A 288,358-nucleotide genomic window follows, 5' to 3' on the forward strand; every position below is an offset into this window, starting at 1 on the left:
CCATAATGTTTGAGATTTAACACAACAGTTTCATGGAAAGAGAAATATGTGGAACACAGAACCATGTGAAATCTTGGTACTAAGTTTTATTTTTAAAACACTGCAGGGATTATTGCCTTTAAAGAAAATTTCAGTATCAATAAAATATGAAGAGCTGTTTCATTTCAGAAATTCAACTTGTATGCATTCTTTTAAGTTTTTCTACTTAGAAGGGTATAACTGCAATAAAGATTTTACTAAGTTGAAGTTTTTTACAAAACACTCTATCCCACGAGAACATCTTAAAGATCAGCCTTAAGCCTGAGGTTCAAAATTAAATTGATGGAAAATTACATTTTCTCATTTATCATTTAAATACATACATAAAGCAAGCATCCTGAATACACCCACATAACAAGTGCACACAAATTTTTCTCTTAATATTGGGCACTGAATTTGTGTCTGATGTTTCTTCCAGAGGGAAGCATAGTGACAGTGACTTTCTGTCAAATAATTGTCGCTGTTGTTTTTCTGGTTAATATATATAATTACACTCAAATGAATGTGGATGAGTTGAGCTGCTGATATATTTAACTAATTTGTGGATTCTAAGGGATTGTCTTCCACATAAATAATTTTGAAAGCCTATTAAGATGAATATATACAGATGTATAAGTAATCAATTTTTTCTACTGGTGAAGAGAACAAACACAAGCTGATATTTTAAAATAAAAGTGATCAATCTGGACTAACATTTATCAAACCAAATCTAAAATAAATAAAAACCATTCCTTATTATTAATAGGCCAGTTGAGTAACTGTCCCTGAGATAAGGTGTAATAATGTGACTTTATAAAAATTCACGGTTTTTACTACCACAAAGAGAAACAATTAAGAATGTGGAAACTGTATATCCAGGTGAAGTCTGGACAGACCCAAAGAAACGACAGGGTTGATAATACATCAGTCAATAGATTAATAATTTTAAACCTAAGAAATTAATCTGTATTAGGGAGAATCCTGGATAGAATTTAAGGCAACATTTATATGTTTTTAAAAGAAAATTCATTTTAAAGAGATTCTTTCAGCAACAAAGATGAATGATAGCTTCCAAATTGTATTCTCTATTATGAAGACTTCTAAATTATCTATGCTGAAGAGAACATTAACCAGTTAAGTGCCAAGTGCTTCTGCACTAGTTCACATCATACCAGTTTTAGAACAGCCTCAAGAAAAATACTATAAATTCAAAAATCAGTGCTGCCTTTTTTTTTTTGGCAACTCATCACTGAACCAACCTAACCATAGCTGGCCTGTATACTAGGAAGTACAGATCATATTACATTGTAAAATTTCACACTTGCACAGGATAATATATAACAAAACAGAAAATTAAAATGCTTGATTATATAATGTCCTCTTCTAGCAGATAAAGGTTTATAAATTCCTGCAGAATTTTACCCAAGGAAATATGAATACCCTTCTCAGAGGACAGTTAAATCTGTTTGAATATTAACATAATTTTTATGGTCAATTTCCAACTTGTTAGGAATTAACCATATGTGAATACAGTCCTCCATTGTGACCCTACTAAATGTTGATAATATTTTATTACATAGTATCTACCTTACTACATTCACATTTAGATAAGTATGCTTTAAAATGTTTTTCTTATTACTCTTTAAATAGGCATGACTAAGCGTGTCCACATGAAATAAAGTGATTTCTAACTTGGTGGAAGCACTTGAGAGAACCAATAAACTTTACAAGAATTTGGTATAAATGCTGATGATGTAGACAGGAAAAATCTATTTGTTGAGATTCAATTATATGATTTTTGAACCTTCCCATGATAAAAAACATCGTCATCCGTAGCTGCCTATAGGAATACTTATAATCTTCAAACTCTAAAAGTATTTTTTAGAATTTTCTTCTCAATACTGATGAAAAGTTTTTTTTTAGATTTGGAGAATTTCCAATGCATCTACTTTTTTTTCATTTTTATTTGTTTTGGCTCTGTTGCAATGCAACAAACACAAGTACTTTCAGTATACTTCCCTATTGAAACCTATCTGCCAGATTTTGTGCACTGGTAATTGGCAATTAGAATACAAATATATTCTTTTCAGCATATAGAACCATCAGGCAGCTGAAGTGTATTCTTTTACATATTCGTGGGTTATACTGTGAAAGGACCTAGTATACCCAAGGTGAGCTGGGTGGCAAAGTAGCCATGCATTAAAGCCAATTATATGTCATACATAAAAGTGCACGTTAACTACTTGAAAAAATTCACATTTATTTACTGTCAAACCGTGTTAAACTTTACACTGGGTTATTAGTGATGGGCTCATTATTAACAGGTTTACACAAAGGGACGAAAAGAAAGGCAGAATTTGGCTGAAACAATTTACATTTCATTAGAACTTTATCATAAAATAAATTAATTACTAAATATAGGCAGAAGGAATATGGAAGAGTAATATTTATGTTTTATTTCATTTTTTAAAAAAGAATAGGCACCTTTTGTTCACTAGAAAGTTTGTGAGAAGTGCCCAGTGCCCTCGCTGCCCCCTGTTCAAGAACAAACAGGGGTGACACAACCTTTTCTAGATTTCACCACATTTGTGCAAGGCATGGCATAACTGGCTTCAAAGAGTTTTCCCCCCATAAAACACGCTCTTTTGGCAATAAGAAATTTAAATGTAAGAACAAGGACTAACATGTCAAAGCAGAACACTGTATACAGTGGAAAATAAGTGAAAATGGGTAGAACTTACCATGACAAAGTGTAAGAAAAAACACTTCATAACATATGTGCAACCAAGAGCTTTTCACAATATTTTCTTCAAACTCTTTAAAATTATTTTTAATGACAATTCTATTTCAGTTGGACACAAATGTATTTATTTTACCCTAGCAATAGAACAAAATATAATTTCTTTAGCCATTTTTGAAGAGTTCATTGTACAGTTGAGGAAACATATGAAATAAGGCCTGTGGCTTGATTGCTAGTGGTTAAACATGTTTTCAATCTTTGCCTTAATGTAAAAGGTTTGCAGTCAACTGCAAACTGCTGCAGAATATCTCTCCTGCTTTTCCAAGTCTTGTCAGGAACAGTAAGGTACAGTAAATTTGTCCCACAGGATTTTAAAGCCTACGTCTTGTATATAATACAATGCAGGCCTACAAAAATGGTGCAGCCATATTTACAAATTTAGTTCACAAACTGCTGCAGTAAAATGGCTGGAAAGTTCTGTTTTGTTTGTTTCACAATTTCTCTAAACAGCAGCAGAATCTTAAAATACCTGGTTGGCATCTCTTTTCTTTGTAACAAATAATTCATTTTAGTATACTCTGTGTATATACAAAGTTTTTTTACGTTTTATAAAAATTCACAGAACTGCAAGGTTCAGTCATCTTTTTTTTACACTGGAGAACCACAGGTCAACAGGGCCATCTCTTCAAGCGGAGTTTCAGGGAGCTGCAAAGGGCCAGTGGAGTCTGTCTGCATTCACTACTTGCGTGTGGCCTCTGGAATTCCCTGGTGGCACTATTAGAGACTTGTCACCAGCTGCATTTGCCCTTCTCTGACGTCTCCTTCTGGAATACACCCTTCCTTGTTAATGGGGATTATGTACCCATCGCTATTGCCCCTGCTGATCTGGTAGCACATCTGAAGGTGGTGGCCAGCTCCAAGGTTTGGCATGCTCTTATAGTAGATGTCCTCGTTCTCACTCCTCCGGGACGGAGACAGGTCTTCTTCCATGTCGGGGCTGCTCTCCTGATAGGGAGAGTCTCTAAGGTTGGGCATGCTTGTGTACAGAGAGTCTCTGTTGGGGGACTGGAGATGGTCCTCAGCCTCGGCTGTCAGCTGGGACACGTAGCTGTCAGTCCCCTCGGGCTTTGCTTTCTTCTGGGGCTGGTACAGAAGGGAGTGAGTCCTCTGAGGGATGAGCGGGGCCTCGAGCTCTTTGTGATGGAGCTCCAGTCCAGGATTGTCACCATGCATTAGAGACGAGGCGTCTGCCACGATAGCGTCGTCTTCGCTGCTGCTCCCTCCAATCACAGGCTTGACTGGCAGTGTGAGCTCGAGGTTGTGAGCCTTGCTGCCGCCCCGCAGGTTGTTGTGCACTAATTCTGAAATGATCATCTTCTCAAAAGCGGCATCATTCAGACTTAGTCCACAGTCCACAACCTGCACGCTGTCATTATAGTCCCCCTTGCGCAGTGAGTAGCTGTTGTTAAAATTACCATTTAGCGGTAGAGTATCCATGGCACTTGTATCCCTGGCATTGTTCAGTGAATGTCCTGAAACAGAAAAGGGAGGGGTCCCATTACTGTGTCTGTTCCTGATGAGAGGATCGTTACTTCTTTAGAACAAAACTTTTTAATGTCGTTCAGGACAAAGTTGTATTCGAAAGCTAACACTTGGAAAGTGTCAGGCTTTCCCGCGTTCCCAACTGTAAACAGTTGCAACCCCTTAGATAACAGGAACAAGTGTGAAAAAATAATACTGTTTTCTGGGGAGGGAAGAGGGCATACAGAATGTTGATTTATCAATTTTGAGGAGACAGTATTTATCAATTGAGTTTTGGTCAAATCTCTGACACTCTTACAAAGAAGACTTCACTCCATGCCCTTGCATAGTTAATGCAAAGCAATTCATTACTGACATTTACATTTTAAAGTACGAGACTATGGTTTATAAAAATAAAATTAACAGAATTTGTCCTAAACAACACTAAATTAAAAGGGAATAAGTCACATACAAAAACTGAAGGCAAATGTACAACATAAACCCACAAAACTGGCAAGCAACTCTTTAAACAACATTCTAACATTTCCTTTTTCTGGAGATGAAATAAAAAAAAAAAAAAATGAAAAAATGGACAGACACAAAGAATTCATGTTTAACAAAGATAGCCATCTCTCACACTGACTGGACCAGGGGCCCACAAGCACCATCCAACAACACGATAGACAGCAGGTGGAATGACTCACTTTGGACAACTCACATCATGTCTGTCTGCTCAGGCTATCTGGCCTAAGAGTAGCTGATATATAAAAAAAAGTAAAATGATTTATTGTAACATGATGAAGAATTTCTAAGCTTCTCAGCAACTTAGTCAGAGCAAGGGTTCAACAAATTAGATTACCAGCAATAGCAGCCTTTTGCTTTTTCATTGAATATTTCTTATGATTTTGAACTTTCGTTTTGGTACTAATACTCTAATAGCAATGGCCCCAGGCTTCTAATGGTCAAAGTTTGCCTGCAGCCCTGCAGTTTGCATCAGTCACAGTGACAGCTTCTAATGAACCAGCAGAGTCTACTATACGAGACTGGCCCACAGACGCCATGGGCATGGAGGTTAAACGTAGAAATGTTAGGAGATTTCTTAAATATGGGTCACAGAAATTAAACCAAGGATAAGTATTAACTGTGGAATGGGAAAAGGGTGTCAGCCTTGGCTAATACATTTTTATTTCTAAAGGAATGAAAGATTGGATACATCTGCTGAAGATATGAAAAGAGGTTTAGGAGGAAAAAAAATATGGTAACATGCTCTCTGTGTATTTTTCTACAGACACATAAACATGTAAACTAAGACATCACAGTGCTTCTCAGGCAGATGAAAAAAAAAGTTTTAGAGAAAATTAAATGGTCTGTACCATGGAAAGTTAGGTTATTCATTCTCAAAATCCTAGAGAAAAAAATCACTTGTCTACAGATAGGTCTGGAAAAAAAAAGAATGAAATGATGTTATTGAAATGAAACTGACCACTGTGAGGCTGCTGCATTGTATGCAAGGCTTGGAGGAGTTTAGGAAAAATAATTAATTCTTGGAAAAAATAGGAAATTTCCCTTTTTAGTGCTCACTCCATTTATAAAGCTGCAGATTATCCTAGAAAACTCAATGTCACAACCAATAAATAACTCATAATTGCTCAATTAATTATCATTAGCAGAAAATAAGAAAATAGGAAGGATCATATTGTTGATTCATGCTATTTTAAAAATTCTGATCCAACTTCTACTTTTGAAAAATTGACAATTCGGTACGTATTATGCTCCGTGGCACATATAACAAAATGAAGTAATGATAGTTCTTTGCAAGGCTTCCTTCAGCCTGGTTGACATGATTCACTAGCTTTATAAATTCATATATGTGCCACAAATTTTAGAAGATCTATTACTAGGAAGCATTTGATGTTTTAAATTACAGTGACTCGGGGATCGGTTGCTAGCATTTGTTTCCTCCATAGAGGTATGATCTTGTCATTTTTCTTTCTTTGTATTGTTGTTTAATAAATATAAGAATATATACTGGATAATCCAAAAGGTGTTTTCTATGATATACTGCAGATCTAAGCACATCTTTGGCTGGTTTTGAAGAGGCAACTTTTTCTGCCCAAGTTCAGGTAATTCACTGGAAGACTTTCCACAGCCTGTAGCAAGATTACTGTGGGAATGCAGAAATGATAAGTCAATTATTCAGCATTCGGGTTGACAGTACCTCAGGCTTTAAGAAGCAAATTATTTCAGCATTGCATGTACTTAAGTATGAACAGCATTTGCTACAGACCTCTATTACTGACAAAAGGCAGTACATGTAAATGTACTGTTTGAATTTGGAAACATGTGAGTTGCAAATTGTGAACCACTTGCCCGCTGAGTCTACTTCATGACTGCTACTTATGTTTTAATTGTGCCGGTTAAAAATCATGCTGAAAAAATTTACATTTGATAGGCAAAGTTAAGTTTTACTCCCATACTTGTCTCTCTGTAGGTTGCTAGAGGAAAGCATAAGGAAAGTAAGAAAAACAAGAGAATGAAAAGAGAAGCTGCAGTTACGTTAAAAAAGAATTTCAAGAAAAAAATGGAAACGAAGTTCTGTGTTTAATTTAGTGGCAAATATCAATTACAAATAAAGATTATATGCTAATAGTAATTATGTAATAACTTTCACCAAAATCTTGCAAATTCTGTTAATATTAAATATATTTTTACAATAAATAAGTTATTAGAAAACATAATAAAATACAGGATGGGTTAGTGACAATCTCTCCTCCTCCCCCCAAAATAACTACAGATAGAAACTAACTAATATTAACTCTATTCTCAAAGTTTTTTAAGACAAAAAGAAAAACTACCATAAAGCTGCACTATACTATAGTTTGGTTAGATTGATAATGCTGGATGCAGTTTTCTATACCCAGGCATCCAAATTATCTTTATTAGCTAAGTCATGCCAGAAACAAACTCTGTCAGCAAGCTTTAGAGTCAACTGAATAGTATATTACATAGATAGGATACCTCTAAATGATATAAATCTTGAAGATGGGCTCTCGGACCATGTGATGTCAGTCCTGTAATAATATATTAAGATTTATGCCACCTGTGTCAAAAACATGGATAATTATTTATAAATACTATCACGACTGAATTTTTACTATACTATAATATAGTGCAGTTTTAGAAGCCTGGCATGGGCAATACCATAGTTCTTTTTAACTGAGAAATTAAGGATATAATAATAAATATATGGCAACTTGAGTATTCTAGAAAAAGGGTAAAGATCAGAGCTCTGTTTGGCAGCAAAGAAAGGTAGTTGTATTCGTAAGTATAAGCACACCTGGTGAGTTAAACACGGGAGCTGAAGGGGCATTACATACAACTGTTTCAGCGAGCAATGTGTTATAGGGGTTGTTAGTGCCGTGGGGTCGAAGAAGAGGGTTTGTTAGTAGGTAATTGCCAGTCATTCCTAAAGCAAAGAAACAGAAAAAAATACATCAGTTCTCTTGTCTTAGTGTTACAGTTGCAGTAAAGTACTTTTTGTATTCATCAAGGGTAGTGGATAAGTTGGCAAAGGAAAATCTGCTGAAATTCTCTGACTGTATTTGAACTACTAATTTGAAGGAGAAAGGGGAGAGGAAAGTTAAATTTCAATAATTCACAGGTGCTTTCTAAGTCCCCCAAGTAAACACCTGCTGAGGATGACATTTACTAATTTATACAAAATCACTGTTAAACAAAAATGGCAATTAAATGCACAGAGATCAACATTATGTTTCGAGATGTTACTGCTTAATATTAAAAACCTAACCACTGAAGCCCAGAAGAGGGAATCTCAAACTTTCAGGATTTACAGGTGTGGGATTATCCCTCATGAAAACATCTGTGTTAATACCAACTTTGATACAAGCAGGAGGAAAAACAACTTTCACAAACACGTAAAAAGTATGACGCATTGCACCAAGCTTCTCTTAGTAAATGCAAGAGCACACATGCTGAGGGGAAAAAAAGAGACTGCGTATAATGAATTATTAGACCATTCACCGACTCTATGTAACAAGACTTTTCCGTCTATGATCTTATTTGCCAGGTTTCAAAAATGAATCATTGAATAATTCATTTCCTTTTTGACAGTCATCTTAACAGAATTAGGTAAAACATCAGAGCAATGGAATAAACACACATTTCACTCATTCTAATTGACAAATTACAAACCTTTCAATACTTATCAAACATATGTTTTGCATAGCTAATGTAATTTGGCTAAAAATATTTTAAAATTCAAGTTGGTTTTGATGCCATACATATGCTTTTTTCATTTTAAAACAGAATCTCATCAGAACAATGCCAACAATGAAAAACGTTTTTAATATTCCATTGTGATAAAATATATTACATTATAACAGTACATCAAAACTGAAATTATTTGATAAATTACCGTTCTAAGAACATATAAAATGATTTTTTTCATAATAAATTGAAATTTACTAAGCTTGTACTCAGGAATATGTGTCTGTAGATGCACTTGTCCTTATCTTGCTAAGTTATTTTATTTGCCATATTAATTTGTTAGAATTATACTGATTATGTGATGAGTATAACTGTAGACACATTAAAAATAATGATTCAAATGTAAAAGTTACTTTGTAAGTTCTCACATATTTAAATTATTTATGAAGAGTTACTATAAATGTTTTTAACATTTACTTTTTGAAAGAAATATAAAAACAGAAGAATTTTACAAATAAGATTTTTTACCTCAAAACTGGCACTGTTTAATGTGAGCAGTAGTTATTCTAATTATATTAATTTTTTGAGAAGAAAATTTTCATAAATGTACATTTAGAAAGGAATAATTTGTATCTCTAGGAACATATTTTAATCTGTGGCAAAGTATGTTCTCAGAAATTACATTTTCCAGCCTTACTCTATTAATGTGGAGTTTGAAATTATACTTTTTGCATTACATTATTGAATAAAAAGAATTTATATGTACTTTAATAAAGGATAAAAGATGACTCAACAGGTTTAAGAAAGAGCTTATGCTATAAACTCATTTGAGAGAAAAAGTCAGTGTTTCCTCTAGAAATATTGTAAATTGGCAAAAGGCACAGAATTTATATAGTAAACTCAAATTTTCCTAGTAACTGACCTTGATTAAGTGTTGAAGTGCTATTGATGTCACCTGAGATAAAAGAAGATTCAGATTGTTTTCTCACAGTGTCATTCCACATCCTTCTTATACGACTCTATTAACATAAAATAGCAAGACACATGTTATGTTAGCTTTCCCAAGCTTACCTCACAGTAAAGAAACACAAAGATTTACCTTAAACAATCTGTGTAGGGACGATCTTTTGACTTAAAAAAAAAAAGTGTATTGATTCTGTTCTTAAACTAAGGAAGCCTATACTGCTGTGTTTCTTCTTTATTAAGGAGTATTTAATCTTCTAATCTTAAAGAAATGTTCAATTATCACCTTTTTTTAAAGTGGAGATGATGGTTGACTAACAAATGTTTATTGAATGCTCCCTGAGTCCTATATTATGTGAGCTTAGGATACCAAACTATTATGACATACTTCTTAAAGAAGTATAGCTCTCGAAAAAGGATGTTTATACCTAAAGAAACATCTTGCAGAAATATTTAAGAAGATATTAAAACCAAAAAACTAAGAGGGCAAGTATTTGCTACCTAGATATTATACTGAGAAGACAATTAGTGCATCTGAACAGAACATGTCTCAGAAGGCATTCTATAGAGAAGGTTAATTAAAGATGCTGTCAAAGTCTCTGTTACCTGTGTGCCAGAGGAATAGCGGGCACTGGTTCTGGTGGTGGATGCCTTCACCGAGCTGTGGGGACTCTCAGTCGGGAGGCCACCGCAGCAGTATGAATGTCTGAAGCACTTGCCATATTCTTTTCGTACCTGCATGGAATAACCACGAGACCAGGGGATTAATATAAACATACTTGCTCCTCTTGCTCTCTAATTAAATGAGAAGAGGAGGTGAAAAGTTCCACTAACCCTTTTCCATGGAGATTACAAAATCAAATTCAATTGAATTGGTAATCGGAAAAACACCCCTGTCCACTAGACAGTTCAGTCGGATTTTAAAGTGTGATATAACATGTAGAAATATGCTTTCTATTCTGTTATTATTGTACAAATGTAATTAATACAATGGTAATATTTTAAAAGCCTTATTCTAGCAATAGCCTTAGTCAACCCAATTTTCTATCTCATGCCAAGAAAATAGGATAAAAATTTAGTATTTTCCTTGCTTAATTACATTTAACCACTTGTAATTCAGTCATTTAAGTTTCATATGCTTTATGTCCTCTTAGGTAGGTCAACACATAAACTTCTTTTACTGGATTGCACAGTGCTGTGGGTAACTTCTTTATAATGAAAGACTGCATTGGCACAAGAATAAAGGGGAAATAATGTCCTTTAATACATATGCCATTAATTAGGATGGAATGTTTTCTTCATTTTCTGATGTGTCTAGCTCTAACACTTAGTGTAGAGTCTGAGATGCTTATTCACTTCATTAGCACATAAGGGAACTATTTATGCAATTTCCATTCACATTAATGAATTACCCACGTAATTTCCCTTTTCCCCTGAAGCTTGGATATATGCATAGATAGAAAAGGTCTTAGGCCTAAATGAAAGACTACAGTTTAAAAAGTGGAGTCCAAGCAATGCTAAATAATAGGGCCCCACTTAGGTGGTCAATAATTGGGAGGAGTGGGGGATATTTCTGGATTCTGTGCAGCTATATCTTGGCATACAAATATGCTTCATGTAGCTAACAGCCAGACTTTGAAATTACAGGGAGGAAGGATGAAAGGCTGCACATGAAATTATTTTTTTCTAGTAGGTTTCAAAAAACATTCAAAGCCCCCTGACAACCCTCTACACCCCCTCCCTGCAGATCATAGTTCTATGACCACTATCACTGCAAAGACCAAAACTCTTGACACTTATTCCTTGGGAAATTAGAGAATTAAAGTCACTAATGACCTTTAAAATCTAAGTGCACTTGCATTTTCATTCTTTTAGCTTTATTTAATTATAGCTATTAGAACAAATAACAATGTGGTTGAACTTTCAAAGTATTTTCTTTGTCTAAATATACTCACTCAAGCAGTTAGAACCATGATTTTAACTAAATCATCTTATATTATATTCTAACAACTCATCATGGCAATATCCAGTATGACGTATCCAAGACTAAGTAGAACTTGTTCAAATGAAGTGAAACACAATAACTTAAAGAGATAATTGTCAATTAACAGGCACAGCAAGATCTCTGCAAAATTAATACACAAACCCTATGAGGAAATAATGACGATGTCATTCTTTTTCTGCTAAGTTTATGCTTTATCAAAAACATCTGACAGAAGTTATGAATATGTGATCATCTGCATGTATATAACCTACTCATCTATGTAGAAAATATATAAAAGCCAAAGTAATTACAAGGTCATACCTGTATAATATTCAGGAAGTTAAAGTTCAGTGTTATTAAATAAGACATGATACATCAAAAAAATTTTTGCACATTTAATGGCTATTAACTGCTCTGAAATGCTATATAACCAAGACAATGGCAATCACAATGGTATTTTATCCAAATAATACCCTCTGATGTTGGTTTTGCCTAATGCCTATATTGCTATGAATGTACATTATCTGTCAGTATTGCACATTCCACTGTCATTATCTCAAAATTATAGCTTATTCTGAACTGATGGAAGTAACAACACTATCATCTTGTCAGGACTGAAAACTTAATAGTTTTCACTTTCACAATTCTATTTCTCTGTTCAATTTAGTGACCAACTAGTAATAACAGAATAAAAAGACTACATTAGATATGCAGACAGGGAAAGGATGATACCTAGTGAAAGGCATGGAAATTTTAAACTTAAATGGCAGCTAGTTTATTCTCTTAGGTTTACATCTTACAATAGATTAAAATTTTTCACCTGCAACTTTAATTTTTGAATCATTTTTGCTGACTCCACTTAACATTAAATCAGAACAAAATAATAAGATGGGAAATATGAAATTATTGGGTTTTAAATTCTTTCAAAATTACTCAAAAGGCAACATTAATATTCATACTTATGTATCTTATGCTTTTAAAATTTATGCCATTTAACCTTATACTCAATTTTTGTTTTGAACTACTGTATTCCTTATACTGAGAAAGAACAAGATTATTTAAATTTTTCTTTATCTTATATACCCTCTGCACAAAGCATTTTTGTAGACTTCAAAGAAAAAATCTTACAAGTATCTAGTTTATAATATAGCCAAATTGAGATTCAAGAGATGACTGGTGTTGACATATCTTATATGTGAAGCCTGAACCTCCTGACTTGCACTACAATTAATTTATGAGTAAAATATGATGCTATTAATAATATGTTAGTGGTAACTTAAAATCTCTATTAAATGTATTATTTTCAAATCACAGAACAAGTTTTCACTTACTTTCTTTTGGAGAGCACAGTGAAAGATGAAAATGAACACTCCCTGGAAAGCATTAAAGATGGTGAAGAGATATGCCATCACAATAGTCTCCTCATTAATAAAAAGCAACCCGAATGACCAGGTTAGGCCAAGAAGACATAGAAGAGCAAACGCACCAAGCACCCAAGACCTGAAAAATAAAGTGAATTTTATTAACAGATTCAATGAGAGAACAACACATATCACACTAAAATATTAGCATATCATTAGTAGCAGTTGACTTTCTCTATGTTCATATTCAAATTCAACAGCATTTTGGCTTTAACCTTTCATTGATTAAAGAAAAAACAATAGCATTTAGTACTGCAGTCTCCAGTGAAAACAGCAACAGCAGGTATGACCTTTTCTTATTCAGAATAAATAAGTATGAAAACTATATTAAAATACAAGATGTAAATTAACCCCCATGACTCTATTGTCTTTTATGTGCATTGTGGTAAAAGAAATTAAGGTGTCCTTAATTAGTTTACTCCTATATTTTTATTCCTGTGGTGCACTCATGACACTGAATAATGTGACACATACAGAAAGGTTAAATGGCAGATAATTACTTAACACCTGAACTTCAGATTCTAGGAAACTAATCTTAGGTGAACCTAAGGTTTTATAACTAAAGCATGAAGAAGCCTAGCTGAAATGGGACAAAAACATGAGAACAACTTCAAAATAAAATAATTTTGGAGAGATTTCATCATGAATAGCTTAAGGTAAAAAGAACTGTAGAAAATAGGACGGAATGAAAGGATTTAAAGTCAGTGCATTCCATGTCTAACTAATGATCTTACTTGATAAATGGCTTATTATCTTCATAGCTAGAAAGCATTATAAGCAGAAAAGAGAAACAAAATTATTAGACAGAATTAAAATAGAAAGTAATAAGAAAGCATTTATATATTTTATAAAATTAGTCAAAATTAAGAAAGTCAAAATGCAGAGGCAAGCAATTAAAAAAATAAAGGCATATTATAGTTTAAAATACTCTAGCAAATAAGATATTCCAAAATAATTTAAAAATTAAGGGCAATTCATGATATTGACGGATTTGTAAAAATATAAATCATGCCATAAATTTGTTAATGTAGCATTCTACCTTACCCAGGTAAGTCCGTATTATAGTAGCCATCACAAACACGGTAATTACTGGTGTAGATGAGAAGACAGAAAGAGGAAAAGGAAGAAAAGAGAGAGATGCTAAAGATTAGCTCTCTCTCTTACCATGCAACATGCAATGAAGCTGGCACTAACCTATCTAAAACATCTAATTTAAAAAAAATTACCTTTACTATAAAATCTGCCATTTTTAACATTTAAAATATTTTCTACACCCCATTATAACCAACTTGAACAATATCTCCTCAGATTTTAAATTAACTCATATTTTAAAAAATAACTGAAAACTCTATCAATTTTTTTCAACAGCTATCGATTTTTTGTAATTGGATAGCACTTTTTCCATTGATATTTCGGTTTTTTCAACCCTGAATTAAAGTAAACATTTATTTAATTATCATGAAAACAACAGATAATCTCCAAGTTAACAATAGTAATGGAGCAAATTCTCTTAGGAAAACAGGATTAGAAGTAGAAACTGCTCAGAATCCTTAAATCAAAAAGTCATTTAACAGAACAAACTTAATATAATCATATCAGTCATGCAAACAGGAACATCATTTTGAACTGCATTTTAAATTTAAATGAGATTGCTAGTTTATGGAATTTCCATAAAGGCACTAAAACAGTTTTTTGGCTCTAGATCATGACAGAAATTATTATCTAATTTCTGACCATTGTCTGTGACATGGTAACAGTGAGATTCAAACTTGATCAGTAAAATTTCATTCTGAATAATTTCTACAGTTGAAAGATGGTATTCATGTATTCGCTGTGGAGAATATATTTCACTTAGTTTGTCAAGCACTAAAATTAAAATACAAAATACTTACTTAATGTTTTCCAACCTGCTAGAATCTGGTTTTAATGTGTTCGAGTGCTTCACCATTTTGCATAATGTGATCACCAGAAAGATAATATTTAGCTGTTACAACAAATAAAGAAAGAATTAGATAACTATGAGAAAAAGTTAAATACATTACTACAATATACTTAATGGGTTAATGCAGTTAAACATCAATAACATGAGTATATGGTAGACACTGACTCAGTTTTAGTTTACTTATCATTACTTATGCAACGATCAAGTTGAGTCTACACGAAAAATTTTCTGGCCATGTATGACTGATTTTTTTAATAGATCATTTGACATGAAATTGCAACCTCATTAAATAAGTATCATGTGGTGATGATTAAATAAATTAGAAAGCCTAGTGTCTTTAGCTAGAGGTACTCCAGGGCTAAACACCATCTAATGAAAATATGAAGTGAGTTCTTTACAAGGGGCATTTATATTATGCAGTTTATAATGGAAATATCTCTGAATTTGGGACCCTAAAACTTAGTTGAGAGTCTAGTTCTTGATTTTGGCTGATAAAATGAGGAAAATAAGATTTGAACAATCCTTTTGTAAGGTAATGTTTAAGGATCAAATGAGATAACTTATGAAATGTGGTCCCTGGTTATATAAACTAAGATATAACTTTTAAAAAATATAAATTTATTTGCTATTTAAGTGTTAAAGGACATCATTTCTTTTTTCCTGATGTCTCTACACTGAATGGAAGTAGGTAAATTCTAAAGAAAGTCTGTTTTGAGTCCCTCCAGACACTCAGTTATGCAACGATTACTAACTGGGGAAGATGGAACCTGACATGGAAGAACAGTATGGGGAATCAATTTGAATGAACTTCAGAAGAAAAAGGGGTGTGTTTTGACTGAGAAGAGTTAGGGATATGTGATTTCCATTTGCTTCTACGGAAGGCTGGCAGAATGCTGCATGGAGTGAAGGCAGTTCCATTTTTATGCTCCAAAAATAAAACTATGCTAAATTGCTATTGGGTTTTTTTTTTTTTTTTTTTGACATTTTATTTACTTCAGAATACTACTTTTAAAAAGACAAAATGAAGTTATTTTGTGAGCATTGTGATTAAGTGCAAGCACAAATGGTGTATTTAGAAATATGTAAAGAGAAAAGCAATTCCTTAGTGGTAAATAATCCACATAACTTTGTCACAGTAACATAGTTTTTACTGAGTCACAAAACCATCTGATAAAATGATAACACTATTTTACTCATACATCACTACTTCTGATTTTATAATTAGGAAAAATGATGTAAGGCAATAAAGAAAATTTTCAAGTCCTTTCTAATGAATTTAGGAACAGAGCAAAAGCTTTAATCTAAGCCATATATCAGTCCTTTTGTCTACTGCACCTTGTTATTTCTCTTAGATGTAGAATTTCCTCTTAAGGACTAAAATGAGGTTAATGGGAATAATTTGCAAGTGCTGGCAGATAGCATTCCATTGTTTGATGTTAATTACTTGAAGACAAAAGAAGCTCTTCACTTAAAAAAGCACTTAAAAATTAATTTCTTAAAATACTGGCCTAGAGAAAAAGTAAATAATTTTGTAAAAAAAAATTCTAGCTTTGTATTCTGGAGGTTATAAAGTCCAGTTAGTCATATATAAATAAAGGCTTACATTTTCAGGGATATTACAGTATCATGCATTTCATTCAACTAATATTTATTGACCTTACTGCTCTATATAAGAACATGCTTATTGTATTGTGGGTAAGACACAATTTATTGCCTTTGAGAAATTAGGGAGATTTTTCTGATAGTACAATAAATATTTAATTTGGTTTTTAAAGAATCATGGTACAGTTATCTCTATAATTTTTGTAAAGGCAAAATCAGCAATGTTTTTATTTTTTATTTTATATAACAGTAAGCCTTAACCAGGGCAATTTAGGAATGATTAAAAACAAGTACTCTACATATCCTAAAAACAAACAAACCAAAACCCATTTAAAGAAACAAACTGATTACAACTCTTAGGTAAGAATGGCTGCCTTAACAGCTTCAAAGTCAAAATCATTTAAACGTTTTGACCCTTCTTTTTGAACATCCTGATGAAACTATTTATTTATTACAAACTTCCAGACTTAGGGTTGCCCCTCCACTCTAACACTTTTTCTTAAATAATTTTCTAAAGCACAAAGGGCCACAGTTTGGAGCTAATTATTTTCTAAGCATATTAATTATCCCCTCAGGAATAAAATAGTAGTATATTTAAGGAAAGAAAATATATTGTTTCGAGAGAACAGCGTCGAAACATGCATATTATCTAGGGTGAAACAGATCACCAGCCCAGGTTGGATGCATGAGACAAGTGCTCGGGCCTGGTGCACTGGGAAGACCCAGAGGGATCAGGTAGAGGGAGGTGGGAAGGGGGAACGGGATGGGGAATACATGTAAATCCATGGCTGATTCATGTCAATGTATGACAAAAACCACTACAATATTGTAAAGTAATTAGCCTCCAACTAATAAAAATAAATGGAAAAAAACAAAGAAAAGATATTATCCACTGTCATGTCAAAACTACTAATACAAGGAAAGAAAAGAATGTGAATGTGAAAAAATATGGATGTATCAAGTATTATGCCATAAAAAGAAAACGAGTAGAAAATGTGAAATTGTGGGGGTGAGTCCATTCAAACATATTTTTCAATGAAGAAAAACCAAGCAAAAAAAAAAATCAGTTATTTAAGAACTAGCTCATTTTCTAATAAAATTGAAATAAAAATGAAGTGTACCTATGTAAAAATAGAGCTTAAATATGATACAAAGACATTTTTTTCTTGTTAAGATAGAACTAACCAATTTGGAACTGCCACAGAAAACATATTTCATTTTCTCCTTAAAAAACATCTCCCCTTCTTATCCCCTTCCCCTACTGAGGGTTTCTTAATGTATACATGTTCAGTGTTTCTTCCTAGCCGCAAACATGCACAAGACATAAAGTTCAGACAATACAGAAAATTACAGGGAAAAAGAAACAGCACCAAAAACCTATAATCCTATTCCAGAAGTGCGTGTGTGCTAAGTCGTTTCAGTTGTGTCCACCTCTGTGAGACCCCATGGACTGTAGCCCACCAGGCTCCTCTGTCTATGGGATTCTCCAGGCAAGAGTACTGGAGTGGATTGCCATGCCCTCCGCCAGGGGCTCTTCCTGACCCAAAGATTGAACCTGCATCTCTTAGGTCTCCTGCACGGGCAGGTGGGTTCTTTACCTCTAGTGCCACCTGGGAAACCCAGTGAATTGATTACTTTACAAATTTGTGATGTTGAGTATATTGCCGAAGACTACGTAGCTGCTATTAATATAGTGTCAATGTTGAGATTCAATATACTGTCTTCTAGCTCCATGGCCAATCTTGTCAATAAAATAGGCCAGTTTATTCTGGTTCAGAAAATTAGGAATCTCCAGCAAAAAAAGGATATACTATACAAAGAGTTTTGTAAAGTTTTAAAAGGTTCCACTTCTCTAAAGAGTAATCTAATTACAAATCAATAAGAGATGATAAATGAATTGATATAGTATTAATATATAAAATTAATACATAAAATCTTGTATGAATGACATAAGAAGGTGTGCTTCTCAAATCATTCCCATTTGATGGACTTGCCATAATAACCAATTCTCCACTTTGCAAAACACTACCATCCATAATCAGCAAATGGCTAAAATGCCCACACACTATTCCTACTAGCCAAACTGTACATTGAATGGTTTTGTTTTCTTAAACCTGATTGTGCTAGTTATATGCACACACAGATAAATATCACACAAACCAATAAAATCCTAGTGGGGAAAAAAAAAACCTGTTGTTTCTAACATTTAAAATTGCTTCTAAAAGGTGTTCCTAAAGTGAGTCTATTTAAAAAAGAAAATCTAAAATCCTAGAAAAATAATCATAAAACCACAGTAGAATTCTTGTATCAGATTCTTTCACAAGTGCCTGTGAATTCTCTAATTTACAGAAACTGAAAAGAAAAATTTAGCCAAGTCACTAGTGTCAGGTTGCTAAGAAATTTAGTTAAATCTGACACTAATTTAATCTTTGAATTATGACGATACACAATTAATGAGGCAATGGTATCTTTAACAGGATATAATATCATTATTTTAAGACAAATTATGAAAAAAGACATGCAAGACTTATTGTGAATCATAGAAGCAAAAATGCTAAGTGTGAACTATTTTTCTTCAATGCCACATTAAAAATCACTAATATATATTATTTCTGAAAAAAAAGTCTACTATCTAAGAATTGAACATTTTAATACATTATCACCAAAGTACATGAGTGAAATATTTTCTGAAATTAAACAAAATATTTACTGAAGTATAAACAAATTTTTAAAATTTTGATTTAAAGTTCTCACATTTTCTCCAGTGTGTAAAACTGCAAATGCTAATTTTTAGTGTCATTGATAAAAATTGTTCCTATGATCTTTCTCAAGAGGCAAGGCATTCAAATAAGTCATAATTTTGTATAATAAGACATTTCAATAGATTTTTTTTTTCTTTTCTACTCTTATTCTTTTAAAATATAATTATGTGAATCAAAACAAGAAACAGAGGGGCAAAAAGAAACATCTCTGACAAAATCTGTTGTTCAAAACAGTCACCTGAAGACTGACAACCTTAGTTTCAAATGACATACTGAGTGTTTTCGTTTTAGCACTTTCCCTATGACATAAATGGCTATTTCCAGCCATATACCTTTGTGCTTTTTATTTTTCTGTTTAGAGTATGTGATTTCTTTCTGATTTATTTTCCTGTCTTTCTTATGCATTTAAGAAATGAAATCACAACCATCAATGAGGATTTCTCCCTTTTTCCACTGGAAGGCAGGCAAAAAGGATGAGAAGAATTGTCTTCACCATCCAACCACTATTGTTATCCCTTCAAGTCCAATGAAACCATTTTTTGACCTCATGTTCTTTTTCTTTCCAACATAAATGCTACTAAGTCTAAACACAGTATTTTGGGATAAGTTGAAAGGTGTTATGCATCAGTGAGAAACGAAAAAGATGGAGTTACAGCTATGTACATAAAGATTTGTCTACAGCTGGTATATACGTCACTAATCATTCACATAGAAGCCTCTAGTAAGTACAAGGTAAAAGAGTTGTGCTACATGTTTTATGTTAATTCACCAGCCTAAATGTCCATAATGAAGATTAAGTTTGGAGATGAAGCAACTCATCCAGGAATTAATCAGATTTTAGTTCTGCTCTCTCTGTGTGTGTACACTGGTAAATAGATAGGTATCTCTTAATGGAATTCTATGTGAAAGAGTGAAAGCAAATTGAAAAGAATTTCAGCTAAAAAGTGTTAAATTGCTAAACAGGGCATTTTCTCTTCTAATAATAAATAATACTCTCCTCCTTATCCCCCCAAAATAATTTCATAAATTACTGCTAAAACACTCTGCCAGTGTAATTTGCTGATAAAATTCATCACTACTTGATGATATAGCTTAGCTAATTCTCACTCACATTGATGATCATGAAAATACAAAGAAGTTTAAAGAAAGGAAAAGGTACCATAGATTACAGAAGTGCACGGTTTGTTTTAAAGCCATCCACCTGCTCAACTGAATCATATCCGTCTGAGCTTAGCAGCTTAAAATTCATTCCACAGCTTGCAGTGCTGACATGGATATGATAAGACAGAAGAACAGAAACACCACTCTGAAGTAACCTAACTGAACTGCACATGTTCTGACCCTTTTTGTCCTCCCTAGAGCTTTTGCTACCTAGCAAATGCAACTCTAAAACTGCACTTGTATCTCCAGATCTTTGCTGTTAGCCAAGCAGAAACCTATTTCTCCCCGGGACTAGCAGCCAGGGAGGTGTTCTCAGAGGAAGACTTCTAAATGAGTGTGTGAGCTGAACTCTTACTGAACTGAATTAATTATTAATGATGCAGATGGAGCTGTCCAAATGATAAGAACAGCTCCTGACGTGTCATGATCCAAGCTTTCATTAAACTATTTCAGGCATACTAATGGTTTCCCACTGCTCATTACTTACAAGCACTTTTCTCATAGATATAATAACTCTAGTGCCTGTAGGCAAGACATCCTATAGAAATACAGAAGTAGGAAGTTTTATCTCCTATAACATGTTTTTTTTTTCCTTCATTGAAAATGATTAAAAATGTACACTTATTTAATACTACTAAAGTTACATGATTTCAATTCAGAAAGCTGGAAATACAAAACTATGCTTTCTAGGAATATCAATATGTAATTTTTGTTACTCCTTAAAAGGGTAGTATACAATATAATTTATTTTGTGTAATTTGCTAAAGTGTGTCTGCACTGATTTTTAAATGACCTATATCACCATAAGGAGATATATATGTGTGTATATATATACACACACACATTAATACTAAACAAACATGTGCTGAAAAATCATATATCTCACTTTAGGTTACATTTGAGATAATGTTTTACACTTCAATACAATTCTTTGTCTTTCTATGTTGGGACGATTAGAGGGCAAAGCAATTGAAGGAGAATTACTCCAAGGATCTGTACTGTGATTGCTACCTGCTGTTTTGTTTTGTTTTTTAAGTTGAGAACACTGTTCCCCAAAGCCCTTCACATCTCAATATAAATGATTTGGTAGAAGATAATAATGACAAGGCTATAAAATAATAGTAGGCTCTCACTATAAATGGGCAACATAATAAAACATCCTTTACTTCTTTTCTTGCTGGAAGCTGAGGTTAAACGAACGTTAACTCCTTTTGCCATGTGAAAGGTTTTTTAATATTCTAAAGTCAGTATTTATCTTCTGATATTAAAAAAATGAAAAATAAAGAAAAACTGCAGTAGGACAGATGTATAGATCAAATATCCCTACAATGGTCTTTACAATTTTCAAGGTATCAATGTTTGGCCAACAGCTCAGGGAAAAAAGAAGCCTATGTCTTTGAGGACCACACCTCTTCAACTCAGTTGTTTGTCATTTAAATCAAGATAGGCTCAGGCTGTGTTAACTTAAGTAAACCAAGAACAAACACTGGGGCAATCATCTGGATTGAATAACTCTGATGAGAAATCAACTTTCCAAGGAACACTTGGGAGTGTTTCACCGGTGTGCTTACTATAGGCATTCATCTCAAATTTTCATTTTACTTTTATAAGTAACTGTATAAAATGATTTATTTTAATGACAAAAGTATATACACTTGAGATAGTTTTAAGTGTCCTTGAACTACTAAAATTTTTTCTTAATTTTATTAAAATACTAGTAACTGTCATTATACTACTACTAACCATAGGAAATATCTTAATAAGCTTACTGTGTCACTTTTTTATAGAAAAAACAACCTTAATAGAAATAAAAAGACATAGGTGATATATAAAGTTGATTATGCTTCATTTTCAATCTTACAATAGTCAGAAACCATTATTTATAACAGCATGATGTTAAAACGGAGTGAATAGCTTTTAAATACTGAAATCCAAATATTTTAGCTTTTATAAAAATTTCAACTATATTTCAAATATTTGATTAGCGATAATTTAAGTAAAAAAACCTAAAAGTCTTTTACTTAAGTTGTATTAAGTTCATTTTAAAACAAAATTTCTTGGAAACCAATATGTGCATTTGGTATTTTAAGTCTTAGAAAAATAATTTTATTTCTAATGAATTTAAAATTCATTTAGTATTATTTTTATTACTGTAAGCTTAAAAAAAAATAACTGTTTTGTCCCTTAAAAAGAATCTGGGTTTGGAATTTATTTAAAAGTACTAAATTACTAAGTAGAAATTATGATAATAAACATTAACCTAATTTTCTTTTACTTCTATAAAACATTTATTTAATTCATAAATGCTATACAGGCTTGGTGCAGAGCTAATACTATAGATTATGAAGACATAACTACCTAAACTAAACCTCTTAGTAAAAAACTTCACTAGTCAAAAACAGAATATGCTACACATTATTCCTTTCTAATTCTCAAACTACTTTCAAATCATACAATCTTAACATGGCTTTTATATATACATTTACATATATACATATATTAGATTATGACATCACATTTCTGCAAACTAAATTACAAATAAGAAAAAAAGTACTTCTTAAAAGAAAGAGGGTTTCCAGAAATAGTACTAATTAGCACGTATATAAACTCTCAATAACTATATCATAGGTAAAATATACATTATTTTCTTTTGTAAGCTAGACATGTTAATAAAATCTTTGCATGTATAGACAGATAAACAGTAAAAAAAATTATCCCTACTTCCATTGTACAGCTAAAACAGCAAAAATAAAAAGGAAAGAAAAGCAGAGTCTGCTTACCAGAATAATGAAGGTAACAGGTCCAATGAAACTCCATATAAAATAGTTATCAACATGAAGCCAGCAACTATTAGGAAAAGAAAAGAACATTAAGTGGATCCTCAACATCACAAGTAAGACAGAATTTTAAAAATCTAACAAGCAAAACTATCTTTACAGTTGCCTCTGAAAATTAATTTATCATGGACAAGAACAATTTTAATAATTGAGTTGGCTCTGACTTAAAGAGTAGTAATTATTTACCTCAAACTACTGTTCTTCATTTCAGGTTTTAAATTTGATAAAGACATACATAATTGTATTGGGAAAACAATAACCTCCCACCCCAATCCTGAAAAATTAAAACCTCTCAGTTTACTAAGAAAAACTTAAAACTCAGCATTCCAAATTGTCTCATTGTTCTAAAGTTCTTATCTTCAAAATGTGCCTTTCGGATCTACATCTGAGCTAAAATGCTTCACCCATCTGGAACACAAAGGGTAAGAAAAAAATAAGTGCTCAGATGTAATGTTTGTTGTAAAACAGTATATCACAAATATAACACCTCAATTGGGAGTGGATGGATACTCCCAATTGGGTAGGGAAAGTTGATAGGGAAAAGAAAAATCCAAGCAGAGAATTCATACATTATTAGAGTAAATGATGCATAAACTTATTAGGACAGATTTTACTTAGCAGTTCATTCTTCATACAACATTGAATCCCCAACGACTTTCTTTTGTCTTTCATCATCTGTGTAGTCAAAAAGCTTTCTTTAGTCCAAAGAATCTTTATATAACTAATTTTATCAAAGGAAAAAATAAACAGAATTGGAAGGCAAATTCATGCCTCTAGCAAACAAAATCCTTAGAAACATGGCTATGTCTACCTTCTGTCACTTTCCATAAATATCTGTATTTTTTTTTTATAAATGAATGACAGTCACTTATTTTAATCCTTTCAAACTGCCTGATAAAATATTATCAAAGTAAAACATATGGGATGGAATGTGGTACTGTCACAATTCAAAACAAGAGTTAGCTAGAGGGTCGGCTGCACAAAGAGAGCTAATGAAGCATTAGCTTAAAAACTGAGTAGTTAAACCTGTCAGATGCTTTAAGTTCAGAAGAATTTCTTGCTTAATATCTTTCTAAGGCTAAAAAGTTATTTACTTTTTCAATTTGTTTCAGGTCAATCTTTTGTGTTAAAAAGAAAGTCCATAATTTAGAATCTGCCTCACCAGAGTACAAATCCTCTGAACCTAGAAAATTACAAAAGACTTGATTGTAATTTGTGCACGGCATGCCCATTCTCTTACCAATAAAGCTTTCAGATGCTATTTTAGTCTGTCAGGGACCCTCACTGACAGCTAACAGGCTTTAAAAAAAATTATTCACTGGAAAAACACTCAGGTCACTTGCAATTACTTACGCTTTTTCTGTTCCATAGCTCTTATAGTCAATAGCAGCTGAAACCCCAACCACTGTGGCAGGAAACAAGTAACCGGCAACATAGTAGTATTTCTTTCTTGAATATTCACTTTCAAAGACTTCAACCAACATTAGATAGAGCTGAACACCTTCTAGACACATCCAAGCAAAAGCAGCCAAAAAGAAAAAGTGTAACAGTCCTGCAAATATTGGGCATGCAATCTATAAGGGAAAGAAGCAAAAACCCAAAAGGGAACATGTCAATATAAACAGACCACTCCAAAACTATACAGTATTTACTGATAGTGTCTTTAAGATATATTATTTAAATGACTGCTTCTTAAAAATCTTTTATTTTAATAAGTGAAAATACTGCTAAATATGACTCAATGCTTATGAAGTGTAATGCTAGATGTGCTAAAAATATAATCACTATAAGACATTTATATTTTTAGTAAAACTAAACGCAAATAAGAAAACATTTCTCTTCTGGAATTATATATTTTCAAATCTGAATATTCTATTTGTAGATAATTTGTTTTAAAAATCTTTAGAAAAATTGCTCACAAAAACATAAGTTCTACTTTTTTTCTATTATAGAATTTTAAAAATTTTGCTTTAATGGTAAATATACTAGCTCTAATTAGTTAACATTATTTTCCTGTCATATGTGGAGCATTCTCCAATTCATTCTATAGTGTAAAGCATTAACTAAGTTATCTTTCTTACATTGAGATCTCATGATAAAGAATAAATTGCTCAGATTATGAGGAAATGATCACTGGTCAGAATGACTAGGTAAACAAAATGAAAAATTTAATATTATCTTTTCATTTTAGTGTCCCCAGCATTCTTCTACTCAAATTACGTGTTTTATTAAAACCCAGAAAAATGCAACAGTACCTTGATATAAGAAATGAATTAACCCACAATATTACTTAATGATTGGGTTGTCTTTTATTACAAATTATCTTATAATATTGCCATGTCAACTATATTAAGTTATAAGGTCAAATATTAACAGCAGCGTATGTGAATAACTTGTTATAATAATAATTTTCAGAGATCCAAGGTCAACAAATGGAAGGGGTACTTACCATGTATTTTGTCTTATCAATGCCTATTAGGAAAATAAATTCAGCAATAAAAAGGTTGATACAAAGGTTCTTGTGAATAGTATTACGGTCACTCTGTAGACCACGGAAAAAGCAGAAAGTGAAGATGCAGATAGCCAGACAAACAAGGGAAATGACGATTCCCACCCAGGTGATGACTGTAAGGAGTAATTCATGAACTCCATCTTTGTACTGAAAATAAAAAAAATAAATATGAAGGACTTTAGTATTCTATGTTACATTAAATAAATATAATATGAGTTACACATGTGAGAGTTTGTCTTTTAATACTAAACTCTGAATATTCACATGTGTTCAAATGGGGCTCAATGCTAAAACAAATTTTTTTTCAATCATGTAACAGTTCAATACTATCTTATTGAATTTTATATTCAAAGAATGATCTATGAAAGTAGAAGATTCTACTTAGAAAATGACTGAAATTATTACTTAACATAAACACAGAAAACATTTTATAATAAAGACTACTTAGTTATTTAAAAATAATTGGCATTTTAATGAATTTCCAGACTAACAAATAAGTCATATTTTAAGTTTTAATTTTCTCCTTGAGATTTTATATACTAAGAGTTAAGTACATAGTAGATCTGAGAGTTTTCATGCTGTAGTTCTTAAAATATTTTTATCTTCTGGGTATTGTTCTCTTAATCAGAAGAAGAAATGAATTCTAAAATATCCCAGAAGTCTTTCTGATCTTTCAAAATCTGCAGTCTTATAGAGTGTGCAAAGTGCTTGGGAACTTACAGAAAAGTTTTGAAATGAGATTCAAACATTTAAGATGGGGAGGGCATGTTAATATTTAAACCCTCTGTCTCTTTTATATAATCTATTGTTGCTGTTAGCTTTTTAAATCCCTGATGCCTCTGCTTAACACCTGACCACAGGGGAAAAACTTAGAACAAGTCTATGAAGTACATGATTTTGAGAAGTAACAATAAATATAGTGTCCAAACTGCCTAAAATACATGGGCAGTGTAGAAACAATTAGAAATCCACATTTCTTTGTTTGCTTTTTAGTTACGATAAGCACCCAAAGAAGGGACAATTACACAAGCTGTTTTGAATCTCTGAGGTTTTTCTCTGCTACTAATTAGAAGTGCAAATACTTACTGCAATTTCCCTGTGGGCCATGAGAATTGCAAAATTGGTTAGGTGGCTGCATGCACACGTCGTACGAGTTTTATTAGTGTCAACCAGCTTGCAGCCCTGGGTAGACCAATATCCCATCATAGTTCTCTCCGAGTAGTTCCAGAAGGAGCAGTTTGCATTGAAATAATTGTCAGGCTGGGAAATAAAATGACAAGATAAAATTAGGATTTTATACTCTAAGATGGCAATAACAATTGTTTAATATGTGTAAAAGGTAATTTAGATTAAACTTTTGCATGTTTCGGACTATAAAGTTTTTCATCAGCAAAATTGTAGACTATGTTATACAAGGCAGATATCTAACTTAAAAGGGGCTTTATAGTCCGAAACACTCTAAAGTGTACTCTAAATTACCAAAGACCCATTTTACACAATTACAATTTCCATCTTCTGATTTTACATACTGATGGTACATCAGATTCATTTTTCTTTTCTGACAAAATTGGCTCTGATAAATTCTATATGGACCAAGTGTTTAAAAATCCATCTTGTTTTGGGCCCATTTTTGTTCTAAGGGACACAATAGAGATGATTCAAATCCTATAGTTAGTATGTCAAGGCTCTAAAGAGAGTGAAGCAAACTACAGAAAATATGAGAAGAAAACAGCCACACAAATGTATTGTTCTTTGCCAATTCTGGAGATTTACATAGCTATCTATGCCCACTTATTCACTCTACTATAACTACAGCCAAATTCTGCAGACAATCTTCCAACACAGTGCAATTATTTAACTACTAACTTGCATCCTAAGGTATAGCAGAGGAATCACATCTCTTCAATTTTATATTGTTAAAAAAACACTGCTTGATAATGTGTGTTAATATAATCAGTAAAACAAACCAAAAAGATCTGCCACATGAAAAAGGCAGAGTCCTAGTACTCTGTTATCATGCTGGTAAGGTAAGAGTTAATTTTCATTCTAAAACAAATTACAGGCATTTACATTTTCCTGTTGATTACTGAATTAGCTTTCATTAAGAATACATTTAAATTCTAATAATCACTGAACCCGGCTCATTTAATTTTATGTTCACAGACTTAAATAAACTTGTGTCTCTGACCTAGTCCACCATTTGAAATTCAAATAGGAAGTCTTTTCTTTCCTCTCTGCCACTTCTCCATTCCCCTTCTCTCAATCCACAACATGTCAGTTTTGCTTCCATCCTCACTGGTTTTACAACCTTCCACTACTTCATTAGCATATATAACTTACATCAATGTGTGGTAAGGTAAAAAGCACAGGATCTGTCAAGTATACTCGGCTGGATTCTTTATTGATTGAAACTGAAATGACGTGGGAATTCACTGCGATGGTGCTATTTCGACCAATAAAGTCAGCACCCAGTTTTATGGTTGCATTTTCGGTACTAAGGAACTGTCCCAGACTCCGGTAAATGATGAATACCAACTTTGCAAGACCTAGGAAGGTAAAAACAGTCATATGTCTTTACAGAAAATATGCTTATGAATAAGATAAGACACAGTAAAGTAACAAAATGAAATCCTTATGAAATCTTTATTCAGATTAAGTTTACTGGGAAAGAGTAGGTGTTATTTTAAATCTGCTTTTAAATGTTAAGCCTTATTTGTTATATTAGGAGTCAAATACTCAGCATTTTAGAATTAACAGGTTTAACTGAACAAAAAACCTATCAATTTTTAAAAGACTTTGCTCCATCTTACCATTCCTGCTGTTCTGTTTGACTGTATTTGCAGAGAGTTGGATTGAGCTGCCTGCTCCTTTGATACCCAGAGGAAATTTAAAGTCTTGGACCTGTCCTTCTGTACTGAGTACTGCAACTTCCAGAACTGGATAAGGTAAAAGATAAAGGAGGAGAACAAAGGGGGATTCTTTATATTCACAGACAAAAAGGCAAATTGCACAGAAACCACTATTCTCCCTGTTTACTATTCTAAAAACTTTAGTGTTCAATTACAACAAAATTATGAACAAACAACTAAATTATTCTAAGAGGTCTTAAACTTTACTACTTTAAAAATCTAGGTGTAATCGTTTTAAAATTTTCTTTAGAGTTTTATATATCTTTTTCAACTAATTCTAGTCTTTTGGCCTATGAATATGAAGCGTCTGATTTATAGCACGCAACTATCAAAGTTTCACTAAATCATGTTAAACAAAAATATCTCAAAATTATTTTTTGACTCTGTGTTAAAGTAATTTTCAGTGACCATTACTTGGTAATGGTAAAACACAATACGAAGTATAAAATTTGAATACCTCTACTGCATGTAGGTATCTATTTCTATGTATTGCTACATAATGTATTTTAATACATAAGATTACATAGGTCAATTTTGCAGTAATAAGTTTTCTATAACTTCTAAAAGTAGTTGCCCAGCATAGCAATATTTATGAGAAAATGTCTACGTCTGGCATTATGTTCATACTTCCCATTAATTCTCACTAGTAGTGATCAATTTTTACATACTCAAGTTAGGCAATCTGGTCTGCCACTTGTTTTGGTAAATAATGTTTTACTGGGACTCAATTATCTATTAACATATTGTCTACAGCAGTTAAGTATTTGCAGCTTAGGCCACATGGCCTGCAAAGCTTAAAATGTGTATACTTGGATTTCTACACAAAAAGTTTGCAAACCATTGCCGTATGATCCAAAGTTCAAAAATTCTAATGAGGTAGGAACATTAGGAAATATGTTAGGAAATCAAGTCAAGTCAATAAGGAAACATTAAGAATATTTATATGATCAGCAAGACTGTTTAAAAAATACTGCTCAACTCCGCTTAAAAAATACAATAGTAATATTCTCAACATAAATGTTGTCTACTATCATTCCAATAAAGGTTATAATATTTTATATCAGCATACATTTATTAAAAAGAATGAAAAATATTATTGCTTCTACTAGAGTAAACTATTTCATATTAGTAATCAGAATGTGCCATTTTGATGAAATGAGAGGAACTGGATGGAAAAATTTTCATTTCAGATATTTGAATTTTTAAAAGTAACACATAATTCAACAAATACAGTCCACATACTTTTCTCTAAATTTTACCCTCTCTGATGGCATATATCCTTGAATAGCTATTTCTGTACTTAGATAAACATGTATACATGTGTTTCTATGTGCATATACATGTACATGCACATACACACAGAGTGTGATGAATTCACTCACTGCGTTTTAGGAAAACGAACTCATACCATTATAGAGTAACTCTTGGATGCTATTTTTTAAAAATCTTTCTCAACTTTCTTTTGTAAAATACTTACAGATTCAACTACAAATATGAAATCATAAAACTACAGAGATTTTTATAACTATGAGGCCACATGTCAAGCACCTGAAATATAAATTTATAATGACAGACCTGTAACTCTTAGAATTCTACCTGCTGCAGAAGCTGGTTGAGATACTTTGCTTAGAAAGATTCAGCAGGTGAGTATATAGATGATCACTTCCATGCGTGGGTAATGCTTTGAAGGAGACACAATGAATGACAAAAATATACATCTAAAATATACCTCCTTCTTCTTCACACTGAAAGGGGTTCTCAATTATTAATTATTCTTAAAACAAGACAGAAGACAGAGTAGAGGGAAATCTTTTAAGTGTTCATAATATCTCAAATATATATGAACAAAGAGTTAATTTCATTTAACTTAAAATAATGTTGATAGTAAAAATAATTTGTTTGAATTTTCAAAAACAGGACCATTAATATAGATCTTAGCAGAGATGCAATAATCAACTTTATACTACAAATAAAGATGAAGGGAAAATTTCCTAGAAACAAAACTGACTAAAATAAAAATTCAACAGTTTATGATCACTTAAGAAAATGAACTCATGGTTAAATATATACTGAATCTTTAACAAACTGATCCAGTAAGTATTAAAAAAATGTTTTTCAACTCATTTCATAAGATATATATAATCTTGATGTATAAAACAGTAAAAAGAAAAATTACAGAATATTCTCACTTAAAGTATGTAAAACATTTAATTATATATATATCTTAAATATATCCTAAACAAATTGAGTTTAACTGAAAAAGGCATACATAAATTAATGCATTAGAAAACACATTAATGTATTTAGCCAAATTAAGAAACAAGAAAATATTAAGCAAAAGAACTCAACAAATTTCAACATTCGTGTAGTATAAAAAATCTTTATAAAACAAGAAGGATAAAACAAAAATTCCTTGCCCAGATAAAGGCTTAATTATCAGTTAAGGATTAGTATTCAAACCTATAGAAAAAAAATGATGAAAAACTAGAAGCATATTTTTAAAAGTCAGGATGATCCCTATCACAACTTTTACTTAGCACTGTACTAAAAGACCTAGCTAACACAGTAATTCAAGAATAACAAAAAGGTACAAAGACTAGGAGGAAAAAGCAATTCGTTAATCATTTATAGAAAATATAGTCAACTACATAATGATGTGAGGAAGACTATACTATCAGAAGGAACATAATTTATCAAGCTGCAATAAGCAAAATCAACTGTATACTAATAAACAATCAGAATATATAATTTTTTAAAATATTATTTACAATAGAAATAGTGTACATTTCCTAGAAATAAGCCTAGGAAAATAGAAATAAGCTTATTTCCTAAAATAAGCCTATAATTAAAAAAGTATAAGACATTATTGGGAGAAATACATAACTTTTCTAGGAAACCTAACAACAGATGGAGAATTCTATCCTGCTCCAATCTGGGAGAACTCAACAGATAAATCTGTGACACTTCTTTCAAAGTCTATCTACAAACTTAGTATAACTCTAATAAAAAACTCCAACAAAAATTTTTTGAGTATGTGGAACCTGACAGGCTGATTTTAAAATGCACATGGAAGAGACATGCCAAAAAGCAGCTAAGCGGAATTCGATTGCTCAAGGAGCAGGGTTGAAAGAACTCACTAGATATTAATATAACTAAGAAAAAAAAAAACATACAACAGCAACAATGTAAAACAGACACTCCCAACATGTACAGAAACTTGATATATGACAGAGATATCTTGACAAACCATTGGGGAAAGGAATGGATTATGTTTTGGAAGTGCTGAAAACAACTGATTATCCATATGGAAAAAAATAATATTAGTTCCCTCACTAGTAACATATATAAAATAAACTTCAGGTTGGATTAAAAACAAAGGCAAAAAGGCAAAGCTTTTTAATTTCTAAATAAAGTATAAAATCTTTATCACTACAAAGCAGAGAAACATTTCTTTGTCAGGGGACCAAAAGAAAAAAAAAATACTATTTTAAAGCAAGATTTCAAAAGTATCAATCTTAAAAGAAGAGACTCATAATTTGATTTTATTATTCTGTAAAACAAAATATTAATATAGAAAGCAAAAAAGAGAAGACACGGGCAGAATAAACATTTGCAAACTATGTAATCTTCAAAGAATGAGTTTCCAGACTGTTCCAGAATGCATTATCTACAGAGAAAGAGATAAACAGGAAAAAATGTGGACAACATATTCACAGGAGAGAAAATTAAAATAACCAATAAATTAAGTATCTCGCATTAAGTAATCAGGGAACTGCAAATCAAAACATGTGATCAATTCAGGTCTATTAGAATGACAAAATTTATATCAATAATAGAACTTTGGCAAAGAGAGTGATGGGGAACAGTGATATTACTGGTGAGAGTGTAAAATTGGTAAAGCAGTAGAAAGCAATTTGGCAGTATTTAGTAAAGTTAAACATGGGTATGCTCTATCATTCCAGAACTATTTCCAGGTTTGTGTGTGTGTGTGCGTGTGTATGTGCATGTGTGTACGCTCATATGTATCTAGAAAGGTATAAAGTATGAATAAGAGACATAAAAAAACTTTCCTCTCAGTTTTTCTAGTATCATCAAGAAAGCATAAGCTACTAAAATATCTATCACAGGCATAATTAAATAACTGTGCATTCTTAGGACAAATGAATGAACAAGAGATGCACATATCAATGGACATAAATATGAAAAATGTACAGTTATATTTATAGTGTGAAATCATTAATGTTAAAATATGAAAGTGAAGTGAAAGTCACTCAGTTGTGTCTGACTCTTTGCGATCCCTTGGCCTTCTCCAGGCCAGAATACTGGAGTCGGTAGCCTTTCCCTTCTCCTGGGGATCTTCCCAACCCAGGAATTAAACCAGGGTTTCCTGCATTACAGATGGATTCTTTACCAACAGAGCTATCAGGGAAGCCCTAAAATATGAAAAGTAATTGCTAAATGCACATACCTGTAGAGCAAAAGTAAATAAATAAAAACTTACTAATGCTTAATAAAGTAAGAATGATGGCTACCCCCTTCTTAATCAGATCAAGAAGGAGGGGCCCAGAGGATTTCTAGATTATATATACCTATTTCTTTCCTCCAAACTTGAAGTAAATATGGTGAAATGCTACGACTGGTACACAAATGTTTATGATTTTCTCTATACTCTTGTATACTTGAAATAATATATGCTTTGTTCAACATATTTCCTGAAAGTGAGTACACTTAATCCATAGGAGAACCACCTGGAGCCTCACTCATAGCCAGTGCCGTGGATGGGATTTTAATATAATTATCTGTATGTTTGTCAAATTCATTTCTGAGTAGTGGCTGCAGTGAGTGGGAAGGGGAAGAAAAGTAAGAGAGCGTAAAGAAAAAACTAGGACCTCTGGCAGCTGATCAGCGTTGTACCAAGTTCCACTAGCTTGAGTCCCAGGGTAAAAACAACATGGAGTAGATGGTATGGAGCACAGCAAAGTTGAGGCTCAGGTGACATGGAGTTTAGGAGTTATAAACTTTATTGTTTAGAGCTGCTGTGATTCTGGGGTTTTTGTTACCACAATATAACTAAGTTTAAATTGATATATACAATCAAGTTGGCTGCTAAGCACATTGGTAAAATAAACTATAGGGAATTTTATAATGCTGGATTAGGCTGATAATAAATAAACCACCTAATCAAGCTTAAGAGGATGAAGAAAGACAATCAAATATTATCTGTTTCTTTTCATAAGATGCAACAGAAAATCACTGGGGGTGGGGGGGAGGACAGGTGGAATGGAATTTAAATCAGAGGTTATTAGACCAGCCAAAAACCTAGAAGGCAGAAGGAAAATTTTTTCTCTCCTGTAGGAGCAATGCATCAGTCAAATGTACATGAACTTGTTTGTGTACTGGTTAAACTAGGTACTAACAAATTTCGAAAAATTAAATAATTGAAATCTCCTTTTTATCATTTGAACCTAATTATTTTTTAATTTTTTAAAGTATGGCAATGGCTTGTATTTTTTTTTCTTAATGTCTAAGATACATATTAAATAATTTATAGTAATAATGTAATGTTAGGGTTTGCTTTAATAATACAATGGTGAGAGGAATAAGTGAAAGCAGATTACCTAGATGCTGTTGAAGCTGGGTAATGAGGACTTTTTATCAAAATTAAAACTTTTCCTTCTCTCACGATATCATTAAGAAAATAGAACGGAAAGTCATATACTGAGGGAAATCATTCGGAATATACATAGATTGACAAAAGATTCGTATCAGAAGTATATAAACAATCCTGACAGTAAGCGTCTACCTACAATGTGAGAGACCTGGGTTCGATCCCTGGGTTGGAAAGATCCCCTGGGGAAGGAAATGGCAACCCACTCCAGTACTCTTCCCTGGAAAATCCCATGGATGGAGGATCCTGGTACACCATACTGCATGGGATCGCAAAGAGTCGGACACGACTGAGCGACTTCACTTTCTTTCACTTTCACTTTCCATAATCCAATAATAAGACAAATAACTCAACTAAAATGGGCAAAATATAAAAGCAGATACTTTACATAAAGATGTATGAATAGCCAAAAATCACATGAAAAGTTGGAACAGTTTTCAGCAAAATGTAACTTAGCAACCATACAAATGAAAAGTAAAACCAAAATGAGATTCCATTACAAACCACCAAAATGACTAAAAAGAAAAAGGCATTTGAAAAGACAATAGTAAATGCTAGTGAGAATGTGAAGCAACTAAACTTGTTGTTAAGGAATATAAAAGGATTCCTAAATGTTGTTAGGAATATAAAAGGGTACAACAACTTGGGAAAATAACAACTTAGTCAAGTTGTCAAAAACTGGGAACAAACTAAATGTATGACCAACCAAGTGAGTAGATACAAAAATGTGTCCTTATAATGGAAATTCAGCAATAAGAATGATTTAATTACTGATGCTGGCACCAAAACATGAATCTCAATAACATTATACTGTGTAAAAGAAGCAAGATCAAAAAGAGCATACAGTTTATGATTCCATCAACTGAAGGTCCAGAAAGAACAAAATTATAGTGACATAAAACAGATCAGTGGTTGCTTGGGACTGGGAATATGAAAAAACTATCAAAGATTATAAAAGACCCTTTTGAGGTAGTTGAAATATTGACCAAGCAGTTGGTTAAACGAGTGTACATTTGTCAACACTCATCAAAAAGTATAAACAGTTGCTTTTATTGTATGTAAAGTATACCTCAAAGTTGATTTTAATAAGCTATACTCAGATATAATTATAACATATAATTTTATGAGATCACATATAAGGGTAAATCATATAATCAAGTGAAAACAGGGATTCAAGGAGAAACCACTAAAGAGGAGAATCAAATTGTCTTAATAAACAAAGATACTGTAGCCATACTCTAAATTTAGATAAGAACATAGAATGAAGACATAAAAGGATAATGGGATATTTTAGTCCTCATGTCTAAAAAGAGAACAAGTCCTAGGAAAAAGTTGAATCTTGAATGTCATTAAATTATGGATGATATTTTTCACAAAACTGTGAAATAAAAGATACAGGAATATATTGGAATATGTAAAATGATCTTCATAGCGTTAATTCTTGGGTAATCAATACATGAATACATTAAGATAAGGACCTTATTTTTTGTACTGAGGTATAGCTGATTAACAATGTGATGGTTTTGGGTGAACAGAGAACGGTCGTGAAGGGTCACAACCATACACATACATGCATCAATTTCACCTAAATCAAATCCCCTATGACTATGCAGTGGAAGTGAGAAATAAATTTAAGGAACTAGATCTGATAGACAGAGTGCCTGATGAACTATGGACAGAGGTTCATGACACTGTACAGGAGATAGGAATCAAGACAATCCCCAAGAAAAAGAAATGCAAAAAAGTAAAATGGCTGTCTGAGGACAACTTACAAATAGCTGTGAAAAAGACAAGTGAAAAGCAAAGGAGAAAAGGAAAGATACACCCATTTGAATGCAGAGTTCCAAAGAATAGCAAGGAGAGATAAGAAAGCCTTCCTCAGCGATCAATGCAAAGAAATAGAGGAAAACAATAGAATGGGAAGGACTAGAGATCTCTTCAAGAAAATCAGAGATACCAAGGGAACATTTCATGCAAAGATGGGCTCAATAAAGGACAGAAATGGGATGGACCTAACAGAAGCAGAAGAGGTGGCAAGAATACACACAAGAACTGTACAAAAAAGATCTTCACGACCCAGATAATCACGATGGTGTGATCAGTCACACTCACCTAAAGCCAGACATCCTAGAATGTGAAGTCAAGTGGGTCTTAGGAAGCATCACTACGAACAAAGCTAGTGGAGGAGATGGAATTCCAGTTGAGTTATGTCAAATCCTAAAAGATGATGCTGTGAAAATGCTGTATTCAGTATGTCAGCAAATTTGGAAAACTCAGCAGTGGCCACAGGACTGGAAAAGGTCAGTTTTCATTCCAATCCCAAAGAAAGGCAATGCCAAAGAATGTTCAAACTACCGCACAATTGCACTCATCTCACACACTAGTAAAGTAATGCTCAAAATTCTCCAAGTCAAGCTTCAGCAATACGTGAACCAAGAACCGCCAGATATTCAAGCTGGTTTTAGAAAAGACAGAGGAACCAGAGATCAAATTGCCAACATCCGCTGGATCATGGAACTCTCTTGTTTTTTCAATGATCCATCTATTTCTGCTTTATTGACTATGCCAAAGCCGTTGACTATGTGGATCACAACAAACTGTGGAAAATTCTCAAATGATGGGAATTCCAGACCACCTGACTTGCTTCTTGAGAAACCTGTACGCAGGTCAGGAAGCAACAGTTAGAACTGGACATGGAACAACAGGCTGGTTCCAAACCTGAAAAGGAGTACGTCAATGCTGTATATTGTCTACCCTGCTTATTTAACTTCTATGCAGAGTACCTCATGAGAAACACTGAGCTGGAGGAAGCACAAACTGGAATCAAGATTTCCAGGAGCAATATAAATAACCTCAGATATGCAGATGACACCATCCTTACGGCAGAAAGTGAAGAAGAACTAAAGAGCCTCTGGATGAAAGTGAAAGAGGAGAGTGAAAAAGTTGGCTTAAAGCTCAACTTTCAGAAAACTAAGATCATGGCATCTGGTCCCATCACTTCATGGGAAATAGATGGCGAAACAGTGGAAACAGTGGCTGACTTCTTTTAGGGGGCTCCAAAATCACTGCAGATGGTGATTGCAGCCATGAAATTAAAAGACGCTTACTCCTTGGAAATAAAGTTAAGACCAACCGAGACAGCATATTAAAAAGCAGAGACGTTACTTTGCCAACAAAGGTCCGTCTAGTCAAGGCTATGGTTTTTCCAGTAGTCATGTATGAATGTGAGAGTTAGACTATTAAGAAAGCTGAGCGCCAAAGAATTGATGCTTTTGAACTGTGGTGTTGGAGAAGACTCTTGAGAGTCCCTTGGACTGCAAGGAGATCCAACCAGTCCATCCTAAAGGAGAAAAGTCCTGGGTGTTCATTGGAAAGACTGATGCTGAAGCTGAAACTCCAATACTTTGGCCACCTGATGCGAAGAGCTGACTCATTTGAAAAGACCCTGATGCTGGGAAAGATTGAGGGCAGGAGGAAAGGGGACGACAGAGGATGAGATTGTTGGATGGCATCACCGACTCAGTGGGCATGGGTTTGGGTAGACTATGGGACTTGATGATGGACAGGGAGGCCTGGCGTGCTGCAGTTCCTGGGGTCGCAAAGAGTCAGACATGACTGTGTGACTGAACTTAACTGATTTTCCCTCAAAATTCCCTCTCAGGGCATTATTTTTCAGAAGTCAGTAAAATATGTACTATATACACTATGAGAAATCTACGCATAATGTTCTTTCTTTAATTAAAAAACAATTAAAAACCAGTGTAAAGGATAATCATGTGGAACTCCGAAAAACACAACTATTAGGGGAAAAAAATTCCTGACCATTCTCAAACTGAGACAAAAATGTCTCAAACATATAACAATATGTGTGTTCTACATACATGAAGCTGATGGGAGCAAACAATCTCAACCTGGCCTATCAAAATTTCTTGCACTCTTGGAAGGAGCTTAAAGTGGGAAATTTTAGGGGTTTTTTTTAGGGGGGAGCACTGCTTTTAAAATAGTCTTCAAAAGGTTTAAAAAATAAATGGAGGTCAGAACACAACACTTCAAATACTTTTTATGATTTGTCTTCTGAGTTAATCAAGTCTACACTTCTTTATCTTATAGGCACATTCCTGAAAACATCTGAGAATTATTTAATGTGTATCTTAGAAAATTCATTAGACTATTAAATAAATTAAACTCAGAAATAATGACAGCTCTAGACAGAAAAGAGAACTTTTATTTTCTATTTCTACTAAACAATGGTAGACTATCACTTTCCTTGTGACTGCTCTCCCAAACCAAGTCAAATTATTTTGACTTAAAATGAAGTTATTTATCACTTCAAACTTCATTAAGTAAATAAAAATATGATTTTAATAATACCCTCTTTCTAAAAACTCAGTTATTTAAAATTTTTTATCTAAATCCAGGTATCATAATTAGATTTATGTCTACTTCTCCCATACAACTTGCTTTTCTGCATTTTTAAATATAAAGTTCCATGTTTCAGTAGGCACAATAAGACAATAAGATATGGCATCCTAGATAGCAGAACTTCATTCAATATCTGCTGCTCCAATACATTCTTTCAATGACAGAGTAATTTGTGTTCCCTTTTGGTTTTTTTCACATTTATGCTTTGGAAATTTCTTTACTTTACTAAGGGATACTATAAACTTCATCTGAGCTCAACCTCACTGAATAACAATTCTAAATCAGTCAAGCCTATACTGACTGACAAGTTATAGTATACCATTACTAATCAGTATAGAATTATACTAATTTATTAGTATAATTTCACTGAACTTAACGGTACTTCTTTAAAATATCATCAAAAGTGAATTCTTGCCGCTCACTGCCAGCATTTAAATTCTAAATGATCCTCCAAAACTATCTGCAGCTATTTTGCAATCTATAAAGCATGAATATTCTGCTCTATGGGGGATGTACATCACTGACCACATTTTCACCTGAAAGCAGTTGTGTTTAATATAAACATTTGGCTCACATATCTGTGTGCCTAAAATATTTGACTGGGAGAACACATTCCAGAAAGTAATTTAAATTCATTAGGAACATATCATATAAATGGAAAAGCATTTGCCCTAGTTCCATAGCAAGTATTTTCACTACTTAAGCAATCCATATTCTGGCATTTAAGTACTCTAAACACTTCTTTCCTTTAATGATTTTTTAGTCGGAAAAAAGTACATCAAACCAACTTTCATAAGACATGGAATAGATTTTGGCTTTTGCATTAATTTTATGAATGTGATCGGTTACATTTCTTATTAAAGGACAAACATAATTTGCAAAAGAAAAGCTTAGCACTTGGAAATAACTCAAAAGATTCATATTGGAATCATAATTCTCTTAAACATCTATCTTCTAAATAAAAATTAAACTCAACAATAGATTCACTCACCAATATTTTCTGTGGGCATTGATACCCTGGTTGGTTCTACGAGATTGTCAGCCAGGACGAACGCTCCTTCTTCCAATGTATCCAGCAACATCGTTGCAGTATGTGCCTGTTCAGAAGAATTCATGTGTTTCCATGATTCCAAAGCTTCAGGTCTCAGAAGATTGTCCACTGTATCAACAATTGCCTAAATCCATTAGAAGACCATCATTAGTATTGACTGCTTCTAGTACCAAGGTGATTTTCAATCACTGACTAGTGAAATTGTAATATTTATCTATCTTGTAATATTTATCATATTATACATACTTTATTACATCAAGATAAAAATATGATGATTTAATCTTATGGAAGAATACCTGGACAACACATTACCTGGCCAACTTGATGTTTGACCCTTTCAAAATAGAACTAACTGAAGATTAGTAGACTACTATTTAATTATAAAGACTAGGTATATAAAGAGACAGCTCGTTTCTGTTTATCTAATCATGTCTCAATCATTGAAAAGAAAGAAAACCAGTGTCAGCTCTTAATCTGAGGTATTACACATACATACTCCTACATATAATCTCAAGACTTAAATGTTCTAAATAGAAAACATTGGTATCTCTAGGGTAGCCTAATATATTTGCTAGAAAATAAAATCATGTTGGTTTTGGAAACCTGAACTAAAATAGTATCCAAAATTGTACCTTATAACATTGTCTACTATTATCACTAGGAGAAAACCAAGATGATTTCACAGTTTACAAATTATTTGTGAACATTCCCACTCTTCCAATTCCCTGGCTAGCTAAAAACACTAGAGTATACCATCATGTGTAAACAATGATCTGTTTTTAAGGGGATCAGGAAAACAGTCAAAATATTTAAAGCCAGACTAATAATTTAATAAAAACAAAAAGGCATCTTTATAAATATACATGTTATAAATATTCATATATGTAGGTTTAGTGTATTACCATGCAAAACAACATTAAATAAAAATGTAATCCAGTCAGTTATGCAATTGAAGGTTGGCTTTTGCACTGATACTTACTGCAGCTGTACACTGACTATGGCTTAATAGCTGAAATCACTAAGCTTATTTACTCTTTCTCCCATGTACCTAGTCATAGTGCATCATTAAGCCCAAATATAAATTACTCTGATCTACTGGCAATCATTGAGAAAAAAGAACATACAATGTACAAACACTACAAAAATGGCCTGTTTGAGGTATTGTATTGAAATGAGCAGGTGGAAACTTTGTTTGAGGCTACTGTCAGAGTGAGATTAATTAGCTTAATCCATCTTAATATCCTTGTTTTGTCTGCCATGTGAGTCACTAAAACCTTCCTGGCAGGTAGAAGATACTTGCAAGTGGAGTCAAAGGCTTTTCTCTCTCTCTACTGGGAGATAAAATAGTCAAAATGCTCACACTGATACTGCTGCATCCATTAACTGGAGTGGAACAGAAAGTGGTCTGCTGAGGCCTGATTCATTAGTTACCAAGAAATACAGACTGGAGCCTCTAATCTAAGCTACAAATGAATCCTTTGTCACAAAGCAGGAATTTGTTTCATTTGCATAGTGTAAGTCAGCTTCTAATTTGTAATTTAAGGTGTTTTATTAGTCTTATCTGAACAGAGAAGCTCATTTGAGACATACTGAAAACGACACTGGTCAGAAATTAAGGTCATGCTGAAATTTACTAGCTATATACATAACTCGCTGATGGCATGCTTTCATTAATTTGAATCACTCCTTATTTATTTGTATTTTTCTAGTGGCATCAAAACGATCATTACGCTAATCATATTCCTAATGTAGTCTCCCTGCCAAAGAAAGAAAGCTGTTCTACTCCCACTGAGATATACATCCTGGGCAACATACCAATTATTACATTTCACACATTAAACTAATACCATAAAGGTGAGCTGAAAATTTCAGTATGACAAATTCTATAAATTTCAGCATGTATTTCTTTGACCCCATTAAACAGGCTAATAAGGGACTTTCAAAATATTACTACCTAAAAAAATACTTTCCCAGTGTTTTTCTTTTTCTTTTAAAGTTCTCAGATCCAACAATGTCTATTACTAGCTAGTGAAATGTTATTTCTCCAGATCTTGCCAACCAAAATTGGTGAAGTCATAACTTCTGACTAATCTCTATTCTACAAAATTTAACCAAGTTCTTTTGTTTTGTTTTCATACATATATAAACTTGTTCTTCAAAGTTTGATTGACTAGGAATATGGTCCCCAGATGAGTAAAGTTAGAAAGTAACTATATCCAGCAAAAGAAACTTCTAAACTTCACAAGTAAAACAAAATGTAATGCAGTATTATTATTTTGAGCTATCAGACAGTTAGCTTGGCATAATTCTATGGTTAGCCTCACCATTCTTCCTATTTTACTTGCATATACCAGCGAGGAAAACTGGCTTCAGTAGAAAAAGATTCTGAGGCAAACAGTGGCCTATTATCCTTCACAGAAACATATATATGTACAGTACGGTCACATTACTTATATTTCATTCCTAGTAACCCCTCCCAATATCAACCTGATTCTAGTAATGACACCTAAAATTTTCAAAACAAAACCTATTTTATTTAAGAGTATACCACAGAGATAAGAAAGCAGTGACTTTTTCATGCACATACATTATGACTATACAGTCTTTGATACGATAAACTGCCAAGAATATATCATAGCTGTTTTACTGAAGTTGTTTTTAATCCACAGAGATGACAACAGGGGATAACAAGACTTTATGATTACTTTCCAATTTAGAGGATATTCCATTTAAATTCCTGTACGTTTGGATGAATGCAAAAACAGCAAAAAATATAAAAATAAGCTATTTGCTTATTCTGAGGGTAATATACCTGGGAAAGAAACATTTGTACAGCTGATATGGGGCACATTATATAATTATCAAAGACTGAAATACATTGGTTCATGCAGCAAGATGATAAAGCGTAGCAGGAAGCTGAAGAAGGGAGAAAGCAGGGTGACAGCACAGGAGAGATACCTTAAGGTAAGCCCTGCATGTCTTCTCTCGTTTTTGGAGCTTTTTAGTAAAAGAAAAGAAAATCAGAGGTTAGACTTTTATCTGTTGCATATGGGGAAAGAAGAAGAAATCCTACAAAAATTAAATTGGTGGTCCTGAGCTCAGGTTTATCATGTACTGTAGTCCTCTGGATTTCTGCGAGTCTATACTGACTACCAAGACTGTGTATTCACAGCTTTTAACTTTATTTTACTAAGTATAATAATGCAAAGTATCTTGATAAAACTAGAGACAAAATATGTGATAAAAAGCAAGAAAAAACCTATAGAGCCATTTTAGCCACAGATTTCAGATTCATATGAATTTCATATAAACACTTTATAATATGGCTAAAATAACTATCAAATTTTTGTCAAGGTAATAAAAATTAGTAGCACTAACACACTATATTTCTACCAAAAAAAACTTGTCCTTCTCCCCAAACCTAATATTGAAAACAATTGTTTAGTATCTAACACTCCTAAATGCATCACAATTTTGTTATAATCACAAGAGTTGCCTGTATGAGTTGTTTAACACAGTATCTCCAATTGCAGATAATGCCTTCCAAAGTGAGCACTGACAACAACCAGGTAGATGAAGTTTACTACCAACTAAATTTCCCTCAGGTAATTAGCATCATCTGGGGGGCAGCGAGGTGAGGGCACGTTGCTCCTTTCGCAACTACAATTATTTCTTGAGATGTGAACCAAATTAGAAGTTTTGTCTCTATCTGTATGTCATGGGGACCAAAAGTTATGCAGTCAGCTGCTGAAGAATCCAGAACAGACATACAAAACATCTAATTGAAAATAACACAAGTTTTACCTACCTTGTTATAACTCCGTCCAGCTGAATCCTTCTCACTTGGTTTCAGCTCCTGCAGCTGTGCATCAAGAATGTCCACCAATTGCTCCATCAGTCTCACTGAAGAACTCACATCACCAGCAAACACTGGACCTTTGGTATGTTTAGCCAGTTCATTGGCAAGGCTGGCAGCATTTTCTCCACTTCTGATCTGAAATGAGAGTTTATATTATCTCAGTAAAGATTTCTTGTTGTTTGTGGCTTCTTGTTCTTTTCCCAAGGATCTTTGTTGTGGTGAGAAAAATATTCACAAATATGTCAAAATCTGCAACTAACTGATACCAATAACTTTCTCTTTATTTCAGATGATTAAAGGTTCTTAGATCCTCAAAAAGAAATTCTTAGGCAGGCATTTAAAGGAAACAAAAGAGAAAAAAGGGCCTTTAAAAAATTTTTGAGACAACTCTCTCATTTCACTGCAACCATTTTAAACTGTTGCTTAAAAATCTTATTAATTTATTCCAATGATCCAGAAATTTAAGTCAGAATGTAATCAGTATAACACTGAGGGTTATTATCTACTGCTTACCTTTCAGAAACGTAGGTGGTAAAACTAAAATGTCACTACATTGCACTGTATTAAAGTTATTAATGCCTTTAAAGTCATTTTTACTTATTCTGTCATAATCAGCTGTGATATGAACATCTGCTTGCATTCTGTGGATTCAGTTGCAAACTTAATGATATTTGATTTATTAGGCCAGTGCACTATTTGTCTTACAAACATCAAAAGAAACAGAACAAACTAAATATGAATGAAATTAGGCAAGTATGTATTCATTAAAAAGCTTCACATAGAAAACAGCAAGTCCTAAAACATATGTAACTTTGAATAAATAGTTTACAGACAAAACTATGCATAATTTTTTACTTTTATACAGAACAAAGAGCAACGAAGCTGGTCTTAACATACAAAGCTAAATTATTTATGTTAGAAGTTAAAGCCCTTAATCACCAATGTGTATCATATTAAAAGGTTCCAACCAACCTTCTGAGCCAGCTGATTTACCCAGTGTGAGGTACAGTTGCTAAGATCGGGGCCCTTAGGGTTCCATGTTCCAGTGGAAAGCACGCAGAGATATGAGGCAGTTCCTACAACAGATGCAGAAAACAACAGTGAAATTGAAACCATTTTTCCTGCATGCATTCGGGAAATCCACTATGATGATCCTACTCCGTGTGTTAAATTTTGAATAAACGCTAATGGAAGTAGTTGACAATAACTGACAAAAAGCAGAATATAAACAGTAAATATAAAGTCTGCACAGAAATATTAGACATTTACAGCAAACAAACAAAAAGCCCTTTTTCTTGGGACATATCCAAAATGATGCTTTGTAATGAGAAACGCAGCTGTAAGGCAGTCTCACTAGAGAATCCACGGGCCTAAATCTCAGGCTTGACCTAGAACTTGAAGAAGGAGCGGGGATTCAAAGCCTGGTCTTAAAAGACTTTTATAGTTTCAAAACCTTTAATTTGTCTACATGTGCTATATTACCAAAGTAACAAAATAACAATTAAGTTAGCTATTGTAAATATCTCTTTCCTCAAATAAAATCACTTCAGTGTAATTCAGAACCTACTTAAGTTTTAATAGTATACATAGCATCAATATTTGACAGGAAATACCTCTGGTTCCCTTGGGACATGGTCGTTCAACCATCATTCCCCTTTGTGTCTGAGGCCACCTTATCCCCCTCGCGTCTAATGCTTCGCAGAATCTCTCTGGCAGGGGAAAAATATTTGTTACAGGAGGAATTTTGGTTGTAGAAACTGCTGGAGGTGCTTTTGTCCCCTTGCTTCCTTCCTGCGATCCAGCTACAGTTGTGCTCATGGGGCCTTTCTGTGGAGTGGTGCTTGTGGTTGATACTGTGGTTTTGAACATCTCAGCTGAAGAAGTTATTGTCACAGCTGTGGTAGGCACTATGGAAAAGAGATGAGCATGTTAATCTCAAACACACATCACATTCATATGTGAACATGTGCACGTGCGCACACACACACACACGCACGTACACACACAAAATACACAACCATCCCAAACCAACAAAATGGGGATCACTGAGAATATCCACAGGGTAGGAAGAAGAATGAATCTCTTCATTTATTCCAGCTTATTCATATTGTTGGCTATGCGACTGGCAGTTTGGGTTTTACCCTAGATTTTGCTCTCTGACTGTGTTTTAGGCTTACTTCTCAATGAAATATTTGATAATACAGTTTATGTACAATTTCAACATATATCATCTAACAGGAAATGAAGGATAGTTTAATATAGAGTTTCAATCTACATATCAAATATGGTGTCATATCAGATACATAATTTAGAAAAAGCCATTTCTTATATAAATTCATACTCTGAAACAACAAAATTCAAAGTATCAACAAAAGTCTGACCATTACATATAATTAGGACAATAGAGAATTTCAAGTCACCCACTCTACATCTTATGGGGAAGCAAATCCTGTGACATCTTTCCACCCAGCAGCCATTCTTGCTTGAGAGATTTTTGAGCATGGCTGATTAGATCCAAACAGAAGATAAACTTGGCATGCTTGTTCTGTTTTAGTAAGGAAACATCTGAGGCTTTGACATCTTTACTTTTGAAAACATAGGTATGAAAAGAAACTAGCTCTGATCACAGGTTATATGTAATCACATCAAGATAACAAGTTAGACCAAATTATGCCTAATTCAAAACCAACTCTACATATTAACGGAGAGTTTAAAAGGACCTACAGTTAACTCACTTAAAAGCAGAAATTTAAAAAGAAAAAAAAATTAAGGTTATTCTGGACTTCCAACATTATTTTTAAACTGTTAAATCCATTAGGTTAAAATAATAATGGAATTTAATGTTTTCCTTCATTAATGACCACTTAGTTCAAAAAACAAAACAATCCTGTCAGTAAAATTTTAATGGCATCATTTAAAATCTATTAGTAATTACACTAAAGTTTTATCAACATTTAGATTATTGAATCTTAAAACTTCATAATTTTGAGACTTTAAATCAAGTAGAGCAAATTAAAAATAACTATTTTTAATGATAATCTTATAAAACATTAAGTTATTTTATGGTTTTGCTACACATAAGAACCAGACTAGAACATTAAAACTTCTTTGAAAACATGTCCATATATCACTGACATAATTAGTATTTTAAGCTCTGGTCCCTAGATAATTTGTATAATTCTGACTGTATGACAGAGTATGCTAAGCTTATCAGAAAAAGCAGTGTATACCTACTTCTAGATCTTTAGTAGTGACAAACTTCTTGTTACCAATAAATGCAAGATACACTTTTGACACTCTCTTTTCATTCTATCACTAGAGAAACTTCTTAACCGACTGGTTCATATCCAGGGCATTGGTTACTGATCATATGAGAGAATCCTGTGTACATTAGTCAAGCATCATGCCTAGCCAGCTATTGCAGAAACTTATTCAAACCTGTTTATCTTTTTTCTGTAAAGCACTTGCCTGACATCTTGTTAAACCTCGTTATTTTCTTTTGATTACAATGCAGCCAAGCTTCCAGTGCTTTCTCAATTACCATTTGTCAAAAGCATCACAATCTTTTGAAGAAGTGTTAAATGAATGTTGCTGAATCAAATCTTAAAGGGGGTGGGAAATCAGAGCAAAGAGAAAAGGACAGAGCAGAATGGTTTAATGCTACCCCCTCTGATGGATCCCTTGACACTATACTAATTAGTACATATTTAATGACTGAAAATGTATTAACAATATACAATTAGTGATCTATTAGCTAAGTATCAGTAAAGATTCAAATAAATGAGTGAAGGTAGGCAATAAAATGACCTCTATTAAATGCACAAAACTTCCTGAAATATTCTGTAGCCCATTTCCATGTGCCACTGATGATACATTTTCATATCTTTTACCTTTTGTTCATTAAAAGAAGTTAAACTTCTTTAAGCAACACATTCTTCACTTGTGAATCAATGAAATATTGGGGTATCATGAAAATAAACATGAACATCAACTTTAAGTGGCAAAATTAAACCCATTAGGAGGACAACTACAAAATTGTGCAAGGACAAGGTTTAAGAACTTCAAGAAAAGCAATTTTCTAATACGGAAGCTAGAGATGAGGAGGTATTTATAAAAATTAATGTTTCTTTCCTTAGATGAAGACAGGTCACAACAGGGCACCCCATGATGATAAAAGCTTACATTTATTCAGCATTTATGTACCAGATGCTGTGCTAATCATCACTCATGGATCATCAGATCATCTTATTTAATCCTTACCACAATCCCATGAAGTGGGTACTATGATTATGTTTCTTTTACAGAACAGAAAACTAAGTCATGGAGGAGGTTAAGCAGTTTGTTCAAGGTCATTTGTCCATAATGCTCTTAAATGTTATGATCTTACTTTTCTAGACAAAAGATTTTCATAGACTCTAAGAAAGTACGGCACCCCGCAAGCAATATGTCCTTATTTTGGAGCATTTAACTGACACTGTGCTCTGTGTAAATCTCTAAAAGAAGAAAAAATGTGGGAATATAAGGTACTAAAACAGTAATAGTAAAAAGTTTCACAATGAAATGTTTGTGGCAAAAGACTCAAAACTCAAGAACTTCCTATAAATGGTAGCAGGAAACATGGCAATTCACAATAGAATTATATTGTAAATCTAAAACCTACTGTATATAGCCTTCCCAGAGTTATCAGGTGCCATATCAACACACAGATTAAATGACTTAGCATTCTACCTACCATATATCATTTAAGTACAGAGACCTAGAAACACTGACATTAATGCTAATAAACATATATATTAATAGGTACCCATGAAAACCTCAACAAACATAGTCAGACTGGTTCAATTTACTATGTCAGTATTTATTGAGAACTTGCTAATTATTATCAGCTTTTTCCTATGTGAAAACATTTTAAGGATAATATGTATTTATGATAAATGAGAGGGTAGTTATTTCCCTCTTCCAAGTCCCCAAATTCATCCATTATTCACTGAATGAACACTAGCTAGAGTGAGAATATAGTCCAGTAAGGCAAAAACTGCAGCAGATTTATTAAATTTACCTTTATTCAATATCTAAAAACACCAATCATCTTTTAATTACCATTCATTATCAGCGGGAAGATGTTTTAAGAAATAAGTATTCTATGTTAAACACTTCTTAAATAATAAATATAACTGGCTTTCTTAAAAAAATTTCCCTCAAGTTGTTTGCCATAATTCATTATTACTCTAAGCCAGATATTCAGAAACCGTCAGAACTTAAGACAATATTTTTCAATAATGTTTGGGATATCAAAACTGCAGACAGATTAAAGTAAGTATAAATCAATTCAGATTAAGACATAGAAAAGAGTTAATATATGACTGAAATGGCGCCCCTGCCCCAAGCCAACATTACATAGGAAGAAAGCAAAAGAGAAAAAACAGATCTAGTTTAGGATAACGGAGCAAATTAACTAAGTAGAGATCACAGAAAGCTAAAAATTTAAAGAAAGAAGGAAGGTGTATTTGAAAGCATTATGAAGGCAAAGTAATAATATACTTGTGCTGTTAGGAATGGAAGGCATGGATATGGGGGAAAAATACTGCAGCTAATACAGTGTGAAACAGTCCATATTAAAATTATCCATTTTACCACACAATATATATCTTGGCTACATACATGATAACAAAGCCAGGACACAGACTTGCTGTCAGTGGCTTATGGTTTGACCTAAATATATGGGCTAGAATAGCTCTGCAAGGCCCCATTTACATGCAGTTAGATATTAGCACACATCGTGGACAAGCGAGGCAGGAGTCTCTCTAAAAGCATTTGAAGATAAGTTATAAAGTGCAAATAAATAAGTGAATATGCTTCAAACATCAGCAAGAAAAATTTAGGTCAGATAAAAATCTTTACCACTAAGGTTTTAATAAGAAGTCAGTATGGACTTTCACCTTCTGAGACTATGTAAGAAAGGCTATTTTGGATAACACAACACTGCTGTAGGAATAAAGTTACCACATATGGCAAAGTTTCTCATTTTCAAAGCTAGTAACTGCTTTTTCCAAAAAGCATCCAAATTATCAAAGATTCTCTCATCTGAAATGTGTCAAATTATTTACTAGAACATATGCCACATGTGGAAAGTGACGTTATTACTCATCTTGTATTCCATGAAGTGCTCTGTGACAAGAAGGTGGGCAATGATTCCTTGTTGAGCTGAATCAACCTGTACTCAACTTTAGGAGTTATTTAATTATAATCGGCATTTAAATTTTTTTTAACTTTTTTTTTCCTAATGGAGGGAAAAAGATTTACTGCTACCCAAGAAACATTTAACAACTGTGAGGGTAATACAGGTTACAAAAAAAGATATAATACATATTCTCCAGGCAAGAATACTGAAGTGGGTTGCCATTTCCTTCTCCAGAGGATCTTCCAGACCCAGGGATTGAACCCAGGACTCCTGCATTGCAGGCAAACTCTTTACCAACTCAGCCACCAGAGAAGACCCTTTTACAATGTCAAGTTTGGTCAATTACTGAACTTTGCCTTTTACAAAACTATAGGATAAGAGAGAAGCATGGTACTAACTTTTAGGAAAACAACTGAGATATAAGAATTATCCCAAATTGCTGGCCTCAAGAGAAAAAGATATGTCTGAATTTAAAAATAAACGATACTTACATAATATTAATAAAGATTTTCATGGCCTAATGGAAGATTTCATTGTTGAAAGTTTATCAATGGTACACTACTACAATTTTAAGCCAACAAATTCTAGATATACGTGAATTAAAGAAAAGGAGGGCTTGCGCTGGTGGCTCAGGTGATAAAGAGTTTGCCCGCGGTGCGGGAGACCTGGGTGTGATCCCTGGGTTGAGAAGATTCCCTGGAAGAGGGCATGGCAACCACTCCAGTATTCTTGCCTGGAGAGTCGCCGTGGACAGGGGAGCCTGGCGGGCTGCAGTCCATGGGGTCACAAGGAGTCGAACATGACTGAGCGACTAAAAACAGCACGGCACAGCACTAAGGCAAGTCATTACTGCTCTTGTGGTATGAAGAAAATTCACACACTTCATATTCTATAATCAAAGTAGAAGTTCAGCTATAAAGGCTCATGCTTTTGCGGTCCTAACAATGACAATATTTAGGATTTAGTGACTTACTAAGTCACTTACTTATTAACTGACTTAATAAGTTACATTATTCCTTAAAATATGTATAAGCTTATGTAGCTATGTTTAAGCATGTGGTTGTATACTGCTTTAACAGAGGAAAAAGATATTAATTCCTGTTCCACCTTGTTGAAGAGATTGATTTACTTAGTCCAAAGAACTTTCTGGTTCCTACAATTCTGAAGTAACTCAATAATGTGAAAATTTCAATTAACTCAGAAAATTGAAAAAATAATTCAGATCTTTTAAACACAAATATTATTGTTCAACTAGAAAAGATTTATAATTAGGTAAACTCCATAATAATATATTAAGAGATCATTCTTTCATCATGAGTATGAGGTAATCTTATTTTAATGAAAATTCAAAACTTAATTTACCCTCAAAACTTTACTGCAGAACTGAAGTAACTTGACAAACTAAAATACATTTCCAAAGATTTGTAAAGTAGTGATCCTTTATAAAGATACCTAAAGAGAACACAAATTTTAAAAATGCTAGCAGAACTGTCTTCAGAAAGCAATACTTGGGATCATCTAGTGCTTAGTTCATGTGTAACAGTTAAAGTCCAGAAATATTGACCTAATACCATCACAAATTTATTGGAAAATAAAAACGTGTAATTTTACATGATGATCTACAGATAGCAGACACCAAAACTTTAGAATGCTTATGCCTGGCACTGTACATCAAGCCTAGCAATTCTCCTGGGACTTCCTAACACACATTTCCTTTAACCACTGGCGCCAAGAAGTTAAGAGGTCTGCACACAGATTATAATCAATTCAGAAGTCAGGTAGAAAAAAACACACAAAGCTAACAGGTTTGTAGTTGACAATACATTTTTAGCAGTGGAAATCTAAACTGATGAAGGATGCTACAATTTTTTGAAACCAACACTTAAATGAAATTCAGAAAAAGAAAATGGACTAAAATAAGGCTAAAATGTACACACATATGACAATTTGAAATTCCACAATATTATCACTTGCCCTTTAACTATGAGAAGGGGAAGAAAATAAAGAGGGATAACTTAAGTCTTAAAAATAAACTGTTTAAAAAGATATAAGCATTATCAAGTAAAATTCTTACCTTGGGCAGGATCAGGTGGACCAAACTCCAAAGAATATCGTAAAATGAAGTTATTGTTCCACACATAGAGTTGGTTATCTCTTGGATTGTAATCCACTGCAGCAATATACTGGTATTGGTTGGGGAAGGGAACATCTACATATTCTCCTCGGTTTAATCGGGTATTGTAAATATAATCAATTGCATTCTTGCCTGTTTCACTCTCATTGTCTTGATAAACTGACCTGACCACATAAAGGACTCCACAGATCATAAAAGCATTTGAGGCAGCTCGTTTGTCATACACAGTCTCCCACGTTGCTTCAAATCGAAGAGTGTATGGATTCAGTTGGCTAATAACTATCATTCCATTGTTCTGCTCAGTGGCATAAATGACCCATAAGCCATTTTCATCAACAGCTAGGTCAATATCAGTTTTTCCTCCCCATCTATATGGTGAAGTATCATGATAGTTAGCATAGTTAATTATGGCCTCTCCACTCTTAATTCTAGTCCTCAAGTCAAATTTCACAATATTCCTTGTTCTTTCTTTGTTAAAGAAGACAGCACCATCATATACCACAAATCCAGTACCATCTACTCGATTTGGAAGTTTATAGGTTGTTGTTTGGCGACTGTTTTGGAAATCTTCTAAAGATGCATATTCTATTAAAGTATCAGTACGATAGGGAGTCCAGGGCATGAAATAAATTTTATCTGCAGCCTGAAGAGGGTCCTTGCACCAAGCACCTGCCTTTTGTTCAGCTTCATATATACATGGTGAGTCCACAATTGCTTTCAGGGTCCCAGGGCACACAAAAACTAACATTCACAGAGAAAAAACAAGAATTAAGCAAAGTTAAAAGATTATACAAGCAAGCATAAGTTTCAATGATTATAGATCAAAAAAGAAAAATTCACCTTATTAACATTTAATTTTACCAAAATTTATACTTAAAACAAATACTACCTTTCTTTCCTCAAGTTGCTATAACCAATGCACATTTATTTTCACAAATACAAACCAAAGTTTAAGATCATTCATAATTGAGCTAACAATTTATACTTTTGCTATGTGTTTTATCGTACAGTTCTTTTATGCTTTAAAACTTTGTGCATAAAAGTGAACAAAGTACTTTTAGACCAAACTTAGTACCCTCCCTCCCTTAGCCCACTTATAACCCCCAAAAGCAAAACACCAAAATAAAGCAAATAAAACAAAAAGTCCAGTGTGAAGGCTTATTTAGAACTTCTACGGAAGTTAGACTGAAAACAAAAGTACTTCAGTTGAAGGAACATAAATATTCAGAAAATGCAATTAGAAGCAGAGAAAAGTAAATACAAGGAAAGTAGTGATGAAACGACCAGGAGACCCTGTAACCATGGCATGCTATGGAGAGGGTTCTGGAAGCCAGGCAAGATGACACTTTAATAATAAAATATCCAAGGGTGTCAGAAAAAGAGATAAAGAGTGAAACGAAACAGAGAAAGGACAGCTTCACCTCGCCGACTTCAGAAATTTTACCCATCACCAGATTTAGCAGTCATATAATTTCAATGTAAACAGTCGACTTCTTTATAAGGTGCATTTATGAGATCCTGCTGATTGTATTTTAATGTCAGGAATGTTGTGGGGGAAGGGATGGGAGGAGGTAACATCCATAAGGCACATAACAAGGAGCTGGGGTTCAAACTGTATACGTTATTTACCTTTTTGCTCCACTTCTATTTTAAGCATCGGAAGAAAAAAAAAAGTGCAAGGAAAAAAGAAAAAAGATTAAAATAAATTGACTGTTAGTCTAAGACTGAATTCGTAATAGATGCTAAATATAGGAAGAATAAGAGCTGTACTACTTTGGATAAAGAGAAACACACAACAGGAAAAGCTAGCAGGAGAAAGATACTAAAGTTACATAAAAGAACATGGATCAATCATTTTAGTAGATTAAGGAGGCAATACAAATATGTTGGCATGTTGTTTCACTTAGTGTACCTGAATAAATAATGAAACTCTTCACTAATGTGTGGTATACAGACTCTTGCCTTTCCAAAGTCACTCAGCATTCTTACTAAGTTTTACTTTAAATAGGTATACTACAGACACAACTGCATGCATAGGTGTATTATTTCCATTTATTTTATCATGTGAACTCATTATTAAGCTGACTAAAATTAGGTAAACATAACAACAAGGATATATGTTTATAAAATGGCAATTCAATTTTGAAGCTCAGGTCAAATATAATGAATACTGATATTTTTACATTTTTCAAAGGTACATATGTAAGAAGAAATATATAATTATGCAGCTCAGTATGTTTCAATTTTTTCTATTAAATTTTCTGCTTCTAGAAAAAACCATCTTAACTATAAAAAATTAACCTCCTTTTCAGGAATATATAAGCCTCCCCCCTTATCCCAATAGTTATATTGAAGGATGGGATAAGATAATATACTCCCCCCCACTATAATTAGTAACTTTACTTATTTACACATATATTTACTTCATATTATAAAGTTCTCATTAAATCCTCTATAACACATTTCCCAAACTTGTAATACAAAATCTATTTTTAAAAAAAGTAAGCAAAATACATACAAGGAAAAAGCAAGCACAGTAGGCAAGGAGAAAAAGGAAGAAAGAATTATGGTTAGCTCATTATGACATTGTCTACCATCATCAATTTACACAAAAGCAAGCTAGCATGCAACAATCATACTGAGCATTCAAAGCAAATACCTTGATTTCCACAGACCCCATGAAAGGTAAATGCTTTCATAAAACAAACCTGATTAGTAGAGTTACAGGAGAAAAAAATCCTCCCTTCAAGATACTTAAAGAAATAGATTATGCAGTTAGGAAGTGTGCTATAGAATATCCTTGCTGGTAAACAGTATTCAAATCATTATGAACTATAAAATATTATTTTAGATTGTATGTAGGCTTTGAAGTATGTTGCCTGAATTTCATAAAGTGATCAGATTAATGTCTGTGATTCCCCCTCTTCCCTTATCAAAATGCATTAGGGTGTGCCAATACTATATCTCCAAACGGATTACTCAAAGATACTGTAGTTGCACATTTCATTAAGATGCCTTAGCTTGATTAATTTTTCTTAAATTGCAATAATTCATCAAGATTAAATACTGACCTCCTGAAATACCTTAGGGAAAAATGAACTTTGTCACAGAAAACCTTTCACATTAAGAGACCCTGCCCCAATCCAACTTGATCTATTTAACCACTTTCAGGAAACATACTTGGTCTATTAATGAGTAAATCTGACTACATCCAGTAAAAATGCAATTCAGTGTTACTGACATGGAACAATTCTTTTATTAACCACTAGTCCTAAAATTACTGCTCAGTGAAGAGCAATATTATACCTGCTCAGAATCAATAATGGAAGGGCGTGGTGGGAAAATAAGGATAAAAGAAATCATTAGTGGTAAGTCTGCTCAGACTAACTCTATATAAAGCTATATTCTTTCCTTTTAGGAAAGGATGGTTTTACTCAAATAAATCAATTAAATGCAAAGAATAGAAATAATAAATTTTAAAATATGTTATGCATTTAAAACAGAAATTAAAACAAGTTCAATAAAGGATGTAGAAAGCATATTTTGTTTTCCACTAATTGAAAATGGCTGAATTAGTTTTATTACTTGATACACTAAATCGACAGTGCAGTTACTATACAAAATATTAAACAGGTAAGACTTTATTTATGATTTAATTGTTATCATTTATATAAAAAATAAAATGGATATATATTATATATAACCTACAATTTTAATGAAAACTGAGAAGTAACATCCAAATGTAAAAGTAAAAATAAATTAAAACTTTTGATGATTGATAAAGTGCATAAAATATGGATATTTAAAACAAAAGACCTCACATTATGATTTTTATGACAACCTAAAGGATATATAGCTCTGTCAAATAAGTCAAAATTTCATCAACTCAGAAAAATACAATAAAATTAATGAAATTAGTATTTTTATCACAAATATATATTGTAACTTGTCTTAACAGGCTGTATGAATTAATTCATAACAATACATTTACTATGCTACAGAACAAACATAAAACACATGACTCACTAACATCAGTGGAGGACATAGTTTTGAAGACAAGAAATTGACCCAAACAAAACCTACATACTCTGTATCTGAAGTGACACACTATTTCACTCTGAGTAATCTTATGTTTATTCATTAACAATGACACAATCAATAGTAAAAGGTTTTTTACTCATCAAATGAAACTTATGGCTAAATTTATGGTATAATTTTAAAAACTTAATGATAATTTGAAATAAGAGAGTTCAAAAATCAAAACCAAATCGTGCCTATAGGACATGGAAATTCTGATTTGACTATTCCTCTTTATCCTATAGGATCCTTATGACTTGTTTTAAACACATATTCATTCAATTACTAACCAAATATAATACATGTGTCTGTCTATAAACATACAAAGTAAAACAAACTATAGCATGTATAATGGACTCTGTTGCATAAATTTATTATAAAATTTTTAGAGATCATGGAAAGTTTCTGAATTTTTGTTTTTAAACTAAGAGACAATAGTTTGGGATGGATATGTTCCTGAGGCATTTGCTCAGGACAGACAGTGGCATAAAGCCAGGTGATAACAGACACATAATAAATGCTATTTGATGGTTACAGTTTTTATCAACTAAGCAAAGGGTAAAAGGAGTATGCAAACATTACAACATACTAAAACACTATTAAAACAAGGGAAAAGTGAAAGCTAGGAGATTAAAAGAAAAGTAAGTATGAGAGATGATTATAACAGACAGAAGCATGAGGGAAAAAACGAGAGGAACATGGGGAAAAGAGATTGAGGAGATACAAAGACCCAAAATAAGATCAAAACTATCTAAAAATATCACTGGCAGTGAGAGTCCTGGAATTTAGAGTGTGTCGCCACTGTACGGTATACAGGAAGCATAATTACTTCTATTCTTTAGCAAGGAGTAGTTTCTACAAAGTCACAGACTGCTTCGTGCAAGTATCTAGAAAGGCAACAGCAAATTGATTACTGTCTTTGTTTTTTTTTAAAGGACAAATACTAAAAGAACAAATACTTCTCTTGAAAATAGCTATTTGCAAGTTTGGTGCACAATGTACAACACTTCTGGAGAACTGAAAAAGTAAAATTTTGAAAGTTAGATGTTCCAGAAGATATCCACACTTTTCTTTCTTAAAAAGCACAAGAAATAACCTTAAAAGTCTGAAAATAATATTTTCTTAACACTGTGTTTGATCTACAGACTAGGTTACAGGAACTGGCTCCGGAGAGACAATTCTTGGCAGCTCTGACTGATTCCACTGTGTGGGAATGGATTCCTTTTCTAACTTGAGGACAGAGACCATGCTAAATTCACGCGAAAGTGACTTTACGGAACAAAATCTTGGTTAGCTCCAAAGAATGCAACGTTCCTCTAGTGGCACAGGAGAATGATTACGTGAGCCACCCACACTACACACAGGAGAAACGACATAAAGATCAGTGCAGTAGGCTTCCAATCCTACAAACGGCATAGAAAATACTGAAAACATAAAAAGCATCCATCTCACGGTGACACAGGAACACAGAGCAGGAATGAAAGGAAAAGATAATCTGTGTTTGGCCTTTAACTGATTCCCCACACAAAGGCAATCTATCAAAACTGCGGGCAGAGAAGAGAGATGCGTAAGAATGTGTCACTACCATATTGGACATAGTATAGCTGTCTAAAATTGGCCCTTTGTTTTCAGAAATATTTAGAGTTTAAGCATACGAATCTATCAGAACTAGTGATCTGGTTTTTAAGGTTCTGGAAAAAGCAATTTCACTATTAGTTTTGAGTCCATCTTTTTCTTAAGGAGGGAAGTCCTCCTAAAGCAAATCAATAAAATTTCTGCTAAAGAATTCTTAACTCAAATGCCGATGAATTAAGGTGACATGACACGTATTTTTTTTTAAATTTAAAAAGTAAAGGTGATAAGAACAATACCAAACAAACTAGCTGATAAAAATTAGGCAATATACTTAAACTTTTTAATTGTCTAAAGTGATTTTTTCTACTGAAAATGCAGAATACAATTTATAAGTATGAATTCTGAGGTTAGGAGGAAAACTACACAAAATTACACTATTAGCTGAAGCTTACTTATAAGTTTCCAATTAAATTTTAAATATCCTGCTAAAGGATATTACTAAAAATGGATGTTGAGAAATTAAAAATACGTGTTACATACTTGTTACATCTATTTTATTTAGTGTTAAGATTTTATCACTGAATCTGGTAAAGGACTGCTCCCTTAAGAACAAGGGACAAAAAGGAAAGCACTTGCCTCAGTTAACTGCAGTGGTAGCTTTTACCAGGCATTAAAGTTACCACAACAGCAGGTAGCCATTCAAGTAGCTTACTATGAAAACTGAAGTCAATTCCTTCTTTAGAAAACTGTGAGCCAAACCAATTTGTCAGCAACTGGTGTTGGGCAAAAGTACAGATTTCTATCAGCCCTATTGAATAGCTAATTCAAGTTTGTTTTCTGGAAAAACACTAGCCTTAAAAGCCAAACACTTAAGAACACAGACAGACACTTGGCCAGCTTCACGCTATGGCTTCCTTCCACACTTCATGAAGCTAATTGGAGGCCCAAGTCTGTCAGTGCTCTGCATGCATAATAGTTTTGTAGGCCATAAACATATGCTTCTTTCACATGGGTCCTCTTTCAGCATCAACGAGAAATGCTGTAGAAAGTGAAAAATTCAAACTTCATACTTACTGTAAGGGACACATTCATATTGGACCTCAAGATATTTGTATGTTCCAGGACATGGATCAGGAAATACATCTGACCCAGTAACTACTATACACTGTGTTCGATTGTTGCACCTGGAAAACAAAACAAATCAAACTTGTGTAACAACAATGTATTTACTTATTCTTACTAAAAAATATAATAGTGAGCTGATCCATATTGTCTTTAAGCAACCAGTACCATAAATTTTAAAAATTCAACTGCTAATAGTTTATTGTAAAGAGTTACAAAAAGTCCTATTTTATCTATGTTGTCATACCCCTCTATCATGGGTCACAATGAATTTTAACTGGAAGTAAAAAGAAAATCACTGATAGTTTTGTTATTTTAGTATATATTTTAATTGAAGTTTTTGACATGTTCAACATGTACTGAAAATAAAACTTACTCGGTTTCCTACTATATTTAAGAATTAAAATTGCACTTAAAACGATATTGAACTAGATGAATGGAACTGAACAAAACATGGAGTCATAAATTGAACAGCATGGAAATAAATTTTGAAAACATATTAAAACAAAGGAAGAGCCAGGTTTTTAAGTTTATTCTCTAAATCAGGTTTTTGTGTTGTGTTCTATTACAGATACTTATACACTCTAACCAGATATCAAGCCAATGGATTACACCTCCCATGCTTTTGGCCTACCTATACGATAGAATGCATTGAAAGCATTTAGCATAGTGCCTGGTACATACTGAGTGTCTAAGCATTGCGTTACACTCACTATTTTCGCAGATCAATATACTTTTATTTTCAACATATGATTATATAGTCACTTTTTCTAAATTAGTACTCCCTGTAATACAACATTAAAAAGAGTGTCATTACCATGAGGCCTGGAATGCCCTATTTATTCCTATTGGAAGTATTTTCTTATTTTGTATTGTCAATGATTCATTGTCATTGAGACTATCAGAATTAAGTTAGAATTCTAGGCAAGATGATTATTTATTTAAGTTCTATGAATTTGTCCCAATGATCTTGTGATAAGCTATATAAAGGCAAGAACTATTTCTTTTAACTTTTCAATTTAATTTTAATTTAATTTCTTTTAAATTTTACTTGATTTCAACCCAATGGAATGTTTGCAGGGGTCTTACCATGTTTTCTGTTAATATATAAATTAGGAAGACAAAGCAAGCAGAACAATAATATTTTAACAAAATTTACGTAATAATTTGAGTGTGAGACATTCCATAGTGCATTACTAGACTACAGAATGGCAAATAAAGAATGAAAACGTAGCCTAGTTTTTAGCACAACTAATTCAAGTAAGGGGAAGGAGAACTGTGCTAATTCAAGTAAGGGGAAGGAGAAATGTGTCAGAGAGGAATAGGTATGCAAGTCATGCACCTTAGAGCCACTTAAGCTAAAAGTTAAAAAACAAACACAAAAACAAAAAACCAGGTTGACTTTCCCTGCAGAGCAGTAAGACCTGAAAACTTCTATAGGATCAATTATGCAAATTTTATAGGTCAAGGTATAATAAAATGAATTTCAAGTGGATGCTTCAACTATTAAGTAAATTATAACTAATATTGCTTATACAAATATTAAGCACAAATCCCTTTATTCAGTATGGTTCAGACATTTAAAGAAATTTGCCAGTGCTTCTCCATTTAGTGTAAATGAATTAATGTGACTCATGGAAAATTTTGATATCCTAAAATTTTAAATCACAAATAGACTTAAGATTTCACAATATATCAATGTCTACTATTTCAACTGGTTCATTTTCTCCTTAATTTCATAAGAGTTCATCACTTCTTTTAAACTTTCTTGATCTCAGGAATTCTCAACCACTAACATAGTCCCCATCAAAACTTAAAATCTTTAATTTCCTTGCTTGTACTTATTCATACCAACAAAGATCCTCCCTTTATCTCACCCTCGAACTTCTCAAAAACAAAGAAATCTAAACTCCTGTGGGTTAGATACCCCTTTCATATACCCCATCTATATACATTTTATAGCCACTCAACAAAGCTCTGCCATGTTTTAATATTTATAAAAATGGTCTTAATATTTATTCAAAATATATTCATGATAGAAACCTGATAAAATAACAATCAATGTCACAGTATGTTTGCAGGAAGTGTATAAGAGATAAGTAGTCTTGCTTCCATTAATTTGTTTAAAAGAAGATAAACACCATAAAATGAAAAATAATTGCTCATATTTACTTTTTCTGAATAACTTTGCATTAGTCAATTAACCACAATTACAAGTTCAAATTAATGTCACAATTATAATAATTTATATCAATCACATAATTTTTATTTCACTTAATAATCACATTGCACAAGACAGCAAAAAGTACTAATTTTAGGGCTAAGTGTTTAAGTAAAATTGAAAAGGTTAAGAAACTTAATGGAGTACCTACAAATACAGTTATATAGATTTCTAGAATTCACAGCCTTCTAAGATGTCAAAAAGGTTTGCTTTACATATCAGAAGTGCAAGAAAATAATCTTGAGGGAAAAAAAAAAGGAATATGGGTACTAAAATAGTAAAGGGTCAGCAAGAAGAGGAACACAAAAATGTGCAGAATATCAGATTTGCATATCAGTATCTTGATTGAAGGAAAAGAAAACCTAAAATCTTAGAGGACCAAATGATGGAAATAAAAATACAGACTATGTACATTCTTTCATGAATGAAGCAAGTAGTCTTAAGTTTCCAAATACAGAAAGTGTAAGGAAACACCCTTTGTGAGCTGTTAGTACTAAGAAAAATCCAAAAATCCCTTCACCATTACGCTGTTAGTAAGACTGTAAAACTACAAACTGCTATTATTTAAGAAGACAGGGAAAAATAAAGCAATTAGTTAGCCACAGAGGCAAAGTAAATTCCCACCAACTGCTCAGCTTCAAGATTTCATTCTAATGAAAATAAAAAGTCTAACTAAGCCCAGAAAGGAAAGGCATTCAGCTGTTTGTATTCTCAGTCCTAAGAAAATTTCCAGTGAAGTAAGCCAGAAAGATAAAGAACATTACAGCATACTAACACATATATACGGAATTTAGAAAGATGGTAACGATGGCCCTATATGCAGGGCAGAAGAAGAGACGCAGAAGTACAGAACAGACTTTTGAACTCTGTGGGAGAAGGTGAGGGTGGGATGTTTCAAAAGAACAGCATGTATATTATCTGTGGTGAAACAGACCACTAGCCCAGGTGGGAGGCATGAGACAAGTGCTCGGGCCTGGTGGGCTGGGAAGACCCAGAGGAATCAGGTGGAGAGGGAGGTGGGATGGGAGACCGGGATGGGGAATTCGTGTAACTCTATGGCTGATTCATGTCAATGTATGACAAAACACACTGAAAAATAAAAAAAATAAATAAATTAAAAAAAAAAAAAAAACAAAAAGAATGTGAGCTCTCTGCCTCAGCAAGGCTTACATGTATACAGTTAAATCATACACAGCCCCAAATTTAGAGGAGTAGAGAAGAAAAATGGTGCATGGATTAAAAAAAAAAAAAAAAAAAAAAAAAAAGAAAGAAAGAAAATTTCCAGGCTTGAATTCTTCTCTCTTTCTCCATAGAAAAAGATTTATCATAAAGGTATGGCTATATGAACAATGAAAGTATCAGTATATTTAGTAATATATGGGGACTCATTCTGTTAAAAATTTTTACTTTTCTTAAATGAGAAACATAAAAATTCAGTATGAATAAGAACAAGGCAGAAGAGGATAAATTGGGTTTTTTAAATAGGTGGACTTTAATTATGACTTGAAGGAAATGGAATTACTGTTCTCATAAAGAAACACTTCAGCTTTTAAATCACTGAACTTATTTTATTAGATGTTTGTAAGGATACTCAATGAGTTAGGATAGTTAAAGCACTGGTTCTCAAAATGCGGTTGTCAGACAAGGAGCATCAACTAGGATCTTGTTAGAAATTCATTCTCAGGTCCCACCAAAAACTAACAGCCTCAGAAACTCTGGAGGCTAGGACCCAGTAATCTGCTTTAACTCTCCACTGATGAGTTTGATTTATGGGGACCACTGGGTTAGAGGCAGGTTTAGGTATATTAATAAAGACTAGATTATAGATGGGAACACATGTTTTTGCTCAATAAAATACAAGTGACATAGAAAAGCCTTTAGTGATGAATATGATTTATGCAGCAAGGACATGGTACAGTTTACAATGTTAACATATCTTCCGTTGCTAATTTTAATCATAATAATCAAGGATTCCTTGATTCCCAACCTGAGAAGTCTCAGTAAGTACAAATTCTAAGTACATGTATATATCACATGTTGAGCCCACTTTCAACAACAGAGGGAAAGTGTAATCTTTTCGTAGCTAATGAAAGTATCTAACACTAACTACACTTGGAAATAAAATTGTTGGTAATCTGTAAAATTATGTTATGTTTCCTAGACACAAGGTGTCATTAAAAGTAACAGAAACCAAATCAAAACCCAATGAAACCACTGCACATTTTTCTATATTTAACCTTTGTTTTATGTATTCAAATATATTTTAATAAAGTTGCTCAACTACGGGAAAACATACTATTTATTGTTTTTAAAAAGAACTCAAGGGACATAAAGGCAGTCCTTACAAAAATTTACCTTTAAGCAATTTCTTGGATATAAGATTTAACATCATCGAATAAGTAAATGTAAAACTACATATGTACTGAATCTCAAATTCTAAGCATATAGTCATGTTTAATGTTCTAACGACATTTCCAAAAATTTCCAAGAGTTGGCATGTATAGGTCAAAGGCTACACATTATTTCACATAACTGGTTTAAAAGCGTCATTAGAAAAACACCTATGTATTATTGCTATACATTATTTTAGGTTACAACTTTCTGGTTATCATATTAAATATTTCTTCCTCTAATTTTCAAACCTAAAATATATAATGTAACACTCATCCTTAGAATTCCATATGTAAGTAAAATAAATCTAATAATAAACACTTGGTAACGTGATCAATTGAGATACCAGAATATAATTATTTCTGATACTAATATTCATAAAGTTTACATTTTAATCATAAAACCCATCACCCACCACACACAGAAAATCCAAAATCCTGCTGTAAAGGCCATAGAGCTACTTTAAATGGAGCAAAAATCTGAATTAAAAAAAAATTATTTAGCAACTCATTCCTGTCTTTCTACTCATAATGGGAAAAATGATATTCAAAAATAAAGCTAAATGTACACCTCAAAAGCAGAAGAAAATAAAACAAAAAATATTGGAGATTAATGGTCTATTAGAATTTACTTTCCATGTACAATGGAGTACCAATATACCTGCTTATTAGCAAAACTTAGAGTATGATATTTAAAGTCAGTGATATTGTCTAGGTTTGTGCACAGTATGTAAGAGAAAAATACTTTCAGGACTATCTAGAGTATCTTTTAACCATCACAATTAGCAGATGGTAAGAAGTTCAAAGTATTATGTCTATTTTGTTTTTTAGAGGTCGTCAATGACCTTAGGTTTCAAAATTAAATTCTAAGATATCCATAGTATTTTTTGAAATTAAGATAAATGTTGCCAAGAAAAATATAATTGATAAAAATGTCTTTTATAAATATGTATTATAATTAATTTACATACTAGTATATGGAAATTACTTAGAAATTATCAGCACAGATTAACAGTGGTATTTTGAAGAAACATCATCTTTTTATTTTGCAGACAGTAGTGCTTCATCTCTAATGAAACATCAATAATGCAAACTATTAATATGTTGCTTTCCTTAATCTTTTAAAACTGTAAATGAAAGGAACAGTGCACACATTACTTATTATAATCTGAGAATAAAGTATATAAAAATCATCAGCATACCATATCATTTGACTCTGTTCAGAAGCAAAATTATTTGCTAATTGGGGAGATTAGTGCTTAAAAGCAGAGGCTTTAGAATAAAACAGAATTGAGGTTTTAGTTCCAGCCCTGCTGCTTACTTAACTGTGAATCCACAAGCAATGTATTAAACCTTTCAACCTCAGCTTTCTTATCTGTAAACCATAATACCTCCTTTAGAAGTTTGTCATTAAGGTTAAATAGGATAATGTAAGCAAACCCTTGGCAGAATCCCTCAACAAATATGAAATACCAATAACAACAAAAATATCAATAATAAGAGTAAGTACTCCTTTATATAAACTGGATATAGATTTGCAAACCTTAAAGGTGCAGAACATCTTTTGTTCTTCCAAAGCATTCCCTGTATGTCCCATGATTTCCTGTGTATGGCTTTAAAAACAGGCTGAAGTAGTCAGCAAATTTGTTTTCTTTCCAACTCTAATTTTGAATTGTACAATGCCCAACAAATTGCTTTTACTCTTCTTTTCATTATCTTCTGCTCATTATTACACTTTACCAAGTGCAAAGTATGGAGATGAGATTCCATATGTAATCTATTGTGAGAGGTGTTTTAATCAATAGTCTTGTTCTGCTGATTAAGCAGGGGCTTCTGTTTTGGCAAGATAACATTAGTCTCTCCAGGCATGCTCCAAAAACCATTGGGAATCTTCCCCAGATCATTAGATATGCTACAATAAAGCTTTGGTACATTCTCTTTTCTTCCTTAAATTACTTCTTCACTGTCCCATCACTCCCATTTTGATGGCACTGCATTATTATTGCATCTCCCCTGAAACTTGCTCTAGAGCTATGTCTCCAGGCCATAGGATGCCATTTTCCATTGAAGCTTCTGCTTGAAAATATAAATTAAGAAAATTTCATTATCTCCTGCCAGGGGCTATTAGTCACCACAGTTCTAAGGAAGATTAAAAATGCAAAATCTACTGACTTGAACAAATACTCCAGCATTCAACAGAAAAGCTCAGTGTATCATGACAGAAACTAAAAATTAGTGTTTGCTGAAATCTGGAGTCATCCTCTAGAATTAGACCAATTCTTTATTGAGAATGTATGTGCAGTGTAGATTGCTCCAATAATTTCAATCTCTTAGTGACATCTGTTACTTTTTAAATTCAATTATAAAATACGAGTAATAATAAGTCTGTTTCTTTCTTGAGATACCTTCTGGAGATGAAATAAATACTTTAAAGGTACAAGGGTAACATGTGATGATATTCCTTTCCAAAGAGCCAAATGTAAACACCATATTCACAGGGGTACTTTGGAAGAGTTTCATCCAAATGGGGAATCTGCACTTTTCTAACTGGACATAATGCCTACAGTTGATACCATAAACCCATTCCCTAATTAACAGATCAGAAATGATACTCATTCTAGAGTCTCAATTACCAAAAAGCTATCATATGTCAATAAGTAAACTTTATTATCTTCAAGCACACACATTTTTAAAGTTTACAAATGTTACTAGAGAGGACAAAAAAATAAAATGAAAATAAAGAAAGAAGGTCACTGTCAAGCTATACATTTTTATTGGAGGTGATTATGTGCCTGGTATATAATAACAATTCAGTAGTTACTTTTGAATGTATAATGATGAATGGTGAATCTGATTATTGCTACTTGTAAATAAACACAGTTATTAGAAAATAAGTATCAAACATCTAATTTTGCTTCAATCAGCTGTACCTGATTCTCAGAGAATTCTGTCAATTTGGATAGAGTTTTGTATCACGAAAGCCAATAACAACACTAAGGAGACAGATCTAATTTAAAGGGTGGAGGAAAAAGTACCCTTTATCTTCCAAATAACTTTTTCATGCACTAAGGATTCCAAATGATCAAGGAATGCAGTACTCTAGGCACTAGGATCCTGTCTTTCTGAGTCCATACTTACAGTATATTTTTTTTACACACACAGTAGATTACATTAAAACACGAATAGTTAAGTTCCCAAACAAATTTGCTCAAACAAAGCAATCAAATAAACTGAGGGGATAAAAAGAAGTTATGATCCAAAATATAAGATTACAATGATCCCCACAGATAAAAGAGGGAAACTGAGTTGAATGTTAAATCAAGCCTTTTTAAAAACTATAATGAAATGCTCTTTTATCACCTGAACTTCCATTCTGAACAGCTAAGGAAAGTGGGTCCTGTTTTCTTTAAATATTTATTAATGATGATTTGTGAGCCTAACTAATTGCTACATAAACATAACATTAGGAAGCTAAATGATGTGTAATTAATATGATAAAAAAGAGGTCTTCTAAAGTAATGTTCCCATTTGTCACATAACTATGTTCTCATAATTTATTTAATAATTTGTGTATTGTAGAAGATTTCTATCCATCATATAGTATTTAATTCTTTAGGCATGTTAGGATGTTACACTCAAAGAATTATATATTGTGCTTTCTAAAGTGTTTTAAAATCCTTGAAATGAAACTGAATTATTGAAATGAAGTTGCTACCCTAATCTCTAGGAAAATATATTTGAATACTGGCACAAGCATGGATACACAATTTGGAAAAATAATATAATTTTATTCCATTCAGTTTCCTATATACTGGTATTTTCAAAAATTTGAAATATAGTCTTAAATTTTTAAAAAATTATGACTCTTTTAATCTTTGCAAATATATTTGAAAAAAGTATAGAAAAAGTCAATTTACTATTTAGATAAGTATATGCAAAACTACAAAATATTTTTCTGGCCTATCAATTTTAAATATAAACCTATTTGATTGAAAAAGTTTATCATAAGAAACAAATATGTAATAACAGAAAATGAAAAAAAATAAGTATCAGGTAACCTACAGAAAATCAACAAAAGCTTGATATAAAATCCTGTGTAGGCTTATACCCAGAAGGTATATCATTCTAGCTTTTACTGTGTTGAAAACAGCGATAACATGAAACTGATACCTCCCATAGTCATTCTGTATTAGGAATTAAAACCACAAAGTATGCGTACTTTACTATCTATAGTTAAATTTGCATCTCAGAACCTCAAAAACAACCCCTCAAAAATTCCACATTAATTACTAAAATAAGGTTTTTGAAATGGCAATGCTGATTTTCTAAAAACAACTCTCTATGTTTTAGGAACCTTTGAAATTCCTTAGTTTTTACTGGGCCTTGGGGTCAGTTTAATGCAAATTAGGCTGGACTCAGAGTCTTATTAATCCAGTACAAAATCTCTTGTTTGTAGAAATGCACATTCAACAAAAATGCACTTGCTTTTAATAGCAAAATAAGAAATATTTATTTACAAAGCATGCCGCTGAGACTGGTTCATTCACAGGGTCATCAGGTCTAACTACTTAAAGAAAAGAACAAGATAATTTAAGTGAGGATAAAAACTATAAATATTTGAAGTACTTTAAAAATACTGCTTCTGAGTCCAATTTTTCAAGACCTCTGCTTTTAATAATTCAAAAAAATTATTGTGACCTGTATCAATTAAGAGCAATTATTTATAAAAATGTTAACCTACTATAGTTTGTACTTGCAGAAACTATCACATTTTTTTAACAAGGGAAATGGGAAATCACTATGGGATGACCTAGTTAGATTAAATTAGCAAGAAACTTGTTACCAGACCATATAAAAGACACAGCATAATAAGACATGACCTTGCAGAGACTTGGAGCCAATCTATGATGTTTTTCCTTTCTATAACCCTTGCTAATTATCTGCAAAGTTACAGACCCTTTTGTCATGGTTTATTTTTCCTCAAATTGTGAGGGGATTTTTGGTTTCTAAATATTTAATTAGTCTTGTTATGATATGAGAATTGTTGTACATTTCAAGCATTTTGATTTTTATACTCTATTCCTTCTAATTATCCTCAGATTTAGATTGGTCATCCAAAATCTTTGCCTTTTGTAATTATTTACTTCTTAAAGATCATTCCGTGAAGAAATATTTTCACCCTTATGGCTCTTCTTTTCCACAAATGGCTTTTCTGGTCTGTTAATTGCCCGCTCAGAGGATTAGAGTTTGAAATAATGCAAAAGAACATGCAGCTAAAAGGAGTTTTAGAGGGCAAAACTAAGTAAACTAGATTTTTGTTGTTGCTATTTTAAATTCACCTTAAAGATAACACCCTTGGTTTAGATGTGATTTTGACAAACAGGAAAATTATGCCATAAATATTTTTTTCTGCCTCCTAAGATGTTTCATGAGATGTCATTTAGTCTGTATTATAAATCTCTGCATATAAAAGAAATTCATCTCTAATTGACAGCTAATAAATTTCTTCTTTTACAGACCTCACTTTGATTACAGCACAGTGGCTAATGTTCACAGAACTTCCTATGTATCAAAATGAAAGCACAGAAACAAATTCATAAGACTTTTGGTGGTAGGCTTTTAAAAATCTACTATTTATGCAAAAGTTAAATCAAATTCTTATTGAAGTATTTAAAATTGACTCAAGAAAATTTTTTCATTTTTTATTAAAATGACTACATTCTATACATGCTCATTTTTTTTTTTAATCAAGAGGCAAGAAAGCACTGCTGTTCTTTACCCCAAATGAATTCTTTCAGTAAGAATTTTTTCACAACTTTTAGTACATTCTTTCCTCATCAAACTTGTTTTTCAGTTAAATGCACTGTTTTTATTACTTTTATTTTACAGTAGTTTATTTTGCTCATGCAACTTATAAAGTTTATAAATAAGTATATAGAAATGTTTTGTGCAAAAAGGGGATGCAAAAGCAAAATGAGCAATATCTTAATAATATGAACTGAACTGATACATTAATGCTGGAGAACAGGGAAATACATAGCGTTAATGGTCAATAAAGGGAAAACTCTCAGAAAACAAAATGCTATGCAATTATTCTGCAAGTCATGAATCTTTTTTTATTAATTATGTGGTCTAACTTTGTGCCTCATAAAAACCATAATCTTGTTATCCTTGTGTTATTCTTTCTATTTTAAAAAGATGCATGTTAAAAAAAAAAAAAAGATGCATGTGAACTGAATTCTCACAGAAAACACTGTCTATACACTTCCTGAGCTATTTTTTCCTTATGGAAGAACCATTTGAAGAATCTTTCCTCTGAGGGTAGAGCATTTTTTGAAGTGAGGACACCACACTAATAGTCTGAACAACTCCTATATTCCAAATCACAGTGATGCCCTTAATGCAAGCCAAAGAAGAAACACACATTTGCAAGAAGCATCTGCTAACGAAGAGGATTAGAGAAGGCTAGCACGTAAACTATTCTGGCCAAACAGTATTCAATTCTTCCCCATTTACTTGAACCTGAAGTGATCTTTCTCTCCTTTCCCTATGGCAGCAACTGTCTATATAATTAATTTGGCAATTAATCATATTCTGCTTTGTGGCACTGTTCTATATTTTGCATAAAATTGTTATTTAATTCACCAGTATTTTCCATGTTTAAAATTGAGCTGTAAACTGCTTATGTTTTTGTTTATATTCTTTTTCAAACACCCCCAAAGAGTGTCAGGCACTTCATTGTATCAGTTCTCATACCATGAATGCCTTCAGCTGTTTCTAGGACCCTAGTCTTATCTCCTCAGTTAGATGTTGTTAGGCTTCTTTTAAATTCCTTGGAATGCCTAGTCCTATTTAGGGCAAAAAGTGCTCACTCAATAAGTACTTCCTAAATTGGAATTCTCATTCCTCTATGTTTTACCGAGGGTTTTTTAATTGAAGGAACAACTGAAAATCTTGTTGGTACATACTAATGTCATTTACCGTAATAAAAACTGCAGAAATTTTGTAGAGATGTTTACCTAAGTGTTCTGTAAGACAAGAAATGAAAAACAAAAACAAAAGCCTGGAACCACAGACTCATGGGGTACTCTTAGCAGTAGAGCAGCTGCAGAAGGCTAAAAACAATCCTTAATACCCATAATCTGAATATAAATAATCAAATTCATCAGAGAATTACAAAGAGGCAGATACTCTGTGGTTCATACACTCTCAAAATTAATGGAGTCTCACCTAACTGATAAATATACGGCAAATTTCACTGGCTTACTTCTGATAAATCAGAACTAATCTTTAATCATGACAAAATATTCATAATCTAATCCTTTTATCAAATTGACTATCACTGCAGGAGTCTCCTGTGTTTACACAATTAAAAACCCCATGTTAGCTGTATATAATAAGGCATTACATTTGATGCAAATCCTTTTCTATTGAAATAAGTGCCAAGCTGACAGCAGGAAGTAGCTGATAAGAAAGCAACAAGGCATTGCTGATGGCATTCCCGATAACTGAACACCTACCCACAGGCGTTCAGTCTACAGTGTGTTACCAAAAGTGCTTGTTTTCTAAAAAAGCACAGATCAAGGCAAGGACCCTCTGCTACATCTCAGTCACAAAGGCAAAAAGTTATCTAAAATCAGATAGATAAATGATAGATACCTAAACTGATAGAAAGGAAGAAAGGATGGAAGGAAGGAAAAGATAATTTTATACCCACTGGTGGTTCCGGTACTAGAAACAGTGAGACAAGACATTATCTGCTGCTATACCCTAGTTACAGAATTTTGAAAGCACAGTTATACACTTATTATACCACAGCCAAACAATATCTAAGCAGCAGAAAATAAACATATGGATATGAAATTATGTTTTACCATTCTCTGTAAGTGAAACTTCGTTGTTCTCAGAGTCAATATGAAGGGCTTAAAAAACACTAGTGCTATTTTCTATATTTCAGAGTTTAAAATTTCAAATATAATATTTTATGTAACTATTCCTTAATTTTGAGAAATATATAAAGAACCCCATCTTTGAAAAATCCTTTCCTCTGTAGTCTAAGTGCAAGAAGAGAATTCACAATACCTCAAAGGAAGGAAAACGTTAATAAGATGCAGTGTGGTCTAGAAAGTTTTAAAAAGTGAGGACAGAAGTTGTGTAACTCCTTTAATAGACCTACTCAATACTCCCTCAATGTTTTCCTACCTCACTACATTGCACATCACTTTCCTTTATCAGTTTTTAGAAATCTACTATGCTATCTGAGAGATCTGGTATCAGAGTTATTTCTGTATGTATCTCATCTTCTTTACAGATTATATTATCTTGGAAAGGGGAGCATCTGCCTTAAGCATCTTTGAACCACATGGGTAGCACTGTGCTTTATTCTAGAATGTATTGACTTCATAAATAAGTGTGTACACTTAAAAATATATATTCTTACCAATTGTTCGCAAATATCTCAGAGTGTTTGACACATTAGTTTGCCCACCACGCAACTCAGCAATTATTTGGAAGCATAAATCAATGAATGAAAGATAATTTTCAGAAGTGAAGCACAGTTCTATAATCAGGTAAAACTGATTTATGTGGTTTGCATAAGTTTCTAACCGTTGAAGGCAGAAGGCTTCCATTCCGTTAACATTCCTAACCTAAATTAGCACCATATCAGTAACTTATATAAAAGCTCAGTTCATTGTGAAAGCTCAGTTCATCATGACCTATAAAATGTTAGACTCAAGAGTTTTAAATACCACTAACACCATGTAGAGGCTTGGGAGTACAGGGCTGTATGCTGTGAAATAGCAACACAGCTCTTCTGAAAGCTAACATGCCCTCTTAGGCCACAGATATAAACAGGGTAAGCATATTCAATAATGAATGACCAGGAAAACATAATGTCTACCTAACTATATTGTAAACATTAAAATCTACTGCTATTTTAAGATTTTAACGTCTTACAAAAAATACAGCTAAAAAAAAATACAGCTAAATATATCTGAAGTTGCACATTTTATAGCCAGAGTTTTAGAATTATTTTTATTTACAAAAAGTAGTATAATACTTAAAATAGTATACTCACACATAACATTACATATTTTGTTAGAAATAATAGTTTATTAAATATATTTGAGGTCATTATTATGAAATAGAAACACTGGAAGATCTTGCTACTGCTCTTATCTTTGACCCTTTAGCTCTTCCATTTCAGCACCCTCATTAATGTCAAGATGCCATCAGAATGTCTGCCCACTTTTACATCTCTACATCCTGGACAAGAAAAAATCTTCTGGGTTCAATCAGTAATGCTTTCCTTTTGCATTCAACTAAAAGGCAGAATAGCATCACACAGGTCAGAATATTACCTTTATTAAAGAAAAAGGACAATATGACAAAAGATAAACTTTAGAATGTAAAAGGCCATGTTTTAGACCTGAATTGGGCATTTTTAAAATGTGCTTTAAACTATTTTAGTTTTTAATTGTCAGACTTCTTTAATATCTATAACCAATACTGCTGATAGGACTTGTTTTTATAATTAATATTACTACCTTCCTTAGGTTGGATAACACGGGAAGCAGAATTTGAGCCACAGCCTCTGAGACTCTTATAATGCCCTTAGAACTGTCAGTGAAGCCTTATGTGAAGCAGGATTAGGTAGTCTGAGAAGTACAATTTGGCTGCAAATAAAGGCCTAGCAAATTCCTGGGGGAGGGAGCTCTGAGGTTGGGAGAGCGCTTCAGAAATGTCTTAAAATGCAGCAAACATGAGGCGACCAACCTTCTGCACCCTGGCATTCAGTGGACTTCCTCCAGGGAAAAGGATTTATGGTCCCTTTTGCCCATGGCAGTTCCTGGGCAGGGACTCACTTTGAGCCCTTCAGCAGGCAGCTCCCTTGGCAGCTGCAGGGGAAAATGGCCTGCTCTGAAGCGGGAATCTGGAGGGCATACCATAACATCCACTGCGATGCTATAATTGTAAAGAGCTTAATGGGCTGTTTGCAAAAACAGTTCTTTTACTACCACTTCCCATTTTCATGGTTTTTATTGTATTTTATCTTCTTGTACACACTGATATGTCAATCCTGTTTACTAAGCGATATTCAATGGGTTTCCTATGGAGCAATGAACCTTAACAGGCAGTTTTTAATTGGCCCACATAGGAAACCACATTACTATTAATTCCACAGCTACAGCATAAAATAAAACCATTGCTTCTCAAACTCTAGAGCAATTAGACCTCTCGGCTATTTGGCTAACTCTGCTTCATGATACCCAATGCAGTTAATTATATTTTTTGATGTTAATAGTCTCTGTCAGTCTCAAGCATAACTTCTCTTTGATGAATATTTAAATTATATTTGAATTAAAATAATCTTGGTTACATTTCATATTCAGTAATCATCACAGCTTAATAAAGGTCTACTTGTCAAGGGTTGAAAGAAACAGAAATGCACATACAAAGGTTCTAAACCAATGCATCAGATGATATATTTGCAACAACCATAATCTATATGTTGACCCATAAACCTGATTATATAGGTATAGACTCACCCACATAATAACTCGCAGCTAGACTTCAAAAGTTACTTATAAACAGTGTTTCAGATTATATACACAGAATTCCATTAATTAACAATGATAACATCTTAGGACTGTGTCATAAGATAATTTAATGTGTGGAATAAAATGAGAAAATTTTTAAATGTGCTAGAAAATTGAGAATTCTCTTCCATCCTCTTGCTGTATTGTTTTGAAAAGTTCTGAGAGTAAAACTAAAAAGAAACCTTTGATTTATAAAAGGATTTTTGATGATGTTATAGAAATCCACTGAAACCATTATTAATCATTTAATGATTACTATGAAATCATCATAATTTAAGAATAATGTCTGTTACAAAAAGGTTTTAACAGGAGTGGGAAGTGGGGGTGAAGCAAATTTCCAAACCTGGGAAACTGGGACAGTGGAAAGAAAATATAAAAACAAAGCCCATTAGTATAATTTCTTGAGTACTTGTTTAAACCTCATATAGCTTAAAACTCCCTTAGTTTATATTATAATAGAAATGCTTCAAACCAAGCATTTATTTAACAAAAAATATAAAAATGTTAATGTTTTCCTATCTCAGCCCTTTTACTGAATGAATAAATATTTTGTTATCTACTTAATTAAATTAATACTGATTTGTTAAAATTTTAACTTTTCAATTTTCTTCTTTCAAACCCTAAATCTTTGGAATATAAAGGAGACAAAATGAAATACAATTAAAAAGAAATAAATATCCTGAAATGCACACATTAACCTAAGACTGTATAGTGGAAAAGTGTGCCAATTTCTAGTAACACATTATAAATAAAAATAGTAGAATTGGATTCAAGTTATATAAGGTCTACAGCTTGTAAAACAGGGTTACCACTTTAAGAAAAAAATTACAAGTAGAAAATACAGTACCACAGTGAATAATTACTTAGGAAAAAAAGGGTAAGCACAACAAACATCACTAATTTTTAAAAGTCTACACAAGTATCACAGTAACAAACCACAAAAAACTAAAATAACATTTTAATAATTTAATTGCTTTCCATTCATTTACTATACTTTCCTTAATATTTTTTTCACCAAGTATCTCAGGAATGTCTCTTCACAATTTCATAGTATTACTTTCTATAATTTTGCTTTTCCACCTAAACAGCTGATCAAAATTTATTTTTTATTATTAATGGTTTGGATACATTAGGTAAACACCTACAATGTGCTCATATTCATTGAAATGCTATAGTCTGTGCTCCACAAACACAAGTATTCTGATAGATTTTGTTTCATACGATACTCATTAAAAAGGGAGAACAGTATGGTGCATTTATAATTATACATACTACCTTTGATCTGTTCTCTATGTTCTGTATATAAATCACCAAGAATATATAGGAAAGAACTTCAGTTTTGATTAGTTATCAATAAGAACCAAATCTCCCGCCCGCCGTTTTACACATTTAATGAGTAAAAGAATTTTATAGTGTAGCTTTTGATTTCATACATTTTAAACACTATACCTCTACCACCTGACATATAGGTTCCATAGGACACATTCAAATTGTAATATGATATCTGACCTTCCACTTTTGGTGAAGAAGAACCAAAGAGCCTCTTGATGAAAGTGAAAGAGGAGAGTGAAAAAGTTGACTTAAAACTCAACATTCAGAAAACTAAGATCATGGCATCCAGTCCCATCACTTCATGGCAAATAGATGGGGAAACAATGGAAACAGTGACAGACTTTATCTTTTTGGGCTCCAAAATCACTGCAGATGGTGACTGCAGCCATGAAATTAAAAGATGCTTGCTCCCTGGAAAAAAAAGACATTACCGACAAAAGTCAGTCTAGTCAAAGCTATGGTTTTTCCAGTAGTCATGTATGGATGTGAGAGTTGACTATAAAGAAAGCTGAGCGCTGAAGAACTGATGCTTTCGAACTGCGGTGTTGAAGAACACTCTTGTGAGTCCTTTGGACTGCAATGAGATCCAACCAGTCAATCCTAAAGAAAATCAGTCCTGAATATTCTTTGGAAGGACTGATGCAGAAGGTGAAACTTCAAAACTTTGGCCACATGATGCAAAGAACTGACTCATTGGGAAAGACCCTGATGCTGGGAAAGACTGAAGGCAGAAGAAGGGGATGACAGAGGATGAGATGGTTGGATGGCATCACCAACACGATGGACATGAGTTTGAGTAGGGTCTGGGTGTCGGTGACGGACAGGGAAGCCTGGCATGCTACAGTCCATGGGGTCACAAAGAGTCGGACACGACTGAGTGACTGAACTGAACTGATCCGATCTTTCACATTTATGTCACAGTCAGTAGACAGTATAATGAGTAACAGGAGTATTTCTAGGGGCCAGTTCTTCACCAGAATAGCTAGTAAAAACTAAACTGTACACAAGGGTTGGGAAGATACCTGGAGGTGGAAATAGCAACCAACTCTAGTATTCTTGCCTATAAAATCCCATGGACAGAGGGGCCTGGCAGGCTACAGTCCATGGGTTCACAGAGAGTCAGACATGACTGAGCAACAGCATGAGCACAGAAGTGTCCAGAAAACAACATAAAAATAACCCCATTAAACTCAAACTAATTTATCACCAATGGAACCTACACTTAACAGGATCCCCAGATACCCTTGGGTACTCCTAAGCAACCATAAACGAGAAGAATTACAACAGAGAAGTCAGAGGATGAAATCAAAACCTTAAAAGATTGTGTTTAAATACCATACTTCAGCAAAATTTTCAAAAACGTGACCCTGTGAGCATGTTGCTTGGGACCCTAAGAATGTCATGTAAGAGGCCTGTGAAAATAAAGTGCTCTGACATTTAAGATTCATTAAGAGATTAATGGAAAATCTACCTTTAGAAACAGTACTATTTTCACAAATTACAGATGACTTCATTAAGAAGTCTGAAAAACAGAAAGGTGTCTTGAAATCGACAACTTATATAGAGGGACTCTCATTTCAGACATTCTCTTCAAGGCCAAGGGGCATTCTGAAACCATGTCTTTATTGGTTGAAAACCATGTCTTTTATTGAAGAAAACTATGTCTTTATGACAAAAAATACTGAGAGAATTGCAACACACATTAGCTACACCATACACTTGACTGGTTTAGAGGAAATAGATATTAAGATTACAGAATTGCTCACTTCTTTGTATTACTTAAAAACTAGATTTTATCTAGAAACATCTGAGAGATACTAGTTCTCATCTTAATTATGAAATAAAAAACAGCACTAAAAATCCTAACTACACTGCTAAAAAGATATCTGAAGAAAATAGTAAAAAGGATTTAAGACTCTAAAATATTTAAGACATAAATATTAGTAAAATGCTATTAGAAATCTAATTACCCACAATAAATATCCTTAGGAAATATACAAAGTAAATATCCGTTCTGGTGTTTCCTGTTACTATTAATATAGTATAGGTGTGCAATCTCATTATATAACATATGGAAAATTAATGGGGCCATAATAAAGGATAGTTTAGCTGTTTTTAAACAATTGAACAACTGAATGATAACAACTCACAATTGCTATGTTTTTGATGTGGCAAAGTCAAGCAGTTAAACTGCTAGTAAGAAAATAAAACAAGGATCTATGGTAAACAAGCAAATAAAAATATTTCTCTACCAAATAACATATAGCTAACTTTTTCAACTTAATTAGAAACTTCAGTAAAGTAAAAAGAAATTATAAAAATGGAAAATTCTCAACTTTACTCAAAATTATGTTTTGTTATTATGACATAATTAAATGTATAAAATAATAAACAGCATACTTTCAAACAGTGGAACTATTCCATAGCTTCAATGAATATATAAATTTATTAACTGGTAATAAAAATGCCAATATGAATTGTATAAAATAAATAATTCCAAATTCTTAAGTAAACTTGCAATCATAATATTTCATTTCTTATACTGGTAGAAAATATGCAATATATCACAATTAAGTAGCATTTATCTATTAGTTTTTCATAGGAGAAGAAATTGAAAAGTGAGAGTGAAGTCATTCAGTCATGTCTGACTCTTAGCAACCCCATGGACTGCAGCCTACCAGGCTCCTCTGTCCATGGGATTTTCCAGCCAAGAGTACTGGAGTGGTATTTTCTTTATAACTGTGATTAAATATCAATTTTTATTTGCTCAAAAACTAAACTCTTTTTATAAGTTTTATTCTTTTATGGATTTTTATAATCCATATTTATACACTGATACTAGACGTTTGACTTCAGAAACCAGATACACAATAAAAATAAATCATACTTTTACAAACTACTCAAATGGGTATTTGAAAATAAGTCTTGTGTAAGCAGATTTAGTATGCGTTCATCTAGTTACTTAACATTTCATTGGCCAGAACATTTTAGCAACATAATGCTGAATTACACTTGGTTTCTGTCAATTAATAAATTAATTTGTTTAAATTTACCTTTTAAATAGAAACCAAAGTTTAGTGTATGAGAGAATGCTCTTAAAGAGTAAAAATCTACAAGATATATGATTCTACATGTATTACTGAAATGCCACTATCATCTCATTCACAAACTAATCTTTCAAATGAGAAAGCTAGAATAAATAAGATTATGAAAAGATTACTAAAATAAAATCTACATCAAATGGATGTTCACATTTACTTTTATTTATTCACCTCTCCACTTTAGTTTCAAAAATAGAAACACCAGAATTTAAATGAGATATGTCTTTACTTTTAAAAACTATCATCCCTATCTTTCATCTAACCAGTATCTGTCCAAAAATCAAATTAAACTCAAATTCTTATGGTATTATTTAAGGCTCTTAATTTCACTGAATAAATCCTTAGGAAATTCTTAAGATCAGTAATGTAGTGTCCATAGAGAAAATGATTCTGGCTTTCTTGACCAACAATACGTAGAGTAAAATCCATATATTACCCGTGTGAGTGTGTATTAGTCACTCAGTTGTGTCTGACTCTTTTGAGAACCCATGGACTGCAGCCTGCCAGGCTTCTATGTCTATGGGATTCTACAGACAAGAATACTGGAGTGGATTGCCATTCCCTTCCCCAGAAGAACTTCCCAACCCAGGGATCAAACCCTGGTCTCCTGCATGGCAGGTAGATTCTTTACCATTTGAGAGCTACAGGGAAGTAGTACCAATAAAACCAGAAGTTCACTTTTACTCTCAGTCTTCATTATCCAATAGAATTATTTTACAATTTTCACCTTAAAAGAAGAAACGAGGACTCTGTAGGGCAGAATCTTGGATGTGACACTGTTCCTTTCTCCTACATTTTATAAGCAAGGTCATAAGGGATATTTAGATGATTTGTCTTCTAAGCCATTTTACTAGTCTTTTTTGCACACTAAATGTGAATGTTTAATATGGTTCAAGTTTATTATTGCCAATAGTCTTTCCTTTCTATAATGAGTGCTTTGGTTTAAATGGCCATCAGTAAGTGACAGGCAAAGTATGTGTCCAATTAACGTTATCAATAACAGCTTTAATGGTTATTTACTCTACTACGGTTCAAGAGTTTGTACTGTAACCTCCCAATCCTTGGACAAAGAGAGGTGCTTGTAATTCCAGTTAGTTGTCTTAAAACAAATTAAGCCAAGAGAGAAAGAATTAGCGCAAATCCATCACTCAACAGAAAATAACTTAAATATATCACATAGATGAGTTAGTAGTATTTGATTTATTTATTTTTCCCCAGATGCATTTTATCTTAATGGACAAATGGTTGATAAACCTGACACCACAGGTAGATAAAAACACTTGGGATAAACAGCATAAAAGTAAGACTGCAGTTTCTCAAAAATGCAGGCTTAAACCCTATGAGAATGAATAGGTGCACTGAATAAATACACTAAGCAAGAGATAAATACACTAAGCAAGTCAGGGTACCCCTGACTAGCAAGTATGGATAATAATATAAAAATAAAATATGCCCACCCCTAAAATATTATAAAACATCAAATTAGATAAGGCAGATTGAGCTAATTTTTCCCACTAAAAATTAATATGAAAGGGATATAAATATATTAGACAGGTTTTAAGTTTATTGATACCTATAAAGAGATCAGGGAACAAAGAATTAAATAAAACCTCCTTCATATACCTCTGCCTTGGACATAAAGTTTCTTTATAAGGACTGAACCATCAGTATAAAATTGGAAAGCGTTTTACGTCAAGGAGAACATGCCTAGGCTGAAATATTTAATCATGAAGTTAGCCAGAGAACACTTGTAGAATTGCAACTGGAATTTAATGAATTTTCTTGCTTAACTTCTGAGAATCTTCTAACATCCATCAGTTGTCATACGAGGGTTTTGTGGGGATCTGTGCATGCATTTAAGTATCTCCTTTCTTTAAATATTTTATACACATTTAGTATCTGTTAGTATACTTGAAAATAATAGAAATATATATACAAAACCTAGATAATAGAATTATCTTAAAATGATTATTAAATATTATTTAAAAATCAATTTTCATGCAACTAAGATATTAATGAGGTTCCAGGTATAGATACTTTGAGGTTTCAGCCTCTGAGACCAATAGTTCAACCTTTTCCAAGGTTCACAAAGTAAAAAGAGGGTATCATATTGCCCATTTCTTCCCAAAGATATTATAAAAATAAGTGAGGAGAATATATGTGCTACAAATGTGAATGAGTGCTTTGACTGCAATGACAGTTGACTTTCAGACTGAAATGAGAGAACTACAGTATGATGAGTCCCAAATTTCTCAGCAGTTCCAGCAATCTGTTATTCAATAACTCTCTTAAAATAGAAGCAATGGCCTATGTTTTTTCCTTCATAAAAAGGGTCCCTAGTTGTGTGTCCTGCTTCATGGCAAGAAGAGAGGTGAAAAAGTCAATGTGCGCATTTTTTCATTCTCATTCTATGACCTACTGTAACATAAAGAATCATGGAACAGAAAACAAAAAAGTAATGGACATATATATAAAATGACACCTGTTATATGCTCGGGCACACAAGAAATCACCACTGCTTGAACTGCTATTGGATTTACAAAGTCAAAAATGTAATTAACATATTTGAAGATAATAGGCTGGGGCATTGGAAAGTTTAGAAGAAGAAAATTCAAGGATACAGAAGTTATTGAATGGTGTACAGGATGGGAATACATTAACTTGGTCTCTACTCATCAAGCTTACTTTCATCATCCCAAACTTTTTAGACAAGATCTAGGCTCTGAAATTAATTTTGTCTCTTACTTAATTTATTAAATTGTTCCCACGTTCAAAAAGCTAGACTTTTTCCCCTTAAGTTAAAAATCTCTGAACTGTACTCCTACTTCATTAATCTAGTGTTTATTCCTTTCCTGGATGTCTGTGACTGTAGAGTAGTACCTAATTCTTCTGGTCTATGCAAGGCTGAATGCTGCTTTGTTGATTTCCATCCTGAAACTTTCCTATCCTGAAAATCCTAATATGTTCTTTTATTTAAACTAAGTAGAATAAAATTCTTCAGCATCAATAAGGGAAAAAATGAATCCTTCTTATACTTTAGTGCTACCTTATGAGACATTACCCTCCTGTTCTCATTCTGATTTCCTAGATGGTACCTTTACCTTTTCCCCTTAAGTGCAGGGGTTCTCTAGAGCTTTTGCACATACCAACTGCATATAACTTCTGTAATGTCATCTATTCACCTTACATTTACGTTGCTTCATCTGTATGTTTTTCTTTCAACACTCTTATTCACAACTACTTATTTATGGATGGATCACTTAACTACTTATTTATATTCCACCATGTTTCCCAACTTAGAGAAATTTAAATTGGTAGTTTAACAACCAAAAATATAATCAGTTTTATTTAATAAGAAACCTACTGTAGTTCTATGAGGTTCTATCCAGTTGGTATCCGTAAGTGGGCTTAAAAATTATTGGCTAGTTACCTAAGCCTAGGGCACTATTTTACTTTCCTTGGGCTATTTCCACCAAACAAAAGGGCTTATCTTGGAATCAACTACCCAAAATATACCTTTCCCACCATAGGGAAAAACTGAGGAATATTTTTACCATCTTCTTGAGGGCAGTACAGATTATTTTATAGAACCTCTTTGCAATGAGAAAGGTACACTGATGTACATCTGATAGTATGAGTTCAGACTCGGAAAAACTGAACCTACCTATGCCCATTAACATAGCATTTATTATTTTTTAAAAATGCAGTAAACATTTACATGCTTTCTCACTTTCAGATCTGTTGACCAGAGTGTTATAACAAACGTTAAGGGCAACTGCAAACCATAAACTAAGGCAATAGACGACCTGGAAGAGAACTGGCAAATTCTTAGAGTGAAGAAATGAAGAGAGACAGTTATAAACAAAAACAGAAGAGTAACTTAGAAACAAATTTAGCACATCACTTTAACTAGATTTTACCCAATGCTACAAACACTATTTTTAGCAAAATTCTAATTTACTTATTCATCAAATACTTCAGAGTATTTGATGAGTAGTAAGAGGGTTTTTTTAATTTGCCTTAATGAATTCAAAGTGTTGAAACTATTTCATATTTAAGTGAACTCACAACAATTATCTTTAAAGAGTGCTAAAATTTATCTCTAATGGTAATTATTTGATAGAGTATTAAAAATATATCATTTAGGAAAGAGTTTCATTTCTTACTTTTCAGGATGAGCCATTCAATACATTTAAAAGATAATAGAATCAGTTACAAAAAAAGCCTTGGTTGCATAGTTTTAAATAAGCAGGAAATATAAAATGGAGAATAAATAACAATTATTAATACTTTTACCACAAAGAATTATAAATGTATTTATTTAGTTGACTCAACTGATGAAGTGATAACAATGAGGAAGCGAGGTAGGAAAGCCTTGAAGTAAAATATATACACATTCTCATGGTATAGAAATTTCTGTGTTATCTATTACTATACACAAAAAGTGGGGAGTTTCAAATACAACAGAAAAAAATCTAGTGCTTTTATTTAATCTTTCCAAAAAGGAATTTCCTACATTAAAGAAAAAAAGTCTGATTTTTAAAATTATTAACATATCTTTTGATGATTATAAATGGAAAAGTTTTGCCAAATTATTAGGATTTGGTGAAAAAGCTCTTATGTTATTTGTAAATACTGAAAGGATATCTTTAAAAAGGGACAAGTATTCTACATAGTCAATAATTATTCTGTAATAATTCAGTTGCAAAAATACTGTCTACCTATTTTTCTTACAGTTATTTGAAACTATGTAAGTCAGATATGGGAGACTTCCTTTAGGGTTTTTAATCTAACATACACAAAATGGAGTACTGATAAATTACCACTGTGAAACTCATTATTTAAAACAACACTGTATTCCTTGTCAATAAAAAGTTAACATTTAAATCGTCACTGTGTTGATTACATAATTATAAAGCCACTAATATAATAAAGCAATTTAAAAATAGAGTTGCTACAGGCAGTGTTAGAACTCTTTATTTTCACTAACACACCATAAATTGATCAGAAATTTTCCTAACAAGGGAACAGCAGTATGCTTTCACAGGATTTAAATATGCACAAACTTTAGTTCCTTTAAACTGTGTCATCAAGGGTTTTCCTGGTGGCTTAGTGGTAAACAATTTGCCTGCCAATGCAGGAGACATGGGTTCGATCTCTGTTCCAGGGAGATTCCACACGCCACAGGACAACTAAATTCATATGCCACAACTACTGAGCCCATGTTCTAGAGCCTGTTCTCTGCAACAAGAGAAGCCACTGAAATGAGAGGCCCATGCACTGCAACTAAAGAGTAGCTCCTGCTTGCCACAACTAGAGAAAAACGCTCAACCATCAAAGAAGACTAAAACAATGAAAATTACTTGCTATCTTATTTTGTACATCTACTATAACGTCATTATATTTATATTAAGAAGTAGGATAAGGCTTATGCGCTGTGCTAGATACTCAACCATGTATTTAAATGAATAAACTCATAAACAAAAGTTACCTACAATGTGCAATTCCTCAGGGCCAGGTCTTTCAGATTCTCTTTGTACTAACTCCCACTGCTTTTTGCCTGTCAGTCTAATAAAAACAGGTAATTATACATAATCGTTTCTCATTTCCTATTTCTCTCTGGCCTAATTTTAGATGTTCATCTCATATCACTACCACTGAACAGTAGGATCAACATGTAAATGTCCACCTAATATAGGCGGTTCCCAATTTTTGATATACTATGTGCAAATTGTTCTACTACTATCTTATTGGAGCACAGAATTCATTCTTTCAAAGGTAAATTATGTTTTGCAATTTGTTTCACAAGCTAGATTTCAAATCTAACATAGTCTATAAAGGACTTTTCTGCAAAAAAAAAAAAAAAAAAAAAAAGTAACATTTATCCAGTGCCGTTTGTACAAATAAGATTTTACCTCTTTTAAATAATTACCCTTTACAAACTAAACATAAAAACATTTTGATGGAAATCTTTCAAAAGTATTATATATTCTCTTATTTATTAAAAATACCTTGATCAGTATCAACATTAACAAAAAACCTACTTACTATAATGTGTTATCAATAAAAATATGTTAATATGGATTCTGTATGAAATTAGAGACTTTACAGCAATTTGTACCCATATTCTTAGGGACTGGATTTTTTTAAAATAGTTTTTCTATTATTTCCTTCGTTGCTGTTATCATATTTGGATGTTTTCATTGTGCCTACACTGATCAGTCCCCAAAAATCTACTGTTCTACTTTTAAGGTAGATAAACATATAAGCTACTGGACAAAAGATTGTTTTCAGTGGAGGAAAAGAGTCAGGAGGAGAGAGTAAAGGCTTTGAACAGAAAGATAATGGGTTTTCCTAGTATTTTTTCTTAAAAAATCCAAAATCAATAATGTATAACAAATTCTGTCAAACTTGTTTTCCGTCAGAGTTTTTATGTTCTAAATAACAGGAACTGCTGGATATTACTGTCTTAGATCAGTCATAACTAAATCTTTTTTTAATATCTTACACATAAGAAAACTCTAATTAAGATACCATGAGTAATAAGCTTAACAAAAAAAAAAAAGATGCCAAGAATTAGGTAATCTGTGTTATGGCAGAGAAAGTCCATAAACATTGGCAGCAGTTTTTCATATCCTATTTACTTGTAGGAAGGCAACTGTCCAGTTAAGAGATACCATTCATGTTTTATAGTTAATAACACTTTCCAGTACATCAATCTTAAAACACAAAATTAACCTTCGTATATTAACCAAATATCTTTCTGTCTTCTTTCCTTCTTTCTTTCCATCTATCTTCCTTCCTTCCTTCTTTCCATTCTCTCTATCTATCTATTTTCTCTCTTGGCTTTCCTGGTGGCCCAGTCAGTATAGAATCCACCTGCAACGTACAAGACCCAGGTTCAATCCATGGGTCAGGAAGATACCCTGGAGAAGGAAATGGCTACCCACTCCTGTATTCTTGCCTGGGATAGAGGGGCCTAGTAGTCCAAGGAGTCACAAAGAGCCAGATAAGACTTGATGACTAAACTATCACCATTTTCTATCTATCTATCTATCAATCAAGAAAAAGAGAGAATGAGCACTACTGAGTTTTCTTAGCTTTCATAATGTTGTTATCTTGTTAGCTTTTTTAAAACTGAGCATTAATACATGTCATAGATTGAGAGGAAATATTTGCAAAAGACATATGGAATAAAGGATTCTTATCCAAAATATATTTATAAAAAAACTCTTAAAGGGAATTCTCTGCTGGTCCAGAGGTTGGCACTCCTTGCTTCCATAGCAGAATGTATGGATTCATTCCCTGGTTGGGGAACTGTGATCTTGCAGGCCTTGCGGCACAGTCAAAAAAAAAAAAAAGTAAAAATAAAAAATCTCTTAAAGATAAACAATAAGAAAACAACACAATTAAAAACGGGAAAGGACCAGAACAGACACCTCACTAATAAACATAAATAAATGGCAAGCAAGTATATTAAGAGATGTTAAACATGATATGTCATTGCATGCATGTGGCTAAGTGGCTTCAGTTGTGTCTGACTCTTTGCGACCCCATGGACTACAGCCTGCCAGGCTCATCGGTCCATGGACTATCAAGCAAGAATACTAAGAGTGACTTCCCATTTCCTCCTCCAGATTATCTTCCTGACCCAGGCAGAGAATCTATGTCTCCTGTGTCTCCTGCATTGGCAGGAGGATTCTTTACTACTGAACCACCTGGGATGCACTCACGGCATGCAAAACATTAACAACAATAACTGTTGTTGAAGGTATGGAGCACACTTCATTCATTGTCAATGAGAATGAAAAATGGTACAGTGACTTTGAAAGACATTTTGACAGTTTCTTACAAAACTAAACACACTCCTACCATAAGATCCAACAAGTCATGCTTCGTGGTACTTGCCCAAATGAACTGAAAACTTATGTCCACACAAAAACCTGAACAGATGTTCACAGAAGCTTTATTCATAATTGCCAAAACTTGGAAGCAATCAACAAGTCCTTCATTAGGTGAATGGATAAACTGCAGTACATCCAGACAATGGAATATTATTTAACACTTTAAAAAAATGAGCTATTAAGCCATGAAGAGACATAGAGGAAACTTAAGTACATATGTGAAAGAAATCAATCTGAAAAGGTTACAAACTGCATGATCCCAACTATATGACATTCTAGAGGAGGCAAAACTGTAAGAAAATAGTAAGATCAGTGGTTGCTAGGGGTCAGATGGAGGGAGGAATGAGAAGGTGGGACACAGGATTTTTAAATCAAAATGTTCTGTATGATACTGCCGTGTTAGATAAGGATCATTATAAATTTTTCAAAACCCACAGAATGTAGAACAGCAAGAGTGAACCCTAATGCAAACTGAGGATTTTGGGTGATAATGATGTGTCTATGTGAGCTCATCTATTATAACAAATGTAACACTGTGGTAAGGGATGTCGGGATGTTAATGGTTAGGGAAGTTGCATACATGTGCAGAAGGAATATGATAATTCTGTGTACATTCTGCTGATTTTTGCTGAAAAATGAAGTCTACTCATTAAAAATATTAAGGAGCGATTACTGCTAAAGACCCAGACACTGAAACATTCTTGATATTATAAAATATTTCAAAATTTTGAAGTCTTAAAAAACAAGACTATATTTTGATTACTCTTAATTGTATGATATATAAAAAATCTATAATAATTCATTCTATGTCATTATCTATGTCAATGTATAAATATGTCAATCTATATAAAGTAGAAATCAACGTTAGTAGGGAAAACCCTAACTTGGTTTAATGAATAGGCTGAGATATGGACTGTATCCATCCAGTATGGAATTACGATAACACTTTCACTAATTTGGGTTTTGTAGCTAAAATTAGATATTAACACATGAACGTTTACCTTTGAGTCATAATTTTGAAGGCATCTGGGAGGTAGCAGTCTGTATTCTCCATCTGAAATGGGTCAGCATCACAAATCTTGTCGTCTGTCCGACCATAATTAGCACTCTCAATCATGATAACATCACTGCCTGGACATCGCAGATCTATAGAATAACCTTCACAGGATAATTCTCGACGAACTAGCCCAAACGGTAAAGCTGCTCTGCTGAAACCTTAAAAAAGAAAAAGAAAATTAAAATGAACTCATGTATGAAGTATATTACTTTATTTTTTTGAAGTATATTACTTTAATAAATTATTTTCAAGTAATATTAGTCACATCTATATCTGAGAGGTACCAAAGTATGTCTTTCAAACCGTCCATTCATACATTTATTAATTAATTGCCAGGATCTTTACTATGAATCAGCAATTTACTACTAGATTTTTAAAATATATCTTTACCTGGAGTATTCATCTTTATAAGAATTGCAAACTACTTTAATAAAGTATTTTCTGTATAGCCTAGACACAATCAGAAACTAAGTGGCTCTTTTTGAATACATCCAAAGAAAAACAACACATTTGATCAATCGATTTAAAAAGAATGACAAGATTAACAAATATAGAATGCAACATTTAATAAAGGAATACTTACACTTATAAATGAAATCAAAGCCATTACACAGGACAATGGTGTATATTATGTCGCTTAATGTAGACATATTAACTGTGTTATGTTGAAGTATCTTAAACAGTTCAGTTCAGTCACTCAGTCGTGTCTGACTCTGCGCCAGGCCTCGCTATCCATCACCAGCTCCCGGAGTTAACCCAAACTCATGTCCATTGACTAGGTGATGCCATCCAACCGTCTCATCCTCTGTCATCCCCTTCTCCTCCTGCCTTCAATCTTTCCCAACATCAGGGTCTTCTCAAATGAGTCAGCTCTTCGCATCAGGTGCCCGAAATATCGGTGTTTCAGCTTCAACATCAGTCCTTCCAATGAACACCCAGGACTGATCTCCTTCAGGATGGACTAGTTGGATCTCCTTGCAGTCCAAGGGACTTTCAAGAGTCTTCTCCAACATCACAGTTCAAAAGCATCAATTCTTCGGCACTCATCTTTCTTTATAGTCCAACTCTCACATCCATACATGACTACTGGAAAAACCATAGCCTTGACTAGACCGACATCTGTCAACAAAGTAATGTCTCTGCTTTTTAATGTGCTGTCCACGTTGGTCACAAATTTCCTTCCAAGGAGTAAGCGTCTTTTAATTTCATGTCTGCAATCATCATCTGCAGTGATATTGGAGACGAGAAAAATAGTCAGCCACTGTTTCCCCATATTTGCCATGAAGTGATGGGACTGGATGCGATGATCTTTGTTTTCTGAATGTTGATTTTTAAGCCAATTTTTTCAGTCTCCTCTTTCACTTTCATCAAGAGGCTCTTTAGTTCTTCTTTACTTTCTGCCATAAGGGTGGTGTCATCTGCATATCTGAGGTTATTGATATTTCTCCCAGCATTCTTGATTCCAACTTGTGCTTCCTCCAGCCCAGTGTTTCTCATGATGTATTCTGCATATATGTTAAATAAGCAGAGTGACAATATACAGCCTTGACATACTCCTTTTCCTATTTGGAACCAGTCTGTTGTTCCATGTCCAGTTCTAACTGTTGCATCCAGACCTGCGTACAGGTTTCTCAAGAGGCACGTCAGGTGGTCTGATATTCCTATCTCTTTCAGAATTTTGCAGTTTAGCAACTGTGTAATAGTTTGAGCATTCTTTGGCATTGCCTTTCTTTGGGATTGGAATGAAAACTGACATTTTCCAGTTCTGTGGCCACTGCTGAGTTTTCCAAATTTGCTGACATACTGAGTGTAGTACTTTCACAGCATCATCTTTTAGGATCTGAATTAGCTCAACTGGAATTCCATCACCTCCACTAGCTTTGTTCATAGTGATACTTTCTAAGGCCCACTTGACTTCACATTCCAGGATGTCTGCTCCAGGTTGAGTGATCACACCATCTTACATTTTGTGACAGCGTCACCCTTATGGAACAATGTGTGTGTGCTGTGCTCCATTGCTCAGTCAGGGCTGACTCTTTGCAACACCATGGACTGTAACCCGCCAGGCTCCTCTGCTCATGGAACTTTCCAGGCAAGAATACTGAAGTGGGTTGCCATTTCCTAGTCCAGAGGATCTTCCTGACTCAGGGATCGAACCTGCACCTCTTGCGACTCTGGCATTAGCAGGCAGAATTTTTATCACTAGCACCACCTGGGAATCCCCTTATGGCATAAAAACTTGTTTCAATTTGTAGAGCCTTGACTGAAAACTGACATAAGTGAAAGGATTGAGACATAAGTAAAACAACTGAGCAGAAGGGTATTCATAGGACCTAGCACTGCTCCAATCTAGTCCAAAAAGTTGAAAATTTCCAGAGGCAAAACTTTCGAGATTCAGTTTTGTCATTTAAAAAATGACATCTAACATCCATGGTGTTACTTTTCCTACCTGTGTGACTCAAAAACAAGATACGTGCAGAAAAGCACTTAATTGAAAGTGCTACATGAACTTATGTATGGTGTATCAGGTTGAATGTAGGTAATCACTGTTCATGAATGTGATAAAAAAACAACTTAGAATTAATTAAAAAATTAGAATTTTAGGCTTTAAAATTTTCAACCAGGGGTCCTCTAAAGTAATAATAGAACAGAGAACAAAGGTAAAAGTCAAGAAAGCCAAGAGCAGCCAAGAAGCACTATGTGTGGACACAGCACATCTATGTGTGCTGGTTGCTACCTATGGGATACCGACTATATCAAAAACTTCTCAGTTCACTTCAGCCGCTCAGTTGTGTCTGACTCTTTGCCACCCCATGAATCGCAGCACGCCAGACCTCCCTGTCCATCACAAACTCCTGGAGTTTACTCAAACTCATGTACATCAAGTCGGTGATGCCATCCAGCCATCTCATCCTCTGTCGTCCCCTTCTCATCCTGCCCCCAATCCCTCCCAGCATCAAGGTCTTTTCCAATGAGTCAACTCTTCGAAACTTCTACATTGACCCAATTTCTTATTTCAGTTCTCTAACATGTTGCCATCTATAGCATTCCTGATACAAAAGATGAGCATTAATTTTAGTATTTTTTTTATCTCTATAAATTATTTTGCATCACATAGGCTTTCCCTCACATCCCTTTTTACTGGAAAAAAAATTAAAAATGATATTAAGAAGTAAACTGTTCCAAGACATAAACTTCCAAGCTGAAAAACTAGGTTCTGCCCAGGTTAATTCAATGCGAAAATCTGTTCGTTTTAACTATTGTACAATGCCTCTCACTAAATGAAGAAAACTAAAAGTTTTCTGGATAAACATGCATCTTCTTTCTAAGATGCAAATAATACTGCAAAAGGATTACTGGTTCACACGTTGGTATCATTTAGAAAATGAGCAATTCTAAAACGTGGCTGAGTTCTCAGTTCCACTGAGAAAACAAAACACAACTGAAACAGAGAGACACAAAAAGGACACAGTTTAGAGCACAAAAGTCTTCAGAGGATTGAGGCAAACACCAGCCTTGGTAGGTTTTTACTAAGAAGATTTATGGTCTTATGAGATTTCTAAAAGAGAAGTACACTATCAATGAACAAGGAATACAGAAAGGAAGAAGGGCAATATCAAGACAAACAGTAAAGAGGCCAACCTTTCAACCTTTTCCCAAGTTCATAAATAAATGCTTACATATATTACTTTCTTTCATTTACTGATACTGTGGTGCTTATATAAACAATGCATCTTAAGCTAGTATTATATTTAATTGATTTATTTAATACTATAATATTCATCGCCTTAAATCGTGTTCTCTTTCCTAAAGTCTTGCTCAAAAACAAATGAGAGAGCAAAAATTTAGGAAAGCGAACACTTATGATTTAAGACAATGAACAACACAGTATTAAATACTATGAAGAAGCTGACAGAAGCTGACACTTATTTATGTGACAAAATAAGCTGTGTGAAAATTCAAGCAAGTGACATCATATGAAATTTTGGAGCAGAGCATATTTTAAAAGCAGAGATGATCTGCAATTGTAATTCCTAGTAGATCATATTAGAGAATATTACAAATGAGAACATGTTATTGTAAGAACATGTTATTCTGGCTTAGAGTCAAAATTCATAAGTTGTAGTATTTGTCAAAAATATAGAACTCATTCTGAAACACTGTGGTTTTTAAGTTCAGCTTTAATTTTTATTGATGATAGTTTCCAGGATTATAGTCATGATTCTAGGTGAATTTTCTTCTGCTTTTGAAAGATATTTGAAAATTGCAGAAGTCTGGCAGTTAGTTCAGATAAAAGATTTTTAAATTAATATTAGTCATCCACAAAAGTAAAGTACGAAAAAGAAAGGAAAAAAATAGAAAGATGTAAACAATTTACTAATGTAGATTTCTAATACAGAGTCTTCTGAAAAAAGGATAACGGTACTTATACTTTCACTGCATAGAACAGAATGAATTCTTCATGGTGAATGTTGATTTATTTAACACTACAACGTTCACTGTCTTAAATTGAAAGTGTCTCTTTCCAAAAATCTGGCTCAAAAACAGGTGAATAATGATTTAAGACATCATAATATTACTTATTATCTAGTTACTTGTTATTAAAATAGTATTAACATAACATGTTATTAACATTTTAGTATTAAACACTTTTTATTCATAGTATTAAATACTTATTACCACATGGTGCTGTTATTACGTTCATTTTTAATGTATGTCTTTCCTGCTATACTGTGATGATAGTTGTAATTCCAGTGCCTAGATTGGTACATGATACATAATTCCAATAAATTCTGTCAAAAGAAATTGCTAAACTTAACAACTAGTATTTGTCTAAAACAATATAAATTACAATGTGTTTTCTATTTTCTATTGGGCTTCCCTGGTGGCTCAGAGGTTAAAGTGTCTGTCTACAACTCGGGAGACACAGGTTCTATCTCTGGGTCGGGAAGATCCCCTGGAGAAGAAAGTGGCAACCCACTCCAGTATTCTTGCCTGGAGAATCCCATGGACAGAGGTGCCTAGTAGGCTACAGTCCACACGCAGAGGCCGTCATGACTGAGGGACTTCACTTTCACTATTTTCTAAATTACAGTACGTAATCTATTTTCTTTGGCAGTGAAAACAGAGTGTGCATTGAGAAAAAATAAACTATAATCAATAAAATTATGTGTATCCTCAAAACAAGAAAAATATTTAAATGCTGTCAATTTATTATTTTCTAGGTACTACTGGGGTTCATTAGTGTTTCTCAAAAGAAAGATGCATATGAACATTATCTTATTTAACTTTATTTAAATCCTATGGATAAACATTTATATTCATAAAAAATCAAATCTGAAGAAATATATTTAGGGGCTAACATTTATATAGCAATTACAATGTTTAGATACTGCCCTAAATGCTTTTTATGGATCACCCTTTTTTATGCTCACCAACATCATCAACAATTACAACAGTAAAAGAAATGGAGTAGTTACTGTATTAATACCAATTTACAGAGTATGAAACTAAGGCATCAAGTAGATCATTCAAGGTTTCAAGGATTTACTGTGAATTAGATTTTAACACAGGCGAGGTTCTCAGATTCCAGAGCCCATGCTCTTAGTAACAGCCATGAACAGAAAGGGATTCTGGAACTTTTCAAGACTTCCATGTCAATAATATAAACAAGATTTATTTTATAATTTTTCATACTATCTGAAATTTATCAAAAATGTTAGTGAACTGACAGGAAACAATTATTTTAAAGGTTCACACAACATATAGATAATGATGAAACTGTATTTATGGAAATGCAGTGATGTGTGCCATAAACTTATTAGTAGAGTAAAATCTACACTGTTCAAGTGCAGACATGTATAAAGAGCTCAGTTCAGTCACTCAGGTGCATCTGACTCTGTGATACCACTGACTACAGCTCGCGAGGCTTCCCCCTGTCCATCACCAACACCAGAAGCCTGCTCAAACTCATGCCCATCGAATCAGGGATGGCATCCAACCTTCTCATCCTCCATCGCCCCTTCTCCTCCCGTCTTCAGTCTTTCCCAGCACCAGAGTCTTTTTAAATGAGTCAGTTCTTTGCATCAGGTGGCCAGAGTATTAAGAGTTTCAGCTTCAACATCAATCCTTCCAGTGAATATTCAGGACTGAATTCCTTTAGGATGGACTGGTTGGATCTCCTTGCAGTCCAAGGACTGTCAAGAGTCTTCTCCAACATCACAGTTCAAAAGCATAAATTCTTTGGCGTTCAGCTTTCTTCATGGTCCAACTCTCATATTCATACATGACTACTGGAACCAGTGTCTGGGTCAGCCTTTTGAACCTGGCTGAGTCATTTTATTTTTCTGGGTTTTAATTTATTTTTCTGAAGAATGAAAGTCATTTCAAAGTCCTATCAAATTTCACCAATCTATAATTTAAAACAAGCAAACACCTTTTAATCAAGTATACATGCTAATGAATAAATTTGTTGCTCATAAACATACATATATGAGAATGTTAGCATGGATGGACAAGGGCAAATAATGTAGTACTGCCACGAAAATTCTCAAAAGCACCTGAGATGAATTAGCCAAGATAGCTCCAATAGTAAAGACTCTGCCTGCAATGTGGGAAGACACAGGTTCAATCCGTCGGTCGGGAAGATCCCCTGGAGAAGGAAATGGAAACCCACTCCAGTATTCTTGTCTGGAGAATTCCATGGACACAGGAGCCTGGCTGGCCCCAGTCCATGGAGTCACAAAGAGTCAGACATGAACGTGCAACTAACACATACACACACACACAAACCACAAGCAGACATCTTTCCAGATTAACTATTGCAATCAAAGATTTATTGGAAGAGAGAAAATAAACATGGCCAATTATGAAATCAAAAGAAAAACATACATAAACTTTTGGGGGGGGCTCCTAAATTTTATTCAGGAACTCATAAAAATATTCCAGATAATTGAGTTTTACTTCTCATCTTCCTCCTCTTCTTCATCTTAATTAATCTAAAAGTAATGCAATTCATAACTTTGTTGTTAGCAACTATGCATAACCAAATACCTCAAATATTTTTGGTGAGATATTTCAGATACATTTTGTAAAAAGGCCCCTTGGAAGTTACAGTGAACTTGCTTTTCTCCACCAAGATTCCCAGCTTTTCCATTCACTTTGATTCTCTCCTGAAGACATCGCTCAACATTGGCAGCATCCATGCATCCATCTTCTATAAGATGGGTACAGTCAAGAATAAACTTCAAGACCTGCTTCCTGCTTCGCCACATGCTTTTTCACAGGCGCCATCTTGGCAGAGGATGGCAGAAAGCATATATTTTTTAAGAAAAATGTAAATTGTTACTCTTTCTATAGTCTTTTCTCCCTATTTTCCTATAAACTTCAAGGGGTATGGCTTAAAACTTAAAACTCTTTCTACCAGCAAAGAACTTCAAAGAAGTTTGGAAAGTCTTAAATAAAACTATTGCAATTAATATTAATTTTTAAAATTCAGTATTTTCACTAAGTAAAGCTTGTGAAAATGCAGAACAAGACTTACTCCTAAAAACATGTATTCTACATTGCTATTTATATCACATTAATATGGGGTGCTTCCCTCATAGCTCAGTTGGTAAAGAATCTGCCTGCAATGCAGGAGACCCTGGTTTGATTCCTGGGTCAGGTAGATCTCTTGGAGAAGGAATAGGCTACCCACTTCAGTATTCTTGGAGTATTCCAGTATTCTTGTGGCTCAGCTGGTAAAGAATCTGCCTGCAATGTGGGAGACCTGGGTTCAGTCCCTGGGTTGGGAAAATCCCCTGGAGAAGGAAAGGCTACCCATTCCAGTATTCTGGCCTGGAGAATTCCATGGACTGTATAGACCATGGGGTTGCAAAGAATTGCACACGACTGAGTGACTTTTACGCTCTAAAGGCTTAGCGAGTCAAAAGAAGAAATCATCAGAGTTGTAACCACCTTATCTTAATTGCACCTTCTTCCTTTTGAGTTCAGAATTGTTTTGGAGCCTCCCTGCTGCCTCAGATGGTAAAGAATCTGCCTGCAATGCAGAAGACCTGGGTTTGATCCCTGAGTTGGTAAGGTCCCCTTGGAGATGGGAATGGCTATCTACTCCAGTATTCTTGCATAATTCCATAGACAGACGAGCCTGGCAGGCCACCGTCCATGGGGTCGCAAAGAGCTAGACATGACTGAGGCACTAATACTTTCTTTTACTTTTTGATATTGTGCATTTTTCAGAACAATTTTTAAAATAACTGGCTAGGAGTATATGACTGACTCTCAAATATGAATTTGCATCAGAGTCATCTGGAAAGTTTTTTTTTTTTTTTTAAAGACAGATCTTCGAGCCCTAATCCAGTCCTACTGAATCAGAATCTCTGGGTTCAGATGAAGATAGGATATCTGTATTTGGCGAAAACGTATTTAACTGCAACACACTGATATAATAACTAAAATGTGCTAAGAATTTCTCCAAGGCTTTTTAAAAATAGGTTTTCTTTATTACATATTTGTTAGGTCATCATCATATTTCCTTTTAATTCCCTAATATAGTTTTCCTTTGATCTGTGAAAATATTCATAATAGCCACTATGAAATGTTTATCTTCTAAATCTAATGTGTGGGCCCACATCAGAGGTAGTAGTTTCTATTGAACGCTTTTTATCCACTTTTTCTCCTGTCTTGTAAATTTTGTTGGGTCTTTTGAAAATTAAACATTTTAAATAATATACTGTTAGCAACTCTAAATTTCTTTCCGCTGAGAACTGATGTTGTTAATTTTATTTTCCTTTTAGCGTTCTGACTGAATTTAATCTGCTGTCTTCTCCTGTCTTCTGGGTGACTCAGCAGTAAAGAATCCACCTGCAGGAAACACAGATTCGATCCCCTTCAATCCCTGGGCTGGAAGATATCCTGGAGGAGGGCATGGTATCCCAGTCTACTTTTCTTACCTGGAGAATCCCATTGTGGGCTACAGTCCCTAAAGTAGCAAAGAGCTGGACATGACTGAAGTGACTGAGCACACATGCACGCACACTTCTCCTGTAGCTAGAAGGTGCTATGTCTCTGCTCATTGTTGTCATTGTTATTTTAACTCTTATGTTTATTTTCTAGCCTGAGTTCTTACGGATTACACCTATCCCTGCATAGCTTAGTGATCGGCCAATGATTGAGCAAAGACTTCCACACACAACTGATGAACCTGTAATAAGGTCGCCACCCTCTGCTGATTGATCTGTGTGTTAGGGAGAGTGTTCAAAGCTCAAGCAGTTTTCAAGTCAGCCGTGGTTCTTTCCTTTCTGCAGTATCCCCTCACATCTCCTCTGCTATGTGTACAGCTTTCCAGTCAGTCAAGAATGCACAGAAAATGTTTGGCTCCTTCATTTCCAAGGTTTCCTGGTTATGCTCCAGACTGACCCTCAGTTTCCCCAACGGGGACCCCAACCTCAGGTTAGCAGAGCTAAGGGGTTTCCCCATCTCTTTTCCACAGTGTTTACTACTTTTATTCCTAGGCATGGGTTTCCATCCTCTACTCCAAATCAAGCCAACTCTTCCCGGCAGTTCAGTCACAGATTTTCAAGACCCCTGCCTTGCTCTGATGAAACTAACCACAATGAAGTAACCAAAGAATGTGGCAGGGGGTAAGAGGGGGAAGGAGTGTAAGGACAGCCCAAGGCTAGAAGGCTTTAAACTTCAACTGTGTGTAATGCAAGTTCCATCAGCTTTTCATAAAGAAATCCTTCCTAATTTCTTATTTGGCTCTGGTTAATCTCTAAAGCCCTAAAATGCGGTTGTTGACAATTCTGTTCAGTTTTATAACTGTTTGCAGGAAGAGGAACTGCTACTCTCTTCATCCCATCATCAATCAAAGTCCCTTTAAAGACTTAACAAATATTTACTGACTACAAATCCTCAAAACAACCAAACAAGATAGGTATTATTATTATTACTATTTTACAAAGGAGGAAATTATGGCACCGAAAAATCATGTTTTCCAAAATCATACATCAGTAAGAATGAAATCAAGGTTTGAAACCCCAGTACTTCAGCTCCCAAATTCATGTTCTTCAATGTAATTTTAATGAGCATCCAAATGATAATGGCAATTAGCAGCAGGTGTGGGGACCACCATTGGAAAGAACATAGTTAAGACGTGCTGGGTGCCTCTAGTCCAGTGCAAGAAGGGCAAGAAAGGAAACAGTTCTCTGATGGTCAAGTAGTCAACGAATTTGCTTAAATCAACATCAACAGCATAAAGAAATGTCCAAATTAAAGCTCTTTAATCACACTATGACATTTATTCTAAGTTGTATTTCAATCTATTTCTATCTCAACAAAGAAAAATGTAAGCATCCCAACAAACAAAATATAATCCAATCCATCTTACAATTCTGACAGTTGAAGAAAAAACTTATGGAAGACCCTATGAACAAAAAATCAATATTGCTGCTCTGTGCTGTGCAAATGTGAACCGTGGCAAATAGTGGTACTTGGAGTAAAATAAACTGTTTTGCTCCATTTTTTCTACTGTAAACAAATGATTTTGGAAAGACAGTCCCCCCACCCACCCCCAAGCTATAAAATGTCAAGCGATAACTCTCTGTGCTTTAGGCCAGTGATTGGAATAAATATTTCCTGGCAACAGGTGCAGTGACTTAGGACTGAAATCATTCACATTCAGGGGATAACTCCTAATAAACAGATGTACTGCTATGAAATGGGAATTTGTAAGACCAGAATTGGAATTCTAACATTAGATTTCACATCATTTATGAGCATTTTGCAAGAAAAGTATGCTACTCTGGCAATAAATAGTATGTTGTGATAAGCTTGGACTTCAAGCTCTTGATTAGGAACATTTTGCTTTTCTAACATTGTCTCCATCAGTCTGGTCTTTGGACATTTCTGTAAAATCATTTCTTCAAAAGACTTCTTATTAAGCTATAAAACAAAAACTTCAACTTTTCTGGTTTTACTTTGAACTAAACCCTGTCATGGATGCTCCTGCTCATGGCAGCTAGGGTCCCCATTCAGTTCAGTTCAGTAACTCAGTCATGTCCGACTCTTTGCGAGCCCATGGACTGTAGCACACCAGGCCTCCCTGTCCATCACCAACTCACAGAGTTTACCCAAACTCATGTCCATTGAGTTGGTGATGCCATCCAACTATCTTATCCTCTGTCGTCCCCTTCTCCGCCCACCTTCAATCATTCCCCATAAGCACCACTTATTTGATTATCAGGGTCCTCTATGGGACTGAGGCTGTGACTTCAAGCCCTACAGACATTAACGCAGACCACACTCTATTACCAGTATTGCCATATGAAATCATTGATTTATACCTGTTTATATATGTTAATGAGTTTCATTCCTAAAATGGAAACAAGAAAAATAATTGATGAAGAGGGTGCATGATTTCTACCAGGCTGAACTTTAGTTTAGAAGCTTCCAGAAAACTTATTTCCATTTCATTTTAATTTGATGAAAAGAGAAAGTTGAAAGTAAACTTAAAAAGTAAATTATTTCACTTTCTTCAACTTTTACATTTATCACTGCATAGTAATGAGATTATTATAAATAAATTTTAAAAATGAAGGATTTGTAATAAAACTTGCCATTGTATGAAAATCTTTCAAATTGCCAACATCCGTTGGACCATAGAAAAAGCAAGAGAGTTCCAGAAAAACATCTACTTCTGCTTTATTGACTACTCCAGAGCCTTTGTGTGGATCACAACAAACTGCAGAAAATTCTTAAAAGAGATGGGAATACCAGACCACCTAACCTGCCTCTTGAGAAATCTGTATGCAGGTCAGAAGTAACAGTTAGAACTGAACATGGAACAACAGACTTGTTCCCTCCCAATCAGGAAAGGAGTATGTCAAAGCTATATATTGTCACCCTGCTTATTTACTTATATGCAGAGTACATCATGCCAAATGCCAGGCTGGATGAAGCACAAGCTGGAATCAAGATTGCTGTGAGAAATATCAATAATCTCAGATATGCAGATGACACCACCCTTATGGCAGAAATTGAAGAACTAAAGAGCCTTTTGATGAAAGTGAAAGAGGAGAATGAAAAAGTTGGCTTAAAACTCAACATTCAGAAAACTAAGATCATGGCATCAAGGTCCCATTACTTCATGGCAAATAGATAGGGAAACAATGGAAAAAGTGACCAAGTTTATCTTTTGGGGCTCCAAAAGCACTGCAGGTGGTGACAGCAGCCATGAAATTAAAAGACACTTGCTCCTGGGAAGAAAAGATGTGACCAACCTAGACAGCATATTAAAAAGCAGAGACACTCCGTTACCGACAAAGGTCCACCTAGTCAAAGCTATGGTTTTTCCAGTAGTCATGTATGCATGTGAGAGCTGGATTATAAAGAAAGCTGAGCACCAAAGAACTGATGCTTTTGAACTGTGGTGTTGGAGAAGACTCTCGAGATTCCCTTGGAGAGCAAGGAGATCCAACCAGTCAATCCTAAAGGAATCAGCCCTGGATATTCATTGGAAAGACTGATGCCGAAGTTCCAATAATTTGGTCCCCTGATGCAAAGAACTGACTCACTAGAAAAGACCCTGATGCTGGGAAAGTTGAAGGCAGGAGGAGAATGTAACAACAGAGGATGAGAAGGTTAGATGGCATCACCGACTCAATGGACATGAGTTTGAGCAGGCTTCGGGAGTTGGTGATGGAGAGGGAAGCCTGGCATGCTGCAGTCCATGGGGTCACAGAGTCAGACATGACTGACTAAATTGAACTGAACTGAATCTTTGTATACTAAAGGCAGTATGTTAAAACTCATTCCCTGTAAGTTTGCATAATGTCACTCTATTGTTTTGCTCTGTTAGTTCAATTTAAGAGATAACTTTTATCAATCAAACCCTAAAATAACTAATTTTTGTGTTCATTAACATATAATTCTTTAACCTGTTACTATTATGTGAGGAGTCTAAACCATGATGTAAGTAGAAATAAAACAATAACAAAAACTACTTTCACCTCACCTCTGAACTTGTGTTCATGACAAGAATGGAGAAGATAAAGTAATGCAGTATCATTTTCCAGCATCCTGGCCTTGTAAATGTTGCAATTTGTGTGTTAATAAACTTAGCATGAAACAATAATCCTTACAAATATTTAAATTTCTTGCAAAACAAAGTGTTCGAAATATTAAAGGTTATTAACGTAACCACAAAACTGGGCTTCGCGGGTGACTGAGACAGTAAAGAATTTCCCTGCAATGCAGGAGACCTGAATTCAATTTCTGGGTGGGGAAGATTCCCTCCACTCCAGTATTCTTTGATGGGAAATCTCATGGATAGATGAGCCTGTTGAGCTACAGTTCAATGGGTCGCAAAGAGTCAAGACATGACTGAGCAACTTTCACTCACTCAACCACAAAATAGTCAACTCACTATATATGAGTTATATGACTTCCTGTGTTGTTCTGGTTTACAATTGTTTTTATTTTGGATATATTTTAAATTATGAGGTACTTTGAACAAGGATTTTTTTAAGATGAATGTTTATAGTTTCAAGTAAGATCAATTTATACACAAAACACTAAGATTTACATAGGAATACACAAACATTTCTAATAAATATATGATTAAAAAAATAGTGCGTAATAAACTCCAATTACATAAACAGCAAAAAAAACTTTATCTGTGTGATGTGCTAAAATTACAAAATTCTGGACACTCTGCACACTCAAAAGGTAAAAATATACTGTCAGATGCTATCAGCTTCTTGGTTCAAATATGCCTACTCCAGAAAAGGCTTTCAATATTTTAAGGAGAAACTATGCATTATAAGTCTTTCAAAACATTTGAACATTAAATTCCTTATTAGAAAGAAATTGATCTCTCCCACTTAAAAACTTGCATATTATCCAATGGTGATTAGTAATTCACAAGTGCCACTAATACATAGCAATTTAAAAGTTATAAAATACTATCAGTTTAATACTGAACTTTAAAAGAAAAATCCCTTATGTCTAATAAGAATAAGATATGCTACAGATAGATGCTTTTAATAGTCTTAGCATACACTGATAGCTACAACTTCTGGAAAGTTCATAAACATACAATACTTTCATTCTGATCTACTTTGAAATACTAGTGAATATTGTATTAAGCCTCAATATTATCCTTACCACCTAGGGCCTAAGCCCTCTGCACAGGATGTTCTAGTTATTTTTCTCTTAAGAAACAACTATTCTCCAAAATCCAGTTCAAGGATTCCCAAACAACAGGCAAAGAAGAACCTGAGCCCAGGTTTGGGTCATCTGTTTTCTTTCTTCCAATAAACATTTATGAACACCTAGTCTGTGCCTAAGCACTCTTACAAACACTTGGGATACAACACTGAAATAAATGACAATGACCCCTGTGTCTGGACAGCTTCCACAGAGAGTGAGTTCTCCTTGAGGAGTTATCTTGTATATTTGGTTCGCCATTACAATGCCAAGCCTAAAAAAGAATCAGTTTACAGTGGTCTCTTTATAGTGGATGTAAAATAAAGAAATGTTAAACAAATAAATAGGTGTAGGAATGCAATGAGAGAATGAAAAACTATGAGCTCCACTATCAGAGCAGTTAACATGTTATTTACTTTTATTTCTCTCCTACTGAACTCTGAGCTGATGAATAGAAAAAAGTGAAGCCTATTTATTTTTTTATCCTTACTTTCTGACACATTGCATGGCACACAATATTCAACTTTTGCTTAATTTTATTTTATGCATTATTTTATTCATAATTTAAAGAAATTAAACATACTTTAATTTCTTGTACAGTTTAATATGTCAAATATAACCAAGAATATAAAATGAAGACGTTCTTATAGAGGGGGAGAAAACACACAAACCACAATTGTGTCTTTTTATACATTAAGTTCCTAGTTTGGAAGTTTAAGCTAAGTACATTATCAGAAAATGTTTTATTTAAAAATCCAGATGTCAGGAAATATATATATATATAAATAAATGTAACTAAGATGACATCCTCACCAGAGTCTCCAAATTATGGGACTCAACTATGAAATGCACCCTTACATGACTGATCACCTGCTGGAGTTCAAAATCACCCAGGAGTTGTGGTCACTGGTCATGTAAACTCATCCAAGAAACCAGAAGAGCAACTTTACCACTCCCCCTTTCCTTCCCTCAGTAAACACTCTTCATATTTATTATTTTTATAACTACTAGTTAAAACCAGTTTGACATTAAAAAGTTACTATAAGAAATGCAATTTCTCAAGTCAAATGACTAGAACTACCAAATCAAAATTCGCAAATAATTCTGTATGAATTATTCATTGACAACAACAGCAAAAAAACTAGAGAATAATTACAGAAAGTAAGAAAATAACAATTTCATCATCTCTTTAGATACAACTTATTTCTACTTCCACATTATTTACTGTTTTCTAACAGTTTTATTATTTTTTGTTACCCTTCCTACTATCAGAAATTCCATTAACTTGCCTCACCCCACCCAACTTCAGAATATACATTCTTAAAAGCACTTAAACAAAGCAAAAATATGAGTCTTGTTCCTTCATCCAGTGACTCACCCTAAGCCAACCAGCTAAAGGACTCTATTCCTTTCCTGTCACTGTTATTAGTCTGATGAATACAACTACCAAGGGGTGAAGACCTCATTTAAAGTATTCCCCAGGAAGTTCTCCCATATCAGAAAATCAAATTTCAGATTTTAAGTCTTTTTGTTAATATCTTCTATTTAAACATAAACAATATCTAAAAGTCCCACACCAAAAAAAAAAAAAACCTATTAACCACATAATTTCATTTTTGAAAAGGTACACTTTAGTTGAATCACAAGAAGGACAACAATGTGTGTGAGACTTTCATGTCAACTAACTTTTATTTGGTAACAATGAACTCTAAAGGTGTGAAGAAGTTACCAGGGTTACACCTGGCTTCCTCACTAAAGGCATCTATAACGGGGGCAATTAATACCAATTCTGAGTTAACTACACTGAAACTGTACTGAAACCACCCACTCATCTCTTTCTCAAACAGAGATTCAAAGGTAATCACATTCACTACTGCTGACTCAAACAAGTATTCTAGAAGGGAAAGGCATTGTATCTCCACAAACATTCCTATGAGGTATTTATTTCTCACTTCAGGTAGGAAAGATAACACAGACTGAAACGAGTCTCAACTCTTATCTTGACTTTTTCACAAATTTTTAGCCACACTAACGCTTGGATCATTTTTAAAAAAGGGTCAAGCATTTAACCTTTTCCTCACTGAAGAAAGGAGAAATTCCTTGTCTTTCTTCCAACATGCCATAAAAGACTTTTTCCCTAAAACCTCAAAGATTTTAGGAAGTTAGGGCTTTTTAAAAGAAAAATCTATTTAACTGAACACACTCATACTATTGAAGACGACAGAAAAGCTTTTCTGCTAGAGGAGAGAAGGCATTTTCCAATAGGTTCTAGAAAAAGAAATTCTTACTGATGTCCTTCCTTTCCCATCTCAAAAAAGAAAGAAAGAAAGAAACCTCATGGGATCAAAGTTGATTTATTTCATTTCCTTCCCTTTCCCCAAAACAATGCTTAAAATTTTATTATGAATTATATTGCAGGACTTCCCTGGTGGTACGGTGGTTAAGCATCCCCCTGCCAGTGCAGGGGACACAGGCTGCGTCTCAGGTTTGCTGTGTGTGCTCAGTCACTTCAGCCATGTCCAACTCTCTATATGACCCTATGGACTGTAGCCTGCCAAGCTTCTCTCTCCATGGGATTCTCCAGACAAGAACATTGGAGTGGGTTGCCATGCCCTCCTGCAGGGGATCTTCTTGACCCAGGGATCAAACCCACGTCGCCTTTGTCTTCTGCATTGCAGGCAGAGTCTCTACTGCTTGAGTGGGCCTGAGAAGATCTCAAATGCCAAAATGCCAAGAGGCAATGAAGCCCATGCTCCACAGCTTGAGGCTATGTGCCACAATTACTGAAGCCCTAGAGCCTGTTCTTTGCCAACAAGGGAAGCAACCGTAATGAGCAGCCCTTGAAAAACAATGAAGAGTAGCCCCTGCTCGCTGCAATCAGAGAAAGCCCACACACAGCAATGAAGACCCAGTGCAGCCAAAAAAAAAAAAAAAAAAACAAACAACTTCCATGTCTTTAAAAATAAATATATAAATAAGTTACAGGACATATATGGAACTTCTTAAACCCCAAACTAGACAGTTACTACTAACATGTAACTCTCCCTTAATAAACAAAGGCTATATTGTATCTCATGAACAAGTTGTAAAGTTAAATTTATAAAAGATATAAAGAGCAACTGTAATAACTAACCAAGTTTATCTAAGATATATAAAACAAAAACTTTTTAAGAAGTTAATCCGGTGAACACCGTAGTAGTGTGCCGTTATATTTTTCAATGCTCCTGGACCAGTTAAAAGCTGTAAAATGAATAAAACCAAATCCAGTCCTCAGCCCATTTTGTGAACTTCACTTGAAAATGCAAACTCAAATAATCAAAACAACCTCCAAATGGGAATCAGCATTTCTGAAGTTATCTTTTACTAACATCTTTCGCACCTCCGCCTAAACATATTTACTGCTCAGTCATTCATTCACATGTATTTGTGTTGTCAGCATATTCTAATTTCTCCACCAGACTATTCTTCTGATATAAACCACAGAAACTAACAATTCTCAAAAGCAAAAAAAAGAAAAAGAAAACTGAAATTCTCAATTTGGAGTCAACTCCACTTCCACAAACCACACAAAGCCCATTTAGCGATACAATTTATCCCTGACAAAGAGACAACTTACACAAGTATTCTACTGTGCTACTCTTAGTGAAAACAGAAACCACTCCCCAAATAAAGGTATGAAGGTTATCATATAATTCCTTAATTGACAATATAATGATTTTGATTGCACGGTTGGTTTCGGTGTTACTATTTACATTGTGATGTTGAGGTCTGTTCAATTTTTAAGGGAAAGATGAGGTTTTAACGAGCACACTCAAACTATTCTCAAATCCGTGTTACCAGAGCAGTCAGGCAGGGACGAGGGGATGGGAAGAATAAATTTAATCTGACATCGTAAAGAGAACAAGAAATCGTACAGTGACAACGAACAGTGAAAATGCTGCCTTAAAAAACAAACGCTACTACTTTTCTGCAGTTAAAATTATATCCTATCTTGTATTTAACTGCCAAACTGAACATAAAGAGAACAAGAAAAAGCACCGTAGCAGACCCAACCCTGCTCTTACACAACCCAGCCTGGTGTCATCTTTCATACTTGTGTCCTATATGAACCAATAGCACAGAGGCAATATAGCAGTTCAAACTTCTGTATTCAGACATTTTAATGAATTAAAAGGAATTGTAGGGAGGAAAGGCTCTTAGGAATCCTGTTTCAGCCCATATTGCTGTGACTCAGTGTATTAATCTAATGTCCCTTCCCTGGTAGTTTAAATGTTTATTTCCCTTTAAAACTCTGAATACTTTTAAACTTCACCCTTATGAAGCTGAATATTGCCAGATAAAAAAAGCTCCCTTACTATTAAAAAAATAAAAAGAAGAAAGGTTTGATAAAGGTCTTAGAAACAAGCACTTCTTATCAGAAAATGAGAGCAAGATTAGGTGAATCTGATTTATAATGACAACAGGCATGTTTTAGAAAATTAACTCCCAAGATAAACTGTCTAAACAAATACCACAAGGTTTAAATACTTTATATAAGAAGTGCTTACAAATCATGAGAATCAGTTTAAAAGCAGGTAAAGGAAAACAAAGGAAAATGAAATAAACATAAGTAACAAATAAACATATACAATGCTCAATTTAATTGGTAAGAACAAGGCAAAAAATTAAAATCTGATGAAATCTTCTAGCAAATTACCAAAGGTCTATTTGTTTGAGTATTGTAAAACATATAGCCTCATGTATTTCTGAGATTACAAACTGATACAATCTTTCTGAAACCAGTCTCATGGAATTTCTTTTGCAAAAATTGTTCTGAAAAGAACCCAAAATTTGACACTGATTTGGATAAAAAGATGCTCGTAACAATGAAAAGTTAGGCAAACTAAGGAATCAAAATAGTAAAATGGTTCAAAAGTACATTGATAAAATAGAATGATGCAATCCTCATAGACAATTTTATAATTCAAACGTGATAATAAATACTACAAATAATAATTTAATGAACAATATTTACTGATTTGGGAATGTGTTCTCAGAGAATTATGCAAAATAATATACACATAAATATGTAGGAACAAAAAGAAACCCAGGAAGCAGACATCCTTTTTTGGGATAACAGTGACCAACTATTTAAGACCAACTGGGCTCAGCTGTCAAGGAGGTGATGAAAACTGACCAACAAATCAGAAGTGCCAAGAAGCAGAACTTGGGTTAAAGTGAATGGGTGAACAAAATGGCACTGTGCTGAGTAGGATAATGAAAATCCTGTTCCCCTTCTGGGGAATGATCTGAAAATATACCATCTCTCACCCTGAGACTCAAAGTGTTTCCGAGACCTTTCTTGTTCTTAGCTACCAGACTTTGTATATCAGATGCCTACACAGACCAGGTGGTTTTTCCAAAGACTAGATATGCCCCTGCTCCTTACATCTTAATTCCATCATTGCATCTGATACAGATTTTTCTTGGGTGGTCTGTGCCCAAACATATCGATTCAATAAGGAAAGAAGTATTTTGCTAAAGCAAGGCCTGTCTCCTATAGATTACATGAGTTTTTCCTACTCCCCACCCCTTCCAACTCATAATGACCCTCTTGTTTGTTTCAAATTTCCCCAACCCAATCTAGGCTTCTTCCCAGTACATCCCCTGGATGCCACTTTGTTGCTGTTCATGTTAACCCTTACATGCCGGAAAAGTGAGTGAGGGATCTATTTTTAGAAGAAAATGATACCTGTGGTACCAAGGTGTTAAGTAAGAAAATCCAGTAACTTATTTTTTCAAACAATTTATTAAAATGTACAGTTAACCAACTTGCATATGGAACTGACTCAATAATTTATTCATAATCTAAAAACATAGTTTATGTATGACTGCTTTTGTAAGTTTCTGCGTACAGAATTCTTTACTGCATGTATGTTAATTTTCCAGGCTTCTCTCTTATTTAAGGGCTCAAAATCTACCTTCTCTTTAAAGCTCTCCCTAGCAGAAGACAGAGCAAAAACTTATCATGAAACAAAAATCAGACCTGATTCAGAGACAGAATACTTTGCACTTACAAAAATTATGTGCACAAGACCCTCCAAGTCATGTTAACAAATGTTTATAGCTTTTTCAAAGAGAGGTAAGGTATTCACAAAGGAAAAGAACACTACAGGAAGCTTCACTGGTTATTCCCATGCCCTGTGTGTACATTCTTCTACTCTGAGTCCTCCTGAAAAGGCAAACAGTAAGAGCCAGCACATCCAGATTCCTCAGGATGCTGCAAGAATGCAGAGACAAAGAATCACTCCTACCCTTTAGTGAGAGGCTCTCTCTATCTCCCTGGTGATGTGGACTTCTGACATCCCGTGTCTGCTCTGCTCTGCAACAGTATTCTATAAGGTTGTCAATCACAATCACTTGTAGAAAAGGATCCACTTATATCACATAAGCTGACTAACTGCTTTCTTCCTGTACGTTTTAAAGCCTAGTTGTTGGCTCCACCTATATCTTAAAAGTATTAATATTCCAGAACAAGAAGATTTATTTCTAGGAACTTTTTAACTATATTCGATTATGTGGATGTACACTGTTTAGCACGGAACATCTAGATTTGAACCTAGCTCCTGTTTACTAGATGTGTGAAATTGCTCAGAGGTAAAAATCTGTACTTTGGGTTTCCTTCTCTACAAAATTGGGATAATAATTCTTAAAGGAAACCAACCTGATTATTCACTGGAAGGACTGATGCTGAAGCTGAAGCTCCAATACTTTGGCCACCTTATGCGAAGAGCCAACTTACTGGAAAAGACCCCGATTCTAGGAAAAACTGAGGACAGGAGAAGAAGCAGACGAGAGAGGATGAGATGACTGGATGACATCACTGACTCAATGGACATGAGTTTGAGCAAATTCCAGGAGACAGTGAAGTACAGGGAAGCCTGGCGTGCTGCAGTCCATGGGGTTGCAAAGAGCCGACATGACTAAGTGACTGAATAACAACAAAAAATAGTTCCTACATCTCAGAGGGTTTTGTGAGGATTAAATAAGTAACTATATGTAAAGTATTCAAAAGAGTGTTTGACAAATATAAAATACTCAGTTCAGTAAACATACTTTCCTTAAAAAGTGGTGCACTTGATACCTGGTATAAGCTCTCAGCTTCATCTCCAGTAAACTAAGGAAACAGCCTAATTGGTTAAATTGTAAACCAGATAAAACTGAATAATTCATTATATGTAGATAATTTGAAGATTATGAAATCATAATTACAGGAAATGAGAAATAAGGTAGTCCCCGTTGTTTCCATCTGTCTCTCATATACTTTCTTTAAGGGCAGAAAGTTCATTTGCCAAGTGTGTGTGTGTGTGTGTGTGCACGCGCGCACACACGCGCGTGTGCACACATGCAAGCATAGAACACTAGCAGATAGGTAAGGAAAAGGGATTATGACACACAAAGATTTTGAATATTCTAGACTCAGCATACATTATCTCACCTAATTATCAGTATGACTTGGCTGAATCCACAGAATTCTGGCTTTTAGCAAATTATTACTCATCCTTTTTTAAGATTAGAAATAGGATGAGTTTTCTCTGACCATACACTTAAGCTATCCCACCTCACTCCCTAAACTATGTCATAACGTTGACAATACATCAATGGACACACTCTGCACTATCACAAGGATTTACACTTATCTATTTATGTCTCTCCTTTTAAAACTAAAAATTCCTTGAAGACAGAAATGGATACTTATTCCTGTTTTTATCCCAAACATCTATCAGAGTGTCTGGTTATATTATTAATAATAGTAAGCACTTAGACACATGTGGCATTAATTTTACAGCTCAGAAAATGGAGGTTTGGGGTTATTTATCCAAGGTCAATTTACTACAGAAGGAATCTGAAGACTGGCTGTATTGCTCCTCTAATTAGACCATGGTACGTTGTAAAGAAGTAGTTATTTTTGTGCTTCGAGGCCACTTCTCATCAGCACCTGGACAGCCGATTTTACCATGGACAGCACTGCAATTCTAAGAAGTCCCTCAAAACTTTTCCTAGGTGTTTAAAATACACCCATCAGATGCACATTAAAATGAAAAATAAATTTTTCATAGACTTTCCAGAGGTTACATTAAACTTGTTTTGTAAACTATATGTTTGAATATATGATTTCCTTATCTAGTAACAGTTTTGTGTGATAACACAAGCCAAAATTTTATTTGGAAATCTGATAAGCAAAATTTCAAAGTCATTCAAAGGTTAGCAACAAAGATTTTAATGATGAAAACTTCATTACATGTAACATTATTATAATTTCTTTCTGAGCATTCAGATGTCAACATCTTTTATTATTCAAACTAAATGATCAAACACTTAAAAAAAAAATAAACCTCTGCAGGATTCAAAAGAAAGAGACTAAAAAGGTTCTATATTCTGCTCTATTGCCTTGTTCACCTTTGCTTTCGGTGTCCAGCCCAGTCAGCTTGTTGAATAAATTAACCTCTTAATAAAATTTAATTTCATTATGTCTGAGAAACACGCTTGCCCACACATCCTTTTTGTAATAAGTGTCTATTGGAAATTTGTATGGGTATGCCCTCTGGAAACTGTAAAGAAAGAGATCATTCTACATGGGGAACTAAAGGTTGTTTCCCTAAGCGATACAGCTCGCACAGACTGTGATTCCTGGAGCTGGAAAACTTTTGCTTATATTTTTAGGTAGGGCTGTCATCTTTCCTAGATCCCTTTATCTTAATCTCCTATATTTTACTAACAATCTCATCAAAACCAAAATAATCACACATTATCCACTATTGCCAAATATCCTTACCATTCGGTTTTTTCACATTCAATATGTGTTAAACGTTATATGATCTACAAGAATGAGAGATACCATGATGTCAAAAATTTAATGCCAGTAACTTCAATAACAGAAATTACATAATTAACAGCAACTCCACTACCTTTTTACCTATGCCAGACATCCTGGAGTGTGAAGTCAGTGCGCCTTAGGAAGCAACACTAGTGGAGGTGATGGAACTCCAGCTGAGCTATTTTAAATTCCAAAAGTTGATGTTGTGAAAGTGCTGCACCCAATATGCCAGCAAATCTGGAAAACTCAGCAGTGGCCACGGACTTGGAAAAGGTCAGTATTCATTCCAATCCCAAAGAAAGGCAATGCCAAAGAATGCTCAAACTACCGCACAATTGTACTTATTTTTATATGCTAGCAAAGTAACGCTAAAAATCCTTCAACCTAGGAGGCTTCACCAGTATGTGAACCAAGAACCAATGTTGAAGTTGGATTAAGGAAAGGCAGAAGAACCAGAGATCAAACTGCCAACATCTGCTGGATCATACAAAAAGCAAGAGAACTCCAGAAAAACATCTACTTTAGCGTCATTGACTATGCTAAAGCTTTTGACTGTGTAGATCACAACAAACTGTGGAAATTTCTTAAAGAGATGGGAATACCAGACCACCTTACCTGCCTACTGTGAAACCTGTATGCAGACCAAGAAGCAACAATTAGAACCAGACACAAAACAACAGACTGGTTCACAATTGGGAGGAGTACATCAAGGCTTTATATTGTTTCCCTGTTTATTTAACTTAAATGCAAGGTACATCATGCAAAATGCCAGGCTGAATGAATCACAAGCTAGAATCAAGATTGCGGAAGGAAACATCAATAACCTCAGATATGCAGATGACACCACCCTTATGACAGAAAGGGAAGAGGAATTAAAGAGGCTCTTGATGAACATGAAAGAGGAGAGTGAAAAAGCTGGCTTAAAACTCAAAACTCAACATTCAAAAAACAAAGATCATGGCATCCACTCCCATCACTTGCTGCCAAATAGATGGGGAAACAATAGCAACAGTGACAGGTTTTATTTTCTTGGGCTCCAGAAAAACAATGACAAACCTAGACAGCATATTAAAAAACAGAGACATCACTTTGCCAACAAAGGTCCATCTAGTCAAAGCTATGGCTTTTCCTGTAATCAAGTATGGATGTACATGCTGGACAATAAAAAGTGCTGAGCACCAAAGAACTGATGGTTTTGAACTGTGTTGCTGGAGAAGGATCTTGACAGTCATGTAGACAGCAAGGAGATCAAACCTGTCAATCCTAAAGCAAGTCAACCCTGAATATTCATTGGAAAGACTGATGCCAAAGCTGTGACTCCAGTATTTTGGCTACCTGATGCAAAGAGCAGACTCACCAGAAAAGACTCTAATGCTGGGAAAGACTGAGGGCAGGAGAAGGGGACAACAGAGAATGAGATGATTGGATAGCATCACTGACTCAACGGATATGAGTTTGAGCAAACTCCTGGAGATGGTGAAGGACAGGGAAACCTGGTGTGCTGCAGTTCATGGGGGTTGCAGTCAGATATGACGGAGCAACTGAACAACAATCACTACCTTTTCAGGTATAATTAGGAATTTCTTCATGATATCTTCCCAGCATCCATCATACTATAATTTGAATTCATATACTTTCAAGACTAAAGATGGAAAAGTCTGTGTGACGGTATAGATTCTATTCTGTTCACAACATAATGACAGCGCTCAATAAGGTGAGTACTTAATAAATAAACATTAACATGCCAATATAACCTATCATATGTCTAAATGCTATTAGACCAAATTTTAATTTCTTGCAATAATTCCATTTTTAACCTTTTAAGTCCCATTTTCTACGAATAGCCCTGTTCTTACTGTATATTTTGGTTTTTTGGTCATTTGGGCATCACTGAAACATTTATGAGTAAATACCATGTGCTAAATAAATAAGCAAGACACAATATACTAAAAATAAATTTTTCAGTTTCTACCTTTAAGCAGTTCAGTGTTAAAAGTATGACACAGAGCACCTCATACAGTGAGAGAAAGGTGGATGACGGAAAACTATGTCAACAGGAGAGTGTCCAGGAAGGTTCCTTAGGAAAGATAATGTTTTAAAATTGCCAGTATCAAGAAACAGGTAAGGCTCTGCTCATAAGTGAAATGACATAAAGACCACATCAAGGTCACTTATTAACCTATTACTATTTTTAATTGTAAGAACATTCACTTAAAAAAAAAAACTACAATATATGAAATGCATAGTTGAAAGTGTCCCATCAAAACATTTCTTCTCACTATAGTTTTTGTTTAATCAAGAAAGCTAGCCTCATTTCAGTGATTCAACATTTCACATATGTTTGCTTGGTTATTTTGAAAAGTTATCAAATACTTTTTGGTATTTCTAAAATACTAAAATAAAACTCAGTGTACTAAGAAACTCAAATTCAATTAGTGTGTGTGTATAAAGACTAAAACTGATTTTTATTTCACTATTTATCAAGAGGTTTTTTTCACTCACTGTTTACAGCCCCACCCTCATCATTTCATGAATGGCTCTTCTGAAATTCTCTCATAACTCATCATCTCTGTGCTTTGGGTCATTCTCTACTTCAGTTCAACAACCACTCTGCTACCTTTATCCTTCTAAAAGTCAATCTAATTCCAGCAGGTTTAATAGATTTGACAGCGCTCCCAGGTCTTTTTGATAAACTCCAAAAGCCCAAGTATGGCATGCAAGACCTCTTGACTTTCTAGTCACATTCAAAGTGTCTAGACCCCTTTCAATTCTCTACCCCAAGTAAGTAAAATGGTACTCATTTCTCAATGACATACTCTAACATCACAGGGTATTTTCTGAACTTGACTATCTGAAATAATCACCTGCTCTGTATGCTCTCAGAGATTTTAGAAAGACCTAAATTATCACATTTAGTAATTAGGAATAATTATATTTTAATAGGTACTATCTTAGAATATCAATTGTTGCATCTTCCTTGTCTTTTTATTACTAAAAGTATCTGTAAGTAATAAGTTCAATTTTTTTAAAAATTTCAATCTAAGAAAACTTTAAACATCCAAAATTTCATTTGGGGATATTGGAACTGGGAGAGCCTTTTAGGATTATCCATCCAGTTATTTCTTTACACACACTCACACATAAACTATACCCACACAGATGATACTATATATCGAAACAACATACTTATTTGATTCACATATAATTGATACAAATTTCAAAAATGGACTCATTATAACGTTGTCCATTTGCTATTTTAAGTGCTGATCATAACCCACTAATTACTATCTTCACAACTGTTAACAGGTGGTGGTGGTATTTTACAATTCAAAAAGCACCAATCTAGTCTAAATCCTTAAATAAAGAAATAAGATCCCAGGATCATTATGTGAATTCACAGAAACTCCTGAACTAATGTTAGACGCAATATTCTAAGACACTGGTCACACTGCCGAGGCAACTATTCTGTACATTCTCAATATGCACTTTGTGTTTTACCAATTGGTTTGGTAAGCAATCTAAAACTTCCAATGGACACTCAAAGTTTTATTCTAGATAAAATAATGATCCTCCTCACATCACATTTAATATCTATTTGAATATACACTTAATAATCCCTATTAAACATACAAAACATATGATCCGAATATCTATCTTTGGTTAATTACACTAGGGGGCACTTTTCAACATCTCTAGACATCAGGACTAAGTGCATCTTTCTGAGAAAGGATGTCACATTCCTGGAATTTCAGAGCTATGGTCTTTTAATCCATTACCAGTTTTCTATCAAGGGATTACTGTCTTGTTTTTCTTACATTAATTATATATAGAATCCTCAGGCAGAAATTCTGACAGAAAGAATGTAAACGAGCTAAGCAGATGTCATTTTATTTATTTATTTTTTTTAATATTATTTTATTAGTTGGAGGCCAATCACTTCACAACATTTCAGTGGGTTTTGTCATACATTGACATGAATTAAAAAGAATACATACAAATATTTCATTTTGAATAGGAATTCAATCAATAAAGGCTTAAAATTATTCTTATTTGGCAGGTTTTATTGTTTAAATAAAAACACATTTAAAAACTTATCACATTGATTATTAATAACGCAGAATAACTAGTCAACTTAGAGCTTCGTCAGCAAAGACAGTGAATATCTGAGGAATACACAGGAAGAGAAGACAGAGGAAATACAAAAGCTGATGCTTAACTTGCTCTAAGAATCTGAACTTTCGCTTTCTGGCAAAGAATTATCTGATTACTACCAGATTTAAAAGTCTATAGTTTGGGCAATGTAAAAGGTATGTAATTTTGCAAGTAACTGCAAAGAAATAACATGTATATTTTACATCTAAAATGATACATGAAGTACAAATTATGTTCAAACTATTTTAAACTGCTTTCAACAAAAAAAGGTAAAATTTACTTGTTGCAAACATGCTTCTTTGAAGATCCCCAGGGCATTGTTAAATATTAAGTTTTAATTAGTGTTGATTAACAAATATCATCCAACATAAGATCCTTTTAGTTTTAGGTAACTGCTATCTAAGTGACCTGCCTAGAAATTCACATACCAACAGGGCATGCTTAATTTGTCCCTGTCTTCAAGTAACATCAGTTTGGGACTGTTTCAGTGTACACTTTTACAACAGTAATAGGGTATTCAAATTAGGGGGGCAGGGGCAGAATTTATGGAAATTCCAATGCTTAACTAAATCACAGAATGAGGTTTTGAAATAGTAAATAATAAATCACAATGAATCCTCAATCTGGTTGTCAAGGAAACTACTTTGCCTCTGCCATAATTGCTGCGATCCCCATCTTGCCCCCTTTGACACCAATCCTTATCATACATTCTGGTCAGAGACTGAGAAAGTAGCTTTTCTATTCCTCTCAGGCAATCATGTAACATGTATTGAGCTTGACTGAACAGGGCCATGCGGCCAGACAAACGCTGAATTCAAGGCCTTTCCTTTTCTATATAGAGACAGTAATTAACTAGTAAGCAGCAGTATATTTCTATCAAGCTTTAGATAACAATAACATGTCTCCATGGCATGTTTTAGCAGCTGTGTTGTGTAGAAAGTTTGTACTAACTGATTTATTGTCACAAGATCTGTTTGTGAACCAGCAATCATTAATGTCTTAGAGGTAAACATAAATTTTTTAATCCGTTTGAAAATAAAGATCAAATATTACATTTAATAAGACAAACATTTACATTTAAACATTAATATTTATAAACCAAATATTATAAATAAAACAGAAAAATAGTGCCAAATATGTATTATCAGCTCAAATGGGTTACTTAACTTTCTCCTCCTTACATCTATTTTCATATATCAGTCATTTTTAGTAACTATTATAAAATAAAATCCTGAAGTAAATGGGCAGTTTTATGCCTCTAATTCTACATGCTGCTTATTGCTTTCTATTAATTATTTTGATTTCCTTAACTGTATTTTATTAAAACCATCTGTTTTCTAATATAATTCTCAAGTGCTTTCAAATGTATTTCTTGAATTCAAATTGCTATGTATTCTGGAATGCTCAATTAGATCACTCAATTTTGAAGCTTTCTCTATTCACTTCAACCATTAAATGATATAAAAGTAAAATTACCTGTGTACTTTTCAATGCTATCAGTCTACACTGAAATGAAAATTATCTTCCTTATCAGCAGGACAACTTCCAAAATTCAATGTACCCATTCATTCTTTTCTCTTTTATTTATTTAAACTCAACATTGGCTCACACACAAACCATGTTTCTCTAGAGTTTGTCACACTTAACTAGCAATAAAGATAATAACACTGACTACATAATATTATATGAAAGAATGCATATGTAATGTTTAGCTCTGGTCAATAACTGCTTACTCAGAAAGCATTTAATTAAATTTTAGCTTTCAAAAATATTAACAATTTTTCCATTTTCCATTTAAAATTAAAATATCAGGCAAGTAAATTGTACAATTTGGAAGAACAGGTCAGAATGTTTGCTAAAACTTTAAAGAAAATTCTGCAGTAGCTTCTAGGAAACTATACTCTCTCAACGTATAGTGCCAGAAAGAAAAAGGTGTCAGGATTCTTTAACAAATCATTCACAAACACAGGGTTGCTAAATTCGCATAAGCAATGGAGAAAATCGTTTCATTTGAAACCAGAGAAAAACAGTTATGAGTGCAAAAAAATAGCAACGAAAGACTTTTTCTTTTAATCTTTGTACTGTGTCACTACTACTGTGGTTATAATTTTTAACCTCAAAGATACCATGTACCTAAGATTTTAAAAAACAAAGAAAACTGTCTGGAATAAGCAGCTAAGCAAAGAAAGTAACTAGTTTAAACCGATGGGAAAAAGTGTAATAATTATGGAAATTAAGGTAGAGTATTAGAAATGGAAAAATAATTAAACTAAACTGTCTGACACCTGGAAAAGGAAGATCTAGGATCAAAGTTTGGTACATATATCAGCAGAAAACCAGTAAGTTGCCAGGACATATTAATCTTATACTATGAAATTTATTAAAAGTTTCGTACAAATATCAGTAGAAAACCAGTAAGGTGCCAGGATTTATTAATCCTATATTATGAAATTTATTACTTAAAATATTTTTCTCCATTTCTAATCTTGTTTCAATTAGATGGACTTATTTATTTTCTTTTACAATTAGTAACTACAAAGTATCCTTGAAAACAGAGGAAGGGGGGTATTTGTTTCTTCAAAAACTGCCATCAAAGCAATTTAGTCAAACCTTAATTAATAATGCAAATAGATGTGAAAAGAACATGTCCCCAAATGTTCCTACTGGCTCAAATACAGTTAATTCTGATATTTGAATACTGGTATCTGATTTTCTTGATTGAGTTGTTAACTTAAAAACAAAATTAAAGTACTTTTGTAGTATACTTTAGTACTCAGGTTATATTAGAATGTTATACTTTTTTTTAAATTCTCTGCTTAAGTTCTCTTCTAATAAAATTCATTATGCTGAAAATAAACCGCATAACTTCTCAAGCTGAAGCAGCATGCCCCATAAAAGCCTTGCTCTCCAGTGAAACACACCATACCTTAACTGGGGAAGTTAATTATGTGCTTTGGTTTCACAAACCAACTGCTGTTGCCAGCTGCATTCTAAATAAAAGTAAATAGAGACAGTTTGAGCTGCCAACAAAAGACATAATTAAGTAGAAAAAATGCTGTCAATAAAACATGGCTACAACATTTTAAACTTTGAAAACTACCCGGGCCAACCAGATTTGGACTACATTGTATAGTCAATACATCTTAACCACTAACCATTTGGGTCAAATAATAATGTAGAAGGGGAAAGCTCACAAAAACATATTTGTGGAGAAATAAAGTTTTATATAAATGAAAGTTAAATCAGATGGTTATTTATTTGTTTATTTATTTATTTAGCTTTTCTCAAGAAGTCCACAAAAGAATAAAGCTCTACATAAAATGATCGAAGGTCTATTTTTCTAACTCTGCTCTTCTAGCCACATTGGAGAAAAACTGGTTCATTACATTCAAAGGATATGTAAGGCCTAAATTATCTCCGGGAATTAGCTGAAAGGGGCTACTAAAGCATCTTATGAGAACTGCCTTCAGTTTAAAAGATGTCATGAACACAAATGGCATTTAATGTTTCCCTCAGGGTTATCTTCTAACCAGAAAGTTAACTTGTAGATTTACAATGATTCGAAGTTTTCAAAGTGCTTTCACATTTGATATGTCATTATCCACATAAACAGTTCTGGCTGTTTCCACATACTTTTCAGAAAGCATGACTTTTTTTTTAAACTGCAAACTAAAAAAGGATTTTTGTTTTTTTTTTTTAACTAATTTTTGAAAAAAAAAAAATTACTTTTACCCTGATGAATACCAAAAGAGCTTAGAATCTATGTAGTAATTATGAGGTATATTTGGATAACAAAGTCCTTGCTTAAGTTTGCTAGAAAGCAGTGTCTCAGTGATAACAGAAATCCGTAAACCTTGCAAGCCACAAGGATTATGTGGAAAAACCACCTCTGACTATTGAGCACCAACCTGATGTTTAGATGTTTAACCAACTTTCCCATGTCTAAATAGATCAAATGTCATGAACCATCATTTCTCTTATCTTCCCAATTCTCCCTAGATACCTAAAATCAGAAAATAAACTATGCAAATTAATTGTATATAAATCTAAAGGTTTCCATAGTACATCTATGTTGGCATAGCAGAAAATCAGGGAGATCAGTTGAAATGGTAGACCCAAAAAAGAGGCAATGTAGCTCACCAGGCAATTTTCACCCTCAATGAAAGAAAATGGATAAAGAGAGGAAAAGAACAAACTGATGAATCAATCAATATTCACCAACCACCACTTGGTGCTTTAGCATATTCCAAGGCAGCTTTAGGGCAAGATGAAAACAATCTCTTGTGTCTGCATAAACAACTCCATCCAAGGAAATATATATAAGTAAATAATTAGGGGGCACAAACTGTGTGGTGTAAAAATTGGGATAAAGGTAGATTCATAAGAACTGGAACTGGGAAAGAATATGTTATGTAGGAGAGATTTCAACTTAATCCTGAAGGATGAGCAAAACAGATAACAAAGGAGGATGGACAACTAGGAGGAAAAACAATTTCAAAGATGGCTGGCTCACTTGCTTATTACTAAGAGCTATTTGTAACACTTGAAAATAACAGAAGTAATCTGAGAAAGAAATATAAACGTTAACATGGGGTTGTTATTTAAGCAAAGCACACAGGAATTAAGGCCTTACCCTCCCCACCCAAAGTTCTACCACATCATTTTGTGGCCTGGATCCATTAATCCCCATACCATTTCATAATGATATATAGTTTCACAGTAGCATATAAACCTATGTATCCATAATATGCAGTATGAGTATATTTCACACAAATATAGAAAGAAAAGAGGCTGGTTCCTGGTGGGTAAGTAACATCACCACAATGTTAAAGACTGAGAGATGCTCTTGTAATTAAAGGCAGAATTTGAAGAAGCAGGACTAAGAGATTTTAAACTTTCCAGAGAAACATCTATTAAGAACGTAGGCTGACTTAATCGTGCATCTCTGTAAGAATCAGATTAGGTTGTTTCATCTCTTTTACTTTTCCGGAGACAAAGAACATGCAACTACTTGAGAAATAAATCCTCCAACATCATCTGAGGCTCAAGTAAAATGCTAGAAAGCAGTCCAAAAAGGGCACTTATAAGAATATGCATATAGTCACTCTTGGAAAAGGGAGAAACATCAGGATATCTCTTCAGACACAGTGAAGAACTCAAAGTATTATTATTACCACTGCTCAGATAAGACCAAATCTAAACATATTTAATGGGCTTGTTTTGTTCAGTGTTAGTAATTAGAGCCCAAAATCAAATTTATTTGTTCTATATTTTACTTTCTGTAACACTTGATTTTTTACTAGAGGTATGAAGAACAGTCATTGTAAGAAATTTACATTTCATTACAGATATACCTGGCTCACTTGTCAAATGCATTTCAAAAATTTCATTCTGAATTGAGCAATTCATCTCCCATCAATTAGTTACAAAGCTTAAAAAATGGCCTTAAGATTTGTCTAATCCAATTGGCTAATGTTCAAGATGAAGAAATGATAGCCCAGTTCTAAGTCTCTTGCCCTTGGATACACATTTAGTGGCCATTTAGTGGCAGAGAAAAGTCAAAGCAAAAGATTTACCTGCAACTGTAATGATTCTAGTTTTTCAAACATTTACTCCTAAGTATCCTTAATTCTCCCAAGTTGTTTCAATAATGACTGTGTGTTTTAAGAATAGTTCATTTTCTCCAGGCATTTCCTAATCATACTGACTCCAAATCTATTCATCTCTATGTTGAATTTCTAACCCTACAATGCTATCTTCAGTCTGGTAATACACTGGGGATAATTCAAGTCTCAAAGCCAATCAGAGGTACAGATTGCTCTTGAGAGGACTGAGGTGTGTGTAAAGGGAAGGAAGAGGCAGATAAGTTATTTATTATATGTGATTTCATTGATTCGATTTAATTAAATGGTTTTAGGGAGAGGTTCCTTCTTTCAGAATTAAGCTTTAAAACTGCAAATTTTTGATATGAATTAATTGTACTAGAGTCCAGTAGAACCAAAATACACATAGTATATGATGTGTATCCTTTTAAGAAAATCATAATTTCTAGTGTGTTCAAGAATAAGACAATAACCACACAGGCCTGTATTTCAAGTTTCCCATGATGCCATTTACTCTAGCTCTTAGTCTTTTATGTGACATTGAGCTATGTTATAATTACAAAAAAGCTGAAAAGAATGACCTCTTAATTTAAAAGGGACACATTATAACATTTCTCTCTGGTATGATACTATTTTAATTCCGTTTGTGAAGACATTCAAGTTGGAAAACAACCATCTGTAGTGCGGCTGCATTATTTGGACAAACTAATGAATAAATGTCCTCCTTTGCTCCAAGAAGGAGACCATTAAATGACAGAAATTCAGAAAAAGAAAAATGAATCAAATTGATTCAGCGCCATGTAAAAAAGCATTCTTCATTTATTACTTACAACTTTCAAACAAAAGAATAATCTTTAAACACATGCTTTTTTAAAAGTATAAATAAATTTTCTAAAATCTAGCTTTTGCACTAAGTCAAGAAGTATGTTAGAAAACAAAGTAAACAACTAGAATTCAAACTTCCTATCAATTCTTCTCATGATGTCTTCAAATTAATTCATACATATAGATAGGCTATGTCCCAAACATTAATATCTTATAAATGTATAATTTAAAAAACATATACACAGTAACTTTAATTTTATAGACTGTTAAGTTTTCATCTATTTTGAAATATTTTCCAAAAGTGTAAGTTGTCAGTATTCACTGAGTTGGGAAAAGAGATAAATGTCTATTTACAAATAAATTATTTTAATGTCAAATCAAATAATAGATTTCTGACCTATACTGTTAGTAGTTATTAATTTCTATGTATGTGTAATATGGAACCTATAGCAAGTGCTTAAACTGTATACCTAGTGAGAAACCATCATCCTAGGTTATGTTACAGAAGAAGGGCAAAGAAGGCCACCATGATAGTCTTCTAGTTTTCCTGCAAGTAAAAGGATGGGCTTTGAACAGACGAGATTTACTCACATGGAAAACTATGGCTTCCCTGAATCCCTTGATGCTTACCAAAGGAGAATAAAATTCCCCTCCAAATTATAGTACAATTTTAGAACCAGGAACTATAAATGCCTATTCATTGAAATTACACAGCATTTTAATACAGCAAACAAATGGAATAAATATTCCTAGTCTGTTTTTAAATTTATAAACATGATTTACAGGATTTTTTTTTCTTTCAAACACAATTAAACTACCTTTGTCAAGCCTGACTCATGATTAACACCTGGCAAACACTTTAAAGAGTTTTGATTAATACTAAGCAGAAAAGCCAGCTATACACAACAACCTCTAAGTGCAAGGTCCCTGGGTTGGGATCCTCCTAGAAATACTATTATATCCTCATTTTAAAGATAAGCAAAACAATGCAAAAAAGTTTAACTGGCTAAAGTCACCAACAGTTGAACACTCCTATGAAAGACTGAACAGGCTGAGATTCATACTCAACCACTCTGTCCCCTATGCTCTCAAGCACTATGGTATGTCATCTTAGTCATGTCAATTGCAGCAAGCCATTTTGATGCAGAGATAAAAGCAAACATTTTTTAGTTTGTAAGTGAATGCTGAGAACCATCTCATTTTATGTAATCCTAAAGTGAGAATACCTATCTTAACAAAACATTGTTACTTCAGTTAGTCAGTTAGTTCGGTCGCTCAGTCGTGTCCAACTCTGCGACTCCATGAATCACAACACGCCAGGCCTCCCTGTCCATCACAAACTCCCGGAGTTTACTCAAACTCATGCCCATTGACTTGGTGATGCCATCCAGCCATCTCATCCTCTGTCATCCTCTTCTCCTCCTGCCCCCAATCCCTCTCAGCATCAGGGTCTTTTCCAATGAATTAACTCTTCACATGAGGTGGCCAAAGTATTGGAGTTTCAGCTTCAGCGTCAGTCCCTCCAATGAACACCCAGGACTGATCTCCTTCAGGATGGACTGGTTGGATCTCCTTGCAGTCCAAGGGACTCTCAAGAGTCTTCTCCGACACCACAGTTCAAAAGCATCAATTTTTTGGTGCTTCACTGGCATTCAAAAAATTATTATAAAGTATGATGACTAGGGAGACAGAAATAGGAACTAAGACTCAACATTATAGGATGAGGTGTAGAACAGGAGTGGTTAAGATGAGCATCCAGATTGGAAGAATCAATATTGTCAAAATGGATATACTACCCAAAGCAATCTATAGATTCAATGCAATCCCTATCAAGCTACCAATGGTATTTTTCTCAGAACTAGAACAAATAATTTCACAATTTGTATGGAAATACAAAAAACCTCGAATAGCCAAAGTAATATTGAGAAAGAAGAATGGAACTGGAGGAATCAACCTGCCTGACTTCAAACTCTACTACAAAGCCACAGTCATCAAGACAGTATGGTACTGGCACAAAGACAGAAATATAGATCAATGGAACAGAATAGAAAGCCCAGAGATAAATCCACGAACCTATGGACACCTTATCTTTGACAAAGGAGGCAAGGATATACAATGGAAAAAAGACAACCTCTTTAACAAGTGGTGCTGGGAAAACTGGTCAACCACTTGTAAAACAATGAAACTAGAACACTTTCTAACACCATACACAAAAATAAACTCAAAATGGATTAAAGATCTAAATGTAAGACCAGAAACTATAAAACTCCTAGAGGAGAACATAGGCAAAACACTCTCCGACATAAATCACAGCAGGATCCTCTATGACCCACCTCCCAGAATATTGGAAATAAAAGCACAACTAAACAAATGGGACCTAATGAAACTTAAAAGCTTTTGCACAACAAAGGAAACTATAAGTAAAGTGAAAAGACAGCCCTCAGATTGGGAGAAAATAATAGCAAATGAAGAAACAGACAAAGGATTAATCTCAAAAATATACAAGCAACTCCTGAAGCTCAATTCCAGAAAAATAAATGACCCAATCAAAAAATGGGCCAAATATCTAAACAGACATTTCTCCAAAGAAGACATACAGATGGCTAACAAACACATGAAAAGATGCTCAACATCACTCATTATTAGAGAAATGCAAATCAAAACCACAATGAGGTACCATTACACGCCAGTCAGGATGGCTGCTATCCAGTCTACAAGCAATAAATGCTGGAGAGGGTGTGGAGAAAAGGGAACCCTCTTACACTGTTGGTGGGAATGCAAACTAGTACAGCCACTATGGAGAACAGTGTGGAGATTTCTTAAAAAACTGGAAAGAGAACTGCCATACGACCCAGCAATCCCTATTCTGGGCATACTCACTGAGGAAACCAGATCTGAAAGAGACACATGCACCCCAATGTTCATTGCAGCACTGTTTATAATAGCTAGGACATGGAAGCAACCTAGATGCCCATCAGCAGACGAATGGATAAGGAAGCTGTGGTACATATACACCATGGAATATTACTCAGCCGTTAAAAAGAATTCATTTGAATCAGTTCTAATGAGATGGATGAAACTGGAGCCCATTATACAGAGTGAAGTAAGCCAGAAAGATAAAGAACATTACAGCATACTAACACATATATATGGAATTTAGAAAGATGGTAATGATAATCCTATATGCAAAACAGAAAAAGAGACACAGAAGTACAGAACAGACTTTTGAACTCTGTGGGAGAAGGTGAGGGTGGGATGTTTCGAAAGAACAGCACGTATATTATCTATGATGAAACAGATCACCAGCCCAGGCTGGATGCATGAGACAAGTGCTCGAGCCTGGTGCACTGGGAAGACCCAGAGGAATCGGGTGGAGAGGGAGGTGGGAGGGGGGATCGGGATGGGGAATACGTGTAACTCTATGGCTGATTCATGTCAATTTATGACAAAACCCACTGAAATCTTGCGAAGTAATTAGCCTCCAACTAATAAAAAAAAAAAATTTAAATAAATAAATAAATAAATAAATAAATAAAATGTGAAAGGGGAAAAAAAAAAAAAAAAGATGAGCATCCAGAGAATCCTGTCTCAGGAAAAGAATCAATTCCACTTTTGACTCTACTATATAAGAGACTGATTGTGGTAATACACATCCCACTTGTCCGCAGCTTGGAAACTATAGCTGAGAATTTATCAATCAGTGAAAAGTACATTAGCTGTATAAACCAAGGGCAGGAAGTAACAGTGAAAGTCAAGAATTTTGAACAACTTTTCTCTCAGTTTGAGTTATCTTGATTCTGCCACTAACTTACTATGTTAACCTGAATAAACATCAAGTCATGACCATTCTTCAAGCCAAAATTGAAGGGGCTAGATTAAATTATCTCCAAAGTTCCTTTTAAACTTCTATAGACTTTAACTTAGTCACTCAAGGTAAACAAGAATTTATTGACAGTAAAGTAAGTCTACTTGTTATTATTACATAAAAAGCTCTGTTAAGAATAAATCAGGGATTTCTCTCATGATGTGAAATGGCCTAAGCAATGGAAAAAGTAATTTTATAGCACTTTGAATGAGTGTAAAAGATCACATATTGCCCACTTTAGTACTATTAAGAGCTTTATAAGAAAATAATATACAAAAGTACAGCCTTAAAAACAGGTTGGGATTTTTAAATATTTCACAGTAGACTACATACAATGTTCTGATAGAAGTAAATGAGACAAGAGCTCAGTATACAAGTATCTGCATCAAAAAATACTTCAGGAACATATTCAAAGCATATGATAAAATCAATTTGAAGTCCACTTCTAGCAAGCACTAAAAACTTTTCATATTTGTGACTGCAGTTATATAGTCACATGTGGAAAGCATTTTGATAGTTAGGCTTTTCTCAATATTCTAAAAATTAGCTCAAATATGCTAATTTTTTTTAGAAATGTCAACTTTGTGAAGTACCATAACCGTTCCTCGAAGACATAAAAATGTGAAAATTCTCAAGGTCTAGATTCTTACTCAAATGAATAAGGATTTATTCCACAAGCACTTGATATATAGTATTCTCCTTTATGCACTTTAAAAAGTTGAACTACTACAGCAAATGAATAATTGATTTACGGTGGAAAAAGTTCAAGTGAAGGACATATTATTAACTGTGCAATAAAGAGGCTGGTTGGAAGAAAACGTACCTCTCTGGAACATTTTAAAAGCTATATTTAAAAAATGCAGATGCCAGATAAGGGCAATGTTCTTTTTTCACATCAGCACATAAGTCACATAGTAAACCCTAAGTCCCCCTCCAAAAACAATAACAAAAGGGCAGATTATATATCAAGCTGAAAATAAAATGCAAATCTTTTTCCATGTGAACACGTAAAGAGAGTACTATACTCAATTACTATTTTAAAGAAGATTTAACTGTTATTCCAAATTTCCCAAAGTACATCAATAATCTAATCAAAATATGGTACAAATACTACCTAACAATGAATAGTATAATTAAAAGTCTACAGGAAGTAATGTTATTCACAATGTTTTGGTTATTCAAAAGCTGGGTGTTTTAATTTTACTTGAGCTTCCCCTGTGGCTCAGTGGGTAAAGAACCCGCCTGCAATAGGGGACACCTGGGTTCGATCCCTGGGTTGGGAAGATGCCCTGGAGAAGGGATATCTGGCCTGGAGAATTCCATGGACTTTACAGCCCATGGGGTCGAAAAGAGTCAGATGCGACTGAGCAACTTTCATTTTCACTTAATTTTACTTAATAATTCTGTTATTTTAATGATAAAAATGAATTTTTTATACAATTTTGCCCCACATCCTGAGAAATACCAACTCTAGTCAGTCAATTTTTCAACCAAACAGCAGAAGATAAGTATTATTAGGGAAGTGGGCTGGCAGTTGGACAGTTGTTCACTCTGCCCGTCATATTCCCTTAATGAAACTCTGATTTGCCTTTGTTTTGACAATAGCAAACAGCTGCTTGTAAATGAGCCACCTTTCCTAGGCTGCCTTCCATTAGTTCCCACTTCTATTTGACAAGGTCACTTGCTGCAGAGATTTGTAGAAGAAAGTGTGTGCAGTCCATAGAATTAAAAGTTTAGAACACAGGCAAGCAAGCATTTTTCTTTTGGTAGCTTGATCAAATCAAGACTGAAAGTTTTCTCTCAGTACTTTAAACATTTTTCCTTTAAAACTAACTAGCAAATGACTTTTCCATTAAATCTTTCTTTCCTTTACATCTACATGACATAGTATAAAAGACAGATTTAATCATAAAGTGGTATTTACAACCACATATTAATAAATACGAGGGCTTCCCCGGTGGCTCAGACTGTAAAGACTCCACCTGCAATATGGGAGACCTGGGTTGGGAAGATCCCCTGGAGGAAGGCATGGCAACCCACTCTAGTATTCTTGTTTGGAGAATCCCCATGGACAGAAGAGCCTGAAGGGCTACAGTCCATGCGGTCTCAAAAAGTCGAACATGACTGAGCGACTAAGCACATTAATTAATTCTAAGATGTTGCTTCTCTGTTGTTCCACAATGAGAAACTTCAGATCTAATTGACACTATAAAGCACACCTCACCTTTAATTTTCAGCTTGACCTATGATCTTCAGAGGGGCTTAAGCTACTTTATGACAATATCATACAATTAAGTTGTTTCCAGAGGCATGCAGAAAGGGTGGAATGGCCAGTTTTCAATGCCACAGATGAAAACAAAGAAGGCATGTTGGAACAGTTGTCGTTACAAGATGAATCATGACTTTGTGGTTTTGAAAGTTTATGAGTAGGAAAATATCTAGGAAACTCTTTAAACATTCTTAAGACTAAACAATTCAAACATCGAATAACAAAACTTTGGAATTAAATAAGCATTCAAATATAATTTTCACTATCTTATCTTTCTAGTCATATTTAAAATTACAGAGTTTTAATGTTATTCTTATCTTGACATACAACCATTACAAGGAAGGTGAGCCCATAGTAAACTTTACTGAAGGATAACTAAAACAAAACTGAAGTTCTATTTAGCGACACTGGCACTTTGGATGTGAACACTGTTGAGAATTAGATATTGCCATTTTGAAGGGGGCACTAAGAATTATGTTACTATCTCTAGTTCCCTCATTCTCTACTCAGAGACTACAATACCATTCATAGAATATACAATCTATGTTTTTAAAAATTTCCAGCTTCCTGTTATCTAATTACACTTGCCAAGTTTCACCAGTATCAGGTCATGTGGAAGGCATCTGAATTCTAAAAATGCTTTTACTACTTTAGCTAAGTTGACTTTCTACTTAAAGGTTACTCCATTTTCTTTCTAATATTTAGTCATAACTATTATTTTTTATATTTTTTATTTTTATTATATTATTATTAATCTATTATTTATAATTTTCAAATAAAATAGGTTTTCTATATTTCAATCAGTATGTGTCAAAGCATTTTTGCCACTATTAATTATAGAGAAATATTAATGATTATGTATTTATTTTAATGGAATTATATTTAATCATTTAGTGTTAAAAAGTATTCATATAATAAATAAGTAAAATAAGCTAATAGTAATCCCTTAAAACAGCCTTTACTTTTTGCACAAAGGTTTGAACACTCTAGCAGTTCACTATTAAGAGCACAAGACAGATTTCCAGCTTCATTTATATTCAGAGGCAGGCAAATCACCAAAACTCATTTACATCCCTTCATTTTCCTTAAAGCATGTTAACAGCAGGTGTCTATCCATCCCACCTTTGAAATAGGTAGGTGGCTGAAAATGCCTCTACTTTTCAGTCAAGACCCTGAATTAAAAATAAACTTGAGCTTTAACTTGATCATTTTCTCTACAAGATGCAGTAATACAGAATAAATATAGTACTTAGTTTGTTCTTATTTTAATCCACACTCCACATACTGGTTTCACCAAAAATTTGCTTATTTAAACCCTGCATGTTCTCTTAAAACTTGAGCATTCAAGCTAATAAAGCTGACAAATGATCTAGCAAGAAACTATAAATGTTCCTTATATTCTTATTTTATTTATTTTTGCACACCATAGACTTGTCAGCATTCCTTTACACTAATGAATGCTAAAATATTTTCAAACCATCACAATGGGAAAGTAATTATTATATTAGCTGTATACTAGCCCTACATTGTACAAAATACATCTATGTAGATATACATAGAAAAATGTCTTTGCATCTTCTGTTGGCAATTTTCCAGAAATAAAAATACTTAATATTTAATATTATTTCCAGAGACATATACCTCCTTCTACCTAACCTGACAAGAGTATTGCAAGAACCAGACTGAAACACAAAACTCAGTCAGAATTAATAAAGTCTTTGTGAGAGGAATATGTCAATAGAAAAGATTACAGAAAATATTCAAATCATCAGCATCACAAGCATTTTCAAAATAAAAATACTGAAGACTAAACTAACATATTTTATAAGTTGATAAAAATCTTTTCAGGGAGAGGAGGTGATTCTACTATTTGAAAATTTTCAGACTAAACCAGCCTTTTAGAAAACACTGTCTCCATATCCATGAAAAGCTAAAATTCAGTAGGGTGTGATCTAACCGAAGTTTTTCTTTACTACTGTGGCCACCTGCATTTCCTCTGAAGTTACAAAACAGGTAGGAAGGAAACAAACCAATCTACATTCTAATCTTAAAAACAGATGCTACCTATCTAAACAATTCTAACTTCTCTGGGTATCAGTGTCCAGGGAGATATTAATATTTAAAGTTAATGGGAAATAAAGCAAGATCTATTGAAATGCAACTTGAAAGGTACAGTTTTATTTATTTTTCAATCTCCATCAACAACATACTCTTTTGTTATTTATTTATCATTCACCGGGTCAGACAATAAAAATAATGACTTCTATAAAGGTTAAGAAGAGTATCATTTATTAATGCTCTAACTAGTTAAGGGGTTACAAAGTTTTTGAAAGGTAGTTTCACATAAATGCCAACCAGTACAAACATACAAATTTTCAAGAGTAGAAAAAGGAAAAGCAACACCTCTCCCAACCTTAAGTATGTTTCGGTTGTTTTATCACTGTTAACAAAGAAAGGGCAATCCACTCCAGTATTTCTGCCTGAGAAATCCCACGGACAGAGCAGTCTGGTGGGCTATAGTCCATGGGGTCTCAAGAGTCCAACATGATTTAGCAACAAAACCACCACAACAAGAACAACAAAAACAGCAATAAAAATCCAAACCTTGATCATTTAATAACATTCTTTGTCTGCATATAAATGCAAAAATGTCTTCATTGGAACTAGTTCTGGCAACTTAAAATGCAGTTTATATTCTTGTATCTTGAAAATAACCTCACAGTCTGTAATTTTCAAATAAGCTAAAATTAGATTATCACTATGGTACTTTCTAAAATACAAAACTATTATTTGAAATGACTAAGAAAAATCCATTTGCACCTTTCTTTTACTAGAAAACTGATTCTTACAATTAGCAATGTTATTTTATAAAATCATTTGTTCATATATCAAAATGTTTCAAGAAAGGATAAATAGGAGTATTCAGTATTTCGCTTAGAACATTTCAAGTACAAATGGAAAAGCAACACTAGTTATTCGTTGTTTCTGGATTAAGTAGGTCTGCTAAAAAAGATCTAAGAAATCCAAGTATTCCAATTTAGATAATTAGGAGTAAATATAAGTTTTTGTACAAGCCTGCAGTTTGAAACAACTGTTAGGTTACCAAAATGTATTTTTAATACATTAACCTCATTTTATTCTCTTCTTATAAAAATTCTCATAACTGTGGATAAAAAGTTTTATGTGGAGATACACACACCAATATGTATGAAATTAACTCTGAATAATTGTCTGGCACAAACCATCATTAATTTCATACAAATCTCATAATGAACATCACAAATATTTTTTGCTATCATTTCATAAAGGAAAATATATATTTCCTACTTGTCCAATTTGGACATGGTAGAGTCACTACACATAGATATCTAATATTAATAGGAGTAGCCAATCATAATTGAATTTTGTTAAGAAAGAAACAGCAAGATTAGTCTCCATTAAAAAAAAAAAAACTGATCTGTATACCTTTATGTCATATTTTAAAGTATTGTAACTCAAACATCTCAAGGGTTTTAATTGGGCAGGTAATTTCTCTGAAATAAGAACATTTAAATTTTAAAATAGAAGAAAAAAAAAAAGAAAAAGCATTGTGAGCAAGGGAAAGGCAAATGATTCAGAGTAAATAAACTACAGTGTAAAAGCTCTCTCAAGTGCTTACAGAAACTATATGAAGTCTAGCATGCCTGAAGTCAAGGAACCCTACTGAATACTGGCTCCATGCCAGTTGGAGAGAGAATCCTAAGTTAGATCACTAAGGGGTTTATACTAATTGAGGCCACCAAAGCCTTCTTAATAGAGAAACAAAAGGACCCAATTTACTTTTCACAGAGTTCACGTTTACCAAACTGTGGAGAATAAATGAAGAAAGTAGGGGACAAGGTCACAGTGCGTGACCACTGCATCAAGAACCATAATTGTAAAACTAACCCCATTTATCATTTTTTATATTAATGCAAGTCTCCCCCACATATTAACTAAGTGCAGATTAAAACTAGTCTGATTCCTCTTCAACAATATCGCCAGTTTCAAATATTTTTTAAGGAAGAATAAGTTCATACTTGCTTATGATATCTACGGCAATAAAAGGGGCTCACACTAAACATTTTCTTTATGCTAGGGTAGGTGCTTTAAGAATACCTTATATTTAATGTTTCATTAATCCCCCATGGTAGATATTACTATTCTGATTTTGCAGATGCAGAAATTGAACCTCAGAGAGTGACTTTTCCTAGGTTATAAATATTGAGATATGGAATTTCATTTTAGCATTTTCTGACTTCTGATTCATTATCCTTTTTAAAAACTTAATTATGCTATTCTCTTATTTTTTACGCAACAGTTGAGAGTAAGTTGCAGATGTGATACCCTTTAACTCTAAATAATTTTGTGTGTTCTCTAAAAACAAGGATGTTCTCCAACATAAGAACAGTACAATTTTAAGAGAATGAGAAAAACAAATGTGGTAAAATGTTGACAATTGGGAAGTCTTGGTTAAGACTATAAGGGAAATATTTGTACTATTCTGCAACTTTTCTGTATACCTGAAATTACTTCCACATAAATGTTTACTCAAATAAAAAAATTAAATTGTGAAAAAGAAAATCACCAGTTTCTTGGATATAGCAGTGGCAGAGATGAATATTACCAAGGAAACCCTTAAAGAGTAAAACAAAGAAGTTGGTAATTTTTATAACACACACATACTCACACTACTACCCAAAGCTGGACTTTATTATTAAGTAGATTTCACAAATACACTTTGTGTCTATGTAAACCTTCACATTTATCTGGGACTTGTTGCCCAGCTTTTCCTTGCATTGATCCTGAGGAAGGCTTTCTTATCTCTCCTTGCTATTCTTTGGAATTCTGCATTCAAACGGGTATATCTTCCTTTTCTCCTTTGCTTTTCACTTTTCTTCTTTTAACAGCTCTTTGTAAGGCCTCCTCAGACAGCCATTTTGGTTTATGCATTTCTTTTTCTTGGGGATGGTCTTGATTCCTGTCCCCTGTACAATGTTGCAAACCTCCTTCCATAGTTCATCAGGCACTCTATCAGATCTAGTCCCTTATTTCTATTTCTCACTTCCACTGTATAGTCATAAGGGATTTGATTTAGGTCATACCTGAATGGTCTAGTTGTTTTCTCCACTGAATTTCAGTCTAAATCTGTCAATTAGGAGTTCATGATCTGAGCCACAGTCAGCTCCTGGTCTTGTTTTTGCTGACTGTATAGAGGTTTTACTTCTTTGGTTGAAAAGAATATAATCAATCTGATTTCAATGTTGACCATCTGGTGATGTCCAGAGTCTTCTCTTGTGTTGTTGGAAGAGGGTGTGTGCTATGGCCAGTGCGTTCTCTTGGCAGAACTCTATTAGCCTTTACCCTGCTTCATTCTGTACTCTAAGGCCAAATTTGCCTGTTACTCCAGGTGTTTCTTGATTTGCTACATTCCTGCATTTCAGTCCCCTACAATGAAGAGGACATCTTTTTAGGTGTCAGTTCTAGAAGGTCTTGTAGGCCTTATAGAACCATTCAACTTCAGCTTCTTCAGCGTTACTGGTCGGGGAACAGACTTGGATTACCGTGATATTGAATGGTTTGCCTTGGAAACGAACAGAGATCATTCTGTCGTTTTTGAGATTGCATCCAAGTATTGCATTTCAGACTTTTGTTGACCTTAAGGCAGAAAGTGAAGAACTAAAGAGCCTCTTGATGAAAGTGACAGAGGACAGTGAAAAAGTTGGCTTAAAGCTCAACATTCAGAAAACTAAGATCATGGCATCCGGTCCCATCACTTCATGGCAAATAGACGGGGGAACAATGGAAACAGTGGCTGACTTTATTTTTCTGGGCTCCAAGATCACCGCAGATGGTGACTGCAGCCATGAAATTAAAAAACACTTTCTCCTTGGAAGGAAAGTTATGACCAACCTAGACAGCATATTAAGAAGCAGAGACATTACTTTGCCAACAAAGGTTCGTCTAGTCAAGGCTATGGTTTTTCCAGTCGTCATGTATGAATGGGAGAGTTGGACTAGAAAGAAAGCTGAGCACAGAAGAATTGATGCTTTTGAACTGTGGTGTTGGAGAAGACTCTTGAGAGTCCCTTGGACTGCAAGGAGATCCAACCAGTCCATCCTAAAGGAGATCAGGCCTGGGTGTTCATTGGAAGGACTGATGTTGAAGCTGAAACTCTAATATTTTGGCCACCTGATGCGAAGGGCTGACTCATTTGAAAAGACCCTGATGCTGGGAAAGATTGAGAGCAGGAGGAGAAGGAGACGACAGAGGATGAGATGGTTGGATGGCATCACTGACACAATGGACATGGGTTTGGCTGGACTCCAGGAGTTGGTGATGGACAGGGAGGCCTGGCGTGCTGCGGTTCATGGGGTCACAAAGAGTCAGACACGACTGAGCAACTGAACTGAACTGAACTGCCCAGCTTTTACCAGGTTCTCTACAAAGTCTCCAAGCTCCAAAATTTTAAGAACCACTAAAGCCTCCATCTCACAATAAATCTAGAAGGTAGGGTGGTCACAAAACATAGAGAGATAACTCTAAAATAAACAGTAAATGAAATAGAATCTTGGTTCTTTATAGATGAATAAATTAATACCTGACATTCACTCAAATGAAGTGCAAATATCATATGGATTAAAAATTTAAAAAAACATTGCTTATTCTTTACTTTTTAATTAAATATTTGAACTTTATAACTGTATTTCATTTGAACTTAATATTAGCAATTCCAAATAAGGAAAAGCAGAGTACAATCATACACTTTTAAAAAGTGTCTGTGGATAAAAATTCATCTGTATACAAACAGTTATTTTTTACAAACTAGTTACTTTCAAATGTAGACTTTTTCTCTCTCTCTCTTATGCATGAATAGAACTGCCTCTGCCTCTGACTTTTTAATGCAGACCTAAAAAGGGACACATGGCACTGGCCCCCATGCACAGAGAAGGGAAGTCAGAACCTCCAGGGAAGAAGTTTGGTTTGTTTTTAGACACCCAAAACAGAGTTCCCCTCTTCCCAAGGGCTCAGCAACAATGCTACCCTGTTCACTATTAAAACAAAACACTATTACATCCAGGCTATTTTTTGCTACTTTTAAAAAGCAGACATTTTAAAACATTGTGCTTTTAGTAATCATCAAACACTAATAAAAACAGTTATTTATGACCAAGACACATTGGAATTCTGACATTAAATACTGTAATTTTTAAAGCAGAATCAACTGGCTACTATTAGATCACTAGAAATATTTTTCTAGGTTTATTTTCTCTCATTTATCCTTTCTAACAATAGGTAGAGAGTCTAAAAGGTAGAAAGTTCCCACTTAAATTTACTTAAGATAAAGAGTCTAAAAGGGAGAAAGTTCCCACTTCAATTTACTTAAGAAAAACTACTTAAATTAGTGGAATTTTTTTCTGCTTCTCAAAGTTTAAAAAGCAATCACTATTTTATATAAAATAGATCTCAAATTCTTCTATCTAGAAGCATAATGCAGTTCTTAAATAACTTTGTATAATTTATTTATAAACACAGATAGCATTTTGTATTCTAGCAATGAAAGCATTCTGTTGCCACTAACAATTCTGTAGTTTAACTTCCCCCTTGGTTAATGTAAAGACATGTACTATTCCAATGCATGCTATACACAGTCCTCAGGACCTATTTCATGCAAAAACTAAAATCATATAAATCCTCCAAATCAGTGACAGATTACCATGTTTTTGTGTAAGGTACAATCTACTTAATAACTCAATCATTAAGATATGCTTGCAAAAGTGGGTATTGTGTGGGAAATGAAATGTAAGAATTACAGAAATGATTAGTATCAGTAAACCAGTTTCAATTAAGAATTCCCAATGATTTTCATGGAAATTTATATAAAACTTATTATTTCTTTAAAATAACTTTTGACTGCCACTGTAACAATGGTAAATTTAAAAAAAAAACCTAAGTGCAGTTCTAATTATTTCTTTAAGAAGACTTTTGAGGAAATAGTACTTGTTAAGTTTATTTCTAGATATTTACAAGGAAGTCAAATACATAAAGAGTTGTATTCACTAAACCAACAGCTATTAATTAGGCCAATGTATGTCAAGTACTAATCTGTAAAACAGAATTTGAGGAAACAAAACACGCAAATAAAGTATTTATAGATACTAGAACTATTAAGAAAGAAAATAAATAGGATGATGTAACTTGGAAGGTGCTTCCCATAAAATGACTATGAAAAGCCTCTCTCAGGGTTGACATTAATTAGAGCCAAGTCCTGAAGAATGAGAAAATACTCAATAATGTGACAAGATGAGCAACGACTTTCAAGCAAAAGAGAAAGTCTAGTATGCTCCATGTTCTTCTCTAGAAAGAAGGCAAATACATGCAATGTCAACATTTCTTTCCTATTCCTCTAAGCTTAGCATGACTTAGTAAGCACATGGACTCTGCAAAAAAATAAGTATAGATCTGAATCATGACTGTACTAATTTAATAACTGCATGCTCTTGGACAGTAAGTTACTGAAACATTTTAATCCCCTTTTCCCTAATCCACATTTTGTAGAAAATAAGATCCATAATTTGACTCTTGACAAAAGTATCATCAATAAACAAATAACACCCAATAAATTTTCCTTGTTTCTTCCAAAACTGATGTCCCTTTCATCTTTTTTAACTTTAAACAAATACCATTTTCACTTGAAATTCTATAATCTATGTAGAACATTTTAAATAAAACTATTTCAAATGTCCATTAAAACAAAATTTTCAGGGTCCCTTAACATAATCAAGATTTCATGGTGAGTGATGATGTAAGTAAGCCCTCTCTCCCCTTCTCTTAGGGTAATGTATTGTCACTCTGGGAATTCTTTTCTCAGTACTGTCTGTGGGGCACGTAACAAAGGTTACTTAAATAATACAAAGTCTTCCTCACATCCATGGGTATCTCTCAGGAGAAATGAATGAATCATTAGCTCAAGATTAGTAGCAAAAACTACTAATCTCACATTTGAGAAAAATATAAGAAATTAGGAAGAATCAGAGATTAATTCCTAGAACAAGTAGCTTTTAAACAATTGTATTCAGAGCAAAGTGATCTCTTCATATAGGAAGGAAAAGTATGAAGGAAAGACTCTTGAGAGTTCCTTGAACTGCAAGGAGATCAAACCAGTCAATCCTAAAGAAAATCAACTGTGAATATTCATTGGAAAGACTAATGCTGAAGCTGAAGCTCCAATACTTTTACTGATGCAGAGAGCTGATTCATTGGAAAAGACACTGATGCTGGGAAAGACAGAAGGCAGGAGGAGAAGGGACGGCAGAGGATGAAACGGTTAGATAGCATCACAGACTCAATGGACATGAACCTGAGCAAACTCTGGGAGATAGTGGAGGACAGAGAAGCCTGGAGAGCTACATTCCAGGAGGTCACAAAGAGCTGAACACAGCTTAACGACTGTAACAACAATGAATCATACACGACTCTCATCAATTCTCAATATTTCAACATTTTAGCTAGTAAATCATCAGAACTGAATGATGGCACGGAAGGAAAAAAATCTGGCAACTGTCACAACTGCTTTTTTAATTTAAAATTACATTAAATTTTAGAAAACCATTAATTCAAGGTTATAGTTTCAGAAATATAGGAAATTGAAAGAGAGAGCACTTTAGTGAACTCAAAGTCTCTCTTAAACACATTTGTTTAGAATGAACAGTGAACAGAGAAAGGGGGTAGAGATGCTAACATATGGAGAATCAGCCACCTGTGAAGTATGTGGGAGCTCTCATGTGTTTTAGAAATAAAGTAAAATAGACAATCAAATCCAAGGAAATGCACAATTCTCATTTTTCCACTTACATATACATTTATAGTAATTTAAAATTCTGTGTAACAAAGATGTAAATAAAGCTAAACGTCAAATTAAGCAGGAACAGTGTAATAATCATACAACTTTATTTTTTAAAAGTTTACCCTTAATAAATAAGCTACAGGTCAATTCATTTGTCTATGCATTCCCTGGTGCAATATTGTACATATGTCAATGACCGCTATTTGGAGGAAAAAGAAAAATAATTATTTTATGCCCTTTATCAGTGTTATAGGAATCATATTCAATTTCCTCTGAATCAGAAGCAGGTCCTCACTAAATATGTACACAATTGCCAAATGATATGCTGCCTTCAAACACATTACTTAGCAATTAATTTTGCATACAACAAAGCCTTCATGCTTGAGAGTTCTTGGGCTCACACCTTTTTGTTAGAAGGATATATGAAATTAAGCCATGAAATATATTCAATAACTTACTATTTAGGAAGCTTATGATTGTTGTCTTATTACTGTTGACCCCTATGTATTATAAATAAGTGTATAGCAAAATATAATATTAAAAGATCTGAAAGGATGAAAATGTAACATGGTTTTCATAGTTTTAGTAACATGATATAAAAAAATTGAATTCCAGCATTTTTAGCTCTTCCTCCACAACAGACTGCTACTATCAGAAAATCGTAATTATTTTTAGGTTGTTCTTATAAATACTTAAAATCATTGAAAAACAAAGTATCTGCTGCTATCCAGATAAATTTAATTCTTGGTACTAAGGAACTACAAGAGTCTAGAGGTGATTTAACACTTGTGACATATAATTCAATAAGTTTGGGTTATATGTATTGACTTCTAATCTTTTCAGACAACTTCATTATTTTTTTGCAACTAATGTATATAACTCAACTCCCAATCTTTTGGTATGGGAAAACATGCTCCTTTATCCTCTTGTAGGCTCTCAACATATGATATCTGGTTTCCTGGGGTTTCCCCCCTTAATTAGTCCTAATATAAACAATTAAATCTCACTTTACACTAAATCAAATTTAAATAACGGCAAAGGACTGAAGCATCCCTCATCTTGCCATCTCTTCATCTACTCACTTACAACCCATTCACAGCAAACTGAAAATCATCACAGGAGAGAGTCACTGGTATTTACAGCAAAATGCCACAGTCCTCAAACGGCAGGATTGGGGAAGGGAGGGCACACATACTTTCAGATTCTTTTTCCTTATGAATGCGAGCCTAGTTGCATAGGTTACTACAAAATACTAGGTATACTGCCGGGTGCTATACAGTAGGAAGTTGTTGATTATCTATTTTATATGTAGTAGTGTGTGTATGTTAATCCCAAATTCATGTTCTGACACCAGCTAGCCCTACCTGTGAATCATAAGTAAATCATCTAAATTCACTGCTAGACCCTCCATAAAATGAAGAAACCCCAGACTTTGTAAAACCTATTCTCAATATGAGAAAGTACATGACATTAAAGTCATACTGCCAGCCTTCCAGTGTTTGCACATTTTACTTTGTGACTTAAGTGTTTAGAAACAGGCATGGTTTTTATGTTATTTGGTTTCATGGGCACTTTCTTATTTTCTAAACAAGGTCTAGTAATTTCTTTACAATAATTATCAATATAAAAAGGATCATTTGGGTATTCGCTTCTCCAACAAAAATCTATTTAGCATATCTTCTGGCCAATTTCCACTGCATCATAGAAAAAGCAAGAGAATTCCAGAAAAACATCTACTTCTGCTTCATCGACTCTCCTAAAGCCTTTGACTGTATGGATCACAACAAACTGTGGAGTGTTCTTAAAGAGATGGGAACAACAGAACACCTTACCTGCCTCCAGAGAAACCTGTATGCTGATCAGGAACAGTTAGAACCAAACATGAAACAAGTGACTGGTTCAATATTGGGAAAGGAGTACGTCAAGGCTGTATATTGTCACCCTGCTTATTTAACTTTAAGCAAGGTGCTGGGCTGGATAAATCATGTAAAATGCCAAGCACCAAAATCATGCAAAATGCTGGGCTGGATGAATCAGAAGCTGGGATCAAGACTGCCCAGAGAAATATCAATAACCTCAGATATGCAGATGACACCACACTTATGGCAGAAAGTGAAGAGGAAATAAAGAACCTCTTGACGAAGGTGAAAGAGGAGAGAGGAAAAGCTTGCTTAAAACCCAATATTTAGAAAACTAAGATCATGGCAATTGGTCTCATCACTTCATGGCAAACAGATGGGGAAACAATGGAAACAGTAACAGACTTCATTTTCTTGAGATCCAAAATCATAGGGACAGTGACCGCAGCCATAAAATTAAAAGACACTTGCTCCTTGGAAATCTTCCTGGTGGATCAATGGTAAAGTGTCTGCTGCAGTGCAGGAGACCTGGATTCAATCTCGGGGTCACAAAGATTCCCCTGGAGGAGGAAATGGCAACCCACTCTAGTATTCTTGCCTGGAAAATCCCCATGGACAGAGGAGCCTGGTAGGGCTACAGTCCATGGTTTCGCAAAGAGTCAGACAGGACCAAGCGACTTTTCTTTCTTTCTTTCTTTACTCCTTGGAAGGAAAGCTATGACAAAGCTCAACAGTGTATTAAAAAGCAGAGGCATTACTTTGTCTACAAAGGTCTGTCTAGTCAAAGCTATGGTTTTTCCAATAGTCATGTATGGATGTGAGAGTTGGACCTTAAAGAAAGCTGATTCTTTTACACGTGGTTGACCAGTTTTCCCAGCACCACTTGTTAAAGAGGTTGTCTTTTCTCCATTGTATATCCTTGCCTCCTTTGTCGAAGATAAGGTGTCCACAGGTTCATGGATATATCTCTGGGCTTTCTATTCTGTTCCATTGATCTATATTTCTGTCTTTGTGCCAGTATCACACTTTCCTGATGACTGTGGCTTTGTAGTATAGTCTGAGTCAGGCAGGTTGATTCCTCCAGTTCCATTCTTCTTTCTCAAGATTACTTTGGCTATTCGAGGTTTTTTGTATTTCCATACAAATTGTGAAATTATTTGTTCTACTTCTGTGAAAAATACCGTTGGTAGCTTAATAGGGATTGCATTGAATCTATAGATTGCTTTGGGTAGTATAGCCATTTTGACAATATTGATTCTTCCAATCCATGAACACGGTATGTTTCTCCATCTGTTTGTGTCCTCTTTGACTTCTTTCATCAGTGTTTTACAGTTTTCTATGTATAGGTCTTTTGTTTCTTTAGGTAGATATACTCCTAAGTATTTTATTCTTTTTTAACAAGTGGTGCTGGGAAAACTGGTCAACCATGTGTAAAAGAATGAAACTAGAACACTTTCTAACACCATACACAAAAACAAACTCAAAATGGATTAAAGATCTAAATGTAAGACCAGAAACCATAAAACTCCAAGAGGAGAACATAGGCAAAACACTCTCTGACAAAAATCAAAGCAGGATCCTCTATGACCCACCTCCCAGAATATTGGAAATAAAAGCAAAAATAAACAAATGGGACCTAATGAAACTTAAAAGTTTTTGCACAACAAAGGAACCTAACTATAAGCAAGGTGAAAAGACAGCCCTCAGATTGGGAGAAAATAATAGCAAACAAAGCAACAGACAAAGGATTAATCTCAAAAATATACAAGCAACTCCTGCAGCTCAATTCCAGAAAAATAAATGACCCAATCAAAAAATGGGCCAAATATCTAAACAGACATTTCTCCAAAGAAGATATACAGATGGCTAACAAACACATGAAAAGATGCTCAACATCTCTCATTATCAGAGAAATGCAAATCAAAACCACAATGAGGTACCATTACACGCCAGTCAGGATGGCTGCTATCGAAAAGTCTACAAGCAATAAATGCTGGAGAGGGTGTGGAGAAAACGGACCCCTCTTACACTGCTGGTGGGAATGCAAACTAGTACAGCCACTATGGAGAACAGTGTGGAGATTTCTTAAAAAACTGGAAATAGAACTGCCATATGACCCAGCAATCCCTACTCTGGGCATACTCACTGAGGAAACCAGATCTGAAAGAGACACGTGCACCACAGTGTTCATCGCAGCACTGTTTATAATAGCCAGGATATGGAAGCAACCTAGATGCCCATCAGCAGATGAATGGATAAGGAAGCTGTGGTACATATACACCATGGAATATTACTCAGCCGTTAAAAAGAATTCATTTGAATCAGTTCTAATGAGATGGATGAAACTGGAGCCCATTATACAGAGTGAAGTAAGACAGAAAGATAAAGACCAATACAGTATACTAACGCATATATATGGAATTTAGAAAGATGGTAACGATAACCCTATAGGCAAAACAGAAAAAGAGTCAGAGATATACAAAACAGACTTTTGGACTCTGTGGGAGAAGGCGAGGGTGGGATGTTTCAAGAGAACAGCATCGAAACATGTATATTATCCAGGGTGAAATAGATCACCAGCCCAGGCTGGATGCATGAGACAAGTGCTTGGGCCTGGTACACTGGGAAGACCCAGAGGAATCGGGTCGAGAGGGAGGTGGGAGGGGGGATCAGGATGGGGAATACATGTAAATCCATGGCTGATTCATGTCAATATATGACAAAAACCACTACAACACTGTAAAGTAATTAGCCTCCAACTAATAAAAATAAATGAAAAAAACAACAACAACAACAACAACAAAGCTGAGCACCGAAGAATTGATGCTTTTGAGCTGTGGTGTTGAGAAGACTCTTGAGAGTCCCTTGGACTGCAAGGAGATCCAATCAGTCCATTCTAATGGAAATCAACCCTGAATATTCATTGAAAAGACTGTTGCTAAAGCTCCAATATTTGGGCCACATGATGTGAAGAACTGACTCATTAGAAAAGACCTGATGTTGGAAAAGATTGAAGGCAGGAGGAGAAGGGGACAACAGAGGATGAGATGGCTGGATGTCATCACCAACATGATGGACATGAGTTTGAGTAGGCTCTTAGAGTTGGTGATGGACAAGGGAAGCCTGGCGTGCTGCAGTTCACAGGGTCGCAAAGAGTCAGACACAGCTGAGCGACTGAACAACAACTATGTATACACAGTTCTGCTTGCATTGGAGACATCAATAGAAGCAAGCAGAAATAGGTGAACCTGGTTGGTCAAAAATAAAAAGTGTTATGAAAAATTTAATATTTCTCTTCTTTCTACAGAGTTTATAAAAAACAAATCCAGTTTTGTAAAAAGGACTTACTCATGTTCTATTAATATATTCATCCACTGGAAAATTCATTTATTCCTTAATCTATCCATTCATCAAATATTTATTCATTTAAAAATATTTCCTGTGTCTTACATTTTACTTAGTTCTAGGAATACAAACTACCAGAAAGCATGGTCCCTCCCCTCAGGAAGCTACAATAAACACTCAAAAAACTAGCTTTGAATCAAGATCTATTATGTACATGAAAAGAGTAGCTATCTAGTAACTGTCAGATAAGAATAGTGAAGTCTACAGGAAGACAAAGAGTATAAAAGATAGCTCAAAAATTAGTGACAGCAAATTAAAAAGGAAATAAAAGTTACTAAAGGTATTAATTAACTCATTATTCATCAGTTGATTTTTTTTTTCTGGCAAATTTATCAGTAGGGATAATGTGAGAATATCATGACTAATATATTTCTTTTTTAAATACTTACTTTTCAAACTTTAAGAAGTTTTTTTCTCATCCATTTTTGTTTCCTTTTTAAATTTAAATTTCTTGGTATTTAATATAATATGATAAATACACATAATTAATTTTCTTTTCTCTTAATGTACAAACTTTGCTAGTTTTAACTTTAGCATGTGAAACAAAATTCCAGCTTAAAAATAAATTATTTCTATAAATTACTTCCTCCTATACTCTATGACAAAGGTTTTAACTTTAGCCATGTGAAATGAAATTACAGCTTAAATATAAAATTTCTTCTATAAATTACTCCCTGCTATACTCTATGACATAAGACTGATATAGGGCAACAACACTAAGTCTGAATTCTTTTATAACAAAATAACTCATGATAGAAAATGTTTAAGATGTAAACAAAACATTTATTTGATTAAAAAATATAAAATGTTAAAAGATAGCTTAAAATATTGACACAATTAATAAAATGCAAATTTTTCTGGATATAACACTGCATAGCAACACCTTAGTCAAACATGTGGAACGTGTCATGACATTCTGACATCTCTTATCAAGTGGCAGATTAGTTTCTTAACTGATTGAATATTATTGAAAACATTAAATTCTTTGCAAAATTAGCTATGGTTAAATACTTTGATACTTTATCATCCAATTAAAATGTCAGTGAAATGTGCATATGTTCTAAAATTAATGAAGGCAACTGGAAATTGGTTTCAACTGGAAAGCAATCATGCATTTAACAATCACATGTTGAAAGCAGTATTGTTAAGACAAAATTTAAAAAAAGAATAAAAAGTACACCAAAGGCAAGCAGACGTTTTAAGTTACAAAAATATACTTTGTTCCAAGTAATCACCTTTATTTCATAGTTTAGATACACATAGATATGAAGCTCCTTCCATCTAACAATTTCCCAATTTATTAAGATAAGGAAACTGAACTAGGGAAATTAACTAACAGACCCTGATTCAAGATCGAAAATCTTGGATTCCTAGAAATCATTTTTGATGACAGACACAAACTATCTCTTGTGTCATGTTCAGTTCAGTTCAGTCGCTCAGTCGTGTCCGATTCTTTGCGACCCCATGAACTGCCAGGCCTCCCTGTCCATCACCAACTCCCGAAGTTGACTCAAACTCATGCCCATCGAGTCGGTGATGCCATCCAACCATATGATCCTCTGTCATCCCCTCCTCCTCCTGCCCCCAATCCCTCCCAGCATCAGGGTCTTTTCCAATGAGTCAACTCTTTGCATGAGGTGGCCAAAGTATTGGAGCTTCAGCATCAGTCCTTCCAATGAACACCCAGGACTGATCTCCTTTAGGATGGACTGGTTGGATCTCTTTGCAGTCCAAGGGACTCTCAAGAGTCTTCTCCAACACCACAGTTCAAAAGCATCAATTTTTTGGCGCTCAGCTTTCTTCACAGTCCAACTCTCACATTCATACATGACCACGGGAAAAACCATAGCCTTGACTAGACGGACTTTTGTTGGCAAAGTAATGTCTCTGCTTTTTAATATGCTGTCTAGGTTGGTCATAACTTTCCTTCCAAGGAGTAAGCGTCTTTTAATTTCATGGCTGCAATCATCATCTACAATGATTTTGTGTCATGTTACCACAGAACATCTTTTCATATAACATAAAGATTCTAGTGACTGAAGCCATACAATATATGATTAGAAAACATGCCAGAGATGTTGCACATTTAACACTTTAATGTACACTTAAAGAAAGAATTCAGAGTAATGGCATATAATTTGCTCTTTAAAATACAGAAAACAAAGTCTTTTTCTTATTTTTTAAAAAAACATCAGTAAGAGATATTCCAAGAAAATATTAGCTTCTGGATGTCAAGATTTCAAATCCTTTTTATTTTTTCTTTATTGGTTTCTATGTTTGAATTTCTTAGAATTTAATAAAGCCATTAAAGTATTTTTATATTTTTAAAAGCTTCTCACAGTATTACAGACCAAAAAACAACTACCAAAAAAGTGAGGATTAATTAAATACTATTAAGTGTTGTTTATGTTATCACTTTTACTAATAAGAGAATTTCTAATCATGTAAGAGTAGAAAGACGAAATACTTCAAAAATTGTATACAACAGAAACAAAAATAATACTGTTCAATGGACAAAAATGATTTAAACACAGTACCTTTTCTTAAAAATAAAAGAACTGTTATACACAATATTGTCAGAATTAAAGGGGCAAATGTTAATAATTCTGTTTGAATTATTAAAATATCCTAAAACTAAGTCACTGTATTTTATTTTCTTAAACTATGTCCATTATTTACAGTTGTATTGGTAAGGTCATCTCTGTTCTTACTTTCAAAATGTGAATGTTAGAGCATAATTAATAAACCGTAGGCAATTAATTTCATAGAGGTGTATATCAAAAATATATTCTAACATGTAGAAAATAAACAATGGCATGAATATGTGACTATAAACTGTATGGCATATTAAAATAAAAATTCCATAGCAGACTGAAAATAAGTCATATCCAATTAAAGAGTAAGCACTCTTATTCGGAGAAAAATGTTAAAAGTGTCTACAGTTTCTTTCTTTTTTGTTGTTGTTAAATTTTGTAAATGAATTTTTTTTTCAGATCTTTGTACACTTGCTATCATTTTTAAAGGTACTAAAATTTCACTGACCCTGACGTAAGTAATCATCCCCAATTCTGACAATTTTCAGAAATAGAACAGTAAGTCAAATACTGGTCTTGAATCAATCTACTGAAGCTGAATCTCAAAAGGCATGAGGATGCACTATGCTTTGAAAGGCAGCAAAGATAAGATTAAGGAATATATAGCCTTAAGTCTTAATCTCTAAATATTTTTATAATATATCTGTTCTTGCCCTAAGAGGACATTTATAAAAACAGGAAAAATGATGCTTATTCTTAGCTTCAGTTCCTCACACCAACTACAAAAGTATGCTGCACATAGTAAGAACTCCATAAATGTAGCATTTGCTAAAAGAAATAACAAATGACTTTATGAATAAATCAAGTCAAGGAGTAGTAGTACTGTTAGCTCAATGGTATTTCTTATATGTCCTAAGAAAAGTAGGTTTAGTCAAAGCTATGGTTTTTCCAGTAGTCATGTATGGATGTGAGAGTTCGGATACAAAGAAAACAGCACCAAAGAATTGATGCTTCTGAACTGTGGTGTTGGAAAAGACTCTTGAGAGTCCCTTGGACTGCAAGGAGATTCAACCAGTCCATCCTAATGGAAATTAGTCCTGAATATTCATTGGAAGGACTGATGCTGAAGCTGAAACACCAATACTTTGGCCACCTAATGTGAAAAACGGACTCATTTGACAAGACCATGATGCTGGCAAAGACTGAGGGAGGAAAGAGAGGGGGATGACAGAGGATGAGATGGTTGGATGTCATCACCGACTCAATGGACATGAGTTTGAGTAAACTCTGGGAGTTGGTGATGAACAGGTAGGCCTGGCGTGCTGCAGTATATGGGGTTGCAATGAGTCAAACACGAGTGAGTGACTGAACTGAACTGAACTGAAGTATAATTAGGTCTGGTTTTCTCCATTCTGACATGTCATATATAGAATTTCAAAATTCCTATATGCAGCCTCATTTAAACCAACATTATATAATCCCAGTAGAATAATAATGTTTCAGTGACTAGAATAACTGCTTATTCCTCAGAGAATGAGAGTATTAGAATATTCAACTTCCATCCTCCCTGATTTCATCTCCCTAAGTCTAACCACAGACATCATGATCATTACATTTCCTTATTTCCCTATTCCAAACTAACCATTAATTTTACCATTCCAATGCATTATCAATGATCAGTCTCAAAATACCAATGCAACAGTAAAGATTTAGACAACAGCAGTAAGACTGGAAAAGATTGACTGCTGTATAAAGATTAAGAAAGGTCCTCCTAAGGGGTCCATAGATGGCTGTACCAATGGCATATCTGGCCATTGACATTCTCTCTAAATATGTCACAAAATGGGTTTTTAAATTTTTATTTCTCTATTCAATAACTATTTAAATATGCTCATATATCCAGAGGGCAAAAATTAAAATTAAAAAATAGCAGTATATTCAAATCAAATATAATCTTTCAGTTTCTGTTTATTGATTAGGAACAAAAGCACAGTGCAGAAGCTGCCAATGGATGGTGAATTCGAGTTAAGAAAGTTGCCATCAGAAGGAACCATCTGTGGGCTGATAGAGGCTTTTCTATTGACATAATGCCTAAACATGCAGTCAACTCAGTGAAAAAATAGAGCTCAGTAAGATGTCTGGCACCAGAGACAAAAAGCATATGGTGAATGCCTACATCTTCCACGTTCTCAATAGACTGTCAGGCATCAAAACACACATAGCCTGAGTGTGAATAGTGTGTGTTCATTTATGAACCTTTTTAAAAGTCATTTCCTTTTTACACATATGCACTGCTTAAATTATGGATGGCTAAATCGTAGGCACCATGCTACATACATCTAGAAACATTCCAAAACTGCAGTTTATTCCCTGGAGGAGAAAATGGCAACCCACTAGAATATTCTTGCCTGGGATATTCCATGCACAGAGGAGCCTGATGGGCTGAAGTCCATGGGGTTGCAAGAGTCGGACATGACACAGTGACTAAACGAGAAGTGGATTTAAACTATCACACAAACTAAAGAGTATCAAGAATGGTCTATCAGTCATTGGGATGAATGAATCTCACCTCTGCATTCATTACTGATTTAATGCTTTTGATTTAATACACATAAGTTTCCTCAGGTACAAAATTGAGAAAATAATACAAACTACACACAGCTGCTGGAAGTATTACCCAAGACAATGATGAGAAAATACCTAGCATAATCCTTGATACCTAGTACAGGTCCAACAAAGGGCAGCCGTTTCTTTTAGTTTTAAATTACAAGAAACAAATTAAGGAGAGATTTTCAATACAATTTGTCTGTATACCTATAATAATAGTTTTCCAAACTTTATCCATGTCTTCAGTTCAGTTCAGTTGCTCAGTTCTGTCCAACTCTTTGCGACCCCATGAACCGCAGCACACCAGGCCTCCCTGTCAATAACCAACTCCCGGAGTGCATCCAAACCCATGTCCATTGAGTCGGTGATGCCATCCAACCATCTCATCCTCTGTCGTCCCCTTCTCCTCCTGCCTTCAATCTTTCCCAGCATCAGGGTTTTTTCAAATGAGTCAGTGCTTCACATCATTTCACCAAAGTATTGGAGTTTCAGCTTCAGCATAAGTCCTTCCAAAATACACCCAGGACTTATCTCCCTTAGGATGGACTGGTTGGATATCCTTGCAGTCGAAGGAACTCTCAGTCTTCTCCAACACCACAGTTCAAAAGCATCAATTCGTCCACACTCAGTTTCTTTAGAGTCCAACTCTCACATCCATACATGACCACTGGAAAAACCGTAGCCTTGACTAGACAGACTCTGTTAACAAAGTAATGTCTCTGCTTTTTAATATGCTATCTAGGTTGGTCATAACTTTCCTTCCAAGGAGTAAGTGTCTTTTAATTTCATGGCTGCAATCACCATCTGCACTGATTTTGGAGCCCAGAAAAATAAAATCAGCCACTGTTTTCACTGTTTCCCCATCTATTTGCCATGAAGTGATGAGACCAGATGCCTTGATCTTAGTTTTCTGAATGCTGAGCTTTAAGCCAACTTTTTCACTCTCCTCTTTCACTTTCATCAAGAGACTCTTTAGTTCTTCTTCACTTTCTGCAATAAGGGTGGTGTCATCTGCATATCTGAGGTTATTGATACTTCTCCCGGCAATTTTGATTCCAGCTTGTGCTTCCTCCAGTCCAGCATTTCTCATGATGTATTCTGCATATAAGTTAAATAAGCAGGGTGATAATAACAGTCTTGATGTACTCCTTTCTCGATTTGGAACCAGTCTGTTCTTCCATGTCAAGTTCTAACTATTGCTTTCTGACATGCATGCAGGTTTCTCAAGAGGCAGGTCAGGTGGTCTGGTATTCCCATCTCTTTCAGAATTTCCAGTTTATTGTGATCCTCACAGTCAGAGACTTTGGCATAGTCAATAAAGCAGAAATAGATGTTTTTCTGGAACTCTCTTGCTTTTTGGATAATCCAGTGGAGGTTGGCACTTTGATCTCTGGTTCCCCTGCCTTTTCTAAAACCAGCTTAAACATCTGGAAGTTCACGGTTCACGTATTGCTGAAGCCTGGCTTGGAGAATTTTGAGCATTACTTTACTAGCGTGTGACATGAGTGCAATTGTGCAGTATTTTGAGCGTTCTTTGGCATTGGCTTTCTTTGGGATTGGAAGGAAAACTGACCTTTTCCAGTCCTGTGGCCACTGCTGCATTTTCCAAATTGGCTGACATATTGAGTGCAGCACTTTCACAGCATCATCTTTCAGGATTTGAAATAGCTCAACTGGAATTCCATCACCTCCACTAGCTTTGTTCGTAGTGATGCTTCCTACGGCCCACTTGACTTCACATTCCAGGATGTCTGGCTCTAGGTGAGTGTTCACACCATCATGATTATCTGGGTCGTGAAGATCTTTTTTGTATAGTTCTGTGTTATTTTGCCACCTCTTCTTAATATCTTCTGGTTCTGTTAGGTCCCTACCATTTCTGTCCTTTATTGAGCCCATCATTGCATAAAATGTTCCCTTGGTATCTCTAATTTTCTTGAAGAGATCTCTATTCTTCTCATTCCATTGTTTTCCTCTATTTCTTTGCATTGATAGCTGAGGAAGGCTTTCTGATCTCTCCTTGCTATTCTTTGGAACGCTGCATTCAAATGGGTGTGTCTTTCCTTTTCTCCTTTGCTTTTTGCTTCTGTTTTTTTCACAGCTATTTTTAAGGCCTCCTCAGAGGGCGATTTTGCTTTTTTGTATTTATTTTTCTTGGGGATAGTCTTGATTCCTGTCTCCTGTATAATGCCAGGAACCTCCGTCCATAGTTCATCAGGCACTCTATCAGATCTAGTCTCTTAAATCTATTTCTCACTTCCACTGTACAGTCATGAAGGATTTGATTTAGGTCATACCTGAATGGTCTAGTGGTATTCCCCACTTTATTCAATGTCAGTCTGAATTTGGCAATAAGGAGTTCATGATCTGAGCCACAGTCAGCTCCCAGTCTTGTTTTTGCTGACTATATAGAGCTTTTCCTTCGTTGGCTGCAAAAAATATTATCAATCTGATTTCAGTGCTGACCATCTGGCAATGTCCATGTGTAGAGTCTTCTCTTGTGTTGTTGGAAGAGTGTGTTTGCTATGACCAGTGGGTTCTCTTAGAAGAACTCTATTAGCCTTTACCCTGCTTCATTCTGTACTCCAAGGCCAAACACCTGCTATCCAGGTGTTTCTTGACTTCCTACTTTTGCATTCCAGTGCCGTATAATGAAAAGAACATCTTTTTTGGGTGTTAGTGCTAGAAGGTCTTGTAGGTCTTCATAGAACCATTCAACTTCAGCTTTCTCAGCATTACTAGTTGGGTATAGACTTGGATTATCTATGTTTATTATTTTTTAATTAAAGCAAGCTTCATATAATAGGCTTATGGAATATTAAGACCACAGCTAAGTTGTGTCCAACTCTTTGCGACCCCATGGACTATAGCGCACCAGGTCCGTCAGCCCATGAGATTTCCAAGGCTAAAATACTGGAGTGGGCTGCCATTTCCTTCTCCAGAGGATCTTCCCAATCCAGAGACCAAATCTACATCTTCTGTATCATAGGTGGATTCTTTACCACTGGGCCACCAGGGAAGCCTATTATCAGTACAACTGTTGATCAGTCACTCAGTCATGTCCAACTCTTTGTGACCCCATAGACTGCAGCAGGCCAGGCTTTCCTCTCCTTTACCATTTCCCAGAGCTTGCTCAAATTTATGTCCATTGAGTCCATGATGCCATCTAAACATCTCATCCTCTGTCATCCCCTTCTCTTCCTGCCTCCACACTTTCCCAGTATCAAGTTCTTTTCTAATGAGTCAGTTCTTGGCATCAGGTGGCCAAAGCTGATGTGAAGAGCTGACTCATAAGACCATATGAAAGGTTAATTGTTAATTTCTAATTCTTATATTTTTTAAATTCTGTATTTATGCCCCACTGGTAAGTTTGTCAAGGTCTGAGCCCACTATTATTAGTTACATTTTTATTGGTGGTAATTCATTAAACTGACTATAAAAATTGTCCATCAAATCTATTTCTCTTTATATATTTCCTATCTTGATGAATTCTGGATGCAGCTAGACTCCCCACATTTACCACTCACCTTTCCTTAATATAAACAGCTGTTTCTGTGAGCACTGAGTTTGCTCTAACTCAAAACTGTCTGCTGCATAGGCACTGGTGAGAAGGCAAACCAACCCAACTATGAGATCATACCAACAACCCAATACAATTGATCAAGATGTGGGTCTTCAACCAAGGGCAGCTAGTCATGAGCCCAAGAACAGTGTATGATACGGCTCCATGAATAGACAGGAATGAGGCCAATGAGTTTCCCTCTCTTTCAAGAATCGAATTGGGAAACAAGAGGCAATTTCAGGATTAATGGAAAAGCTGAAGATGCATGATGGATCAAGGCTGAATGGATTACACAAGATACCACCCTATGATAAAATGTGAGGGAACAGAAACTATGAGTAAGGCAAACAGAAAAAAGATAAGGAAAAGAAAGAGCAGAGGGAAAGAAATCCCAGGGGGTAGTTAGGAGAAGAGCAGGCAGATACAAAGGAAACCTACTGCAAATGAGCAGAGTCCCACAAACTCCTGCTACACCACATCTTGGATCTGTGCTAGACATGATGATCAGATTTCTTCCATCTTCTAAATCCCACAGGGCAAGCCAGCCAGGCAATCTCCCTGAATTCAGTCCAGTTTATTTTATTCCCACACACCTATTATTCTCCATTCTTTACTACCAGCAAACTTGAAGAGATAACTCTCATCAGTGATTTACCAAATCTCATCAATTCTCCTTCCGAAATCTCATCAATTCATTCCTTTTTATCTAATTCCACTGGAAATTTTGCCACTATCTCATTCTTTCTCACCTAGATCACTGTCACCTAAATGATCATAAGAAAACAGATACAAATGGTCAGACCACAGGATGCTTTTGAACTGTGGTGTTGGAGAAGACTCGAGAGAGTCCCCTGGATTACAAGGAGATCCACCCAGTCCATCCTAAACGAGATCAGGCCTGGGTGTTCATTGGAAGGACTGATGCTGAAGCTGAAACTCCAATACTTTGGCCACCTCATGCGAAGAGCTGACTCACTGGAAAAGACCCTGATGCTGGGAGGGATTGGGGGCAAGAGAAGGGGACCACAGAAGATGAGATGGCTGGATGGCATCACCGACTCGGTGGACATGAGTTTGAGTAAACTCCGGGAGTTTGTGATGGACAGAGAGGCCTGGCGTGCTACAGTTCATGGGGTTGCAAAGAGTCAGACATGACTAAGCGACTGGACTGAACTCAACTGATATGACAAAAACACCTTTGAAATTATCTGTTACCTATCTGATAAAATCCTAACTCTTTCACATGATCTGACCCATAACCCATAGTTTTCATCCAATGCTATCTCCTATCACCTCTCACCTTGGAAACACATTGAACCACTTGCAATTCACATTTTTCAGTGCAATGTTTTTACACATGCTAGTCCCTCTCCCAGAATGCTTCCTTCTTCAGCAGGTCAGTTCTTATGTGTTCAAGTGTCTCTACCAGAAAACCTTTAGTTCTCTCTAGTTCCCCTGTAGGTATCATAAGGTACCATAGTTTTTTGTAAGGTTTATTAAAGGCAAGAGCCATGCCTCACACACAGTATAATCCTGGCAGATGGCAGGTGTTCAGTAGTTACTAATGAAAACATGATTTTTAAACATCACTTTCGTTAAGTGTCAACAGTCATAAAAAGCAGGTATTTCTCTAATTTTATAATTAATGAAAATGTAAACTCAAATGAAATAATTCACACAAATTCACATAGCTAGTAAAAGTCAGAATTTGAACAAATTAATTTTATACCAAAATTTTCTGCCTTTGAATATATACCTTTTCTTACTTCTATGGAAAACTCTGGTATAAATGTAATTTCACTATGGGATATGTCAGTGAAAGGAAAAACAGAGACCAAGACAATACAAAAGACAATAATATCTAATCCTAAATAAATCAAAGCTGACAGGATAAATCCTGTGAACTGTTCAGCAGTATCACTGAAATGTTACTGGCTGTTGAAAAGCCATGATAAACTTTCACAGTTCTAGGCAAACTAGAAGAAATTTCATAAAAATCTTCACATTTTGAGTACTTAGTACTTCATTATCTTACCATAATGGAAAAATAATTAGCAAAAAAAAAAAAATGAAAAAGCAATCTACAATGGAATACGTATTAAGAAAATCCAATGCCCAAAGGATAGATAGATCATAAACTCTCTTTAGAAAATTATTTATGACAATCAAAAACACAATTAACAGAACTAATTTAAGAATAATTTTGTGATCCAAGTTATTAAATTTCAAGGAAAGTAACACTATTGTAAATGCTTCAAGCATAAATTAATTTGAACAGTACTTAGCAATAGCTTGTGATATAAATTCACAGAACATGAAAAATTCTCTATTTTGTTTTCAACATTAGAGTACTATACTATACAAGATTTTTCTAAATAAATAAAATAAAACAAGTATTATATCATGTAATAGTAAATCTTCCAGTAAGATCAAAACACCTGAAGAAACAAAAATATTTTTAATACTCCTTTAACACTTGATTTTATTTCATTTTTTACAATCTTGGAAAATTTCACTGTTTAGTTATTTTCAGAGACTCAAAAACAAAGCCTCATTAAATGTTCTAACCTAAAACACCACCCCCAGTTTTTTGCCCTCACCAGTATCTCCAGGCCAACAAAATGCTGACAAGTATTGTTTTCATTGCTTTGGGGAGAAAAACCCTGGACAGCAATAATCTTCTTCACAGACGTGGATATAGATGTTTTCAGTGTTCTGTAAGGCATCTCCTTGCCACATAAGCACCTGCAGCCTTGCATTGTCCTGCTAGGCATTCCTAAAACACCTGGGCAAGCTGTTTACCAAAAACATGAGACATTGGAAGAAATGAGGGATAATTAGCAAATAAAATTATTCCTGGCACTCCTTCGACATGAGTGCAGAACTGAGCTCCAAGTCGGCACCTGGTGAAGGGAACTGCTATATGTGATAATTCCAATTTACACATTCAGCACAACATTCTGTCTGCCTGTCAATTTGAAACAGTTTCCTATTCAGTGATAACAGATACCCCAGAAGAATGCAGTGTCGAAATGCTGACATGAATTTTTTATGTTCCAACTAGACCCTCTTTCCTCTGGACCAGCTACATCTGCCCTCCTCACATTTGGAATGGACTGACAGTTGGGCACTTTTTTCAACTCCACCAACAAAAAAACTGAAGTAAGTAACAGATCTTTCTGCAGAACAAAAACCAGTAAGTTTTCTTAGGTACCGTTAAGAAAAATAATTTAATGAAGTGGTTAAAAAAAACAAAAATTCACTGCGTCAGTGTATCTTAATGTATACAGTGTGATACTTTTCAGCAGCCAAAATCATAAAAGTACACGTTTCTACTATTAGAGTTTACTAACTCTTTCTCTAAATTCACAGAGAAAGCAAAAGAAAAGAGAGGGAGAGAGGCACAGAGACAGCAGACTAAACCTGCAAGTGCTAAATGAAAAAGAAAGAGAAATTTAACTTAAATCTAGGCAAGTTTATTTTCCAGATGCTTTCATATGACCATATTTTGACAAACTATTGATACTATACACAGGCAATTAAGTTAAATGTTATATTTTAATTACCATCATATTTAAATAAGAAATATATGAACTGTGCTTATGAAGTACTATTGTTTTGTAGTTTGTTTTTTTCTCCTACATATATACTATTTTATACACATAAGTATCTCTCCCCTTAACAATCTATAACTTTCCTTCCAGGTTATCACTCGGATGATTAACCATCTGTCCCAGTAACGAAGCCATTGTACAGCAAAATCATTTCTGGAACTCTCCTATTACATCTACCCTTGAAATAGCAACAAAATTCTTTTTTTGTTTTGTTTTTATTTTGAAATTACATCTTAAGAATGGAGTGACTTACTAATATAAATATAAATCAGTCAGGAATGAACTTGATAAAATAATGTTTCAATTCAAGAGACATCATTACTGTTATAAAACAAGAGGTGATAATCAAGTACTAGATGTGACCCTCAGAAACTAACATTTCTGAAACCAGAAATGAATGCTGAAAACATCAATGAAAATTCCTTAAGTTTTCTGAGCAAATCTTTTAATTTCAAAGTATTTACAGCTACACCACTTAGTATAACTTCAGTGTTTTATAACTCCCAAGTCTAAGCCAAATGCTTTCTTTTCCAAAATTAATGAGTATAGAAAACACTTTCAATACTCTGTGTGTTTAGCACAATTTCTACTAAACAAAGATTTTGTCTTTTATTTTCCCCCTATGTTATAGACAGACAGAGACAGCATGTTAAACCAGATATCTATTTGGTTACCGGAAGAAGAAACGCACAAGCCAAACTCACCAGAACATTCTAAATGATGAGAGACATTCATTACTGATCACTTTTTAACTGATGCCTTCACAGTTATTGTTGTTGTTAAGCTGCTAAGTCATGTCCAATTCTTTTGGCACCCTATGGATTGCAGTCCACCAGGCTCCTCTGTCCATGGAAGTTTACAGGCAAGAATACTGGAGTGAGTTGCCATTTCCTTCTCCAGGGGATCTTCCTGACCCAGGGATCAAAACCAAGTCTCCTGAATTGGCAGGTGGGTTCTTTACCCACTGGGTATCCATCAGGGCCTCTAAGGGAACATTTCATGCAAAGATGGGCTCAATAAAGGACAGAAATGGTATGGACCTAACAGAAGCAGAAGATATTAAGAAGAGGTGGCAAGAATACACAGAAGAACTATACAAAAAAGATCTCCACGACCCAGATAATCATGATGGTGTGATCACTTACCAAGAGCCAGACATACTGGAATTGACTGTATATTGTCACTCTGCTTATTTAATTTATATGCAGAGTACATCATGAGAAACACTGGGCTGGAGGAAGCACAAGTTGGAATCAAGATTGCTGGGAGAAGTATCAATAACCTGAGATATGCAGATGACACCACCCTTATGGCAGAAAGTGAAGAACTAAAGAACCTCTTAATGAAAGTGAAAGAGGACAGTGAAAAAGCTGGCTTAAAACTCAACATTCAGAAAACTAAGATCATGGCATCTTGTCCCATCACTTCATGGCAAATAGATGGGGAAACAATGGAAACAGTGACAGACTTTATTTTGGGGGACTCCAAAATCACTGCTGATGGTGCCTGCAGCCATGAAATTAAAAGATGCTTGCTCCTTGGAAGAAAAGCTATGACCACCACAGCATATTAAGAAGCAGAGACATTAGTTTGCCAACAAAGGTCCATCTAGTCAAGGCTATGGTTTTTCCAGTAGTCATGTATGGATGTGAGAGTTGGACTACAAAGAAAGCTGAGTGATGAAGAATTGATACTTTTGAACTGTGATGTTGGAGAAAACTCTTGAGACTTCCTTGCAAGAGTTGCAAGGAGATCCAACCAGTCCATCCTAAAGGAGATCAGTCCTGGGTGTTCATTGGAAGGACTGATGCTGAAGCTGAAACTCCAATACTCTGGCCACTTGATGTGAAGAACTGACTCATTTGAAAAGACCCTGATGCTGGGAAAGATTGAATGTGGGAAGAGAAGGGGACGAGAGAGGATGAGATGGTTGGATGGCATCTCCGACTCAATGGACATGAGTAGAGTAAACTCTGAGAGTTGGTGACGGACACGGAGGCCTGGTGTGCTGCAATCCATGTGGTTGCAAAGAGTTGGACATGACTGAGAGACTGAACTGAACTGAAAGCTCTCAAATCATAGAAAGCAAATGGCAATATTAGCTGGATTCATCACTGGATTTTGAGAAGTGAAAGTGAAGTCGTTCAGTCATGTCTGACTCTGCGACCCCATGGTATGTAGCCTACCAGGCTCTACCATCCATGGGATTTTCTAGGCAAGAATACTGGAGTGGGTTGCCATTTCTCTCTCCATGGGATCTTCCTGACCCAGGGATCAAACCCACGTCTCCAACATTGCAGGCAAACTCTTTGCCATCTGAGCTATCAAGGAATCCCTGGATTTTGAGAGGGAAACTCCATTTAAAGAAGAGAGGCCACCATGAGCTGACTTAGATGAAAGTTATTACTATCCAGATAATTTAAGAAGTATCAAAATCATCTAAGAACTGAGGTTTCTGTCAGCAACAAGGGTTTGCTACTATTCATTCTTAAAGTATACTTATACTCAGCTGTTAATCCCAAAAACTCCATTCTTGCAAGCCACATACTATGGGTACAGCTACATAATTCTTTCCCATATTCACAAACTCACTACATTGGTTTCAGTGATAAATAGTAAAACTGCTATACCATGCATGAAGTATGTTTTTTAAATACTGCTTTGGTACTAACACTCCCTGACTACTTCCCAACTAGTTGAAATATTTTTCCACTATGGAAAACAGATAATAAGTAGGTAAAACATTGTCCCTGACTTAAAGGAATTCTCCAAAACATAAAAAGATGTAAGAAATGACCCCTCCCCCACAAAAAAAACAAAACCATATGTGAACAAAGAAAAGAACTATAAACTGTTCTGTGCAGTATAGTAGCCACTAATCACCTGGGGCTATTTTAAATTAAGAAACATTTAAATAAAATAAAAATGTATCTTTCCAGTCACATTATTCATATTAATCATTCAGGGGTTCAAAAACGACTTATAACAAGTGAGTCACTCTACTGAACTGTGCTGCTATATAAATTCAGAGAATTCCTGTTTAAATGAGAGAAAGTCTCCTTTTAAAGGCACTAGCTTCCAAAAGTATCCTAAAGAACAAATGAGAACTGAGTAGGTAGGAGGGTGGAATATCTTGGCATTGTTTTTAAGGAATTATTAGTAATATAGATTGGCTGAAGCTACAGGAAGAAAACTGCACTCTGAAGTCAAAGTCAGATTTATATGCTACACTTTTTAGATTTTAACTCCATGAAAAACTGGTCATAGAATTGACAATTGAATAACATACATATAGCATGCAAAGATAATGACTAACATAGATGTTCAAAAACTGAAAGTGTTAGTTGCTCAGTTGTGTCTGAATCTGCAACCCCATGAACTGTACTGGACCAGGCTGCTCTGTCCATGGAATTCTCCAGGACAATAGTACTTCATAAGCACAGTTCATATATTTCTTATGTAAATATGAAGGTATAAGAATATAACATTTAACTTAATTGACTATATATAGTATCAATAGTTCTTCAAAATATGGTGGCATAAAAGTACATGGAAAATAAAATTTGCCTAGATTTAAATCTCTTTCTTTTTTATTTAGCATTTGCAAGTTGTCTCTGTGTCTCTCCCTCTTTCCTTTGCTTTTTCTTGTCAATTTAGAAAAACAAGTGAGTATACTCTATATATAGTAGAAACGTGTACTTTTATGGTTTTGGCAGCTGAAAAGTATCACACTATATACATTAAGATACACTGACAATGATTTATTTATTTATTTATTTTTACTGCAGTGGGTGCCATAAACTGAAAGAAAGGGTAAAGAAGGAGAGGAGAGACAGGATAAAGAGGAGCTGAGGGGCTGGAGGACAGATGACACAAAGAACCTGAGAAGATAGAATGAGGACAGAGCTGCTGGTTCTAAACTCTCTTCACTCTGCCTTTGCGACCCCATGGACTGACTATAGCCTATGAGGCTCCTCTGTCCACGGGATTTTCCAAGCAAGAATACTGGAGTGGGTTGCCATTTCCTTCTCCAAGCTTCACTATGCTAGACTAATATTAAACAGCTGAGACTAATGAAATGTTAATTGTTAAGCTTCAAAATTGTCTTATTGATGCCAACAAACACTTTCTTAATACTTTGCTCTATAACATAGATTAGTAAGGAACCAAAGTAGCATCTAGCATTAACAGTCATAAAGCAGTTTCAGTCTGGAAAAAGTGTTCAAAATTACTGTGAGCTCTGCAGTAGGGAAAGTATTTTAAAAAGAGAAGTTAAATATGGGTTGTATCTATGACTGCAGCATAATGTCAACCATCCCTGAATCCTTGCACTTCTTGTTTATAGCATTTCAAATTTATAAATGAGTCTCTGATCTGAAATGCATCTTGAAATGCATTCCAAGATACAGAAGAGGTGCTGGTCATTTAAGTTATTTATTTGTATTTTTCTTCTAAATCTATGTATTTCAAACTCTCTTTTTTTTTTTCATTTTTTTTTCAGCTCAGAGTTTTGATGAATTTATTGTTCCTAAAGTGTAGTCAGGTAAAAAGTAAATAATATACACCAATGAAGTACATTGTCCTGTTGACTTTTATATAAAAAGATGGCCTGCTGTTTTTGGAGTGATGAAAGAGCACTGTTGGACAAACCAGAAAACATCACAGAAGGTCTCAATTTCTTCCTCAAATTACACTTTCTTATTCCATGACACAGCTTTCACTCTGTAAAACTTTGTCCCCAAAGGAACTTTAAATCTGTTTTGTGCCTTTTTGGCCTGGCAGTACTCCTTTTCCATCACTTTTCCAAGGACCCACGGTCGAACTACACTGTCAAGGATTATAAAGCAAATAAATATTACTTAGGAATACTTCCAATAACATATCTGTCCAAATCTTTAATTCTTCACTACTTCATGAAACATGTAATCTTAAGACACATCAGGGTCTATGTCTATTTTACAATGAAGTCTATCTTCCCAAAAGACCAAAATATTATTTAAAATTAAAATTAGTTAATTTTTTTTAACAAAATTACTAGAAACATTTGTTTGGACCTTGTCAGAAGGGTTTCAATTTTACATCCTTACATTTTAACTTGCCTAATCAGTTGAACAAAAGTACTTTATGTAAAATGATTCTTTCAGTTGCCTTAGCTACAAATCCCTACAGGATATTATAATTGAAATCTACTCACGTGTAAGTTAGGAATAATTATGGCCCCAAATTAAGCCAAACACAAAGTTAATTCAAATAGTCAGCTGCTGCCATTTAAACGGTTATGGAGTTTTATTGTTGCTTAACATTTCTGAATGTTTTTAAATGTACTTTGTTCTTTTAGTCTGTACTTGGTATTTTAGTACAAATAGAAATGGGATCAAGAAGCAAAGATTCACCAGCTTTTAGACTACAGTCACACCTATATCCTATCTTTTGTCACTAAAGGTTTTCCACTCAATCTTTGCTATCAGTCAATTAACAACACAATTGAAAGAATGATGTGGCAGCTCTCAAAGGTAAGCTTTCTGGTAAATAAAGCAGGATCACAGAATCTAAGCTGAGTGCCATTATTGCAACAAAAGTAAGAGCTTTTGAAAGCTAACAGGGATAGTCTCTATTTGCCCAAACTCTAAAACAAAGCTAAGGATTAAATGAGCTTCCCATCCTAAAGAAACAAAAGGGAAAATATAAGGACAAAAACCCATACCTGAAGGAGGGGCTGCAAAGGCATGCCTCAGCTTTCCTATTGACTGCTAATCAGTGTCAAGTGATAAATACAGTGAAAGTTTAAATTGTTACTGTGATTTTTCAGTTTTTCAGAGTTCTGGGTAGGTTAATCATTCTCAATAGTCATTTGTACTTTTAAAGAGAAATTGTGATATTTTTATAAGATAGGTATGCCTGTGGCTGTATAACTTCTGAAGATTATCTGAAAGTTGCAGACAGTTAGCAAGATTGGTCCTTCTGTAATACGTTATTTATATTTCAAAATAAAGGCAATCAGCACAGGTTTTAATGTGAAACAATAATAATTTGAAGAGCTCTGAAATAAGCGATTTTTTTTATCATCATCAAGTTAAACAATGTTAGGCAATATACTTTTAAGTATTTCTGAAATATTCTGAATGACAACCTCAAGAGTTAAAAAAAAAAATACACCAACGACCTGAAGGTAAATATTAAGTTCCACAAAAAAAAAATGAACTGGCAGGAACTAGAGCTTGGCAAAAGAACAATCTTGACAGGACTGCTTTTTCATTAGCAAACTGAAAACTTTTACACTACTAACTAATCTCCAAGTTGTGATTTTAAGTCTAAAATTCCTCAATTCCAGCAAAAAATTTTGTAAAACTATTTTGATCTCTAAAATCCTATATAGAATTCTCTGTTTAAAATTTGCTATGTACTTTTATCTGGCTTTAGAAAGCTAATGAACCTAATGAACTTCCTGAATAAATAAATGTAATCTGTGATCTGTATTATCATAAAGTCAAAATAAATTATATGCGTAACTTTATCTCTGACAAGAAAAGAGAATAAAATTACTTCCAATACTAATAATAAAGAAATAATAGCTTTGATTATACATAATACTACAACATGGAAAAATCATTAGATGATCTTAAGCAGAGCTGTTTTTGATAACAGGTTTACATTCAATCCTCTTTTCAATAGGTTTACATCCTTACTCTTTTATGGTGTTAACATGTCAAGGTAATAATAATATTGAAGTGAAAATGACAATTCTTAGTTTTTGAAACACTGATTTTGAAAAGTTAATAAAATATAAACTTTTCCTAAATTAATTAATAATATACACTTTGTAATACATGACTTTATAATGTTACTTTAAGTAATAACAGTTATAGTAAAATGCTATTAAAATGATGTTTCCATGTAACAGAATGAAAGTAGGCCAAATCAATGGGGAATAGAGGAAAATATGAGGGAGAAAGGGTCAGACTGCATTGTTACTCAGGGATTTTTCAATACAAATCATCAGCTAAAAGGTCAGTAGAAAGCATATAAAATAGGACTAGAAGTGTAACAAAATGCAGAATTCAGTGGAAAGTTCCAAGGTAGCTTAGTTGCTTTTTTAAATAAAATGAATTCTAAAACTGAAAGTGATGATATTTTTATATTTCAACTGTGCTGTTAAGTAAGGTAAGACACAAACTTCAGTTTGCAAAGGTCGAAATCACTGTCATGCAAAAGCTGATTCTCTAGACTATTTTAATACCTAAAACTCATTGATCCAGATGTCCTCTCACAGATCAGCAGCCTCAGCATCACGTGGGAGGTTATTAGAAATGCAGATTCTCAAGGACCATTCCAGATTCCTGAATCGGAATCTACATATTAATAGTTTCTCCAAGTGAATTAAGGAATTTCCTGCCAGCTCAATAGTAAAGAATCAGCCTGCAATGTGGGAAACTTGGGTTCAACCCCAGGGCTGGGAAGATCCCCTGGAGGAGGGCATGGCAACCCACTCCATTATTCTTGCCTGGAGAATCCCCACGGACAGAGGAGCCTGGGAGGCTATGGTCCATGGGGTGGTAAAGAGTCGGACACAACTGAGCAACTAAGAAACCACACATAAAGAGTCAGACACAACTGAGCAACTAAACAACAAAGTGAATTATATGTAGATTTAAATTTTGAGGGGCACTGGTATAGATAAAGAACATTAAAAACATCCAGCAAGACCTCCCTTACATTTCTTCTCCTGCACACAGCCCTTCCTGAACCTTCCTCTCCCTGTATCAAAATACACATTCTCCTTTCCTAGATAAGTCTTCCTGTCCTAGCACTGGATCCCATTTCCCTTCTTTCTGCTAGGGAGACCTGGGTTTGATCCCTGTTGGGAAGATCCCCTTAAGAAGGGAAAGTCTACCCACTCCAGTATTCTAGCCTAGAGAATTCCATGGACTGTATAGTCCATGGGGTTGCAAAGAGTCTGACACAATTGAGTGACTCGCACTTTCACTACAAACAATCAAAAAAGAAAATTATAAAAAGTACTTTCTTTAAACAATAGAATGCACTTAACCTGCACCACCTGTCTCCTTCACTTTACTTACAACTTTTGAATCAATCTGCCACCATCAATCACCTCACCACAGCATTGTCATACAAAAGTAGGTTGCTTAAAATCCAACAAAGAGCTCTCTCCCCACTACCAACAGCAACGCCCCATCAACCTTTTTTACTGTGTTTGACTAAGTTATTAAATCCCGAACACTCTTACTAACATATTATATTGATTCTAATCAAAACCTAAATTTAATATCAGGCATATGTATGCCTGGTTTAGATTTTAGTACTACAAAGAGAAAAAGAAAAATCAGTAAGTGGACAGAGAACTAATGATTAATACAAACAGACACACACACACACACACACACACACACACACACACACACGACAGAGAGACAGGTATAAAAGCAATGTAAGAAATACTCTATCAATAGCCAGCAAAATAAAAGAGAATTTTACTTAATCTTTTTTGATTAACTCCTTATATGCAAAACAAAACTCTACTTTATCTGAATCCCTCTATTGTTCCCATGAAATTGTTGTGTTTCTTGATATTCTAAAATTCTCAAAATAAAGAATATCATTACAAGGTATTTCAAAAGGTATTTTAATTATGAATGTCCTATTTTTTTGCTTGCCAGTCTCTCTCTCAATTTAACAGCAAAAATCCCTCAAAAACAAACTTTATTAAACAGACTAAATGCAAAAACAAATCATTTCAGTAGCATTATTATTAGAGTCAGAACAGTAACATTTTCATCCATAGTTCAATCTGTGTAAATATAAATTTATGTTTTTTTCCCCTCCTTTCTTTAAAACTACTTTCCATTACCATTTTTTAATTTGGGTATGTCCCAAATTCTTCTACTTTGTTAGTTAAAATCTGATTCATTTCAAATGATTTAATATTAGTCTATTCCCTTTAAAATTAACTGAAACCTTAACTCTCACCTTATAACAAAGTTATTTCCTAATGATTAAAATTTTAAATAAAAACATTTAAGAAACACAGGGAAATGTAAGTGAAATAAACATTTTATCGCAAGATTCTTAAGTGGAAAAATAATGGAAAACTTCACAAAAGAAAACAGCTAAACATCAAGAAGTTAGAAAAGGGGAAAAGGGGGTAAATAAAGCAAATCAAGTAAAATATTGATAACTGTTAAATCTGTGGCTAGTGTTATTTTATAAAATTCTTCTATTTGAAATTTTCTTTTAAAATTAAACAATATGAATTAAAAGGCAAATGCAATTTTATAATAAAAATGACAAAAATAAAATGACATCAAAGAGTTTAAAAAATATGAATAGCTATAACACCATAAACAGAAAAATTGGCAAAGATAGTGAACAAAAAATTCACCTCAAAATTATAACCGGTCAATAAGTAAATCCATATAAAATGGAAAAAAACATAAAATGTTTTTGTCCTCACAATTATCTCTCAAATTACAAATTTAGTTTATAATATCTCTTTTTTTTTTTTACATGACTAAGTGTTAATTTTTTTAAAAATGTGAAATCAATGCCAGTAAAGCACATAAACTGATATTTCACAGATCAATAATCAAAGTGAACATGGGTATAACCTTTCCAAAAACTAGTTTGGAATATGTACACATGCCTGATATAATAATCAGAGTTCTAGAAATTCACTCCCAGAAAATGGGCAAATAGGATGTAAAAGATTTATATAGATATTTAATTTACTTAAAAGAATTTCATTCAAATGGCCAACAGATAGACAGGGAGTATTAAATCAGTTTTGACATATACATGACAAATTACAACGCAGCTGTTAAAACCTTTTATCTAAATATATAATGACAAGGTAATACAAGTTATGATAATAAAGTAGAAAATCAGTATATGGAAAGGAAGAACCTAATTTTGTTTTATACATTGTAATTTTGTGTTGGGGGAAACAAAGGGAACTGTTTGGTGGTTAGGTATATTTAGGTCCTAGAATTATGAACAGTTTTAAAATCTTAACTTTCTTATTTTCTATCCTTTCTCATGAGAATGTATTCTGGAGAAGGGGAAAATTTTAAGAAAAATAAACCCTCAAAGCAAGAATAATGGTGAACATAAAAGTCAAATTCAGGAGAGTCCCATGCTGCTAAGGAAGGATTATAAACGTTGTTTTGGTTCCTAAAGCTCTGAAGCTCTGATATGGAATTCCATTCTCAACCTTACATTTTCGCCGAAAGATCCCAGGGCCAAGGCTAGGTATTCTCCTGGAATCACTTCTCTCAAGTTGACAAAGGAGTTCAAGAAAAGGGTTGAAAGATGTCATGAGATATTCACTAATCCACATTGATGTCTAATAAATGTAGACTGCACGGCTGTCATATGTCATTCTCTGTCATCGTAGGAGGTGAAAAGAAAATAAAGAGTACCATAGGGTACCAAGCATATGTTTCAGTAAGACACTCCCTTAGTAACGTGTCAGATAAATAGTTCTTAGAGAAACAGCGGCTCTACATTAACACTCATATGTGCTCAATCATTTATATTATCTTATTCTCTAATACCACAGTACATAAAAAAGTGAAAAGGTGTATTAATTCCAAAAATGAGGCAAGAGATTCATCAAAACTGAAATTACTTCAGAGTAATGAATACAATTACCATTCAGCAAAATTAAGGTGCTTTATATGCCTCCTATGCTTTTAATTAAGCCACCTTTAATACACTATTGATTATTTCAAACTATTACAATAACTGTGATAAATGTCTAATGTGAATATAAAATCAATATTTCAAAAATTCACTTTTGGATGGACAAATTTATGACCACTTTACTTTAGCAAATTACTTCATAATAGATTTATTAAATAAAAGATTTAGTAAATAAATTTAAAGATTTATTAAATAAATTAAACAAATAAATCTTTGATGCAGTCATTCCAGTCAGAACACAAAAGTTTACAAAATTAAACAGCCAAGCAATAGAGTGTTATAGAGGTATGTTGCGTGGCTGTGGTGTGTAACACACTGATTTATAACATTTTTCCACCAGCAATAGACCTATTAGTGAATCAACAGAGATTATGGACAAATTAACCTTTTCCAAATACTGGAAAAAGAAGCAAGAGAGGATTAATTTTAGAGTGGAAAGAGAGAAGCAAAAGTGAGAAGAAAAAAATCAACAACCAAGCACTAGAACTTAATCTCCATGTATATTACACATGCACATTTGGACACTGAATATTGGTATCTAAAATCACCAAAGTATATTCCAAATTAACTTTTTTAAAGATGCTACTGTTTCCAACAAATAGATTAATCTTTTTTTTTTTTTTAATTTTGAGTCATAATCAGAACTGGTAAAATCCTAGTAGGAGTATTCTGCAGCATTTGGTTTTTAAAAGATCAGAAGCAACTTCATATAATATGTAAGCGGCATTAATATTTATATTTTTGATACAGAATTATACCACTACTTATGTAGAAGAAAGCTGCTGCAAATAAATTAACCCTGCACACATATAACACAATAAAGAATATTTAAAGTGTCCTAAGAACAATAGGAAATGGCAACCCACTCCAATATTCTTGCCTGGAAAATCCCATGGACAGAGGAGCCTGGTAGGCTACAGTCCGTGGGGCACAAAGAGTCGGACACGACTGAGTGACATCACTCACTGAGAGCAATATAGTTAGATACTTTCTTAAGGAATAAAATCACATTCATCTGCACTAAAAATATAAATAAAATCATTTTTAAAAATGCTTTGTTTCAAATCAGTGTTAATTTACATAATTTGCAAATTAAAAAAATAAAGTTATATTTGCCATGCAGTGAACACAGATATATGGTACAGTTCCTATTAATTTAACGGGAGTTAATAACTCCCATTAAGTTTAATAGGAGTCGTACAGCCAAATCCCCATGTACCTTGCTGAAAATTTACCTCCTAGCTTTAAACTAATCACATGTTCTGAAATGAACAAAAGTATTCAATTTTGCTAGACTGGGAAATCTAAAGTCCCTACAGTAGGTCAATTCAATGTTATCAAGGCAAGGCCATGTAGTGAAGCCCAACAACAACAAAAAAGAAAAATATTGTAACAATGAGAAGAGGCAAACTGAAGCAAGGGGTTATGAGTGTTGAAAATATAACATTCACCCTTAACAGAAAATATTTTATTTTTTTCAATCTGGAGTCAATTTTCCACTGGTTTTCTTTCTCAGTACAATGTTTAAAAAGAGAAAAAATAAAATAAAATCCCCTTTTGAAGCTTAAAATTATGCCCAAGGAGCCTGATCAGAGGGATAAAGAATCATATGAAAATGTATACATAACAGGTTACCACTTCTGAATCACAGTGAATTAAATCATAACTTTTTCTGAAAAAACCTTTTAATGTTAGTTTATATCCACACCCATGTTGCCATATACCTTACCTCAACCACCCATACATATATAATATCACAGTGGTTCTTAAGTGTGATGCTGAGCAACATCAGCCTCATCCCAGAAATTTGTCAGAAATGCAAATATGTGGGCCCCACCCAAGAACTTCTAGGTGATTCATCTACTCCTCAAGTTTAAGAACCGCTGCAATACGTTATTCCACATCCATGCTATTCTCTATGTTGGTTTTTTCTCTACTACCATGCTCACGATTGTCTTTACCAAGCTTGTTCAGCTCATACTGAGATTCAGCTCGAGAATCAACATCACTTCAGGTTAGAAGCATTTCCAGACACATACATACCCACTGAACTATCCTTTATCCCAATGCTTCTGAAATATCACCATCATGGCACTTATCACTCTGTTATCACAACTGTTTAAAGCTTTCAACTTATTGAGACCATGACCCTCTTTAAAGATTTATGCTATTCATGTGATGGATAAAGAGTAACTGCTTACCATAAGTCAGGCATTGTTCTAGTCACTTGCATGTCGATGAACAACAAAAAAGATCCTTGCCCTTGTGAAGGTGACTTTGTGTGTGTGTGTAAATATAAATTCTGAACAGCTTATTATATGTATGTACCAATAAAAGAATGAAAGATTTAAAGGAATAAATAAATAGAGGTCTGAAAAAATATTTATGGGCCAAAACAGGTTTTTAAAATTCATATGACCCCTAGATCAACTTTTTTTTGCCACCTAACTAGATTCTACAGCCAACATTTTTTACTGAGACATCATTAACACAAAAGTCACTGTAAAATGTTCTTAGAAAATTTTAAATATAAAAGCTGCTAAGATACTATTTCTACAGCTATGTTCTTAAATTTTCTTACTCTGTGTGTGTGTGTGTATGTATATAAATATTTGAAGCTGTATCTGGCATATCTGGCATTTAGTTTATACCTGGCATAATAGTTGCTTTGAAATAAGCAACAATATAATCTGAGTTAATTAACTAAAATTTCAACTAATGAAATCTAATTACATACTCACTGCATAAAGAACTCAACCTGATATCCATATTGCCTATTTTGCTGAAGAACTGCTATTATTTGTAACCTGTCACTTTGGCAAGCCTTCATATATCTTGACTTATACTTGCTATGGGCTCCATTATATAGCATAATTTAATTCTCTAGGACACAAAAATTCAATTTACTTTCCTACTTACTGATACATGATTCCACAGGGGGTTACTAGTCTTATAAAAACTGACTTTTGAAAGGCTTGAGGTTAGTTCTCTGGGAGTAAAATAAATTCTAAAAAAAACTTACAGAGTATTTTCTGGTTTTTTATAATCATTTTTCTTGAAAATTTTAAACATAACTTTCAAAAATACACAGGAAAGACCTGCAAGGATAAACAATGAAATATTGTTCCTACTTTGCAAAAATCAGTAAATTTTAATGGATGAAACTTTATTCTATTAACACTAGCTGATTAAAAAAAAATGGAGACAGCAATATAAGATAAGCTAATTCTAGCAATTAAACCTTTATATAATTAGTTTTTTCCATGGTAAAACACACAAAAATAAGCTTAGTGATTTGCTCTTTAACATGCACACAAAACATGACATAACTGTAATATATGCCTGGACTGAGAACAAATATGTAATTCCTTCTTGCATATGTGGAAATTTACCTTTCATATACAGACATGTAAAACAAATCTAAAAGTATGTTAAGTCTTTAAAATCATATACTAAGGTAAAACACTTCTGTAAACAGAAGAAAAAAAAAGCCTTGAAAAGGCAGGCATGGTCCCTGGCTGAACATAAAACACAGACATTTTTTTTTTAAGTCTAAATTAGTTGCTACTACTTAAAAAATCTAATGTCTGGTTTCTACCGAAAAATCAGAAGATTGGCAAAAGCAGGCTAAATACTGGAAAGGCCATCATGGGTCCCCCGGCAACACTTTTCTGCCTGCTGCAGACCTCCAGTAGTTATTTGAGGTTTAGACCTCCGCACAAGACCACAAGCTCCTCAAGAGAAGGGATCGTGACTTGTCCATGTCTGAACCCTAAACAACTGGCTCAATTTAGTCACGCAATAAATGAGGAAGGAGGGAAGAAACCACCTAAAAAGCCTTATCTGAGTTTATCAGCAAAGATTCAGGAGCTGACACAAAAAGTGCTCATCTCTGTAAGATCTAAAAAGGTAACAATCACGTAAGGGACCCAAAGAAACTCAATGGCTAAAAGGTTAATTTATATCTTCTTTCCTGTGCTCTCATACCTAACTTTGATAGGTTTTCTCTATAGGTGTTCACAGAGCATTATCTGCTGGCTGGCAATAAAGGTCTATCACGTCACATAAAACTTTTTTTAAGACAAAACCATGTGACACGGGAACAGCGTTGTTAACAGTGAGGTGCGCAGTAGCTGTGTGTATTCTTACAGCGAGCAGTGTGGTTCCTCCCAGGTTCTTTTTACCTGTAGGAGGGAACTGCTTCAAAAGTAACACACCCTGGCCTCATGCACCAAAAAATGAAATTCTCTTAAGAGCAGATATGAATCCTGACCTAAAAGGTGACACTAGAAATGAAACCGCAGTATCTCCTGAAAAAGTTGCTAGTTTGCTAGCCCCCTGCTGAGTTAAGCAACTGTGTCAGTAAAGTGGTCTCATCTCGATTGGAAATTTTTTTATTATGTGGACTAATGAGCCATTGATCCATTTTTAAATGTATAAAAACATTCAAACATAACAGCAGGAATTCAGTTAGTTCTTCTCCTCCCCCCCAAAATACAGATGCAAAATTATACACGACACACAAGATTTTCATAATTTCAAGCCAGAGATTGATATTATCAACTCAGTTTTTGCTCGTTGTTTATCATTACAGTACTATTCATTCAGACACTACATTTTAATGTTAGATTTCATGTATCTTTCAATTCTGATGTAAAGAGCAATATCTTCTGAAAATAAAACACTAACCTATTTGCAACTTTCATGTGTGACTAAACCCAGATGAGCATTATTTACTTCCTGAACACAGAAGTTCTTAATTTAAAATTTTTCTCAACTTATTATTTATCTAAATTATATTATTAAGTTATATCAATATACTGACAGTAGGGGCTAGAACAGAAAAAGTTAATGTTTTGAAGCTTATTACAAAGACACTGGAATGATAATCTACAATCTATTAGTTGAAAGTATGCCTCTTTTTTTCCTACCTACTATTTTGTTAATAGGTATAAATGGGATGGGACCATTTAAAAGTACATATAAAGTCAATTTTAAAATTCTAAGACATTTTCATCAAGAATACTTAATTGTGACAAAAAAATCCATTACATTTTACATGCATTTCTCAGAGATTGTACATTTCTTTCACAGATTTTACATACTGAATACAATGACTACCACTACCAACTAGCCATAAAATTAACATATTTTAGTGCCACATTAACTTCTGACCTACTCTGTAAAAAAGCATCTGAAAGAGTGTCATTTTCACATGGAAATAATATGTAAGACTAAAAAAATAATGGATACCAGAAAATCCATATAGTAATTATGGTTTCAACTAGTTTATTAACACTCTAAGTGTATTCTTTTCTTCAAAAATCAGGTCTGTCTTCAAAAAGATAACACGAGAAAGGAAGCACTAATAAAAAAACAACTTTTTCCAGAAAATTTTTTTAAAAATTATTTTTAAGTTTTAGAACAATGACCTCACACTTAAGAAGCAGACAAAACTAAAGATGAAATGAAAGAGTTATCATGAAATATTTTCAATTTTACTGGAAAAATTTAGTCAATAAATGCAAAATGTATACCAAAGCAAAGCTTTTGGTTAGTTCTCTCAGTATTATTTATGATGATTATATTTATAAATATATGCAAAATATAAATTTAGACTTCTAGCACTTTCTATAATATACAGTTATGTAAAAAAAAAATTCAATCATCAGAAAAAGAATATGGTATTCAGGAAATTTATTTAATGCTTAATTCTAAAATAATAAAAAATATTCATTCTAGTCGCATATAAAAAAAAAAGATCGAATATTTTAAGTTCTCCTGAATTTAAAAAGTAAAAATTTAAACTGTATCTTACCTTCTGTATTCGGTAAGAAGCTGATTACAATGATAAACCACAGACTTCGCATTCTGCAACCAGAAGACACCATTATTGATCCCTTTAAATATTTTCTTTGTATTCCTTAATGAATCTAGTTATAAATGCCCAGCTTCATCGAACCCAGCAGTCTGCATCATTGATCCTCATATCTGAAAAACAAACAAATCCATCATTTACTATATGGTCCTGCAATGTCACAAAACATGAGAAAACAATAGCAACAACCCTCCTCTTTCCAACCTTTCTTCCCTCCTTCTCAGAAGTATAAAAAAAGGTCATATATTTTGATTCTATATTCAACAGGAAACTGCTCCTATACACCAGATATCTGAGCCTTACGTTCTGAAAACAAGCAAAGCCCCCCAAATTAAAGGTAATCAGAGCATATGAATGCACATAGTAGTTAAATAAATTCCCAAAGATGAATTTTTCTTGTAAAGATTAAAGTTATTCCAGAATAAATACTGTCTTTCAATGCCACACAGTAGTCATTTTACCAGCTTTAATATATTAATACAATACCTCCAACAAAATTTCATTAATACATATACTTTGCTTCTAGTGATGGTAACAGCAGTATTATCTACTATTTTATCCTATTATCTAGTAAAGTAGACTACAGATATAATGAACAGTTTATTTTTCTACTCAATGGTGTACAATTTTTTTTTTTTTTACAATTTTTAATATATGGTTGTAGCTTATGTAATTATGGCATTCCAAACACTATACTGCAAACTGTTATTTATCTGACTGCTAGTTAGTCATAGGAATCATTTAATAATGTGATTGATTATCTCTTAAATATTTAAAGTTTTAGATTTTCATATATCAGTTTTTCTTACAGCAAAACTTAGTAAGGTCAAACCCATGTCCTTGAGTAGTTTAACCCATCCACTGGACCCAAATAAAAACCTAGACCACAATGGTTATATATCTCCAAGTTTGCATCACCATCACTAAAACAAAGAGCCAACTCTAATTCTGACTAGCCTTTAAGTGCCCAGTTCTTCAAATGAAGAGGACACAAAAACTCAGGTGTGATTTAATCAGCATTTCTACGTTCCCAGGATCACATGAAACCAGATCATTTGCTAGGTTCTACAGCAGTGTTTTACTCCTTTCTAGCATAGCGTGAGGAGTCAGAGAAAGTACCAGCCTTACCATATACACACTATGAAGGCAGTTCCCAAACATAGCCTGCCTCCTCATCTAGCATCTGAGCAGAAAGAAATTACAAATTCTTCCTGTAAAGTTTTCCCAAGCTCTCCTTAACCTTTTGCAAATAGTTTTTGAAAGTGAAGCAGTGATGGGTATACCTACCCACATTGTGAGGCTGTGTCTATAACTCAAAATGAACTCTTACATAATTTAGATGCTATCTCTAAAGCATAAAGAAAATTTAAAAAACCAAATTTCCCCTAGATAATGTTGAGCTTTTCATTTCACAGTAGTTAAGGTATTATGAATTTGCTACATGCTTAATGCATCATGCTGCTATGTTTAGTCGCTCAGTTGTGTCCGACTCTTTGCAAACCCAAGGACTGCAGCCTGCCAGGCTCCTCTGGCCATGGGGATTCTCCAGGCAAGAATACTCAGTAGGTTGCCATGTCCTCCTCCAAGGTATCTTTCCAACTCAGGGATCTAACCCAGGTCTCCCGCATTACAGGTGGATTCTTTACCATCTGAGCCACCAGTGAAGCCCAAGAATTCAGGAGTGGGTAGCCTATCCCTTCTCCAAGGGAACTTCCCCACCGAGGAATCGAACCAGGGTCTCCTGAATTGTAGGGAGATTCTTTACCAGCTGAGCTACCTGGGAAACCCCTTAATGCAGCACATGTGATTCTATTATAGCAGCTCACTATATTCTACTATCAGTTCCCTACAATGTAATTTCTATGGAAAAAGAGTCAGATTCTAAATGGTTTGGAACACTGATCAAGCTATAAAGTCACTATCTTGCTTTTGCCAACAAACATACCAGAAAGAACATAAAAAATTAATCTGAAGCTATTATCTAGTGTTTATATATTAAGATTCATAGAACTACAAAAGGAATTAGCAAGACAGTCTATAATGAGTTTATTTTATCATGCCTATAGTTTGAGATAAAGCTGCTTCCCTATACACACTTCCATGATCCATAACCAACCTAGTTTTTTCAGCTCTCTCTAAAACCCATGAAGACAAAATTAGGCATCCTAATGAGAGGAATCAGAACTGGCTTATCTAGTTGTAAGAACACCTCAGATTTTCTCAGAAATAAAACAATAACAAAAGGAAAAGCAAACTTCCTCCTCAATATGCCAAAAATGCACAAAGAAAAAAGATACATCAAAAATTAATCTCATAGAGAACACATGGCATACAACCCTGCAAAACTGGCTGGTTCTCTATTCATTTTTCACTCTGAGCTCAGCTCCCAAAGACTATTCAAAAGACAAAACCAAAAGTAAATGTTTCATTTACAACTGCTGCACAAAGTGCCTGCCTTAAAACTACGAGCTATTTTATATAAAGCACAGACAGAAGTCAGATAATTTCATGGCCTGTCACATTTAAAAAGCCAATCACGAACAGTTTCTTAACTCCCACAGACTGGTCAATCATTGTATCAAGCAATTAGAATAATTTTAATATGTGAAAGAGGTGCATTAAATGTTACTTGCAGTAATTAAGTCAGCCTTTGGAATGCTCCCAGTTCAAGCAAAGAATCCTGACTCTCCAGATTTTGGTTGTAATAGGTACTTTTATCTCAATGAACTAATGCATATGGGCGGCTTGCCTACATGCACAACTCTTGAACACATTTCCACTTTCTTCAAACAACTCAAGATCAGCCTGTCTTTGGTCACTGGCTATTTGAAAGAGTCCTTGTTTGTGGGAAGAAATAGAAAGAAATCAGGCACTGATGACTGCTTTGTAGGAAACAGCTGCCAAGATAGGAAAACCTCTGTTAGTCAAGGGAAAAGGAGGAGGAAACCACACAACCCAGACCTCTTTTGCGGTCTCTGGCCAGGATAGAACATTTCATGAACTGATTTAACTATGCTAAAAACTTCAGTGTATTCTTGAGGTTTAAATGTGAAACACAATTTTAAAAATACACTTTAGTCAATTATAAGACTTAGTATAAATGACTGTTTCTAACAGAAAGAGATTCCAAAATGTAATAAATTCATGGCTTTTTCCCCCACACAAATAAAGCTCAGGTCCGTCCATCTGTCTGTTCAATGAGTAAAAGAATATCAAATTGATTATTCTCATTCTACTGCGTACAGCCAATCACATTCACATCAAATAAAATTATTTTCAAAAGTTCAAGCTTTAAATGCAATTTTGAAAACAATCAAAAGATTTTACTGCTGTGATTCAAATGAAAAACAACCTTCCACTTAAAAATGTCAATGAAAATTGAAATACTTAGCAGACCATAATTGGCTAAGGACAGAATGAATAAACAATCAAACACTAGTCATATAATGTTTGTCAAATAATCAAACATAGTGAAATTACTCCCAAGAAAACACTGCTCCTAAATCAAACTGGAGCCACAAGATTCTCACTGGCGTAGATGGAGCCAACAGACTTGTCCTTCAAACTCTATAATTACCTGCAAAAGGCAGCTCAGTAAGTGTCTCACAAGGCAAAACAAAAAAAAGGAACAAAACCAGGAAAAGGCTATTACACTTTCTTTGAACAAACAGAAAAGATTAAGGGATTCCTCATACTAAAAAACAATATTTCTTACCCTTCCAAGAACTTCAGGGAAAAAATAGGAGTATGATGGCATAGCGCACAGATGAAACCCCTTATAATGCTAAGCAGCAGTACATTTCTTAATAAAAACTGAAACAGAGCATTTCTACTTAAATTATGAATGACTCTTATCCTTATCCTTTCAAATTCAGATTCAAACAATTTCGTCCTAAACTTGTTTCTATAAATACATGACACTGTCTACCAAACCTCTGTCAAGATTTTTTTTATAAGTAACTATCCTATTACTCTACCAGGTAAAAAGTCAATTAATGCATCATTACTACTAAACCTTTCAAAGCTCAACAACAACTTCCAGGAGCATGCCTCAGAACTGTTTATAACCCAACAGTCCTCAATGTTTTATACACTACATACAAAGTACAGTTACCCATAGTCATTCAGATAGTAACCTGCTTATATTTATTAGCTGCATTAAACATCTCATGCCTTAAATTGTCAGCAAATTTAAGAAATACTATTAATCAATTTTAGTATCTCTGTATTTATGTTACATTACTAAAAAATCATACTTAACTTTATATATGTTGACATCTATTTAGCAAAAATAGAACAAATAAAATCCATTTGTTGAAAAGCCCAATGACAGAAGCAGGATATAGCATGCTTCAAATCAATGAGAAAAAAAAAGATAATTTAAATTTTTCTAAAAATGGTTAACTGAGGTTGATATCCTATTAAGTGCACAGCCACTATAAAGATTCATATCTAAAGCTTTATCTTTGATTTCTTCTCATGGACACCGAACTACTGTGAACACTGGATATTAATCCCAAACAACCAAAAGCATGAGAACAGGAAAAAGAAAGCCATCTAAGCGGGAGACCTAACAAAGTTACCCATCCTTGATATCATGTACTAATGCTGTGTAAAATGAAACATTAATGCTTTGGGTAAGCATAAAATTCTAAGCACTAAATGTATGTCAACTCTAAACGAGAGCTAAAGATTTCCGCACAAAATCAGTCTTTCTGATCTAATTTGTGCTATAAAATTATAATCATTATGGGACAGAATTTACTAGCAAATAAAAGCTGCTCTTCTATGTTTTATCAAAACTATAGTTACCAAAACAACAGGATGATACCAACCCCATTCTGCCCCCACTGAAAAGATTTAGAAAATGAAAAATAAATTACAGAAATTCCCCTTCTTTTGAATAGAGGAGAAAACATGGACACCCTTGGGAGTTTTCTTTCAGTAAGCTGTCGAAGTAAACCCCTGTTATCACTAATCAGAAAGCTTTTTTTAACTCCAGACATTTGATGTTCTTTTCCATTTGAGTTTATTTTCTTTCCCTTCACAAGGATAGGGCTGGGCTGGAAATGCTAACAGGCATTTTAAAACCATGTGGCCAACCACTAGTTGCCACTATCTTTCTCTGATTCATTTCTGCAGATATTGGCACCAAATATACAGTACTTTCATTAAACTATTTATTTTAAAGTCCCCTTAACATTCATTTTTGGTCTTTATTGAGTCTTCTGCATTGTGAAGACACAGATTCTCCTATCAGAGGACTCAGAGGAGCAGCAGAAAAGAGTTCAGGAACGCTCCAGTAAATTACACCTGCTATCTGCTATAATATCTAGGAGTCATGCTGAGCAGGCACAAGAGGCTTGTACCTGAGGACACTTGGAGGCACAGACCAGGGCAGTCTGCCATTCTCTTCATTAAAATGCTGCCATTTGAAATAATAAAAACAAATGGCTGTCATTTTCAAACCAATGCAGGGGACATTTTATGACTGAACATAAAGTTGCAAATGAAGTTTCAAAAGAAGAGGGAAAAAAATGACACTACAAGCGCTGTTCAAAATATTACCTTATATAACAAGAAAGTTGATGGCTTCCCCCAACAACAACAAAAAAAAGCATAAGTCCATTTGTTTAAAATATTTTGTATTTATTGTTAAATTGCAGTATACCTACAATGTAGAATTTAGTGTTTTCCCCAATCTGGGGGAAAGGGAAAGCTATCTTTAAACAGCAGTCCTCTCCAAAATTGACATTTTATTTCTTATCTTTCTAATTATCTAGAAATTTCATGCAACTTTTTTGAATTGAATATAAATTACAGGTACTATGGACAGAAATATTCCGTGAGCACCTACTATGCTCATACGCAAAAGAAATACTGTATCAGACACATATCACTAACCCCTATATAAAGGTCAATATTTAAAGGTCAGAGTCAGAATTCTGAGGCTCAGAAAAGAAACTCCATTATTGGAAGTCACTCAGCTAGCAGGTAGCAGAGCCTGAATTCCAATCAAGGCTAATTACAAGGACATTCTTTCTTAGGTGCTAAACTATTCATTCAGCAAACATTAACACGGTAAGAGACAAAACTTCTAACCCTCAGCGAGATTACATTTTCGCTCAAAAATAACCTTTTCTAAATAAAATGCTACAATTGCCTGGCACATAACTAGGTTCCTCCAAAATGATAGTTAGACTACACAGATTAGTTTACTTATATTATTTCATGAAATCTTCACAACATCCTGAGGAAATACAAATTATCATCCCCAATTTCCCTTAAAATGAGAATACTTAACCTGTTCAAGGACAGTAAATAGTAACGGGACTGGGATATAAGACCATGGTCTACAACCACTATTGTCACAAATTAAGTAGTTCAGATAAACCTACTCACTTTGTGTGTTTCATTATCTTTCCCTTTGGAATCAAAAATAGAAATAGAACAAAGTCATTTTGGGATTATGAAAGTGAAGAAATACCAAAATAATAATGAGTTGATTTTCAAAATGTTTACATAAGTAAAACTAACATCCCTCAGGTAATGATAGCTAAATGTTAATTTTTAGTATTTCCAGTGAACCATCTTAATTTTATTCATTTTTAGTGCTAATTAAAGTACTCACAATATATATTATAAATTAACAAATTATTCTGGACAGATGAGTCTTATGAACCAAAATACCTGATAAGTTGGTTACAAGTCAAATTACAAACCTAAGTATTTCATCAAATAGAATTAACAATGAATCATAATAGTCATAGAAAGAACGTTTTAATGTTAACATCTATGATATTATGGTCTCATCACTGCTCATGCAAACAGAAAATAAAAAATTCAATGTTGCTCATGAGATGCAATCTTATACTCAGCTAACTAACCTGGATCCTTTGTTCATAAATCATTGTTACTAGCCATTCTCTGAATCAATATTCAGATTCCCTCTTGGTCTATATATATAACCACTAAATGAAATAATAATGACCCAGGATCTGCCATATATTAGATCATCAATATCACCATCAGGGGTTTCTTAAATGTAATGAGGTAATCTGAGTAAAGTATGTCAAATGAACTTAAAAATGAAAAATTAACTATAGAGAATACATGATGAGAAGCTGAAGAAAATTTTGTGAAATATATAGCACATTGTAATCAATAAATGATAAAACTCAGCTGCAAGCTGTGTCAGTATATATAGTGTCATCTCAACTTGCAATTCTAAAATAATGTTAACAATAAAATTGCATGTATGTCAGTTTAAGCCAATGATTATCTAGTGATTACATTCTAGATATTTTTGATACTGAAATGAGTATTACTTATTCATTATTATATTTATGTATTGGTCCTGTGTTAGGTTCTAAAGGGATTATACAACAGATGAAGATATGATTGCCACTTTCAAAAAGCTAATAGTCTTCTAAGGATAATTAAATACATTAGAAAATGATTAAGACCCCAAATATGCATTAATAACTGCTAAACTCCCCAAAATTTAATGGTAATAAAGATACTTTATACTAAAGTTATGAAAGAGAAGAGATAAAATTTTTGAACTTGTGTTTCCCTTGAAAACCTTGTGTACCTCGCATACTTGGGTGAACCAATATCATCGCCTTTGTGGGAAAACTACACATGATCAACAGCAAGATGACGGAAGGGACTTCTTCCAAAAGAGGCAAGTTCCTGTGCCTTAACCAAGGTCATTGTTCTGAAACCCTGCATTCCATACTCTATGTTCTGTGTGCACAAGCAAAACTCAAAATAACAGTATTTTATTGAGCGGTAGAAAAAAAGAATACATCACTTACTTTTGAAAACTAACTTCATTAACAACATTAGAAATAAAGCTGTAGCTTAAGTGAATGAATAGAACAGACTCTTACTTCCAGTGTTAGACTGAGATTCTACGTGGTCGACAGGCCTGATCTCTAAAGACCATTCAAAACTTGTAGGGGAAGGCAAGAAAAATATTTATAGACACTATTAAGAAACAGCATGGACTAACTTATTCTGAACAATTGTTGAATATTTAAAAAAATTAAAAACAAAAACTAGTTCATTATAAAATTAAAATACAACTTTATGTTTCAGTGCTTCTTAATTACTAAACTCATGGAGTGAGGGAGGTATGTGGTTTTTAGAAGAGGGATTTTCAACTTTAAAATATAATTTTATAATCTCTATTAAAATTTCAGGTAACACTAAAGTGGGAATAAAACAGTGTTTAATAGAAAGAAATATTGCTTATAAAAGGCTGAGAAAAACTGACTAGAAGCTTGAATTACCTGTCAAGACTCTTATTTGGTAAAACATGTACTTTCGCAGCATTTCAGCAATTTTTTTATAAATCTTCCTAATCAGAATACTGATATTTGAGAAAAATATACTCCCGGTCACTCCTCCACATATAAAGCAAAACACTGTGCTTAATAATTACCAAAGATAACCAGTAATTCTTCAAATCTCTTAATCTAAAAATTATCAATAATATCCCATTATGCTTAGAAAGATTAGAAGCAAGAAATTATATAGACTGATATTATAAAGTAGAGATCAGGAAAAGTTTTCCTGTAGAGGAACAGATAAGTAAATATTTTAGGCTTTAAGGACCACAGCCTCTCCGTCACTACTATACAATTCTGCTTCTATAGCACAAAACCTGCCATAGACAATGTGTAATGAATGGGCATGGCTGAGTGCCAATAAACTTTACTATAAAAACTGCCAGCCAGTTTACCAACTCTTGCTCCCATACAAGACGGGGATAACTGAATGCAGTTCAGTCAAATAATGAACTGATCCATATCAATGTCTACCAAAATATTCAAACCGACTTCAGTCTATTATTTTAAGAAAGATTTAAATGCTAATATAAAGATAAGTTAACCATGTTGGAACAAGAAAAACAAAATAAAGCGGCATTATACTGACCAAAACAAATCAGTGTTTCCGTGCGTGTGTGACGGAGCCGGAAGGACAGCATCCAGTGACTGGGGAGAAACTCCAGAAAGGAAAATGAAAGGCATTACCACAGCAGCCTATATCTTACTACTCCGGCAGGGGAGAAGGCAAAACCAATCAAAAGAGTAAGTAATGGGAGGCTGAAAAATAATGAGGTTTAGACAAGGACCCTTGAGGTATCCTACCACTAGTATGATGGCTTCAAATAGCTGTCAGTAAAAGTGGCTTCAAACTTGTGAAATTTCTGTCAGCACTGTTATTCAGTCATATGAAATACTGGATAGATCTCAGTCCCATACTGTATTCAAAAGAAAACTACTAAATTCTAGTTTCTTCAATTTCTGCTATTTAGCTAAAAATTCTACAAAACCAAAATCACCAATCTTACTCCAAAAAATTATGATGTCACAATAAAAACATACATTTCTTTTAGAACAAAAGTATTTTTAGAATTTTCCAATTCCCTGTATCTAGTCTCTTCCCAGTCAATACTTGACTGCTACTATGATAGTAAATACTTTTATTTTCTGCAATCTAATATTTCTTGAAATTGAATAGTCACATTGTAACATACCACAAGAATATTTCTAAAAAAAAGTAATAATATTTCTAAGCTACAATTAATAGGTATCACATTTAAAATACACGAAGGCTAAACTTTTCTATCAATATTATATATAAGACAAAAGAGCGGAGAAGGTTACACATTTTTAATAAGAGCATTATATTATGGTAGTAATAATCTAGGTGTTTTACTGGAAGTGAAGTGGATTACTGTAAATGAAATTTCAAAATGTCCTTTCCGTTTTACAGATAACACAAAATGACTTTTTTTCATGTCTCTAGCGATAAGGATAAATTTGCCACACGTTTAAATGGTGCCTTCACACTTCCCACCCTGACTCATGAATTAATAATTTAGTGACATTAATACAAGAAGATAAATGATAAAAAGGTTCAGGCTCATGGGTCAACCATATATCATACTTCTTTTAGCACAGCTAATACTTCTCTGCCAATTATAGCTAAAACTTTTTAACAGTTTTCAATAGCAGGTTTACAATCTAAGTAGCGGCTTAGGCACACACAATTTCACACAATTCAGGCTTCATAAATCTCCTGCTGGTACCAAACAATCATTCTAGGGGATTAAAGTGCAACATCTGTTAACATTAATAATGTTTTATATAGTCACACATATTAAAGAAGACTCTACACCATTATTAGTCTCCTAAAAATCCTTCTAGACCAATATACTGATTTAGCATGAATTATACATTTATGCTTTACAGTAACAAAGAAACACATTAATGTGAAATGGTAAAATTAAAAAAAAAAAAAAAAATCACACCCACTATGGAGTAACAGATTTCCTTTGACCTAAGCTTACTAAGTATACCAGTACATGCACAGGTACATACACACACAAAATTAGCTCAGTCTCTAAAAGTTTTTAAAATAAAAAAAATCCTCTGAAGAATTCATTGTAAGTTAGGATAAAATACAGTGCTGTGAAGATGAAAGTTACTTCATTTTCAGGTAGTACTCATTCACTCACAAATTTATTGATTCTTTTCCCTGAGATATCATAATCCCCTTTCATTCCTTTCATTCCCTCTGCCCTTACTTCTTTCTTGGCTAATTTCTGGCCTTCCAACCAGCTTGCCAACTTCCATTAGATTAATCTTCCTAATTTCACTCTAAACTATAAAAATGTGTAAAACTGGAACTAATCCTAGAAATCACTTTATACATAAGACAAAAACACTTGGGGTTGTGACTTAAAGGCAGATCTCAGAAGTGCTGATTTGCAAATTTTCTCTTAAGTACATATATTATTATCTCACTGTAATTTAATTATCACAACAAACCTGGTATCTCTGTTTTAACAACAGAGGGACTGGAGAGGCAGTGGTAAAAGGAAAATGTTTTTTTTTTAAAATTGGAAAAAATTAAAAAACAGGAATAGAACCCAAAGAGATCTAACTTCAAAAATAATTCAACCCTCTATTTCTGTCGAACTTACTTGATTTTGAGTATGCCCTTCAAATTCTATTCAAGATTTATTTTCACCCATATAGAAAACATTCCCCTCCTTTCCACCTAAGGAGATTCTTTACAGACTTCCACCTATGCCATAAAGCCAACAAGATCCCGTCCAACTGAAAAAAAAAAAAAAAACCCTCTTTCCCTTCTGCCAACTGCTCTTCCTCTTCCAAGACTCATTTTAGGCCGATCACTTAACTCTCTTACTCTGTCCTTCCCTCAGCCTCCATGTCACACACCAGAGGAATATGGCCATTTGTGTACAAAATACAATATGCCTACCACTATCACAAGATTCTGAAGTATTTTCAAAATTGTGCATTAAATGAAAATAGAACACATGGCTTTCACATCTATAATCTCAGTTCAGGTACCCTTGAGTAATGCCTGGCAAATAGCATATAATAAATATTTTCAACAGAAAAGAAGGAAAGAAATTAGGTAAATAGAAAGGAGAGAGGAAGGAAGGGGTGAATGAATAAACTGAATGTTCAGGAATCAATTTGAGAAAGATAAAGAAAAATAAATGAACTCAGAAACTGAAGTATAAAGTTGAAACAACATTTTTAAATGAGAAACAAATTTAGAGATCTCCTAAAATAGGGCATTTTAAGCATTTTTTGAAATACGTTAATTAAATATTGAAGAACTGCCAATTTAAGACACAAAAAAATAAAAATAGCTTTCTTTCAGAAGTTGAATTTATCACTGTTTGGCATAAAATAAGTTTATGCTATCATTTATAGAAGTCAAATAAACTCCCTCAAGGAAGTTTTAAAAACCACCAAGCCTCCTCACTGTAAGAGTGAGGAAGCAAAAAGGTCCACTATTAGTGGGAAAACTAAACCTACAAATTAGGCCCAACCAAACTTAAGTAGAATAATCCCATGATGAAGTTTTTCTTTAAAATACAGATTTCCTTCAATTTATTATGGGGTTAATTAAATCTCTATAAACACATATGAGCTGAAAATATCTAAGTCAAAAATACATTTAATGCATCTAACCCACCGAGCATCATATATCAGCCTAGTCTAAACTAGCTTCCCTAGTGGCTCGCATGGTCAAGAGTCTGTCTGCAGTGCAGAAGACCCAGGGTTCAATGCCTGGATTGGGAAGATCCTCTGGAGAAGGCAATGGCTACCCACTTGAGTATTCTTGTTTGAAGAATTCCAAGGACAGAGTCCAATAGTCTTGCCTGGGAAATCCCATGGACAGAGGTGCCTGGCAGGCTACACGACTGAGCGACTAACACACAAAAACCTAGCTTATCTAAAATGTGCTCAGAACACTCACAGTAGCCCACAATTGGGCAAAATCATGTAACACAAAGCCTATTTCATAATAAAATGTCGAATATCTCATATAATTTATTAAATACTGTACTGAAAATGGAAAACAGAATGACTGCATAGGAACAGGTATTTGTCATTGTGGTTAAGAGCTGCAGATTGCTGTCGTGGCCCAGCATCAAGAGAATACTGTAGGGCGTACAGCTAGCCAGAAAAAAGTCACAATTCAAAATCTGAAGTAGGGCTTCTGGTGAACACATACCACTTTCACACCATGGTAAAGTCGAAAAATCTTAAGTCAAATCATTGTAAATCAAGGGCCATCTGTAATTGAAGATTCAGTAATTAAAATACTGAAAACAACTTAAAACTTTAAGAAGTACTACAAAATGTGCAATTACATAAAACTATATTAAGTATATCTGAGAAATATGCTTTTAAATAAAACAGGTAAATAAACAAATCTGACATTTATTTTCAAAGTACGCTAAAAACAGGCAAAATAATTTTCTCTTGCAAAAATTTTTGACAAAATGGGCTTCCACATCTACAAATTCTCCCAGCAATGTTTTGAACTTGAGAAAACAGTTTCCAAAGTGAAATTCTCTTACAAGTTTATTTTTTAAAATAAAGATCAATATAAAGGTACAATAATATACGTGATCACCATTCAGAACAAAGAATGAAAAAATTAAAATCCACACCACCTCTTTTCTGCTCCAAAACTACAGGACTGATATTAGCATTCTAATTCAACACCAATCTTGGACTTATATCTCATCTCTGTATGAAAAAACAGTAAATTTCACACTGGGAATTAAACTTCAGCCTTAGTTTGCAATTAAGGTATCTGACATTGCCTATAATGCACACGGGTTGGCCCTGCAGATTTCTTTCTTTTGAGTATTTTTGATTTACTGCAGCTGTTGAAAAACCATGGTTACTTCTAAATCCTAACTTTCCACCCTTCCTCAGACCAGCATTTGCAATTAAATTGAATAATATACAAGTCAAACAACGTTGACAATAAATCTAACCAGCTTGTTTGCAGAAAGATGTCTGAATATCAAATATGAAATTTAACAAGTTTTAATAATTAAGACTCTGTAAATGGTACAATATATATATGTCTGTCCTAATTTGGGAAGATGAGCTTCTCACATAATACTAATCACACTAAATGCAAAAACATATTCTGGCATTTCACTAAAAATCTTGAGACCCTACAACTACAATTTACAAATTTAATTTTATTAATATTTTAAATCAAACCATAGTTATTCTTCAGTTTCATATAAAGCAATTTAGAGTAGTTTTCTGCTGTGAATACCAGAACACAATGAGATTTTAATCATATTTTAGTATTAGTCACTAGAAAACATTCTGGAAAGCAGACAACCACCACCACCCCCTAAAAAACTATTATTTCAAATTAAAGGTAAAGATAATCCACCTGCCCACTGAAGAAATTGTGGAAGAATTACTCTTTGAATACTAGAAAATATCTGATGCCAAAATTTGGACCACCTCTGCTAAAAGATTATATAAAATACTAAATGCTATTGTTCACAGGTTGTTGAGTATATGGTTACACCATGGATGTGTTAGAATATTTTGTTAAAATTTCTTACGTATCTTACGACCATTAAAAATGTCTTTAAAAAAAATTTTTTTTACAGACGTCTTTTTAAACATTTCTATTTTATCTTAAAATTCACAACACAGTATCAATAACTACATTTAGTCAACCTCCCTTTATTTCAGGTTGATTACCTTAATGTGAATCTGTTTTCAGCATAACTGATCCAGCAGTAGAAAAAGGGTGGAAAGCCAGCCTTCATACCAGGATACAATTCTGACAAATACCCTCCACTGACTTCCTTTTAAAACTGTGAATACATGGGAGGAACCTAATCCTTAGGATGATTTGGGGGCAGGGATTTTGAAACTATGATTACAGGTCAGGAAGAAGAACTACCAGAAAAAACCCTACTTGGGATGGTTTTCATATGGTAATTCAATCAGGCATCTTTACTGTAAGAGTAAAATGAAAAAGACAATTTATATTCACAGGTGGACGGATGGGTATACATCAATACTTCCTGTTTTCAGAATGAGAACATCAATTTTGATAAAAGTCAAGTCAGTCAGTGATATACCAGATTCAGGAAGATAGCAAGAATAATAGAATACCAATAATAAAAAATATTCAAAACCTCTGGGCAGATTTAAGAAAAAGAATAAGAGGGAACATACCAAAGAAAAGTGAGAGAAAAAATAAAATTTAAAGAATGAAAATAGATGTCAAAAGACCAAGCCTATACTTATTACACTTATTATTATCCTTATAATTTCTATATCTAAGAGGAATCAGAAGCTAGTTAAGTTCTAGTGCAATTTATTGTGATCTTCATTATCATCCACGATAAACGTTTATTCAAAAATATATTGAAGGCTACTCCAAGTTAATTGCTAATGATTGGGGCTGATAGGTGCTTGTGGTTGTTGTTCAGCCTTGTCACCCATAATTAACAAGATACAAAGGATCTGCTATAAAACTTCAATGTTACTGCTGGGTCTAAATAACGGAAAAGCTACTGAGGAAATGATTTCATTCTTCTATAATGAATAAGACGTAGCTGGGAAATTTCCTATGTACCAACAGAATAAATATCTAAGTTCATGATTTAGAGAAGCAGAAAGCTAAAATACAGATAAATTGCAATGAATTAAAAAAAAAAGGTCAAGGTGATAGCTAAGGAAACCTTTTATATCGAATTAGCTGATTAAGGAGCTACTAAGAATATTACTAAAATGCAATGAAACAAAGAATATCTCAACAAGTCTAATCATGACAAAAGAGCTCTTTCACTATTAAATAAAGATTTCTCCCTAACCAAATTATAATTGCTGAATTTTATAATCTTGACTCTTTTGAAAGCGCCTCATAAAAACACAAATATACACCTAAACTGACATGACATTGTAAATCAACTATACTCCAATATAAAACAAAAAATAATTTTTAAAAAATCTGAAGGAAACTACAAAACTAAATAAAACACAAATTAACCAAAAACCTAAACCAGTAGTTTCAAATCCACATACTAAGTTCTCACTTTAATCAGCACTTGAAAAAACATAAATATCTCTTAAAGACATGCAGGTATATACTCAAGAATATTTTTAGAGACATCTAATCTCTTAAAGATATGCAGGTATATACTCAAGAATATTTTTAGAGACATCTAAAGGAAGCAAAATAATTTTTCACAAGTCACATTAAAAATATACATATCAACGAAGCAATTTTTGCACAGCTGATATTCTTTAGGCATAATACATAGACCACAAAATAGGGTCAGAAAAATGGGCTCGTTCCTCCTCCCTTGCTCTCAATAGGCTAATGGCAGGAATGAATGACTCGTGCAGGACCTAGGTTTTGATTCCTAGCTCTACCTCTACCCTGAATTCAACCAGTGGCCAAATTCTATCCCATCACTTACAAAACTTTTCGTCTGTCCATTGCCATTGCCTCTTATCTGGACTGTCATCTACACCTTCTAACTAGGTTTCTGTTTACTCCAGTATGTCTGTAACTCTAGTTCATTAGTCACACCATGATGACAGCAATTAAATATAAACACTTCCTTAATTGAAAATATTAACAGCTTTTTATGGCCTTCATGATAATGTCTAACCTTAGCATATAAGACTCTTTAAACATGCCCCTGACTAAGATCTCAGTGTCATCTTCCTCTGTTTCCTGGGCAATCCATGTCTTCCATATCTCCTTAAGGTACCATCTGCCTTTCTTCCCCCTGACCTTTGTCTCTGACTTCTCCCCCTCCGCTAAACCCCTCCTCTGTCTTCAGATCTGTTTAAATGACTTCTCTTTTTACCATGTTATTCATTTTAAATTCACTCCTGCTACCCTGTATTTCCACAGCCCTTCCTCTACACTTCAGGTTGGAATACTACAGTATAATTATATTATAATTATTTGTGGAAATATCTGTTTCTCTGATGAGATTTTTAAGCACCTAGCAAGCCCAGTCCTTATACAGTACATTTCTTCAGGCAGGGTTTCAATAAACGGCTGTTGGTTTAATATGAAAAGAATTAAAGCTTTGAAGTTAATGGATAACTAGATGAAATGTGCTAATAGATAAAACTGTGCTTGTAAATAGTAAAACACAAACAATATTTCAAAATATAGACTTTAAGACCAATGAAAGTAAGTGTATACTTTTGGTCCGGCAATTGTGACAAATTCAGTACTGTAAGTACAATCACATTTTTAAAACCACATGTGCTGCCATAATAACCTCTGTGGCAATTGTAGGAAACCAAAAATAACACCCTGAAAGTAAAATCCAAAGCATTATAAATACTGTGAATTATCAAAATAAATCCAAGTCCTTAACTGTCATTTATACATATACAACATTGCCAGGAAAGGTTACTGTGAAATACAGAAGAGAAATTGTACTTTGAGAACATACCTGTATATGAAATATCCTATTTTTCAATGGACAATTTAGGTATGACTTTCATTTTAATTAAACTCTCAAAAATTATTTATTATGGTAAAAATTGGCCACTACTGTGTATCATAATACACTTTAATTTATCAAAATTGGGAGTAAGTTGTAGGATAATGTCCAAAGATGGATTGCACTGGATTAGTGGCATCTTCTGACTTTGAGAAATTATAAATTGCACAACACAGAACAGTGCCAAGGTTGACCTGGAAATTAAGATTTACTTCTTTCAAGTTTAACTTTATGATCTTATTTGTACCCTACAAATGTCACTTTACATTAAAAGTTCGTGTAAGGAGTTTTAGTTAGATTAACCATCTGGAATATAAACTAATTCCAAAAATGGAAACATCGGCCTTTCAGCTAAACAACCAAATACACCATTAGGTATTTGTATCATATGGTGAAAGACAAAGATAAGTTTATGATTATTATGTGGCAAAAGGTACACACACACACTAGAACAATTTTCAATTTTCTACAAATTAATATATTATATACACATTAAATCAAAAGCTCTGCTGTTCTAGATTTATTATTATTCAACTTCTTCACCCGTTGTGCTTGCATAGAATCAGTAAAATTCAAAGTACATATAAAGGAATTTCACTACTGAAGATAGGGAGCTTCTAATTTCCACTGAATCATTTGTAAAAATAATTTTCAATCTATTCATAATTGTTGAAATAGAGGCAAAAAAATCAACGGTTTCTATACCATCATAATAGGTGATTTCTAACAATTTTAACCTAGATGTCAAACAAATTTCATCAATTTTTGATTGTATGTTACAATGATGTAAAATATTAAAGCTTTAAGAGTTCAGCATTAAAAAGTCAATTTGGTAATTAAGGAATGAATGTTCAGACAAGTGGAGCTTTAAAAATTCTGAATGGTCTAGTTGTGATACTGTCCAAAACTTAATCTTCATTAGCAGTGTTAATGAAAAATTCAACTACGTAGCTAAAACTACACACTGTTTCCTGGAATTCTTTCTAATAGTTTTAGTTTGACTTTCTAATTATTGATCCTGTTATAGCTCCCTATCTAAAAGCCTATCCTTATACAGGGCTGCATAAACTTTCTACTCTTTTTAGATCTCTTTCATGCAATAAATAAAAATTAATGTCAACAAGTTAAAACAGTAAAAGTGCCACAAAGTTTAGCAAAGTGATAAATTCTAAGAGAAAAGAGAAAATCAGCAGAAACTTGTCTTATGCATAATACAATAATTTATAAGTTTAGATAATACAGCCTAATTTTCAGCTAAAAAAGAAGATTAAGACAATGTTAAATCCTGGCAAAGATATAATACATATACTTTCCTTACCATATTTTGGCTGAAACAAATATGAATAAAGTAGGATGGCAGGCCAATCAAAGGCACCAACTTGGGCCATTTAGCTGCCCATATCAATCCTTTTTATACACAAACTACTTTTTTTTTTCTTTTAAATAATGTTATTCATAACACAAATTATAGGATGGCAGTACATACGCACTCCTCAAACAGTCGTTTACGATGCTTCAATGAAAAACTTATTTTCTTTGAGAAAAAAATACATGAAACAGAGTTTTTATTTTGAAGATTGAATAAAAGTATGCAAAGTATAAAAAGATCCCTCCTATGTTACAATGAATTGTCAGAACTAACATTAAAAGAATGTTTTACAAGAGTTGAATGACAAGCATCAAAGTATAACAAATTATGAGGACTCAACATATATTAAGTCATATGGAAACACTTTGAAGGCCACCAACAAATAATGAGATTTCATATTAAATAAAACAAAAACTATTTCACATTAAATAAAACAAAAAACATTGATTACTAATCACTAAATTTTTATCTTAGCTCTCTTTAGGAGTTCAAACAGCAGCTTCCTTGGGAAGTCAAATGAAAAACATGATTTAATTTTTTCAAAGGAGAAATAAGGCCCTCAGCCATAAATTCAGAAATGAATGACATCAAATTATTAAAACAATGCCTGAAAAAAACACTCTATCAGAGGGAATGCCAAAAATACAAAGACAATACACAAAATACCAAAATAACATTCTTAAGAAGAATGCAAAAAATACCTGACATTATTATCGATTTTATAAATATAAATAAGATCTGTGATAACTTACTCTTTAAAAAACAGGCAAAATCAGCTTTAATAAAGTAAGCTAACAAATTAAAACTATATTTTAGCTTATTTCCAATTAAAACTTAACGTCTTGGTGAGCTAATTGCAACCCTCTTGATAGGCTCTTCTTGGTTTTCACAGAATTAACAGGCAATATAGAGAATGAAGCTATTACTGTATGATTCTCAATATTCTTAAAATACTTAAGCAATAGTTGTAGTACAGAGTTTTCAATTTAGTACTGTTCTAAAGAGCTCTAATTCTTATTCTCTAATTTCTTTAAAGGATATTCTTATACTGTTAAAAATCAATTCTAAATGTTTTTTAAAAATTCAAATCTAGAAAATGTGAATTTGAAGATACTAAAAATTTGTTCTTGTGTTTTTTAATTATATAATACAATTAACTGAATAATAATTGTCTTAAAAGATATCTATTCCTATTTGATGAAATCAATTATAGGTTTCCAGGCTGAAATGTCTAAAGAACCTAAGTACTTAATATATTAGTAACACAACACAAAAAAAATTTAAAAATAAAAAAAAAATGGGAGACACCGGGCAGAGGGAGAGAATCTACATTATTAAAACAGCCAAGCATAAAAGTTATGATTGAACATCAAGTTTATTATAATTCTACATCACCACAATTCTACAAAATATTTTATAAGCACTACTCAACCATTAATTCCTATATAGATCATAAAGACAGAAAAGTGCTTTGAGAACTGTGTTTTTAAATACATTAGTGTGCTGCAGCTGTTAAGCAAATCCCACATAGCAAAGAGTTAAAATGAAGACTTTTTTGAAATGTAATTCAAGTTAATTTCAAGGATCCAGTATTTATTTTTATACCAGATATTGTGGGCCTGATTAATTAATTACTCTAAGAGATAACAAAGCATTTGTTATGATGCCCTAACAAACAGTAAAATGCAGGATTTAAGCCTTTTCCCAACCTAAATGAACGTTTTACTTAGGGCCACTCAAATGAGTAATAATAACTACCTTTCTGCTTTGACTTACATTTGGTCAAAACAAAAATGCCTCTTGAATCCATAAACTGGTTAAAAGAGCATTAAATAAAAAAGTTTTTTAATTACACAAAAATTCAATGATTCAATGGGTTTTCTTTTCCTTCTTCTAATAAATTTCATTAAATGACAATAGATACCTTTTAAGACAGAAGATATCTTTTTAAAAAAAGGTATCTATTAAAACAGAAATATAAATCATCCATATGATTAATGATCACATTTACATTGAAATATGAAAACCAAATTTAAGAGATAAAATTGTCCATAAGTAAAAACCATCGGTGTTTTTTAATTTCAGGTATTTGCTTAGGTGTTAGACATTTATAAGGTAATACAATTAAATCTAAATTATTAGTAATTTGTAATATCTTTGTTGATAAAAATAGCATACTTTTTATTAAAAATACCTAATATCTTATAACTTGCTTATTAAAATGAATAGAAATTTGATATTCTAAGGTCGTAAACATTTTCACTCTTTAATAAACCTTTGAATTAGCAATATTAGAATGTCACAAAATCATACCATACAAAGTGTACATAATAAACATTTTAAACATCTGTTAGATTTCAATTTGAATTAATCTACCAAATAGACAATCAGAAATGCCTTTGAAACGTAAAGGCAAAAAGACACTGTTCATTTTTACAATTAAAATGAAAGCTATAGTTTTTAAATTCTGGTAATAAGGCAATTTAACGTATATTTTAAAATTATTTTCTGACATAGTTATTAAAACATGCAGCTCATAGTTTTGCATTTCCAGGTTCTTCAAATAGGTATATATAAAATTTTGAATAAATATTATTTAGAGTCTACTTTGATTTTTATTATTTAGATATAGCTTTGTTAATGTGTTTAAGATGTTAAACGTTAAAATATTTAACTCAGTTCAAACAGCATAAAATATATCGTCTTTTTTTTAAATTAGAATTTCTATTTTTATTATTTCAAATATACATTCATAACACTATTACTATATCTGGAGAATTTTTCTTTATATTGTAGTCTACTCGTATCTTATTTAAAAAAGCAATCTGCTCATATAGATGCAGAAGCAATTTATATTCTACATTAATACAAATGACATGATGTCTTATCATAGTTCATATTCTTTTTTATTGTTCATTCCTGAATGCTTAATATAAATTTCTTTGGTTATTTACCAAGAATGCCAGGGTTATTTTAAATGGAAAAGCAGCTGCCAATTAACTTTCTCATCATAAACATCCTCAATATAATAACAATAATCTTTCTACAGCAATAATTTAACTTTTCACTAGCACACTTTCTTCACAATTAATTCAAATTTCATTATTTTAAAAGTCGCTCAGTAGTCTACCTTTAGATTAAAGACAAACGGGTAGAACTTACCCTAGCTGTGCCTTTCAATAACCTCACAGAAGTTATGTACTCTGTGACAGTTACTGTTCCTCACGTAATAATTTTCCTGGAATGAATTTTCTCTAGTAACCCTTAGCTCACTGTGAAGGGAGGTGTGGCATTTAAGGGAAAAGAGTAATGAACTATAATATCAGATTCTGTATTCCAGTGCCTATCATATTTAGCACCAACTATGATATGGTATGATAAGAAATCTCTTTGTATATTGTTCATGGCAATGAAGCAAAGTTGGCAGTACAGGATATTTATTCATAATTTTATGGAAAGGAGCGTGTGGATATTTTTGTAAAACATAGCATGTAATCCTATTGAAACATAATTGCTGTTGCTAATATTCTTACCCTGATATGTTCTGCATCAATGTAGCACAGACTTGTTAAGATAATACATGACCATGCTGAGAAGGTAATACTTACACAAAAGCCCATGCCACTACCATAAATCTCCTTATTAGACAACAGTTTTCATACTTAGAGAGGCATTCAGTATAGTCGTGAATAACTCAACTTTTCACATTAGTAAAGATTAGCTAATAATATAATAAACCCACAACAGTAAATTTCATCCAGAAACAGTCTCTTAAAACACAAAGTAAATATTTTTGTCATCTCATCCCTTGGTAAACTAAGGAAAAAATAAACTATCATATCTCTTTTCAAGTATTCTTAAGTAGATAACCTTTCCTCCTCCTAACAAGCAAATTCTTATAATTCTACCATACCAAAATGTAAAATTAAAATGATTCATTTTTAGTAGAATTTAACATGATATCCTATCCTTATATTTCCTGGCACAATTAAATATATGCAGGTAATTTGAAAAATCTGCTCACTAAAAATTTGATCCAAATGCTCCTACAGGCTTTCCATTTAGATTATCAAAACACCTGCTTGCAAAACTCTCTAGTATTTCTGAGTATCTGGTTAATAATTTTTTAGAAATTTAGTTGACACGGGGTTCACAAACAAAATCCTATTTCTAATTAAGCAGTCTTTCAGATCTGCATTTATATTTTACTAAGCTAGACAGCAGTTTTCTAACCTACTTAATAAAAGGTCCTTATTAGTAGTTTACCCGTTTTAAGTGTCACTGCACAAATCAGTCCATCTTTCCAAGTAAAAATCACTAATCCAGGTCATCATTTTTGTTTTCAGAAAACACCACATGCAACAAATCTAATCTGATCTACTAATATAGAGGAAGGTAATTTACTCCTTATCATTAACTGATTGTTTTATATTTTGCATAATCTGGAAAATTATCTACAATTTTTTAATCTCTTTTAACAATTAGGTATTAAAGCAGAAGATATCTGCAACCATCCTCCCAGAACTTTGGTCAATCATTTCAAAAAAGCAGAATTTCAAGATGAACATGATTCACTATCTTCATTATCTTTCTAGGAAATTTTACTAATTAAGAAAAAGTAAAAAGTATATCTGTAATCTGTAAATACAGAAAATTATAAAAATCTGGCATTTATTACTGTAAATTTCACTAGAATTTGGCTAATCTCAAAATGCTTTATTTTCCTTAGAACAATTTTTCTCAAACAAAAATAATGTTAATAAAAGGGAAATGATCAATTTATACTGCCTTGATTATTTTATCTCATATGCAAGCTCCCTCTACAGGTAATAACAAAGGTTAGCAAAAATATTTGAAACATGTAGGCAATTGTGTGGTAAAGATGCAGGACATAATTGTATAAAAATACTATTACCTAGCATTATTCCTCCTCCTTACCAATTACTAGATAAATAACTGCTCCTGAAAATCTGTGGTTCAGTATGATCATTCTTGCCCATCAACTTGGTTAAGAACACAGTGAGAGCAGGCAGGATACACAAACTTTTCACATTTCACCCAGAGGTACTCTCACAGTGTATTTCAAGGAAAAGAAAGCATTACCTTGCTTACAGTACCAGTGTGAAACTGGCAATTCACCCAAACCAAAGCTGCCCAAGACCTACCAGGTGCATCTACTGAATGCAAAGAAAGCAATCAAAAGTGGCTTCTTAGGACTGATTCACAGTCAAAGATAAAAAATCATATTTAAACAACTACAGTAACAACTACATTTTCTTTTTATTTAGAATAACTCATAAATCTAACCCAGAGAATATTTACTTTTGAAAACCAAATGTATTTTCATTAATTCAGTACAAATAAAGAAATTCAATTGCTTTCCAAAAATGTTCTTTCTTTATCTCTCCATAATATCTTTTTTAGAATCTGTTTTAGATTTCTGTTTACACATTCTCCTTTTCTGCCATGTTCCTTTGCCCAGGTATACAGAGATAAGATGGATCCTTGTCAATGAAGAAAAAAAAAAAGCCAAGTTAAAAACCATTTCAAAGTCTTGGGGCAAGGTGTTGCCAAAAAAATGTTTCTTTTTGATTCCTCTCTCCTTTAAGATTTTTGGCATACCCCACCTTTATAAGGTATAAGCAGTGATTGTAAATTTGATGCAAATTGTTTGACTTACCTATACATGAATTGATAAAAGCTTATCAAAAGTGATTATTTTAAACTAAGATTATTAAACAAAATATGATGAAAGATATGCTAATTTTCATGCTAAAACATACAGAAATATACAGATATCAATTATATTTCTTTTTTCCAATTAATAAAGAAAATAAGGTTAATAGGAAAAGCAACTTATAATAAGCAGAATTTTTAGTGAGATTTTTGCTTAAGAGGAAGAAATAAAATTTTGTTTCACTTATATTTGTAAATATTCAGACTGCAGACCTAGTTTAAAATCAAAGGCAATATAAAAAGTGGGTTCCAAAGCCTAAGGGTGACAAAGCATTTGCAGCAGAAAAAAACAAAGGGAGGGGCCGTCCCCATAATAAAGCTCATCGAGAGCACTGTCAAGAGAAAGCACCTAAACAGTAAAAATCTTTCACACAAGCAGCAGAACTTGGAAAAGGGCAAAAACAACTGTGTCCTTAGTGAAGGTGAAAATATCAAGGATATTATAAATTTAGTATAATTTTTATTTGCTGATGCATATGAAGCAAAATCAAGTGTTTTAGGATTACGCCCATCTTTTTCAAAATGGAGCAAGATATATAAAATGGATCAATGCTTCATTCAATACACTATTTTATCAATTTCCATGAAAATATGTGCAATCACTGGGATATAAGTACAAAAGCTTACCTCATCAAAATTAACAATTCCCAAGCTGCCTTGAACATTTTAAACCATAGAAAAGTCAAGAATTTTAAGATTTAAAATACACCGTAAGCATCCTGAGGTTAAAAAGATGAGTGAAGAAAATGCTATATAAAAAATGTGTTCTGTAATACCTAATCAATAACAACAATAGTAAACAGTAAAAAATGTTAGACTTTTAAAGCACAGAATAAAATTTCTGCAAGGAAGGTACCAGTGGAATAAAGAAATAAAATTCCAAGAAGAAATCCTTACTTCGAAGTAAAGACACAGGGAAAATAGCTTTCAACATGATTTTTTTTTAATGTAGTAACTTGTAGTTGACAACTAAGTAAATATAATCTACATAAAACAGAAATAATCTATCAACTAAAGACCTTATCGAAAATCTTGTAAACTTACCCATTATGTGAAGAAATGATGTCACAGTATTTAATTTTAAGAATAAATGATTAAAGCTCACTTTATAAACTAACTAGAAAGAATTCTTTTACCTCTCTCTACAGATAGACCCTACTTACTATCCTCTACTAGAGAAAGCATGAGTCAAATGCAAGGTCACGTAGACCGCCCCTGACAGCCAAGAGCCATCTTTGACAGTAATTGGGGTTAGATTATTCTGTCACCCAAATTCAGTGTAATAATCTGTTTAGGGTGTGGACTGATGCAAAATCACCTACAAAATAAGGCAAAGTGTGCATAGCACAAGAATTTAATAGTCTAAAGGCAGGAAATACCTTTGAGAACAAAACAGAGATCAAGTCATATCATTTTCAAAGTCAGTTTAAAAACAGATATCTTAATCATTTTACATTTTAAACTTGCCTCTGTGCTAATTTTTAGCCAGTAACTGTCGATTAATACTGATGTATACAAAGGAACAAAAAGGAAAATGTATGTTTATGTACCTACATGTTTGTACACATTTGACCAAGAAAAGAGTTAGACTATTATCTAGTAACTAAAAGGACAAAATTAAATCCTTCCTCTTTTATTATATATCTCACAATGCATTCTTCTTTGCTACTACAATGGCTAAAGTTTTTGTTATTCATCCAGAAAAAGATACAAGGTTGTATCTGGTTTTGTTCTAACAAAGTAATATGTGACCAAATTGATCAGAGTCTTAAGTTAACCATTTTTTCAACTTCTCTCTCAAATTTAAAAACTGTTTTTATCCCTGTTTCTTTTCACAGCTACCTGACAAAAAAAATTTCAGTTACTTCATGCATCTTAAAATAGAATTAAGATCTGGTTATTATTTCAGGAAGTTAACTTCTGTTTAACCTGCCTGCTTTTTAATCTTGTTTAATCTATGTTTATTAAAGTACTGAAACTATCCTTTAAAAAGTCTCCCAAAGAATTTTCAGCTTTAAGGAGGCTTCTTTTTTAAGGAACTCATTTTGAAATATTGAAATTCAAAGATTAAGGTGTAATCCCTGGGTGTGAATTTTAATGTTTATAATGGACTCCTCACAGATTGGGAAAAAATCAATGGCAAGACCAACAGGGGCCCGTTTTGCTCAGCATACGTTTTCTTGTCAGGTCGTGATTAATGCTGTGCTCTGTAGAGGGAGACATTACATCCGGGCTAAAACAGTCCTAAATTTTACCCTCAGGCAGAAATCTGATTTAAACATCTCTATTTAAAGTGACATTTGTCCTCCCTTTTCAACTGGTTTCCCCAGAAATTCCAGGAAGTTGACTTCATGACCTAAAAACAACCGGGTGGCTGTGAAGAGCAGTTGCGCCTGTCCTTGCACTTCAGTAAATCTGGGTGCCAGAACGAATCCAGGTGGTGACAAAACAGGCGCCTAGCTATCTGCTCGGATGAATCCCATGCCATTTTACTGCTACGAAAATTTAAGATTTAGAGTTCAGTGGAATTCTGGAGTCACTAAATATCTCGATTACGTGTTTCTTTGGCTGATAATAACCTAGCTATCACTACTGATGGATAAGTGTCTTTTGATTCATAAAATTACATCTGATTTTCCACTACAATGAGGTGAAATATCAATGGATTACAAATTCTAGAAATCCAGAAAAGCAACAATGTCATGGAATAGCTTCCATTTAAAAAAAAAAAAAGGAAAGCAAACAGAAAAAAGGTTCCCATAACGAAAGTCCCCAAGTAAACAAGATGTATGTGTATATAAGCAGGCGCCAATATTCTTACACTGTGAAACATGGTAACTTTTGATATCATTAAGCAATTGAGACAGTGCTGGCAAGTTCCTACTAACCAAGGTAATCTAATTTCTGCTGCTTTTCAAAGTAAATTGATTTTTTTTTTCTTTTAGCCGTCTGGTAATTGAACAAATTTATACAACTGTGATGGGATTTTACTTACCACCACACAATGCATAAAATCCTTTACAAAGACAAACTATATTACTTTATAAAACTGCATTTTTGTTGTAATTAAACAAACTGTATTTAAACTTGCTCTGTGCTTCCAAAGCAATCAATAGCATTTTGCTATAAGCTGCACTTTACTTGCAGGTGTTAAGCGGTTTCTTCATTTGCTCTACCTTTTCTGGAAGATAATTTTTATTTACAAAATCCGAGAATTTTTCTGGTAAAAATAGCTTTTAAAAAACTGTTGGTAAGAATCCATTGGAAAGTGTAAATTATTGCCTACATTTAGTACATCAGATAAATGACCCTAAAAAAATTTTTAATAATTTTTATCATTTAGGACTTTTTCTTACATTACACCAGGATCCACTTAAAAAATACCTACTTACATCAAAACAGCATTTAAGGGATTTTCATAATTTATGCGTGCATGCCTACTCAGTCGCTCATTTGTGTCTGACCCTGTGACCCCATGGGCGCCCCATCAACTGTAACCCAGCAGGTTTCTCTGTCCAAGGAATTCTCCAAGAATACTGGAGTGGGTAAGCTATTCCCTTCTCCAGGGGATCTTCCCAACCCAGGGATGGAACTCAGGTTTCCTGCACTGCAGGTGGATTCTTTACCATCTGAACCATCAGGGAAGCCCTCATAATTCATAACATATATTTAACAAAACCTATATATTAAACTTAACATACAACATTGAAGTCTTGAATAAAATTTAGGAATCAGATCCTAGTTGTAGTTACTCCTTTAAAAGTTATCACATCATGTCAAGAAAAATGATATTACTTTAATATTCTAATTCCATAATTCTAATAAGTAGTAACTATCTCTAAATTAATAAATGTCCTTACCTTTTTCCTGAAACCATTAACAAATAATAATAACCACTTCTTCACCAATCTTAGGTAGCAAAAAGATTTTAATAACAGTTTCAATTTTTCTGATAACATTAAGTCTAATTATAGTAATCCAGATGATCAAATACTTTTCAATCTTTCAACCTTCAATCAAGAATTATTGAAGAGATGAATATTTGGGTGGGGCTACAGACTATTTAGTGTTATATAAGAGAGGATTTAACGAAGCTACGATTTTAGTCTATCTTTAAAATAAGAAATGCTTTCATCTTTCTTGTAAATAGTTACAAAACCTCTATCTGTTAAGGTAATGTGAACTAATACTTAAACAAATTACCTAAGTAACTGATATGACCAAAACAGGATTTTAAGTCCTTTCCAGGTCTAGCAGCTAAAGTTATTGTTTTTAAATAGCAATCCTATAGGACACTAAATTCTTCAAATTTCCAAAACTAATCTATGTGCTGTTAATCTGTGCGAGTGGTATGGATTCTCATTAACATGAGAACAGATTTCTACCAGGTAGGGTTCGGCTCATTCCTTGAAAAAATGACTGCAAAACTCTCTTCATTTCATACTACACTTGTCAGTAAACTCAGTGTTATTGAGTATTTATTCACAAAAGTTAGGTCAAATAAATATTTTGATAGAAAATATAGCAATAACATTTTATCACTATGGTGTGCTTCTAGTGATCTTCTGACCTTTCCAACATTTGTCTTAACTCATATATTCCTATATTACTTAAGATAAAATATTATTTTAAAGATTTTAATAAAACACACAAAGCTCAAATAATGATCAAACAAAAGTTCTAACCCTAAGTAAACCTGGCTTTTAAAGTGATCCTCTTGCTAATTTTAAGAAAGGAAACGCCCAGAAGCTTGGTGTTAACGTTTCTGCTCATTGTGAAAACTGTAGCAATAAAAACCCCAACTGTTTGCCTTAAATTAAGACTTAGAGTACTCTATGTGAGATCTGTTTATGTATACTAGTTTTTATAACATCTGGAAGTTTTCTTGTCTGTTTTTGATATTAGTCCATTAATAAAGCAGAGAATCAAAAGCCTGGAAAAACTATATTTATTGGAAATCTTCAAGTCCAAACCTCAAGTAATTGGTTTGTTCTACCCCACATGATTCAATATTCTGATTTTCCCAACTACCTGCTCCCAGAGCTATCTGCATTTCTAAATTTGTTTTCTGTTGCCAACACATAGTAACTCAGTGATTGAAAATGGCAGTTGAAGTGCTTCTACAACACATTAATTTTTCTCTAAGTAGTCCAATTTTGTCATCTAAATGTTGAAAAATCTTTTCACTGCATTTTACACCTTTAGAGATTTGCTGAATTCAGGTTCACCTTCATATAAAATGAAGAGCAATGTTTTCAAGACAATTTTTAGATTATCACTAATAGCTTTAAAGGATAATGTGTTTTCTTTATAGCACTCTGCATTCAAAGCAGGCTAGTTAACAGCAACTTAAGTGCAATAATAGCAATTACATCAATGTGGGCTTTTTTACCTGGAAAGTACTTCTCAGACAACTGAAGAGATCAGATAAATAAACTATCATAAAATGATTTCAGGGTAATAATATACAATTTGAATGCCACTAAAAAAGTTTTCATCTTAATCTGAAAAAAAAACTATCATCCTATTTCACTGAAGACTTACAGTATTAGGTGATTAATGGTTATTTTTCTCTCCAAAACTTTTTTATTAATTTTCACTTTTAAAAGGAAAACAAGGACTTCTGAATGCGTCCTTTAAAAAAAAAAAAAAAAAAAAAAAAGCCCCCTCTAATGAAGGGGTATCAGTTCATGTTCAAAAATCAACCAACCATCAAAGGTAGAACTATAAGAGATATGTGCTTACAAATCTCCAAACCATCCCTGAGATTCATTTTCATCCTAAAATGAGGTTTTAGAAAATCTAAAGCTAAATAAATAAAACCAATATTTCCCCAGAAGTTGAAGATAATAGTTCTCCCTTGGCCCATCTGCTTGCCATAAAATAACCCAAATGACCTAAGTACCTGTTATTTATTTCTTTATTCACAGATATTGAGTTGTTTAAAGAAATTCAGAGAACATACTTCTCTGCAAGGGCAAAAAAAGCCATTAGTATATGCTATATACATATGAAGAAAAATCTCTAAGCTGACTTCCAGAGCTTATTATTCAATAAAATACAAAAATTTGAGACAAAACAAATCAATATTTAAGCAATTATCTCCATATACAATTCATGAAAAATCTGGGTATCACTTCGAAATCTTTTCAAACTTATACTTGCAACATAAGTTGCATTAACCAAGTTTATGTTGTTTTTAATACTCAAAACTCTCCACGGACTTTTTTTTACCTATAAATTTAGCAAGTGTATTAAAGTTTCCTGAGTATACAAATGAGTGTCCTTTCATCACAAGATTCTATCGCTTTATACATTAATTAAAAGACTTTCTCAGCCATTTTACTAATATAACAAAGTGCAGACTTTAGAAAAGTATTAAGTTAACAGGAAAAGCTTTCTCGCTCTCTCTTCCACTGAAGGGACCCCAAAAAACAGGCAACAGTGACTCTCATAAAATAAAAGGTCACTCTTTTTCTAGGAACAAACCATTTATCAATAGAAAATAATTGTCTTTCCATTTGCAAGGGCTCCACAGCAACAGACAATGTTTTTAGCTCACATAATTACAAAACAGTATAAGTTCAGAAACACGGCCTGAATCCACCTCCCTATTTTTACCCTTTACAATTCTCATTGCCCTTTGGGCCTCCACTTGGAAGCAAATGGAAGACAGGCTGAAGTTTTCTCAATTGAGCTGAAGCTAAGAAACCTTTGATATGCTAATAGTCCCCTTCAAACGGTAAGAATTCACACTTGCATTAATTCAAACAATTTGTGCAGAATGATGTGAAATGGCACCTCTTTTAGAAGCAAGCAACAAAAGGAGAGAATCGGAATGTCTGAAGAAACTAAACAACAGAACATTTGTTCTGCAGCATTCTATCGTGCATAAACGTACTGGAGGGTGGAGGCGAGGGACTACAAAAAGTTCCACAACACACCTGAACAGAAGTATATTTTCTTATAAAGGGTTTCTCAAGTATTACAAAGATACTAAATTTAAGTTACAAAGTTACCCTTTACCTAGGTCAAGAGTCCCATCACAACTGGGAATGTTGCCAAAGACACCACGCAAACCATTCGATTTTTCTGCCATGGAGGCAGATTGCCTCCTTGGTGCCCATCTTTTAAGGTCTGCCCAAGATCAAACTTGATTTAATAAAAGACATCCCAACAGGCAATTATTTACCAAACGGATGTGACTTTTCCTCAGTGTGTAACTCTTGAGTTGAGCAAAGAGCAAACTCGGTGGGGCCCGTTCCAGACACAAACATTGACAGGAAAATGAATGGACCAACCATGTCCGTTAATGTACGCCTCTGAAAGAGAGAAGTACACACCGTGTAAAGAATGCAGAAGAAAATTTAAGAATCGGGGGCGGGGCGCGGAGGAGAGTGCCTAAGAACCTGGCCTTTGTAACGGGAACCATATGGTTGGTGGCTGCGGCTCAGACGCTCCCAGGCTGCTTGGAGAAGCTGCTAAGCAGCCTGACACCTTTCAAGAAACAGGAGGAAAACATTTCCTCGGTCTGAATCTGAGACAAAACAGTTTGCATCGGGAAGAACGGAATGAGGGGGCCAGCGAAGGGGGAAAGGATAGGTTGGGGGGAGGAGTCCGTAGAAGGTGGGGAAAGGAGACTGACACCGCAGGGCTTGTCCCTCCAACTATGCTTTCAGAGGACAGGCTGAGGAGGGGATTAAAACAATATTTAGGGATAAAGAAAACCGTGCCTTAGCAGCCGCTCATAGCCGCCTTGGCACAAAATAAAGCTTCCAACGATTTCTCCTAAGCCAAGCCCCGTAGTTTGGCGAAAGGAACAAACTTTCTAGATCCCTAGCGAAGGAGTCTTGCAGGAGTGCCTCCCCACTGCTGAGGCGCTTCTGTCGCTCCCCTCGCCCTCGCCTGTCCGCAGGAGAGCCGGGTGGCCCCAGCCAAGCAAAGAGCCCACGCTCGTTTAAGCGCGCTAAGAGTTGGGGGGGGGGGGTCTCCCTTGCCTCGCGGCCCTCCCACGCCTTTTCCCCCTCAGCTCCCCACCCGGCACCCTGGTCCCACAAACCAGGCTTCCAGAAGTTCACAGCCCCAGCGCCAAGCCCAGAAGCCCACACCCCGTAACTCCGGCCGCAGGCCCAGCGCAGCCCGCTGCTGCCCTCTCACTGCGGGTGCGGGAGGCACTTGGCCTCCCAGGGGCCCGCCGGGTGCTCGGCCCCGCCGCCCTTAATCGTTGCCAGCCCCCGTGCCGGCCTGGCCACATCTGGCGGCGCTTTGCTGTCATCCTCGCCTCTCCACACCATCTAACCACCGACGAAAAGCAACAACCACCCACCACAACTCAGCCCGTCGGCCCCTCACCCCCCGCCCACTTGCCCCGAACTCGCTCCCAACGCTCGGCCTCCCGGCTCCACTCACAGCCCCGGACGGATCTGCAAGTAGGAGGGGCGGGGGGGACAGGGGCGAGCTCCCCGCCGGGCCTCCGGCGGGGGGCGCGCCCCACTTTCTGCCTCCCCAGACAGGCTGTGAAAGAGCGAACGGCACCTTCTGACCCAGACTCTCAGTAAATCAAAAAACACTCCCCTGTCCCCCCCGGGGCCCCGTGCAACTAGGCTGTAACCAAGAGGACTTCACGACACTGGCAGGGCGAAGCGGCAGCAGGCTGGGCAGGAAGGGGAGTTCTGCGGATCGATATCCGAGGAGGGGGAGGTGGAGGTGGGGGCGAGTGGCCCGAGCCCGCGCCGTTCTCCCTCTTGGCCCCGCCGAACTTTAACAGCGCAGCCCCAACTCACCTTCGGCTCCCTACACCTCCAGCATCCACCCCCGTGCGGATGGCGCAAAGCAAACAGGTCTCCGAAGCCCGGCACAGAGGCACATTGTTCGCTCCCGCGGCTCTTACCTCGGTCTGCGAGCGCGCCCCGGGGGCGGGCCGTCTGGCGCAGGGGCCGCGCGGGGAGAGGCGCAGAGGGCTGCGGCCACCCGGGCCGGCGAGGGCCGAGGCCGGCCGCCGAGTCCGCGCGGGAGGCAGCGCCGCGACTCGCCGGCCGGACACAGCGCCGCGGCTCGGCTCGTCCTCTTGCTTGGCCGCCGCCGCCTCCTCCTCCTCCAGCCGAGCAGCCAGCGCCGGGCGGCTCCTGGGGTTAGGTCAACATTTTCCTGCAGTTTCCCACACACCGCTCAACGAGAGGCGTCTTTGGCACACGCGCGCGCGCGCCCCCAGACCGCACGCTTCTTCAGAAAGATCAGAAATTCGGGAAGCGGAGGGAGAGGGGTGACGGAGGAAAGAGCCCGACAGAGGTGCGCAGACTTGAGTGTCCCCTCCGAGCGGCAGACGCGGGAGGGGCGAGCAGACGCCGGCGGCGCGAGGCCAACTCAGTTCGTCAGGCGAAGCCACTCAGCCCGCCGTCCGCGCCGGCCGGGCTGGCATCCCTCGAGCCGACCCTGCGGCCTGGGGAGGGAGACGGCAGCGGCCCCTCCTCACATTGCGGGTCCCTGGGCCGAGGTGGAACGCTGACCGCTGCCCCCCCCCCCCCCAAGACTGGCTGAAGGCGAGGACTGGGGCTTGGGGAAGCGGGGAGGTGTAGGGAAGAGTCACGCCAGCAACGGAGGGGAGGTTCCCCCCCGCCCCCCGACTCCGACGATCCCGAGGAATTCTCCGGTAAGCTCCCGATTTCGCTCCGGTACCTCTGCGTGTGTGTGTGTGAGGGGAGAGAGAGTGAGAGGGAGAGAGAGGGAGCGAGAGGGAGCGAGACGGGGGAGCGCGAAGTCCTGACACAGACTCTCCGCGAGGTCTGAACTGGAGTCACCTCCAGCCTCCTCCTCCTCCTCGGCCTCCTCCTCCGCCCCAAACCCCCACCTCCCCACCCCCGCGAGTTCGGCTAATCATATAAACATATTAGCGTGTACAGCGACAAAGGATAAATCTCTCCCTCCTGATTTTTCCAGCAAAGGGCTCAGGCAAACTCAAAAGAAGATTACAGGCTGCTAAGTACAAAACGTGGAGCAGATAATCTATAACTCATTGCCGCCCAATAGCCATTTTCCACTCCATTTGAGCAGCTGCGGCGATGGTGCACCCGAGCAAGGGGGAGGGGAGCGAAAGGGGACACTTACGGGCTCGAGAGGTTCGGGTGGCGGCGGCGGTGGCCCAGCAGCCGCCCGAGAACTGGCCGGCCCCGGCTCCGCCGGCCCGGCGGCCGCAGGGCTCTCCGGGCGGCGGCGGCGGCGGCGGCGGCGGCGGCGAGGGACGCGCGCGCACGGACGCGGAACGCGCCCCGGAGGCGGCCAGTGGTGGCTAGCGCCCCTCCTTTCCCCTCCCCGTCGACTCGCCCCCCCACCTCGGTCCCGGGGCTCCGCATTCAGTCCACCCCCCACCGCCCCTCCGCATCCACACACCCATTCCCTGCCGATCCCCCACCTCCCCAAACTCCACTCACTGCGCGCTCGATCCTCCGCGCGCTCCTCCGGCGCGCGCTGTCCATCCTGTCTACACACACGCACTTTAAAAACATTTATTTTATTTCTGGAACGGGGTGAAAGGTATTTGGGAGACCGCGAAGCTCCGGCCTCCGAGGCGGGGCGCCGGGGGCTGGCCTGCAGCTCGGGGGTCCCCTCCCCTCTTCCCCTCCAGGCTCGGGAGCTCTTTTCTTGCCTGCACTTCTGAGAGGCGCCCAGGATGCGTCTTTTACCCACCCCGTCTCCAGGTTTTCTCTTTTCTCCGCGCAGCGAGCCGGAGGCCCCGAAACTTTTAGTTTCCGCGGCCCTCCTTTTGTGTGACTGTTCGGAGGAGAAAGAACGTCTGTTCGCCTCGCCTGCCTCCGTCCGGCTGCGGCGCGCGGGGGACGCTCCAGGGTTAATGCGTCTTTGATACCTGAGATTTCCGGCGGGCTTGTTAATGAAAGTTACATTTTTTTTTTTTTAATTGCGATGACTTTTTCTTTGTAGTTACAGAGAGCTAGCCAAACTTTGACTTTGTTGACTATATTTCACAAGAGCGTTTTGTTTGTTTTTGATTAAACCCACCAGGATAAGCAAAGGAAGGAAAGGAGACTACAAGGCTCTTTTCTCGCAAGTGCACTCATCGCGCTATTTAGGTCTGTTTCCCTCATTTCCTTACATTGAAACTGCGTTTGCTCTTGTCCTCTGACCACACTTCCTTGCACCTCTCTGTTGCTAGTGTCAGCAAACAGCCAGGCAGCGCCTACGATGGACCCAACCTGAAGAGAAGAGACCACGACGGAGAAAATCGTGCTTGAAAAATGTTTGAAACCTAGTTTGTGTCCTTTGCATACGAATAAAAACAAGCCTGGATTTTTTTTTTTTAATTACAAAATTTCTGAACTGAAAGTGACTACATTTTCAGATGTATTTCGAAATCACCGTTTATGCTAATGAATGCAGACATCAATTAAAGAAGCATGTTTGCATTAGTTTTCAGGAAAAACTGATATTCCAAGATTTAAAAACCTCTAGAAAATAGAATGAAACTTGAGATTCTTTGCTTTCAGAAACAATATATACTGTTTGTTGCCGTGGGTATGCTGCAGTCATCATACTTCAGAAATCATTTCAAATAACAATGTTATTAAAATGTCAACAGCAGATTTTTCGAAAGACATGAAGACTCTGAATACCTATATTTTGTCACAAAGCCAGATGTTTGTTGTACTAAAGTAAATACAACTATTGGTCAAGTTTTCTCTCAACTTGCAAAAAATCAAATTAAAAGTACAGATGTGTAAAATAACTGAAACATGCTCGGTTGGTTGATTCCATTTTAATTTTCTCAGATTCAAACAAGAATCCTTGATGATCATTTTTTTTATACTCAATGTGTTGATGTTTTAATATTCTCACCAATATTAAAGATAAGAGGAGCCACTTTGAGCACTGGTGCTTTAAACTACATAAACACTTCCATTTGCATAACATAATTCAAATATTATTGATGCAGGATATAAACAAGGCTAGGAACAAAACACAGTTATGCAGAACTAGTGTGGAATCTTATTTCGTTTTTACATATGTCAGAATTTAGTCAAAAAGAAGGTAAAGTTACAGAACTCTCAGACCTCAGAGGTCATTTATATCATGATCTCCTTTTGGAACTTAAAATTATTTTATTCACGATTATAAACCAAAATATTTCAAACAGATAAAGATTTGCATTTACTGAAAAATTTTAGCCCTTTCTTTTGTTCATCTTTGAAGATTTTTCATTTATCCAGGCATGATTCCCAGTGAGTGCATAGATCAGTCTAATCCTATTTTCTTTGGGGAGGCAAAACTTGGACTGAAGTTTTTATTTAGTAAGTTTAGTAAGTAATCAGTAGAAAATTTTGCCTGATTTAAGCTACCCATATGTTTGCCCATTTACTTATTTATTTAACTCTCTCAGAAAGAATCTCAGGAAGAACTCACTGTCTACATTTCTTAGGTCTGACTACTTTGATGTTCAGGACATAAGTGAGTCACTCTCCACTGTTCCTGAAGAGACTATAAAAAAAGGAGGATGCGTGGGAGGGGGAAGACATTGTCAGAAGTGGGTTAAAACTATAGGGAGTGGGAAATGCCTCATACAGGTTTTTAATTTTAATTCAATAGGATATGTATTTTATAGAGTTCAAAGGGTTCAGTGCTTTTTTCCCTAAGAATATAATAAGCTTGGTGTTTTTAAAATTATATCTAAATGTATTCATTCTCTAGGAGGTAATGTTTTAAATATTAAGGAATTTTTAATTCTTTCCTTACACTTCACACATAATAATGCTTCATCCTTCTCTGTATTCACAAAGGATTGAAACAGAACTTTTTAATTGCATTGATATATTCAAGATTAAGCTGTTAGCCACAAACCTGCGTTACAAAGGAACACTTAAATGACACACACACATATCCAGACAACATAATTTGCCTGACACTTCATGACAATTCAAAACATAATTTATAACAATACAGGTGTTGTGGTAGGAAAAAAAATGAAATGAGAAGCTTAATAATGTCTGCAGATGTTAGCAAGCTAAGGAGAGTTGGAGTATGTTATGCATTCCCTGCAATCCAATCAATTTAACTATTCAATCTATATTATTCTTTAAGTAATGGCAAAATCATTGACTTATTCATAATACTTGCTAATTGTTTTTAAAAATAAATTCTACAAAGGACAAAGGAAACACCCACTTCCATTTGTTTTATGTTAAATCAACATCTAACCACTCATGGTGATTTCATTCAAAGAAAACAGAAGGAACTCATTAGTTTATGTGGTTTGAGAGATTGATGGGCTTCAAACATTTTAACCATACATGTTTTTTCCAACTGTAGAAACTCATGTTTTTAATTTAAACATCTTTAAGAAACTAAAGATTATTTTATTCAATGGGTTCACATATTTCTGATACAGAAATTACGCTAACTTTTAAAGCTATTTACCATCCAGGCATCTTTCTTTAGAGCAAAGTGATGAGGTACATGTCAAAATACACGTGTGAATACCAATAGTATAGGTACCAATTTAAAGAATCTGAAAAAGTATGAAAATGGGCAGGGTTGCAAAATATTGTGTTTAGTCTAAGCCAGCATGACACTAGGAGTAACCTATTCAATGCCCAACTCCAACAAAATTGGATATAGGTAAGCCAATACTAAAAGGGGACACAGAGGAAGACTGGGGTGGAACAGGGAGAAGATGCAGATCTTGATAGTGGGCCAAAACTTAGTGAAGTTTGAGCTACACTCTGTAGAGACCAATGAGACTAGATTGTATTCACTATTTTTGCCTGTGATGAGTGAGCTCTGTGAGAGTTCTAAAATTTAGCAAAAAACAGGTGAAACTGGTCTAGTTTCTAACACAGAAATAGAAATAAAATTAGCTAGATTTCATCCTAGACTGTGTTCCCTTTTCTTCATTGTCACTGCTCAATGATGCTTAGTGCTGAAACTCGTTTTCCCTACTCTAGAAAATAAATCTTTTAAAGCTCTAGAGCAAATCAAAGCAATATTTAAATACCCAAACTAAACTAGAGCTCGTTCAAAGTTCCTAGCTTTGTTTTTCATCTTAACTTTGCCATGCATATAGGCTGAAAAGAAATCAAAACTCATTTTCCATGAAAGCAGAAACACATGAAAGCTCTTGCCAAAGCCAATAAGCTTTTAACTCTTCTCCCGGTTCTCTCCAGGCTGAGTAAATCTTAGTCCAAGAAGGTCAAACCCTATCTAAAACGTAGAGATGCAGTCTCCCAAACTAATGATAGTTTCATCTGTATTATAAATGTGATTCTGGGGTACTGTGCTTAATGATATTATTTAGAAGTATATAATCACACGCATTGTTAAATATATATCATTTTGTAATTGTTGTTGTTGCTTCCTTGCTAAGTGGTGTCTAACTCTTTGCTACCCCATGAACTGTAGCCCTCCAAGTTCTTTTGTTCCTGAGATTTCCCAGGCAAGAATCCTGGAGTCAGTTACTGTTTCCTTTACCAGGGGGTCTTCCTGACCCAAGTATGGAACCCATGTCTCCTGCATTGGCAGGCAGATTCTTTACCACTGAGCCACCAGGGAAACCCCATCTTTAAATATCTACCAAAATAACTGGTAGCTTGACTCTTTCTGTGCACCTAAAATATTTATATATGTCTAACTGTGTATAAAAGATTATACCTTTTTTTTACCATTCTAATACTCAAAAGTAAGCAAGTTAAAAAAGATACCCCTCATAATCATTGCTCCACTGAGTTTTACAAAACTCACCAAGTTAATCTTTCTTTCCATAGATTATTCTCATAACTGTTGGGTAATCTCCACACCTTGAGGATTTTCTACAATCATATCCTGTAGATCTTCTATAAATGTGTCTGTCGAACCAGGAAGTGTAAGTATAAGAACACTCTTTATAGAAAGCTGCCTATGACTTCTTATATTATTTTTTGTCATAAATTCTCATCCCTTCTCTATATATTCAAACCTCTGTCAACAATACAGATGAAACTTCTTTAAATTTATTGAAAAATTCTAAAACTAAAAGTAACCTAAAATCGCAACTCTTTGTTTTAAATATAAAGCGTATAAATATAAAGTGGGCAGTTCTTAGTAAAGCAGTATGCATCAGATGAAAACAATAGCAAGGCAGTGGTTAATAGTAGAGGCAACTCCACTTTGATTGAATCTAAACCCTCAAAGATAACCAAATAGCAATTCACAGAAGTCTAAATTGAATTTTTAGTGCCTCTGAAAATATGACTTTGATTATTCATGTCATAGTTCATTGTATTTTAGTATGGCAAAACTTGCAAAATGCTTTTAAGAGTCAGGAAACAAACTCACAAATGCCCTCTTTGCATTTCAGAAAGTGAGTCAAAAATATAATTATATAAAACTTATAATATTTCATATTAGAACACATTAAAGTTATCTTAATGATACAGCATAAAATAATAATTGAAATATGTCATTTTAGTATTTTTTAAACACAAAATTGTTTTGTTTCGGCTTTGAAAATATTTGATCATCTACAATTATGTAACAGGAAATGTTGTTTTTTATTTTTCTGATCATATATATTAACTGTTACTAACATTATTCATTATTTGGTTCTCTAATCAATATGGTGGGTTTTTTTTTTTAACTCAACTTATCTTTTTTAAAAAGACCTTTATTTGTTGTATATATATACATGTATTTTTTAAATTTTATTTATTTATTTGGCTGCTCTGGGTCTTAGTTGTAGCATGTGGGATCTACCTCCCTAACCAGGGATGGAACCCAGGCCCCCTGCACTGGGAGCTCAGAGTCTTAGCCACTGGACCACCAGAGAAGTCCCTATTTGTTGTATATATTTTAATGAAACTAAGTTTGAGCTTACGGAAACTAGAACAGCTATTTGCAAAGGCTTTTCTTCTCAACCTAGTTCCCATCATAGTTTCTTGATAAGATAATACAATGTTGCCATCTCTATTTTCAAGAATAATTTAAATCTTTATAATTAGGTTTTCAACTTATTGTAACTCTTTACAATGCATTCTTAAAGTCACTATGAAATCCATCACTTAGGTCCTAGACCAAACAATGATGTAATAGGCATATGTTTTTGTGATAAGTAAAGTGCATTAGAAAAAAATCTTTTTTTTTAAAATCAATATCCAAATTTAGAATCACATTAAAATGTAGTCTGCATCTCAAAGAAGTACTGAAATGATTTGGTAATGACAAGGTTTTGTTGCATGATATTTAATGAAGAAATTTTGGTTTAGGTGAAACAATAAAAACATATAAATAACCTCTCCAGCTGTTCTACATTAAAAAGTTGTCAAACCATTAGATGGATAATATATTCTTTGAATGATTTTGATTCAGTGATAGGGCTGTGCTGTACTGAACACATCTCTTATCCAACTGTACTGGTTATCAAAAATCACATGTCTACAATATAAGTTAAGAGGAGTATTAGTGCATTAAAAGAGTGTTCCCCCTCATTATGGAAATGTAATTTATGACACCAATTTAATTAGTACTGTGTCTTTACTACCTGAATTTAATGACCCAAATTCAAACCACATATATTTCATTGTTCAGACAATGTGGAATACACTGCAAGAAAAGCTAATTTCCTGTTTATTATGTAATGATAATTGAAACACAATAATTCATGCAAATATGCTGTTACTGCTATATATGAAGTGGCATGTCTCAAGGAAGATGTCATGGAAATAACATGAAAAATATTTATAGTTTGTTAAAATCAAAAAAATAATTGAATTTGTTAAAATAAAATCAGAGAAAAGACTTCCAGCTATAAAATGTAAATATTCCAGAAATCAAAGAATGTAAACTATTTTTAAATAATACAGATCCCCAGAAGAGTATCATTTATCATTTTAAAATAAACTTATGGATAATCAAATAAGGAATCTGAAAAATATTTTTTTAAATGAATTTTGACATTTCATATAATTGCTCAATATTTACTTTCTCTCTGGTGCCCTATTACAAAATTATTTTAAATATGATTTATATAAATCAAAAAAATTTATGCAAATGTAGATTCGAGATGATAATGCTGACCAGTTTGTTTATATTGAATATTTCTATACAGGAGGAAATCATGTGATGTCAAAATAGATACTAAATTCAGTCTTTAGACTACTCTTTAACTGTTTAGGTAAACTTATAGCTTATCAAAATTTGGAAATAACTTGTTACACCTTATCACTGAGGGAAGTCTATCTTTGCCTCAATTTTCCAGTTAATGAAAGAAGTGTTTAAATACTCTGTAGTTAGATTATTAACTTCTACAAAACTGAAACAGATGTGTGTCTTAGTATGCCATTAAATTTATGATTTACATAGAACCCTTACATAGAGCTGAGCAGAGGCCAGTGATTCTAATTTGCTCTAGATTTACAATAACCTGATCTGGTTTTTGTAAGTACTGAAACACTTTAAACAAAATTAGAAAGCAGTTGTGCTTTGTGTGATTAAAGATGCAATTCCCTTTGGAATAATGAGAGAAGTTAGAACATGTTTCTTTCTTTATGGATGTTTCTATTATAAACACGAGTGCTGTACATTATATATTTTTGTTACTATGATTTCCTTGTTTTTAATTATAAAATAAACCAATTGAATTTCACTGGAGTCTCAATTGAAACTATGCCAAAATTTAGCTGAAGAATGTGTACTGAGATTCATAAAAATCCTTAAAAATTTTCCAGGGTCTTAAGGTCTTGTTATACAAATACTAGTTCACCATAATTTTCTAGAGCAAAATATCTTTCTGATTAAGACCTACAGAGCAAAAAGACTTGAGTGCCAAACACATTTCAAGCCCTAGAAAACAGCATATACGAAATTGCTCAAGACAAATGATTACTGGATTCATTTGGTTACAAATAGAGGTTTATTTTATCTCATTACACAAATAATAACATGTATAGCACTGTTATTTAAGTCTCCTTCTTCTTTGTTTTGTGAATTATAAGCCATCAGCTTCTAAAAATCAAATCTATAAAAATACTTTATTTTTAACACTGTGGATGCTTTTTCTTTAAAAATCAGTCAAAAAGGTTGATATATCATTGTGAGCATTTGTGTGCGTATTTATGTTTAGAGAAAATAAGTACATGCAAGAATATTAATTCATTAAAAGTTTATCTCTCATAAAACCTTTATTAGCCCTTGAAGTCTTTGCCACTTCATATAAAATGATTTATCTTTTGAATAAGAAGGTTCCATTAATCTGTTTGACAAAAGAATTTTTAAATCATTTAAATAATTTATTTGAGTGAATTATTTAAATTCTGTAAAATATATATATATATGAGCACATATATGTATATATCTGTGTCTATATATTTGTGTTCTGGCACAACATCACAGAAGAAATACAAAATAGAATTCAGAATACATTGTCCTTGACATCACCAGTATCACTTAGTGTAGCTGCCCATGTGTTCTTTGATCACCCACTATTTGCACAGGACACCCCCTGCCCCACCCTTAAAGGGCCATTTGTGCTACATTTGGTACAAAAGGGTGATTTAATGTCAGAGAAACATGCATGTTATTTTCTATATTCATTTTTAATTTTGTGTTTTTACTGAGATATTAGGCTGACATATTTTTCAAAATGTAAGGATAATAAAAGCAATTATTCAACACTAAGAAAATCTGCTTTCCTCCATTTGGTGCTCTAGGTGCTACTAGAAAGTAGTAAACATACTCCCTCCCCAGAGAAATATATCATCTGTGGAAACAAAGGGCAAATACACATGGAAAATAAATAAGAATATACATAAAAATGTATAAGCAAATACACAAAACTAATTAGGACATAAAGATTTAAATAATATGTTTAATATGCATGGCATTCAGGAATTTTAACTATATACTATTTCTTCAGACTGGTACTTCACAACATTTTCTCTCAAATAGATCTTATTCTTTTTTTTTCCTTTGAATATGCATTTTTATTTATAAAAAATAATGAAACCATTGGATTTTCCCCCAACTTTAGTGAAGTTATGGAATAAATCTGCCACAAGTTATCTTCAGTTTTATTTTTAAACATGTCAGAAAATAAGTTTCACTTGCTTATCTCCTGCACGCAACAGAACAATTTTTCTGTCATATATATATATATATGTTGTTTTTATCTAAGTCAACTTTTTATTGGAAACTTCATCCAGTTTATTCTTTGCAGCACTGTTCTCCTCTCTGTTAGGTTTTGGTGAGTTCATTTGGGTTTTATTTTAATTTTGTGACCCATGTTTTCAACAAATTTCTTATAACTTTAATTTACCAGGAAGGTACTAACTTAACACAAATGAATGTCTCAATCTGTACTCATGACATGTAGTAAAATTTAAAGCCTTGGTCTTCTCCGGATTCTCCCACTTGTCCAATCCATATATATCACCATACCATCGTGTACCAATAGAATTCTCTAGGCCAGAATACTGGAGTGCGTAGCCTATCACTTCAGTGGATCTTTCCAACCCAGGAATTGAACTGGTGTCTCCTGCAGTGCAGATGAATTCTTTACCAACTGATCTATCAGGGAAACCCACTGTATACCCATTACTCACAATACTCAAACCTTAGTAAGGAGGAAAGAATCCCTCAGCACTCTCATACAACTTTTAAAGTCCCTGATATACCAAAGTAGCACCGTGAACTCTTGGGGAGACAGTAGTCTTTTAAATGTTCATTAGATGCGTAAAACTGCTTTCTGAACTTCCCTAGAAGCACCTTCCTCCCTACCCATGTTCTTGTATCTAGAAAATGTAAATATTCCCCCAAATACCTCCAAGTTGTAGGATTCAGAAAGTAATATCATACTGCTTAGAAGTGTATGCACCAATTGAAGCAGTTTTTGTGTTTTTTTTTAATCATTTCTCCAACTCTCGATATTTTAAGAATAGTGTCTTTACTGTTTAACAAAGAGCCAGAGCTCTTGGTTGTCGGAAGGCATTTATGAAATAAATCAGTTAGAATCCTATAATCATAAATACTGTTATAATATTTAGTTCAATAAGGCAGCTGCTTGTTGTACAAACAGTAAAGCACTGCTTTGCTGATATAGATATTGTAAGTCAAACAACCTAGAAATCTTGTACAAATGTACTTATCACAAGTTACATATAAACAATATGCACATAAATCTTAACAAATTTGTTTAGCCAATTTATTGAAATATTTTTATAGATCATATATAAATATTTTAATATCTACACAAATTAGTGATTAAAATGAAATTTAAATGTTTTCCAAGAATTAATTTGATAATAATGTTTGTGTGTATGTGTGCTTTTAAGTAAAGAGAAACACAAATATAGACTAAATGTTCAAGGAGTTTCTAGCACTATTAATTATCTTTGTGTGTGTTTGTGTCTGAGTATATTGGGGAGGTAGGAAGTATATCAAGGAAGACAGAAAATTAATTATTGCATTTGAGTTTTAAATTCAGAGAAGTTGAAAAGTTGATTGTTCCATTTTACCTAGAACCCTACTTCCTTCAAATGCTTCTGTCACGACAACTTATATAAGATAAAGATGTTTCTAGGGAACCTCAGAAGTTTGAATCAATGGGCTTGCATGGAACTTTTCAAGGGTTATATTTTGCACCCTGGCACTTTGGTCTTATTTAAAAGCAAAATCCCTGACATCTTCTACATTATGGTAAGAGGTACCATACTTCCATTTTAGTTCACTTATGATTCACTAAGCAGAGACTGGAACCCTACATTCAAGAGCCAAAAAGAGTTTTTATCAATTTTTTCCTTCCAAATCACCAGCAATATTATTATCTTAGAGTATATTAATTAATCAAAAATTTCAAGGAAGATGTTCTGACTTCCTGCTGATACTTTAAATATTGTTTCTTTTTGTTTACATTCCATTTTATTTTTTAATCTTTCCAAAATATATTAGGAGAGTACTTTTCTAAGAAAATCATATTGAATATTATTTTATCTTTCTTTGATGACATAGAATTTTTCAGTGTTGAAGGACCATCAATTGACCATTGATTATCATAGCACTTATTACACACATCACTGTATTTACCTGATTTATTCTTCCCCTACCAAACAGTAAGCTCCTTAAAATCACACTAAAGTTTATATGCCCAGCTCTTAGCATAGCACATAATAGAAGTCATATATTACATAAAATCTTTTAAATAAATCTATTTATATAATAGATTTTATGTAAAATCTAACCAACAAAAGTAATTTATTAGCCCCGTAGGTGTTGGACCACACAACGTTTTATTTTTAATCTACTCTTTGTCAACTATTAAAAATTGAAAGGTTTCAGTTAAAGTTGGATTTCCAGCTTGTGTGGGCTGGGGAAGGGTGGTTGGGAAGGGCCTGAGGGGAGCAGGTGTAGGTCCAGCAACTTTTAACATAGAATTGTTGTTCAGTCACTCAATTGTGTCAACTCTTTGTGACTCCATGGACTGCAGTACACCAGGTTTCCCAGTCCTTCACCATCTCCTGGAGTTTGCTCAGGCTCAGGTCCATTGAGTTGGTGATGCCATCCAGCCATCTCCTCCTCTGTCATCCCCTTCTCCTCCTGCCTTCAGTCTTTCCCAGCATCAGGGTCTTTGCCAATGAGTTGGCTCTTCCCATCAGGTGGCCAAAGTATTGGAGCTTCAGCTTCAGTATCAGTCCTTCCAATGAGTATTCAGGGTTGATTTCCTTTAGGATGGACTGGTTTGATCTCCTTGCAGTCCAAGGGATTCTCAAGAGTCTTCTCCAACACCACAGTTTGAAAGCATCAATTCTTTGGTGTTCAGCCTTCTTTATGGTCCAAAACTACTGGAAAAACCATAGCTTTGACTAGACAGACTTTTGTCAGCAAAGTAATATCTCTGCTTTCTCATATGCTGTCGAGATTTGTCAAAGCTTTCCTTGCAAGGAGCAAGCGTCTTTTAATTTCATGGCTGCAGTCACCATCCACTATGATTTTGGAGCCTAAGAGAATTAAGTTTTTCACTGTTTTCATTGTTTTCCCATCTATTTACCATGAAGTGATGGGGCCAGATGCCATGATCTAAGTTTTTTGAATGTTGAGTTTTAAGCCAGCTTTTTAACTCTCCTCTAGATGTAAAATACCTCATAGTAACCCTCGTCAGGAGAGGCTTTCTCTCTTAAAGAAAAGGTTCACTCTTGGACTCACCACACTCTCCACCATTCCTTATTGCCTTCTTAGAACCAAGGCAGTACTTGTGCCATGAGTCAACTAATTTGTGATTTTCTTTTTGTTTTATGTTCTCCTTTAACAGTGGCATTCAAAAAAAGTGAAATGTATCTTCACCTATTATCTCTATAAAGTGGGAAATGGAATGATACATGAAGAGGACTATATTTCACCCAACTGCCCTCCACTTACTAACTTTTTTTTACTGACTCATGTTAAATATTTTAACTTTTGAGCTGGTGACCAGTAATTTATATGTGAACAAATGTGTGATATGCATATACTGTTAATATGCATTTTAAGATATGAGGAAATGTATTAAATTGTAGTCATAGTCCTTTTTTGTTAGGCTTTGCATGGACACTAACTCATCCGTGCACTTACTACATAGCTCAATAATAAACTTATAGTGCCCTCCTTATTCTTACTAATTGGCTTAATCCTCTCTACTTATGTTTACATGTAATAATTTTCTCTTTTACTCATCACTTGAAACCACTTTTCACAACTCTTCCACTGATGTTTACTCTTACATTTTATTTTATTTCTAAGACCAGTCTAATTTCCCTACATGAGACGATACCTTGGCATTACCAAATGATGGTTTTGATTCTTCTGTATTACCTAATATCCCATAAGTATAGTTCACCAAGGGAGAAAAAATGAAAGGAACCAGTCTTTTTCAACTAAATAAATGAAAATAAACACCCTTTTAAGGACTAATACATATAGTTCAGAAGACTTGCTAGTTAAACAAATAATTAAGACATGCTAATTTAGCAGAAACCATTAAGTACAAAATGTTTTAAAGCAAACAAGCTAAGCTTTTACTAAAAATTATTAAAAGTAGTTGATGGTCTCAGATATATTAAAAAAAATTCTTCCTTAAAGTTATACTTTTCAAAGGGGACTATTTATTTAGAATTGAGATTATCTTTTGAACCTAAGTTAGGATCTCTCTTTTTTTTTTAACTATTGCAAATGTATGTTTCTTATTTTTAGTATAATTTGTATTATCATTATTCCTAATTTATTTATTTTATTTTGTATTTCTATTTACAAATTATAAGTCAAAACATTTTCCCATGGAATATAACTCTATTTTATATAAGTATGCAAACTAGAAAATGAGATCATAACAAATTATTCCACAAAGTGAAAATCACTTGTATTAAACATGCTTGTATCTAAAAATTCCTATAAATAATATTATTTGCATAATATCCTTTGTATCAGTTAAAAATCCCAAGTAATATATCCACTCTGAAAAGACTTTTGTGCTCATGTCAGAGTCTTATTGAAATACTGTTCTCCTCTTTTTAAGAGCTTTGTAAAAATTTTAACTAACTGTTTTTTTCTTAAAGTGCACAAACACCTGCCTACCATTTTATTTTATTAAAGAACTAGCTAGGCAGCTTCACCATTAAGACTATTAGAACAGTTAGCTCTATCAGTTGTTGGGATAGACACCATTTAAAGGAAATTATCACAAATCATTTCCTGTACTGAGAAACAGATATTGGCATATATGATTGAATCTCCTTCGTATTAGAAGTATTCTTTTGTTTTTCACTACACAAGGTGCTTCTAAATGATGAAAAGAAAATTGAGTTTCCAGTAATTTCAGCATTTCTTTTTCAAAAATTTTATCTTTCCTCCCTTTTCACTTTTCCTGCCAAACTGTAAAATAAAGATATATTTAATTCATAAAATTGAATGATTAATTTGGCCAATTAATTTAGTCTGCGTCCATGTTAAAAAGTATGAAAATAAGTTTTACTGTTATTTTTTACTCTTAATAGCATACATACATTAAGAAGTGGGATTTCTTTTCTGGATGCTTAATAAGCATCCCATGAGGCTATTCCTAGGTGAAATTGTTTATATTCACTTCTTACTTAAAATTCTACCAGTTGGTATAGTCAAGTATTTGGTAAATACCATTTTAAATCACTTTGCTTCGCAAAAGTCTTTGAAACGTTGCCACTGAAGTGCTTGACATATCCTTTCAAAAAAAGCCACAGATGTTACTTTTGAAAAATAAGACTATATTGAAGATTAACCTTTTCTTCTCCCTTACCTTGAAAAAGATCAGCTGAAAAAGATCTGAAAAGGGCCTTGTAAAGTATAAATTCTGTTAACTTTCAGTTCAGTTCAGTTCAGTCACTTAGTCGTGTCCGACTCTTTGCAACCCCATGAATCACAGCACACCAGGCCTCCCTGTACATCACCAACTGCCGGAGTCCACTCAAACCCATGTCCATTGAGTCAGTGATGCCATCCAACTATCTCATTCTCTATAGTCCCCTTCTCCTCCTGCCCTCAATCTTTCCGAGCATCACGGTCTTTTCAAATGAGTCAGCTCTTGCATCAGGTGGCCAAAGTATTGGAGTTTCAGCTTCAACATCAGTCCTTCCAATGAACACCAAGGACTGATCTCCTTTAGAATGGACTGGTTGGATCTCCATGCAGTCCAAGGGACTCTCAAGAGTCTTCTCCAACACCACAGTTCAAAAGCATGAATTCTTTCGTGCTCAGCTTTCTTTTAGTCCAACTCTCACATCCATACATGACCACTGGAAAAACCATAGCCTTGACTAGACAGACCTTGGTTGGCAAAGTATTGTCTTTGCTTTTTAATATGTTGTCTAGGTTAGTCATAACTTTCCTTCCAAGGAGTAAGTGTCTTTTAACTTCATGGCTGCAATCACCATCTGCAGTGATTTGGGAGCCCAGAAAAATAAAGTCAGCCACTGTTTCCACCTTTTCCCTATCTATTTGCCATGAAGTGATGGGACCAGATGCCATGATCTTAGTTTTCTTAATGTTGAGCTTTAAGCCAACTTTTTCACTCTCCTCTTTCACTTTCATCAAGAGACTTTTTAGTTCCTCTTTACTTTCTGCCATAAGGGTGGTGTCATCTATATATCTGAGGTTATTGATATTTCTCCCAGCAGTCTTGGTTCCAGCTTGTGCTTCCTCTAGCCCAGCGTTCCTCATGATGTACTCTACATAGAAGTTAAATAAGCAGGGTGACAATATAGAGCCTCAACGTACTCCTTTTCCTATTTGGAACCAGTCTGTTGTTCCATGTCCAGTTAATGCTAATTTTAAGATGCTCTTTAAAAAAATGTTTGTTTGTTTGTTTGTTTTCACAAAAGCAAAGTAACTTAAAAGTTTAGAATTTGAACCAGGCCACCTGGGTTCAGATCCCAGCTCCACCACTTTCAATCTGTGCATCCTTGCATAAGTTATAGAAGCTCATCTTTATTTTCTTTCCTTATTTACAAAATGGAAATAATAATTACATGTACTTTGTAGTGTTGTTGTGTTATATGAATTGATACAGGCAGTACCTGGCACATAGTAAGTCCTTAAATATTTGCTATTATTTTGGTATAATCCATACAATAAGACAGTTGACAATTATTCAAACTGCTGCTACATAAATGCCTAAAATTGTATGAGCTGATGAGGAACAATTATGAACATTCTTACATATTTTTCCACATGGGTTATATTAAAGCAAAGAATTTTAGAAGTATATTTTGAGATATACAGCTTTATATTGACTACATAAAAATTTATTATGATATGTATGTCAGTGTTCTTGCTGGTACTTTGGTTTATTTTGTTTTTGAAGAGTCTACTTGCTCTTAGTTATGTTCATAGCTTATGAGTTTCATTCTTTTTTTGTTATTAGTATAAATGGTTTGTTTTCCCTTAAATCCATAAGAAGATAATCTGGTTAAACTTATACTTTGTAAGAGTTAAATACAATTAAAGATAGTTGTCTTATAAACATCCTAATTCATATTTCTTGACTTATAACCCTTCATAGTTCAAAAATAATTTACAAGGATTTACAGGCAAATAATAACTATAACTAAGGCCACGATATGGAAGCAACCTAAGTGTCCATCAACAGCTGAATTAATAAAGAAGATGTGGTACATATATACAATAGAATACTCTTCAGGCATAAAAAGGAATAAAATTTTGCCATTTGTAACAGTATGGATGGACTTGGAGGTTATTATGCTAAAGTGAAACAAGTCAGGCAGAGAAAGACAAATACTGTATGATACCACATATATGTGGAATCTGAAAAATAAAACAAGTTACTCACTTTTATTAACTCAATATACAAAAAAGAAAAAGACTCACACATAGAGAACAAACTAGTAGTTACCAATGAGGAGAGGGAAGAAGGGAGAGACAAGATAGGGGTAAGGGATTAAGAGATACAAACTACTATGTATAAATAAGCCACGAGGATACATTGTACAACACAGAATATAAAAAAGTATTTTAGTGCTACATATGGAATATAACCTTTAAAAATTGTGAATCAGTATGCTATACACATGAAACATATATAATATTTACATCAACTATACCTCCATTAGGGCTTCCCTTGTGGCTCAGCTGGTAAAGAACCACCCGTAATGCGGGAGACCTGGGTCCGATCCCTGGGTTGGGAAGATCCCCTGGAGAAAGGAAAGGCTACCCACTCCTGTGTTCTAGCTGGGAGAATTCCATGGACTGTATAGCCCAAGAGATCACAAAGAGTCAGACACAACTGAGTTACTTTCACTTTTATACCTCCATTAAAATAAAAAGTAACTAAGAATGGTAAGGCAAAGAGAAAATAAGGATTGGAAAGTAAAAGAGCAGGAAAAGTCAATACAGGCAACATATGCCTTTATGTATGATAACCTTAGATTTGGGCTTTCCAAGTGGCACAGCGGTAAAGAAGCCACTTGCTAATGCAGGAGATGCAGAGACATGGGTTCGATCCCTGGGTTGGCAAGATCCCCTGGTCTAGGAAATGGCAACCTACTCCCGTATTTTTGCCTGAAAAATTCCATAGACAGAGGAGCCTGGTGAGCTACAATCCATGAGGTTGCAGAGTTGGACATGACAGCACCTCCACTGCTTAAATTTGTGTTTAGTCTTTTTAGCAGCCCCAAAAAGAGAAGAGCTGCTGTAATATTCCCAATGCTAAGCAAATGCTTCACCTGAGGAGACTAGAGAGAATCCTGACTAAATGGTGAAGTTGGTCGATTACTTATCTTTCCATCTCTTCTCTACTTCCGGTCCATGCCTCCTCTACCCTGTCTTCTCCACTGTTGAGTTGATACAGTTCATCTGCTCCATAGATGTCTTCTTTCTTTCCTCTTTGTTCTAACAATAAGACACCTCCACCCCCCACCTCCACCCTGCAAAAGTTAGTTTTACTTTTTCCTGAGCCAAGTTACCTAGTGTATTGTATGTATATATACTTTCAAAGGCTTATTCTGGCAGATTCTTAATAGGAAGAAAGGCACCAAAATCTTGGAAGGACTTGAGGGAGTGAAGAAAAAGATTCAACTGGCTTTGGTAAGGTGTTCCCCACTTCCACTGCCAACCCTGGGAAACATTGCCTTAAAGCAACTGATAGAATATAACTAAATTAAATGAATTAAATCTTCCTAGCAGGGAAAGTGATAAACTCAGAAGAGAGACAATGTCTCCACTGGGTATAACTAAGATATACTACTATTTAACAGGTGGATTCTGATTCAGATAATAGTTTACAATTAATTTTAAAATATACCTATTTTACTGTATACCACAGAGTGAATTTCAGTGTTAGAAATTATCCCCTTATTAATATATTGTATTACTAAGATAATAAGCTAAACTTCTTGGGTTATTTGGGGATATGTATTCTTGAATATACCATTTTGTTTTCTTTTTACTGAATTTTGTTCCAGAGACAGGAGCAGGATAGGAGATGAACATTAATCAAGAACCATTATTAATATATTGTATTACTAAGATAATAAGCTAAACTTCTTGGGTTATTTGTGGATATGTATTCTTGAATATACCATTTTGTTTTCTTTTTACTGAATTTTGTTCCAGAGACAGAGCAGGATAGGAGATGAACATTAATCAAGAACAATCTTTGTGTCAGATATCATGAAGACATTTTAATATTGCTTCATTTTAGGTTTCTCATTCAGCTGGCAAGCCTTGGCAAGGCTTGCTGGTAGTTTATGGCCAGCATCTGTTCTGATCTATAGGTGCCCAAGCCCAAACCTTTACACATTACTAAATATTACAGTTTTACCCCTACTTTATTTAATTTTCCAAGTAAACTTCCAGGGAGATGTGAACCCTGAAGCTGGAGGCAGATATACTATTCAGGGACACCTGGTCCTGACTTTGCCAATTCGTCCCCATTCTGCCTACAGGAGGTTTTCTTGCTTGTGCTAATTTGGTTCTAGAACTGGGGGAGTCTGATGTTTAAAAGCATTTTTGCACATAGCAGTACCCAGGCCATGAGTATAAATTCTTCTAGAGTGGCCAGTTTGAGTTTTAGAAAACTGTGGTTTTCAACCCTGGCAACAGTGTCCTTGGCAGCGGTGTGGTTCATAGGGAAGCCAAAGACGAGAGAAGCCAAGCCCAGGAACGCAGTGCCTGCATGCACCTGCTCCTGATACAGGCGGCCACCTGGAACCGCGTAGAACCACTTTGGTTTGTTTTGTTTTGTTTTTGGCTGCACTGTGCGGCTCGTGGGATCTTAGTTCTCCCACTAGGGATTGAACCTGGACCCAGGCAGTGAGCTCATGGAATGATAATCACTGGGACGCAGAGGAATTCCTTACTTTGGTATTCTTGGCTGAATACATTGGGAAATAGCTGTTATGCATGTGATATCTTCCTGCCCATCTATAACCAGCCTGAAATGCTGTAAGTCCTATGATAAATGAGGAAATTGTGACGAAGAAAGGTTAACTTGCCTAAGGTGCCTAATGGTAAAAGAAGTATTAGGAGATGTGATTTTTAAGACTCTAAAGCCTTGCTTCAATTTCTTTTAGCTGAAAAACGTTTCCTCTGAAAATAATCTTACATCGCAGCCCAATATATTAATAAGAAACAAATATTTCTGTTCTGATTAAAGCAAGATAAAGGCCAACAGTTCACTCTCAGTTATGCCCTCATTACTAATTTTAGCAGCTCCTGAAGTGCCTTTACAAAACACAATGTTGTGCTGTTTAGAGTTGGAAAAACACTGACTTACAAAATGCTGCTACCCTCAGACCCACTCTGTGTTGTTCACCTTGGTAAATAATTCATTTAACAAACATACTGTGTAGCTCCTGAGTGCCAAACCCTAGGAATACAAGGATAAATAAGTTGTGTGTGCCATCAAGAAGCTCAAAATCTGAGGAATAAGGAGAAAAACCAAGCAGAAAAAATAAAATAAAAATTACCAGTGATATTGAGGCTTTTTGTATCAATTTTCAGAACAATAAAAGATAGGAATGTTTAGCCTTTAACAGATGAGAAAACTAAACTTAAAGAAGTTAAAAGGATGCATTGTCATGTATCCCTTGAATAAGGAAATAAAGATTACCATCTTGGTCTCAGGGATGCCAAAACTTTCTTCTGTGGGATGCAGCCTACAATTTGGTGTGAATCTTTAACAAAGTATACATTTCACCACAGATTTAAATTTAAAAATGCAAATCATAAGAAAGGAAAAAAAAAAAAAACACAGAGAAACCTACAGATTAAATCATTAAAATCATTATCATCATAATACCACCTTATACAGCCACTATTATTACACACCTATTATCTCCTTCCCTTCTCACAACAAGGTGTGAGGTAGAAAGAGTGGCAGATATTATTATTTGGATTTCACAGAAGGGGAATAAGCCTCTGGGCTATAAATGGAAGCTAACATAGTAGGGGTGAAATTTACTGATTTAAGGAAGAAATCACCTTTTCTCACAGTAACTATCCCTAACTAACTGTGAGACTGTGGAAAAGTCAACTAACTTTTTATGCCCCAATTTATTCATCGTAAATAAAAGCAGAGGGTCTAGATCTTTCATCTTTAAGTGAACGGCCCTTGATTCTGATATGTGATGAATCTGCAACCTAGTATATGGCTTTGTTAGAATAGAATCTACTTTCTATTCCAAAGTTTTCTAGGCTTTCACTCTGCTTGTTAATATAACACAGTATGAAAACTTCCTGGTTTCCTGGGTATAAAGTTTGGTCATATAAACCAGGGGTCCCCAGGCCTCCAGGCCTCATACCGGCACCTTCCATGAGATCAGTAGCAACCGATTAGAAATAAAGTGTACAATAAATGTAATGCTCTTGAATTATCCTCCCCACCCCCGGTTCTGGAAAAATTCCTTTCCACGAAATTGGTCCCTGGTGCTACAAAGGTTGGGGATATAAACAATTTAATCTTGAATCCAGTTTGTTTTAAATTAGATCATGCTGTTTAAAATGTAGGTGAATAATCTTTGCTGGTTAGAAGCAAGGAACCTATATGTAAATTCAAGTGGGTAGAGGAACACTGGAGAAAAATCTAGACACACATAAAATGAGAGACACAGAGAAGAGATAGCATTCCATGACTGTGTTACAGACTTCTCAACCAGAAGGATGCTTTTCTAGTACAGACTAGAAAAGTATCAGGGCAGCAAGACATCTTAGTGTTAGGGATATTAGTCTCAAAGTGTCCATAGAAACCTTCATTTCTCTGAAAGTAAAACACTGACACTTTCTTGACCAGCCTTGCTGATAATTTCATTTCCCAGGAGGCAGAGTTAAGTAGTAAGGGGAACTCTACTCTGGACCCAATTCTGACAGAAACCAGCAGGTAAAATGGAAAAGATTGGGACCTTGGGAAAAAGCAGCCATGCGCTCTTGGAGTTTGATGTAAGCAGTGTTCTGCGTATACAAACACAAGTGATTCTAATGAGCAAGAAAATGGGGAGGAAACCAGAGAAACCAGTGTGCTGCACAGGGACCTATTGTCAGTCTCTTGAATTTCAAGCAGCATGTGCAAAAGGTGGTGAAAAGGGACATGAAATCCAGCACAGATATTGGGAGGTAGCATAGACCCATAAAAATAACATCAGCAAGACTAAAGCACAAAATAAGCTGGCGCTTGTGAAAAAGGCTAAAGAGAACCAAAAGTGATCTCCTTAGCATGAAATGAGGTATAAAATTCATACAGGAGCAGGCCTATTTTCTAAAGTTGAAAAAGTAAAAATCATTCATGAACTAGAGAAAGCAAAATGTCTTTACTCCTTTATGTTTCTTCCCTGCTGGTTCATTCATATCTCTGCTTGTATGTCACCTCTTCAGAGAGGACCCAGACCACGCTTCCTAAAATAATTCTCTCTGACATTTTCTAACCCTTGAATTTTTCATTCCTCTAATCACTGGCTGCCATTATTTTACATATTTCAGCTGCTTCTTTCTCCTGTATTAGGATGTAAGCTCTATGAGTGCAAGGACTTTGATTTGTTCAGTACAGTATATCCAGGCCTTGTATGAACCAAGCCCTATTCAATAAATATTTTTTGAATGAATAAAATCAGACCACTAGACACTGGCTAAAACTGGAAAGGCACAATAAGTAAAGGGATTATAACACATGCAACATTTATTGAGTGTTTAATAGGTATCATGCTCTCAGTATTTATATACATTCACTCATTTAATCATCATAGCAACTCTATAAAGCATGCATTATATCAGGTTGAATAATCTGTCCAACACCATACAACTAGAGAAGTATTGAGCTAGGATTTGAGGCAAAATATCAATAGTTAAGACTATGGTTTAAGTACCTCACTTGTATGCTCTACTGGGAGACCTTGACTAGTCTAGCTGATCATATGCCTCTTGGTCTCTATAAAGTATTACCAAAGACTTATAAATGAGTTGGAGTATTTAGTTAATTACCTTTGAGAAAATACAGTAGAGGGGATAAGAAGAACACTTTATGTTAAAAAATGGCAGAGTCTGCCAACTTCAGATCCATGCAACTGATGTTGCATGGGGGAGAATTGCTTAGATCATACTTAGACAATTTTGTGAGCATTTTAAAAATGTGGTTATTAGGAAAAAGTGTAAATTCAGCAAGAATAAGCTATTCAGCCCAATTTTATATATTCTGTTCTATAAAGTTAATAGACTAGCATATCAATGTACTAGATATCTGGTAATATTATGTGTTTTCATATCTGGCTGCGTGATTGCACCCAATGCAATTTTAATGAATCTATGTCACTCTAGAGGAGGGTTTGAGGTATACCACTGGCCTTTGTCTCTGGTCTTGTCTGATGACTACATATTTATCAATGACTGAGGTAAAACTCTTAAGACATTTCTATCAAAAATCAGTTTCATGAGATAAGGAAGGTGAATAAATACACTGGATTAGAAGATTAAGGAAGTTCTTAACAACTAGAAGATGAACAAAATCTAACAATATGCAACTTAGTTGGAATAATTGTGAAGTCCTGCCTTGGGACCAAAACACCAACCACCTAAATTTGATCTGAGGGATATGTGATTTAGTACTAAGGGGAAAACAGAGGGACTTTTTTGGCAGTGAATCAATGGTATAATATGATTACAAGAAGGACCAGGAGGAGGGAGAGGAAAAGGAGGAAAGGAAGAAGAATAAAGAGAAGAAAAAGAACGAATTTTGGCTGCATTAATTTATGATCTGCATAGTATAATGGAGGACATAATCTGACTAATTTCAAGCTGTTCAGATTACCATGCTCAATTCTGAAAGCAAGATTTTAAGGAAGATATGAATGAAAAGATGGGAAGACTTCTAGCAGTCTGTGTGGTGAAGGGTCTTCCCTGATAGCTCAGTTGGTAAAGAATCCGCCTGCAAAGCAGGAGACCCAGGTTCAATTGCTGGGTCAGGAAGATCCCATGTAGGAGGAATAGGCTACCCACTCCAATATTCTGGCCTGAAGAATTCCACGGACTGCATAGTCCATGGGGTCACCAAGAGTCCGACACAACTGAGCGACTTTCACTTGCATAGGAAAAAGTTTGGAAGAACTGAGGAACTTTTATATTGAAATTTGTTATACTTGATAGCTACATCAGAATACTGTAAAGAAAATAATAATAATCTGAATCATTAGTCATCGTATTTTATTCACTAGGCACGGAGCTAATCATTTTATGTTAATTACTGCTGCCTACAACCCGAATAATGGGTTCTGGTTATAGATTAGAAAACAGAAACTGAGAGAGATTGAGTAACATATCCAAGGCCATCAATGCTAGTGAATGATAATGCTTCAATTTGCACCCAAGTCTATATCCAGTATTGCCCACTTATCCTCTATAACAGGTTCCTTCCAATATATGGAAACTAAATTAAATTATGTGTGTATATGTTCACATATGATAAAATTATGTGAAATAACAGAGAATCAAAACTATTTACAGTATAGAAAAACTAGAAATGGATATATCAAAATTTTAAATGTGATTGTTTTCAGTACTGGAAAGATAGCTAATTTCTCTTTTCAATTTTCCAGATCTTCTTTACTAAACCTATCCTAATTTTATAAAAATATCACCTATATTTTTTAATTAAAAAAGTATTGAAAGAAGGTTTAGCTTTATTCTGAATGGCCCAAAGAGATGAAATTAAGAAGCTGCAAATTATAATGAGGCCTATTTCAAAATAAAAACAGAACCTCTTTTAGTCAGAATTTTTCAAAGATGTAGCTTGATAGAGAAAATACTGATTTTCCTTTCTCTGCAGATGCTAACCCAAGTCTGAAAGGACTAAAATGTTATTGTTCTGTGTGGTTAAGATTATAATCTGAAGGATCCATGATCCTTCATGGAGAGTTACATAGTTACTATATAGTTACTATATGGATAGTTACTATATGGATAGACACATAGGTCAGTTCAGTTCAGTCGCTCAGTTGTGTCCAGCTCTTTGCGACCCTATGGACTGCAGCACTGCAGGCTTTCCTGTCCATCATCCGTTCCCAGAGCCTACTCAAATTCATGTCCATTGCGTCGGTGATGCCATCCAACTATCTCATTCTCTATAGTCCCCTTCTCCTCCTGCCCTCAATCTTTCCAAGCATCACGGTCTTTTCCAATGAGTCAGTTCTTTGCATCAGGTGGCCAAAGTATTGGAGTTTCAACTTCAACATCAGTCCTTCCAATGAACACTCAGGACTAATTTCCTTTAGGATGGACTGCTTGGATCTCTTTGCAGTCCAAGAGATTCTCAAGAGTCTTCTCCAACACCACAGTTCAAAAGCATCAATTCTTCTGCACTCAGCTTTCTTTACAGTCCAACTCTCACATCCATACATGACTACTGGAAAAAACCATAGCTTTGACTAGACAGACCTTTGTTGGTAAAGTAATGTCTCTGCTTTTTAATATGCTGTCTAGGTTGGTCATAACTTTTCTTCCAAGGAGCAAGCATCTTTTAATTTCATGGTGGCAGTCATCACCATTTGCAGTGACTTTGGAGCCCCCCAAAATAAAGTCTGTCACTGTTTCCATTGTTTCCCGATCTATTTGCCATGAAGTGATGGGACCAGATGCCATGATCTTAGTTTTCTGAATGTTGTTTTAAGCCAACTTTTCACTCTCCTCTTTCACTTTCATCAAGAGGCTCCTTAGTTCTTCTTTGCTTTATGCAATAAGGGTAGTATCTTCTGCGTATCTGATTCCAGCTTGTGCTTTATCCAGCTCGGCATTGCACATGATGTACTCTGCATATAAATTAAATAAGCATGGTGACAATATACAGCCTTGATGTACTCCTTTCCTGATTTGGAACCAGTCTGTTTTTCCATGTACAGTTCTAGCTGTTGCTCCTTGACCTGCATATAGATTTCTCAGAAGACAGGTCAGGTGGTCTGATATTACCATCTCTTGAAGAATTGTCCAGATTTTTGTGAGTCACATAGTCAAAGGCTTTGGTCTAGTTAATAAAGCAGAAGTAGATGTTTTTCTGGAACTCTCTGGCTTTTTCGATGATTCAGCGGATTTTAGCAATGTGATCTCTGGTTCCTCTACCTTTTCTAAAACCAGCTTGAACATCCGGAATTTCACAGTTCATGTACTGTTGAAGCCTGGCTTGGAGAATTTTGAGCATTATTTCGCTAGTGTGTAAGATGAGTGCAAATGTGCTGTAGTTTGAACATTCTTTGACATTGCCTTTCTTAGGGATTGGAATGAAAACTGACCTTTTCCAGTCCTGTGGCCACTGCTGAGTTTTCCAGATTTGCTGGCTCTTTGAGTGCAGCACCTTTACAACATCATCTTTTAGGATTTGAAATAGCTCAACTTGAATTCCATCACCTCTACTCGCTGCTTTGTTCGTAGTAATGCTTCCTAAGGCCCACTTGTCCTCTCATTCTAGGACGTCTGGCTCTAGTCCAGCGATCGCACCATCGTAGTTATCTGGGTCATGAAGATCTTTTTTTGTATAGTTTTTCTGTGTATACTTGTCACCTCTTCTTAATATCTTCTGCTTCTGTTAGGTCCATACCATTTCTGTCCTTTATTGTGCTCTTCTTTACATGAATTGTTCCCTTGGCATCTCTAATTTTCTTGAAGAAATCTCTTGTCTTTTCCATTCTATTGTTTTTCTCTATTTCTTTGCATTGATCACTGAGGAAGGCTTTCTTGCCTTTCCTTGCTATTCTTTGGAATTCTGCATTCAAATGGGTATATCTTTCCTTTTCTCCTTTGCCTTTAGCTTCTCTTCTTTTCTCAGCTATTTGTAAGGCCTCCTCAGACAACCATATTGCCTTTTTTTTTTGGGGGGGGGGATGGTCTTGATCTCTTTTTGCTGTACAATGTCACGAACCTCCATCCATAGTTTTTCAGGCACTCTGTCTATCAGATCTAACCCCTTGAACCTATTTCTCACTTCCACTGTATAATCGTAAGGGATTTGATTTAGGTCATACCTGTTGGTCTAGTTGTTTTCCCTACTTTCTTCAATTTAAGTCTGAATTTGGTAATAAGGAGTTCATGATCTGAGCCACAGTCAGCTCCCAGTCTTATTCTTGCTGACTGTATAGAACTTCTCCATCTTTGACTGCAAAGAATATAATCAATCTGATTTTGGTACTGACCATCCGGTGATGTTCATGTGTAGAATTAGACACATAAACCAGGAAAAAATAAGTCAAGGACTAGGTAGTTGGTTAATATATCATTTCATACTGGGGCCTTTAATTCTGTTTAAAAGGTCTTATTTTATAAGTACTTTTAATAAAATATTTGTGTAATGAATACATGAATTATACATTTAGAACAGGAAAAGTAGATCATGGATAATATTATTTTTTGTACCAGCCTTTCTGCAAAGTATACACAGGTTGCAAAGACTCTACTGAAAGAGGTCAATATCATTTGTTTGGTCAAGTTCCAAGGTACTCCTCGATGTTGACATCTGAACATAAAATAAGTGGTCCCTCTAGAAAGTTTGGTTTGGGCATGATCTCTTCTCATATACTTTACCTCACTGACTCCATTCCAGGCTCCTGTAAGTATCCCTCTTTTTTTTTTTTTTTTTCTTTTAAACCAGGACTTCTATTAACTGAAAACTTCACAAAGTCAGGAATGATGTCTGTTTTAATCTACTTATGTGATGGTTGATATAATAGACACAAAATAAATATCAGTAGAATTAATCAGTTTGGCTGACATATTCAGCAAGTTTTTCTTTTGTTGTCTAAGAATGGTTAGAAAGAGTGCCTTTGATTTTAAATATAACTAATAGCAGAGTTTGTCTGTAAGTATTGCCATCGTTTGTTATCTTTTTCTAGATTCATGTTTTCTGTCTGTGAGTAGATACAAAGACCACTGCTCTAGGTCTTGAAGCTGTTCTTTTTATTTAAGTAAGAAAAACAGTAGATTTTTCTATTCAGAGTACAAAGTTGTCAAGTTTTTCTATATGATATGTGTTATGAGCTAAGTCACTTCAGATTTTGTGTGATCCTGTGGACTGTAGCCTGCCAGGCTCCTCTGTCCATGGAATTCTCCAGGCAAGAATACTGGAGTAGGTTACCATTTCCTTCTCTAGACGATCTTCCCCACCCAGGGATCAAACCGGCATCTCTTAGGTTTCCTTCACTGCCTAGTTCTTTACGACTAGCACACCACTTGCAGAGCCCTTCCGTATGATAGGAGTATAAATTAAGCTTACAATATGGAGGACCGGGGCTTCCCAGTTAGCACTAGTGGTAAAAGAACAATGCCAGTGTAAGAGATGCAGGTTCCATCCCTGACTCAGGAAAAACTCCAGGAGGCAGACAGGGCAACCCACTTCAGTACTGTTGCCTGGAGAAGCTCCTGGACAGAGAAAGCTGGTGGGCTACAGTCCCTGGGGTTGCAGAGTCAGACACGACTGAAGCAACGGAGCACAGAGGGAGGAATAGAAAAGATTTGAGACGTTAGTTCCTCCTTCTCCAGGGGGAACTCTAAACCCACTTTTCCTCTGTGTTTTTACCACACAATTTGTACCAACATGAACAGGGCCAGGCACAAAATAACTACAAAGAAGTCAGTGTTTCTGCCAGTTCTTTTCATATAGTTGGAGGCAGTATTGAAGGGAACATCCTAGTGTTAAGACCTACTTAATCAGTTTCACAGTGAACAGATTGGATAGGCTTCATTTGTTTTTATTGTTATTCATATTAAAGTATTTTCCTCACTTTTTTGTAGCTTTCCAGGCTTTGGACATGACATACGATAGATATAGGCCTTCAACAAGAAAATTCTTGAAATGCATTGTCAGTGTAAAAGAATAACCATTTTACTTTAAAAAAGTGTAAGTAGATTTATTATTCAAAAAACATCTTGATAAAGGAAGGCACAGTGAGAAATATAGGAAAAAGGTCAAGGTAGAAAGTTTCGAGAAAGCTGTATATGACTGTTAGTAAAAAGGGTGAATAAAAGTAATAATTGCCGATTAGTTAAATGATCAACTTAGGAATACATTAAAAATACCAATTTCTAGCCCACAAGCCTTTAGATTCTGATTCAACAGATATAGTCTGACTATATAGTCCCAGACTATTAAAAAATGCCACCCAAGTTCTGATGCACAGCCGGGTTTAGGAACCATAGATTATATATAGTGGATAAGAAAAGAGTACAGAGCAGACTTCATTCTCAACAATTTCACAACCTAGTGGCTTTGCTAACATGACTATGAATGTTTGAATTAAAAGATAAAGATGAGGAACTGATAGTTATTTGAATATTTCAAATAAGAAGAACACAGCCTAAATTAAGGTGGTAATAATGAAAACAAAGAGTAGAGCAGACATTTGAAAGAAATTTTATGGGTAGATTTAAGAGACAGGGTTATTTCTCCTGAGAGCTTTCCCGGGTTTGTAGATGGTGATCTTCTCTCTGTGTCTTCATGGCATCCTCCTCTGTGTGTCTGGAACTTAATCTCTTTTTAAAAGGACAGCAGTCTTATTGGTTTAGGGCTCACCCCCAATGATCTCATTTAACCTTAATAACTTCTTTAAAGACTAAATGCAAATATATTCATGTTTTGAATTCCAGGGAGTTTGAACTTCAACACATGAATTTTGGGGGGACACATTGCAAGCCCTTAACAACTGAAAATAAAATGCACCAGCCATGTCTTTAACAGCATGAAATGCTCAGGAACTGTTACACTCATCCCTTACATTTCAGTCCTTTCCTCTTCCATTCAGGCCATGTAAAATCTCAGGTAGAAAGTAACTGGAAAGTAATATTACAACCAGAAATGACTTCTTTTTTTTTTTTTTTTTCAGAAATGACTTCTTGATGGAAGCCCTCTAGATTCCAGAAGTTCGTCTATATAGTAGTGGTCCCTAAACCTTGTCATAAGAAATGATCTTAGGTTATCTTTACTTTGACCTGTGTTGGAATAAATCAGAGGGGAGAGGTATGTTCTGATCCAGGTAGCGCTTCAAAAAAACTCACTCAGGAACTCTTCCCAATTCCCTTCACTTATGGTGAAAAAGGTATTAAAAGTATTATTTAATCATTGCCTCCTATGACTATCAGCATGCAGGAAAACCATCTCAGAATTTAATTTTCTTTATATAAGGGTATAGGGCTGTTTTGGTTGCAAGTTACAGAAACAACTCAAGCTTCAGCAAAGGTAATTTACTGGTTCATAGATCCCTAGAAAGTTTAATAACAGAATTAAGGTGCAGAATCAGTCTTCCCTGGGATTCATCAAGTGATATATTCTCTCTTTGCCTAGGAGTCTGTTCTGTGATTCCAGTTCATAAAATTACAAGGACAGTCAATGATTGGCTCAGCTTTGGCCAAGTGCCCAGTGTGAGACCAATCAGCAGTGCAAGGTTAAGTGAGAAAACAAATCCTTTTTAAAAATTTTCAAAACACAAATGTAAAGATATTTGAAAGTTGTTGAAAAATAAACACTATATTTGGGAGTTCTTTGGGGGGCCAGTACTTGGGAATCAGCGCTGTCACTGTGAAAGGCCCAGGTTCAATTCCTCATCAGGGAGCTAGGATTCTACTAGCCTCATGGTGTTGTGGATATATGCTGCACAAATAAAAGTTTATAATATATCTATCCGTTTGAGTATTTAGCTAAAGGAAATCTATTAAAAAAACCAAAGACTGAAAAAATTTCTATATTGTAGCCAGCAATATATTATTTTAACCTACTACAGTATTTACAATGATACTTGTTCATTTAACTAAAATATTCTTATTTCTACTCTTACTTACTCATTTATTTGTTCACTGCAGTTCTTATAGTTTGAAACATGAGTGTCAAGACCAAATTCCATCTCAGTATAAGTAGGTTAGCTTAACAAGTTAAACTTAATGATATTATTAATTTCTAACATTATAGGAGGGTGTACATGTTATTTTGAGGAGATTAAATTATAAAAAAATTTGATTTTGGGAGGTAGTTTTATGGGCAACAGGAATGGGAATAAAAGAGAACAGGACAAGAAAGAATGAAAATGGCAATTTTAATACTTGAAGTCTTTGTGGGTCTGATACTGCTTTTTATCTTTCTTTTTTTTTTTTTAACCTGATTCCTGTTTATTTATCTTTCACTGCTTTTGATTTTGGCTTTGTTTTTCTGTTGTTGTTGTGTTTTTTGTTTTATAGTGTCTTTGTGATTTCTAATTGTGGGTTTGTACTTAAGGAATTTTTTTTCTTTATGTAAAAATTCTCAGCAGCATGGAGTAAAATTAGGCTCTCCAGAGCTGATTTTCTTTTGATTCTGATTGGCACAAGGGCATAACTAGGGACAAGTTTAAACTTAATTTCTTATCTTTGAGTCTTTAGACCATTGAGTTTATAAAATTCTTATTGGAAACACAGTAATGTTGGTTTCTGATTACAAATTTTCAAAGGAGAATTCTTTTTTTAATGCATTTAAGACTTGCAGCTTTCCTTGCAGCCCTCCATGGGATGGTTTTATTTGTAGATAGGTTACTGATGAGGACATATCTATCTTGCATTCCAGCACTGAATTCTGGGCTTCGTCACTTTTCCCTTGTGCCAGCAAGGACATGACAAATGAAATTCATGTTCACCTCACTCAGCAAACAACCTTAGGGTGAGAGATATTTCAGGTCTCAGCAACCCTTTGTAATAAAACTCATATTTTCCTCTAAATTAACTTCAGAAATAACACTTGATAAAATTAAACATCCTCAAAGATTTTTTAAAAAGGAAATTAAGAATAAAAATTTCTTAACTTGATAAAGGATAACTATAAAAAACCTACAGTTTAATGTTGAAATGTTCAGAGTAATCAAGGAATTGAAAATGGTAGTGGTGGTTTAGTTGCTAAGTCGTGTCCAACTCTTGTGACCCCATGGACTGTACCCTGCCAGACTCCTCTGTCCATGGGATTCTCCAGGCAAGAATACTGGTGTGGATTGCCATTTCCTTCTCCAGGAATTGAAAGTGTGAGAATTTTTTATTTTTCCTTCACAAAAACCTTTAAAAATTTTTAAATGTCTGACTATATTAAGTGTTAAAAGGCAGATCTTTTAGAACATTGATCTTTATACTCTTGGTAGCAGTATAAAATTGATACTTTGAACAACAGTTAGCAATTATCTAATAAATGTGAAATTTTCCATACTCTATGACTCAGCAATTTCATTTTCAAGAATATATTCTAGAGCAAAGTTTCTCAGTCTTGTACTACTGGCATTTTAGTTCAGATAATTCTTTGTTGTGGGGACTGTCTTGCACCTTATACGATATTTAGAGCATCCTTGGTCTCTACCTACTAAAAAACAGTAGTATACCCTAAGCTGTTCAGTCACTAAGTTGTCTGACTCTTTGTGACCCTGTGGACTGCAGCACGCCTGGCTCCTCTGTCCTCCACTGTCTCCCAGAGTTTGCTCAAACTCATATCCATTGAGTCGATGATGCCATCCAACCATCTCACCTCTGTTGCCCGCTTCTGCTCCTGCCCTCAATCTTTCCCAGCATCAGGGTCTTTTCCAATGAGTTGGCTCTTCTCATCAGGTGGCCCAAGTATTGGAGCTTCAGCTTCAGCATCAGTCCTTCCAGTAGGTATTCAGGGTTGATTTCCTTTAGGATTGACTGGTTTGAACTCCTTGCTGTCCAAGGGACTCTTAAGAGTCTTTTCCAGCACCACAGTTTAAAAGCATCAGTTCTTCCATGCTCAGCCTTCTTTATGGTCCAACTCTCACATCCATACATGACTACTGGAAAAACCACAGCTTTGACCATATGGAACTTGGTCGGCAAAGTGCTGTCTCTGCTTTTTAGTGTGCTGTCTAGGTTTGTCACAGCTTTTCTTTCTAGGAGCAAGTGTCTATTAATTTCATGGCTCCAGTCACTGTTCACAGTAATTTTGGAGCCCAAGAAAATAAAATATGTCACTACTTCCACTATTTCCCCTTCTAATTGCCATGAAACGATGGGACCAGATGCCATGATCTTAGTTTGAATGTTGAGTTTCAAGCCAGCTTGTTCACTTTCCTCTTTCACCCGCAACAAGAGGCTCTTTATTTCCTTTTCTTCACTTTCTGCCATTAGAGTGGTATCATCTCCATATCTGAGGTTGTTGATATTTCTCTTAACAATCTTGATTCCAGCTTATGATTCATCCAGCTCAGCATTTCACATGATGTACTCTGCATATAAGTTCAATAAGCAGGGTGAAAATATACAGCCTTGTCATACTCCTTTCCCAGTTTGGAACCAGTCAGTTGTTCCATGTCCAGTTCTAACTATTGCTTCTTGATCTGCATACAGGTTTCTCAGGAGATAGGTAAGATAATCTGGTACTCCTATCTCATTAAGAATTTCCCACAGTTTGTTATGATCCACACCATCAAAGGCTTTCATGCATTCAATGAAGCAGAAGTAGATCCTTGTCTGGAATTCCTTTTCTTTCTTCATGATCCAATAAATGTTGGCAATTAGACCTCTGGTTCCTTTGCCTCTTCAAAACCCAGCTTGTACATCTGGAACTTCTTGGTTCATGTACTGCTGAAAACCATCTTGAAGATTTTGAGCATAAACTTACTAGAATGTGAAATGAGCACAATAGTATGATAGTTTGAACATTCTTTGGCATTGTCCTTCTTTGGGATTGGAATGAAAACGGACCTTTACTAATCCTGTGGCCACTGCAGGGTTTTCCAAATCTCAGGCAAGAATACTGGGGTGGTTTGCCATTTCCTTCTCCAGAGGATCTTCCTGGACCAGGGATTGAACCCATGTCTCCTGCATTGGCAGGTGAATTCTTTACCACTTAGTCACCTAGGCAGCCCATACCTCAAGTTATGATAAGCCAGAATGTTCCCACACATTGCCAAATATTCCCTTGTGGCAAAATCACTCCAGATTGTGAACTACTTGACCTAGAGAAAATTTTGTACCTATCTATCTATGCATGCTGAAGAATGTTCATAGTGGCACTATGTATGATAGTAAAAAGCAAAAGCAAAGAACTGAAGCAACCCCACAATTCATCAGCATTAAAAAGGACAAATAAATTATATCATAGAGTGGATACTATACAACAGTCTAAACTAATGAATTTTACTTATGTGCAATAAATGGTTGAGTCTCAAGACTTGCTTTTAAATGGAAAAGTCACTTTCATTTACGTATTATTGCAAACATGTAAACCAAACAATGGTATGTTTAGGGATGCAAATACATGAGACAAAATTGCAAGGAGAAACAAGGGACAGAGAAAATTTCAAACAATGTTTAACCTTGAATTGACATTAAATAATTGTAGAAAAGAAGTCAAGAGCTTGAAAGGTCACAGGGTACTCAAGTATTCATGATTACTTCTCAAGTGTTTGTTTTACTTCTCATTATGTATTTGAAATTTTATTTTTTTAGTTACTAAATATCAAAAAATAATTTTTAAGTGAAGCAAGTGTTTTAACCTTATAACCTGTGTAAAACAATTCAGTAATGTACCACACATGAGTTTTTATTTATTTAATAATTTTGGCTTATATATTTGATTGGTATATTTACATATTTGAAAAAATTTTAGAAGTCAGTTTGGAATAGTGATTAGGAAAATTTGGTGGTTAAAGCAAAATGGATTAACCATTCATCAAGAAAAACATTCTGTCTTCAAAGACAATGGTTACTAATAGATAACATATTCAACTAACAGCTTAAAAGAAGGGCTTTTTTTCCCCTTAAACAGGATAATCTAGTGGTAGTAATCAGTGCACAGAGTGAACTCCCTCTTGTAAAAAGCCCATCAATTGTTTTTCCTAATTAAGATGAATATTATTCCTGTGAAATGAACCAAAAAGTTGTTTGAAACCGGAAATCCCAAAAGAGATCTATAATCTTCAGGAATAATTGCATGCAATTTTAATTGAAAGAAAAGGAGAGGCCTGTTTTCATCTTTCTTCTTTCAAAATGTTAAAAGTAATCAACCTGTTGGTCAATTAACAATGCTTTAATATAAGTATCAATCTAACCTAAAAATTGCCATTAGATATTTTGGAAACTGTTGTGGAATTTAAAAAAAATAAATAGCAAAATGACTACTGGCTATAGTTAAATCCAATATGGAACTTTTATCATTAATAAAATAAAGTTATGAATTTTTACTAATGTCCTTAGAAATATAGTATATTTTATTATTGATTGAAGATTAGATGCTGTGACTATTTACAGAAATATGCACTCAATCTTTTTTCATTGAGAATGAGAGAGGAGATCTATTTTTTTGAAATACAGATTAATTACACTGATAAATTTGCTTTATATAAATAGTTGGCATTTATCTCTAACCTATTAAAGATTTTTAATAACATTGAAGAGTTATTCTGTTTTAAAGTTCAGTTTTAACAGATATATGTCAACAAAATATATGTTTACATTTCAAGTCATTTCATATAGTAATTCAGAACTTTGGCTGTATCAAGTTGCACACTTAGAAATACTTTGAATAAGCAGATGTATTTATTTAATAGTTTGTCGCATTGACTCTGCTCTTGATTATGGGCAAGAGGTTGATTTTGTTTATTATCTTTCTAAAATGTCATATTATGTTAGTTGTGCTAAAGATGTTAGTGCTACTGCTAAGTCACTTCAGTCGTGTCCAACTCTGTGCGACCCCATAGACGGCAGCCCACCAGGCTCCCCCGTCCCTGGGATTCTCCAGGCAAGAACACTGGAGTGGGTTGCCATTTACTTCTCCAGCACATGAAAGTGAAAAGCGAAAGTGAAGTTGCTCAGTTGTATCTGACTCTTAGCGACCTCATGGACTGCAGCCTACCAGGCTCCTCTGTCCATGGGATTTTCCAGGCAAGAGGACTGGAGTGGGGTGCCATTGTCTTCTCCGAAAGATGTTACAGAGTGGATTAAAAAGATAAAATTATAAATTAAAAATTTTGATTCCCCCAGTATTTCAGGGATTCCCAGGTGGCGCTAGTGGTAAAGAAGCTGCATCCCAGTGCAGGAGACATGAGACGTGGGTTCGATCCCTGGGTTGAGAAGATTGCCCTGGAGAAGGAAATGGCAACCCACTCCAGTATTCTTGCCTGGAGAATCCCATGGACAGGGGAGCCTGGTGGGCTATATAAGTCCATGGGGTCACACAGAGTCAAACACAACTGAAGGGACTTAGCACCAGTATTTCAGATTAGCATTCTGGCAGCATAAACCTATAGAAATCTATATTTCCATATACAAATAGATATGAATTTGGCCCCCCATTCTTTAGAAGACGCTGATGTTAGATTTTCTCTCACATACTATAATTCAAAGAAAAGTGAGAAAATTCAGGTTAAAATTTTAGATACATCTTAAAAATGGTATTATGGGAAGAATATCATCAAAATGTTTAATCCCTCACAGAATATAATTGAGATCAATATAAGTGTATTTTGCAGATGAATGAAATTTACCCTTTTAATCATTAAAACCACCTTGTAAGCTGGAGCCTCCTTCCAACTTTGAAATGTGCAATAAAAAAATACCTGTGTTTTAAAAAAAAAAAAAAAAAAAAAACCTTTTTCTTTGTAACAACTTCATAATCTCCCAATATTATCTCATGTTCTGTATAGTAAGTTTAAGGATATACCATTTTGTTGCAAAATTCCAGGCCTGGAAAAGGATTTAGATTTTATTAAAAATCTTCCAGTATGACTGTTTGATTTAACAGATCAGGAGTTTTAAACCCAAGTTTATGGTATATCTTAACTCAGCATCATACAACTAATCTTTGATTCCTCAATTCTTACTGGTGGTGAATAGATTTGAAAGTTCTTCTCTGGTCCCTCCCAACTTTGATAGTGTGCCTTCCAATTTGTGAGCTAGGCAATCAGGGAACTAGTTCTGTCATAATTTTATGTAACATGAGAGCAAATAGGATGAAGGTGAAGACCTGGGAAGTGTTAATGTGAACTCTACTCGATCCTTTCTGGAGTACCTCTCCCTCCCTCAATTGTCTTCTGAAATTATTGGCCTATTTCCAGATAAGTTGTGAGAAATAACTACAATAGATATTTTAATGCTGACTTTACAATGGATAATAAAATACCTTTGAGAAGAAATCTTTAATCTCAAAAATATTTGATTAGTTGCATTATTTATTATGTTTACTATTAACATATGGTTTATTAACATTAAGGTTAAAAGCAACACTTTTTGCTAACATCCTTTATTTTGTTTTAATCTTGAACCTTACTTATGTGCAAGGACAATTGGTTGTAGGTGGGTAAATCACACTGTAGATTTTATATCAAAGTTTTCTGCTAATATTAACCAGTACGATCTACTGATTTAACGTATGAGTTTATTTTAAAAGTTGTACCTTCATGTTTTGGTCTTTTCGTACCATAACCTTTTCTTTTCTGAAAAATGTTCATAAAACACAATATTCTTATATGCTAAAAACTAACATGAATCTGCAGATCTTTTTATTTCGGTTTAAAAATGACTATTCTTTTCATTCATATGCCTGAATTCTAGGAGTATTTCAGTATTAGAGTAAAATTAATAAATGTAATAACTTCAACCTTATTTTAAATATTTAATTGTTTTATTGTACACTTTTACCCAGGTAATCTTCACTTTATATTTTTGCTTCCTTATGGGATTAGATGGAAGTTTTTTGTTTTTCTTTTTTAATTGTTTAAGATAATTTTGGCTATGAAATTGATGCAGAGGTGTTTCCTCAAATTTATGTATATACATTTAATTAATAATAGTATACTATTTTGAACAGTCTGCTATTCAAATAATGCTCTTATTCTGATAAGAATAATATCTATTTATTATAGGAAACTCAGAAAATAAAGAAGAGATAAAGACTACTAGGCTACCCATATTCCCACTGTCTGTGTGCCTTTGTGTCCTTTTTCTAAGCCTATAGTATGATCCCAATTCTCTCTTCCCTCAGTACACAAGCACAATATATAATGTATTTATAATGTGCTCTGCTTTTTCACTTAACATAGCACTTTTTGATGACTAGTTTATTTCAAGGTGTTTTTTTCTACAGTGAGAAATTCCTTCTTTTTATAGGTAATATGCAAGAACCACTGGGGGAAGAACGTTATAGGAGACAGAAATAGCTTACTAAGAAATATCATTTTACGTTGACCTTTCCCTTTTGATAAGATTGGTTTTTATTGTTATCTAAATTGTAAAGAGGTTATGATTAAGACTAAAACTAAATATTACCATTTTAAGTCATAAAAAGAGAAAGACAACAAAACTATGTATTTAAACAAAATCATATAGTAGCTAGCTTGCCTAAGAGAAGTTATGATATATGCTCTTAGAAAACAAACGTTTTTAAATTCACAGATGCTGCAAAACCCTGGTCAAACAAATTACAATCAGTTTTTATGCAGCAGTAAAAACTCCAAAGGACTCTTGCTCACCCACTCTCAATATGTATCTTTCTTCTCAGAGAATGTAAGCCACAGTTATTTCTATATCTGTGTATATTTTAAAATAAATTACCCCAGAAAACAAACTATGGAATATACTATGTTCAAATGCAATCCAACAGAGAAAACAAAACCCTTATATTCCCTTTGAAGAGCCCTGTAGCATATTTGGTGAGTATTTTGGAATGCATATAGAATCTGAATGTGGTATCCATTTATTTGAGGAGTATATGCTACCTTATAATTATCAGATAATTCAATACATTTAGCAAATGATACTCCACTTTTATTGTAGCAATTCACTTTTTCTTGTTTGTGTTCAGTGCTATCAAATATAGAAAGAGCTCTTTACTTACCATTCTGGGAAAGATGAAATTTATCATTGTGCCATAAATAGCCTGAAAAGCAAAGAAAATATTATTATTTATTATACCTCCATCCACAGGGATCCTAACTGCCAAATGTAATGCAGCTGCAGCAAAATAAAATGAAGTAAATCTATTGCAGAGACCACAATTCAGAGTTCTAAGAATTTTTAAACAAGTATCACATGCCTTTGGACAGAATGGCGTGCTCAGTTGCTCAGTTGTGTCCACCTCTTTGCGACCCCATTGACTATAGCCTGCCAGCCTCTTCTGTCCATGGAATTTTGAAGCAAGGATACTGGAGCAGGTTGCTGTTTCCTACTCCAGGGGATCTTCCTGGCCAGGGGATCGAACCTGCATCTCTTGAGGGGTCGAACCTACGTTTCTTGTGTCTCATGCCTTGGCAGGTGAATTCCTTACCACTGTGCCACCTGGGAAGCTCCTTTGGATCAAGCAATTGTTGTAATAACTACTTTCAAAATCAGGAATAAAACATTTTGTTTTTCTCAAACAAATATTCTTGGATTAAGAGAATATTGTCAAGAGTGGGATTTTTTGTTGTTGTTTTTTCTCCCCTGTAGCTCGATTGAATTTTTCATTGAAACAGATGGGACAGCCATACTTAAAACTCTTTAAGGAAAAACTGAGGAGCATTTTACATTCTTGAAGTCAGCATTAATGACTGTTAGATCTATTTATATGTAAATACATTTCCTTGGTGGAATCTTGAACTGAAAATCTGATACAGAAACTGAAAAACAAAATTAGGAGTCCATGCTCCTATTTTTACACACTAAATAAGTGATAATAAAGAGATATATATTTTCTTATTGTTTTCTGTTGATTTAAAACAGGTTTTAATTGCATCGCTTGGTAAAGAATTACAATAAATTTGTATTATGAAAAAGCATATGTGTTTTTGAATTTATTGTGTCCTTTAAATTTTTTAAATTAACAGTGACTTTCACATTTAATAATTAGCATAAAATAATCTTTCTCAGTGTCAATAGTTCTAAGATAAAGGAACATATCAGCTGTAAAAAAATATGCTTTTCTCATATCCTGATATATAAAGTCGTTATGTTTTGGTCATTTTCTCTTTTATGTATCATAAATTTAATCTAGATAAAAATACACAGTCCATCTCCCTCTGCCAAAACTAGGTGATAGCTTAAGAAATTTTTAGATAACATATGCAGAAAAGGGATTTACTTGACTATTTGGATAATGACATTTCAGATCCTTCAATGTTATTTTGAATAAAATAATCCTGAATAAAAATTATAATGTGTTAGTGTAGCTTGAAATCATTATTTGCAAGAAAGATGATGTTTCAGTAAATGAAACTAGTGAAAATTTCAAATGATAAATATTGACAAAATTAATGACTTTTTGCTGGAATATAAAATTAAGATTTGAAAGTTGTTCTACTTAGTTTTTCACTTTTTTTTTAGATTTTTTAATATTAATGAAACATATGGCTTGTAATTATGGATATCTGACATTCTGGAATGATTGAGAAGTTCTCCCATGACCATAGTTTAAGAAAACTGCTTTTCATATTAATCATAAATGTCAATATTTTACTTCAATCTTTTGTATTTATTGATTTCAATGAAAGATTTTTATGGAAATTTTAGACTGAGAAATACTTTATTTTGTGTAGTGCTTATTTCTAAAGAATCATTAGTACAATTTTTGATGTTATATCTTATATTTATAATTACTAAACTGCTAAAAAAATTCAAAGTATTTTTAAGCATCAGTTCCTGAAGAGGGCAGCACGTTCTAGATATTATTGAATTTCAAGCTCAAATATGACAGCTTTGGCTTTAGTATACATTTTTTAGGAACTAGAGGGAAAAAATGGATATTTTTTATAGATGTCTGCTCCCATGATACAATAAACCAGCAGAAATTCTAGGTAACCGCAGACCAAGGTCAAAACTGTATTTGATTATTACAAGGGAACATTCAAATTAGATACCTAAAGCAATGTATTTAGGAAGGGAACAACAAAATACTAGTCAGGAGACTTTCCATGAGGAATGTGTTTTATCTTAATACTGTAGATAACTTTTCCTATTGGCAGTGCATTGACTGTCAAAACTACTAAAGGGGTTAGATTTAATTATCTCACTTCTTGCACATTTCATCTCAATTGCTATGGCAACATTCAGTTGCCTCAGCAGCAATGCACACTTTAATCAGATATTTCCTCCTCATTTCTCTATGAGCCAAAACTGTGTAGTCAAATTTACAACCAAGTGCTGATAAATCTGATAACACTTCCTACAATTTAATGGGCAACTTGCCTCCACCCACACATATAAATATTTTCAGAGAGGTTTGTAACTATTGGACAAGTATAATACTTGATAAGAACATACACTTGGACTTTCCTATTTCATTGATTTTTTCTTTGCTATTTCTGTCACTATTCTTCATTAGAAGTTTTTCAAATTCAAAACTCACTCCAGCAAGTCACTAACATGGGTCACCTGACCACAATAGGAGAGCCGATGAGTAAAGGAAACAACCTCCAACATTCAAATGTCAACCCTCTTCAAAAGTCTATTGAATTATTTACCTTTTATCTGAACACACTTTGAATTGGCACATCAAAGAGCCTTTTTCTATTTCTTGAAAGTAGGTTAAGGAGGAAAGAAAATAATTCAAGACAAAGCAAAATTTGATATTGGAAGAAAACTGTAGGGTATCAGACTCAAATGGAAGGCCAAGCATGAAGAAAATTTGGTTAAGCTTCAGTGATAAAGCAAGTTTAATGAGAAGTGAAAGCATGATGCATTGAATTGCTGTTGTCACCTGGGTGATTATTAACTGTCTACATTGTTGAACAAATCACTTCAGCATTTTGCAAAAGACTAGAGAAAATTTTGTGGGGAGATAAGGAACTCAAACTATCTTCAGGTCGAATTTAGAGTGTTAACTTATGTTTTTATAAATAGCTAAATAAATAACATGTATAAATAAGGGGAATTTTGCAAATAGTAACTATTTTGATTTTATACTGTGTAATAAAAATTGTTTTAAAACATAATTAAGGAGCAAAGGGATCTAAGGTCTTCCTAACAATTTTAGTGGCTGCTAAAACTTGTATTTAGACAACAAACATTCTATTCTGAAGTTGTGATAGTTCTCTGGTGAGAAATTTTACACCGATAGCTGCCAGTAATATTTCAACATGATTTTTTCAATAACCACTTAGTAGTATCTAGTAAAAATTTCATTAATTGAGACAACCGAAAAATATGTTTTCAGTTCCTGGGTCTACCAGTCTAACATTTCAGTAGTAATAGCTAGACTGTACCTTATGTATTACACCCCACTAAATATGGGGTTCAAACAAACCTTATACATAAAAATATTCTGTAAAATACAAGTCTGTATTTTGAACTTTGTGTTGATTATTGGCCGCTTATGTTCGAAATGTAGTTATTGGAAAGCTAATTTCTCATTAAAGATGAAGTTCGGAAGCTATATAACCTTAGGAATAGGTATAGGAACAGATGTTTAATTGAAAAGAGACATCTAAACAGAAGGCAAGCATGGACCCTATCCTCAGATACTTGGAAGTTTTATATAAAGGGGACAGTGAGTGTCTGAAAACTAAGACTGATGATACAAGTTCAGAAAAGCAGATTCCAGCTCCTTATAAAGAAAAACTTAAAAACAATTAGAATTACTTAAACAATGGCACAAGCTGTGAAGCGGCAAATGCCTTGTTTAAGCATATTTCATGTACTGTTTGCATATGAATTCTTTATTTTCTGTTGCTTGATTTCTGGAACAGCATTTTAAAAATGTGGTAGAACCACTCCAGAAATTTAGATCTGGGAGTTCAAATGAGTCACTTCTTAATGAATTTTTCAAGTACCAGTGCTTTATATCCATATGGAAACCTAGCTATGGTCTGCAAACAGCATATTCAACAGCAAGTTTGCAAATCTTGCTTTGGAGAAATGGTCTAAATGAGATAAACAAATGGTTCTTACTGAAGAGTTATCTAAAACCTCCAAGGAGACATATAAATTGGCCCTAATTGGCATTTCTTCAAGAACCTCAGTAGATGCCAAGAAGTGACTAGAGGTGAAGAATGAGTTCCCTTTTCAGTCTTAACTTCGCTCTTCCACCTGAAGATGGGGTGTTGCCAGACAACGTGTACACCGCTGCTTGTGTCAGACTTATTTCCTTTTTTTTTTTTTTTTAAATATTATTTTATTAGTTGGAGGCCAATCACTTTACAACATTTCAGTGGGTTTTGTCATACATTGACATGAATCAGCCATACAGTTACACGTATTCCCCATCCCGACTTATTTCCTTGATGAAAGGAAGATTCGGCATTATCCTCAAACTCTATATACACTAAGAAAATAATAATTGTTCAATTAAGGGTCCACAGCTTTTCTTCCATACCCAGAGAATTTAAAAGTTAAAAAGAAAATTGCACACCATTTCAATTTCATCTTTAGTAAAATTGTTGAATAATATAAAGGAAAGCTGAAACCCAACTTGAAGGTTAAAAATATAAGGAAATTGATGACTCTTGAGTCAAAATAATGTGTGTGATAGTTTTATTTCTGTGTAATACTAGGTTCTATATAGTTCTGGTTTATGTTAGTTGGAAATAGTCTTTTTACTTAGTTTGATTTTGAAATTTCCTTGTGTGATCATACTTTTGAATTACATTGAAAAAAACCAAGAGGCTCAGAAAGACCTTGCATAGTATTTAAGCTTTATGTACTTTAGGGCTGTTGTTTGGAGCTTGAGATCTATTGAAGAACAGCTGTCTTCCAGAAGCATGTGTCTGCCTAAAGAGCTGATGAGATGTTTTGCAACACCAAAAAATGCTAACTTGTATTTTCACTCTCAAAGAATATGGATACTATAAACTTCATCATGTCTTTTATCTCCTCTGCCCCTCTAGGCCTCTGTAAATCAAATTTTACATTATGTTGTTTAAAATTCCACCTACTGAGATTTTGCTGGCAAATGGTCTTGAAACTTGTTTCCGAAATGCCCACCCACAAACACTTTTACTAACCAATCCCATTTGGTTGGCTGTGCTCCAACAAGTCTCTGGTGAACACAAGCATAAGTTACAGAGAAACAGAAATTTCCATGGCACTCTGGAGGGATGTTTCCATCCTAAAGACACTAGTAATAAACTAAAATGTCATTGCAAATTCATGAACATTTCCTAATGTTAGGAGTAGCAGTAGGAGGAAGAGGCTGCATTTGTGCAATGGTTGTTCCATGTGTGTAAACCTTGTCCCCAACTTAAGATCAAAGGCTGTCTTCAATCAACAAGTATTTATTTAGTGATTACCTTGCCTGAAACTTAAGGAGCCACAAAAGGACAAATAAATTCTGGGATTTGTTGAATGAATGAAGAAAAACACATGACTGGCCTAAGAAACCCTATAATAATCTATAGGGTTATTCATTTAACATGAAACAAAGCACAGTATCTGTTTTGTCTTTGTCAGTTAAGATGTTCATCTATTTCATGACACAAAAGCTTTTAATATATTTCAACATTACTACCTTAATTTAAGATAAGTTAACCAAGAAAAAAAAAAAAAACAATCATGTATGGTCCTGTACCCCTACATCTGCCAGCTGGTACTTCTTGCCTGTGGAGTTTAAGGTATTTCTACTGAATCATTATTGTTCTGATTGTGAGCTTAATGAGGGCAGGGAAAGTCTAAATCTTTGTTTGCATTCTGGCCAGTGTAAAAGTGCCTGGTAAGCAACAATAAACATTCAGAAAATGATTATTCAATGAATATTATATGAATAGTAAGAGGGAATAAATGGTGTTGACTTAAATGCAAGAAGTATTCAGGAAGGTTAGTGTAGCTTAAAATGGTTTCAGTTTACCAGAAGATATGAGATTTTTTCACTGGGCCTTCAGGAATAGATGGGATTCAAATAGTAGGTGGGAGGGAAATAAAGTATTTCTAGTGGAGTTAAGAACATCAACGAAAAAATTGCTTTGGGGCTTCCCTGGTAGATCAGTGTATAGGAATCCACTTGCCAGTGCTGGAGAAGGGGTTCGATCCGTGATCTGGGAATATCCCACATGCTGCAGAGCAACTAAGCCCAGGCTCACAACTACTGAGCCTGTGCTCTAGAGCCCAGGAGCCAAAATTACTGAAGCCTGCATGATCTAGCACCTGTTCTCCACAAGAAAAACCACCAGGATGAGAAGCCTGAGTACCACAACTAGGGAAAAGACCGTGCAGAATGAAGACCCAGCACAGTCAAAATTAATTAATTAATTAATTTACCAAAAAAAAAAAAAATTGTGTTGAAGGCAGAGATTTTAGAAAAGATTTAATTCTTTATAGGACCATCGGTTATATTATGGGTAAGTGATTTTGTTCTTTTTAGATTAATAGGTTTTACAGAGAAGTGTTTCTCATATCTTAATTTGCATACCTGGGGATCTTGGTTAAACTGCAGATTTTAATTTGGTAGGTCTAAATTGAGGGATGAGATTATCTATTTCTAACAAATTGCCAGATGGTATTGGTGCTGGTGCTAGATCCTCAAGTGCAAAGCTGTAGAGGGTCCTTGAAGCTAGAGAGTCATTTGTGCTGCATACAGAAGGCATTTGAAAATGACTCCATGCTTCCTAACAGTGATGGCATGATGAAAAGAGTATTCAGGAAGATTAGTATGTCAACCTCATGAAAAGTATGCTAACGAAGAGAGAATGTGGATATAGGAAAACCAGCTGGAAGTCTGTCTTACACTTTATCTGCATATTTCACAGATCTGATGCTCAATTACCTGTTGATTGATTAATTTCTGTGGACATGGTCAATTCAAAAGCATTTTCTCAGTGGAATAACTGCAGGCCCACTGACATTTTGAAAACAAATCAAATTTAGGTAAAACCACATAAGGAATCCCTGAATGTTCTTCCTCTCCTCTCCATCTGGAAAAAAAAAAAGCTATTTATTCTTTAAAAGACGTGAATTATTAGCTCTTCTGTTCCTCTCATGTTCTGCCCTCACATGTATCTCTCAAACTCTGATCTTATTATATCATAATGATAATAATAATAATTAGTAATAGCAGCACAACTAATTTTTTGATTGCTTATTAATAGTGCCAGGCAACTTGCTAAGTTTTATAATAAAATCTGTGAGGAGTACTGATATTAACATTTCTAGTTTTACAAATTGGAAAAAGTACTTGCATACTGTCATACATACAAAGTCAGGTATGTAACAATAAATATATTTGTTCAGACAGTGATTGATCAAAATGTGTTCAAAAAATCACTGAGGGATTGACTTTTTTATCTGATTGTGCTAGGTCTTGGTTGCAGCATATGGAATTTAGATCCCTGACCAGGGATTGAATCTGGGTCCCCTGCATTAGGAGTATGGAGTTGTAACCACTGGATCACCAGCAAAGTCCCAAGAAATCACTGATTTCTTAATGTAGCTTCCGTTTTTGCATGTTACCTTTGTCTTTGTTCCCTGATCTCCAATAATTATGATAATGGATAGAATTAGTGAGTGTTTGTTATATTCCAGGTACTACTTTAAGTAATGAGATAACATGTGTTATCTCATTTAATGCTCATAATAATCCTATAACTTGGGCGTTAGTATTCTCATTTTACTTATAAAGAAAATGAGGTATAAAGAGGTTAAATAATTTGTCTAAGTTTTCATAACTAAAGAGCAGATTCATGTTTTGAACCCACTATACTATGTTGTTGACTTTAGTCTAACTTGTCCTAATAACATGGAATTCTGAGTCTTTTCTTAAATGAATACCATAAATTTCTTCAAATCAAAATATTTGTGAAAAGTTAATTTTCTCACAAACTAAGAAAGAGTCCATGAAGTCCAAGAAGGCTTATTATTATTTCTTGGCTTCTGTCAGCATACCACCATGCCTGACAAAAAGTGACTCCCTCAGGCTGGCAGCCTTTTAGACATGGGGCAAAATCTTTTGAATAAAATGGCATCAAGTCTCAAATAACATGGGGCCCACATATTTTCTACCTCTCTAGTCATATTCCAACCCCTTACATCACAGAATAAAGAGTAGTCCCCCCAAAAGGGAAAACTTTCTAAAGACAGTCTCCATTAAACATTTTGACATTTGGAGAAAGTTAAACAACTTCTTGCTAGTAATAGGAATAATAATGACAATCTTCCAGATAGTTTAAGTGTGCCAGATATGGTAACAATTATTACTTGATTGATTAACTAAACTAGAGATTAAACACAAGTAAAACATTTCATTTTATTCTATTACACGAGGGAAATATTCTAATCTAAATATTTAATACTATTAAATTTAAGTTTGTCAATATTAAATTGTCAATTGACAAATTTGATATTATAATATCATAGTTTTTGAAATTATGCACTTTTCTATATTACTTTAAAGAAAAGTAGCCAATATCCCAGTAGTATCCTATCAGTTTGCACAATACTTGTTATGTTAATGTTGAACCTATGATTAAGGGGATCATTGTAAAATTGTTCTTTATTCCCTTTTTTAATAATTATATTATTACAATTGGCTGGTGACTGCAGCCATGAAATTAGAAGATGCTTGCCTCTTGGAAGAAAAGCTATGACAAACCTAGACAGTGTATTAAAAAGTAGAGACATCACTTTGCTGACAAAGGTCCATATAGTCCAAAGTATGGTTTTTCCAGTAGTCATATACAGATGTGAGAGTTGGACCATAAAGAAGGCTGAGCCTGGAAGAACTGATGCTTTTTCACTGCAGTGCTGAAGAAGACTCGCGAGCAAGGAAATCATACCAGTCAATCCTAAAGAAAATCAACCCTCAATACTCATTGGAAGGACTGATGGTGAAGCTGAAGTTCTAATACTTTGGCTACCTGACACAAAGAGCTGATTCACTGGAAAAGACCCTGATGCTGGGAAAGACTGAAGGCAAAAGGAGAAGAGGACGGCAGAGGATGAGATGGTTGGATAGCATCACCAATTCAACAGACATGAACTTGGGCAAACTCCAGGAGATGGTGAGGGATGGGGAAGCCTGGCGTGCTGCAGTCCATGAAGTTACAAAGAGTTGGGCATGACTTAGCCACTAAAAGACAGCAAATCCAATATCCCAGTAGTATCCTATCAAGTTGGCAAATTACTTGTTATGTTAATATTGATCTTATGGTTAAGGGGATAATTGTACAATTGCTGTTTTGTCTGCTTTTAAGTAATTATATTAGCCTTCAGTTATTTATTTATATCAATCTGAACCCATGGATATCCATTTTATCCAAAGAGATACAATCTGCTGTTACAATTATTCATTTTGATCTTCAAATAGTTTCAGATACAGTCATTATGATCCCCTTTAATCTGATTTCTTTTTTTGTATAAGTAACTTCCATACTTTTGGCTTAATAATATATTCTTGGCTCATTTTTGTATTTTTTATGCCCCAACTCAGGAATCAGCTATGTCTCCATAGAGTTCTTTTTTTTTTCTTCTTGTTTTTATCTTTTTAATTGAGAGTAATAGAAACCAAGGTTCAGGAGCAAGATGTGCCCATTGTTTTGGTGTGTCATTGTTATCAGGATCAGGAGACATGAAAATATATGTATGAAAAAATTCATCTATTTATATATCTATCTCTACAAATATGTACACACATTAACATCTCTATTTATCTCCCTATACAAAACTTCAGGAGCTCACACTGATTTCTCCATTTCCAAACCAATGACACAGGACCCAACCCAATGTATATCTTCTCTCTTTTCATATTTGTAACTACTTTTATCAACAAAGAAAACCCTATTCACATCCCCAACCTCACCCCCTCCGCCCGGCCATGTCCTTCTCACCCGTTTTGAGCCGCGGCACTGCCCTTTAGGCTGTGAGGCTCTCCTCCACAATCCCGATAGATGCTTATCTAATTTGTCCCCATATAATAAATTTAGCCTCCCTGGAGGCTCAGAGATAAAGAATCTGCCTGCAATGCAGGAGACCAGGGGTTGATCCCTGGGTTGAGAAGATCCTTTGGAGAAGGGAATGGCAACCCACTCCAGTTTTCTTGCCTGGAGAATTCCATGGAGAGGAACCTTACCGGGTACCCGTGTGCGGGGTTGCAGAGTCAGAAATGACTGGTGACTAACACTTTCACTTTCAATAAATTTAGGACTAAATTGTTCTTGAAAGAAAGGGAAGGACAGAGAATAAAAGGGGAGGAGAATGGAAGGTGAAAAGAAGAAGGGAATGAGAACCTCAAATACGTTTATTCTGCTTACTTGTCTGCTGTGTAAACCCTAATGCTATTGCATATTACATATTTAACTGAAATTTTTTCTTTTTATTTGAGACACTAAAAACAAAATAATAAGCCTACTTTAACTAACTAGATTTCACATATTTGGCAAATATTTATTAAGTGCCCATTCTGTGCCAGCATAACAAATTTTAGTAAAAACCCAATTAGCTGCAGATCTCAATTAATTAACATATTTTTCTCACTTGCTCTTCAGGAAAACTGGCCAATTATAAGAAATCACACCCAAACTGAAGATTTACTCAAACTAAGGTCATTCATGAAGTCAATATGGATTTACTGTAATTCCTATGCAATTCTATATGTTATACTATATAATAATAAATGATATTCAGAACTATGATTCTAAAAAAAATGAAGCTAAATCATAATTGAAATATTACCATGGTCACTACAGAGATTTTAGAAATCTCTTTAATAAACATTGTTAGTTTTATTCAGTTAACTACAACATTATATTCCACAAACAACCAATTTCTATTTTATTCACTCAAATATTTATGAAATATCTATATGTACCAGGCAGATTATACAACAAATATCTATCAAACTTTCTGTTCTCATGGAACTTACTATCTAGTGAGGGGAAAAAAGACACCAAGCCAACATACCAACATATGTGGTATGCCAGTTATTATAAATGCTAAGAAAAATAAAGATGAGAAAATAGAGTATGAGTGAGTGGAAATAATGGCAGGTGGTTGTCTTAGACAACTGTCTTACACAGATGGTTAGCTTTTTGTCATCAGGTTGTCATTTTATCCAATGAGATTATCCTTCTCAGGATGAGAAATAAATTATTCTCATCTTTGCCTGGGCTTTTATGTTTGGGTCAAATTAATAGTCAATTCTTCAGTTCAGTTCAGTTCAGTAGAATCGCACAGTCACGTCCGACTCTTTGTGACGCCATGGACTGCAGCATGCCAGCTTCCCTGTCCATCACCAACTCCCAGAACCTACTCAAACTCATGTCCATTGATTAGGTGATGCCATCCAATCAACTCATCCTCTGTCGTTCTTCTCCCCCTACCTTCAGTCTTTCCCAGCATCAGGGTTTTTTCCAATGAGTCAGTACTTCAGGTGGCCAAAGTATTGGAGTTTCTGGCTTCAGCATTAGTCCTTTCAATGAATACTCAGGGCTGATCTCCTTTTGGATGGACTGGTTGGATCTCCTTGCAGGCAAAGAGACGCCCAACAGTCTTCTCCAACACCACAGTTCAAAAGCATCAATTCTTTAGAGCTCAGCTTTCTTTATACTCCAAATCGCACATCCATACATGACTACTGGAAAAACCATAGCTTTGACTAGACGAAACTTTGTTGGTAAAATAATGTCTCTGCTTTTTAATATGCTATCTAGGCTGGTCACAATTTTTCTTCCAAGGAGCAAGCATCTTTTAATTTCATGGCTGCAGTCACCATCTTCAGTGATTTGGGAGCCCCCCAAAATAAAGTTTGTCACTGTTTCCATTGTTTCCCCATCTATTTGCCATGAAGTGAAGGGACCAGATGCCATGATCTTAGTTTTCTGAATGTTGAGTTTTAAGCCAGGCTCTTTCACTTTCATCTTTTTCACTGTCCTCTTTCACTTTCATCAAGAGGTTCTTTAGTTCTTCTTCACTATCTGCCATAAGGGTGGTGTCATCTGCATATCTGAGGTTACTGATACTTCTCCCAGCAATCTTGATTCCAGCTTGTGCTTCTTCTAGCCCAGTGTTTCTCATGATGTACTCTGCATATGTTAAATAAGCACGGTGACAATATACAGCCTTGATGTACTACTTTCCCGATTTGGAACCAGTCCGTTGTTCCATGTCCAATTCTAACTGTTGCTTCTTGACCTGCATACGGATTTTTCAGGAGATAGGTCAGGTGGTCTGGTATTCCCATCTCTTGAAGAATTTTCCACAGTTTGTGGTGATCCACACAGTCAAAGGTTTTGGCATAGTCAATGAGGCAAAAGTAGATGTTTTTCTGGAACTCTCTTGCTTTTTCTATGATCTAACAGATGTTGGCAATTTGATCTCTGGTTCCTCTGCCTTTTCTAAGTTCAGCTTGAACATCTGGAATTTCATGGTTCACATACTGTTGAAGCCTGGCTTGGAGAATTTTGAGCATTACTTTGCCTGCATGTGAAACGAGCGCAATTGTGCAGTTGTTTGAACTACATCTAAGGTCAAAGGAGAAGCCCAAGAAGACAGTAGGAGGAGCAAAATCATGTTTAGAATCAAACCCCATACCCACCAGAGATGCTCAGAGGACTGACATACCTTGTGTGCACCAGGACCCAGAGACCCCACAGAGACTGAGACAGACCTGTGTTTGTGTGTCTCTTGAGGAGGTGCGAGTCAGCAGTGGACCACAGCAGAGGCAGGGGCTCTGGGTATCGCATAAGCCCTCTTGGAGGAGGTCGCCATTAACCCCACCATAGAGCCACCAGAACTTACATAGGACTGTGGAAACAGACTCTTGGAGGGCACAAAGAACCTTGTGTGCACCAGGACCCAGGAGAAAGGAGCAGTGACCCCACAAGAGACTGACAAAGACTTGTCCGTGAGTGTCCAGGAGTCTCCAGTGGAGGTTGCTGCTCCATCAGCGGTGGCCTGCTGCAGGGTTGGGGGCACTGAGTGAGGCAGTGTGTGCAGTGCAGGGGACCTTTTGAAGAAGGTCACCATTATCTTCATTACCTCCACCATAGTTTGGCCTCAGGTCAAATAACAGGGAAGGAACAGAGTCCTACCCTTCAACAGAAAATTGGATTAAAGATTTACAGAGCATGACCCCGCCCATCAGAACAAGACCCAGTTTCCCCCTCAGTCAGTCTGAGGAACTTCATCAGGAAGTTTCCATAAGCCTCTTATCCTTCTCCATCAGAGGGGAGACAGACTGAAAACCACAATCACAGAAAGCTAACCAATCTGATCACATAGACCACAGTCTTGTCTAACTCAATGAAACTACAGCCAATCTTGGGTGTAGGGCCACCCAAGAAGGATACGTCATGGTGGAGAGTCTGACAAAATGTGGTCCACTGGAGAAGGGAATGGCAAACCACTTCAGTATTCTTTCCTTGAGAACCCCATGAACAGGATGAAAAGTGAATTCTTAGCTGCATTTAAATCATTTTGTAAAAACATCAAACAAGATGGCAGATTGGGAAAGTAGAAGGAAAAGAAAGGCTTAGTTGGGAAAGCAGTTCATGTGGATTTTTAAATTGAAAAAGAAACTTTCTGGGAATTCCCTGGTGGTCGAGTGGTTAGGATTTGCACTTCACTGTCAAGGGTCAGGGAACTAAGATCCCACAAGCTGCACAGCCCAAAAAAATGGAAAAGAAACTTTCTTATATTGCTTAGATTTTCTAAATGAGTTACAATATCTTCATAATTCTTAAAAACTATTCAGTCTGCTTATTTGAGTTCATTGTCCTTGAACAAGAAGGAATGGAAATTGAAGCAACCAAGACAGACAAAATCTACAAATCTTCCTATTGTTCATTAGCCACTTTCCAGATAAATATATTTCACTAATTGTTACAAATAGCGACCCTATTTTAATCCTTTAGATTGTGGATATGACCCAAAAGGCTTCTATTGGTCACAAGTAAAAATTTGCATTTTATTTCTTAGCTCAATAGGTATATGTCTACTCTAATAATATCATTATAAGTTTAGGAATTTTTATTATCAACTAAGAGGAAAGAAAGTAAGGATATGTAATGGTTGAATTCTAAGATAGATTAGTAATCAGAAGTCAGTAGTAACCATATGTGAAGGAAGAGCACTGGACAAGGGAATTTGAGTCCTGGATTAAACCCTTCCTAATTTTTGTGTAACTTTGGGCAAATCACTCCTACTTTCTTATCCTGTCTTCTTGGTAAAATGAAGATGATGTTAGCTAGTGTCTAAAGTCACCACTTAGAAATAAGATTCCAAAATGGCACTGATGAACATATTTGCAGAGCAGGAATAGAGACACAGACATAGAGAAAGGACTTGTGGACACAGTGGGGGAAGGAGAGAGTGGGAGAAATTGAGAGTAACGTTGAAACATATACATCACCATGTGTTAAATAGATAGCTAATGGGAAACTGCTGTAAGCACAGGGAGCTCCGCTTTGTGCTCTCTGATGATCTGGAGCGGTGGGATGGTAGGGGTGGGAGGGAGGCTTCAGAGGGAGGGGATATATGTATATGTATTGGGAGAAGGCAATGGCACCCCACTCCAGTACTTTCGTCTGGGAAATCCCATGGACGGAGGAGCCTGGTAGGCTGCAGTCCATGGGATCGCGAAGAGTTGGACACGACTGAGTGACTTCACTTTCACTTCTCACTTTCATGCATTGGAGAAGGAAATGGCAACCCACTCCAGTGTTCTCGCCTGGAGAGTCCCAGGGACGGGGGAGCCTGGTGGGCTGCCGTCTATGGTCGCACAGAGTCGGACACGACTGAAGTGACTTAGCTGATTCATGCTGTTGTACAGTAGAAACTAACACTGTAAAGCAATTATACTCCAGTTAAGAAATAAAGTGAAAAAATAATAAGATCTTAGAAATAAAACAAACAGAAAATCTATATAAAAAATTTATTCATCCTATGTAATTTTACATACACACTTTCTCTTTCACCACACACACAAGTATATTACTAAAGGAAAAAATTACTTTTCAGTCAAATAGGATATGTTGTATCCTCAATTATTAAAATTCCTTTTCACTAAGATTACTGTTCAGTTCCTTTCAATCCTTTCAAAAATTACAGTAATCCTCTCAAATGATTAAATCTGAGAAAAAAGAAGTGGTGGGAGAAAAAGCTACAGTATGTTTTTCTTTTGATCTTTATTTTTTTATTGTGTTCACAAAATATGACTATATCTTAGTGATTTAGATTTCACATATGTCCAAAAATATTTTACAGGAAAAAATTCTTGTACATTTTTTCTTAAATAAATAATATTCAAAGTACAATTTAGAATTGGTTTACTTATTCTTGAAGAGTAGCCAAAAATAACTTCTATACTATTTAAATTATTGGTAAGATAATCCAATAATAAGATTTGTTAACTATAATAATATCTTAACTTTTATATAGTACATTTATTCACAGTAGAATATACTTTACCATAATATGCATATCATTTGCCTAGTTCATTCTCAAAGGTGTCTTATAAAATATAGGTTAAATTGTTTTAAAAATATTTGTTTCTTTTACTGATTTTGCCTTCATAATATTTAGCATCCTATACTTTCAATTTAATAAATTATTCCTTTTTAATACACACCAATTTTAATACACACATATATTTGCAAAGGCACAATGTCCACTGGCAAGGAGCATACAACTGGCATTTTAAAAACCAAAATCAAAATGAAAACCTTTTCACAAAATAATCAGAATATACCAGCAAATAACTCTGAACTTAATTTATTTATCCCTGTGCATTATAATATTATATAATAAGTTGTATTTTATTTTATTTCTTTTTAACCAAGCATTACTAAATCCATTGAAAAACCTCCCTTGATATATTGGCATGCTTTTATATCCTTCTCCGAACTTATGAATATCGGAATTCTTTTGGCCTCAAGCCATTTTATAAGGTAAACAAAGTCACATGAGGATTTATTAAAACCCCAAGTATGAAACTAGCCCATCTCCCTATGAATAGTAAATTTGAATGGGAGGGAGAGGCAGCTCAAAGACCTTGTAAACTGGCTAATACAATATATAAATATTGAGCAGCCTAGAAACCACAGGACAAAGCTACATTTTCTTTCATTATAAATCCATAAATACTATTTCAGTATTTTTACATGAGTTTATATTCAAAAGTGGGAACCCTATTATCTTTCACAGGGTTATTATGAGGGTGAACTGAGATCATATTCACACAACTACTACTGAGTGTGTACTAAGAGCTGGGCTCTATTTTAATTGTATCTATACATTTAATCTTTACAACAGTACTGTAACCATAAGCATAAACCAGATGAAACTGACATTTCTGTAGGTGAAACACTGTTGAATTTGAACCTAATACTATTGTTTCTCTCATTTTACAAACTAAGGGAACAGAGAGGTTAAGTAACTTGCTTAAGGAGAATCGCTGTATTTTCTGTCTCACAGTTGAGGAAGCTGAAACTCAAGGAAAAACAAGTGATTTTCCCAAAGATACATAGTATCTACTTCTCAGAGTTAGATCAAGAGAAACTGTATCTGCCTATGCACTTTGTAAATTTTATATTGTTGAAAAAGTTAAACTACTTTTATTCTTAATATTATGAAGTCTCATCCTCACAATGGGTCTTTCATAAGCCAAAGGGAATGCTGCATCTAGTTATCAAGACAAAAGGCTTTTGTGGTTATCTTTTGAGATGCTTCCCCTTTGAACTGACAGGGTTACTTGCAGTCAACCATCTCTGGCTTTTTCTGTTATCAACTCAATGTTTAATTATTAAGGTACTGGAGGACTTTCGCTTGCTCTCAAATTAATTCCTACACTGTCCCTGAAAAAAAATGAGGTGCAAGGGTTATTGGGGATAATATTAAAACATTTATGAAACATTACCATCCCTCAAGTGGCACACAAATAATCTTCAAAAATTATTTCATGTGATATAATATGAGCTGGAACCAGGGGAATGTATATATAACAGAAGAAAGAGGAACCTAAACAGGGACATCTGATTGTTCTATTTTTCAATTCTGCTGTTTTTGCCAATGTCTCAGACACTGCCTTGCCATCATTTAGGCTCTTAGAGACATTATCTTTGAGGGGTATTTGGTTCACTTCAATAACGCCAGGAGAGACCATCTTCAGCCTTGGAGTAGAGAGCACTAAAATCTTTCTTAGCTCCTCAGCATGTGCTGCCTTTCCAATGAAATCCTTAAACACTATTGCTGGCTTCTTGGTAAACATTTCACTTACAAGAGTACTATTTTATCTTTATGGTTCTCCTGGCCACAGAGGGTATAGTGGTTACCAGGGCCTGGCTCAAGAGTCAGCCTGTGTTTAAAATCAGACTTAAACTGTATTTGAAATTTCTGCCACTTTACCTGTGTGACTTTGGGCAAGCTGCTTCGCAACTCTATTCATCAGTTTCTCATTTATAAAGTGGAGATTTTGTTAGTTCCTACTTTATACAATTTAGAAATATTTTAAATGAGACAATGTGAGGAGTGTTCTGAACATTGCTAAACATGCTGGGTATTTTCATGGATATTGATTCCTCGTGAAATTTTGAGCATTTAATGCTCAAATCTTAATTTAAGCATGAAATCTTAATTTAACATTTAGAAACACATGCACTTTCATGTGTTCATAGAATGCTTAAGCATCCATCAGGAATTTACGTTAATTTCCTTAAGAACTGATTCTTCACACTCCTTGCAATCTCTAACTTTCTGCTTTCCAACATTTACATACTATCTCAGTTTTCCGAGAACAAGTCCACTTCAGCACCAGTTCCATCTGTCCTTGTCCTTTGCTTTCCTTCAATGTTGTGATACATTTCACCGTTTCTCCTTGTCACTTATTGATAACTGTTATATCACCAAACTAGATCCCAGTTACTAACAGAGTAGCTATGGTTCATCACCTAAAGTTAAAAGTGATGAGCTAGAGGAATATACAAAAACAGATTAAAGTCTACTCATTACTACATAAACATGGCTACAACAACAAAAATTGCATGTGGTATTACACATGGTAACAGGGATCTTTGTAATAGAAAAAAGTAAAATGTGAGTTCTAAGTCACAATAGGTTAATAGAAGACTGTTAGCTCTGATTTTTTTCTTTTTCTTATAGAACCTTTTAATTGCTGCATTTCTAATGCACTTTCATTTGCCAGTAGTTCTCTTTTTTATTCTTGTAATAATCATTCCTAAGGTACATCCTGTAAATTACCCTTTTATTTTCCCTCTCCCTCTTCTCTTTAAAGAATTCTGAGAAAGAGAGAGAGAAAGGTGAACCGTAATTTTAAGTAACTCCTTTGGATTAGTTCATGTGTTCTTTTAAAAAAAATCTCTAACTGTCATTAGCACCGTGCTTTCCTGCCCCCATTCTCAAACATGCCAATTTATCAGCTGCAGCCACTGCTACTGGCATGCCTTTTTCCTATTAAGGCACCAACTCTAGACAAACAAGCCCTCTCCATTCATTTCCTACATTCTTTACTTCTTTAACTTGTTCTAATTCCAGGTTTCTTCTAAGGACCCTCAATTTCAAAACCCTTCATTAGGCTGGTCAAAAGTACTTCAATTTTTGTGTTTCCTTTTATTTTGCCAAAGGCTGACTTTCTCCCCAAAATCATTTGTTCAATTTTGTCTCTTAACTTCCTTACCTCTTACATCACTCTTTTGCAAGGCTAGTGGTTTTTAAAAAACTTCTCTAAGCCCAGTTCCTCTTTAAGATGCTTCTGGAAATCTCATGTCTAGATGAAGTAGAAGAGATGTGTTGCTACTGAACTTGCCAAGCAATTTAAGAGATGACTATAGGTCCTACATTTGACAAAATGGCAACAAATCAGAAATCCTGGGAAAAGCAATTAATTGGGGACAGAAAAAACTCATGGTAAGAGTGACTCCATGGCAAATAATTAAGTATACAGAGAATGACATATTTTTTCTTTATTGTAAACATAAAGACATTCATTCATTTATTCATTCATACCATAAATATCCCTGATCCCTTGCTATGCTAGGGCTAGAATAATAAAAATGATTCTAACAGCAAAATATCCTCTTTCTGGAACGTTCATTTATGAAATGTTATTTTTTGTTACATTCTTTGCTTCCATTTTTAACTCTTCACTTGAAGCCATTCAAAGTCAAAAGCTACAAACAAGACATCAAACATTTGATTTTAAGTAAGTATTGAAATCAATATCATCTCTCTCAAAATCTTCAACTAGCGTGGTTAAAGTATGATAATAAAGGGATGGAACTAAAATGTTTTCATCTCTTTTTTTTTCCCTCTTCTACTTTTTCCAGTAGTAGAAGAAAGTATAAGTGTTTGGCAACAAGAGGAGAGAGAGTCATATGGTGGATAACAAACCTTTAAATGAGAAAACTGTTTATAACTCCTAAGAAAACTGCATTTATATAACTAATTATGATTCATATGATTTTATAGATTTGGTTTGAAACCACCTTATTAATGTTTAATGAACTAAGTAGGGAACATATTATAACCAGCTTTAAAGAGAAAAAATAAATGATGCAAGTTGCACAGCTAGGAGACAAAGATGGGCAGGATTGAGGCTTAAACATAGGCTTCCCAAACCCTGGCCCAATTATTTTTCCGTTACTATACACATATCTGTCTTTAAAAATTGCACATGCTAATGTAAACCCATGGGAGTGAAATTTCAGTCTTTTGTCATACAAATAGAAAATACATACCACATTCAGTTAGCTTATGTTTTATATATTTCATAGATAATAAGATATTTGAAAACAAATTAAATTTTTATCAAAATCCTTGGCAAAGTTTGCACTTTCCTTTTGTGTGTCCAATTTTTTGATAAAATTTTAATATATATATATTTTATATTACAGTAGGAAGAGAGCATGTATACTCTGATTTCAAAGTGAAGTGAATTTTGAAATTCTGAGGCATGGCCCTGACATCAAAGATATTCAAATAATCACCACACTGATAACATTAACTTGATTGAATATTGCAGTCCTCTTGGTTCAAAATATTTTAAAGTTGTCTTCAGTTGATTTCTCTTAGAAAAATATAGCTTCTAAGGGGAATTCAGTCAGGGGCTATTAATGTGTTAGCTTTTAGAGAAAAAGTAGATAGGTTTGTGTAAAATTCACATGTATGTTTAAATTTTGAGTGCAAAAGATTACAAGTCATATAAGAAGTAAAGGTAGTACTTAATGATATTTAATTGAAAAAATCTAATCATTATGTTCTGAATATGATGAGTATAATCATTGCTACGTTAAAGTTGATTTCAGGGTACAAATCTTGAAATGTAAAAACTACATCTCCCTAAACTAAGTGCCCCAACGCTTAGAACTCAAAATGCTAAAATATACTGTACAAAATGTCTGTCTTTCAAAGGTAACATGAGTCTAAATTCAAAGGAAATCATAAGGTTACTTTTTGTATGCTTTTCCCCCCATATCATATACCTTTCTTTATCACTGTGCTAAGTTGCTTCAGTCAGATCCGACTCTATGGACCATAATCCACCAGACTCCTCTGTCCATGGGATTCTCCAGGCAAGAATACTGGAGGGGATTGCCATGTCCTCTTCCAGGGGATCTTCTGATTGAGGGATTGAACCCATGTCACTTGAGTCTCCTGCTTAGGCAGGCAGGTTTTTTATCACTAGCACCACCTGGGAAGCCTATTTCCTGTGTCTATTTTGACTTCATTCTTCAACTTCTCTCTAATTTCTTTACCCTTATTCTAGAACCTGTCACTTAGGATTCTCTTGTCCCATCTTTGCCTCAAATTAACCTCTGTTGTTTAATACACAAAAGGATGTGAGACTATCAGTGTACTGAAAACATAACGCTCTGCCTTATAATACATGTTTTTCCATATGACACCTTTCTTTTTGTGGTAATGAACACCTTTAACTGTGTCTTTTTCCACTCTGTTCTGTAAAACCATCACTCTGCTTTTCTACATTCAACTTGTAAGTTTTGACCCTCCTTCTCTATTACTTTCTTTGAGATCTGAACCCCTTTCATCCCTTTTGCTGTGTTGCATGCCTTTCTCCTCTCAAAAGCCCCCTACTTCTGTTCATCACAGCTGATTCTCTAGATATTTCATCTAGGAAGGGGAGAATGCCTATCAGATGGTGAAACTTTCAACTCCTAATGTGGAGTTGAAATGGCTGGAGCTCCAAGTGGTAAGTCTGTGTAGTACAGAGAGGAAGCTCTATGGGGGCTCAAAAACTTTGAGGCTTGTCTCTCTGTTTGTCTGGACACTTTCTGTGTCTGAAAAACCATGTGCCTATCTCAACATTGTTAGGATTATTCAGTGCAGTCATTCAGGCCAGAAGATATTCAAGTTGTAACAGAAATATTGTCAAACCTAGAGTTTGACTTGACCTCAGAAAAATGACAACAAAAGTTGGTTTTAAGTTACACTGTGTTACTGGTTACTACTCAGGCCTCAAAAAAACAACTTGTTGCTTCAGACATGGCTGCTAAATAGACAAGAAATCCCATTCAAAGATGTCAGAAACTCCTTGTGCTTTGTCTTGATTCAAATAAACCTTAAAGTGGATATGCAGCCGGTAGTGCTAAATACTCAGTAGGCATTTAATAAACCCTGGCTTAGTAGATGAAAAAAAAAGAATTTTGTCAGAGAATTATTTGGAAGAAAAATGCATTGACTATACTCTTTTCTTTAAAGTGACTTCACCCTAAGAGTCCCCTTGTTGAGAAACATGGTAACCTGGTTGAGATTTGCTTGGTATGCCAAGTAGAGTGAATCTAAGGCTGATATTTCTAGGACTTCTGATGAGACTAATATCTCTGCTCTCTTTTCCTGCTTTGTTTATCAATCATTAGTTATCAATCAGCTTTTACAGGTTAGGTTCATTTTCTACTTTAATCTGCCTACTATGGGGTAGGTCTGGGCTGGAGAAGAGATTAGTTCACACTTTGTCTTACTATAAACAGGTAATAAAACTTTACCCTGGTTCCTTCTCATTGCTTCAGGTCAGGGCATTTTTTGAATGAGCTGATGGTTTTGTATCTAAGTTAGAGGTAATGGGTTGATGGATTCTATCAAACCATTAATAATCTACTGAGCATTTATGTGCCAGCATTATTGTCAATGGTTACATGAATAACTTCACGTGTCCCTCCCAACACATCTATCCCCATTTTACAGACAAGGAGACTGAGTTAAACAATTTGCCTACGGTCTTGCAGCAGTTTGGAGAAGCCAGCGATGGATGTGCACCCTGCACTTTTACTGGAGAGTCTGCACTCTCAACAGCTAAGGTTGCCCTAGTATAACTGAGTTAATTAATTCAACTTGTTGTGTGATGTTGTGGTTCTGTTTCATTTTCTGTCTGCCAGGCTTGCTTCGCTGGATTGGTTCATGCTGAATAGATTGCCTTGTCTACAGTTGCCAGCACGAAAGGTCTTTTTGTGAAGCTCTTTCTCTTGGCCTGATTATTCCAAAAGCAAAAGCACCAGCATTATCAGGAGGGCACTAAGCCACTGGTGTTTGGGGCAAAACGAATAGAGAAGCAGCCGGTAGAATGAGTGACAGCAGAAGTAGCCAAAGTCTTGCCAGTTGGAGCCCTACAACCAGGTTAATTGTTTAGAAGATAGAATCTAGAGAAATGACCACTTAGGTCACTAGGTTAAGAATCCCAGGTAAACAGCACAGAGTTCAGGGCATAAAGAGAGGCCAGGACAACACAAAGAAAATGAGGTCAGAAACACAGCCTACATCAGGAAGACGGGTAGGAAAACCACAGCACAGTTTAGTTTCACTGTATGGAATGAGGAGAGGTCAAACTGCCAGCTGAGTAATAGAAAGAAGAGTGTCCCACTACCCTTGGTGGGGTCTCTTCTGAGGCTCGCCCTAACTGCCTTGTGTTTTCTGTAAGATCCTGACAATGGACACCATGAGTGTAATCAATTTCAGCTTTAGGTTTCTAAACTGGTGGAGCTACCACTGAATTTTTGTAGAAAGGTTTCTTTTTCCCCTCTGCTGTTTGATTAACCTTCCCTGTGTTGGGCTGTCCCTACTGATGGGGAATCAGAGTGAGACTGAAGAGCTTCTGTGATCTGTCTTAGCAGACTGTTTCAAATGTTGAATTCTAACCTGGGTTTCAGTTTGTTCTCAAGTCTTTAGTTACAGCCAGTGTTTCAAAAGATAGTTCGATAATTTCAACAATAATATTTTATGGGGTTGTGGAATTTGGACATCTTCTAGTTTTGCAACTGTATATAAAGATAAACATCATTTAACTTTTATTTCTCTACAGTTTTATTCAGATATAATTGACATATATCACTGTATAAGTTTAATATATCCTGCATAATGATTTGACTAACATGCATCATGAAATGATTATCACAGTAAGTTTAGTGAATATCAATCACTTCATATAGATATAAAATTAAAGAAAGAGAAAAACTTTTATTCTTGTGATGAGAAGCTCAGAATTTAACAGTTTTCTTATATAACATAAAGCTATGTTAATTATATTTATCATGTTATATGTTATATTCCTAGTTTGAGCCACCAGGGAAGCCCATATGTTATATTCCTAGTACTTATTTATCTTATAACTGGAAGTTTGTACCATTTGATTGCCCCTCCCCACCCCTCCCACACCCTGCCCCCCAGCCTCTGGTAACCAAAAATCTGATCTCTTTTTCTATGAGTTTGACTTTGGAGTATAGTAGACCTAAAACGTTGTTAGTTCCTGGTACAAAACATAGTGATTTGGTACTTCCACATATTTCAAAATGATCACCATGATATGTCCAGTTATGATATGTCACTATATAAAGTTATTACATAGTTATTGACTATATTCCCCAAAACTGTTCATTTCATACTGTGACTCATTGTTTTGCAACTGGAAGTCTGTAACTCTTAATTGTCCTCAGTTTTTCTTTCCTCTCCCCATGTCCTTCCCCTCTGGCAACTACCTAGTTATTCTCTATGTCTATAACTCTATTTCTGTTTTGTTATGTTTGTTTTGTTTTTTCAGGTTCCATGCATAAGTGAAATCACAGAGTAGTTGTTTTCCTCTATCTTATTTTACTTAGCAATAAGACCGTCTAGATGCATCCAAATGTGGCAAAAGGTAAGATTTCATTTTTTTTTTACTGGTTGAATAATATTCCATTGAATATATATCCCACATCTTCTTTATCCACTCATCTATTAATGGGTACTTAGTTTGTTACTTTGCTATATACGTAATGCTGCAATAAGCAGAGAGGGGCATGTATCTTTTCTAATTAGTGTTTTTATGTTCTTCATATAAAAACCCAGGAATGGGTATTTATATAACTATAAGTAAGTACAGATATATATTGCTTTCATTTTAAAGGCCAGATTCTAAATGTTCTACTTGCCAGGATGGCTCTAGAAGTTCCATGGCTAATACCTCTCAGTGTTTAGTGAGCTTCTGCTTGTCAACTCAGATCATGCTGACAGTATTGTAGGCTCCTGAGGAGATTAGAAAATAAATGTACTTTCTGAGCTTGAAATACATAAATACATGGAAATATCTAAGCTACATTAACATTTCTTCTTTCATGGTTTAGAGTTATATATTAGAAAATCTGGGCTCCATCAACACAGCAAAAGTTATCAACTGGAACCTGGTGAGAAGTTGAGACTGAAGAACTCTTTCTAGGGCAACTAATGGGGAAGAGGAAAACCTTATAAGTGGCAAGAATGCTTACATAGGGGCTTCCCAGGTGGCACCAGTGGTAAAGAACCTGCCTGCTGATGCATGAGACTTAAGAGACGGAAGTTCGATCCCTGGGTCAGGATCCTAGAGGAGGACATAGCAACCCACTCCAGTATTTTTGCCTGGAGAACCCCATGGACAGAGGAGTCTGATGGGCTACAATCCATAGGGTCACAAAGAGTTGGACACGACTGAAGCGACTTAGCACAATGCTCACATAAAACTCCACTGGTGTCTCTCTATTCCTGATCTACTTGCCCTCAGTAACCACTTATTCTGTTTATGATACTCACATTCCAGAACAGTAAAGAAGCAACCAGGGATCAGATTGCAGTTTCTAGGTATAGAGAGTAAAGAGAAAGTCGCCCAGTTGTGTCCTACTCTTTACGACCTCATGGACTGTAGTCTGCCAGGCTCCTCTGTCCCTGGAATTCTCCAGGCCAGAGTACTGGAGTGGATATATGTTCCCTTCTCCAGAGGATCTTCCCAACTCAGGGATCGAATCCAGGTCTCCAGCATTGCAGGCGGATTCTTCACAGTCTGAGTCAACAGAGAGCTGAATTGAAGGCAAATTAGTGTAGGAGAGATTGGGCTTAGAAGAGCCTTGAGGGAAGAAATAAATCATAGGAACCCAGCTGATACAGGATAGAAGAGAAGGAAGATCTTATCCCTCAGCCTCGGCGATGGGATGAAGTTGGGGCAAGTCATTCCCTATTGATATCAAGGGCAAATACCTCTTCTATCTGCCTCTTATTCTTCTCTGTAAGTGCCTCCATGAATCACTGCCTCAGCTCAATGAACTGAGCACGTTCAGCACAATATCTCTAATTCATTATTGCTTCAAGATACTCTTATCTACTAGTTCCAAGCAGCATGATGGAATGATTGCAAAAGGGAGTCAAAGTGATAGTTTGAATCCTGACTTTGACATTTACTATATGTGCCTATCAAGGAAGTTTAGGTAGACCCCTTTAGAACTCAATTTTTCAGAGCAAAATGTGTCAAATGGTACCTATCTCACATGGATGCCTAGAAGATTTCTGAGATAATAATACTTAGTGTACTACCTTGCACCTGGAATTCATCAGTGCATGGTAGGTATGTTTGTTATTTCCCTGTACGAACATCTATATTCATTTCTTGAGGCTGCCTCAACAAATAATCACAAATAGGTGGCTTAAAACAACAGAAGTTTATTCTTTCACAGTTCTGGAAGCAAGAAGTCAAAAATTAAGCTGTCAGTAGAGCTGGTCTCTTCTAGAGACTCGGAGAAAATCTGCTCCATGCTTCTCTCCTCTAAGTTTCTCTCCTAGCTTCCCTAGGTGCTGCCAGTCTTTGGTGTTCCTTGACTTGCAGACACAGCATTTCAGTCTCTGCTCTGTCTTCCCGCCATCTTCCCCTCTGTGTCTCTGAATGTCTTCTCTTTTTCTGTTACTTAGAGGGACACTCATCATTAGATTTAGTGCCCACTCTAATTCATGATGATCTAATTCATCTAGGGATCTTTTCCTTATTTGTATATGTAAAGATCTTTATTTCACGAAAGTTCATGTTCAGAGATTCCAAGTGGATATATCTTTTGGGGGATAGTTTTCAACTCACTACAAAACATGCTGGTAGCCGAATTGTTACCCCCTCAACATTAATGAACTTCCCTGGTTGCTCAGATAATAAAGAATCTGTCTGCAATTCAGGAGATCCAGGTTCAATCCCTGAGTTGGGAAGATACCCTGGAGAAGGGAATAGCAACCCACTCCAATATTCTTGTCTAGAGAATTCCATAGACAAAGAAGCTTAGCGAGCTACTGTCCATGGGGCTAGAACATGACTGAGCAACTAACACTTCACTTTCAACATTCATGTTTAAGCCCTAACCCTCAAAACCTCAGAATCTGACTATACTTGGAAATAGGGCCTTCAAAAAATTAATTAAATTAAAGTGAGGCCAGAAGTGTGAGCCCCAACTGAGTCTGACTTGTGCTTTTGTAAGAAGAGGTAATTTGAACACAGAGAGAAACACCAGGCATGCACAAGCACAGAGAAAATGACACACTATGGGAGACACAGTGAAAACCTGGCCATCTGCTAATCACGGAGAGCCCTCAGAGGAAGCTAAACCTGCTGATACCTTGATTATGCTAATAACAGAAAAACATCTATTTCTGCTTTATTGACTACGCTAAAGTCTTTGACTGTGTGGATCACAATAAACTGTGGAAAATTCTGAAAGAGATGGGCATACCAGACCACCTGACCTGCCTCTTGAGAAACCTGTATGCAGGTCAGGAAGCAACAGTTAGAACTGGACATGGAACAGACTGGTTCCAAATAGGAAAAGGAGTATGTCAAGGCTGTATATTGTCACCCTGCTTGTTTAACTTATATGCAGAGTACATCATGAGAAATGCTGGGCTGGAAGAAGCACAAGCTGGAATCAAGATTTCTGGGAGAAATATCAATAACCTCAGATATGCAGATGACACAACCCTTATGGCAGAAAGTGAAGAGGAACTAAAAAGCCTCTTGATGAAAGTGAAAGAGGAGAGTGAAAAAGCTGGCTTAAAACTCAACATTCAGAAAACTAAGATCATGGCATCTGGTCTCATCACTTCATGGGAAATAGACGGGGAAACAGTGGAAGCAGTGTCAGATTTTACTTTTTTTAGGCTCCAAAATCACTGCCTATGGTGATCGCAGTCATGAAATTAAAAGACGATTACTCCTTGTAAGGAAAGTTATGACCAACCTCGAAAGCATATTAAAAAGCAGAGACGTTACTTTGCCAACAAAGGTCCGTCTAGTCAAGGCTTTTTCCAGTGGTCATGTATGGATGTGAGAGTTGGACTGTGAAGAAAGATGAGCACCGAAGAATTGATGCTTTTGAACTGTGGTGTTGGAGAAGACTCTTGAGAGTCCCTTGGACTGCAAGGAGATCCAACCAGTCCATCCTAAAGGAGATCAGTGCTGGGTGTTCATCGGAAGGACAGATGCTAAAGCTGAAACTCCAATACTTTGGCCACCTGATGTGAAGAGTTGACTCATTGGAAAAGACCATGATGCTGAGAGGGATTGGGGGCAAGAGGAGAAGGGTATGACAGAGGATGAGATGGCTGGATGGCATCACCGACTCGATGGACATGAGTTTGAGTAAACTCTGGGAGTTGGTGAAGGACAGAGAGCCCTGGCATGCTGCGATTCATGAGGTCGCAAAGAGTCAGACATGACTGAGCGACTGAACTGACTGAACTGACTGAATACCTTGATCTTGGACTTCCAGCCTCCAAGACTATGAGGAAAAAAATTTCTGCTATTTAAGCCACCCAGTCTGTGTTATTTGGCTATGGCCACACTAGTAAACTAATATAACACATAAAATGAATGATTAGCCTATTTTCTTTAGCTTTTTTCTTTTTTAGGAATCTGGCAGTTTATGCCTAGAATCTGACTGCTTACAGTGTGGTCATGAACCCAGTGTTTGCCTTGGCCTTACAATGTGAAGGGAATTCACTTTGCCTCCTGCTCAGATACTACTTAGTACACCAGGAGTGTCACCTTACTGAGATTCTGTTGATTTTGTAGCTAAATTAAGTGCAATATAGTGAATATATTTAAGTCCTTGAAAACTAAAATTCTTTAATATCTCAGACCACCATAATGAATATTATGGTTATTGTGAAATCAGTAGTCATGTATGGATGTGAGAGTTGGACTATTAAGAAAGCTGAGTGCAGAAGAATTGATGCTTTTGAACTGTGGTGTTGGAGAAGACTCTTCAGAGTCCCTTGTACAGCAAGGAGATCCAACCAGTCAATCCAAAAGGAAGTCAGTCCTGAATATTCATTGGAAGGACTGAGGCTGAAGCTGAAACTGCAATACTTTGGCCACCTGATGCGAAGAACTGATTCATTGGAAAAGACCTTGATGCTGGAAAAGACTGAAGGCAGGAGGAGAAGGGGGAGACAGAGGAAGAGATGCTGGATGGCATCACTGACTCAATGGACATGAGTTTGGGTAAACTCCAGGAGTTGGTGGTGGACAGGGAGGCCTGATGTGCTGCAGTCCATGGAGTCGCACGAGTTCGACATGACTGAGCAACTGAACTAAACTGAACTGAGAAGGTATAAAGGATTTAGATCAAAGAGTACTAGAAATTTCTTTAAAATAAAAATACACAGAATTCCCTGGTGGTCCAGTGGTCCCAGGTTCAATCCCTGGTCAGGGAAGTAATTTTCCACAAACCACATAGTGAAACCAAAAAAAAAAAAAAAAAAGAATCTATAGTACAAGCTTGCTTTCTTGTAATCTACCTTTTCCTTTTGTAAGTTAAATATAAAAAATCTGGTTAATTGAAAATTTTAGCTAATAAAGTAAAAAATTAGTAATCTTTTTAGTACTTAGTAATAAAGTAAAAAATTCCTAAGATATATACATGATATTCTACCTCATTTCAACTTAAGAGACACTTTACTTGTATATTAAGTTGCCTATTTGATCATATTCCATTAGCAAATTCTAAAAGTTAGCCTTCATTAGAATGAAGCATTTTATCTTTTAATTTATGAGCTTCTAAAAATCCTTGACTTCTATGTGTTATCTTTTTAAACTTCTATGTGTTATCTGTTATTTCAGTTCATTGTTTTATTGCTTTTATAAAAAGTTCTGGAATTTTAATGAAGGTACTAAACTTATATTTTTAATCACCATCTCACTTATTACGTTTGTCATTAAAAACAGCACATCTGTAATTCTATGCTGGCATTTAAATAATACACATAAATAATCAGCAGTAAATATTAGCAATGATATTGGCAAACTCTAAGGTAGAAAGCAAGAATAACAGAGTTAAGGAATCATATAGCTCTCTCAAGCTTTTCCTTGATGAGTATAATTTCAAATATTTTTTTATTGTTTAAGTATTATCTGATATATTTCTTGTGACTGACATTACTAGAGATTTTTGGGCAATACATCAACTAGTGCTTGGGGAGGTGGATCTCCCATTGTTCTGTCTTAACAACAGTTGGCAGCAGGTAATATTCTTTTCCTCTGTGTCTTCTCTAACCTGCTCCAAGGTCGGGACAACAAATATATGACCTACAACTAGTTCCCTTTGAAAATATATGGATTTCTGACAGTTACTATAATCTACATGTTCCTTTATTATGCTAACAGCAATAAATAGGTTACAGAGAAAAGCAAGGGAAATAGGCATGAGTGATACTATAGTCTTTATGACTAATATGTGAACCTTGAAAGGGTGCTTGATAGTATCAAGATTCAACTGCTTTGAGTGTTGTCTTGATCTGAACCAAAAATTCTACAGCCCAGAGTGTCTTTCGTATCGCAAATGCTTAGCACAGTGCCAGGCACCCCAGGAGATGATCAATAAGTAATTTTTAATAGAGTTTTGCCAAGAGAACGCACTGGTCATAGCAAACACCCTCTTACAACAACACAAGAGAAGACTCTACACATGGACATCACCAGGTGGTCAACATCGAAATCAGATTGATTATATTCTTTTCAGCCAAAGATGAGAAGCTCTATACAGTCAGCAAAAACTAGACCAGGAGCTGACTGTTGTTTTCAGATCATAAACTCCTCATTGCCAAATTCAGACTGAAATTGAAGAAAGTAGGGAAAATCACTAGACCATTCAGGTATGACCTAAATCAAATCCCTTATGACTATACAGTGGAAGTGAGAAATAGATTTAAGGGACTAGATCTGATAGACAGAGTGCCTGATGGACTATGGATGGAGGTTCATGACATTGTTCAGGAGATGTGGATCAAGAACATCCCTAAGAAAAAGAAATGCAAAAAAGCAAAATGGCTGTCTGAGAAGGCCTTACAAATAGCTGTGAAAAGAAGAGAAGCAAAAAGCAAGGAGAAAAGGAAAGATTTATACATTTGAATGCAGAGTGCCAAAGAATAGCAAGGAGAGGTAAGAAAGCCTTCCTCAGTGATCATGGCAAAGAAATAGAGGAAAACAATAGTATGGGAAAGACTAGAGATCTCTTCAAGAAAATTAGAGATACTAAAAGAAAGTGAAAGTGAAGTTGCTCAGTCGTGTCCGACTCTTTGTGACCCGTGGACTATATAGCCCACCAGGCTCCTCCATTCATGGGATTCTCCAGGCAAGAATAGTGGAGTGGGTTGCCATTTCCTTCTCCAGGGGATCTTCCCCACCTAGGGATCGAACCCAGGTCTCCTGCATTGCAGGCAGATGCTTTAACCTCTAAGCCGCCAGGGAAGCCCCATAGAGATACTAAAGGAATATTTAATTCAAAGATGGGCACAGTAAAGGACAGAAACAATACAGAACTAACAGAAGCAGAAGATATTAAGAAGAGGTGGCAAGAATACACAGAAGAACTATACAAAAAAGATCTTCATGAGTCAGATAGTCATGATGGTGTGACCACTTACACTCACCTACAGCCAGACATGCTGGAATGTGAAGTAAAGTGGGCCTTAGGAAGCATCACTACAAACAAAGCTAGCGGAGGTGACGGAATTCCAGTTGAGCTATTTCATATCCTAAAAGATGATGCTGTGAAAGTGCTGCACTCAATATGCCAGCAAATGTGGAAAACTCAGCAGTGGCCACAGGATTGGAAAAGGTCAGTTTTCATTCCAATCCCAAAGAAAGGCAATGCCAAAGAATGCTCAAACTACTGCACAATTGCACTCATCTCACACTCTAGCAAAGTAATGCTCAAGATTCTCTGAGCCAGGCTTCAATAGTATGTGAACCATGAACTTCCAGATGTTCAAGCTGGTTTTGGAAAAGGCTGAGGAACCAGAGAACAAATTGCCAGCATCCGTTGGATTATTGAAAAAGCAAAAGAGTTCCAGAAAAACAGTTCTATTTCTGCTTTATTGATTATGCCAAAGCCTTTGACTGTGTGGATCACCACAAACTGGAAAATTCTGAAAAAAGATGGGAATACCCAACCACCTGACCTGCCTCTTGAGAAATCTGTATGCAGGGCAGGAAGCAGCAGTTATTACTGGACATGGAACAACAAACCGGTTCCAAATTGGGAAAGGAGTATATCAAGGCTATATATTGCCACCCTGTTTATTTAACTTATATGCAGAATACATCAAGATAAACACTGGGCTGACTGAAGCACAAGCTGGAATCAAGATTGCTGGGAGAAATATCAATAACTCAGATATGCAGATGACACCACCCTTATGGCAGAAAGTGAAGAAGAAGTAAAGAGCCTCTTGATGAACATGAAAGAGGAGAGTGAAAAAGCTGGCTTAAAACTCAACACTCAGAAAACTAAGATTATGTCATCTGGTCCCATCACTTCATGGCAAATAGATGAGAAAACAGTGAGAGACTTTATTTTTTTTGGCTCCAAAATCACTGCAGATGGTGACTGCAGCCATGAAATCAGAAGAGGCTTACTCCTTGGAAGAAAAGTTATGACCAACCTAGATAGCATATTTAAAAGCAGAGACATTACTTTGCCAACAAAGGTCTGTCTAATCAAGGCTATGATTTTCCCCGTAGTTATGTATGGATGTGATATTTGGACTATAACGAAAGCCTAGCAGGGACAAATTGATGCTTTTGAACTGTGGTGTTGGAGAAGACTCTTGAGAGTCCCTTGGACTGCAAGGAGATCCAACCAGTCCATCCTAAAGGAGATCAGTCCTGGGTGTTCATTGGAAGGATTTTGAAGCTGAAGCTCCAATATTTTGGCCACCTGATGAGAGAAACTTTTTGGGAAAAAAAGACCCTGATGCTGGGAAAGATTGAAGGCAAGAGGCGAAGGGGATGACAGAGGATGAGATGGCTGGATGGCATCACTGACTCAATGGACATGAGTTTGAGTAAACTCTGGGAGTTGGTGATGGACAGGGAGGCCTGTCGTTCTGCAGTCCATGGGGTCGCAGAGTCGGACATGACTGAGCGTCTGATCTGAACTGAACTGAATATGTGAAATACTGAATAAGCAAACTGCAACGTCTGTCATCACTATTCATTAGAAAAAAATACATTACATAGTTGCTTAGTCAACACTAATAAATGGTACTGAACCCTGCCTGGTGAAGTGAAAACAAAAAGCAAAAACACATACGCCATGATGCCTCAGGCTCATTCGAAGCATTATCAAGATCCAGAGAGAGGAGCAAGCACACACACATCTTTGAAATAAGGAAGTAACAGTAATTATACACACACACAGATTAATATATCACAAAGCATGAGGAAGTTCAAACTGAAGACATAAGCGTGTTTGTATTGTTCAATTCACTTCAGCCGCTCAGCAGTGTCTGACTATCTGTGACCACATTTTTGTACATGCTGTACCAAAAAGAAAACGATGATAGAACATTTGAAATCTTACTTACAAAGCTTCTGGAGGAAATGCAAAATCAAATGGAGTTTATGGTGGAAAGTTCTTGGAGGAAATAAGTTTTGAATAAAATTTTTTTGTTGTTTTTTTTTTTTGAATAAAATTTTTAAGGAAGTAAGAGTTCTGATTTGGTAAAGAGAACTATAAAATTAATAGATTAGGAAGCCACTGTAGGAATATGAAGGGCCTAATGGAATTAATATTTGGGAAGTTTTTCTAATGAACTCAAATAACATACAAACATTTAAACAGGAAATTTTGATATAGTATTTGTACAAATGTTCTAAAAATATATTAAACATAATACACTGGTTCATTTCTATAAATCATATCCTTGGGCCCTAGCAGGAGGAAGGCTAGCTCAGATAATGGCTTCCTGAAGTAAAATTGTTGTTCTTGCCTACACAAGCCTAGTTAATATCTTCCAAAATCTAACCATCTGTGAGTGAGATGCTGAGGAAGTAGCAATAAATAAGCTATTTTACCACACCTCAGGGAAATATACCATAATTTTACCCTACCTGAATTGTGGGAAGGTAACTGTGATAACTTAGACATAGTTTTCTATAACATCACAGGCTTTGTTTGTATGAAAAAAGTGAAAAGTGAAAGTGTTAGTCGCTCAGTCTTGTCTGACTCTTTGTGACCCCAGTGGATTACACATTAGGTGAAATAGAGAATCCAGTTGATCAATAATGTTGAGTAGAGAATAAAACAACAAAACAAAACTTTTTCCTTCATTGTCTGAGTGATTAAGGTAAGAGTGAGTTTTATAAAGAGTAAAACGTTCAGACCAGTGGTTGTCATCTTTTTTGAAGCAAGATAAAGAGCTATCTGTTGACCAAATAAACAAGATGTTTTGCAGTTATTTTTGAGTGTGTTATTAGATTAGTTATAATATAGTATTGTACTAAATTAGTAAATAAAAATTTCAATTACAAATTTTTTTTCTTAAATACAGCTCAGAGTGCTGCTTCTGTAGCAGCAACTGGAGGGTTGGTTAAGATAGTTTAGAATGTCTCAAAAGATGTTCCACATTTTGGTTATTGTGTGCTTTTTTTTTTTCCTCAAACAAAACTAAAAGTGGAATCATGACTCTTCTAACTGGAAAAGGTTTAGTGGACCACCAAGCTAGACAATTGCTTGGATCTGTGCTGACAGTTGTGACTTTCTAGGATCACAGGATTAAAGAGCATCTCAGCAGATTTGACATCTTTGGCTGTCTCTGTGATTGATGCTCATCACAGTGGCCAGAACCATGATGGAACTATCCCCATCAGTCATTAAGGAAGGCTGTCATTTCACGCATATTGCCACAATTTGAGGACACATCTGAATAGGGGAAGCAATGATACTGCAACATCGCCAATCGCACAAATTTAGCCATTTATCATACATTATATGATCTAGAGTATTTGGCCAGAGTGATTGATATTAATGACAAAGATGTCTTCAATTAAATAGTTTATTTTTATAGGTATAATTTAAATCTAATTCATTTTCTTAATCCTCAAATTAACTCTAGCTAGAACTAGGAAGATTAACTGTCAGAAATTACTTAAATAAGGAGAATATGATTTAGTTTATTCCATTATAGATTTAAATTGCAATAGAATGTAAGGGAACAGTATAAAATTTACAAAATGCTAAGAAAATGAAAATAGGGAAGAAATACACACATCATTAAATCACTAGTGCAGATGAATCATCTTGCTTAGTATAGAGAGCACAGTTAATAATGGATTGTCTCCCAAAGGTTTGAAATGTGACATTGCAAGAGGTAGTTCTGTTTATTTATTTAGTTTTTGCAAAGTCAGATACTTTTGAGAGAAACAGTACTGTGGTTTAGTACTAAAATTACTAGATTTAGCACCTCAGTTAAAAATAACTACAAATGGGAAATTATACTCAGTAGAACAACAACAACAACAAAAAACTTTAAAATTTTTGTTTTTGTGGACTCAAGATCTCTGACATGGACAAATGGCAAAACACTTAAGTTGAAAAACAGAGAGAAGTTTAGTCATAGAATTAAAACTAGATTAGAAACACTTCTGAGTATCAAAAATGATTTTTAAATTGGTGATGATTGGAAAATTGTATTAGACTGCATGGTCAGCTTAGCAAATTATTACATAATAGGGGCCACTTTTTATGTATATTTGCACCCTGACATCTAATGAGAGTAGACACAATGTGACATATGCCTTTTGGGATGTTTACCAATCCTAATCCTTTTCTTTGAAAAATAGTCCCACATCTATAGTGGCTAGTAGGTCCCATATTTGAACTACGTGGGTCCTTCCTTGTGATCATAGCAGGTTGGACTGGGAGCAGAGAGTAGAGAGATGAAATGGGTGGATGTGATTCTCTTTCTAGAGAATGTGGAACTGGAGTACAGTTGATTAAGAGCTAGAATAGGAAAATGTTGTAAAGTCATTGCAGAGCCATGTTTGGGCATGTGTGTGTGGTAAAGCAGAGGAAGTCACGTGGCTGACAGAGAGAGGGAGAGAGATTTAAGACAGAGAGACACTAAGGGTCAAGAGAAAGAGAGGAAAGAGGTGAGAGCAGGAGAAACGCAGGAGCTCAGAGAAACACAATCCCTATGAATGTTCTTGTTCTGCATGACCTGTTATCGTTCCACATGAGATTTGACTGGAGTGCATAACGTTGATTTCTTTGAGCTGTCTTTTGTTTTCGAAATGACCTTCTACTGTGCTTAATTATTGGGCGATGAGTTAAACTTAGGTCCCAGAGAAGAGATAAAGTTCTGCAAAAGTTAGGGGGAGAGCCAAATATGAGGCGGAGTCATAACATTTCTCTTTTTTTATTTTCTCAGTCTGGTGATGTATTAAAGTGCACTTAGGTGCACCTACCTGCACTTAGGTGCTTATTATATGTTATAATATGAGACATGCTTAGTAACTACTCTAAGGCATATGGTTTCTTAGAAGACTGGAATATGATTTCTAAACACATAATCTCTCAACAAGATTTTGCTTGGTCAAAACTTTAAGATTTTGAGACATTCAGCCAAAATTAGGCTACACGTTTCTTACTCTATAGAATATGTTTTTGCCTAAGCAAGCATGATTTGATGCAATTTATACGTCTGATAGAAATAAAGAAGTTAGAACAAAAGCAGTAATGAGATGCCATCTTCTGTCTACAAAACTGAAAACAAAGTTCCCAGAGTTTATGAGGGTATGGGAAATGATCCATCTCCTACTTGGTTGCTAGAATTATAATAGGAAGTATATCAATACTCATTCATTCAAAAATATTTATTGAATGTATTCTAGATGTCAGATACACTACTTGAGTTGCTAAAATTCAGCAGTGAACAAAACAGGCAAAGATTTCTGCCTACTTGGAAATTATACTTTTCAAAATGATTTAAATCCACATTAAACTGTAAAGGATTAACTACAGTAGTAACATTTTCTTAAGAAAAATTGCATGAAGCAATCATACACATTATTTAAGTTGAAAGAAATATATATTAAAACATTAATGATAGTTACCTCTGTATGATGGAATTATAGATAATTTTTTTTTTCCTCTTATTGTGTTTTTGTATTTCTAAATTTTCCATGACAAACCTGTATTAGCTTGATATCTTTTGCTCCAAACTTAAGGTGTATAATGTTTTACATTTTCACATATTTAATATTGAGAATTATAAACTCAATGAGGGACAGAACTTGTGTGTCTTGGAAACTTAGTTGAATCAATAGATATGTTAGTGTCAAAAAGAACATTTTGATACTTCAGGCAAAGGAGTACATTGTATTACAGTTGTCACTGTGCCTGCTTGACATTAACAATGCTTATAAGATGATTAATATTTTTGTCACTTTACTTGAGTTATTTGTGCTGAAAATGCCACATGAATTTTAACTTAAATTGGGATCCACATGTATAACTTAAAATGTCCTTTAGGGAATTCCCCCACAGTCCAGTAGTTAGGACACCTCTCCCTCACTGCCAAGAGGCAGGGTTTAAACCCTGGTTGGAGAACTAAGATCCCACAAGCTGTGAGGCATGGCCAAAATAATAAAGTAAAATAAAATAAAATGTCTTTTGAAAAGATAAGTACAGTGTACATAAAAGATAATTTAATTAAAGGTGGATTAGTAATAGTAGTTAGAAATATGTTCTCATTTGAGCCTAAATAGTTATGCGTCCAAAGTTTTTACTATATGCATTTTAATTAAGGAAACAAAATAATAGAATAGAAAAACTACAGGTAATATGACATAAGTCATATAATGTGAATTTAAACTATCAGTCCAAAAAATGTTAATAAAAATTCAAGTTTTAGGGTAGTTACAGTGAACATCTGTTGTTTTTTTCCCTAGCACTTGTATTTCTCATCTCTGGTAAACTAGAACCTACTGCTCCCTCAAAACCATTTTATTTGGGGAACCACTTCTCAGTCCATGTGATCTAAATAGGTTTGACCCTCACACTGAATTCTAGAGTTGTGCTATTCAATATAATAGTGACTATTTAATTTTAAATATACATTACTTAAAATTTAGTTCCTCAGTTGCATCAGGCATATTACAAGTGATGAATAGCTACACATGACTAGTGGTTACCATACGGGGCAGTGCAGATTATACAACATTTCCATCCTCACAGGAAGTTCTCTTGACTACTGCTGTGGGGTTTAGGCAGGCAGCTCAGCAAATCCCACGAGATGGGTCAAGGTGATGAGTCCAGGGAAGGACACAATCAGGTTGGTGAGAGACAGGCCCAGGACTTTGCAAGGGTTGAGGGAGAGAAGCTCTCAGGCTCTCTTGGAATAAAAGGGACCCCATGAGATTGGAACTACTGTGATTTCCACAAGAGATAACGCTGCTCAGTGTGGTGACTGCATGGAAGAGAAAGTACCTACTTATTGAGAGAAACCAGGTCATGGTAATGTTTTTTTTGGGTCAATGAGCCAACAGTGCCTGACGACTATCTGCAGATTTTTAAGTTACAAAAGCCAATAATATTTCTTTTTGCTAAATATATTAATAATTTGGGTCTGTGCTGTTTAAATGTGTAACTATATGAGTATTGACTGAGACAAAAAAAATCCAAGCTGAATTAACTCAAGAGCAGTGTGGTTGCTTCTTCAGTGCCACTACAAAGGCTCAATAGTGACTCCTAGGCTACTAAAAAATAAAAAGATTTTGAATCAAACTTTGATTGTAATTTGAAGATGAGAATGATGTTTACTAATGCAGATAAATGTACATGTTGCGTTGTGTGCTGTGCGGGCTTCCCAGGTGGTGCTAGTGTAAGAACCCACTTGCCAATGCAGAAGAAGTAAGAGACGAGTCATTTAGCAAAAAGAAATTGTGTGTGCAAATTTGATGTTTATTTTCCAAAAAGCTATAATCAAATCAGTGGGAGCTAGTCCTTATAATTGATAGCCACTTTGAATCTATGAATATGATATGTATTTAGATTAATACATCAAACTTAGGGAGAACAAAGTCCCATATCTTTCTGCTCATATATTCTCCAGATTTGCTTTATTGATGTATAGATGTTTTATGACCTTTTCTTATATAGCTTGAAGTGACTTGTGGTTGAATTTGGTGTAGCCTACTTCCACCTAATAAGTGTATATTATTGAGTAGTATTCCTTATGAGGAAAAAAAAAACTGTATAGCTTAAATGTTACTAAAGTTTTGGTATATCACATTTAATTTTATATTTTTCTCTTGTTTGAGTCTCACCTCCAATTTTATGCCTCCCATGAACTGCTTTGACAACCAGAAAAGGTAGTTAAGATAATTGGAATGAATAGGTGAAGAAAATGTAAAGACCCAGCACGTTAACATTAAGGAAAGAATCCTTTAATTTTAGTGCAAGCCTTTGCATTTTTTTTTAAAACATCTACATTGCAGCTATGAGAATCATTCTGCCCTAAGTGGAGTTGAGTTCTCCACTTTCACTCCAATAGCCTTGGCAGCAATTTGTTTCCATATGCTTCCATTCCATTTTCATAGTAAAATATAATTAACAAAAATGAAAATGTGAAGAAAATAGATGTGTATCTAAAAACAACAGAGAATTGGGGGAGGGGGCAGTAACTGGACATGTTTTCTAACTCAATCCACAAAATCATGTTTTCTCTCCTATCACATTCCTTAACTAGACTAACCAGATAGAAGATAGCTGATTTCAGAAGGGCTCCCTCAGGAATCAGTGGGAGATGTTCAAAAAACACTCTGAGTCAACATGCTGACAGTGATCAGGGAAAAAAAAAGACAGACTCCCCTAGCATTTGAGCTTTATACAAAGAACCATCACATCCCAGACTTGGGAATGATATATGATGCACCTGGAAAAGTGCATTCAGTTAGGATAAACTCAATTCCAGAAATATGTGATGTGGAAGATTGGAGAAAGTTAAGAGAAAAATAAAAAAAATGATGAAGTGACTGGGGAGGTGAGGTAGGGAGGGGGCTTGCAAAGAAAGATGAAAGCAACTAAGTAACTTTTAAGATTTGACGTGATAAGAGCCAAGAATTATTTTAAAATAGCGAATACTATGAAGACAGATAAGTTACTGGGAATGGTAGAAAGACCATAGGAAAAGAAGTAAAATTAAGAAAGCCAAAACTCTGGCTATGTATAGGGGAAAATTAAAAGCAACAATAACAAAAACAGTAACTCTTGGAATATCCTTTTTAAGAGTCCATAGGAAGCTTTAACTCATGGCAAATTTACTGCTGAACGCAAAGGAAATCATGGTGTTGGAAGATGATGATTGTAAAGGAACTACATGACTGGAGACGGTCTTTCCTATTTAGCGTTTTTATAAATCTACTATATGAAAAACCAATTTATGTTGAACAAGGGTATACTCCTTGCCAAGCAGCAAGGTTTAAAACAAACTTTTAAAGAACCAATTATTACACAGTTTGCCCTGGGATCTCTGACTATTATAGGGAAGAAAACTGTTTTTAATCTGCTGTTTTCCAAAAACAATTCAATTAAAAATAATAAAAAACCTGGAATCCTGCCCACAAGGGTTAATAACTACAGAGGTGTCCAACAGATATTCAATCACAGAAATTTAAATGCTCTTTTCATTAAGCCTCTGTGTCTTTTAACATAGCTAAACCATGATAATTATTTTGGGGGTAATTTCTTAGGCTATTTAATAACACCTCCTGCTAGACTTCTCATGTAAACTCAGCAAGAGGAAGCATCCAGAGTAATAGAAAAATATTTGTACTCATTTTACAGCTCAAATTCATACTTTTCTTTATAAAAGAGACCCTGCTGTTGGAGTTTGACAACTACCATACTGACTACATTGGGGAAGATTGGATTAGCAGGCAGTGCTGACTATGCAGTAAAGTCCTCACTCTCTAGCAGGATTTTTATGTAAATTCCATTATGGTTCATACTTCTGCTGATAATGAAATGGATACAATACACTTCAAGGTTTCTAAGTCAGCAAAATAATGAACAGGATAGTCTGTAAACCACTTTAATACATTTTTGATATTTGGTCACTCATAAAAATGGGCTGTGTATTTCTTCTTTCACACCGGTTTTCTTTTTAAATGCTATATAGGTCTACAGGTTACTGCTAATATATTAACATGGACTACAAAGAGTTCACCACACGTTAAATGTCAGTAAGTGGCAATTTTTGCATTATATTCCTTAAACTATGGACAGTTTTGTTTTTTTTTTTTCCCCTCTGAAAATGGCATTCCTTCAGATTGGAAAAAAAGAAGCACACATACTTTATAGACTAATGGCAGTGCCAAATGGATATGCTTTTGTAATTAACTAACCATAAAATTTTAAATATATAGATTGATCTACAATTATTCTGTTATATAATTTGTGATGACAAGTATGGGTAAAAGTGTGTTTTCAAAAGACTAACCTCTAGAGACAATGTTTTGGGTTTCCTAATGGATATTTCTTAGCAATAGTCAATGACTATAACAGAAACAGTCAAGAAAAATATTATGTAGCACAATGTATAAAATGTATTCTTTACCTTCTGCTATTGTCATTTTAGTTTCCTATACTGTCTTGCACTTGAAGGTGAAATTACCATTAGTGTCAATGGATAATCCAGGCATAGGCTAAAGAAAACACAAGACTTTGGCAACAATGACACAATTCTCCAAGTGAAGCAAGAATGTGAACAAAGTATGCATTTCACATTTAAAGTATTCTGGTGATCCATTATTCCCTTAGTATAGCTGAACTTTTCAGGAAAGTATGCTCATCTTTATTTTGGGATGACTAATATACATGCAATATTCCCTTTGGTATATTTTATAATTTTAGTCAGAATAGGAAGCCTATTGACATTTTAGCTCATTGCCAAATCAAACAAGAATAGTTACAGTGAGTCTCACTGATAGATGAATTTTGATAGTGAAATGTCAAAACGTGATGCATGACTTTTGATGTGTAGTTGGAGTTTTGGGAGCCATGCAGTGCTTCTCTCCAAAGAAGGAAAGTCTAGTCTTAGATTCCTGTGGACCAATGCAGAGAATCATATATGACTGATTCATGACTAATGGTTCCGAATACTTCATTCTCATGGAACTCCCAAATGCATTCAAGTGTTCTAGAAGCAAATGCTCCAAGCCTTTGTTTCATGAAGTCCTGATGACTTAAGAGAAACAGGCAGAAGAAAAGTGGAGACAATGTGACCAACCAACGCCAAATAGAGGCAAAAACCTCACATGCACTAATAACAATATTGAGCATTACTCAAGTTTGCACTGATTGTTTAAATGTCTTATCCGATATAAGCTTCAGAACAATCCTATGAAATAGGTCTAATATCTCCCCCATTTTATAGATGAGAAGGCAGAGAATCAAAAACATTTAGCACTTTTTTCCTGATGATTAAATGCTGTGTATTAGAGTTAGACTTGAATCTATGTCCAGCATTCTTAACAACTTCAAATAGTCTCCTTCCCCCCAAAAGTTTACTTGTTTAATAAAATAAAGAACAAGAATGTACTTGCATCTTACAAAATAATAAATGTATTTAAAATTTGATAACATTAAAAAAAAAACAAGACCCCAAATATTCACCTTCCCTTTAGTTTATGACAATGACCACCACCAACAGAAAAATGTAATTTACCTTTTATACATACTTTTGGGGACAGACATTGACACTTTTATTGAGATATAATTGAAATATAAAATTAAAATAGTTTCAAGTATACAACATAGTGATTTTACATTTGTATATAGCATGAAATAATCACAGTTCATCACCATACATAGTTATGGCATTTTGTTTTATGAGATGAGAAGTTTTAAGATTTATTCTTAGCACCTTTAAAGTATTATTAAGCATAGTCACCATGCTGTCCATTATGTTTCCATAACATTTATTTCATAACTGGGGTTTGTCCCTTTTGACCCCCTTCACTCACTTTGCCCACTCCCACACCCTGCATTGACTTTGTGATTTTATTCTTACGTGCGCCCTTTTGATGATTTTGACCCGGTTTAATCTAGGTCTTAGATTCTGATTCTGTTGCTGGTGATGATACCATGCACCTTTTTGTCTGACCCAGACAAATCACAGTTGGTTATACTGCTTTAATTTCCCTCTAACAGATTTTTCTCAAAAAAATGCTGATCATCTAGGGTAGAGAAAGATTGCTCAGGTTGTTGTTCCTCAATTTGTTATTCCTCAGCAAGGGTCCTATACAATTATAATAGTAACATAATGCAGTTTCTAGGAACATAGTTGTATTTTCAATGACAACAACAATAGTCACACACTCAGACCCTGTGCTGAGTCTAAGTCACACTTAGACCCTGTGTTAGATGCTTTGGGTACCGGGACTCATTCAGCACTCATAATCCTGTGGAGTAGGTACTTTTGCAACCATTTTTACAGATAACAAAATGGAGTTGTCAAATAACCTAAGGAAATAAATAAATCAGGGAAATGGTTAAGGGTTATGCAGAACTGGTTAAGGGTCTATAGCAGAACTGACCCAACAGAGATTTTTCTTTTTCTAGGAAGCTTGGTCTTCCCTTTACCAACTGCTTGCCATATTCACAAATACAAACTATTTAAAACTACTCTGTTTAAGGCTACTGTTTAGGGCCAGAAATAAACTTTTAAGATCTGACAAATTATGTTAGAGATGAGGAGTAAAGTTCATTGTTATAAGAGACAATAGCGTATATGCCTGTCTTTCTTCCCTTCTTATCATTAACATCTTTCTTCTTTCTTCTCTCATCCCTTTTCATATGAAAGTGAAAGTTGCGCGACCCCATGGGCTATACAGTCCCTGGAATTCTCCAGGCCAGAATACCGAAGTGGGTAGTGGTTCTCTTTTCCAGGGGATATTCCCAGCCCAGGGATTGAACCCCAGGCTCCTGCATTGCAGACGGATTCTTTACCAGCTGAGCCACAAGGGAAGCCCAAGAATACTGGAGTGGGTAGTCTATCCCTTCTCCAGGGGATCTTTCAGACCCAGGAGTCCAACCAGGGTCTCCTGCATTGTAGGTGAATTCTTGACCAACTGAGCTATCAGGGAATGTAACAGAATAGACCCTGAAAACCAGGAGCAACTCGAAACATCTTCAGGGCTCACTGTAATGTCAGCCCTGGAGTGTGTCCGGGGCACAGTGCTTCCAGGTCAGATAGTGGTCACTGCAGGTAGGGACTAGACTGGTAGGGAGCCTGTTGACTGGGGTACCAGCAGTCACATCTTGACATGGAGTGCCTCCCCTGCTTTTTCTTTACCATATGAGTGATATTATTTATTTCAGTACCTTGAGCAATTATGAGGCTTTGGGGCTTTGGATGTGCTGGCACTGGTTGCCATAAGTGAAGTGAAGAAACACACCCTTAGCGTTAGAACTGCCAAGCCTCCTTGATCTATTTGGCCTCGGAACATCAGCTGTTAACTGTGATACTAATGTGTACAGTAGACCCAAGGACTCTGCTTCTTTTGACTTCTGTTCCTCATTATGTTCTGGGCCCTCTGTCTCATAAAGAGACAATGAAAGAGAAAGCAGAGGGGATAACAGATATTTCCCCCAGCACTTGGCAATCTGACATGTATGCAGATCTCTATTTGTCTCTGTCTCATCCTTTTGAAGGGAAACTTGTGGGGAGTACCATGCATGTCATATTGCATTAAGTGCTCAGCACACTCTTACTCAGCGCTTAGCGTAATAACTCATATTCATTCAAGAGAAAAGTCTTCTTTTCTCATGTCCAGCCGACTGAAAAGATTCATAAGGATGATTTAAAAGACTAAAAGGGGACTTTAAGCACAAAAATGTACAAAATATACACACAGAGGGAGCAAAATCTCATAGTGGTAAAATGTACTTTTGAGCTGTTGCTCTTTCTCTTGTTTAGACTTAATGTCTGGATAAAATGTTTGTTCACTGCTAGTGCATATTTTATCATTCAAGAATATATGTACTATAGGCTTTTAGAATTAAAAAAAAAAGAAAAATTAACCTATTTGTGAACAAATCTGTACTTTTGAGTGGCCTGTTTGGTAGAAAGTTGATAGCTCTTATTTTACTAACAAAAAAGAAAGATTTTACTAGAATAGCTTCCTTTAGAAAATAAATCTGGATATGATCAAGAGTAGCCAAAGCAAGAAGCAGAAAAACCCCAAAATAATGCTACAAACATCTTAAGTCACTTAACTTTATGTAAATCTACTGAGGAGGAAAAAAAAAAATGAGAGCAGAATATAAAAGACTGAACAAAGCAGGTTAAAAACTGGGAGGGGAGAACCCTTGGATCAAAGAAGAAGAAACAAAAGAAATTATAAGCTATTCTTCTTTTACTGGAAAGAAATTAAGACTTGCACCTATGATACATTGGAGTAGAAGCAACTATAAAAGAAAAAAAAAAAAAACATGCCCAAACCTGTACTTGGATCAAGGTGGAGTAGCTACCTGCCACAATTATATAAAACCATCTCAAGTTATTGCTACAGGATTATTTATGAAATAGGAAAATATTCAAGTACACAACACACTTCTCAGAATTTTCTCCCCTCAGTCAGTAAGTTATACCATCCAGAACACAGCAAGTGCCATATTCATTAACTTCTAATACCGAATCCAAGTTTTCTAAATCTTCTTTATCCCCTTTAGACTTTTATGCCTGACTGTTTCATTGTGTATAAAAATGTATTTAGAAGATGCATATTTGTACTCGACTCTCTCCTTGTACATTTTCTAAGCAAAAATTATTTCTCAAGTATTAAATATACAAAAAAGGTGTTTTTTCTGTAAAATATAAAAATTGCATAAGGTAAAATGATCAGTAAATATT

At 34.7% G+C, this 288,358-nt stretch overlaps 1 protein-coding gene and 1 pseudogene across 10 annotated transcripts; both read right to left on the reverse strand.

Moving 5' to 3' along the window:
• Positions 1 to 2,858: 2,858 nt before the first annotated feature.
• ADGRL2 (adhesion G protein-coupled receptor L2) lies at positions 2,859 to 205,875 on the reverse strand. 10 transcript variants are annotated; one of them, XM_065910378.1, is made up of 21 exons: positions 203,973 to 204,108; positions 171,051 to 171,223; positions 87,239 to 87,452; positions 58,641 to 58,750; positions 51,855 to 52,655; positions 45,213 to 45,506; positions 44,572 to 44,675; positions 43,549 to 43,734; positions 39,681 to 39,864; positions 28,501 to 28,626; positions 28,031 to 28,236; positions 26,777 to 26,950; positions 25,628 to 25,837; positions 24,532 to 24,752; positions 23,122 to 23,188; positions 14,767 to 14,858; positions 12,785 to 12,953; positions 10,076 to 10,204; positions 9,429 to 9,525; positions 7,617 to 7,745; positions 2,859 to 4,290 (listed from the first exon to the last, which is right to left on the reverse strand). In XM_065910378.1, the coding sequence occupies exons 2-21, from the start codon at positions 171,121 to 171,123 to the stop codon at positions 3,536 to 3,538; spliced, it is 4,341 nt and encodes a 1,446-aa protein (XP_065766450.1). In that variant the 5' UTR covers positions 171,124 to 171,223; positions 203,973 to 204,108; the 3' UTR covers positions 2,859 to 3,535. The 10 variants fall into 10 exon arrangements, with proteins under 10 accessions (XP_065766450.1, XP_065766409.1, XP_065766418.1 ...); XM_065910354.1 differs by lacking the exon at positions 7,617 to 7,745 and adding an exon at positions 7,298 to 7,350 and having other exon boundaries at positions 4,142 to 4,290; XM_065910362.1 differs by lacking the exon at positions 7,617 to 7,745 and adding an exon at positions 7,298 to 7,379 and having other exon boundaries at positions 4,199 to 4,290.
• Positions 94,254 to 94,587, reverse strand: LOC136150839 (large ribosomal subunit protein eL22 pseudogene; annotated as a pseudogene).
• Positions 205,876 to 288,358: the final 82,483 nt, after the last annotated feature.

The sequence above is a fragment of the Muntiacus reevesi genome, chromosome 1 (genome assembly GCF_963930625.1).
Source record: "Muntiacus reevesi chromosome 1, mMunRee1.1, whole genome shotgun sequence".
NCBI lineage: Eukaryota > Metazoa > Chordata > Mammalia > Artiodactyla > Cervidae > Muntiacus > Muntiacus reevesi.

Excerpts from the sequence above, each read along its gene's own strand:
- ADGRL2 (XM_065910378.1), bottom strand. The coding sequence starts at position 171,123 with ATGGTGTCTTCTGGTTGCAGAATGCGAAGTCTGTGGTTTATCATTGTA. Across the intron at positions 52,656-58,640 it reads ATATGAATGTGTCCCTTACA|TTTTTGTGTGCCCTGGGACC; the intron begins GTAAGTATGAAG and ends TGTGAATGTTAG. Across the intron at positions 10,205-12,784 it reads ACTGTGCTCTCCAAAAGAAA|GTACGAAAAGAATATGGCAA; the intron begins GTAAGTGAAAAC and ends TATTCCATGCAG.